Here is a 288,358-nt window from a genome sequence, read left to right as displayed (position 1 = left end):
CATGGTAATATATTGAAACTTTCAAGCATATTAAAAATACAAGAATTTATTATGTAATGTTTAAGTCCTTGTTGGTCAAAAAAAAAAAAAAAAAAAGAAAGAAAGAAAGAAAAATGCACTGGTCAGGTTTGGAGGACCCTAGGGAGCAACTCACTATTTTGAAAACTGGTAAACAAAGGAAAAGCATCAAGCACTTAGCCTCTTTGCTATACAATCTGTTATTTCAGTCAAGTAGTGGATTAGAAGAAATTTCTCTTTATAGAGTAAATTTCAGCTAAATATTTTGTAAAGGAATGACCTAGTTTGATTATTGCCAATTTACATTTCCTAATAAATCTATAAAATGATCACCAATAGTTGTTAATATCTCAAGAAAAGGAACAACAAGACTTTATGTGTCTCCTGATGGAAATATACATCATTCAGGAAGTATTCTTGCCAACAAATTCAAACTGGAATCTGATTAAGTCTCTAGCTCTAACCATGAATTTACAGGACATACAGGGGTCAGAGAAAGATAAAAATCAAGGAAATACAGACTAGATGGAAAACTCTGCAAGGCACTGACCCAGATTTCTCAATGAATACATTGCTAGGAAAAGAAGAAAAAGGAAAGAGATTGATCTTTAGGTTTAAAATAGGCTTAAATATATCAACCGTTCAATACATGGATTTCTTTTGGACCCTGATTCTAACTAAAAATAGTTAACAGTTATGAGACAATCAGGAAGTTAGACCACAGGCTGGATATATAATGATAAAAAGACATAATTTTTTAAAATGTAGAAATTCTTCCAGTGATATTTTTTAATAGTTTTTATATTTTAAATGCTCATACCTATTTACAGAAAAATGATTCTACAGCTGACATTTGCTCCAAAATACTCTAGCTTGCAGGGAGTAGAGCATATAGAGAAAACTAAATGGATTATCAATGGATAATTATTAAGCTGGATGATGGTTACATGGGGTCTCATTATGCTAGTCTCTCTACTGTTATATATAATACAATTTTTTCCAAAATTTAAAAAAAAAATGGATTGATCATTCCCTCTCTTGAAAGGATTTACCTTGTCCATTCTTGAAGGTGGCCGAGGAAGTCACCCATTGGTCTCATTCCTGTGGGAGGAGCTATGAATAGAGATGGCAGAAGTGGGATGACCCTGCTGTATTCTTTCACCAAACTGAGGTATTTTAAAATAAGTGATTTGAATAAGCATTCAAAAGCAACTTTTTCCAACATCAACTTATTGCATTTGTTTTAGGTGAGGATGGAAGGCCACAGAGGACCATGATGTCAGATTCCAGAACACAATTTTTTCCCCCTTGAACATGATTTAAAACTCAAACCATCTCCATGAGTCTTTCTGAGGCCAAAAGGAAAATCCTGGGCTCTTTGCCAGCACTCTCCTCCGCCGCTTTTCAGGACCAGCCTTTTTCCTCTCATTTCTTTAAAGAACAGAGAAAAGCAGAAAAACCTGGAAAACATTATGCTCCTTTGACAAAAATAAAATAAAAACATACTGTGTCAATTTCTCACAAACACTATAGTCAGAATCAGAATCTCATATTATTTTCAGATATGTGGGAGAGTTTTCTGTTAGATACTCTGCCCAGCACAGCAGGGAGAAAACAGGATATACTGTAACAAGGTTGTAAATAGATTTAAACCCCTTGGGTTTCCCTGCCTGTAGCTTCCTAATGCCCTGCCTCACAGTGGAATGACAGGGCCAGTATCCTACACCTCAGACATGTTCCCACATTTCCTTCTTCACACAACCCTGGAATTCCTCTTGCGCACAGACTAAATAGAAACAAAATCAAATTAATGACAAATGACTTTCCAAAAACTTGAAATACAACAAAAATTTTTCTGAACAGGACGAGTAGCAGATCCAAACAAAGCCACCCAAATTGCTTTCTTCACATGCCAAACTTCGTATCTATCTCGCACAATTATTTCTGATCTATGGTACCCTTTTCATTAATGTTTGGATTTGAACCCAATCTCATTCCCATCTTTTCCATTAAAACCTTCAGTCTCCCCTAAGAACCAAGGTCTAGGCTGAGGAAGTTGCAGTTACAAACAAAATGAGTTAATACCAGGCAAAAAGTATCAAGTAAGCCCTGCTCTACTTTCTTCACTTCTTCTTTCTTGTAATGCTTATACAACCCTCTGAGGCAGCTGCTCTTATTTCCTTCATTTCACAGTCGAAGAATCCAAAGCTTCAAGGGGCTACAACAAGTAAGATGCTCAGCTAAGACTGGAACAAATTTCTGTTTTACTCCAAAGCACAATCCTGTAATCACTGCACTAAACCTCTTACCAGCCAACTTTGGAAGGCACTTAGCTGCTTATGTTAAAGGTAGCAGAACTTTGCAAGGAAGATGCCAAGACAGCAAGACATAGTGAGAAAGGGTACTGGCTGTTGTAAATGGCTGTGCATATTGTGTACTGCACAACTCCAGGGGGCGCCACTCACCCTATAGCTTATGGAAATGGTGCTCTTGAAATTATGCTTAGCACTCCCTGCATGGCAATATGCCTTTCATGGGCCTGGTCCTTGAAATTTAAATAAGCTCCTATGATCTTTGATCTTCATTTCATTCCCTGAGCTTTAACTTCATCATATACCAACAGGGGCTGCCAATAAATGCAGAATAGGAAATACTGCTAAGATGACTGCTACCCCAAGCCTATTAAAGTCATTATGAACACACAGTTTATCAGTACTTTAACTAGAAATCAACTTCTCCCAGAGTGCTGTGCCTAAGGGTACAAAATCATTTTGAATTGGGTTTGGCCAAGTGAAAGTCGCCTTCTCCTCCTTCTGAATCTTTACATGCGGGAGTGCCAAGAGCTCAGTCCTTGGGCATCGTCTCTACCTATACTCATTTTCTTTTTTTTTCTATACTCATTTTCAAGGTGATCTCATGTAGGCCCATAGCTCCAATACCATCCAAAGATGATAACTCTCACATTGCTATCTCCAGCCCTACCCTCTCCTTGAGATTCAGGTCCCGTGTCCATCTCAACTTTCCCTCTTGGACATCTAATTGACCCCTGAAACTAATATAATTTGAGATAGCCACACAAGCAACAAAACCAAAAATAAATATATGGGACTATAACAAACTAAAAATCTACACAGCAAGAGAAATGATCAACAAAATAAAAAGGCAACCAATGTAATGGGAAAAAATATTTGCTAAATACATTGTATCTGATAAGGGATAAATATCCAGAATATATGAGGAACCCATATACTCAATGCTAAAATGTAATAATTCAATTAAAATGGACAAAGGATGGACCTGAATAAACATTTTTCCAAAGAAGCCATACAAATGGCCAACTGGTACAAGAAAAGGTGCCCAACAGCAATAATCATTAGGGAAATGCAGATCAAAACCACAGTGAGCTATCACCTCACACCTGTTAGAATGGCTGTTATCAAAAAGACAAGAGACTGTTGCGGTTGAGGATGTGGAAAACCAAGGGAATCCTTGTGTGGCTCAGCTGGTAAAGAATCGCCTACAATATGGAAGACCTGGGTTTACTCCCTAAGTCGGGAAGATCCCCTGGAGAAGGGAATGGCTACCTACTCCAGTATTCTGGCCTGGAGAATCCCATGGGCTATGTAGTCCATGGGGTCGCAAAGAGTTGGGCATGACTGAGTGACTTGCACTTTCACTTTATACATTGTTCGTGGGAATGTAGATTGGTACAGCCACTGTGTACCAAAATAGTACAGAGGTTCCCCAAAAAGTTAAGACAGAAGTGCCATATGATCCAGGTATCCCACTTTTGAGTATATATTCAAAGGAAATAAAAGCACCACCTTCAAAATGATATCTGCACCCCCATGTTCACCACAGCATTATTACAATGACCTGGAAACAACATAAGTGTTCATCAGTGGATGAATGGATAAAGAAAATGTCACTCACACACATGCACACACACACACATACATACTGGAATATCATTCAACTATAGAAAGAAGGAGATCCTGCCATTAACTACAACATGGATGAAACTTGAAGGCATTATGTTAAGTGAAATGTCAGACATAGAAAGAAAACTAACATATGTTCTCACTTACATGTGGAATCTTTTTAAAAAAATCTTTAAAAAATCATAGAAACAGAGAACAAATTGGTGGTTGTCAAGGTTGGCAGGGGAGGAAATGAGGGGAAAGTGGTCAGACGGACAAGTGTTCAGTAATAAGAAGAGTCACTTTGGCGATGTAATGTACAACATGGTGACCATAGTTAACAATATTTGAAAGTTGCCCTGATTCACACTGACATATGGCAGAGACCACCACAACACTGTAAAGCCATTATCCTCCAACTTAAAAAAATGAAAGTTTCTAAGAGAGCAGCTTTTAACACACACACACACACACAAAGGTAACTCTGTGTTAACTAACCTTATTGTGGTAATTTTGCAGTATATACACATCTCAAATTATCACATTGTACACTTTAATCTTACACAGTGTTATATGTCAACTATATCTCAATAAAGTAGGAAAAAAATAAACTTAGTCAAATTAAAAAAAAAGATCCAGAATGCAACTTGTGCTTTTGAACTCTGACCAACTCTACCCCGATCCTACAAAAGTCACACCATCCCCCCAGCTGCTCAAAACAAAAGCAAGTCCTCTCAACTGTGACCTTCAACATTTATCCTTACTGTGACCCTCTCTGACCACTTCCACTTGCTGCTTGTGTGTGTGTGTGTGTGTGTGTGTGTGTGTGTGTGTGTGTGCATTCCATGTGTTGTGTTTGTTATTCATAAAGAGAAATTGTTTTGTCTTTCAGTTTGTGGGTTCCAGTTTTCCTTTTAAAGCAGTGTCTTCATGGGTGGGCCCTACTTACCAAACTGATTTTATTGCTCTCACTTCCAAATCAAAGCAGACAATCTTAGTCCCGCCTTGACCAAAAGTGTCTCAAAGGAGTTTGCCTCTTTTCACAGCCTCTACTGCTGCTGCTGCTGCTGCTGCTGCTGCTAAGTCGCTTCAGTCATGTCCGACTCTTCGTGACCCCTTGGACTGCAGCCCACCAAGCTCCTCCGTCCATGGGATTTTCCAGGCAAGAGTACTGGAGTGGGGTGCCATTGCCTTCTCCATCTGGCAGCTTCTACTTCCTTCCGAGTCCCTGACTAGTCCACCCTCTATATTTCACCCGTGCAGCAACCTACTGACACTGCTCTTATGAAAACCACCAGAATGTTCCTAATTGCTAAACCCAAAGGATTATGTGTAGATAATGTATGATTATCCCAATCATATTGGACCTCTCTGCTCATCAGAAATTGCAAATATTTCCTACCGCTCTGAGTCCTGCAGCCCCCGTGGGTCCTGAGGCCCCTGCATCCTGCACTGTTCCCACCTCTCTGGCTAAAAGGGGTCAGCTTTCTCTGCTGACTCTCCTTTAGTCTCCACTCTTCATTCCCCTTTCTTCTGAAAGGTTCTTAAGCTTCTCTTTTTCAAGAAAACCTCTAAAATATGTTGAAAACTATGGGACACACTCTTCTCTTAAAAAAAAAAAAAAGGATATGTTCATGGATTCATGATATTTTAAGTAATTTAAATTACTTAATATATCAGGCTGTATCACATCCTGAAGGCAAGCTAGACAGGCCCTCTGCTCTATGTTCTCAGCCTGGGGGATGCCAACCATCCCCTGGGCTTTGAGGGTCAACTATATGTTAGTTTTCAAATGTGTACTTCGAGCAGCAACTATTCTCCAAATAGTGGGAGAATAGATTCTCCCGATCTCACATCCTCAATTTCCAACTAAAACATGTCTGTTTATCACCATGTGCTCAATGTATTTCAACCTAGCCTGAATATGTGGCAGTCCCTGGCTAATTTCTCCTCTGGGTGGATGGTATCACTATTCATCCCAATCACCAAAAACAAACAAACAAACAAAAAAACCCTACTCTTCCTCTCCTTTTTCTTGTAACTTTCGAGACTCAAGTCCTTCTCATCTCTTACTTGGATTGTTAGAGGAGTCTTCTATTTGGTCTGTTTCCCACACTGCCTTCTTCAAAGGCACCCTCCACAATGCAGCTATTGGGTTGGCCAAAAGATTCATTCAAGTTATTCTGTGAGATGTCATGAAAATACCCAAATGGACCTTTTGGCCAATTTAATATATTACTCTTTATGGACCCCCTGTACTTCTCATGACAGTATATCCCCAAATGTGTTTCCAAGAATACAGTGTGTGGGAACAAAAAAGTTATCACAGTTAGTTAAGTTGAGTAAGCATTAGATTTAATCACTTCTCAGAACCTTCAGTACATTAAACACATTTTGGAGTTCCAACTGGGGGCGTGTGGAATAAAACATTTGTCGAGCATTTTGGTGACAAAAGTCCAGTGTTCTTTGGATTAAATTTTAAGTCTATGAGTTGAAATTTAATTTCCTCATCTGTCTTTTCTTCCAGTTTCCAGCTGTTCTTCTTGATAATGTCGACAATGGGAGGATAGCAGTGTGTACTCTGGATTTAGGAAGACCAAGGTTTAAATTTCAGCACAAGACTTTGGGCCGAATTGCTTAATCTCTCAGAAAGTAGACTAGCCCCTCTGCCCCTCACTCAGCTGACTTTTACAGCCCGCATCATCTAGATGTTCCTGTCCTCATCTACATGTTTCCAGTGGAAAGCAGTGGTGGAGCCCAGCGGGTGAAAGCAGTGGGAGAAGAGAGAGCAGTATATTCAATACCCTCACCCCCAACTCCCTGCCTTGTCGTAAGACAGTGTTTTGACCGTCTGACTCTCTCCTGGCTCCAGCTGTCTCCTGTCTGGGTCAGCCTCTCCCTCCTCCTTCTCTTTAGACCGAGGGGTGCTAATGACTTCCAGCTGTCGCTAACCCCTCATGGTTTCATCGTCACTTGTGTTCCTTCAATTCTGATCGCACCTCTGTAAAGAGACCATTCCTTAAACTCCCCTAAGTATACCATCTGTTTCCTGCTGGATCCCTGACAGCATAGAACTTTAGTCTCCTTACAAAACGGGAATCATAACACCCATCTCATGGAGCTGTTGAGAGCATTTGGTGAAGGTGCATGAGTGCGTCAAGTTCCAGCACAGCACCTGGCACACAGTGGAGAGTGTGTTAGTTGCTCAGTTGTGTCTGACCCTTTGCGACCCTATGGACTGTAGGCCGCCAGGCTCCTCTGTCCATGAAAGTCTTCGGGCAAGAATACTGGAGTGGGTTGCCATTTCCTTCTCCAGGGGATCTTCCTGACCCAGGGATCAAACCCGAGTCTCCTGCACTGCGGGTAGGTTCTTCACCATCTGAGTAGTGCTCACTAAAGGAGAGATGGCTTCCCTGGTCCTGCTCCCTTCTGTCAGTCACCCAATAGTCACATACACAGAAATCTTCCTGCTCCCTTGCCGTGACCCAGGCTGATATGGGTAAAGGGAAGCAGTGCCGAGCCCCAGTCTGAAAAGCTGTCATAGGAACCCAGGCTCCACTCAGCAGTTACAGAACAGGGCTGACCTGCAGGTCCTATTACAGGGCCTGGAACAGAGGATCCTAACAAGAACTGGAACAGCGAGGGTCAGGGTATCTATGTGCTTAGCATTCCTCTTGGGAAAAAAGCTGCTTCTGTACTGGCCCCAGATGGTCTGTCCCCCTACAGTGGCCAATTGTTTCCCAAGGAAGAAATTCTTCCAGCTCCAAATCTACTCCCTGTCCCCCATTCAAGTGATCAAGTGGCCTCCAACGGAGGATGCTAGCTTCTTGGAAGGGGAGGTCATTTGAACCGGCTTGTGGCATGTAATCAGAATGCAATTTCGCTTTGCTTTCTGCCATTTTTTTAAATGTGGGAGAATTCTTCCCATACCTCTTGAAAACTCAGGGAGTTTTTCTGATCATTCTCAAAGCCCATAGAACCCATAAATAAATTCAGAAATAAAACCACCCAGTACATTATGTAACATTTAAACTTTATTCAAAGCTTATGTCTCCTCCCTACCTCAGGAGATATCAGAAAGAAATTCTCCACCAGGACTACAGTACATCCTGTGGCAGAGGTGCCAGCTGCAGCGACTTTGAGCCCTCCCCACACCCTGGGGCCTTAGTGATTTCAAATACAAAGTTTCTCCCAGCAACACGGGGCCCCGCTGTGGTCTATCCCCTCCCCAGTGAGGCGATAGGACTGGAGGAACAGCTCCAATGACAAAATGAGGACACAAAAACAAAAGCGTAGCAAGGAGAGGAGGTGGGACCCTGCATGGAAGGCGAGCAAGGAAGGTTTCATGGCCTCTTCCCCTGGGGCTTTTTAGCCTCTTCAAAGTGGGGTCAAGTGTCCCCAAGACACTGAGGCTTTCCCAGGGATGAGGAGGGTATACCCTGGATAGCACAGGGTGCCCTGACTTCAAGCAGTCCACCAGTAGGAGCATGAGAGTTTGAACTCTAAATAACGCATAGTAAATGCAAGCTTGGGGATGGGGGGTGTCACAGGGTGGCTGTCAAATTAAATGACTCTCTTCTCCAGGCCACTCTCCAGGAATCTCCATAGCATGCTGACAGCCTGAGGCACAGCTCCAGAAGTGTACTCAGAAAACTGCACATCTGCAAAGATGGTGAAACTGCAAGTCCAGGAATACCTCCCTGGGTCAGGTGAAGACATAGATCACAATGGCATCCAACTACCTGAGCCAGTTATTTGGGAAGCTGTGAGTCAAGGTTGTCCTATTTCTTCTAGATCTAGAGTTAGAGGGTTGTGGTCACAGCCCCTCCATTTGATGCCACCAATTTCAACATCCCCCCCGGCCCCCGCCATCAGACCTACTACCTAGAAACCCTAGTGTGGCAGGCAGAAAAATGATGTCCCAAAGATATCCATGTCTTAATCCACCAGACATCATAAGGCAAAAGGAACTCACAGAAGTGATTAAATTTAGGATCATAAGTTGGGGAGATTTTCTTGGAAAATCCAGGTAAATGGTTCCAGTGTTTTCACATGGGTCCTTATAGGAAGGAAGCAGGAGTGTCAGAGTCAGAGAAGATCTAACAGCAGAAGTAGTGGTCAGAGTGATGCATTTTTTGGCTTCAAAAATGAAAGGGGGCCATAAGCCAAGGAATATGGGCAGCCTCCGGAAGCTAGAAAAACCAGGATTCCCCCCTATAGCCTCCAGAAGGAGTGCAGCCCTGACAAGGCCTCGACTTTAGCTAAGGAAACTGATCTCAGGTTTTTTACCTCCAGAACTATAACATAATTTGGGTTTTTTGTTTTGTTTTGTTTTGTTTTCAAGCCACCAGGGCCTTCCCCAGTGCCACAGGGGTAAGGAATCCACCTGCCAATACAAGAGACACTGGAGATAAGGGTTTCATCCTTGGTTTAGGACGATCCCCTGGAGTAGGAAATGGCAACCCACCCCAGTATTCTTGCTAGGAAAATTCCATGGACAGAGGAGTCTGGCAGGCCCCAGTCCACAAGGGTCAGACATGGCAACTAAGTGCATGCGTGTGCACACACACACACACACACACACACACACACCCTAGGTTTTTAATAAATTGTTCCAGCAGCAACATGGGAAAATTAAAATGTGGTAAGAGAATACTGAGATGATTCTTTCAGGATCTTAAAGCCCCAGTCAAAATCATCCTGATGAGACCCAACTCTCCACCTCACCCCTGTCCAGTGATATTTTTACTGCAGTTGATCTCCCTTCCAGATCTGGAAGTCTCAGGATCATTCATATCCAAGCTTAATGTCTGTCAGGGACACCATACGTGTCTCAGCACTGGGTATAGCTCTCCTTCTTCATGGGTTGATGCCCAGTTCTGGAGTGGATATAATTTTGATATGAGGAACAGTCCCCTTTTGGAGAAAAAGCCCCTGATAGAAGATTCTCCTTCATCTATGATAGCATTCATTCAAAAATCATGGTGACTCATTGAGTGGTAGTGGGGATAAATGGTCAGTTTTCATAATATCTGTATGGGAAACATCAGAAAATGCTAAATAGTATTCAAGTATCCCTGGAGGAAGAGATTAGGAACTAGAAATACTGGAGATCAGAAGATACCCCAGCCTAACATCAATACTCAATGTTAACATTATTAGAACTATGTATTATAATTAACCTTATTATACAACATTTGGTTTTCTCTAAAGTTAATTGCCTTGGTCTTGTTTGTTTGATTTTCTAGGTAACCATCACCTTTTAATCTTCAAACTCTGGTACTGAAGTATAAATTTCCTCTCAAGAAGTTCAAACACATGAGGCAATTGACCTGCTTTATTTTGTCTTGGTTACATCTCTCCCAAGTCCCTCCAGCATCCCACTCACCTCTGGACTGGATCCTCTCTAGTCTAACCACAAGGGCTCTTCTGCTAACCACAAGGGTTAGATCCACTTTGGGGTTAGTAGTACTTGATTGACTGAAAGGTACCCTAAAGGAAACTGCCTTGGAGTATGTGCCAGTTCAGATATTTTTTTCTAAAGAGACTCTATAGCCTCAATTCATACATGGAACATTCTCGGTCATATTGAACTTAATCCCAACACCCAATTAACCCCCACATTTTAAACTGCTAGTGTGTCAACTAAGTCTGACAAACAAAGATAGCTAGCAGGATCACAAGGTGGGGATAAGTAAACACAGGCCCGAGAGAAAAGGTGTTGTTAGTGCTCTGTCAGTAGCTCTGGCCCCTACTAAACAAGGGGGCCCAAGTCCACACCAGTCCCTGGCCCATCACCTGGCGGGGCAAGCGTTATTGAGACGTTGGTTGAAGAAGGGCGCCACAGTACCAACTGCATTCCAGACGCCAGATAAAGAAATGGGAGTTACGCTTAACACGACATTGTAAAGCAATTATATTCCAACTTGAAAAAAAGAAAAAACAAATAAGCAATAAGAATATATGGACTAGGTGGATAGATGGCTCAGATAGTAAAGAATCTGCCTACAATGCAGGAGGCCTGGATTCAACCCCTGGGTCGGGAAGAACCCCTGGAGAAGGAAATGGCAACCTACTCCAGTATTCTTGCCTGGAGAATTCCATGGACAGAGCAGCCTGCAGGCTATAGACCCATGGGTCACAAAGAGTTGGCCACAACTAAGCAACTAAACACTTTCACTTGCAATAAGGATATATGAACAGCACAGGTATATGTGGCCATTTGTAATAACTTTAAATGGAGTATAATCTATAAAAATATTTAATTGTGTTTTACACCTGGAACAAATATTATAAATCAAGTATACTTTAAAGAAGAGTTTTTCTAAAAAAAATATTTTTTTTATAAAAGAAATAGGAGCTATGGATGAAAAAAAATGATGATGTTATGTTGAATAATCTTTACCCTAGTTTCCTAATTTCTTGGCCAATTGTCCTGGAGCATGTGTTCCCAAATGAAGGTGACAATTTCTTAGATGTTACAATGTTTCATGGCCCTCCAAGAGGCCACAGTAAATAAACAGATATACAGTATATCTATGATATTAAAACTTTATGGGGAGAAGAGTGATTTGGAAAATTCTCAAAAAAATTTCATTAGGAGGGAAATCACAAAAAAATTTTTTTAAAGGTTGAGAAATGCTCTTCTAGAGAAAGTTGGTTTTGATGACTGGTTTCTTCATAATAGCAACCCACTCCAGTATTCATGCCTGGAAAATCCCATGGACTGAGGAGCCTGCGGGGCTACAGTCCATGGGGTCGCAAAGAGTCGGACATGACTGAGCAACTTCACTTTCACTTTCTCTTCATAATGTATTTTTTAATATATTTTATTTGATTACTAAACTTTGAGTCAAATGGAAAGGTGGATTGTTTTCTGTTGTGTTCATAATTGCAAAAACAGTTTCTACAAAGCCTGAATCATATTAGGACCCTTTAATAGTCATGGCACAGGACGCGAAGGTAGAAACAAGGAATTCAGGGTTACCTATTAGTAATGGTCCAAGTTTATAAAAAGCAGGAGTGGGGGCAAACCTCATACATGAAATTCACCCAGGCACGAGATAGGAATGGGCTTTACCTGCTTCCAGGGCCAACTTGGTGGTGAGACCACTTCTGTTCATACAGCTGCCTGGAATAACATCTAAGGGCTAATGAATGGACCTCCATTATAAGGGGGACCCTAAGGGTCCTAGTAATCAACTATTCTGCACCTTTGAAAATACTATAGTGAAAACTGAGAATAATTCCAATAACCTCAGCTCCAATAACCTATTGGAGCCAAATTTGGGAGCCCTGGGGTAAAACATTGGGTAGTTTGAATCTATTAACTGTTCAAAGAAAGAGGTCAAACTGCTCCAAGCACAAATTGAGCTCCTGGGCTGGAAGTGACTGAGATAGAGAGTGGGACTGAAGTGGGCCCAGTTGGAGAACTACTGTTTTACTTGATAAATGCTTTTAATGGATAGAGCCAGGTCTTCACTTGCAGTCCAGTGGTTGAGACTTTGGCTACCACTGCAGAGGGCTCAGGCTCCACCCTTTGTCAGGAAACTAGGATCCCACATGCTGCATGACCAAAAAAGAAAAAAAGGATAGCTCCTGCAAAGAAAAGCTCCCAGTTTTCATTTTCAGATTATTTCAGATTCCAAATGCAGAGAATCTGAATGTGCCAAGGCCTCTTAGATTTTTGTTCTGTTTGTGAGATGGATGGATGATGATGATTCATCTTTCCTCCCATCATTCCTCTCTCCCCCTGCCCGACCCTGCAAGGTAGCTCAGCCTTGATCCTATCACCTGAGCTGGAGCGGGAGCCTCAGCTGAGCTGGGCTTCCCCTAAGTGCTTGCTGCTGAACTCACCACGTCGGTGTGCATGTCTTCCTGGAGGGAGAACGACATGTCAGTACACTAGTGACAGTCTGCATACACATAGACCTGTGGGCCATCAGAAACACAGACCCTGCTGTGTAACTTACAAAGTAATTAACTGGCAATACTTGGTGTCAATGAAACCAAACAGTCCTGGCAGGATGGACACTGATGGGTGTGTGAAAGTCAGGCAAGCCGAGTTCTCGCTGGTTCCATGGGAACAGCGGCACCTCTTCTGACTCCAAAGGAACCCGATCTCCTAAGATAGGACTGTGAATCTACTGCTGGGTTTGGCAAAGTGGAAGAGTTTTCAGTGGTGACCTGGGGCAAAGCCTGAGTGGAGTGAGTTGGAGGGAGAATGACGGGAGAGAGAATTGGAGACAGTGAAAATGGACTACTTTTTCAGGAATTTTGATGCAAAAATAAGTAAAGAAATGAGATAGTAGTTGGGGCACGGGGAGAGAGAGTTGGGATCAAGAGAAGATGAAAAATGGAAGGGATAATGGTTCAGTTGTATGCTCATGGAGAGTGGGGGCAGTGAGGTGCAGATTGACAATGTCAGCTACAATGGATGATCAATCAATGTAATGGAAGGCTTCAGTGGAGTTGAAGGGTTGTTGAGTTGGGACATTAGAGCAGAAAGTTGGAAAGTTACATTTGAGATGATGAAAAGCCCAGACACTATCTTTTTATTTTTTGGCCATGCTGCTTGGTATGTGGAATCTTATTTCCCTGACCAGGAACCGAACCCACACCCCCTGCAGTGGAAGCACGGAGTCTTATCCACTGAACCACTAGGGAAACCCCCAAACACTATCTTAAACCCGCAAAAAGGTATCCTGCAGAGGGATGATCCTACCACCAGAATGAGGGCTCCTTATCAAATTATGCTGGGAAGTCTTCTAGTTCCGTGGTCTAGGATTTTGAGGATGACAGCCATGCTATATGGATGGTTGGGTAGCAAGGATAGAAAACTTTGGCTGCTTATCTCAGGACCTCCATGTAGAAGAGAAAAAACTACTCCCTCACTTAGATTCCTGTTATTTTGGTTCTCAGTTCTTTGCAGCTGAACCTAATTCTAACTAATGCAAAGAGTAATTTTAAAAAGCCCATGCAGAAAAATTACAAAATTATTTATTGGGTAAAATAGAATTGGGGACTAAAAGTAATAAGTAGTGAGAAAGAAAGGCAATACCTATTAGTAAAAGACGGAGAAGGCAATGGCACCCCACTCTAGTACTCTTGCCTTGAAAACCCCATGGACGGAGGAGCCTCGTAGGCTGCAGTCCAAGGGGTCGCGAAGAGTCAGACACGACTGAGCGACTTCACTTTCATTTTTCACTTTCATACATTGGAGAAGAAAATGGCAACCCACTCCAGCATTCTTGCCTGGAGAATCCCAGGGACGGGGGAGCCTGGTGGGCTGCCGTCTATGGGGTCGCACAGAGTCGGACATGACTGAAGAGACTTAGCAGCAGCAGCATTAGTAAAAGAACATTCCCCCACCCCCAGTCATGAACTTAAATGCACTTATTAACATAGTATGTAATATAAATATGTATATATATTTAAACAGACTTCATTTTTTTAGAGCATTTACAGAAAACTTGAATGGAAGGTACACAGATTTTCCTTTTACCCCTCTACACTCACACATCCATACATAGCCTTGATGTCTTTTCATGACTTGATAGCTCATTTCTTTTTAAAGATGAAAAACTTTCCATTATCTGGTTATACTACAATTTATGCATTCACCTACTGAAAAAATCTTGGTTGGTCCCAGGTTTTGATAATTATGAATAAGGCTGCTATAATATCCACATGCAGGATTTTGTGTGGTCTTAAGTTTTAACTGAATTAAAGTTGCCCATTCCCATCCATTTTAGTTCACTGATTCCTAAGATGTCAGTGTTCAACCTTGCCATCTCTTGCTTGACCATGTCCGATTTACCTTGATTCATGAACCTAACAATTTCTGAAGAGATGGGAGTACAGACCACCTTACCTGCCTCCTGAGAAACTTGTATGTAGGTCAAGCAGCAACAGTTAGAACAGGACATGAACCAACAGGCTGGTTCAAAACTGGGATAGGCGTACATCAAGCCTGCATATTGTCACCCTGCTTATTTAACTTCTATGCAGAGTGCCTCATGCAAAATGCCAGGCTGGATGAATCACAATCTAGAATCAAGATTGCTGGGAGAAATATCAACAACCTCAGATATGCAGATGATACCTCTCTAATGGCAGAAAGTGAAGAGGAACTAAAGAGTCTCTTGATGAGGGTGAAAGAGGAGAGTGAAAAAGCTGCCTTGAAACTCAGCATTAAAAAAACTATGGGCACCTCATCTTTGACAAAGGAGGCAAGAACACAAAAGGGAGGATAGATAGTCTCTTCAGTAAGTGGTGCTGGGAAACTGGACAGCTTTGTATAAAAGAGTGAAATTATAACACTTCCTAACAGCATACACAAAAATAAACTCAAAATGGTCTGAAGACCTAAATATAAGACAAGAAACTATAAAACTCTGAGAGGAAAACATAGGTAGAACACTCTGACATAAATCACAGCAAGGTACTCTATGACCTACCTCCCAGACTAATAGAAATAAAAATAAACAAATGGGGCCTAATTTAACTTAAAAGATTTTTCACAGCAAAGGAAACTATGCTGCTGCTGCTGCTAAGTCACTTCAGTCGTCTCCAACTCTGTGCGACCCCACAGATGTCAGCCCACCAGGCTCCCCCGTCCCTGGGATTCTCCAGGCAAGAACACTGGAGTGGGTTGCCATTTCCTTCTCCAATGCAGGAAAGTGAAAAGTGAAAGTGAAGTCGCTCAGCCGTGTCTGACCCTTAGCGACCCCATGGACTGCAGCCTACCAGGTTCCTCTGTCCATGGGATTTTCAAGGCAAGAGTACTGGAGTGGGGTCCCATTGCCTAAAGGAAACCATAAGCAAGGTGAAAAGACAACTCTCAGAATGGGAAGAAATAATAGCAAACAAAATAACTAATAAAGGATTAATCTCCAAAATATACAAGCAGCTCATTCAGCTCAATACCAGAAAAGCAAACAACCCAATTAAAAAGTAGGCAGAAGACCTAAACAGACATTTCTCTAAAGAAGACATACAGATGGCTAATAACTACATGAAAAAATACTTAACATCACTCATTATTAGAGAAATGCAAATCAAAACTACAATAAGGGATCACCTCACACTGGTCAGAATGGCCATTATCAAAAAGGCCACAAACAATAAATTCTGAAGAGGGTGTGGAGAAAAGGGAACACTCTTGCACTGTTGATGGAAATGCAAATTGATACAGTCACTATGGAGAACAGTATTGCTTAAAAAACTTGGAATAAAGCTACCATAAGACCCAACAATCCTACTATTGGGCATATGCCCTGAGGAAACCAAAATCAAAAAAGACACATGTACCCCAGTGTTCATTGCAGCACTATTTTTTTTTTCATTTATTTTTATTAGTTGGAGGCTAATTACTTTACAATATTGTAGTGGTTTTTGTCATATATTAACATGAATCACCCATGGATTTACATGTGTTCCCCATCCCGATCCCCCCTCCCACCTCCCTCTCTACCCGGTCCCTCTGGGTCTTCCCAGTGCACCAGGTCCGAGCACTTGTCTCATGCATCCAGCCTGGGCTGGTGATCTGTTTCACTATAGATAATATACATGTTTTGATGCTGTTCTCTCAAAACATCCCACCCTCGCCTTCTCCCACAGAGTCCAAAAGTCTGTTCTGTACATCTGTGTCTCTTTTTCTGTTTTGCATATAGGGTTATCGTTGCCATCTTTCTAAATTCCATATATATGCATTAGTATACTGTATTGGTCTTTATCTTTCTGGCTTACTTCACTCTGTATAATGGGCTCCAGTTTCATCCATCTCATTAGAACTGATTCAAATGAATTCTTTTTAATGGCTGAGTAATATTCCATGGTGTATATGTACCACAGCTTCCTTATCCATTCATCTGCTGATGGGCATCTAGGTTGCTTCCATGTCCTGGCTATTATAAATAGTGCTCATTGCAATACTAGTTACAATAGCTAGGACACAGAAGGAACGTACAGGTCTATCAACAGATGAATGGATAAAGATGTTGTGGTACATATATACAATGGAATATTACTCAGCCATAAAAAGGAACACATTTGAGTCAGTCCTAATGAGATGTATGAATATAGAGTCTATTATACAGAGTGAAGTAAGTCAGTAAGAAAAAGACAAATATCATATATTAACACATACATATGGAATCTAGAAAGATCGTACTGATGAAACCATCTTCAGGGCAGCAACGGAGGCACAGATGTAGAGAACAGACTTGCAGACATCAAGGGGGGAAAACGGGAGAACAAATTGAGAGAGTTACATTAAAACATATATATTAAAATGTGTAAAATTAGATAGCCAGTGGAAATTTACTGTATGACGCAGGAAGCTTTAATCCGGTAATCTGTGATGACCTAGAGGGGTGGGATTGGGTGAGAGTCAGGAGGCAGGTTCAAGAGGAAGAGGATGTCCATGTACCTAAGGCTGATTCATGTTGGTATCTGGCAGAAACTGACAGAATATTGTAAAGCAATTATCTTTCAATTTAAAATAAATAATTAAAAAAAAAAAATAAGATCATGACATCCAGTCCCATCACCTCATGGCAAGAAGAAAGGGAAAAAGTGAAACTAGTGACAGATTTTCTCTTCTTGGGCTCCAAAATCACTGTGGACAGTGACTGCAGCCATGAAAATATTGATAAAAGACACTTTCTCCTTGGAAGGAAAGTTATGGCAAATCTAGACGACATATTAAAAAGCAGAGACATCAGTTTGTCAAGAAAGATCCGTATAGTCAAAGCTATGATTTTTCCAGTAGTCATGTACATATGTGAAAGTTGGACCATAAAGAAGGCTGAGTGCCACAGAATTGATGCTTTCTAATTGTGGTGCTGGAGAAGACTCTTGAGAGCCCTTGGACTGCAAGGAGATCAAACTAGTCAATCCTAAAGGAAATCAACCCTGAATATTCGTAGGGAAGTCTGTTGCTGAAGCTGAAATTCCAATACTTTGGCCAACTGATGCAAAGAGCCAACTCATTGAAAAAAGACCCTGATGATGGGAAAGATTGAAGGCAAAAGGAGAAGAGAAGAGCAGAGGATGAGAAGGTTAGATAGCATCACTGACTCAGTGGACATGAATTTCAACACACTTGAGATAGTAGAGGACAGAGGAGCCTGGCGTGCTGCAGTTTACAGGGTCACAAAAAGTTAGACACAACTTAGCAACTAAATAATAACACAAGGCTTTAACTCCTTTGGGTGAATGCTTTGATAAGGAATATGACTGTTTGATTTTATGGTAGGAGTGTGCTTATAAAACAACTACCAACTGCCTTCCAAATTGGCTGTACCATTTTTCACTCCTACCAGCAATGAATGAGAGTTCCTGTTACTCCACATCCTCATCAGCATTTTGGTGTGGTCAGCTTTCTGGATTTGGGCCATTGTAATAGATATGTAATGATATCCCTTTTCTGTTTTAATCTGCACTTTCCTGATGACGTATGATATGGACCATCTTTTCATATACTTACTTGCAATCCTTATATTTTCTTCAGTAAAATATAAATTTTATTTCTTTAGTAAGGTCTTTGGCCTATTTTCAAGCCAAGTTGTTTGTGCTCTTGTTGCTGAATTTTAAAAATTCCTTGTATATTTTGGTTAACAGTCCTTTATCAGAGTATATTTTACAAAGAATTTCTCCCGGCCTGTGCCTTTTCTTTTCATTCTTTTGACAGTGTCTTTCACGAAGGAGAAAATTTTAATTTTAATGAAGTCCAGCCTATCTTTCTTTCATGGATTGAACCTCTAATGTTGCATCAAAAATATCATCATCAAACCCCAGATCATCTACATTTTCTCCTACGTTATCTTTTAAGATTTTCACAGTTTTGCACTTTACATTTAGGTCTGTGATCCACCTTGAATTAATTCTTATGAAGAGAATGAGGTCTGAGTCTAGATTCTTTCATTTTATGTGGATGTTTGTTTGCTGAAAAGACTATCTTTGCTCAATTGTTTCCCCTTTAGTTCTTTGTCAAAGAGCAGTTTACATATTTATAGGGTTCTATATTTCCAGCTCTATCTGTGGGGCTTTATTCTGTTCCACTGATCTATTTGTTTGCTTTTTCTTTTACCTTTTGCCAATACCACAACTGACCTGATTATTGTAGCCTTATAGTATATCTCAAAGTCTGGTAGTGTCAATCCTCCAACTTTGATTTTCTCTTTCAGTATTTTGCATGTTATATTTTAATATACTCCTATCAGACGTGATCACTCAAGTGGACTAAAAAAAATTAGTACTAAATAAACAGAGTATGAATATACAAAAAGTGATCATGTATTAATATTATGTGTAATTATTAATATTATGTGTAAAGGTTATTCCTAGTGGCAGACAAGAGAATCTACACAAGCTAATTGAAGCAGAAAAGAGCAACTAAAACATTAGGTACCTCCTTGATTCTTCAGGAAGACCAGAGAGCCAGACTTTGCCAATTCTGAGGTGGTCTGGGTCCCATTCAGTTCAGTCGCTCAGTCGTGTCCGACTCTTTGGGACCCCATGGACTGCAGCACGCCAAGCCTCCCTGTCCATCACCAACTCCTGGAGTTTGCCCAAACTCATGTCTATTGAGTCGGTGATGCCATCCAGCCATCTCATCCTCTGTCGTCCCCTTCTCCTGCCCTCAATCTTTTGCAGCATCAGGGTCTTTTCAAATGAGTCAGCTCTTTGCATCAGGTGGCCAAAGTACTGGAGTTTCAGCTTCAGTATCAGTCCTTCCAATGAACACCCAGGACTGATCTCCTTTAGGATGGCCTGGTTGGATCTCCTTGCAGTCTAAGGGACTCTCAAGAGTCTTCTCCAACACCACAGTTCAAAAGCATCAATTCTTCCCTACTCAGCTTTCTTTACAGTCCAACTCTCACATCCATACGTGACTACTGGAAAAACCATAGCCTTGACTACATGGACCTTTGTTGGCAAAGTAATGTCTCTGCTTTTTAATATGCTGCTAGGTTTGTCAAAACTTTCCTTCCAAGGAGTAAGTGTCTTTTAATTTCATGGTTGCAGCCACCATCTACAATGATTTTAGAGTCCCCAAAAAATGAAGTCAGCCACTGTTTCCACTGTTTCCATCTATTTGCCATGAGGTGATGGGACTGGATGCCATGATCTTAGTTTTCTGAATGTTGAGCTTTAAGCCAACTTTTTCACTCTCCTCTTTCACTTTCATCAAGAGGCTCCTTAGTTCTTCTTCACTTTCTGCCATAAGGGTGGTGTCATCTGCATATCTGAGGTTATTGATATTTCTCCCGGCAATCTTGATTCCAGCTTGTGCTTCTTCCAGCCCAGCTTTTCTCATGATGTACTCTGCATATAAGTTAAATAAGCAGGGTAACAATATACAGCCTTGACGTACTCCTTTTCCCATTTGGAACCAGTCTGTTGTTCCATGTCCAGTTCTAACTGTTGCTTCCTGACCTGCATACAGGTTTCTCAACAGGCAGGTCAGGTGGTCTGGTATTCTCATCTCTTTCAGAATTTTCCAAAGTTTATTGTGATCCACACAGTCAAAGTCTTTGGCATAGTCAATAAAGCAGAAATAGATATTTTTTCTGGAATTCTCTTGCTTTTTTGATGATCCAGTGGATGTTGGCAATTTGATATCTGGTTCCTCTGCCTTTTCTTAAACCAGCTTGAACATCTGGAAGTTCATGTTTTACATATTGTTGAAGTCTGGCTTGGAGAATTTTGAGCATTACTTTGCTAGAGTGTGAGATGAGTGCAGTTGTGCCATAGTTTGAGCATTCTTTGGCATTGCCTTTCTTAGGAACTGGAATGAAAACTGAGGTTTTCCGGTCCCATGGCCACTGTTGAGTTTTCCAAATTTGCTGATATGTTGAGTGCAGCACTTTCACAGCATCATCTTTTAGGATTTGAAATAGCTCAACTGGAATTCCATCACCTCCACTAGCTTTGTGCATAGTGATTCTTCCTAAGGCCCACTTGACTTCACATTCCAGGATGTCTGGCTCTAGGTGAGTGATCACACCATCATGATTATCTGGGTCATGAAGATCTTTTTTGTACAGTTCTTCTGTGTATTCTTGCCACCTCTTCTTAATATCTTCTGCTTCTGTTAGGTGCCCATACAACCAGGAAAAATTAAGCACATTATGAACAGCCCCAGCTTAAACTTCACAGCCATTACCTCTGCCACCTCCAGTCTGCACCTTGGGCAGTCGGGGGCAGATGTCAGTCAGTGTTTCTGCATGAGGCTCACGTCTAGTTGAGAAAGTCTTCTTGAGAGAAACTAGTCAGAGAAGAGTCTGTGTGTGTGTGTGTGTGTGTGTGTGTGTGTGTGTGTGTCCTCAGTCGAGCCTGAATCTTTTCGACCCCATGAACTGTGTAGCCCACCAGGCTCCTCTGTTCATGAAGTTTTCCAGTCAAGAACACTGGAGTGGGTTGCCATTTCCTTCTCCAGGGATATTCCCGACCCAGGGATCGAACCTGCATCTCTTACATCTCCTAAATTTGCAGGTGGGTTCTTTACCACTAGTGCCATCTGGGAAGTCCTATCCCCACACAAAAAGTCACCAGCTCAGACAGTTTCATGTACAAACTCTTCCCAAACTTCACAGAACAAATAAGGTTTCACACATTTTCAGAGAATAAAAAATAGGGAAAGCCACCCAATTTATTTTATGAGACTAGTATAACTTTGATTGGGCTTCCCCGGTGATTCAGATGGTGAAAAAAAGTCTGCCTGCAATGCAAGATACCTGGGTTCCATCCCTGGGTTGGGAAGATCTCCTGGAGAAGGAAATGGCAACCCACTCCAATATTCTTGCCTGGAGAATTCCATGAAAAGAGGAACCTGGTGGGCCACAGTCCATGGGGTCACAAAGAGTCAGACATGCCTGAGTGACTAACACACACACACACATAACTTTGATATCCAAATAAGAAGGAAAATAAAATCATAAGCCAATCTCTCTTATGAATTTAAAAAAATCTAGCCAAATTTAATACTATTTTAAGAAAAAACAAATGGAAAACCAAAAGCATTTATCATGACCAAGTAGGACCTTCAGGGGAACACCGGGCTGAGAGATGTAGCCTAGTGTATCATTAAGACAGCAGGTACCAGAGCCAGTCTATCTGCAACTTCCAAGATGTGTGACCTTGGAGAGTTTGCCTAACTCCTCTGTACCTTGGTTTTCTCACCTGCAAAATGAATGTAATAATATTTCCTACCTTATAGGATTTTTATGCAGATTAAATGAATGAAACAAGTCAAGAACTTGGAAAAGAGCCTCAATTATTTGTCATTATGTCATCAAATGCAGTGCAAATATAGACACAAATAAAAAAAGATGAGACAAGACCAACATTAGCAGCAGATGCTGGCCAGGGATGACAATGAACCAGAAAGCTCTCCTCGATGCTTAGATATCAACCCAGAGCAAAAGAGGCCATTTTGGGATGAGTAGGACTCAGAATTAACCGTGATTCGAACATAACATGACAAATTACTGAACTGGACTGAATTTTCCTATATGGGAGCAATCAAGTTTTTATACTCGGCAGAATAGAGGCTGAGTCAGTGCTCAAATTGACTTATAGAAAAGTTACATTTGAGTCAAAGCTATGAACAATGCCAGCCACATAATTTGCAAGGCCCAATGCAAAATAAAAATGCAAGACCCCTTGTTCAAAAAGCAGGAATAATATGCTGTTAAAAGTCCTAAAAATGTAATGCTTTTTTCCTTTTTTCCAAGGTCGCTCTCTCTCTCAACTTGCCATAGTACTTTTAATTTGCTATTTCGTGTTGTTCAAAGTAAAGAAAAATTTAAAATTCAAATTATTAGCATGAATGCTACCATTCATCTTTATATTGCGCAATGGCAGTTTTAAATGCAAATTTAAGAGCATTTGACTCGTATCTGAAATCACTCAAATCACCCTATTCATGTTTCATAGCTCATACAGGAATGTGTATTTTGTTGTTACCAGAACAGCGGAAACACTGCAGAAAACTAACTTAACTGGCTTTAGTTCACTTCATTGTACACACGTATTCTAACAACACTCTTCGCCTTGAGTATTTATTTTATATATATATATGTATACATATATAGTAATTTGTACCTCCTAATCTCCTACCCCCATCTTGCTCCTGTCCCATTCCCTCTTTCTACTGGTAAGCACTAATATGTTCTCTGCATCTGTGAGTCCATTTCTGTTTTGTTGTATTCATTTGTTTCATTTTTTAGACTCCATACATAAGTGATCACATACAGCATTTGTTTTCTCTGTCTGACTTATTTCATTAAGCATAATACCCTTCAAGTCCATACATGTTATCACAAATGGCAAAATTTAATTCTTCTCTGTGGCTAAATAGTATTTCACTTTCTTAAAAATTGAAGTTTAGTTATAGTGTTGTCTTAGTTTCAAGCACACAGTAAAGTGATTCAGGTATATACATACATATAAAACTGAATATATATTTTTTCATATTCTTTTCCATTTAGATTATTACAAGATATAGAATATAGTTCCCTGTGCTATGCAGTAGGTCCTTGATGTTTATCTATTTTATATATAGTAGTGTGTATATGTTAATCCCAAATTCTTAATTTATCTCTTTCTGCCTTTCACCTTTCAGTTCAGTTCAGTTCAGTCGCTCAGTCGTGTCCAATTCTTTGCGACCCCACGGATTGCAGCACACCAGGCCTCCCTATCCATCGCCAGCTCCCAGAGTTTACTCAGACTTATGTCCATTGAGTCGGTGAAGCCATCCAACCATCTCATCCTCTGTTGTCCCCTTCTCCTCCTGCCTTCAATCTTTCACAGCATCAGGGTCTTTTCAAATGAGTCAGTTTTTTGCATCAGGTCCCCATAAATTTGTTTTCTATGTCTGTGAGTCTATTTCTGTTTTGTCATTAAGTTCATTTGTATCTTTTTTTAGATTTCACATATCAGTTCAGTTCAGTTCAGTGGCTCAGTCGTGTCCGACTCTGCAACCCCATGAATCGCAGCATGCCAGGCCTCCCTGTCCATCAACAACTCCCAGAGTTTACTCAAACTCATGCCCATCGAGTCGGTGATGCCATCCAGCCAACTCATCTTCTGTCGTCCCCTTCTCCGCCTGCCCACAATCCCTCCCAGCATCAGGGTCTTTTCCAATGAGTCACCTCTTCATGAGGTGGCCAAAGTATTGGAGTTTCAGCTTCAACATCAGTCCTTCCAATGAACACCCAGGACTGATCTCCTTTAGGATGGACTGGTTGTGGTTTGTGTGATCAGATTGGCTAGTTTTGTATATAACTGTAGATCTGCCTAATTCCAAACTTTCAAACACTCATTAAATAACTTCACATCATGCTCAGCTGCCACTTTTAATACCTTTGTCTCTTCTAAGCAGACTTTTTTTTTTTGTTAAACCACTCAGGCAAAGAAACTTCCTGGTGTCTAGAGGACCAACCAACAGAAGCTGGGCAAAATATTAATAATACTTATTTTTAATACAATGTTTATTTTTTATCTTTATAACAATTATATACTGGGCCCTCAGTTTACATAATGAATGCAAGGAACTACTTTTTCGTCAAGTCGGTATCTTGGGAAAGCAGCAGGTTAAAGACCACTCAACTCTGTGATGTGAGCGCCACCTACTGCTGAGAAACTTAAAGGCACTCTCAGGTAGCCTTAATGTCTCTATTCAGTTCATGACATGGCTTGTTCCTTCAGATGGATGAAACTTCAGTTAGTTAAAAAGTTCAAACTTTAAAAGTTCTTTTTAACTTTTAGTTAGTTAACTAGTTATCCAGCCAACTATTCGTGCACAGGCTCCCTTTTAACTGGAAAACTCTGTTTTTTAACTACTTAAGTTTTAAATTTTAAGTTACTTTAACTGAGTGATTTAAGTAATTATTTCTAAGACTAGCTCAACAGGCCTGTCTTTTTGATCTATAACATAAAATTTCAATTTCACTTTCATTGAACACTTTAAGGAGGGCACTAGACATGCAGGGAATGAGTTTTAAAAAAATTGTCTCAATAGAGAGTAACAATATAAAAATTTGTTGTTGTTGTTTAGTCACTATATCATGTCCAACCCTTTTGTGACCCCATGGACCTTAGCCTTCCAGTCTCCTCTGTCCATGGGATATTCCAGGCAAGAATACTGGAGTGGGTTGCCATTTCCTTCTACAGGGGAACTTCCCAACCCAGGAAACCTGTGTCTCCTGGATAGGCAGGCAGATTCTTTACTGCTGAACTACCAGGGAAACCCCGATATAAAAATATATATGGTCAAATGTTAAGTGCTAAAAGGCAAGGATGAAGGAAAATCAGAAAAAAAGATGAGAAAGCAGTTAGTTCTGAGTGAGAGTCTACAGACATAACCTTTGAACTACAGAATGTCAGAACAGGTAGGAATGTATTCATTTGTCCATTCACTTATTAAGTGCCTACTGTTTCACACAGACAAATCATATAGGATTCATTTTCTAAAAGAGTCCATAGACTAGTAGATGAGACAGATTTATAAGCATTTCTTTCCCCCCTTTTATATAAAACCAGAATAAAATTTGATAACTTGGAATGGAAATAAAAACATCAGATACCCATGTGTACAAAGAAATCCACATCTGGTATAAAGCACCATAATAGCATTAAGTACAATATGCAAGGGCATGATTAATCACATTCTTCAGTGAGTCCCTGAACTGGAATATGACTTCTTTGAGGGTGAGATGTGCTAATTTGCTTTGTAACCCCTGGGCCAGCACAAGACCTGGAACAAAGCCACCAATTGAGGCTGGATGAATTGTGCTCAGGAGAGGGAAAAGACCAAGAAGGGTTTATCAAGAAGATTGAGCTGGGTGTTAAAGTTAAGAAGGAGTTTTCAAGGTTTACAGGGGGAGAGGGGGTTGTGGGGGTGGGGGGAAGAAGCCAAAGAAGAATATCAGAACAAAGGAATTGACATGGAAAAAAGATAGATTTTAAGAGGTTTCCCTGTTGTTGTAGTTCAGTTGCCCAGTCATGTCCGACTCTTTGCAACCCCGTGGACTGCAGCATGTCAGGCCTCCCTGTCCCTCACCACCTCCCAGAGTTTGCCCAAGTTCATGTTCATTGCATCAGTGATGCCATCCAGCCATCTCATCCTCTGACACCCTCTCCTCCTTCTGCCCTCAATCTTTCCCAGCATCAGGGATTTTTCCAGTGAGTCATCTGTTCACATCAGATGACCAATTACTAGAGCTTCAGCTTCAGCATCAGTCCTACCGGTGAATATTCAAGGTTGATCTCTCTTAAGATTGACTGGTTTGATCTCCTTGCTGTCCAAGGGACTTTCAGGATCTTCTCCAGCACCACAGTTCGAAGGCATCAGTTCTTGGCGTTCTGCCTTTTTTACAGCCCAGCTCTCACAACCTTACGTGACCACTGGGAAGACCATACCCTTGACTATACGGACCTTTGTTGGCAGAGTAAGGCCTCTGCTTTTCAACCTGGTGACTCATTGGTAAAAAATCCACCTGCCAGTGCTGGAGACACAGGTTTGATCTCTGATCCTCGAAGAGCCCACATGCCTCGGAGCAACTAAGCCCGTGAGCCATAACTATTGAGCCCCTGCTCTAGAGCCTGGGAACCACGATTATTGAAGTCTGCATGCCCTAGAGCCTGAGCTCCAAAACAAGAGAAGCCACTGACATGAGAAGCCCGTGCACTGCAACTATAGAGTAGCCCATGCTCACTGCAACTACAGAAAGCCCGTTTGCAGCAACAAGGACGCAGCACAGCCAAAAATAAATAAATCAGATAGACTTGTGAAAAAGCATAGTCCATTGGGAAACTGCAAATTGCTTGCTATTTTCGGACTATAGGGTGAAAACTAGTAATCGATGGGATATTTGACTGGAGAAATAGGAAAAAACCCACATAATGGGGGACCTTGCATGCCATACACAGGAGTGATGACATTACTGTGCACAGGTATGGGTGTTTGAAAGGCAACTGAATGGCAATGAAGAAGCTGGATCAGAGTGGGAAGGAGACTGAATTAGAGAAACTTAGCACAAAGGTGGGCAGGTAGACAGCACAGACTGAACTAAGGTCATGGAGACAGAGAAAGGGACAGATTCCAGAGATATTTGTGACTGTTTGACAATATGGAAGACTAGAGATCCTGAAATTCTTCTGCTGGATATCCCCCCAAAATTCTCAACATACTAGTATACACACTCTCTCGCTCTTTTACATGGTAAGATTCAGTATAGGAAGAAAAGGGAAATCTGATGAAAGCAGGGGTGAAATGGTGGGGGGGGGGTGTTTGTTATTTTTTTTGTTTTGTTTTGGCTGTGCTGAGTCTTCCTTGCAGCATGTGGGCTCTTTGTTGCTGCATACAGGCTTTCTTTAGTTGGGGCAAGTGGGGGCTACTCCTCACTGCGGTGTGCAGGCTTTGTGGTGGCTTCCCTAATTGCTGAGCATCGGCTCTAGGCGTGTTGGCTTCAGTAGCTGCAATGTGTGGGTTTAGTAGTTGCAACTCACTAGCTCTAGAGCCCAGAGTCAGTAGTTGTGGCTCTTAGGGGCTTGGTTGCCCAGCTGCATGTGGGATCTTTGTTCTCAGACCAGGCATCAAACCCTTATTCCCTGCATTGCAAGGCAGATTCTTAACCACTGGGCCACTAGGAAAATCCCAAAATGGGAGTTTAAGTCTAGGGAGAAGAGCATGGGGTTAGGAAAGGTGATGAAATAAGTGGAGAGTGTGAATGATGATGGCTTCAGTTATCCTATAGTCATACTGCACAAGAACCAAGGACAGGAGGACCACTGTATGGAGGGAGCTGAGAATAAAGCCTTGGGCCTACCCAGGGCAGGGCTGTAGCAGAAAGACCATGCTAGGGAAAGCTAGGACACAGGAAAGTCTAGTCTGAGGAAGCGAGGGCTTCGCTGGTGGCTCAGACGATAAAGAATCTGCCTGCAATATAGGATACCCAGGTTCAATCCCTAGGTCTGCAAGATCCCCTGGAGAAGGGAATAGCTACCCACTCCAGTATTCTTGTCTGGAGAATTCCATGGACAGAGGAACCTGGCGGGCTACAGTCCAGGGGGTGGCAAAGAGTCAGATACAACTGAGTGACTAACCCTTTCACACTTTCCAGAGGAAGAAATTGTTCTCACAAAGGTAGGGAACAAAGAAAACAGGCTTTGGCCTTGGCTTGCAGAGACGTTTAAAAAAAGAAAATCTCCCCTGAGAATTTTAGTGATTGACCAGCTCTCACATCATTATGGCCAGAATCTCCATTTATTCTGTGCAAATTCCTCCTCCTCTCAAAAATCATTAGACAGAATGGACTAATTCTTGCCTGGAAAACCCCATGGACATCATAATAAGTCTAGTGAATATCATAATCTCATATAGATACAAAATTTAAAAACAGAAAAAATTTTCCTTGTGATAACTCCTTGGATTTATTCTCTTAACAACTTTCATATATAACATTATTGTTGTTGTTTAGTTGCTAAGTCATGAAGGACTCTTTCAGCCCCATGGACTGTAGCCCACCAGGTTCTTCTGTCCATAGGATTTCCCAGGCAAGAATACTGGAGTGAGTAACCATTCTTTTCTCCAGGGAATCTTCCCAATCCAGGGATCAAAGTCGGGTCACCTGCATCGCGGGCAGATTCTTTACCATCTGAGCCACGAGGGAAGTTCTTATGTAACACAGAGCAGGGTTAATTATATTTATCAATGTTGTACATTACATTCGTAGAACTTATTTATAACTGGAAGTTTGTGCCTCCTGATCACTTTTATCCAACTCCTCCTCTCCCTACCCTCTGCCTCTGGTAATCTCAAATCTGATTTTTTTTCCTATGCATTTGTTTGTTTGCTTGTTTTTGAAGTATAATTGACCTACAACACTATGTTAGTTTCTGTTACACAAATAGTGGTTTGATATTTCTATGCACTTCAAAATGTCACCATAAATCTAGTTACCGTACAAAAATATTACACAGTTATTGATGATGTTCCCCACGCTATACATTGCATATCCATGACTCATTTATTTTGCAGCTGGAGGTTTGTACCTGTTAATCCTCTTCACTTATTTCTTTCCTTCTCCCACTTACCTCCCTTCTGGCAGCCACCTATTTGTCCTCTGTACCTATAACTCTGTTTCTGTTTTGCTATGTTTGTTCATTTGTTTTGTTTCTTGAGTCCACATACAAGTGAAACCGTACAGTATTTGTCTTTGTCTGACTTAGCATGGTACCCTCTAGGTCCACCCTTAAGGACTTAGACCTGTTTTATTAAAAAAATAAAAATAAAGAGAGTGAAACGGTAAGTCTTATAGATATTTACATAATATTTACATTGTACTAGGTATATATAAGTAATCTAGAGATAAAACAGTATATAGATTTATTTATACTAGATTTAAAGTGTATGGAAGGATGTGTGTTAGATTATATGAAATACTATATGATTTTAGATAAGGGACTTAAGCATCTGAGGATTTAGATATCCACTGGGGTCCTGGAACAAACTCCCTGTAGATACCAAGGGATGATTCTATATGATTAATTGATTTTTAATCAAGATACCAAGGTAATTCAAAAGAGAAAAGTTGACCTTTTGAAAACATGGTGCTAGAATATCTATACATGCAAAATTGTATGTATAGATACATACAATTTTATCTTATACTACATACAGAAATTAACTTAAAACAGAAGAGAACTAAATATATGAGCTAAAATTATAAAAGTTCTAGAAGAAAATATAGCACAAAAATAATTTTGACCTTAGGTTAAACAAAGATGTTTCAGATACAACACTGAAAGTATAACCCATACAGGAAAAAATAAATGGTAAATTGGAATTCATCACTATTAAAAATTTTTGTTTTTCAAAAAACATCGTTAAGGAAATAAAAAAGGAAGCCACAGGATAGAGCAAATATTTGCAAAACATATCTAATGAAGAATTGTATCCAAAATATAAAAAGAAGTCAAAACACAACAGGAGGAAGAAAAACAGCCTAGTTAAAAAAAAAAAAAATAGGTACAAGGCTTTAACAGAAATGTCAGTAAAGAAAATATACAGTAGCACATGAAAAGACGCTCAGAATTATTAGTCATTTGGAAAATACAAATTAAAACCACAGCAAGTTGTTGTTTTATATCTTCTAGTTTGGGAAAAATTAAATAAAGAAATTTGACAATATCAAGTGTTGGTGAGGATGAAAAGAACCAGGAATTCTTATATATTGTGTTAGTGTAAACTGGTATAAACACTTTGGAAAAGGGAACTCCTTGGTCATCTAATGGTTAGGACTCCATGCTCTCACTGCCCAGGGCCTGGGTTCAATTCCTGATCTGGGACCTAAGATTCCAGGAGCCACACAGTACAGCCTTAAAACCAGACAAACAAAGACAAAGTACACAAAACAAAAACAATTTGCCATAACCTGGTAAAGTCTACATGCACCACAAAGAAATGCATAGGTCTATCAGAGATTGTGTATGGCTAAGTGTGATAATAAGGGAAAAAACATGGAAATAATTCAAATGTTCATTGACAGGAAAATGGATAAATAAAACACGGCATGGTCACATAATACTGCACAACAGTGAAAAACAAATCCATTACAGTTATATGCAATAGCATAGTTGACCTCCTCAAAAGTAAGTCTACAAATAGTATAAAAACCAAGTCAGAAAATGTACATAAACTTTAAAATCAAACGTAAGGAAGTAGTTTATCCCAACACACACACACACATATTTGACAGCATTATAAAGATAAGAGAAGAATGAAAAAAAAAAAAAAACAACTGCCTGAAATAGTAATTACCTAGAGGAGGGAGGCAGAAGCATGACAGACAAAAGGGGTCCAATGGGAGATCTCAGTGATGCTCACTTTTTAGGTTGGTTGGTGGTTCCACGGGCACTCGTTTTATTATTGTGCTTCACAACTTACATATATGCCTTGTATATTCTTCCAATCTCTCAAATAGTACTTAGTGAATAAAAGATATTTGGAAAGTTGGCTCAATGTGTAAGAAAGAAATCTAAGACAGTAACAGAATTTACTATAGCAGGTATAAGTCTATTATGTGGAGTTAAAAAAAAAAAAAGACTCCCCAAAACTTTTCTTGCTCTACTACATATATTTTTTATTTGTGTGGAATCTTTCTCCTTCAAACAAACTGTAGCTAAATTTGTGTAAGCTGAACTTATGCTAGGTCTACTTTAGGTCTTTTAAAGACTTGTGCAAGGAACATGAGGGATTTCTAACAGATGTAGCTGCTTAATGACAATGCTTGTGATTCTTGTAAGCTTCAGATTATTTCATGCTTACTTAAAAGATTGAAGTGGGAGAATGTCGTAACTATTCCTTTTATGTGACTTTTTCACTGTACAAATATGACTGTCTTGCCTCTAGGAGTAAGAGACAATCTTGATTACACAGATTTCTCAATTCTAATCTTTTCTATTCCCTCCCCAGCAATTGTTGAAGTGTTGGCCAAATTAAATTACTACCCAGCAACAGATCTTAACAAAGGTGGGAAGTCTGGTACAGTTCAATAATTTATGGTCCCCTGATTGGAGTTACTTTGCTTAATAGATGGATAGTTGGATGCATAACCCATGTTGACATCAAAAGCCTCTGAAATCATTCTTGGGATCCCTCCCTGGAGAGCAGCCTGAGAACTAACTCTGGTCTGGGATCATGCCTTTTTACCAACAGATCACAGACTCACTTTTAGTGTACTGCTCCTCTGTGTGAATCAAGGAAATACCCTGGGTAAACCAACGCTGAATAGTCCACGAGCATGTTTTTTTCTTGTGAGAACTGAGACGAAGGGCAGTTCCAAGGACATGCTCATTAACATATTAAATGTATATAAATGTTCTTGATTCGTGCATGTTGGAAATTCGTATACTGTAGGTAATTTGTGACAAGATGTTGCTATCTTTGGGATGTACTTGAAACTTAGGGGAGCTGGACACTCCCTTAAAGCCCATTCGGCTGGACTTTTTAATGTATGGGAAAACAGTGAAGTACTCATAGAAATCTCAGCTGGGGAGACTTCAAGACTAAAACGGCCAGGTCAAAGTTCTTCAGCAAAACTGGGTAAGTCAGCCCAACCTGCTTCTTATACCCCACTGACAAAAAGAAAAGAGAGTGAGAAAGAGATAGAAATTATTACAGATTTTATCATTCGAAATAAGGAGAGATTCTTTAAAAATTTTATTTATGGGGAACTTTTAATATAGGTTAATAAGTTATTTGCTTTTAAAGACAAGGAATTGAAAGAGCATGACCGAAAGCCATGTTATTCATGCAAATTTTCTGCAAGCTAATTAAGTATTTAAGAGGTTTTTAAGATGTTGCAAGATCTCAAAAATGATTGTTTAGAAAAGGTTTCTCACAAGCAGCCAAATAAAAACCCTTAATTGAAAACTTAAATCTTCTTTGGTTAAAAGGTGTAAAAACAAATTATTCTAAAATGTCTGTTTGCAAGAATGAATATGCAGAAGCATATTTTGTGTTTTGTGCACAAATCTAAAGATGTAACTTTTATTGGTATTGTGATTAAATTGTAAAATACCAATAATCCTAAAGTGGTATGAATTAAGTTGTTTTAACTACTAATTTTGTATTTCAGCATAACCCCACAGGAGCAAAAGAGTGAACTTTTAAGTTCCAAAACAATGGCAGCAACCAGACATAAAATTGTTGTAATGAAATAATTATAAAATGTTTGTCAGGGCAGCAAAGGAGACTCAGACGTAAAGAACAGACTTTTGGACCCAGTGGAAGAAGGCGAGGGTGGGATGATTTGAGAGAATAGCCTCGAAAAATATATGTTACCTTATGTAAAATAGATGACCAGTGGGAGTTAGATGCATGAAGCAGGGCACCCAAAGCCAAAGCTCTGGGACAACTTAAAGAGATTGGGTGGGGAGGGAGTGGGAGGTATCAGGATGGGGGTGGGGGGACACATGTATACCTAAGGCAATTCATGTTGATGTATGGCAAAAATCATCACAATGTTGTAAAGTAAATATACTCTAATTAAAATGAATAAATTAACTTTTAAAAAAATGCTTGTGTATCCACAGGTGCACACACATAGCTACACATCTGGTAACAAACACACAGTTCCTCCATACCTTACTCTTACGTGAGGAAAAAAAAGTGTCACTTTGCATCTTTATGGGCCTGGTGGCTCAGATGGTAAAGAATCTGCCCTCAATGCAGGAAAGCAGGGTTCAATCCCTGGACTGGAAAGATCCCCTGGAGAAGAAAATGGCAACCCGCTCTAGTATTCTCACCTGGGACATCCCATGGACGGAGGAGTCTGGCAGGCTAAAGTCCATGGGGTCACAAAGAGTCGGACATGATTGAGTGACTAACACTTTCACTTTTTTGTATCTTTATTCCAAAGATCTTGGTTTCTGGGCTGATAAGGAGTAAAGCTACTCTTTTATCTTTTTTGGTAGAGAGGAAAAAGAGTTTTGGGGATTTTGTTTTGATGTAAATTTTAATTTCAAGTTTTAGAACTTTCATATTAAATGTTTAAGTTCAAAAGTAATGAAATATATGACATAATGAATCTAGATGTGAACTTTATGGTTCACATCTGAAGGGAAACCATAGAACCTACAAAATAAAAATTGGGAATACCTGGATAACCATGAAGATATGGTCACTTACACAGAACCTGACATCCTGGAGTGAAAAGTCAAGTGGGCCCTAGGAAGCATTACTGTGAACAAAGCTAGTGAAGGTGATGGAATTCCTGCTGAGCTATTTAAAATCTTAAAAGATGATGCTGTTAAAGTGCTGCACTCAATATGTCACAAATTTGGAAAACTCAGCAGTGGCCACAGGACGGGAAAAGGTCAGTTTTCACTCCAATCCCAAAGAAGGGCAATGCCAAAACATGTTCAAACTACCGTACCATTGTGCTCATTTCTTATGGTAGTATGGTAATGCTCAAAATCCCCCAAGCTAGGCTTCAATAGTACGTGAACCCAGAACTTCCAGTTGTATAAGCTGGACTTAGAAAAGACAGAGAAATCAGAGATCAAATTATCAACTTTTGTTGGATCATAGGGAAAGCAAGGGAATTCCAGAAAAACATCTATTTCTGCTTCATTGACTATGCTAGACCCTTTGTGTGGATCACAACAAACGTGTGGAAAACTCTTAAAGAGATGGGAATACCAGACCACCTTACATGTCTCCTGAGAAACCTGTATGCGGGTCAAGAAGCAATAGTTAGTGCCCTACATGGAACAATAGACTGGTTCAAAATTGAGAAAGGAGTACCACACTGCTTATTTAACTTATATGCAGAGTACATCATGCGAAATGCCGGGCTGGATGAATTACAGTCTGGAATCAAGACTGCTGGGAGAAACATCAACAACCTCAGATTTTCAGATGATACCACTCTAATAGCAGGAATTGAAGAGGAACTTAAGAGTCTCTAGATGACAGTGAAAGAGGAGAGTGAAAAAGCTGGCTTAAAACTCAACATTTAAATAACAAAGATCATGGCATCTGGTCCCATCACTTAATGGAAAATAGATGGGGAAAAAGAGGATGCAGTGGCAGATTTTTTTTTCTTTGGCTCCAAATCACTGCTGACGGTGACTACAGCCATGAAATTAAAAGATGCTTGTTCCTTGGCAGAAAAGCTGTGACCAACCTAGACAGCCTATTAAAAAGCAGAGACATCACTTTGCTGACTAAGGTCTGTGTGGTCAAAGCTATAGTTTTCCCAGTAGTCATGTATGGATGAGAGAGTTGCACCTAAAAAAGTCTAAGTGCCGAAGAATTGATGATTTTTAATTGAGTGCTGGAGAAGACTCTTGAGAGTCCCTTGGACTACAAGGAGATCAAATCAGTCAATTCTAAAGGAAATCAACCCTGAATACTCATTGAAAGGACTGATGTTGAAATTGAAGCTTCAATACTTTGGCCACCTAATGCAAAGAGCCAACTCATTGGAAAAGACTCTGATGCTGCGAAACATTGAGAGCAGATGGAGAAAAGGGTGGCAGAGGATGAGATGGTCAGATATCACTGACTCTACTGACATGAATTTGAGTAAACTCTGGGAGATAGTGAAGGACAGGGAGACCTGTTGTGCTGCAATCCATGGGGTCAACTTAGCGACCAAACAATAACAAGCAACATGATATAAAATAGATATACAAGCACATAGATAGATAGACAGATGCACATCATCTGTCAATGGACATTTAAGTTGCTTTCATATCTTGGCTATTGTGAATAATGCTGCAATCAATATAGGGATGCATATATCTTTTCAAATTAGTGGGGTTTTTTTGTTTGTTTGTTTTCTTTGGAAAAATACCCAGAAGTAAAATTACTAGATTGTATGATAGTTCTATTTTTTTTATTTTTTGGGGAAAATTCCATACTGATTTCCAGAGTGGCTGCGCCAATTTACATTCCCATCAACAGTGCATGAGGGTTCTTTTTTCACATCCTCAACAATACTTGTTTGTTGTCTTTTAGATAACAGCCGTTCTGACAAGTGTGACATGACATCTCATTCTGGTTTTGACTTGCATTTCCCTGATGATTAGTGATGTTGAGCATCTTGGACCATCTGTATGTCTTCTTTGGAAAATGTTTATTCAGGGCTTCCCAGGTGGAGCTAGTGGTAAAGAATCTGCCTGCCAGTGCGGGAGACTTAAGAGACATCGGTTTGATCCCTGGGTTAGGAAGATCCCCTGGAGGGCATGGCAACCAACTCCAATATTCTTGCCTGGAGAATCCCCATGGACAGAGAAGCATGGCAGGCTACAGTCCATAGGGTCACAAAGAGTGACACAACTGAAGTGATTTAGCATGGATGCATGCCCATTCTTTAAAAAGATTCTTTGTGTTCTTGAAGTTGAGTTGTATGAGCTCTTTATATATTTTGGATATTAACCTCTTTTCAGATATATCACTTGCAAATATCTTCTCCCATTCAGTAAGCTGTCTTTTTGTTTTGTTGATAGTTTCCTTCACTGTGCAAAAGCTTTTCTAGTTTGATGTAGTCCCATTTGTTTTTCTTTTGTTTCTCCTCTCTGACAAAACATGTCAAAAAACAAAATTTCTAAGACCCATTTAAAAGATCAAACTGCCTATGTTTTCTTCTAGGAGTTTGATGGTTTCAGATCTTATATTCAGGTCTTTAATCCATTTTGAGTTTATTTTTATATATGGTGTGGTAAAGTAGTCCAGTTTGATTCTTTAGCATGTAGCTGTCCTGTTTTCCCAACACCATTTCTTGAGGAAGCTGTCTTTTTCTTTTCATATATTTTTGCCTCCTTTGTCATAGATTAGTTGACCATATAATTGTGGATTCATTTCCAGGCTCTCTATTCTGTTCCATTGATCTATGTGTCTGTTTTTGTGCTTGGACCACACTGTTTTTGATTACTGAAGCTTCGTAGTATAGTTTAAAATGAAGGTGTGTGATACCTCCAACTTTGTTCTTCTTTCTCAAGAATGTTTTGGTTATTCATGTCTTTTGTGTTTTCATACAAATTTTAGAATTATTTCATCTACTTTTGTGAAACATGCCATTGGGCGTTACCATAGGGATTGTATTGAAACTACAGATTACTGTGGGCAGCATGGTCATTTTAACAATATTAAATTATTTCTTACAAGTCCTAGAAGAAAAATATAAAATACAAATCCACAGAAAGCATTTTTTTTTAATTGTTTTAAATTGTGGTATTTGTGATAATTTTTAATTACAATATTAATTTTATTGTATTTTAATATTACATTGCTTTTAAAATTCTTAACTGGCTTTTGGGACTGTAGATGAAATATATATATATGTGTATACATATATGTATGTATACACACACACATATATATACATATTCAAAGACTGTTTAAAGGTAACATTGAACTGCCATAGATAAAAGATTTAAAATGACACTAGGAAATACATATGTGTATATAAAAAACATCTATAGTTAAGGAGTTATTTGGGGCTTCCCTGGTAGCTCAGACAGTAAAGAATCTGCCTGTAATTCAGGAGACTCGGGATCAATCGCTGGGTTGGGAAGGTTCCCTAGAGAAGGGAATGGCTACCCACTCCAGTATTCTTGCTTAGGAATTCCATGGACAGAGGAGCCTGGCAGGCTACAGTCCAGGGGGTCACAAAGAGTCAGACATGACTAAGCAACTAACACTTTGACATTTTTTTAGACCAAATCTAATAAAATTCTGTATCAACATTAGTTCATCTGTCTGATACATCCATGAATGGTAGGATTAGAATAGACTGTATCATTAATGACCCTGAAGACCAAGTTTCCCCACCCAAATCCATGCCCTTGTGAAGACCCCCTCCCATGTTGACTTTGGGCTTGGCCTTGGGATTTGGTTTGGTGACAGAAAGTATAACACAGTATAAGACTGGAAGAGGTTCCTTACACACGTGTGTACTGAGTCCTGACCTCTTGGAATGCTGCTGTAGACGCCTAACCGGGAAGCCCCATGAAGCCTCTTGGAGGAGAAGCGGCCACGAGTATTACATGGGCTCTTTTCAAAACCCAAAATGGAATGGTAAAATAATGTAAGGTGAATAGGAAATTAGGACACACTTAAATAAGACTTTTTAAAAATTAAAGCTTATAAACTTTTAATAATATTGTGGCAAAACAACATATTACATGGTATGTTCAAGTTAATTAAAAAATATTTTTAAAGATGAACCTGGAATTTTCCTGGAGGCAAGGGTGCTTTTCAAAACATTGAGGGGACATGGAAGCCAGTTTAAAGAGTCCACACAGGTTAAAAATGTAGCAGGTTTTGCTTCAAAAAGGAAATCAGGATTACACTTAATTTTAAAAAAGACTGTAAAAAGTCATGAATCCATAATGATACTCAGAAGAAAACAGAATTTATTTTCCTTTCAATTGGTACTTTATTCAAGTAAATCTTATTCAGAGAAGGAAAAATAATGTTGAAGTTTAAATGTAGGTCTCTTTTCAGGATAGGATAAACATACACAGGATAAGAGAATCTTAGTGGTATGAGAAAGACAAGACTCGCTTCCCCTGAAATATAAATAGGTTCATGAGTCTTCCTGTCACCCCCTCAGCACCCACCCACTTACCGGACATTCATCTACTTAAGTTTGGTTAGACAGTTCAGTCGCTCAGTCATGTTCTACTCTTTGTGACCCCATGGACTGCAGCACTCCAGGCTTCCCTGTCCATCACCAACTCCCAGAGCTTACTCAAACTCATGTCCTTCTAGTCGGTGATGCCATCCAACCATCTCATCTTCTGTCATCCCCTTCTACTCTTGCCTTCAATCTTTCCCAGCATCAGAGTCTTTTCCAACGAGTCAGTTCTTCGCATCAAGTGGCCAAAGTATTGGAGTTTCAGCTTCAGCATCAGCCCTTCCAATGAATATTCAGGACTGATCTCCTTTAGGATGGACTGGTTGGATCTCCTTGTAGTCCGAGGGACTCTCAAGAGTCTTCTCCAACACCACAGTTCAAAAGCATCAATTCTTCAGCACTCAGCTTTTTTTATAGTCAAACTCACATCCATATATAACATGACTACTGGAAAAAGCATAGCTTTGACTAGATGGACCTTTGTTGGTAAAGTAATGTCTCTGCTTTTTAATATGCTATCTAGGTTGGTCATAACTTTTCTTCCAAGGAGCAAGCATCTTTTAATTTCATGGCTGCAGTCACCATCTGCAGTGATTTGGGAGCCCCCAAAAGTAAAGTCTGTCACTGTTTCCATTGTTTCCCCATCTATTTCCCATGAAGTGATGGGACCAGATGCCATGGTCTTAATTTTCTGAATGTTGAACTTTAAGCCAACTTTTTCACTCTCCTCTTTCACTTTCATCAAGAGGCTCTTTAGTTCTTCACTTTCTACCGTAAGGGTGGTGTCATCTGTATATCTGAGGTTATTGATATTTCTCCCTGCAATCTTGATTCCAGCTTGTGCTTCATTTGGTCCAGCATTTCTCATGATGTACTCTACATATAAGTTAAATAAGCAGGGTGACAATATACAGCCTTGACATACTCCTTTTCCTATTTGGAACCAGTCTGTTGTTCCATGTCCAGTTCTAACTGTTGCTTCTTGACCTACATACAGATTTTTCAGGAGGCAGGTCCGGTGGTCTAGTATTCCCATCTCATTAAGAATTTTCCACAGTTTGTTGTGATCTACATAGTCAAAGGATTTGGTGTAGTCAGTAAAGTAAAAGTAGATGCTTTTCTGGAACTCTTGTTTTTTCTATGATTCAGCAGATTTTGGCAATTTGATCTCTGGTTCCTCTGCCTTTTCTAAAACCAGCTTGAACATCTGAAAGTTCACGGTCCACATACTGTTGAAACCTGGCTTGGAAAATTTTCCTGGCTTGGAAAATTACTTTGAGAAGAGTGAGAAGAGTGCAATTGTGTGGTTAGTTTGAGCATTCTTTGGCATTGCCTTTCTTTGGGATTGGAATGAAAAGTGACGTCTTCCAGTCCTGTGGCCACTGCTGAGTTTTCCAAATTTGCTGGCATACTGAGGGCAGCACTTTCACAGCATCATCTTTTATGATTTGAAGTAGCTCAGCTGGAATTCCATCACCTCCACTAGCTTTATTCCTAGTGATGCTTTCTAAGGCCCACTTGACTTCACATTCCAGGATGTCTGGCTCTAGGTGAGTGATCACACCATCGTGATTATCTGGGTCATGAAGATCTTTTTTGTATAGTTCTTCTGTATATTCTTGCCACCTCTTCTTAATATCTTCTGCTTCTGTTAGGTCCATACCATTTCTGTCCTTTATTGTGCCCACCTTTGCATGAAATGTTCCCTTGGTATCTCTCATTTTCTTGAAGAGAGCTCTAGTCTTTCCCATTGTATTGTTTTCCTCTATTTCTTTGCATTGATCACTGAGGAAAGCTTTCTTATCTCTCCTTGCTATTCTTTGGAGCTCTGCATTCAAACGCATATCCTTCCCTTTTTCCTTTGCCTTTCACCTCTCGTCTTTTCAGAGCTATTTGTAAAGCCTCCTCAGACAACCATTTTGCCTTTTTGCATTTCTTTTTCTTGGGAATGGTCTTGATTCCTGTCTCCTGCTCAATGTCACGAACTTCCATCCACAGTTCTTCAGGCACTCTGTCTATCAGATCTAATCCCTTGAATCTATTTCTCACTTCCACTGTATAATCATAAGGGATTTGATTTAGATCATACCTGAATGGTTTAGTGGTTTTCCCTACCTTTTTCAATTTAAGTCTGAATTTGGCAATAACAAGTTCATGATCTGAGCCACAGTCAGCTCCCAGTCTTGTTTTTGCTGACTGTAGAGAGCTTCTCCATTTTTGGCTGCAAAGAATATAATCAATCTGATTTCAGTATTGACCATCTGGTGATGTCCATGTGTAGAGTCTTCTCTTGTGTTATTGGAAAAGGGTGTTTGCTGTGACCAGTGCATTCTCTTGGCAAAATTCTGTTAGCCTTTGACCTGCTTCATTTTGTACTTCAAGGCCAAACTTGCCTGTTATTACAGGTATCTCTTGACTTCCTACTTTTGAATTCCTGTAATGAAAAGGACATCTTTTGGGGATGTTAATTCTAGAAGGTCTTGTATGTCTTCATAGAACCATTCAATTTCAGCTTCTTCAGCATTACTGGTCGGGGCATAGACTTGGATTACTGTGATATTGAATGGTTTGCCTTGGAAATAAACAGAGATCATTCTGTCGTTTTTGAGATTGCATCCAAGTACTGCATTTCGGACTCTTTTGTTGACTGTGATGGCTACCCCATTTTTTTTAAGGGAGTCTTGCCACAATATTAGATATAATGGTCATCTGAGTTAAATTCACCCATTCAGTCCATTTTAGTTCACTGATTCCTGAAATGTCGATGTTTAGTCTTGCTGTTTCCTGTTTGACCACTTCCAATTTGCCTTGATTCATGGACCTGACATTCCAGGTTCCTATGCAATATTATTCTTTACAGCATCGGACTCTACTTCCATCACCACTCACATTAACAACTGGGTGTTTTTGTGGGTTTTTTTTGCTTTGCCTCCATCTCTTCATTCTTTCTGGAGTTATTTCTCCATTAATCTCCAGAAGCATATTGGGCACCTACTGACCTAGGGAGTTCATCTTTCCATGTCCTATCATTTTGCCTGCTCATACTGTTCATGGGGTTCTCAAGGCAAGAATACTGAAGTGGTTTGCCATTCCCTTCTCAGTGGACCACATTTTGTCAGAACTCTCCATCACGACCCATCTAACTTGGGTGGCCCTATGTGAAATGGCTTATAGCTTCATTGAGTTAGACAAGGCTGTGGTCCATGTGATCAGTTTAATTAGTTTTCTGTGATTGTGGTTTTCACTCTGTTGGCCCTCTGGTGGATAAGGATAAGAACCTTATGGAAGCTTCCTGATGGGAGAGGCTGACTGAGGGGGAAACTGGGTCTTATTCTGATGGTGAGGCCATGCTCAGTAAATCTTTAGTCCAATTTTCTTTTGATGGGTGGAGCTGTGTTCCCTCCCTGTTGTTTGACCTGAGGCCAAACTATGGTGGAGGTAATGAAGATAATGGCAAGCTCCTTCAAAAGGTCCCATGTATGCACTGCTGCACTGAGTGCCCCCAATCCTGCAGCAGGCCACCATGGACCCACACCTCTGCCAGAGGCTCCTGGACACTCACGGGCAAGTCTCGGTCAGTCTCTTTTGGGGTCACTGCTTTTTTCCTGGGTCCTGGTGAGCACAAGGTTTTGTTTGTGCCCTCCAAGAGTTTGCTTCCCCAGTACTGTGTCAGTTCTGGTGGCACTATGGTGGGGTCAATGGCGACCTCCTCCAAGAGATCTTATGCCATACCCAGGTCTGCTGCACCCAGAGCCCCTGCCCCTGTGGCAGGCCGCTGCTGACCCGTACCTCCTCAGGAGACCCTCAGACACAGCTCTGGCTCAGTCTGTGGGGTCTCTGGGTCCTGGTGTGCACAAGGTTTCTTTGAGCCGTCTGAGTGTCTCTGGCAGGTATGGTGTTTGATTCTAAATGTGATTTCACCCCTCCTACTGTCTTGCTGGGATTTCTCCTCTGCTCTTGGATGTGGGTTATCCTTTTGTGTTGGGATCCAACATTCTCGTGTATTGTTACCAAACATTAAGGAAGTGGAGCAAGGCATTCCTTTCTTCATAGGCATGGGAGGTCCTCCCACTTGACCCTGGGTCTTTAGATTGTGACAGAGCAATTAAAATCTTGAAGCCAAGTGGATTTTACCTTTTAAATAAATTTTAATTTGTGGAAATTATTTTTTTTAATGTAATTACTGGATGGTGGTCTTAACAGCTGTGGTGAGGTTGCTTGCTATTTGCGATTACTAAAGATGCTGAATGAAGGTCAAGGGGTTCTCATACTGAGTATTTCTTTACCCTGTACCCAGGTAGGGGCAGGAAGAACTGTTGTGCTAGTGCCAAATAACACTGTTGAGCTTGTCTGCTCTGACCTTTCCCAGGGAATGAAATCAGAAGACAGTACATTTACCAGGTTTTTTTTTTTTTATTTGTTTTCAAAGTAGTACATGATTTAAAGGGTTAAATTGTTTCAACAAGACATTCCCTCAAGACAGTCACTTCCAATTTTTAGCTCACTCTTTGGTATTTACCTCCATCTGTCTAGATAACACATGTTTGTATTTCTACTTCTTAATGCCTTTTAAGGCATCATCTATTGACTTCCCAATAGGAAGGAAAGGATTTAACACACTCCTCTGCACTTCCACTGCACATATGCACTCTTAGTCCTTTTATCCTACTGATAGTTATATTTTGCTCAATCTGCCCAATTGGCAGGATATTATTGATGTAATAGATTAATGTGATGTTCTGCAGGATGTTCGGAAGGTCCAGATTGCTCCAAGGATATTTTATGATAGAGAGTAGGAATGTTAACATAGCCCTGGGCCACACTGTAAATGTGCACTTTTGTCTTTCATGGGAATGCCAGCTGTTTCTGATCTTTGCTTATGATTGGAACAGAAAAGAATGCATTCACTAAATCAATGATGTGTACCAAATACCTGAGGCTTTATTAATCTACCCTAGCAAATATGCCACATCTGAGCATAGCAGCTGCCATCAGGGCTACCAATTGGTTGAGCTTCCAGTAATCTGTTATTGTTCAGGGTCCATCTATTTTTTTCAGGGCCACATGGTAAGTTAAATAGAGATATGATGGAATCAGTACCTCTAAATTTTTTCAATTCACTAATTTCTGCCACCTCCCTCCTCAGATACAATACTGATTTCCCATACCATGTTTGGCTGGAGAGGGGAGGTGTTATCAGAAGCTTCGTTTTGAACTTCTGAACGAGGATAGCTTTTACTCCACAGGTGTTTGTACCAATTGCCAAACAGGTCAATCTCCTTACATATGTGGGGACTGGGAAAAATGACCACTGGGTGGGGCTACACATCCAATGGGCCAATTCTAAGTTGGACATTGACATGACCCTATTTATTAATTGGCCTCTCTATGTCCTCAGTCTGAGGGCCATATGATGCTTCTGGTCACTGGATATCAATGTCAGTTCAGACCCTGTGTTTAACAGTCCTTGAAATGTCTGGGTTTTCCTATTTCCTCAAGGTACAATTGTCCAAGTAAATGACCAAAGATACTTCAGGGGTGGACTGGGGAAATCATTACTGTTTATATTTGTTGAAGTGTATCAGTGTCCTTCCAGCCAAGGTCCTCTTCAGTCAGTGGGTTCTAGATCTATAAAATGGCTCAGCTGTGGAAACTGATTAAGGAATCATAACTTTACTGGGTTACAGACCTTAATCTCTTGGTCATTCTACCCTTGATTTTTCTGCTGATACAAGTTAATAGGACCTTTGTTAGCTGTCTTACTATTTTGCCTCTAAGAACACCATGTTTTATTAACTGTGTGTGTCATGTCCACATTATAATAATTGTAACCCCCCAGCTTCTGGAAGTTGAGTACTGCTTCAATTTCAGTTCAATCGCTCAGTTGTGTCTGACTCTTTGCAACCCCATGAACCACAGCACGCCAGGCCTCCCTGTCCACGACCACCTCCCGGAGTCCACCCAAATCCATGTCCATCGAGTCGATGATGCCATCCAACCATCTCATCCTCTGTCCTCCCCTTCTCCTCCTGCCCTGAATCTTTCCCAGCATCAGGGTCTTTTCCAATGAGTCAGCTCTTCACATCAGGTGGCCAAAGTATTGGATTTTCAGCTTCAACATCAGTCCTTTCAATGAACACCCAGGACTGAACTCCTTTAGGATGGACTGGTTGGATCTCCTTGCAGTCCAAGGGACTCTCAAGAGTCTTCTCCAACGCCATAGTTCAAAAGTATCAATTCTTCTGTGCTCAGCTTTCTTTATAGTACAACTCTCACATCCATACAAGACCACTGGAAAAACCACAGCCTTGACTAGACAGACTTTTGTTGGCAATCTAATGTCTCTACTTTTTAATATGCTGTCTAGGTTGGTCATAACTTTCCTTCCAAGGAGTAAGCGTCTTTTAATTTCATGGCTGCAATCACCATCTGCAGTGATTTTGGAGCCCAGAAAAATAAAGTCAACCACTGTTTCCACTGTTTCCCCATCTATCTGCCATGAAGTGATGGGACCGGATGCCATGATCTTAGTTTTCTGAATGTTGAGCTTTAAGCCAACTTTTTCACTCTCCTGTTTCACTTTCATCAAGAGGCTCTTTAGTTCTTCTTCACTTTCTGCCATAAGGGTGGTGTCATCTGCATATCTGATGTTATTGAGTACTGATGCTTAACCTCAATTTTGGGGCATCTTGTCATCCCCACTGCTATCAGTGAGCCAAGTTTTGAGAAACCTCTGCTACCTTCAACCATGACTTGCCGAGAGTCACCATTGAACTTTTTAGTGTACTTATGCCCTTTGCACTAAAACATGCATTATCGTCTTGGTAAATACTGTGTCTTTTGGGCCATTCTTCAGAACATAATTATCATAAACTTCCAGCTGTACCATAGTATAGTACATTTTAGCACACCCACTTGCCAGAGTCTTTTAATCCCTTCTTGTCCAATCTGCCTGCCTTAGCACTTCTGGCATTTCATTCAGTGAGGATTATCGTTTTTCCCATATTCCTAGGAGTCATCAGAGTAGCATATTTTGAGAGAAAGCCCATTTCTACTTTTTAGGATATAGACACTATGGCTGGAACTTAAACAGCTATACTGGACCATAGGTCGAAGTCACTCATTGAGAATGGAGGAAATTAGGTCCCCGATGGTCATGGATGGAATCACCATATGAATCTAAACTGCCTCCCCTGTATTGTTTATCACTGTTTATGTGATAAAGAGATAAATATTCATGTTGGCTAAGGACACAGAAATAATCTATTTCTGATGCAGAATTTGATCCCTATAAATTTATGTTGCATGTAACCTTAAAAGATATATAGTCTTGGCTTAGTTGACGAATTTGGGCAGTGGGTAGTAAAGACTCAGATACCACTAGATGGAAAACTGGTGATCCTTGTTGCCCAGTTGCAAGATTATTTGTGGCACGATGGAAAATTGGGAAAATTTATGAACTTGGTACTTACCGGCTCTTTCTTGCCACTTTTAGCAAAGTTCTGTGAGCAATGAACTCAGACCTGAGCTAACCAATTTTGCAAGTACAGATGGAAAGAAATGTACATTGCTTTGCTAAGAGGAAAACTCTGTCTATTACCTAAGTGGATTAAGAGTGGATTTGGAGCATTAAAGGCCTAAAAAAAAAAAAAACAAACCCGGCAACTTGTTATACACCGCCCCATCAAAGAACATAAAAACACTGCCTGTGAACAAAAGCCTTGGAATGAATTCTGCCTGCCTCAGGGTTATACAAGGTTGACAAATATTGGATTAAGAATGCTGTCAACCTGTTAAATCCCATTATTTCAGATGTATCCTAGTTAACTGTCATTGAGAGTGATATACAGCATAGCACACAGAAACAGTGAAATAAAATAATATTTGAGCTTGAAAACTATGCCTAGGGAAGAGCAGTGGCTTTAACTTCTCACACAAAGAACTGACTGAAAGCAAAAGGATCAGAAACACTTTAACTTTTGCATGAATTTTATTGCCAGAAATACTCCAAGCCTGATATGGATGTCTGTCATTGCTACTGACAAGCACAGTTGTGGAGGTGTTTGGTATTTCTGAAGTAGCATTAGCAGAAGTCTCAGTATTCAACCACTAGTTCTGTGGGCCTTAAGAGGCAAGACTTAAAATGCATTCTGTTGGTATAGATCACAGTGGGTACAGTGTGGTTCTGGAGTTGGCAACACAAGCAGCTTTCTGATGCTTGTAATTTCCCACACAATGAAGTGACAGTTCAGTTCAGTCACTCAGTTGTGTCTGACTCTTTGCGAATCCATGAACTGCAGCATGCCAGGCCTCCCTGTCCATCACTAATTCTCAGTTTACCCAAATTCATGTCTATAAGTCAGTGATACCATTTAACCATCACACCCTCTGTTGTCACCTTCTCCTCCTGCCCTCAATCTTTCCCAGCATCAGGGTCTTTTCCAATAAGTCAGTTCTTCACATCAGGTGGCCAAAGTACTGGAGTTTCAGCTTCAGCATCAGTCCTTCCAATGAATATTCAGGACTGATCTCCTTTAGGACTGACTGGTTGGATCTACTTGCAGCCCAAGGGACTCTCAAGCGTCTTCTCCAACCCTACAGTTCAAAAGGATCAATTCTTCAGCCCTCAGCTTTCTTTATAGTCCAACTCTCACATCCATACATGACTACTGCTGGTGTGGTTTAGAAAGCATCCTTTCTTGAAATCATAGAACAGTCATTACCTTTTGGCGGCCTGGTTCTGTGAAGACTTTGGGACTAGTCCTGAAAAATTATTTTAGAGTCTGTTTAATCAACACTCCCTAGTATTCAAGAGGATTCCCTGGTGGCTCAGTGGTTAAGAATCTGCCTGCAAATGCAAGAGACCCAGGAGATGTGAGTTCAATCCCTGTGTCAGGAAGATCCCTTGGAGGAGGAAATGACAACCCACTTCAGTATTCCTGCCTGGAGAATTCCAGGGACAGAGGAGTCTGGAGGGCTACAGTCTATGGGGTCACAAAGAGTCAGACATGACTGAGCACACAGAGATGACACCCAAGTATCCAATGCTCTTCATGCTTATACCTGGGGAAGGATCCTATTCTATGCAACTAAATGTTGATGACTGATACTGTAAATCGTGTAGGAAGAGTAGCGCCCATTGACAGTAGGATCTTAAATATAACCGGAAACTAGAATTAGGAAAATTAGAATAGAAAACTATAACTGGTGTTCATCCTTCTACAGTCTGAAGCAGAAGGAGAAGAGATTGAGAAGAGGTGTCAAGAATACACAGAACTATACAAAAAAGGTCTTAATGACCCATATAATCACAACAGTGTGGTCACTCACCTGGAGCCTGATATACTGGAGTCTGAAGTCAAATAGGTTTTACCAAGCGTTATTACAAACAAGGCTAGTATCACAAAGAGTGGGACACAACTTAGCAACCGAACAACAGCCACGACCATTCTAGATGATTTCTTAAAGTCTTGTGGATTTAAACACCATTTGGTGACTCTCAAATTTGTATCTCCTAATCACAATGTTCTATGGATCCCCAAACTTGAAATCTGTTGGCTCTGTATCCCTATTTGTATGTGAAACAGACATCTCAATCTTTATGCCTAAGAACAACCACCCCTCCCACCAAACCCACTATTATTACCTCAATGCTTTACATTCTAGCAAGGACAACAACTATCCTATCGCTTTGGTTTAAAAAAAACAAAACAAAACCTTTGTCTTTTTCTTACCTATCAGCAGATCCCATTGGCTTTACTTCAAAATATATTCTAAATCCTACTCATTCTCAACATTTCCACTGCTACCACCTTCTATATTAGAAGGTGCCAAGCTAATTTATTCCCTGGGTGATCTTCCAGCTTGCACTTTAGAAGGTTAACCGTCTACCACCACAAGCAGCCATTTTAGATTATCCGCGCCCTAGCTCAAGAACATCCAATGGCTCCCATCTCCTTACCCTGCTTAATAAGAGTCCCGACCATGTCACTAAATCTCATTTCCCACAGTCATTAAAACTAGGCTACCTGTGCTCTAGGCACCCTGGCCTCCTTGCTTCCTCCCAAAACATCAAGCACATGAACCCTGAAGACTTTTGGAACTTGCTCTTATCCCTACCTGGACCATTCACCCTCAGGTTCTTCCAAGGCTGGCTGCGCTTTCATTTAGCTCTTTACTCAAATATCAAGACTGCAGTATTATTACCCAAGAGAGCACACTCCTTATTTCCTTTCCTTATAACTCATGTCAACTAAAGAATGCCTGCACATACTGATCACCTAAAAACACGCTTGGTTAAATGAATTTGGATTGTACTTATTCTTCACTACACTTGCTTTGTGAGGTACCTCACCGAGGTAGGCGTACAACAGACAGAGGCAGAAACCAGGTAAGGCCTGCCTTGCCGTTTTTGAGCCCGTTAGTAAGGACTGGCACAGGATCCCCTTGCAGCTCCGTCAGCCAGAGCTGGGCCTTAAGAACGCTCTTTCATTTTCTTGTCTAGCCAGGAAGGGGAACGGGTAAGCAGGAGGAAATGAGGCACAGAGAGGCTGAAGAGGGATTCTCGACTTTGTAGCATTCAGTTGAGAGAGAATCTACTATTATTTACTGCGGCGCTTGTTTTTACTGGGTGGCCTTGGACCTGGGCCTGCGATTCGATACAGAAATACCATGCGCAACGGACTAAGCAAAGAAGTCGGCCATTTTCCGAAACTAATTTCCGGGTAACTCCGCCCAGGAGTGTACGCAGGAAACGGGGGCGGATTTTATTGTGGGCCTAGCTCCGGAAACCACACCCTCGCGGGTGTCCCACCTTCGAGGATTCACAAAACTCACAGCGAAATTTAACAGTCGGCAGCGAAAGCGCGCACTCGAGAGCCAATGAGAGCCCAAGGAAGGGAACAGCGCCTGAGGAACACTCTGTATGTCCAAAAATGATTGGCTGAAGTCCTCCTCTCTTCTTTTTGGTATTGGCTGAACTGCTTTTCCCCGCCCACCCAGTCCGCTTTTTGTCTAGGTACTTCTGATTGGCTTCTCCTGGGCGGCGGGTGGGCAGGGTTGGGGATTGTCATCACGGATTGGTGGATTTGAGTACCTGGCGGCTCCTTCCAGAGTAAGGAGCCCGTCCCAGCTCTCTGTCCCGTCTCCCGACCCGTACGCTTTTCCCCAACTCTCGCGCACGAATGGTTAAAAAAAAAGGGCGGGGCGGGGCGGGGGGAGGCGGGGTGTTTGTGCGAGGCTCGAGCCCGCCAGCCAGGCCTCTAGCTCCCAGCGCGCGCCCTCAGCGAGGACCCGCGCGAGCTGCCCGTGACGCTGCCTGCGCTGTTTGAAACCGCAGAACCCGTTACGATCTTGGGGCAACTACCGTTCCAGCTGGTTCCGGAGTCCGGGCGTGCCAGAGGGGCGAGTGGCGGTCGCGAGGCGGCTCTGGCCTTTTGCGTCTCTGCAGCGTGGAGACTAGAACCGGCACTTTCGTAGGACGCCGCCTCCAATCGCGGCGCTGGCGCGGGCGGAGGCTAAAACACGGGGGTCCTGAGACAGAGGAAAACGCGCCAAGTTCCCGTCGGTGGTGGAGTGAGGAAGACCCTAGCGGTTCGGGCGCCCGGCTAGCGGAGCCGCTTCTGGCGCTCCTTGCCGTCCCGGGGCGGGGGCGGGCGCGGGAGGGCGCCGCTCCGGGGATGTAGTTGGTGCCCGCGCCAGGCAGGACCGAGCTGCAGCCCGGGTTCCCGCTCTTAAGAGCGAATGGTCACTTCCCCGCGGGGAGGGCGATAGGGTCAGCTTTTCCGTGGGTCGGGGGCCCCCGCGGGCCCGGGGCAGGGGCTTACCTGTCGCACCCGCACTCAGCGGGGTTGGACTTGCCGGCGTCACCGCCGCGGACCTCGCTCTGGGCCATGACCAGGTAAGGAGGGCCCGTGGAGGAGGGGCCGGTTCCCGGGCGCCGCGGGAAGTTCGGCCGGCGCCCAAGGGGGCCGCGGAGAGGACCCCCGGCTCCTTGGGTTGCCGCGTCCCCGCCCAGCTGCCAGCCTAGCCCTCCAGTCAGCGGCCGTGCCCCTTCCAGCCGCCGCTGGGGACTCGGGCAGGTGCGGGCCGGGCGTAAATAGGCCAACTCCGCGGGCGAGGGGCCGGGCGCTATAGTTTCGCTCCCAGACGCCTGCCGCCCGCCGCGTCTGACGGGCACGGACGGCAACACCGTCCGTCATCTCCTCAGTTTCTTTTCGGTTCTTAGAGTGTGCAGGGTAGGGACAAGAGATGTTTGCGCTCACGTTGTTCAGTGTCGGTGATTGCTAGAATTTACCGCGCAGTTTAACTTTTAGATTTTCTACAACTTTTTAGAACGCCACGTGTCTTAAACCTTTGTCGAGGATGTTATCCTAGTTTTATATTTTTCGTGAAAAGTTAGAATTGAGATGTGCCATATTAGAGGAAAGAACCTGAAACTAATGGGACTTTGTGTTCACGTTGTCATTTGGCCAAGAATATTTAATGTTCGATATATTGTGTTTTCTGCGAAACTTGATTTAGAGAAACATTTTTGACGTAACAGCCTCCCAGTGATAAGGACGGCCAGGAGCAAGAGGTGGTGTAGCTTAAGATATGGCACCTGGTAAACAGTTACATAGTCTAGGTAGGGCTAATGTTTAATCATTGCTTTGAGGAGCCCTGAGGATTGCTTTATTGATTAGGATTGATAGTTATTTCAGCTGCTGGGTCGTTTTTGTTGTTGTTGTTGAAGTCCGATTTCTCTCAGAGAATCCAGTTTCCGTCGTTTATTAGAATTGGCTCCTAAGAACAACCTTTGACAAGAATCACAAGTTATGCTCAGGGATCCCTGACACTGTAGTGCAGGCAAGTTTATCATTAGTGATAGCATTTCATACGAATAAATTGAGTTGGAGTGTGGAAATTTGCTTTCTAGGTATTGCTGAGATGTCTCAAAAAAGGGGCATGTGAAAGCTGAGTTTAGTGTTATGAATTCCCACTTCAGAGGCAGCCCAGTGAAATGCTTAAGGGTGTGAGTTTAGTTCATCCTTTACCTATATTTGAAAGTCATTGCTGAGCTTTTGGACTCTTAACTGATTTTCTGGTAATAGATAATTATTTCTAATATCTTCCTAATGAAAAACAGGACTGAAGTGTAAATGACTACCACAAATACAGCCTTTTTAAAAAAAATCCAAGTTTTATTATAAAACAGGGATGAAAGTTTGCACAAGGGAAGCTTTTCTTTTTTCCTACTTAAACCAGTATTTTAATTCTGTAGTTAGAAAAAGTTTGGAAAATTAGTATATTTTGGATTCTAGTGCATAAGAATTTGATATACACAAAATACAGCAGTTTTTTACACCATTATCTCAACTTCGAATACAGTTTATTACACAAGTTTTTAGGTGTAAACACGAGGTATAGGCCTTTTCTTGTATGCAGATTATACTTTAAATAGCTTATTTCATATAACTAGAAGAGACTTTAGAAGAAGAACTCAAGTCACTTCTAGACCTTTCATTTCCCATTCATCCCTCTTTTCCCCACCTTGTACTGTTGCTCAGTGTTTTCTGGGTGAACTAATAGATAAAGTTTTTACCCTTTAATGATAATACTTTACCACAGATCTCTTACTAAAGTGGGGTATTTTGTGATGCTACCCTTAAATGTAATAACAGGCTAATAAAAGTTCAGTATCATGACTTTTTTGTTGTTGTTTAAGAGTTAAGGACAAATGGCAGCTTGTTCATTTAAGCAGTAAACATTGACTGGCTCTTATTAGTGGGCATTAGATTTTCCAATACAAAGTTCTAATTAGTACCATTCCTTGGTAAATTTGTTTTCAGAACTGATGATTTTATTGCCAACAGTTGATAACTGAAAACTAATAACCTTTTCTCTGATTAACAGATATGATTGGTGATTACAAGATCCCTGTATAAGTTAATTCCTGTCAACTGCTTGGGATTTGAGGAGAAAATGCCTGGTGTCATACCTAGTGAAAGTAATGGGCTTTCAAGAGGTAGTCCATCCAAAAAAAACAGACTTTCCTTGAAGTTTTTTCAGAAAAAGGAAACCAAGAGAGCCTTGGATTTCACAGATTCTCAAGAAAATGAAGAAAAGACTTCTGAATATAAAGGATCTGAAATGTATGTATGTTATTTTTAGCATATTTCTGTACTTCTAAAAATTCTATATCAATGAGAAAGCAGGGAACTTGGTTTGATTGCTACAATCATTCTGACCTGATAGTCCTCAGAGGGGTATAAAAAAACACACGTTAGTGAGACAAGTCTAGCAGTGTATAGTAGAAACCGGATAAAACTGCTGGTTCCCCACAGGGATCACGTCACAGTTAATATAACTCACTCAAATTGTGTTTGTCCAGTTAGACTAACTTAGAGAAGTATTTATTGACTGAAATTATTTTTCAGTTTTAATCTGATTGTAGTGCAACATGTTTTATGTAAGGGTAAAGAAATTTGTGGTGGTCTTTTGGTTCGGAAGACCTGACAGTTACCTGAGATGCACTTTGTAGTCATACCTAGTACGTGAATTCTCAAACCTACAAGATACACTTTTGATGCAATAAATCCTTCAGTGATTGAAAAGAAATCAGAACAGAATGATATTCTTTGTTTCACCAATAGTGTTCTAGTTGGAGTCTACACTTGCTCTAAATTCAACACACAGTCACTCTGCTATGACTAATGTATATTTGGTCCCCTGTGTAATTTCCTAGTATTGGTATTTACCAATAATCAGTTTAGGAGATTATGTGTAAACCTCTTATTTACCAGCTTCATGCCTATAAATACCTTAAGGTAATAAGAATAATAACAGTTGTAAAATAAATAAAAATGCTTTGAGGACTATTTGTTAAAATGAGGTTAAAGAATTATAAACTTGAACAATTCATTTTTAAGTGGAGGACAGCCGTATAAGCATCTTCATAGACTTGGTTTCCTCTTAGTCTTTTATTAACAGAATCTGACTTAGTGCAGCCTCTCCCAAATAGTGTCATACTCCCAGGATTCTGTTCAGAATTAAACTACTTGATAAAAACGTCATGTTGGCTAAACAAATGATAGTACCAGTTCTGCAGTTTTCTACTTTGTAAAATGGGATTAACAGTCCTTTAGTGGAATTGTTTGAAGCTTGTTGGCTCTAATAATATTATTAAAGTGCTTGTAATACTTTTATTCTGGATGTACAGCAGTTTTTACACCTGTAAAGATTAATTCTGTTAAAGTGCCATCTAAATAAAATCCATGTACTTATCTACAACTTTTGGGGAAAGACTAAGTCTAGGGAAGTAGTATTCCCACTTTAAGATTTTACTTTGTTATCTGTTTCTTTTTTCTATACTTAATAGTGATCAAGTTGTTCCTGCGGCACAGTCCTCGCCTATAAACTGTGAGAAGAGAGAAAATTTGCTACCATTTGTGGGACTGAATAATCTTGGCAATACTTGTTATCTTAATAGTATACTTCAGGTAAGTTGACAGTTGTGCTATATCATAAAATTTTAGTATGCAAAGAATAATGTAACTGTTTTCTGAGAATCTAGGTTATTGGAGGATTTCAGTTGTCCATACTGTCTTTGCCTTTGGTTGTAAATAAAACATAATGGGGTAAAATAATCATGATTCTAAATTCATGTTATAAATTTCCTTTGAGGTAAGAGAAAATGATATATTAACATTGGGATAGCAAAGTTGAGTAGATATTAGTTAAATTGAAGATACTAAACCTTTAGTTTTCTGTCCAGTTGATTCTATATGATATGAGGAGAAGGGGACAAGGGGATGACAGAGGATGAGATGTTGGATGGCATCACTGACTCAGTGAGGTAGTTTGAATAAGCTCCAGGAATTGGTGAGACAGGGAAGCCTGGGGTGCTGCAATCCATGGGGTCGCTAAGAGTCAGAAACGATTGAGCGACTGAACTGAACTGATACGTGTTTTACGCCTTGAAACTACGTATTTTCATGTTGTACACTTCAGGCTCAGTGCTTTGCTACAGAGGAAAAATAGCAGGCTACTATGATGAAAGGGAACAATTTTTGACACACATACTAATCTCAAAATTTTAAGTAATACTTATTTGAAAACATACTCTTCAAAAACCATGATAGCATTTTAATGATTTTTTAGGTATATCGTTTTTGTAAATACTCAAAACAGTCTCATTTTATAGGTTTTATATTTTTGTCCTGGTTTTAAATCTGGAGTGAAGCACTTATTTAATATCATTTCAAGGAAGAAAGAAGCCCTAAAAGATGAAGCCAATCAAAATGATAAGGTAAAAAATAAAATTAATAAAATTCACTTGCTTAGAAATGAAAAAGTAATAAATACAGAGGATTTGGGAGAATAACCAAGATAATTTCTCTTAAATTTACATGTGAAAATTAAATTTCTTATTGGCAATTATTTTTCATTCTTGTGGAGTAGGCAGTTTGCTTAATTATATCCCCTTTTATATTTTTCTCTAGTCCTCTTGATTTATTATTTATCAGTAAACACTTTTACACATACCACCATAATACATTGTGCCCTTTTTACCCTATTGTATTTTCAAATTGACTCATTTTTACTATTTATGTAAATTTGAAGAAACCTTTGACTTACATAATTAAGAAACCATTATCACCCACATAATAGAAAGTAAGCAAAAATATACTTAAATTTTTTTTGAAGTTTATTTTGTATATTTCCAAAAAATTAGCCTTATGAAATTAGAGTTAGAAAAACTAGTATTGTCTAGTGAGAAAAAGGGGTAAGTTAATTTGTTCATAAATAAAAACATTTGTGTGTTTCTTGACAGGGAAATTGCAAAGAAGATGCTTTGGCAAGTTATGAACTAATATGCAGCTTACAGTCCTTGATCATTTCAGTTGAACAGCTTCAGGCTAGTTTTCTATTAAATCCAGAGAAATACACTGATGAACTTGCTACTCAGCCAAGGCGACTACTTAACACACTCAGGTATAGCCTATTATATGATTTTAGGATTCCGATGTAGCTACTTATTACTCTCTTTGGAGGAGAGTGATATGTGAACAATGGGGGGAATAAATGGCAAGGAAAACAGAAACGACAGGTCTATAGTCCTGATATCCCAGAGGCTCAAAAGACTGGAAATTTTTCCTAAGATTGGTACTAAATTCATTAAATCTGAATTTGTATGAGTTTATATTCATATTTACCTGTAATGTGAATATTCATACATTTCTGTAGAAGTAGTAATGTGTATAATTACGGAATACTGTCCCTATTTTGTCAGTAATACGTATTTTACTTATGTGCCAGGTTTTTTTAATCTGAAAATTTCTGAATTACCAAATACACTTGGTCCCAAGGATTTCAGATAGAAATCCTTTGGTCTGTATCCAAAATATGTTATACACAAGAACAACAAATTCCAAGCCTTCTATTTTTGTTGTGTGTATTCAGAAGAAAACTATTAACTGAATTAGATTTCTTTGTAATATTGTCTTAAAAAAATGAAACTTTATCCTATATATAAAAAGGCTTTATCCAAAATATTATGGGGTTTTAAGTCTTTTAAAAATTATTTCATTGTTTAGGAATAGACCTACATGTAACTTACTGCCACACATTTGTTAAGAGGCAGTGTAGCATGGTGGCCAGGGGTAGGTTGAAGCCTGACTTTCGCATCTCTGTGACTGACCTGGACAAGTTATCTGTAAATAGTGGGGATATAATAGTTACCTCATAGGATTATTGTGAGGATTACACATATAACATAAAAAGCATTTAGAAGGAATTCCCTGGTGGTCCAGTGGTTAAGACTCCATGCTTTCATTCCCAAGGACCTGAGTTTGATCCCTGGTCAGAGAAGGAAGATCCCACAAGCAGTGCAGCTTACCCATGCACCACCTCCTCCAAAATGAAAAGTTTGAGACTTTCCCTGCAGTCCAGTGGTTAAGACTCTGCACTTCCACTGCTGGGGCACAGATTTGACCACTAGTCAGGGAATTAGATCCCACAAGCTGTGCTGCAAGGCCATAATACTTACCTATCCATATATAAAACATTTTGAATAAAATGTGCATAGTAAACATTGTGTACATATTAGCTATTATTAATAATATTTAGGAGATCAAAGTATTTGTGATGATGAAAATGAGATTAAATCTGTTTTTCAGTTAAAAGTTTACCTAAACGTTTAACCTAAAAGTTTCAGATTAGTAGCTGAATAAATATTTCTGGACTTTAATAGTTCTGTAATGGCAAGGTGGTTTTTTGTTTTGTTATTATATCTTCAAAACTAGAATAGATGAAATGAAAATTTTTGTTTATAGGGAACTCAACCCTATGTATGAAGGATATCTACAGCATGATGCACAGGAAGTATTACAGTGTATTTTGGGAAACATTCAAGAAACATGCCAACTCCTAAAAAAAGAAGAAGTAAAAAATGTGGAAGACTTATCTACTAAGGTAGAAGAAGAATATCAGAAAGAGGAAATGAGTGATAATAACAGCATGGAGATGGACAGTATGAAGCATTCTGAAGACTACAGAGAAAAACTCCCAAAAGGAAATGGGAAAAGAAAAAGTGATGCTGAATTTGGTAACATGAAAAAAAAAGTTAAAATCTCTAAGGAACACCAGTCTTTGGAAGAAAACCAGAGACAAACCAGATCAAAAAGAAAAGCTGCAGGTGATACATTAGAGATTCCTCCTAAAATAATCCCCAAGCACATTTCTGAAAACGAGAATGCAAGATCCTCCCAAAGGAAATCAAAAGTTAAAATAAATTGGTTAAAGTCTACAGCTAAGCAACCCAGCATTCTTTCCAAGTTCTGTAGTATGGGTAAAATAGCAACAAACCAAGGATCCAAAGGACAGTGTAAAGAAAATGAATATGATCTTGAAGAGGACTTGAGGAAGTATGAAAATGATAATACAACTAATGATTGTGAACTTGAGTCTCCAGGGAATAATGATATGCCCATTAATGTTAATGAAGTTAAGCCCATAAACAAAGGTCAGTATAATTTATTCTTGAACATTGATAGGAAGATTAACAGCTGCAGAATTGGCATTTTCTTAGATGCATATACATCTGGTATAAGTTTTAAGTTTAACACAGTGTGAACTAGTTTTTCAAGCACTGCACTTACATGTATTTTATGTGTGTATCTTAAGGTAATAGTAATTTATGTTTATAAATTAGGGGAGTTTAATACATCTTAATGACAAGAGAATATATGCAGTATTTGACGTAAACTCATGAAAGAAATTGCATCTACTAGGTAGTTGTATCATAATTGAACTGGATTTCTACTTAGGTTCACACAGATTTCAGGGAAAATCTGTAGAACTGACACACTTTGGGATATCTTTGGGAAGGGAGTTTTAAGACATAATTGTGTTGAAACTCTTCATTGAGGTAACAGTAATTCATATATTCAAATTTTTCTTTACAGTGAGTTTATACTACATGATTGTCACCTCTTAATGCTGATAAGCAAGTTGAAATGTGAAAATCAGCCTTTTATTCATGGTCTACTTTAAATGGAATAATGGTTATTTGGGCTGTACTGAAAAACTCATCTGTATAGATTTGTGTTTTCTTTTTTTTGTTTTAGGTGCAGAGCAAATTGGTTTTGAGCTAGTTGAAAAATTATTTCAAGGTCAGCTGGTATTACGGACTCGTTGCTTAGAATGTGAAAGTTTAACAGAGAGAAGAGAAGATTTTCAAGACATCAGTGTACCAGTGCAAGAAGATGAGCTTTCCAAAGTAGAGGAAAGTTCTGAAAGTAAGCAAAATCTTGAGTCTTGCACGGATCATGGGATAATTTCAGTTTTCCTCAAAACTGTCTAATAAGTAGCTTATATAATTATTGAGGGGAAAAAAATGTCTTTAGTGTAATAAAATCGTTCTCTTGTATAGCTTCATTTGTTAATAGTTAACTATATTTGAAAATTATGGCATCTTTATTTTGATGTATAGAGTATGTTATAATGAGAAAATGAAATGCTTTAATAAGTTGATTTTTGGCTACCTGAGTATCTGCGCTGTTGAGGATATTTTTGTTGACAACATATTTGAACCTAATGTTCTGTTGTGTAAACCACAAAAAGAAGAGTAATGTCATGGGAAATGATTGAGACTGGTTTACCTGTTTAGATATTGTAAATCGACTTAAATATAAACTAAAATCTGTGTCTCATGGAGTCAGAGTAGGCTTATTTTGATTTTGCTCTTTCCTCAATATTTTTTGACCAGATATGAAATATTTAGAGGTATGTGCTCTGTTGAAGAAAGTTACTAGTTTCTGAAACTAAAAATAAATCTCTTTAGTTATATTTTTTAGGAAGGATTGGTTGATTAAAAGTACATGCTAATTTTGAATATAAAAAGTTATAGCTTAGCTTTTGAGAGATTTTTCACTTGTGAGTGACAGGATTCTCTTGTGTAGTTTCTCCAGAGCCAAAAACAGAAATGAAGACCCTGAGATGGGCAATTTCACAATTTGCTTCAGTGGAAAGGATTGTAGGAGAAGATAAATATTTCTGTGAAAACTGCCATCATTATACTGAAGCGGAACGAAGTCTTTTGTTTGACAAAATGCCTGAAGTTATAACTATTCATTTGAAGTGCTTTGCTGCTAGTGGCTTGGAGTGAGTATTCTGAAGTTTTATTCAAAATACTATGATATTTACTATAAAGGAAAAAAAACATCATTTTAACCCTTGCTAATATTTCTTAGACTATCAAAATCATTTTATTTAATAAAGAACATAAAATATGTCTTATACACGTGTGTGTGTGTGCTAAGTTGCTTTAGTCATGTTCAACTCTTTGCAACCCCATGGACTGTAGCCTGCCAGGCTCCTCTATTCATGGGATTTTCCAGGCAAGAATACTATAGTGGGTTGCCATGCCCTCCTCCAAGGGATCTTCCCAAACCAGGGATCAAAACCACATCTCCTACATTGGCAGGCAGGTTCTTTACCAGTAGTGCCACCTTGGAAAACCTCTTACATGGATCTTATAAGTACATAGAGGTTGTATTAATAATTACTAGTAGGTAATGAGTTAACTAGGACATAACCAATCAGAGGGCTGCTGCTCAGACACAAGTCTGATGACAAAAAACGAACTACTGGAATATAGACCCCACTCAGCTTCACCACTCACGGACTGTCCTTAAGACCTCTTTCATCTCTTCCTGCTGTCAGCATCCAGCTGCATATGATTTGTTCATTTTCATTCCTTATTATTGTAATGGATTTGAAAAAGCAAGGCACAAATTTTGTTTATACATCACCATTTTTTTTGAGGGGAGAGAAACAAGCAAAATTATTTTAGTTTTAAGGTAAGTAAGACAGGAAATAAAACAAGTATGAACAATTTGAGAGATTTTTCTATAGTTGAACATTTAAGTATTTAAAAGATTTTAAAATAATATCAAAATTCTAGCTATTTTTAGATAGACTGCCTTTTCTGACATGTAGATATAATGTCATTGTAGCTTTTATTCCTTTCTATATTAATGAGTTGTTTGAAATTACCATGAGAGCTTCCCAGTAGCTCTCCACACGTTTTATTTTGCCAGAAGATGACATAGTCCTTTCTTTCAGTGGACTTTTTCTTTGCTACAGTATAGCTTTTTCTTGTCCCCAAATCTTGGTTGTAGAGACAGATTTCACACTACAGTGATTTATTAGATTTACAGGAAAAGAGATTTGAAGATCAGTCGTTTTTTAAAATGTTATTTTCTTGCTGTACAAAATTAGGAAAATAAACAAAAGGGGGAAGTGCCATATATCCTACACAGAAGCACCTATTAGTACTGTAGGTATTTCAGTATTCTTTGTGTAAATGTCATACAAAATTTGGGTGGTGGTGTTTTTATTCATATGAGCAATAAATATTAAGGTTTGTTCAGCCTTTTTACTTGGTTTCACATTGGATGTAAAGCTGAATATATAAAGTGGAACCCCAGAAAACCATTTTTTTTTTTTCCTTTCAAAGGTTTGACTGTTATGGTGGTGGACTTTCCAAGATCAACACTCCTTTACTGACACCTCTTAAATTGTCACTAGAAGAATGGAGCACAAAGCCAACCAACGACAGCTATGGACTATTTGCAGTTGTGATGCATAGTGGCATTACAATTAGTAGTGGGCACTATACTGCTTCTGTTAAAGTCACTGACCTTAACAGTTTAGAACTAGATAAGGAAAATTTTGTGATCGACCAAATGTGTGAAATAGGTAAGCCAGAACCATTGAATGAGGAGGAAGTAAGGGGTGTGGCTGAAAATTGTGACAATGAAGAAGTGTCTATTAGAGTCAGTGGAAATAACCAGCCAAGTAAAGTTTTGAACAAAAAAAATGTAGAAGCTATTGGACTTCTTGGAGGACAAAAGAGCAAGGCAGATTACGAGTTATACAACAAAGTGTCTAATCCTGATAAAGTTGCCAGTACAGCACTTCCTGAAAATAGAAATTCTGAGACTAACAATACTAATGGGACCCATGAATCTGATAGTAATAAGGAATCCAGTGACCAAACAGGCATTAACATTAGTGGTTTTGAGAACAAAATTTCATATGTAGTGCAAAGCTTAAAGGAGTATGAGGGGAAGTGGTTGCTTTTTGATGATTCTGAAGTGAAAGTTACTGAAGAGAAGGACTTTTTGAATTCTCTTTCCCCTTCTACATCTCCTACATCTACTCCTTACTTGCTATTTTATAAGAAATTATAGAGTGTATTTTCCTTGTGTATATATTAAAGAGACATGGATAAACATCGGTAAACTGATTACATCAAAGTAGCTTATCTTTTGAAGCTATTGGATATTATTGGTCTCTAGGTTTTTATATAAATAGTGAAATTTGAATTATTGAAAACCATGTTAATTTTTAGACTTCATTTTCCTTAGTAGAGACTAGTGATAACATTAGCTTCTGGGAACAAACTTGTATAGGTTCTTAACTGAATTATTCAAAATTGAAGCATTTAAACACTTTTGAATTTACATCTATCTTTTGTGTTTGCTTTTTAAAATAAAGTGCTTGTATTTGTATCTCCATGTTTTGGAGTAATTATATACACAATGTTTATAGGTCTTGTGGGTTTTCAGCTAAGAAGCAGAATCTCATTTCAGTACATATAGTTTTGTAAATCATAAACCAAACCTTAGATGGGCTATATTACAGGCACAAACCCTGGAATATGTATGTATTCACAACAGTGTACATTTTGTGCCTTGAATCACTTTGAAAAATATCTCAGAAAACTTGTAGAGTCAGTCCTCTTCTATCTTCACCAGAATTTTATGTGTATTTATGAAAAGGATTCTGTATACTAGTAAATCTTTGGGGGGCATGGGCTAATTTGTATCCCTTCATAGTCATACTCTGCACGGTCTGTATATAGTACATCAAACTTAGAGGTGTGACCTTAAATTTAACTTTTTTAAAAACCAGGAGGTCAATAAAATGTAAACTGCTTAACAACGATGTATACAAATGCTTGAATTTTTTACTTGCATATTTTTACCATATATATAGCTGGATTCTCTTTAAAAAAAGACTGTGTGTGTATAAACATACTATAAACATACATACATAGAAGAAAATAAACATGCATAATTACCTTTAATAATACTCAATACTTTCTGACAGTTGGAGGTGAAGAAATTTTCAAATAGAAACTGTGCTTATTGGTCCATCTTAACTGTCATACCTAGTTTTCCTTTAAAGTAGATGTATAACTTTAAGGAATCCAAAACTGGAGAACTTAAGGCTTTAGGCACAGAAAAACTGGGTTAAATTTTCACTTTTAACATTAAATTGGTAAATAATCAGTTATGACTTGTTAAAGGACATTCCTGATATTAAGAATATTAAAAATCCAAAGAATATATAATTCTTGGAATAACACTGCTATACCCCATTTCAACAAATAAGAGTACCAGTCAACTAATAATCTATACAGTTAATGTCTTACAAATTCTTTTACAAGATGGTGTGATATAAAAAGTCACAGTCCACACCTCTTTTTACATTCAGAATCAATGGGACCTTTTAAAAATAAGAGCTCAGAACACCACCTATAAGCAGTTGAGGGAGTAGGAGTCACTAATAGAACTCTTAAAACATCCTTAACATTACTTTATGAGTTCTGATGGAGTAGTTCTAGGACAGAACTTGGGCTTCTGTAACACTCAAGAGACAGCTATGGTTAAGAACTAGTATAGCTTGCTGACACAAAAATTTTCTCTCTTAAGAAAACTGAAGAACACAGTAGGCTAAGTTCAGAAGTGTTCAGTTATACCAGTGTTTTGAGAGGAAGCCTCTTCTGATCATTAAGTCATACAAATCTTAAAGTTCTTGATAGTCTCTGAGATGGGTGGCATCTCATATATGTGTGACTTTATGAGAAATGACCTAGGAATTCCTTAATATTCTTTCATCCACCCTTAAGAGGAGACTATGTAAATAAGTTATCGATTTTTGCTTGCTTTAAAGAGTTTCTGTCCTTGACTCTGCCTTTCCTTATTGTCCATCTGGATCCTCTGTTTTCAAATAAATATTTTTTAAATATTTATTTTTGAGGTTATGCTTTTCTGACTCCCTAGTTGACCCATTTTGGTTCACCTGTAACTCACCTGAAAAACCTTTGAGATTGTCTTTGAACTGATGTAGATAAGAGGAATTTGAGATAATGTTGCCTGTTAAAAAGAGGCTGGAGCAGGGGATATTAGCCATCAGATCTATGCTCTTAGAAGAATGAAAGTACCGTGTTTGATCAGTTCTTCAGTGATTCATGTAAGTGGTCAGTAGATCAAAGGGACAGATTACAAGTGATCCTTCCTAAAACTGCACAAAGAAAAATTGTTCAGACATTTTCAGAAATCCTTAATATACTCTTCCTTGGAAAAGCTTGCCAAATATATGTTGGAAAAAACCCGAATTAGTTTTTCATATCATAAAAGTTACAATTTTAAATTAATTAGCTCTCAACTTTGACAGGTAATTTTACCTTTTATACATGTACTTTGTAAAATCTATACAAGTATCAAAAAATATAATTTCTTATCCACCTGATAGATGAAAACCAAACACTAACTCTTATTTTTATGGTGATGTAAATAAGTTTAAAGCAGATTTCTAATTTATCAGTTTAGATCACTAAAAACCGATGAAATGACTGATGTAATTTGAAACAGGAAGCATTCATTTTAGTTGCATAAGAGTAAAAACTGATGAAATGACTGGCTTATTTAATTTGAAACAGGAGTTGTTCATTTTAGTTGCTAAGAGTCAGCTCATACTAGCATTAACTATAAGGTTGAGTCAGAGATCAAACCGGGTATTAACTATCCTAGGGTATAATCATTTATAGAGAGAAGTTATCAGGTAGTTACTTCTGCAGTTCTAAATACCATTTTGGGGTGTCTGGAAAATACCTTAGAAACCAGTCTGAAGACTTAAGCCAATTATCAACTTATTTCCATCTATTTATTTAATTTGGAGCTATTATGTGGGCCCATAAAGTGACTGTCAATTATGATTTTCATTTTGCTATTTTTGCAACTATTTCTTGAGTCAACTAACTCATTCTCTGCTTTTATCAATAAAAAAATTTTTTAAGTCTTTTAATTAGTGTAAACGTTCACATATTTAATAGTACCTTTAAAATAAGCATTACTACATTTAAAATGGTTCCAAAACAAATCTATAAATGGTAATATAAATTAAAAAATACAAACTTAAAGTAAATAAATTTAACGTTAGCTATGGTATAAATAATGGTAAATGTAAGTGTACCTTTGAGTCATTAAAATGTCTTTTTAAAAAAGGACAGCATATTATCAGAACATTAGAAACCACAGCCATGATTCTCAAACTTCACCAATTGCCATTTGGTGTTATTTTGGCCACTGCATTCTTCCATGAGTAAATTAATGCTATAATTTCCAGAATTAAGTCCCAAGTCTTTTTCAATAGCTCTTAAATTCTTTTCACACTCAGTGTTGAATACATGGCTTTTTTCAAATGAATAAGACAAGTGCATTATTAGAGATCCATTTTGCGCAGACTCATTCGACTGAAGGAATCTCTGGAGAGAAAATGAAAGAATATAACTATGAGAAAACAATTTTTATATAATCCTCTAAAATGTTTACATGCTTTCTGCCAGTTATCTCAAAGTTTTGCCACCAAAACCTTATTAACTTTTAAAACTTGTGCAAGCAAAGCTCTTTACTTTCAAGTTACATGCTCATCCTACACACTATTTGCTCTATACATTCTAATTTGTAGACTTCTCTATAGATTTGAAGTAACACTGTCCAGGTTCATTGATCATTTATTCATTTGTCCAATAAATGTATTAGATATTTGATTAAACAGGTACTAAGGGGTGTAATGGGAGAGATTTCAGGAGATTTACTTGAGGTTAAAAGGCAAAACACAGGTATTTTATTTAAAATAGTAAACTCTAAGCCTTAAATCAGTGGCTCTCAAGTTTTGGGCATTTAGGTCCTTTATACACTCTTAAAATTGAGGACCCCAAAGGAAGCTTTTGTTTATGTGGATTATATATTGATATTTACAAAAACAGAAATTAAAACTAAGACTTTTAAATCATTTCATAAAATAAACCATTATACATTAGTGTAAATAGGATTTTTTATTAAAATTTGCAATAATTTTAGAAGAGTTTAAATTCAGAAAATTATTTTTTAAATAATTTTTAAATATTTTAAAATAATTAAGTAAATTTAGAAGATAATTTTGCTTACCTTTCCTGACATAAATGTTAATGTCTTAAGATTTACAATCTCTAGGAAAGGAGAGGACAGATACAAAGAGATTGTATTCAGCTTTGAATCTCAAAACTTGGTTTTGTTTTTTTGGAAAATAGTCTTGGAAGATAGTTTGTCAAGAAAAAGTATTTTCTAAGCTCCAAAAAACTGCCTGCAAATACTAAAAACTAAAGTTTGGAGGAATAACCATCATAGTAGAAGGCACAATTCAGGATACTGGTGTAAGGGAAGCTTCCTTCAGACAGAAACAATAAGTCTTTCCACTGAAAGGAGTTGGAGAAATTTGATGGAAGTGAAACTAGCATTAGGAGACCTGACTATTTCAGGTACCCAGCACTCTATCCCAGGACCTTTGGCCAATGAATATAAGACTGGTGAAGGTAGGTAGAGGCAAGAAGTAGTCAGACATTCCGAAAAGACAAAGTGAAGCCAAAAGTGGAGGGGACTAGTGTTGCTTCCCAACAAGGGTTTCAAGAGGAAACCACCTAGGGTGTCTTGCATAGTAAAATATATTTTGCCAGAGAAGGGCTCTAAAACAGGCGTTTTGGTCTCCTGCTCCTGTACATGGTCTGTCTACATGTTCCCTGCAGGGGACATGACATACAGCGTCCACTTAGTATACATTTTCAGAGGTCTAGAAGTACACAAATATTCTGTCACTGAAGAACAGCAAATATTACCAGATAATCAAATAGCCAGCTTAATCTTCTTATGTATCAATAGCATACATGCTGTTTATATAAGCAACTTCAAATGCCTTCCAAATAATTGATCAAGTAAGTATAATTTAATAGCTTCACTATTATAATTTTTTAAAAAGGGGGTGGTAAAATATTGGTTTTACCAATTACCAATTACCACAGTAATCCAAGAGATGTATGTACATTTTGATTTAAAAATGCAAAGAATGCAGTTTACTTTTAGCAGTTATCATGCCCTGTCCAGAATTCAGGGGTTAAAAGTAAAAATGTTAAGTGCTGTCCTTGGAACTTGACATGCCATTTAATTTCCACAACCTCTTCAAGGCAAGAATTTTACAGAGGAGAAATCTAAAATTAGATTAAATTATCTACTCAAATAAAATTAGGATCAGCTGTAGAAACATTCCAAGTTATTTCCACTTCTAATTTTGTCACACTGAGAAAATAAAGGAAAATAGTGATGCTTTCTTAGATACTCAGCGCAGTTATCTGTTTTGATCCAAATCTAGAAGGACATATTATATACTATTTACTGTCAGGGATAATGGAAATGAATACCCAGTTTCAGGGTATATTTTAGCAAATTCTCAACAGCAATACCAGAAACTTTGACAGGACATTAAAAGAAACAGTTTTAGAAAATAAAACTTATGTGTGGTATCCTGGTTAGTATGAGAACTTGACTTTATTATTCTCTTTATCACAGACTTTTATCTGGTAGGCTGATTCAGGTATAGCTGACAGAAGGCTTACAAAAGTTGAACCTGTTAGGTTTCAGAAGACATAATATTTGAAGCCATTTAGTACAAGGTAAACAAATTCACTATTTAAATAATTCAAGTGGATTTCATTTTTCTGAAGATACAAAATAAAAGAAAGAAACATGCATACCTGTGGCAGGTAACAGGTAATACTGCCTTGTATAACTGAGGGATCTTTCGGTTTATCAGAGGCTGTAAGGCCTCTTTAAGGCGATGATAATTTCTCTCCAGTTCCCTTTGATACTCCTTTTGATCTGGCCCAATTAAGCTCTTATTTTTCCTTAAGGCATCTTCACACCTAGGGAAAACAGTGTGTCATCAAAAGATTTCTTTTGATATAGTTTGAAGGCTTAGTGCTACATATATATATATATATATATATATATATATATATATATATACACACCATGATGAGGGCATTCACTTTGTCTGTTGTATGTTAAACATCCTCTCCTGCAATTAGGTTTAAGGTAGGGAAGCAAGGACCAACATAGTTTCTTTAAAATCTAATTTCCACTTTTAGTTTTCACAGTTGAAAATTATGTATTTTTTAATATTAAATCTGACACCCCCTTCCCCCCACACACATACACATCACTGCTAGACTATAAGTTCTTTAGGGTATATAACCATACTCATATACTCAATGGCATCTGGCACAGTGGTTTGCCTGTATTCAAATAAAAGTTTGTTAAATTAATAGATGGACTTCCCTGGTGGCTCAGTGGTAAAGAGTCAGCCTGCCAATGCAGGAGATGTGAGTTCAACCCCTGGGTCAGGAAGATTCCCTGGAGAAGGAAATGGCAACTCACTACAATATTCTCGACTGGGAAATCCAAGGTACAGAGGAGACAGGCATGCTATATAGCCCATGGGGTCACAAAAGAGGAGGCCATGACTTATCAGTGAAAAATAAAAAATTGAATAGTTTGATATTGCTTATTCAATTCAGATTATTTAAGAAAAACTATCTGGACTCCAACAGATAAATGGAAAAAGTGTGTTTAAAAAGTATACGTATCTCTCTCGTAAAGTAATTAGCCTCCAACTAATAAGAATAAATGGAAAAAGAAAGTATACATATCAATGCTTGTAAAATGCAGCTAAAGTGATACCTAGAGGAAAATGTACAGCCTTAAATGCTTATACTAAGGAAAGAAAGCTAAAACTGAAGAGCTAATCAGCAATTTGAAAAGAATGAACTCTTAGGTGGAAGGGAGAAAATAGAATATAAAATATGATAACTCTATATTTTAAAAATTTCAGAAGTTGGTTGTTTGAAAAATCTAAAAAAATAGACTAAACTCTGGCAAGAATAAATGAGAGAAGGCCAGGTATCGTCTTCTAGAAATGAAAAATGAGATGCCAAATATAGCAGAAGTTTATAAAGGCACAGAGGATATCATGTACAATTTAATGCAAATAAATCTGAAATTCTACTTTTCTTTTTTTTTTTTTTTTAAATAACTCTTTAATCATATTCACATAAGAGGAATAAAGGGCAGCACCAGGCTGACTAGGGAAGGGATCAAGGAGTTCTCCCTCTGTCCAAATGTCAGCCTGGCACCGTTCTGAGATCACACACACAAGCGGGGCTGGGTTTGGAAGCAGAATAAAGGAGAGGACTGAAGAGACAAGGTAAGAGGGGAGAGAAAGGGCTTGCAGTAGTCTCAGTCGGTGGACTCCAACACAGATTCACTCAGCGCAAGGTCCCAGTAGTGCTCAGCCCCATGCTTTTTGAAATGCTCCCGAGCCATGTTCTCCGTAGGGCACTGTTTGAACTTCATCTCCCCAAAGCTCCGGTCTTTGGCTGTACCCTCCCAGACTAGTACACATTTGTTGGTTTTCTTCACAGCTTCCTCATCAGATTCCTCATCATCATCTCCCTTTGTGTTAGATGTCTGTTCATCCCACTTTATCCGATGCAGCATGAGACGCTTAAATTTCTTCTGGGCCTTGGGGCCCCCTTCCACTACTACCACGTTGACATCCTTGTGCAGTACCACCACCCCTGTCAGGTACAGCTGCCCAGCACTGGCCTCAATCTTGAACTTCTTGGCTGGGTTGCTCAAATTTCAAACTCTATATACAGATATGTGTACCCCCTGTGAAACGTCTTCTTTAAGCTTTTTAATTTTCTTGACCTTTCTCTGTTCTGCTGTAAGTTTTTGGGCAGCATGCGCTTTCTGTCTTTTTGCCATCTGAGCTCTGACATGGGCTTCTACCTTCGTGGGGTCTTGAACAACTTCAGTTCCTCATACTCGCATCAAATTTGAAATTCTCACTTTGGGTTCTGGAGGAGGCATCAGGCCCAGCCTGACCTTCTCTTGTAGCTCCCTCTGCGCTTCCCTCCTCGTCTGCCGTCGAAGTTTCTTCTGTTCCTTCTTGGTCAGATATACTCCCAGAGTAACTGGTGTGTCATTGTCAACTGGAGGGTTGAGCGGGGCTGGATGTTCAACAAGATTTGTGATTCCAAAATAATCTCTCTTGGGATTTTCCTCTGTAAGGTCAAAGCCATTGGGGATGATGTAAGAGTCCCACCACTCAATTTCAGGGATGTCGCCTTCCTTCAATTCCTTCTTAGGAGCAATGAGGGCCAGTCTAGTTGAAGTATGAATGCCTGTTTTTCGAGCAGCCTGTGAGATCTCTGCCTGCAGCTTCTCTAGTTGAGCCTTTGTCCGTAATCGCTGGGCAATCTTTTCAAATTTGCCCTTGTCATGGAATTTAAAAGTGCGTCTCTGGCGCTGGGAAGGGGCAATTGAGACTCGTGGATCAAAAAAGGTATTAGATTCCATGTCTTCTGATGGCTTTTCTTTTAGCTGTTGCTTGAACTGTTCTCTCTTCACAGTCCGAATATTGGCCTTCAGAGTCGGCATTCTGTGTGTCAGCTCAATCTCCTTGCCTGTTGCATCTACAGTTCGACCTTGTTCATCAAGAATTAGTGGTGTAGGTTTAGTTTGATCTTTTAACTCCACCTTCGGGGGAGCAATGCCCATAGCATGGAGATTGGCCAGGCCCACCATGTTGGCATTGCCGATGAGTCCTGGCTTCAGTGCCAGTTGGGCTTGGATGCGGGCTTGTAGTTCAGCTGCTTTCCTTGCCTTCTCTATGGCATCATTCATGAAAGTGGTCAAATATAGCAGAAGTTTATAAAGGCACAGAGGATATTATGTACAATTTAATGCAAATAAATCTGAAATTCTACTTTTCTAGATTTATCAAAACACTCAAGTACAAATATGAATAATCCAAAAACCATCAAATACATCAAATCAGTCAAATCACAAATTTACCCACAGAAAAAAACACAAACAGGCAAATTCTACGTAACAGTCAAAGGATAGATAATCCCACTGTAACACGACAATTTTGAATATATAAAAAACTATTCTAGAGTATAGGAGGAATAAACAACTATTTCTGAGAAGAATTTCAAACTCACTTTTCAAGGTTGAGATACCAAAACTTAATGGGAGCTATAAGAAACAGCTTGTAATTCAATCTCATCCACGAAAACAGGTGCAAAACTCCCAAACAGTAAGAAACTGTCCTAACACCATATTACATCCCTACTCCCTACACACAACCCACCTGATAAAATTTTAAAATACTGTCATGACAAACTTGTAGCATAACTACAAACTGGTGGGAACTTCTTTCACCTAATTAAAAATATCTACAAAATACATGAAGAAAACATTATACTCAATGATGAAAAATTTCTTTTAGATCAGAAATAAGAAAACAATGCCCTCTATCATTATTCCTATCCAGCACAGTTTATATGAGATCCTAAACAGTACAGTAAGGAAAAGGTTCTACACATAAATTATTAGAATTAACAAGTGAATTTGGCAATATTCTCATGTAAAGCATGTAAAAAATAAATTGCATTTCTGTATGACAGCAAATAGAAAATAAATTTATTTTTTAAAAAATATTTATTTGGCTGTGTTGGGTCTTAATTTTGGCACATGGGCTAGGTTGCCCGGCAGCAACTGGAATTTTCCCAGACCAGGGATCAAACCCACGGCCCTTGCTTTGCAAGGCAGATTTTTTACTACTGGGCCTCCAGGGAAGTCCCCCAAAATGTAATTTTTAAAAATACCATTAACAAAAGTATAAAAAATATCAAATACCAAAGAATAAGTGAAAAGATAAAGTCTCTACAGAAAAATTTTAGAAAAACATTTAGAGGATATAAGTAAACGGAGAAATATACCGTATTTGTAGACTGGAAGAGTCAATTCTCTTTCCTTGAACAAAATGTGACAGGAATTGCTCTATCATTTATAAAAGTTTACTATAAAGCTGCAGTAATTAAGACAGCATATTAGTCAAAGAGAGATAAATAAAACAATGGAAGAAAAAAATTCTAGAAACTGATGCACACAAAGTGAGCACTTGATGTATTAACAGTGTAAAGCAGTGGAGAAAGAGTAATCTTTGAAATAAGTGGTGCCACGTCAACTGCACAACCATATGGGAACAGAAATCTGACTGCTACCTCACATAATATTCAGTTACCAATATGGACGAAAATCAAACAGGCCCCCACCTTGAACCATATGCAAAAATCAATTGAAAGAATTGTTTTAAAGGCCTTTTTTGCCTTCTTCCCCTTTTGTTTGGGCTATAGTCAGTTTGAGAGATACTATTTTATAGATGTTTAGGAAGTCAACATACTCTGACCTTGGATAAAAAATTTCTTAAGACACAAAAACCATTAGTCATAACAAGAAAGACAATTATTTTGCAATATTAAATTTAACAACTTCTATTTATTTAAAAAAAAAGTGCCAAGACTCAAGTTCAGAAAGGATGTCTATGATACAAATGATAAAGGATTACTTTTCCAGTATATAAATACACTTAGAAATCAGTAAGGAAAAGAATTCAATAGGAAAATGGCAAACAATAAACAGAACTTTGAACCTTACAGACAGGAAAGAGAAATAGCTAACAAACACATGACAAGACATGCAACCTCGTTGGTAATCAAAGAAATGCAAATTTAAACCATAATTACATATTATTTCACACCCACTAGGTTGGTAAAAATTAGGTTGTCAGATAATATCAAATACTGGGGAGGTTACACTGCAATAGGAACTCTCCCAAACACTACTGATGAGAATTTAAATCTGGCTTACACACTTTGGAAAAAGATGTGGTATTATATGGTTGAAGTTGAACCTATGGATATACCATGATTTATTTATTCTTCTGTTGATGGATATCTTGGTTGTCTCCTGGTTTTGTGTTTTGTTGTCATTCTTTTAGTTATAAAGAATACTATTCAACTATTTCTTTAACTACTTCTGGATGTAAAAAAGATATTCTAGGGCTTATATACCTAAAAGTATGTAAAGAGTAAATACAAAAAAAAGTGTTTATTGTTTTTAGGAATAAAAGAATGCAAACTGAAGTACCAATTAAACTGATTAATAAGAGACATCATATTTAAAAGGCATTACATAAAGGTGTACTGCAACTAGTACACTTGCATTCTTGGCATTGTTACTACTTAGAACTTTTTTGGAACAGATTACATATTAGGAGTCAATAAAAATGTTCATGTACTTTGGCTCAGTAATCTTCAGCTTAATACTTTAATTTGGCAAAAGAAAAAAAATACATTTCATTACTATACCACATTTAAATTCAACTTAAATTCAGATATTTGATGAGATAATACAACTATTAGAATAATAGTTTTAAGCTTAATTGAAAAATAAGAATTTAAGAATATATATATATATAACAGTTGTGGTAGAACAAATACGCACATTAACATAAAACAAATATATACACACAAAAATCAAAGACAGTATTTGCTATGACTTGTAAGGTTTAAACCATGTAGTTTGGCTTTCTGCCTTTTTGTAATTTAAAAGAGAAAATCTTCTTTAGTTTAACCCTTAAGGAGACCTGCAAACTACAGGAATTCATTACCTTATAGTAAATAAACACAAAGAAGAGGACATCTGTTTTCGAATTGTAGTAATAGTAAAAATTCCAAAAAAATAGAAAGAAAATAAGCATTATTAATGTCTATGACCTAAAGAAGTACGTATTGTTCCAAGATCATCCAGCTCACAATCACAGCAGGGTTTTTTTGGTTCGTATTTGAAACCTCCCAAATAATAAAATCAATGTTTAAAAAAATTTTCAGAGTATACTTGATTTACATGCTGCGTTAGTTTCAGCTGTACAGCAAAGTGGATCAGTTGTCCAAATACATCTATCCACCCTTCTAGATTCTCTTCCCATACAGGTCAGTACAGAGTACTGAGCAGTGTCTGTGCTATACATTAGGTCCTTGGTGGTGCTGGTAGTTTAGTCGCTAAGTTGTGTCCGACTCTTGCGACCCCATGGACTGTAGCCTCCAGGCTCCTCTGTCCATGGAATTCTCCAGGCAAGAATACCGGAGTGGGTTGCCATTTCTTTCTCCAAGGGATCTTCCCAACCCAGGGATCGAACCAAGGTCTCCTGCACTGCAGGCAGGCTCTTTACTGACTAAGCTACAAGGGAAGATATTTTATATATAATAGTGTGTATATGTCAGTCACAACAGAAGTCAGTCAATTCTACAAAAAGTTTGCTTTCTTTATTCTGGTCGTTCATCTACAACATATATTAGGAGCCATGTTTTCTATAACCAAACCCATAAGGTGATCTAGCTCAATAATCAGATTATAAAATCCCAGACGTACAATGAAGCTACCTGAAGTTTTTAAAAAGATATTTACCATGTTCACACAGGAGAAACTGATAACAATTAATGACAGCTATTGCAGGGAGAATAAAATACTGTCTTGAGAGACTTGAACAAGTTAGCATTCCTCATATTTTCCTGATGACAAAGGTGCTGTAAAGTGAAATTATTGCTACCCAAATAAACCCTTTCAGTGAATGATTTGATAAGAGAAACCAGAATAGGAAGTCAAAGACTGGCTTCTGACTATGGTTCTGATGCTGCTTCGTTACTTAACAAGTCATCTACTTAATCGTACTTCCACAAACACTTCCACCAGTGTTTGACTACTTGTCTTCAGAGATTCTACAGTTCCAGCTTCACTATTCATCTTTCTCAGAACAGATTCTAAACTTTGCTCATGCTGGGTTTTTTGTTCTTAGTATAGCCCTCCCCTCTTTTCTGACTAAAAAACTAATATTCATCTTTCAAGGTCCATTTTTTTGTTGATCAGTTGCTTAGTCGTGTCTGATTCTTTGCGACCCCATGGACTGCAGCATGCCAGGCTAGATTCATCTTTCATATTCATCTTTCAAGGTCCATTTTTTTGTTGATCAGTTGCTCAGTCGTGTCTGATTCTTTGCGACCCCATGGACTGCAGCATGCCAGGCCAGGAGCTTCCCGCTCCTTCACCATCTCCTGGAGCTTGCTCAAACTCATGTCCATTGAGTTGGTGATGCCATCCAACCATCTGATCTTCTGCTGCCCCCTTCTCCTCCTGCCTTCTATCTTTCCCAGCATCAGGGTCTTTTCCAATGAGTTGGTTCTTTGCATCAGGTGATCAAAGTATGGAAGCTTTAGCATCAGTCCTTCCAATGAATAATCAGGGTTGATGTCCTTTAGGATGGACTGGTTTGATCTCCTTGCAGTGCAAGGGACTCTCCAGAGTCTTCCCCAATACCACCATTCAAAAGCATCAATTCTTTGGCATTCAGCCTTCTTTATGGTCCAACTCTCACATCCATACATGACTACTGGAAAAACCATAGCTTTGGCCATATGGACATTTGTTGGCAAAGTAACATCTCTGCTTTTTAATATGCTATCTAACTTTGTCATATTCTTCTAAGGAGCAAGCGTCTTCTAATTTCACGGCTGAAGTCATCATCCACAGTGATTCTGGAGCCCAAGAAATCAAGTCTGTCACTATTTTCATTGTTTCCCCACCTATTTGCCATGAAGTGATGGGACTGGATGCCATAATCTTCATATTTTGAATGTTGAGTTTTAAGCCAGCTTTTTCACTCTCCTCTTTCACTGTCATCAAGAGGCTCTTTAGTTCCTCTTCACTTCCTGCCATAAGAGTGGTGTCATCTGCATATCTGAGGTTATTTCTTCCAGCAATCTTGATTCCAGCTTGAGCTTCATTTGGTCCAGCATTTGTCATGATGTACTCTGCACATAAGTTAAATAAGAATGGTGACAATATACAGCCTTGACATACTCCTTCCCCAATTTGGAACCAGCCTGTTGTTCCATGCTCAGTTCTAACTGTTGTCTTGACCTGCATGCATACAGGTTTCTCAGGAGGCAGGTAAGGCAGTCTGGTATTCCCATCTCTTGAAGAATTTTCCACAGTTTGTGATCCTCACAGTCAAAGGCTTCAACATAGTTAATGAAGCAGAAGTAGATGTTTTTCCGGAATCTCTTGCTTTTTCTATGATCCAGTGGATGTTGACAATTTGATCTCTGGTTTCTCTGCCTTTTCTAAATCCAGCTTGAACATCTGGAAATTCTTCGTTCACGTACTGTTCTTGGTGTCTTTTGAGCATTACCTTACCACCATGTGAAAAAAGGTCAATGGTATGGTAGTTTGAACATTTTGGGCATTGCCCTTCTTTGAGATGGGAATGAAAACTGATCTTTCCCAGTCTTGTGGCCACTGCTGAATTTTCAAATTTGCTGGCATAGTGAGTGCAGCGCTCTAACGGTATTATCTTATAGGATTTGAAATAGCTCAGCTGGAATTCCATCACCTCCACTAGCTTTGTTAGCAGTGATGCTTCCTAAGACCCAGTTAACTTCACACTCCAAGATGTCTGGCTCTACGTGAGTGATCACACCACTGTGGTTATCCCAGTCATTGAAATCTTTTTTTGTATTGTTCTTCTGTGCATTCTTGCCATCTCTTCTTAATATTTCTGCTTCTGTTAGGTCCATACTGTTTCTGTCTTTTATTGTGGCCATCTTTGCATGAAATGCTTCCTTGGTATCTCTAATTTTCAAGGTCCATATATGATGTTAGGAGAAGGGGATGGCAATCCACTCCAGTATTCTTGCCTGGAGAATTGCATGGACAGAGAAGTCCAGCAGGCTGCAGTCCATGGGGTCGCGAAGAGTTAGACACAACAACGACATTTAATACTCTGTACTCTGTACTTTTGTTTATGATGTTAATTCCTGTGTGAAATACTCCCTGACAACACCATGTAAAATGATCATTCCCTCTTTTGTGCTCATAGTGTGAGTGAAGCAGGAATCAGTACCAAGTTGTTGATTCTTTTCCCCTATTGTTTCAAAATTCTGCATTTACCGAACACCTGTTTATTATGTGTCAGATGTTATTTGTGAAGAAAAGAGGTAACGGCAGGCCTGGGTTCCAGTCTGGGAATCTGGATTTGGGAAGGGTTCCTATCATATGCAGCAAGAGTGGCTCACGGTGGCTGAACATTTTATATAAACACTGTAGCTTCTGTTAAATACCTGCCTTCCTTTGGGGAGTCTGGAATTTTGGTCTGTCAGCGAGAAGGTGCCTACATGACTAGCCCTCAACAAAAAGCCTGCTGGCACTTGAGTCTCTACTGAGCTTCCCGGGTGGACATGATTTCCCACATGCTGCCACGATTCTCTGCTGACCAATCAGCACCTCTCTGTGACCGCCCTGGGAGAGGACCCATGGAAGCCAGTATCTGGCTTCCTCCAGACTTCACCCGTGCCTTTTCCCTTTGCTAATTATACTTTCTACTCTTTCGTTGTTAACAAACCACAGCCACGTATATGACTATATGCTGTCTACTGAGTCCTCCTAGCAAATCATCCAATCTGGGGGTGTTTTGGGAGGCCCCAGTTCATCCAAGTATTATTTCATCTAATTTGCACCATCTCCCTGTGTCAGGTAGATATTATATCCTTACTTCATTATTAAAAACAGAGGATCATAAAGATTAAGTGACCTGGAAAAGAGACATATAAGGATAAGGTCTGAAGATAAATTTTTTGCTTCCAAGTTTGCGGCTTATATGTTTTCTGAGGGAAGAGAAACAGAAACTCTCACACTGAATGTTCACAATAAATAACAGCTTTCAAAGTTAACTAGTTAAATGTCAAACTTAGTTTGAAGTTAAAGATTTTGTGAATCGAGGTTTCTCTCATTTTCAACATTTAAAACATGGCATTACATAGAGAATTGGGGGGCAGGGATATATACACACACACACACACATATATATATATAAAATACATATGGAGTAGTAAGTTATACACAGACTACGTCTCACTGTGAACCATTTCCCTATAGTCTCTCCTTTCAATAATCCCTGAAGACTCACATCAAACTGTGGATTAAATCCTGTCAACTGGAGTATCTTTATGTAGAAAACTTTGAATACCTTTTAGTAAAATCTTTGAAGCAAAGTCGCAGTTTATTATGATGTCTGAAGAGCTTTGGGTCACTGGGTATTTCAGATAGGAAAACCTGGGCAACTTCCAAAGGCCCCTGTAAAATTAGAAAAGAAAACAAAAAGTATGTTTTTGTTTTTTAAATATTCACAGAAATAGAATTTACCAAATCTGTTTTTCTTAGCACCAAGATGGCTGCATTTAAGCTTAATATATATATGACTATGCCTATATTAAAACTTTTCAGAGACTGATTCTGACAACATGTTTATACTTTTTCCTGATGCCAAATCTATACTTTTGCCCACAGCAATTAACTTAGTTCATATTTCAAAGAAAATCAGGAGGAGACAAAGCACTAACTATTGTATTCATTAATGCCTTTTGCCTTGTATTTTTTATATTCTTTAATTTATCTTAGACCTAACAGTTGTCAGGATACGAACAATCGGCTGTCAGTCCACTGATTGTTAGACACTTTATTTTGTGAAAACAGTTTCCCCCAAGCATTCCAAATATGTTCCTAATATTCTGAATTAAAGGTAATCTTCTGTGAGTAAGTTATATCATTTGGAAGTAAAAACTCCAAATCACATATACTTTTAGGAGGTAAAGGTCTTAAAATCTTTATTTCAGTTTAACCTCTTATATTTTCAGTATCTGTGCAACTACTTCTAACATATTTTCACTTGATGTAACACATTTGTGATCTCTGGGAAATATAGTACTGTAATCATTCCAAATTCCATTTATAACTTAAATTGCACAGTATTAGCAAGCACTCCCACCTGATTCACTGTTGTGCCCACAGACCCCTGGAGAACCATCTGAAGCATTTTTGGGTCTGCTGGATCTTGATGTGTTGCAAATGCCAACTCCTGCGTTTTTTTCTGCATGTCTTCAATAGCAACTTCAATTGGTGTTAAGATGATCTGGGTGAAATAACATCTTATGAGGCCAGTGTATTGATTGAAAAATATTTAGTGAGCTTTATACACAAACAATTAAAATAAGAAAAAAGTGGCAACTATAAAGTATTATCTAATAATATATTCTGAAACTTTGGATCATTAAATGAAAAAAAAATCAACCTTTTAAAGCATAAGCTGAGGGTGAATAAGGGACTTAGAAAAGAAGCTGAAAGTTAATGACTAAAAATGGGTCAATATATTATCTATGGTGAAACAGATCACCAGCCCAGGTTGGATGCATGAGACAAGTGCTCGGGCCTGGTGCACTGGGAAGACCCAAAGGGATCGGGTAGAGAGGGAGGTGGGAGGGGGGATCGGGATGGGGAATACATGTAAATCCATGGCTGATTCATGTCAATGTATGACAAAAACCACTACAATATTGTAAAGTAATTAGCCTCCAACTAATAAAAATAAACGAAAAAAAATACTGGACATGGAAAAAATAAAAAATAAAAATGGGTCAAGTTCTAGTATGTTACCATACACAATGCTATATCCACATGGTTCTCAATGGCTTCAATGTACTTGTTCCACTAATTCTATTTCCCAATTTGGAGTCTTACCTCCTCTTTGTGAGTAACATTGACCCTTGTCTTAATGTAAGGAAAGGCATGAGAAGTAGTCAGAATGGTCTTCCGTTTGAATTGTTCATGAAGTTCCCCATGGGCACGACCATCTAAAGTGAAGGGTGTACAGTACATGAAACGACGAAGATTATAATTTTTGTCAAAATATGTGATTCTGTCCTTCATCTCGTATGTGTCAAAGTATGGTTCCACGTAGGTAATCTGAATATAGGCCTGAGAAGTGAAAAAGTCCTTCATTTATTCACTGTTAAATTATTATTTAGTATTTAGTCTTCTTCCAACAAAATCAGTCTCAAAGATGCATCTATGGGGCATCACAGTCTATCAATCATACCTTGTTAGGATCTAATTTACACTTGTCCACAGGATTAGAATCTTTGATTACTTCAACTACATCCTCTCCAAATCTTTCTCCATAAAATCCCTAAAACAAAGAAAAAGAAATCTTTCACATGAAGTTAACAGTAGTAGAAAACAGAGAAGGCCTCTGAGGGAGACTCCTGAGCAAAATGAAGCCATTTAGTAAGTTCTTATAAAATGATGTCGATGATTACAAAATAAAAATTATTGACATTTACAGAATTTATATTTAGTCTATCAAATTAACAGGGTCTTACTCCATATTTATTTGATATTACTTCCATTTACTCACTTTAAATAATACAAAATAAAAAAAATTAATTTTCACCAATGAAAATACAGGATTCCACAAGAGATCCTCAAGAAAAACAAAAAGGGAAAAGAAAGCACAGACAAAAGAAATTCATTATATTTGATGTGTATATAGTATACATCAAACTGACCTGTAGCCTGACTTCTGACAGACACGAGTCAATGAACAAGCATTCATTTTTCTGAATGATTAATGTAATGTTCCAGAATTTCCAAATAAAAACATTAACTTGTTGAAGTTCTGTATAAGTTCAGATTTTGAAAAGGTAACCCTGGGTCAAGAATGTAGTGATTTTTCCATATGACCCTGAGTGGCAGCATGGGCAAAAGATGGAGCTATTCAAAAGGAAAAATTAAGTCTGAATCCTCAAAGAAGAACAGACACTCCTACCTCAAAGATAATTTTTATGACTCAGTAAGTTTGAAAAACACTGTCTCAAAATTTCCCAAGACTAAATGGGCTCTTAAAAAAACAAGAAGTCACAGCTAAAACCAATTTGTGGAAGTTGAGCCCTGTGAAGTCACCAATAAGAACAGAATGCTGAAGAAATTAACATCAGCTGAGATTAAAAACCGGCCTAAACTCTTCTGTCTATACAAATCACCTGGGGGGTTGTTAAAATGCAGATTTCAATTCAGAAGGTCTGAAGTGGGGTCTGAGATTCTGCATTTCAAACAATCTCCCAGGTAATGTCAATGCAGATTCTGTCCATGGACCACTCTTGGAGTAACAAGGACAGAGAAAGATTGGAAAGAACAACTACAGCAGAAAAGACAGGTTAGTGTCATAAACATTAAAGTTAATCATTTATTTTGAAAATTAAACAGCTGTATAAAGGTTAAGGGATTCTAAGAAATGTTTTTAAAGTATAATTTCAAGCTTTTAAGTTCTAAAGATTACTTCACTGGGAATCAGTTAAGCCAAAAAGATAATGCACTTGGGTCAGAAATGTCTTGGGGTTCTAGTTCTAGTTCCATGATTATTAATTCCTTATAACTTTTTCTACAAAATGTGGATAATACTATATATATTTCTCCACAAATCATGGTAATTCTGAAAGATACAGGGTTTCTAAAATATGTGTGAAAATAGACCCTCAAAACAATGAAGTTAATGATAATATTTTACTGTTGCTATCAAAGATTTTAAAAATTCAAGAGAATATTATTGTACCTATCAAAAATCCTTATACTCTAAAGGAGTAGATTATTTGGCAAGATCTGGCTTATTAAAGTATTAGATCTGAATCTGAAAAGTCTATTCATCATAGAAAATACAAATTAAGGATGACATTTTGAACCATCACAGTATTCACCTCCAATCTGTGAGATATCTCTGCAAGTTTGGTTATTGCAGGCTCCTTGTAAACAAATTCTTGTTCATCCAAATCCCCAAACTTAGTTCCATAAAAACCGACACGAAAATAGGTGCCAAACATCCGCTTACCATCCTAGGTGTAGGAAAACAGAGAAACTTTAATACAAAGGCTTTTTGTCGTACACATTCTGCTTAGATTGCTACTAGTATAAAATTCTCAAAAAATGTCAACAGTTTTATTTCAAAACTACAATATTTTATTATTTCTCAAATGAAAGTAAAAACAAAATAATCTTTTCTTCATTATTTCTAACAAATAACATTGTGCAATTAAGGCTTTTACTGAATTACATATGGCATGTGTTTTTCAGGGACTGTACCAAGTGACATCCCATATAAGTCTATGTTTTTCTAAGTCCATACAATTGAGATAAATTAACTTATTTTCTTTATTGCAAGAAAAGTTGCTTAGTACAAAATAAACTGTGTTTTAATTATCCTAAAATTAGAGCATACAATAAAGTTATATTTAAAAACAACACTAACATATTTAGTTACCATTATTAGCCTTTATATTACTATCTCTTTTCATATTTTAAATGAGATCATAAAAGCTAGAAGCCAAATGTAGCATCTGGTACAGAGTGGATGATCAGTAAATGTCAAGACCATCCTGAAGCACTGAAGCAAAACATTTACAATTAGTATCCCTCTGCTAATAAAAAATACTGTTATGTGTAAGAGTAACTAGAAATGGAATTAGGAAGGAAAAAATGCATAAATGAAAGAAGAAAAAAAAATTGAGAAGAGTTGGTTTTTCTAAAGTACCCAAACCACCCACTGCATACATTAACCACACACATTCATCCCAAGTACAAAGTATGCTAAGGTCACTTTCACTCTTACACAGGAGATTTGAAAACAAATTCTCTCGATAAAGATAAAATACTTGGAAGATTTTTGTGCAATTCTTACATTTTAGATACAAAGATGTTTCAAAGGATTTTGTGGTAGTGCCTTTATACACAGTCACACACGACTGTTTATACCTCAATTCTCTTTAAGCCTATTAAGTTTCATACTTATTTTTTCTTTATTTACTTCTTACTGCAAAGGCAAAGGGGTATGTAAAATAAGTTACAAATGAAACAGATAATAAAGCAAAATGGAAAATTCTGATCCTCAATTTATCAGCCTTCTGATAATAAAAACAAAACAAAAAAACATACAGTGGACTAAAAATATCTCCACATTTTGTCCAGAAGAAATATAGTTTTAAAGAAAAATGTCTCTAGAGTTAAAAAAAGATTTCTAAAAAAAAAAAAAATCTGTTTCAATTATTTCAAACTTTAACAGACAAAATTAACCGACTTCTATAGCAAATGAAATTTCTCTAGATAGGTTAAATATATTCAATCAAAATTCCGATTAAAACCACTAATAAGCCAATGGAACAATAATAGCAAATTTTAATATAATCAAGAAATGAAGGCCACACTGCCTGGAAAATAAAAAAGGCATTTGAGAAAATTAACAATGTGTGATTGTTTTTTCTAAACAAATGCCATACATATATATATTTATTTACTTTTTGGAAACACAAATATTAAAATATTGTTATCCTGGCTGTACTCCTCTCAGAGCTTTCCAGCTTAACATTTCTATTCCAAATCTTCAGTATTATGACCTTTTAAATATTTGAAAACTGCTATTAGAACTTGTTTCCTTTAAACTTTCCAGTCCTCCATCATCTTCATATGATGAGAAGTACTACAGTGTGTCCACTTATTAGTCTTTTGATGGCACCTTTTAAAGTGTGGTATCCCAGAAACAGACACAGCATACACTGATCTGATCAGTGTAGAGATCAGTGGGCTCACAGCCTTCCAGGATGTGGACTTAAATTTTATTAATGCAGCTTAAAACTGAACTAGTTCCTAAGCAGCCATTTTAAACTCTTTTTATTTACTTTCTCATATTGACATTCAGTTCAAGAAAAAAGAAAATATTGAGTGCTTATAATGTGTTAGCCACTGTTCATCCTCAGTACAGTTCAGTCCCTCAGTCATGTCCGACTCATTGCGACCCCGTGGACTGCGGCACGCCAGGCCTCCCTGTCCATCACCACTCCTGGAGTTTACTCAAACTCATCCTCAGGAGTAGGAAAATAAAAATAAGTAAGACTTGGCTCCTCAAGAGAGTAAAAAAATGTGCTCAAATAATTACAATACAAAAGGTTATATATAAGCTCTAATAAAAAGTGTCTTGAGAAATGAAAGATAAATCCTGTTGGAGCCAGGTCACAAAAGAGGTGACACACAGGATTCTACAGTAAGCTAGAAGAATGGCTAGGCGGATGCGGGAGGGGAGGAGGGGAGAGAGGAGGAGGGGGTGGGAGGAACAGATGAAGAATAAAAATGAAGGTAAAACTCATTAAACAATGTGTATGAGGTAACCATGCATCCATTCACATATTTACTGAAGGTTTACTATGTGTCAACAAACTGTTTATAGACGCTGGTGATAAATCTGTGAACAAAACAGAGTGGTCAGCACAGGTCTCACCAAGAGGTGACATGTGAACAGAGATGTGAAGGAGCTTTAAGAGTTATTCACGTGGCTCTCAGGAGGGAGGTGCATTCCAGGCAGAGGAAAGAGCCAAGGAGCCCTTGTGTGCAAAGGACAGGAGACCTCTCTTGTGTTTGAAGAACAAGAAAGTGGCTAGAGTGGCAAGGCAGAATATGCAGCAGGGAGAAGATCAAAGGAGATAAGATCAGAGAGGAGTTACTAGAACTGAAAATGAGTGTGTGCAATAGAGTAAGTATATTTATTTTCAACTTACAAAGAGTTCTCTAATGTAAAACCACTGACTCTATCATGTTCATGAAAGTTTAATCATATAGCTTTATCTTCAAGAAAGATATCACTTTATCTTACTTCCTCTTCAGAGGTTTGGACCACAGGATGATACCCATTTTTCCTCTGAATTAAAAACAAAAAAACATTTTCCTACAATCTAGCCTATATTTTTCTAGCAGTATCTTCTTTTAATGTCATGAATTCTTTCTGAACTTCCCACCATTCCCACACTCCAATTATTCTTCCTCAGCAGTACTCACTGATCCCACCATCCTGTGTATAATGAAACTATGTCCCAAACAAGGAAATCCATCTACTCATCTATCCATGTCTCTAGTGCTTGAAATCTCTTATGACAAATAAGTCTTTTCTAGTTTTGTTGTCTTTATTTAGCAGGAAACATTGAGTTGGACTCTTGTATATTTCCACACTGTCATTACTTCCAAAACTTCTTTCATCTTCACCCATAGTTCTCCACTACATTTCTCTCAAGTTAACTGATTTTTCACATAGGCATACCAATATTTCCCACAGGGGTAATCTCCTTGTCTTCTATTAGATCTATTCCCCTTAAAAAACATACACTTTTATCAGCTTGTTTAGTCATAAAGCCTGACCTGGGAACCTAACACCTCTTAGATTTCACAGCTAAACTGTGTTAAGATTTCAAGTAATTATAGTAATAGTAATGATGATGATAATAATAATACCAATAAAAATAATAATCTCCAACATTTTTAAAGTATTTACTATGTGTTAGGGCTTCCCTGGTCAGCTGGTAAAGAATCTACCTGCAATGCAGGAGACCTGGGTTTGATCCCTGGGTTGAGAAGATCCCCTGGAGAAGGGAACGGCTATCCACGTCAGTATTCAGGCCTGGAGAAATCCATGAACTATATAGTCCATGGGGTCGCAAAGAGTTGGACACAACTGAGTGACTTTCACTTTCACTTCACAAGTGCTGGATACTGGTTATCCACTTTACATGGGTTACGTCAATTTTTAACACAACTCTCGGATATCATTATATTCACCCTCTTTTTATAAATGAAGAAAAATAATTTGCCCAAGGTCACACTGTGACCAACAGTGGAGCTCAGAGTTAAATCCTAATATATTTGACACCTGAGTCCAAGCTCTTAATTACACTATTTAATCCATGTATTCTATATACTCATATACAAATACTAGGACATAAGTATGATCCCTGAACCATTTTTCACTTCTCTGATGTTTTTTCCTTGAGAGTTTTTGAGAATTTCCTTGAGTAACTGAGATTTACTGGATACCTTCCTCCCTGCTTTGTCTTCCTCTATATTACAACACTGTCCTCTACTGAAATTGTTATTACATGTTTGCATCTCCTTTCCACACACTCCACTATGAAAATCAGGTTGATGATTTTCATAAACCTACCAGGTATATTCTTTGAAGATATATCCTATCACATTTCTTATCAGAAGTTCAATTTTAACCTTTGTATGTTCCTGTCCAGGAAAAAAATAATCATGTCCAATATCATCTAATAAATAAATGTTTGCTGTCCATATCTTTCTCATCAGAAATAACATTAAGGGCAGAACCCAGCCAGTAGTACCACATCATCAGGCACTTAGTCATGGGTCTATACCAATTATTAGGGAGTCATCAACTATCAGAAAGTATCTCTTCATAGAGTTCTTCTCATCACATGTGCCTTACTTTCTTCATATCTGACTTCACCTCTTTGCCTCTCCTGAGATAAATACTCATGGATGTTTTACCCTACACAGGTCTAGTTTCTTCTTTAGAGTGTCACATTTTCACACTTAACTATTTGTTGTAAAAGTTTTTGCTTTTTTTTTCTTTCTTCTTCTTTCAGCTTCCTGCCCATCACCTATTAAAACTTGCTGTTTCCCATTCTGCTCTTTTACTCACTTAGATGAGTTTATTTATCTCACGCAGCCTCAGCGTGCATGGATTGTGCTTAGTCGTGTCCGACTCTCTGCAACCCCATGGACTGTAGCCCGCCAGGCTCCTCTGTCCATGGAATTCTCCAGGTAAGAATACTGGAGTGGGTCGCCATGCCCTTCTCCAGAGCATGGATTAGAGCATATAAAAATTCGACAGAAGACACTGCATCAGAACTATTGCTAGTATTTCTCAGCACATAAAAACCAAAGTATTGGCTCATCTTCATGTCCATCCAGTACAATGAAAAGAGTTAATATACAGTTATCTTGCATGCATGAATCTCAAAGGTTAGAATACCTCATTTTTCTTTAGTGACTTAGTAGAGAGACTTCAGCTTAAACAAGCTAAGTCCATCTTCTCAAGCCTTGCTGGAGACTATAATATCTACCTACTAGGGTGGTGATATTTCCCCTCGGATGGTGAAATATGTTGTAATTTTTTGAAGAAAAAAATGGAAACAGTGTTATGTGACTATGTTATCAACAGTTGGGGAATGATTATTCTGAATATTATAAGCTTGCATTAATCTACTTCTGAATACAAACTGTTCACTATTTGATGAATGGATAAATGTACCTTTTAAAATAAAATGTGTGCACACAAAATATAAAATGGCTATAATTTTCCATATAGAAAGTCAGAAATAATAAATTTAAAATGCAATTATAAGTAAGAAATTTTTAAACATACTTTATTTCCTATTATTTCAAGAAAATAAATGTACTTGGGAAAGAGAAAATAAACAGTTAACAGTCATTCAGATATTAAAATTGGCAGAGCAAGTAACAGTCACCATGATTTAAGAAAGGTTCATGACGTGTTAATTTATATGGTAAATATTTAACCAAATTTGCTATCAAGTTTTAAGAGTTATCTTTTACACACACATACACAAACTCACACACACAGCCCCCAAAAGCTCTGCCAACTCAAATGATTTGTACCAAATCAAGGAGCACAGTGAAAAATGAAATACAGTGCCAATATATAAGCCCAGATCAAGGAGGGAGCTATCAATTCAAAGACCCCTTCTATAGTATCAGATATCCTTACTGGATCTTAATCCAGTGAGAATTCCTTAAGAATACTAGGAAATTAGCTAGGAACCATAGCTTTTAGAAAAAATGAAATTACTAAAGTTTTCCCAGAGTCAAAAAGAAAAATATTCACAAGAGAGGAACTTACCACAATAGACAATAGTAAAAGTAGGGAGTAGGGTCAGCAACCAGGGGCAAGAGAGAAGAGAAAACAGAAAGCATTTTAATTAGGGAAATTTCAAAACAAATAAGCAGCAAATGGTAGCAAACATACTTATAAAATGCAAGCATCCACTTAAGTTTTACAAGGGAAAAGCAAAAACAAACGTGCAACAATTTTAGAAGCTACAAAGCTAAAGGTCCAGTGAAAGGTAGTGACAAGAATATAAACAAGAAAATAAAGTCCGTGTGACTTTTACCATGCAATAAACATGATGACAGAATATTAATGTCATAACCAGTGAAAATTATACCTTTCAGGGGTCGATTTAGCATCAAGCAGACTAGTAATAAACTGCTCAGAGGTTCAATGTCTCTTCTTTCATGCTTACTTTTCACCTAATTCCATTTTATGTTAGGAAATCTATAAGGAACTTTATGACTCAAAGATAACAAGTCTCTATATAAGTTAATTGAGACACAAAAATGAGACGTTCTATACTGGGTATAAAAAAAGTCATACACATTTAATCTGAGGAACTAAGGTAGATTAAAAGTACTGGTTTCATCTTAAGAAAAACAAAAGGTGGCAACTAATTCAGAAATGGATGAGAATGCAATAGTAACATTCATTCTGAAGGTTTTCTAGCTGGGTCTCAAAACAAGAACTGCAAAACCAAACAGAGAAAGCCTAAACTGTTTAATCAACATAAACTTGACTACAAAGTGAAAGGCAAAGCAGAAAAATTAACAAATATTAATACTCAGCTTTAAATAAACTGTCTTATTAATACCTTGCTTTACCTCATCAAAATGAATTATTTTGTAGAATTTTTTTATTTTATAGAATTGTTTCCTTTACAGAAAGATTTTTTAAAAAGGTAATCAATTTTTTCTGACATTTTTCAGGTAAGATTTGATTTATATGTAACTTCATGAGCCTAACTATTATACTTACTCCATAAAAGGAAGCACACACAGTCTTCATTGAACACAATTATCAAACATTGTCAGAAAATGAGGTCAAATTAAATTTCAAGTTCTCTCAATCTGTTTTTTCCTCCCCCCAACAAAATTCAAATGATAAAAGTGAATTTCATTCCTCAGTAGTCCTTATACTCAAGGTGAAGTGACTCAAGATCAAATTAACATACTCTTTTATCAATTCCAAGATGCACATTTTTTTTGCCCATATTTTAGTATCTCTGAGGTTGGCATTCATTTTTCAGCTGATGGGATGTTGGAGTTTAATACACAGGGATTGTTTGTTTTTCTAATCTTTCTTAAAGGAATGTAAAATAATGGGATACCTTACAATTGACAGCATCTTACATCAGATGAAATATTTCATATTTACACCTCTGAGCAATAACACATAAATCGACCTCTGTAGAATGAGGTGAAACAATATGGTTAAAAAAAAAGGAAATCTTGTGTGTAAATGCTGATGAAAGAAAATGCTTCAAAGGATAAAAACAAACTAAAGTGACGACAAAGTGGCTCATTTACCAAAGAATATCATTAGTGTAACGTATGGATTTCCATGCACTGCCTACAACCTCTTAATGATAAATGTCTTAACATAGCTTACAGGATTTTAACACAACTTCTTTGGTTAATGAATGCAGTTGACAGCAGACAGCAACAGAATGCCCACAGCTAGCACTTGTGGGCAAAGCGTGGGCACAGGAGTCTGATCAAACCGCTCTATTAGTGTCTTAGCTAGCTAAGACGTTACCTACCTCCCAGCCAGTACTCTGTATAACAAAAAAGTGAAAAAGGGCAAGTCATAAAAGAACTGTTTAAAAAGAACAAAAAAAGCCAGAGGAAGTTCAGTAGTGTGAGAAACTATGTACCATAAATTCTTCTCCATATAGAAAACACTAGGGTATTTTAAACACCATATTCCTTCACTTAAGACCTATGATAACTTTATAAATTGCTTGTTCAAAACCTAGAAGCTAAAATTTCACCATTTAAAACTTTAATAAGGAAAAAAGCACAAATTTAGGGGAAAGAAAGCTAACTGCTTGTTTTATTTGTGTCTACATTAGATCACTAACTAACAGGAGCTGCACTTCACTGAAGTACCCAGGGTGAGCTGGAATAGAAACTGAAATTTTGCTCAAATGTCTCTGATACAAATGGATGAAAGTTTCTTGGAAGCTGCTTGCTCTAGATGTTCCAGGCCTGACCTGTGTAATTTGCAATTTATGTAACCTATAGGAAGCTGCAATGAGATTTCTTTAACTGTATAACTGATTATAAAAAGACCCACCTGCTGTGATCCAGAATTCTAATGATCTTTCGCAACTCCAATATTTTATTAAATGACAATAAAATCCTGGCTTAACAGGATAGCAGCCCTCTTTAAGACTAAATTTTTCAGATTATATCAATTCATCTAGAACAGCTTAGTCCATGGCAAGAAAGAGGAAGTCAAGCTGATAAGACAATAAAGTGGGACTAACGCTGCACACGAAAGTGAAAAAACAATACTATGCTTCATTCTTAGGTGATGGCAATAGCAGACAACAGCACAGGTAGCACAGGCAAGGGAACAGAGAAGTGGAAAACAGGACCCTTAACATAGCGTTTCAGAGTGTTTCAATGGAGCCAACGATTTAGCTTCAGGGAAACCAACTGCTAGTAGTCTACTTCATTTTTAAACAAAGCTTACTTTAATTTTAAAGATAATATGTGGATCCCATGAACTAAAAATAAGTACTGAAATCATACTATTATAATTGAATAAATAAATACAACCATTTATTATTCTCACTAAATATTACTTTCACATGAGAAACATGCCAGAAGATGACTGGATAAAAATATCTGGAAAAAAGTTAAAAGTTCAGTTGAAATCATTAAAAATATTAGTTTATTAAGCTTTCATATCATTTAATAAATATAAAAACATTTTTGGAAGAAAATGAACAGAAATCAATTTAAAAAATCAAATTCATAACTACTACCCACACTGTGAAACAGAAAGTAACACAATTAAAAAAAAATTAGCAACTAGTAATAATTCAAAAAAGTGAAGAAAAAAGAGAACCTATGTGGGAAGGTTATGATGATCATAATCTACTTTAGGTTAAATTCATTTTTGTTAATGAGTCTTGCTTTGGCCATGAGTCATCATTTTGACACTGTTCATTTGTAACTTGATTAAAATGGTCATTTCATGGGATCAAGTGTGACATTAGTACAAAGCAATACTAAAGCTTGTAAGACAGTTTTCTCCACTTACACTGAAGTTAGAAAGTACAATTGTTACCTGATGAACAATTTTGCTGAAGGCTTCCTGAAGTTTACCATGAATCGTGGATAGTTTCTTTGCATCCCGATTAGCTTCGTGAATAGGAATAAGTACTTTGTAAACCTCGTTAACTGCTTCATACATGCCAGCCTATAAGAATAATAAGAGATTGCTTTCTTTTACATCAATAAGAGAGTGAATCGCAACTTATGAACTCACAGTATTTCCAAGGCAATACAACTGTTTTCCAATAGGACATAAAAACAAACGCTACTGATTTTTAATTTGATTAAGACCTGATAAAATAATTTTGCACAATATATTATCTCATCTATTGAGTGAAAACATGTGTGTGTATTTGTGTTTGTGCATTTAAAATACACACATGTACATATATGTATATTTATACTTCTATATAATTTGAACTGGACATTCTGCTTTTACTACTCAGTACTTACTTAACTAAAATAAATGTGTGTATGTGTGTGTCCTTATATATGCATATAAACTTTTGCAGAAACAAATTCAGAGCAGAGACATAGAAACCCAATTATTACAAGTCACAGATACACAAATATCACATAAACCTATTGCTTCCTAGGACACTAAAATTATTAACTTTCCCAAAATATTAAATTGGCACAGAAAATCTTAAGGGAACTCTCCTATGGAAAAAAGACTGATCTTTAACAAAACATAAGATTCTGAGCCACCAGATTTTATTCAAGTAGGGGTTTTGGTTTACTAGTGGTTGGCCAAGTGTTGCTCTGGTTATAATCAGAGTGAGGGACAAAACATGTTTATACTGCTATCCCATTTTCTTGTAATGGATTGGTGGCTGTGGTAAAGGAAAGAGATATTTTCCAAGAGTCACTGAGTTCCCACTGCTTCACAAATCGCATTTTCCCAAGAAAATAAATATGGTTCTTATATTTTCTAGTCAGCTCACAGGAGTATATTTAAGCAATCATGTAGCTGCAATAGTAAAATATACTCAGTGTAACTAAAATGTCCCAGTAATTATTTTAATTAATATTAAATAGATTAATCGAAAAAGAATGAAATTCATAATTAAATGCTATTGCAAAATAGAGGCTTCTGTAACATAAGCCACTGTAACCCAATCTAAATTCACTGCTGTGAATTATTAAAATTACACACATATACAGAGGATGTATTTTATTAAAATACTCCATTAATAGCAAAAACTTTTTCCCCTACTAGTTCAGATCCCTTAAGCTGAAGCTCAAGGAATAGAGATCTGGGATAGGAATCAGGACAAGCAAGGTCTTCAAAAACAAGAAATTTTAAAGAGGACAAACACCTAATGTTCTTTGAGTCTCAGAATCATTTTTACAAGAGTTACTTCTAAGTATCAATAATGATAAGAGGATGGTAACAGCAAACATACTAAAACTTAGCTCAGCCAGGCAATGTGATTAGCACTTTACAGAGGTTAATTCATTTAATCCTGACAACAGTCCTTGAAGTACATACTATTATTAGATGCATTTAATGGATAAGAAAAGTAAGGCACTGGTAGGTTGAGTAATTTGTGCCTGAAGTGCTTTAACTACTAAGTGCTTAACTACTAAGATGGCAGAGAAAGGGGCTGAAAGTGAAAGTGAAGTCGCTCAGTCCTGTCTGACTCTTTGCGACCCCATGGACTGAAGCCTACCAGGTTCCACTGTCCATGGGATTTTCCAGGCAAGAATCTCCTAAATCTGTACCCATAACCAACACATTGCTGGGTAGGGTTAAGGCCAGGAGAAGCAACAACTGATTCCCAATAATAGTACAATGGGGAAATAATGTACTATTACTTAACTACATTAAGTAATAGTACATTACATCAAGCTTCCCTTTTAGCCTAACATGGACCTCACTGTCTTGCAAACCTTGGTGCTGGGACACTAAACACTCAGCAGAAAACTCACAGAAAGTAGGTGATGCTATCAACATGGTTCAAGAAAGTAAGCAAGGATTCAGCTAGCTATTTTTTTCCCTTCACCAATAAGTATCACATCTCTGATCCACATGACTGCTTCAATTCTTCATATACAGATGGGGAGGGACAAGGACTGGACTTATAGTATGGTAGGGAATCAGACAAGGGATCTAGGATGTAGTTCATAAAGTTCCTGATACCACTTCAGTGTCTACCTAACGGAGCTCATTATGCCACCAATCGGGTGAGAGGCTGTAACTTTCCTGAGCACCAGAGGCTTTTTTAAGGTTTTAGAAAATGTTTGGTGGTAAAAGTTTTCTTAAAAAAAAAATCTCTTATAGACGAAGTGCTGGTTCCCAAACAAGCAGATGAAAAACACCGGAGGAAGTGACAGACTATTAAAATAAGAAGGAATAAGCAATGATGAATGTGAAAAGAAAATTCATTACTAAAGAGTTCTTAAGATATTTAGAGAAAATTATCATAAATGAAAAGCACGGTCATAAGCAGAAACCATAAATATACATGTCAGTAATAACTAAGAAGTACATAATTGTGGGAAGAAATGAACAAGAGTCATCTACCATAGAGAAAGAAGCAGCTGCTTGTTCCAGTAATCCCACAAGTCCTGACTCAGTAAAGTACTTTCCAGAGCAGATACCTTCTTCATCTGGAGATACCACGTCATCTGAGACTGCAGATTCTTCTAAAACATTAGAGGAAATATTCTAGGAGGAAAAAAATGTTTAGGTTTGTGAAATGGAATTAATTTCTTAACATGAATGATATATATGAAGTAAGCGAAGATAAAATACAGCTATCAGCTTATTAAAAAAAAAGGGGGGTAGTCAATGAAAAGCTAACAGACAAATCTCCAAAAATTTCTTGTATTGTGAAGATGACAAGAAAATGTAACAGCACTGCTACCTAACTTTTCCATTAATTAAAAGTTGTAAGAAAGAAAATTTTAAAACATCATGGGCTAAGGAAAATTGTAATATGACACACAACACCTAAGGTGACTTAAACAGTCTTTATTTTTAACTTAATTGATGTTGTTAAAACTCATCAGGGAAACTGAGATACAAAAATGGTCTCAAGGTTTGCCTAACATATATCAAATTAATGAAAAAACTCAGGTATAATAAAAAGCCCTCTTATCCAACAAGATTGGGATCCATCATTACTTCTGAAAAGGAAATGATACATACATACCTTAAATATTTTATTTGAACCTTGATAGTCACACATTTGTCAATTTCTCAAAGTAGATCTAAGGCCTTTTCTTTGTGTATGGGTCTCAAGATCAGAGTTCTATATAGTCTCTCTTGACTAAATACCCACCATGTAACCTCCATTTATGATTTTCAGTTTTGGTTTCTTTAGAGTAAAAATTTGAACTTAAAAGATTATCAAATTATCCTAGATTTCTTGGAGATTTTCCCTCAATCTTTTTCTATTTGTCTTGATCTCTTTGCAAAACATTCAGCTTATTAATAATTTTCACAGAAACAATAACTCTCTTTTTGTATTTAGATTTATCAGAGAACATAATATTTAAATAATTTTTATAACTTCCCAAACCTGGAATTAAGAGGCTTTGAAGAAAAGCAAAGCATAATTGACACTTTTTGGTAGGCAAAGAATTCAGCCAGTGGGTCAGAGGTATGTAGCCCTACTAGAGCATAAACTATCATCTCTGAGTCGTATCTTAGCATATTTTTAATAAGCAATGGAGAATGCTGGTTTACCTGGTATCTTAATAAAAAGCCAATTAAGAGTGTCCACTATCCTGATTTTCAATATTTTGAATATATTTCATAGATGCTATGAAGTTCACAGCAGTATAGGCAAAGAGAATACATATACTTTACACAGCACTGATAACGTACAGGTAAGAAAACATGGAAGAGAATTAACAAGAGATACTCTTTAAAAACATATTAATGAAAGTGATAGTGAAATGTTAATTCATCTTGTGAAGTATCACTTTCAGTCTGTGCTTTTATTACAAGCTGAATGAATATAAACAGCAGTGAGAAAAGTTAAATCCACAGAAGGACATACCTTGATTAAGGCAGATTCCTACCTGAAATGTTACACATCCCACGGGGAGATACTTCCGGTCCTCCAGCATGCTCAGATACTCAGCAACAAGTGCTGCTGAGTGAACGAGGCACTGGGCAGCTTCGGCATGATTGCTGCGCTCTGAGTGCTTGCCAGCCATGTTCTGCAACCAGGTCAGCCGCAGATCCGGAGAGGTCTGGTAGCCCTTGGCAATTCTAGTTAGAACAGAAATTCTCAATTAGCATTTGCTTCCTAACCTGGAAGGGAGTTCAAATTGTTTGTTCAGTGTGTAGGCTTCTGTTACTGAACACAACCTATTAAGACAAGCTTTTGGGTGATATGAAAATGCTTTTGAGTGTGCTTAGAGAAACAATTGTGGGCCCATGGAATGGGGAGTATCAGGGTTTTTTTTGCCCGGGGGGAGGAGGGAGCTAAAAAATAAAAAGACATTTTATATGAAAATCCGCCCTTTAAGGAAACAATCAGTAATGGAAGATCTGGGAATTTACAAGTTTATTATGGGGTTCTAAATAAGTTTTATATTCAAGGAAAAAAATTATAAAAGATTCTTTCATTGTATTACCTTAATTTTAAAGGAAATATTTTATTCTTGTCTTTAAGAAACTCGAAAACTAAAAAATGAAGATCAAATGGCAAAAAAAAGTCAAGCTTTACTTACATCTTTGAAGATACAATAGAAATTACAAAATTCTAAAAATACCCAATAAACATATCAGCCTACAGGCAAAAACCATATCTAATATTAGTAAAATTAATGCTGCAGTAAAGTATTAATACACTACGTTTTCTTCTTAAAAAACTAATCTTTACACTTAAAATGTGGGTCTTCAGCCTTCCTAGGAACTCTAGGGCCCAGGATGTTAAGGTCTTAATTATGCCATTATTTTTAAAAATCTTGTTTTTAATAATCAATAAATACACTGAACAATTATTCATAGTTCTTAAAAGAAGTGTCACAGGGGATCTGATAAAGCACATTTTGATTTTTTTAATCACCATTGCGATGCCATGCTAAGTCGCTTCAGGCATGTCTGACTCTTTCCACCCCATGGACCATAGTCTCCCAGGCTCCTCTGTCCCTGGGATTCTCCAGGCAAGAATACTGGAGTGGGTTTTAATTACCATTGGAAAATGACAAATAATTTTTGTATTCTTGTAAAACTCATGTTTTCTGTGTGTCACACTAACTTAAGTCCCATTATATAAGACACAGGGCTCCTCAGGTGGCTCAGTGGTAAAAAGTCCATCTGCTATTGCAGGAGATGTGGGTTTGATCCCTGGGTCAGGAAGTTAACTTGGAGAGGGAAATGGCAACCCACTCCAGTATTCTTGCCTGGGAAATCCCATGGACAGAGGAGCCTGGTGGGCTATAGTCCACGGGGTCAAAAGTGAGGTGGACACACCTAAGCAGCTAAACAACAACAATTACAAGGTATAAGTGAATTAAACAAATGCTACCTGTACATCAGATCAATTAACATTTCAGGATCCTCCTGGTGTTCCTTCATTTTAACAGTATCAGAAAGGATCATATGGAGATTAAAAACCAAATCTTGAACCTATAGCAGAGAATTATATGAAAAACATTCTTCAACTGTCATTTATTCACAACCATTAAATTAGTTTGGAAGATATTTCAGATTTGAAATCTAAAGCTTTCAAAACAAACAATACAATTTTGATATAGTTCTAAAGAATGTGGGTATTCTAGGGCAAGAAGGTGAAGAGTAAAATTTATACAAATTCATCAGCAGACTATTTTTTCACTTCTCTCACCCAGAAACAAGTAGAACTACCAGTAGAAATAAAAAACATATAGGGATATAAGGAATACAAAATGAAATTCTTTCTGATTTTCAGATTTTCTCAAAAGGTAGTTTGTATAAACTTAGTTTTTGAGGCAAACTATTGTTTCACAAATCAGTGGGAACACTTTCATCATAAAGTTTTTTGTTTATCCATACTGTCTAAGTCTAGTGTTCTTTTTGGCACAAATTCACAGAATTAAACACCAAAAATATTAACCATTCTGAGAAGGAAGGGTGGCTTATTAAAACAGAGATTCAGTCCTTTCTATGACACATATGGATCGAAAGAAAAATACAGGTTCTGCCAGGAAAAACTAAAGTTTGATTTAACAATTTGGGAAATACCTATTTACAATTCCTATTTCAGTTCATGCTCTAAAAAGTAGCATTTCTGACCTGATCAGGAAATGTTGTTTCCCTCAATTCCAAATCTTCTTCAGCATATGTCAGTATAGTCTTTAAAGAACGTCTTAAAAATTCTTCATTAAAATTCTGAGATGTGCCCACCAAGGAAGACAGTGACATGGTTACTTGCATTTTAACCCTGGCAAAGTTCTGTAACAGAGAAATTGCCAGGCAAATATTTAATAAAGGAAAGCTTAAAGGGGAAGTGTCTATTTTTTTTAACTTCCTATAAAGAAAAAGTTAGTATAAAACATCACTCTAGGAAAAATATTTTTGAAAAAGTAATGAAATGTGCAGTATTGAAATCCTATTTTTTAAATGGACATAAAGCTTAGAATCTTCCTGTGATAACAGCCTACAAAATAAGGTTGAAAAAAAATTGTGGGTTAGTCTTGAATTAGAAGTTGTGCCTAGACTTCACAATGACCTACTAAGAGGTATATGTTATTAACAATAACACCATTTTTACAGATGACATTAAAGAACTTGATCAACATCACAAAATTCTTAAGTGTCAGATGTGGTCACTACACTCTACCTGATTTAATTACGTCCACTGCTATGATAAAGGTATAACTTAACTCACATCCTGTACAAAGTAACTTAAAGGTATATCCTTCGGAATGAAGACTGCAAGAGTTTACATTCTTCCTTTTTTAGTGTAAATTCATTTCTGTTTCACCACTGCCCTCTATGAAACCACTTTTAAGAGGTTACCAGTGACAACCTTTATTGTTGTTCAGTTTCTAAGTGGTGTCCAAGTCTTTGCGACCCCAAGAACTGAGGCACGACAGGCTTTCCTGTCCTTCACTATCTTCTGGAACTTGCTCAAATTCATGTCAATTGAGTGAGAGAGTGATGCCATCCAACCATCTAATCCTCTGTCATCCCTTTCTCCCCCTGCCTAAAATCTTTCCCTGCATCAGGGTCTCTTTCAATGAGTTGGCTCTTTGCATCAGGTGGCCAAACTATTGGAGCTTCAGGTTCAACATCTCCAGCACCACAGCTCGAAGCCATCAGTTCTTCAGCATTCAGCCTTCTTTATTGTCCAGCCTCACATCTGTACATTACTACTGGAAACACCATAGTTTTGACTATATGGACCTTTGCAGGCAAAGTAATGGCTCTGCTTTTTAATACGCTGTCTAGGTTTGACATTACTTTTCTTCCAAGGAGCAAGTATCTTCTAATTTCAAGGCTGCACTCACCACCCACAGTGATTTTGGAGCCCAAGAAAACAGTCTGTCCTATTGATTAAACAAATGGTACTACTATTGTAGTCAGTTACACAGGCCCCAAACCAGGAGTTGTTCCATAGCCATTCTGCCCATTCATTATTCATACTATAAACTCAATCTACACCATCTTCTAATCTGTTCCAATCAGTTCTTTCTCCATTCTCAGTGCCATTGCTTTACTTTATGCCTTTATCATTTCTTATCTGGATTACTGCAATAACTTCCTAACCAATTTTTCTTTTTCCTTACCTAAGTAGCATCAGGGAAATTTTTTGTAAAATGTAAACCTGAATGTATATATCAGTCTTCTTCTTAAAACACTTCAATGGCTGCTCACAGCTTTGCAGATAAAATTCATGTATTTGACCAAATAAACATGCCAAACTATACAGTAGGAACAGAGAGTACAGTGATAAGTAAGTATCTGTCCTATGACAGCTTCATCTAAACATTTCACTTACAATTTTATCTCTTATTACTCTCTCTTTGAGCCATAATAATTAAGAAGTACTAAAAAAGTTTCCTTCTCTGTTTGCCTGTTTTCTTCTCTCATCTCAATGCCTTTCTTATGTGACATTTTTGTTACCTAAAAAGTCTACCCACTACTTCTCCATCTGCCTGGGCAATTCTTCATCCTTAGTTCAAGCATCTCCTCTTTCTGAAATTCTCCTTGAGAGTATATGGCCTTTTTCTCTGTGCTTACACAGTCCCCTGTGCTTACCTCTCAGTATATCAACAACAAACACACATTGAACATTTACTCAGAGCCAGTTACTGACATAATATGTGTGTTACTTAATTTATATAATCCTCACAAAACCACCTAAAGTAGGTACTTACTATTACTAGCTGAACATTACCTGTTCATCTCCTACCTTAGTAGATGCTAAGCTATTTTAAAATAAGTTTCCTTTTATCTATGTTTGCCCAATGCCTACCACAGTACCTAGAACACAATTCAATACTTAGGTCTAATACCTCTTGAATATACAATCTATATAAAAATCGTGCCCGGTATAAATCACCTATTCCTTTTTAGAGGTACTACATGACATTGACATGATAAATTACTCATTTTTAGTCCTCCTGTATTAATATAAAGCTTTCCTAAAATAACAGAGGAAAACTCCACGTGTAGTCAAATTTTAGGGACTCTTATTTCAAAAACTAAATAAAATATATAAAGTAACTAGATTCTTTGTTCTGAACTAGGAGAGAAGACTTGGCTTCCATTAAAAATAGGACAGTGTGAGATAGCAAGTTCCTATTCTCCTGCATTTCATATAAAAATAAAAGATGAATAGAAAAAAAAGTCCATAAACTCTATTTCAGCAAAATGAGGAGACTGATATAATCTATGTATTAGAAAAATGCATTAGGGCTGCCAAGACAAGCTAAATAGGAAGCAGCTTCAATGGAAGGCAAGGAGGGGATAGCAAATAGTGAGGAATCCCAGGGTGCAGATTTAAGAAATAATGGGAAAAACGCTTCTTTTAAATTTAAATAAGAAACCCACTTTGAAGTGATAAAACTATCTGTCTCAAGAAAAAAACAACCAAAAAAATCTCAAAGGGCTGGACAGAAATAGATTGTCCTACAAATACTTGGGTCAATATAAACTGCCTCATTCTATGTTGAGTAACAAAAAGGTAAAGAAGATCAGTGAAATACCAGATAAAGAACACTTAATAGGAAAAATGTGATCATGAAACAGATGAAAATTCTAATTAAAATATTTTACTTTGAATTGTAAAAAATCTATGAAGCCATTAACTTTAGGAAGGAAAAAAATCATAGAAATACAGGAATTCAAGGGAAGCCACTGTGATAGCTAAGAACGAATACCCACTAGGCTGGTGACAATACTGCCTTCACTGAGAATGTATGATTAAAGAAATAGAGGACTGAAGGTACTCCATAATTATAAAGGTAACCATTAAAGCAATATAAACTTTAAGGTGAACTTACTATGTACAAGATGAAAACAACCAACAAATTTTTTTAAGGAGAGGAGTGGAGAAGCAGAATAATACAACACAAATCCAGGATGTAGCTGATACAATAACAAGCATGAAAGATCGGCTTTAATTCAACCTAGGAACTGAATTACAAAGCAAAACCCAACTCTATGTTGTATATAAGACACACATTTAAAATAAAGTGATTCAAAAAAGTGAAAATGAAAGGACAGGCAAAGATAACCTAAGTCACATTCAAATTAGAAAGAAAGTAGAGGTATCAATACTACACAAGGCAGAAGTCAGGTCAAAAATATAAAAATTTTAAATTAAGCCATCTTAGAGTCGTTTTCAATTTTAAAGGGAATAATTCATAGTAAGATATAATAGTTACAAATAGTAGCTATCAATATACCAAACAGTTATGAATATCACTTTACCAAATAAGACCAAAAGGAGAAATAGACAATATGTAGGCTTTAAATCATCTCCTTTAGTCAACCAAAGAGATGAAAATAACCCCTTCTTTTTAAATGCTTGTGTAACATGTTTATAAAAACATTTTATGCTTGAATACACAAACACACACATCCATAGTACCAAAAAGGAGACATATTAGTTGTACTATGATCACTCTCCAGTAAAACTGAAAATTACTGGGAATTCCCTGGCAGTCCAATAGTTAGGACTCCATGCTTTCACTACTGAGGGCCTGGGTTCAATCTCTGGTTGGGAACTAAGATCCTGCAAGCCACAGGATAGCCAGAAAACAACAAACAAAAACCAAAACTTATCATCAAAATTTTAAAACTTTGCAAGGAGATCAAACCAGTAAATCCTAAAGGAAATCAATCCTGAATATTCACTGGAAGGACTGATGCTGAAGCTGAAGCTCCAATACACTGGCCACCTGATGCAAAGAGCTGACTCACTGGAAAAGATCCTGGTGCTGGGAAAAATTGAAGGCAGGAGGAGAACGGGATGACACAGAGGACGAGGGGGTTTGATAGTATCACCGACTCAGTGAACATGAGTTTGAGCAAGCTCCGGGAGATGGTGAAGGACAGGGAAGCCTGGGGTGCTGCAGTCCATGTGGTTGCAAAGAGCAGAACGTGACTGAGCAACTGAACAGCATCATCATCAAAACTTTAAAACTTCAGGTTAAAACGAAAATACAAACAGAAATTACAAAATATGTACTGGATAGAAATCAAAAACACCAAAAATACTAGATACTAGAACCAATGAGACATCAAAAATAGTGCACAGTGCAATATTCTAGACCTTAAATAATTACATGAGTAAGAATAAATGAACTAAACATTTGACTCAAAAAGCTAGGAAAAATACAGCACATAAATCTATAATCAAAAAAAAGACCATAAATGAAGACATGGAATTCTTCTAAGACTGGCATATAATCATGAAATATCGAGCAAAGATGTTTAAACTTTAAATTTTTCTTATTATTACTTTCACTTCACTTAATGATAATAATTACAATTTACAGTTGCTCAACATACATTCGTAGTTTAAATCTGTACTACTATATGTCATTCTTAGTATACAAAATAAAACTGGAGATTTGGATTTTTATGTTATTCACAGAAAGAGAGAAAAAGAAACAGTCTTAAGATCAGACTCAAAATACAGCCCAAAATGCCATGCTCTCCCCAAACCCATTTAACAGATATCTACAGAAGTTATATTTCATTATGAACCCACAGAGACAGTCCTGAGATAAAACACTTACATTCCCAATCTCAAAGTTCTGTCTCATGAGCAGGTAAAGGGAGGCACTAGCATGTGACCGTATGGTACCGATGCTGCTGCTGCAGTGCCGCAGGAGCCGGAGGCAGAGGTCGGCACATTGCTCCGTTTCCTCTTCAAACAAGAGCTCAGGGAACTGTAGAGAAAGACCACCACTGAATTTATGCAGGAGAAGCTTCAGACACATGTTAATACAGCCTGATGAAGGAATCTGTGAGTGCAGCCCAGGAACTGCAAGAATGTTTAAGAGACAGTATTTGCTACTGGTTAATACAATGGACCAGAGAACTAGACAGACTGGGTTTGAATATGGACTATGTTAGTACTATGACCTTGGATAGGTTTTCTCTTCCATAAAAATGGGCCTAATGATATTACTTATGTGGGACTGTATGACTACCTTAGATTAGATAATGTGAATAAAACACTATAGTAACACATAATAAGTCTATGATAAAATTTTTTATTAATTTTTATTGAAATACAGTTGCTTTACAATATTATGTTAGTTTTTTGCTGCACAGTGTGAAATGTTCTTACTATTACAAAATGGTATATGTTATCTTCACTGGCTAAGTTTAACCTTATAAGATGACTGAGATGAAATAGATACCTTCAAGATTAAGAATATAGATTTTCAGAGGAAAACAAACATAGTAAATAAATGTTTGAAGTAGTTAAACAAAACAAGTACTTTTCCGTCCATTTACCTAGGATAAGCTAATTTCAATGGACTGAACAACTGACACACTAATCCTTGATAATTCACATCAATAAGAAATAGATAAAATAAGATGAAAATACAAAAAGCCCAATATTTAAAACAGGCTATTAATTTCAGGCCCTTCTCCACATCAGAACTACTCTTTTTTTTTTTTTCAAACCAGACAACAAGTTAAAGGTAGTCTAAATAAGAAAGAAATTCCAAAGAATAAGCAGTAGAGAAAGGGAAAGAAGAATCAAGTCTTAGGTTACTACTAAAATTTTATCTATAAATATATTTAAGATATAATCAATGAATGTATCAAGTGATCTTAGACAATGTTAGTAAAGAAAACAAAGTCTGACAGTAAGACAGCAGGCACAAAAATAACCCACCTTTGAAACCAGAGCTCTCTGGGTAGCAAAACAGTGCTGCAGATAAACGGCACTTTGGTTGCAGGCCATGCTGTGTAGCAGCACTTTCAGCACACCACCCAGGATGCTCTCTTTGGATTCTGTCACAGAGACTGTCTGCAATTTTAAAATAGAGATGTTAACTGTAATCTGCTTAGAGACAGAATATGTAAGAATTAGCAAATGAAAATTTTAATAGGAAAAAGATAATGTAAGATCTAGAAGCTCCTCAAGGAGAAGAAGCTGGGAGGGATTTTGGTAAGAAAAGGGGAAAAAAGAATGGATAGAATTTAAATGAGAAAAAAAGAGGAGCAAGGACATAATTTTTAGGATCTACTGATATTCAAATATAATTATATGGTTTAATAAATACCTTTTTCCCCAACCCTAATTTACCAAATCTCTACTAGTTTAAATCCCTCTAATTAGTGTTTTCACCTGAACAACAATCTCTAATGTATCCAAAATGATTAGATTTGCTTCAGTAGCCAGATTGCCATCAATCAGTGCTTCGTGTTCAATCTCTGCTCTTGACCTAAAACAAAATATTAGAAGAAATTATATTTTATCTTTTAGAAAATCCAATAGAACTGAAATTCATGAAAGACTTAAAGATGTACAGAAATTTAAAAATCTTGGAATCATTTTTCTTTTTCAGGGGAAGAGTTTTTCCAATAGTTGCCCGATTGCAAAGTTATTAAGTGAATAAGGAAAAATATTCTGCACTTTTAAAAATGTTTTGTTTTAATCTACATTTGTCAAACATGCCAATACAGACTTTCTAACCCCATAACAGTACTACAGTGCCACTAAAGGCACGAATACTCAGCTTTCAGAGAGTTACTGCAAACATAGAAAAACACTGTTTTGTTCTAAATGGCAGACACTAGGTGGTGCTATATAGGCTTGTGTTTAGGGCTGCTTTCATGTAAAGCAGTACCCAAAATGTTTAGTATTCATGTTACCACTTCAAGGATTTTCAACATATTTATTTAGGATAAAAGAACTTTCTTAAAAATAAAGTTTTGTCTAATTTTTCCAAATTTCTGATACAAAAATTTTAATACAGAAAATGCGTAACTCTTCAGTGAGATTCTGGATGGAATTACTCATTAGAAATAAAACTTGATGTAATAAAGTGGTTTGTTTGAATACTAATATTTACAAACGTATTATTTAATTAAAATTTAATGACTATATACAATTTATGAGTAAAGTTGACATTTCAATCACAATGCATATATGGAAACTACATCCAAATAGACCAAAAAATATACATATAAATCAAAGCAAAAATACAAGGACATATTAAATGTTAACTTTTCAAAGTTAGCTATTAATTAAAGTCTGAATCTTTATTACTACCACTAAAGAGAACAGTTTATGAAATTACATTTTATAAATTAAAGGAGAAAATACAACATTAGAATTAAATTGGAAAAGAAATATAATGTTCAAACTTAAAATTCCAGCGAGAGTTTGTGAAGACACATGAAAAACAAGATGTTTAAACCAAAAGAATCAGGAAAATACCAAAAAGAAAAAGAAAATGACTTCCTTAAAACATAGTAAGATAAGCAAAGAAAACATATAATACAAGTGCAGAAGTAAAGAAATATACTAATAACATAGTATCTCAGTGCTTTGTGATTTTTAAAAAACACAATACATATGGAAAAATAATTAAAGAAATGTACTTGGACAAAATAGACAGAAAAGCAGACACTCAAACTTTAAGAATTTTTAACACAGTTATATACAGCATCTGTTCTGGTCCAAGTATGTGTCTTTCCTGCCAAATTTATACAATGAAAATCTAATGCCTAAGGTAATGGTGTTAGGAGGTGCAGCTTTTGGAAGGTGATTGAAAAATCAGGGCAGAGCCCTCATGAATGAGATTAATGCCTCTATAAAAGAAGCCCCTAGGAATTTCCTTGTCGTTAAACCGTAAGGGAACACAGCAAGAAGCCTATAAACCCAGAAAAGGGCCTTCACCAGATACTGAACTCCCCAGCCTTCAGAACTGTAATAAATACATTTCTGTTATTTATTTATTTATTTATTTATTTATTTATTTTTTTTGGTCTTGTTTGACCTCACAAGACCTCCAAAAATTTGTTGGGAAAGTAAGGGTTCTTTCTTGGTTCTACCTCACTGAGTCTACACGGCAGTACCGGAGACTAAGTGCAAGCAGAAGCAAGAAAAGCAGTGCCTGTAAATTTCTGTTATTTAAAAGTGACCCAGTGCGTGTTATTTTGTCATAGCAGCCTAAAGAGACTAAGAGAGTTTCTGACAATCCTAAACTTATCTATGTGGTATGGATCCTGCTGCTTCTCTCTCTGCTGGCTCCCACAGGGCCTTGCTTCCTGTGATTTTACTGTGAGAGAGCTGGTTTCCCTGGTAAAGAATCTGCCTGCCAAGCAGGAGATGTGAGTTCGATCCCTGGGTCAGGAAGATCCCGTGGAGAAGGAAACAGCAACTGCTCCAGTATTCTTGCCTAGGAAATCCCATCGACAAGATGAGCCTCACAGGATGCAGTCCACAGGGTTGTAAAGAGTCAGACATGACTGAGCTACTGAGCACGTAGGAGAGCTAATATTTCTGAAAGCTTCTCTGTGAGAATCTGCTCAAGTCTGGATGGAAGATGGTTCTCAGGGTAACCAAATTAGGACAGAACTGGGGGCTGGGGGGGGTCCCTGGGACATTAACTGCTAAAATTAAGACTACTAGGCAAACCCAAATGAGTTGGTCACTATATTATCAAAGTTTTAGGGGCCTATCGAGTTACCTGAGGGCTAATTTGAAATTAGAAATTATCAGGAAAAGATTGCAGCCCCTGACACAATGCCAAGCAATTTTCAAGCCAAGGAATTTTACCTGTGGTTACCTGGGCAGTGAGAAGGGTTTATTTCCAGCTCCCCTCATGAAGATGCAGTCCTTTAGGATGCTGGACTCACGAAAGTGCATTTTTAGTTGTTTTTGGCAATAGAGTTGTCAGTTAGTGTACCTAGTTTGTCTCCATACTAGAAACAGAAGACTTGTAGTATTCGTCTGTCTTTAACTACATTTTAAGCTCTAAGAAAGCAAAGATTAATTTTCTAATTTTTTATAATCCTTGAAATATTTCAGTGTGACACCCAAAATAGTGACATTTCAAAAATAGTTGCTCAGTCCATTTTGCAGGGGGGACTGTTGGGGAAAATAAGGTGACATTTAAATATGTAACCTTTTGCTTTACTATACTATATGAAAAATTCTTCCCCCAAATTGTTTTTTAATCCAAAATGGAAAAATTAAATATAACTGTTCTGACTTCTAAAATTTGAATGCCTAATTATATAAAATAACACTAAAAGTAATCATTTTCCTCTTGCACTTGAAATTCAACAAGCCCATCAATAAGATAAAATAGAAGGTTTATTACTTGTCAAGCTTCTCAGTGTTTTGACGCCAGTGAGTCATATCCTTTCTCCACCTCAGGTTTTCTTGACTTCCAAAGGCACTTCCAGATGGGCTCCTCTCTGTCAAACAAATTTCAAAACCTTCTTTAAAAATGTTATTTCAGTTAGACCACATTCATGTATATTTGCAAACATACAAGAAATACTACAGGGCTTCCCTGGTGCTTCAGTGGTAAAGAATCCACCTATTAGGGCAGGAGACATGGGTTTGGCTCCTGATCAAGGAAGATCCCACAAGCTGCAGAGCAGCTAAGCCCGCCACAACGCCTGCGCCTGCGCCCTAGAGCCCCGGAGCCGCAGCTACTGAGCCCATGGGAGTCACTACTCAGGACTCCTCGCCCCAGAGTCCGCACTCCACGACAAGAAAAGCCAGCGCAATGAGACGCTCACAAGCCGCAACTGGAGAGTATCCCTGCTCACCACCACTAGACAAAAGCCCATGCAGCATCGAAGGCCCAGAAGAGCCATACATAAACAAATAAAATTTTCAAAAAGAAATACTACATAATGTCAATAATTTTATTAACACAGCCATTTTATCCTCAGTACAAGTGGAAAAACCTGACATTGGTACTTTCTATTAAAAATTTTCACAAGAGTTACAGGATATATTTGCTAAATGTAATATAAAAAACCCAAACACTTTTTTAAATAAGCAAACTTTTAAATTCTGACTTTCTGAAAATCTTAACCATGGTTTATAAGACTATGATGATATGATTTTATTTTCTCCACTTTTGTTTATACTACCATTATCGTGTGTGTGTCTGTGTGTGTCTGTCTGTGTGTGTGTAGTTTCACTACATATGCTCTTGATTGAGAATGTACACAATAGTGGTTGTTCCTTTTACCTGATTGTTTTTCACACAAATTTTCACTGGCCAGTTATTCATCCCCACTGCTGAAAGGCCTTCCTCAACTTTCCACCACTTCCTTTCTTCTTAATTTACTTTATTTCTCTCCACAGCACTTATGACCACAAGAATAAAAGCTACAAATTAAGGAAGATTCTGAAAGTAACTATTTCTTTTGGTCCACAGAAGGCAGGAGAGAACACAGGGGCTCTGCCCCACAGAAGGCAGAGCGAATGGTATTGGCTCTTTTCAGGGGCAGCAGCAACAGAAGTGGCTCATACTAATCTAGCCCAAGTGGAGAAGTCATTGAGAACTGTGGAGAAATACAGATATTTAAACAATGGAATCAAATCATGACTTCAGGCTTTCAACTAGAAGACTACTAGTCCTCTTTGAAAAACACGAGACTTTGGCTGGGGAGAATGGAAAGTAAGATGAAAGTAAAAATTCAGAGTTCAAACAGAAATTTTAAAAATACTGAGAAGCAAATATAATTTGACACACAATAAAGGATTAGTCCAGATATTCTTTCTGCTTCCTCTCCTTTTCCTTCTCTTTCTGTCCCTCTTTACTTCTTCAATTTTGAAACCTCTGTCTTTAAGAAATTTTGTGAAAGAAAGCAAAAAGACTTGTCTATATTAAGACAGTTAACAAAATAAGTATCTGTGATCTCTCTTCATTATTATCATTAACTTTATTTTTTTTCAGGATACTTTCTCTCATCTCCTTAGTTAAGAATGTCTATCATTAGGTGACCTAGCTTATTAAGTGTCCAAATATAAATAAGAATTGCAAATGAAATTATTTTAATTTTAAGAAGATGACAACTTCAATTTTTTTAAAAGTGAGACACAACTGACATATAATATTATATTGGTTTCTTGTGTATAAAATGATGCAATACATGCATATATTACAAAATGATCATCACAACAAGTCTAGTTAACATCCATGACCATGAGTAGCTTCAAATGTTTTCCTCTTATGATAAGAACTTTTAAGATGTACTTGATTTGCAGCTTTCAAGTATACATTTGTTAACATGCTTAAGTTACATCTCCAGTACTTAAGAATTTTAAAACTGTGAGTTTGTACCTTTTGACTCCCTTCACTCATTTTGTCCATCCCTACCCTCCACCTAACTTTTCCCTGCACCTATGAGTTTGGGAGAAGGTGGGGTTTACTTGTGGTTTTTATTTTTTTTTTTAGCTTCCATGGTAGCTGTCTAAAGACTACACGCTTAAAAATGTAACATATTGTTAAAAGCACCATTCTTTTCAACAGTAAGTCTTAGAAAGAGCTATGGTATAATATAAAGAACACTAAATTAGAAGTCAAAAGATCCTGGTTCTGTCACTTAGTTTGTGACCTTAGGCAAGTTATTTACCTCTGAGAGTTTTATTTTATTTTAAAGATGAGGATAATTATTCGTTAGGTTTGATATAATTAAATGACCTAGAAAGTTAATTTTCATACTTATAGAGTTGTTGTCCATATTAAATGAGTTAAAAGAAAATCAATAGGTAAACGATATAATAGGCCAGGCATGCTGCAGTCCATGGGGTCACAGAGTCAGACACAACTGAGCAACTGAACTGAACTGAACTGAAACGCTATACAACTAAAGTGAAAATACAACACTCTATTAATTTCAAAGGCAAAGAATGTCTTATTCATTATTAAATTCCAAACACACACAGCATATAAAAGATACTTAAATTTACCTAAATAAAGGATCATTAAATTAAATGGCCAATCAAAAAACAACAAATACAAAATATTCTTGTAAACATACACTCACATTTTAAGTCAACAACATATATTGAGCTGTTGGCGTATGTCATGTACACAGATGACTAAGCCATGTCCTTGACCTTAAGGTGCTCTCAGCAATAATACTACTTTACATTTTACGAAATGTTTATACACACACACACACAAACACACACATATGGTCACCACAAAGATGATAAGATCAATTAGTTATACTACTTTTTAAAATCTCAAACAACCACAAGTGGATGAGGAAAAGGAAAGTGGGAAGATTAAGTGGTTGGTCAAGGTTATATGGCTAATGGGTAGCAGACCAGGGATGAGAAACAGGCTTCAGATGCAACTAAATTATTTTCTCTTCCTGGTACTTGAGGTAGGCAATATCTTTGCTTTATCTACAGGATATACTGATTCACTGAAAAGTAGGAAACTTTTAAGAATATAAAGTCGTGTTACAAAGAATGTACAGCCAAGAAAGGACCACAATGTCAACTATAGACTCTGTGATAATAAGCATCAGTGTAGGTTGATCGATTGTGATAAGTGATGGCAACTCCTATATGAAAAGCTGATAATGAGGGGTGTTATGCATGTGTGAAGACAGAGAATAAATAGGAAATATCTGTATTTTCAGCTCAATTTTTCTATGAACCTAAAACTGCTCTTAAAAACACCTATTTTTTAAAATAAGGGAAACTATTAATAATCACATAAAGGTTAGAAGAACAAACAGATTATCCAGAGCAAACTGGAAGTATGTTCACTCTAATTAAATAGGAATTCTAACTTGCAAAGACATGGCTATTCAAGTTAATTCACAGCTATATTAAAACACTGTTTTAAAAGTGTAGAATTGTCATTGAAGACTTGCAAAAATGATCACTGTAATAGTGTTCAGGGAAACTGAAAAAATTCTCACCAGAAGAAGACATTGTGTACGTACCAAGCTGTCCTCGGCTTCGGCGCACCATTTCTTGCCTAGCACCTATACTTCCAAGAATAGCTTCCTCAAGCTTTGCTCTCATGTCTTTTGATTTCTTAAAGGTCAAACTATTCATTCTTTCAAATACTTTCTTTCCCTAAAATTTAAACATTAGAAAAGAAGACACAGTAAGGAAATTTTCTTCTTTTCCACATTCTATTCCCTCTTGCTCTTCTTTGCAATGGCACAATGATCACTTACTTTGTACTCAAAGCAAGATACACAAAGATAAAGCAGATCTAATAGCCGGTTTAGCTGCAGGACTGAGAGATCTGTAAACCACTTCTGTAGAACTGTCTCATCTGCATTCTTGAGAACCCAAAGCAGACAGATCAAAAGACTCCGACTTGATTCTGCTGAAAAGGTAGTGTGTTGCCTGCCACTCTGAAAATAAAAGGCAATAAAATGAGACAGAATGATCAAAGACCATTTTTTTTCAGTTTTCAGTTGTTTTCTTCTAAAAGCAATGCAAAAGTAATTACTTTAAAATCAAATATTTTGAAAGAACCATTTGATTTAGGCAATATTTGTGTAACTCATACAGAACCTTAAACTTAAGGTTCTGAAACTTAATGAACCTTTCCTAGCAACAGAAAATTGTTTACAGGGCTTACATAAGACTATAAATAAAGGCTAACAGGAAACATGAAGGGAAAAACTAAAAGGTTCTATTATTAAAAACTAGGTCCTATTATTAAAAACTATGATATCTAAAGAAGACAATCAAAAGGGAGGGGTTATATGTATACCTATGGCTGATTCATGTTGAGGTTTGACAGAAAACAGCAAAATTCTATAAAGCAATTACTCTTCAATAAAAAGTAAACAAATTTTTAAAAAGACAATCAGACCTGATATAAAAGAAAAAAACCACAACTGACTGTATATGAGACTATTTTAAGAATATTATGTGATAACAAAATGTTTATCAGGTTTAGAGAGTCACTATTTTCCATCAAATGTCTTCACTGGTGTCTCAGTGGTAAAGAACCCACCTGCCAATAGAGGAACATGGATTTGATTCCTGGGTCAGGAAGCTCCCCTGGAGAAGGTATGGCAACCCACTCCAGGATCCTTGCCTGGGAACTCCCACAGACACAGGAGCCTGGAGGGCTACAGTCCCTGGGGTCAGAGAGTCAGACACCATTTAGCAACTAAACAGTAACAACATTTTCTATCAAGGGCCACTGATTAAAAAAAAGAAGTCTTAGACCATATGTAAGTAAAAAGTATTTTTTTTGCAGGAAGGGGGACCCTTACAGTGTCCAAGAGTGGGCTCTTCTCTAACACTAAGAAACGAATTGTCTGAGACACGCGAGCTGAAAAGCAAGAGGCTTTACTGGGAAGTGGCGCCAGGGTGGAGAGCAGTAGAGTAAGGGAATCCAGGAGAACTGCTCTGCCACATGGTTCACAGTCTCCGTTTTATGGTGAGGGGTTAGCTTCTGAGTTGTCTTTGGCCAATCATCCTGACTCAGAGTCCTTCCTGGTGGTGCAAGTGTTGCTCGGCCAAGATGGATGCCAGCAAGAAGGATTCTGGGAGGTGGTAGGACACACGGTGTCTCCTTTTGATCTTTCCCAAACTCTTCTGGTTGGTGCTGGCTTATTAGTTCCGTGTTCCTCACCAGGACCTGTTGTGAAGTAACTTATGCAAATGGTCACTATGGTTCCCGGCCAAGGTGGGTGGTTTCAGTGAGTATGCCTCCACTAACAACTCCCGCAAGAGACATTATACTCAGGATTTGTTGTTTGGTTGCTAATTGGGATGGAGGTCTGTTTCTTCTGTAACTTCTTTCTGTTGTGCATGGGCATAGGCCTGCCTAGCAGAGCGGAAGTCTCTCTCTACCTGATAAAAGTCGAGGTATTCTGCATCTGAAACCAGCTTCCATCCTTGTAACAACAGCTTAGCCTGAAACTTTTGGACCCTGTCAGAGGTGAAACAGACAGGGACCAAACAGGAGGCCTAACAGGATGGTCATCATTGATCCCCAGAAAAGGCAGGCAGAATTTGGGGTGAGGACTGCAGGGTGTGTGACTGTCTTCTGATTGGTTGGTGGTGAGGCAACAGGGTGATGTTCCAGGAATCTTGTGCTCAGACTGAAGTTAGCAGCCTCCACCTGGGTGGGAGCCCTAGTTCTGCAGAACTCAAAGACACTGCTTGCATATTTCTTGAGAAGGAACCAGGACCCTGCCCCAAAGCTGTATCACCACTTGACTGCTCCTCTCCTGTTTTTGTATCTCCTCCCTTCCCTGATCAGCAACTGTTTGAATCTGCCCTTTGGAACTCAGGGAAGGTCAAGGAGGCTGAAAGAAGCCTATATCCTACAAACAAGAAACAGGGAACACAGAAAGGATCGGTACTCCAGAGCTCCACAGAGTTTTAATTCAGTTTTACCTCAGGCAACTGGGCAACTATGGCTCTGGTAACTTCCTGTCAAAATGGGGCATAGTGCTACCTCAATTTGGAGAACAGACACTCAATCCAACGTATTTCTGAGTTCTAAGTCCTGTATCTGAGTCCTGTATGATCAAAATCTGAATTTCTTGGTTTGTCATTTTGGTTTTAACAGATCCAATTAAAAGTAGTTAGAGGAGTGACAACTGGAATTCTAATAGACAAAATAAATCTCATTTCTTTTCACAAGAATAAGCCTGAAACCCAGTCTGGACCTGGCACGTTGGGAAGACTTATAGCCAGGTAACCAGTTACCTAGCTTTATAAAAAAGCAAGATTGCAATTACTAGACTTCAGCAGACATTGTTTTGAAAATATCTGATGACATCCAAGTCTAACAGCTCAGAAATCTCAAGTTCTTAGCAATACAAGGACTAGTCTGAATAAAGTCATGAGTAGGAATTAAGCTAACAGCTTCCATTAGATGCAGCCCATTATATCCCAGGTCATTTGACTTAGTCTATTCTGTACCAGTCCTAATCTTCCAGGGAAATTATGTATTGGCACTGTCTATAAAGCATTATATATAATTCCAGGGAAATTATATATTGGCACTGTCTATAAGGCACAGTCTCTTGGACTGCAAGATCAAACCAGTCAATCCTAAAGGAAATCAATCCTGAATATTCTTTGGAAGGACTGATACTAAAGCTGAAATTCCAATACTTTGACCACCAGATGCGAAGAACTGACTCATTAGAAAAGACCCTGATGCTGGGAAAGATTGAAGGCAGGAGAAGGGGATGACAGAGGATGAGATGGTTGGATGGTAGCACCGATTCAATGGACATGAGTTTGAGCAAGCTCTGGAAGTTGGTGATGGACAGGGAAGGCTGGCATGCTGCAGTCCATGGGGTCACAAAGAATCAGGCACAACTGAGTGACTGGACTGAACTGATAAGGCACACAGACCAGTTTCTCAGTGTTACTAGATTGATTATCCTTAGTATGATTAAATTGTTACCAACAGAGAGGATGCTTTAAATTACCATAGCTTGGCGTTATCTATATAAAACCATTCCAAAATTGTGGGAGATTTCCTTTTAATAGACAAGAGGTTAGAGGTTTTGATTGAGACTTAGCTCAGTAGAGAGGAAAAGTGGAATGAGAAAAAATAATTCAAAAGAAGATAATAAATGAGACAAACAATACATAATGGGGTGAGAAAACATGAAGTAAAATTAAAATGTTAAGTACATTTTACATAAATGTAAATAAATTTAAAAATTCTAGTGAAAGATCTTAAAAACATAAGACAAAATACAACTACATGAATTAATGTTAGCTATAATGAAATGTTAGCTATAAATCATAGTATGTAGTTAAAAGAATAATTAATGGAAAATATTTACAATTAAAATAAGCAACAAAGAAAGAAGGGTGAAAATTAGCAAGTTAATAAGCATTTATCTAAGAGGTTAGAAAAAAGAACATCAATATAAACCAAAAGAAAGTTAAAGTAAATAATAAACATTCAAAAGTGAGGCTCAGCATTGACCCCAAATGGGTTCTTTATACAAACTAAAGGAATATACAAATTTCTATTGAGACTGACGTAAGCAAAAGATGTGAAAAGCCAGTCACAGAAATGAAAATGTTTACATCTACTATAAATGTTATAGACTTTTAAAAAATCATGGAAGATATCTGAAACAACTTTGTACGCCAAGAAACTTGAGTAAATTTCTACTAGAATAAAATTTACAAAAACCAGTGTAAAAAGAAATAGAAAACTTGAACAGTTCTACAATCATTAAATATATAGATAATTTTAACACTTTCAGAAAAGATTACTGCAGATACAGACAGCTTCACTCACAAGTTCTTCAAATATTCTAGGAAGAAATAATTTCAATTTTAAACAAGTATTTGCAGGGAACAGATTAAATGGGAAATCCCCTAGCTCATTTTAATCAGCTAAACTACCTGATTCCAAAATCTGAATAGAACATTATGATCTTACTAACACAGATACACAATCTTAAAATACAGCAAATCAAATCCATTAAAACACAATCACAAAAAAGTTAAGTCCAATTCAGGAATTCAAGGTAGGTTTAACACTAGAAAATCAATTGAAAGATTTAAAAGTAAAAGATTAAAAAGCAAAATAACATGACAGTCTCAATGGTGCAAAAATGCATGATAAAACTCAACAACTATCCATAATTATAAAAGTAAAACTCTCAGCAAACTAAGAACAAGAAGGAGATCCATAATATAGTAGAAGGTATCAAAAAAAAAACAAAAAAAACCCAAACAACAACCCCCAAAACCAAAACCTTTAGCACCTATATTTAGGGATGAAATGTTGCAAGCTCCTCCTTATATGATGCCAACTATCACTACTTCTATTTAACACTGTACTCAAGATTCTAGCTCATAAACAAGCTATGAAAAAACACTGAAGGGAAGAAATGAACGGCCATTATTCACAGGTGATATGATTGTATACATAGAAAAAAAACTATGTTATTAATTTAGCAATTCTTCTGGAAATAAACATTATTGTGCAAAATCAATTCTATGTCCACACAAAACCAATCAACAATTAGGGAGTTCTCTGATAGTTTAGTGTTTAGGATTTGGTGTTTTCACTGCCATGGCCCAGATTCAATTTCTGGTAGGGGAACTGAGATCCCCAAGGCGTGGGGCATGGCCCAAAAAAAAAAAAAAAAGTAACCAGCAATTAGAAAACAATTTATGAAAAAGATGACATTTGTGAAACTATGAGAACATGATGTTTTATATATATACTTGCACGGGTATTACATATTATCATACTGCATAACTTTATATAATATTACTAAAGTACTTTTAAAATATCAAGGACCAACAGTACACCTACAAAAGATGTTCTGGGCCCCTATGGTAAAAAGATATAAAAGTCTGTGTATATAAACACATGAAAGAAGGTCCAAATAGTGGGGAGATCTAACATATTCAAGGATTTGGGGATTTACTGGTATAAAAATATTAATTTTTCCAAAAACTGATCCATAGATTCAATACAATCTTATTTTAAAATAAGACACTCTACTCACCAAATTCACAATTAAGTGTGTGGTAAAAGCAAGTTACAAAAAGAAAGAAACCTTTGAACTACTTATAATTGGCAATGGGCTTAATCCTGACATATGAACTACCATCAATTATAAACAAAGGCAGACAATCCAATGGAAAATGAGAAGTCAGTGTTCTATATTTTGTCCTGAATGGTGGTTACAAAAGTATTACTTTAAAATCTTTTGTAAACATCTACATTTATGTTTCATGTACTTTCTCATGTATAGTATATTTCACATAAGCAAGGTTTTAAAAAACAAAAAGCAAGGCCAATAAAACTGAGAATAGTGGTCATTTTGAGGGGAGAAAGGAGTTGAATTGAGGGCAAACTGGGAACTTTTAAGGAAATTGAAAAGTTCTACTTTGGAAGCTGAGTGGCAGGTACGCTGGTGTTTTTCCTATTATATTTTAACTGTACATGCACTTTATATACGTATATACAATAGCAAATGCAAGTAAAAGAAAAAACTGATAAATCAGAATTCATCAAAATTAAAACTTTTGCCAATTCAAGTGACACTATCAAGAAAATGAAAAGATAATCCACAGAAGAAAATATCTGAAAATCACATATCTGATAAGGAATTTATGTCCAGAATATACAAAAACTCTTTCAATTCAATAATAACTCAATAACAACAAGATGACTAACACAATCTTAAAACATTAAAGGATTTGAATGGACAATTCTCTATGTAAGATATATGAAAGATGTGTATTATACACAAATGAAATGATACTCTCAGTATCAGTAGACATTAGGTAAACACACAGGAAAACCACAATGAGACACCACATCATACATACTAAGGTGTGAAGAATATATAATAAAAGAGAGATAATAAAAAGTGTCGGTGAGGATTTAGAGAAATAGGAATCTTTTATTAATTGCTGGTGAGAATTTAAAATGGAGCAGCTACTCTGAAAGAGTTTAAAAGTTTTCTCAAAATATTAAAGATATTAATACACATGATCCAGCAAATCGATTCCCAGATATCTACCTAAGAGAAATGAAAACATGTGGGGACACAAAGACACGGGCACAAGTGTACCTAGCATCATTATTCCTAACAGTCAAAAACCGGAAATTATTCAACTATTCATCAAATGATAAATGGATTAAAAAAAGCTGGTCTATCAATATAAAGGAATGTTATTTGGCAATAAAAAAAAGCACTGATATATGCCACATCATGAATGGACCTCAAAAATATTATTGCTTAGTGGAAAAAGCCAGACATAAAGATCACAGTGCATAATTCCATCTATATGAAATGTCCAGAATAGGCAAATCTATGCAGGCAGAAAGTTAGCTGCTGCCTAGGACTATGGCTGTGGGGCAACAGAGAGTGAAGGCTAATGGGCCTCAGGGTTCTTTTTGGAATGATGGAAATGTTCTAAACTCAGATTGTGGTGATTGATAGCTGCCTAACTCTGCACAGATACTAAAAACCATGAAATTATACACTTAGAATGGATGAATCTTTTGATATGTCAATTGTCTCAATAAAACCTTCTTAGAAGTTCTCAAGTAGGCCAGCTGCCATAAATATGATTGCAGCTTTTTGAAAGAGAGTCATTCAAAACATTTAGAAGCTGATCTTGCTCTACTAGCAATTTGTTATCTCCCTGCCACCATGTTCTTCCCTCTTTAAGAGGGGAAAATTATGGAGCAAAATGATCATCAATTTATTTAAATATGAAAAAGCATGAACCTTCAGAGATTAAAAGTAAATATTCTCAACGGTTAAACAACTGAGATTATATCTCTTAGGACTGATAAAGAATAAAATGGATTTTAAAATGAAGAACAGAGGCTATAAATGGAAAATAAGGCAACTTTCAAAATTCTGAAAGATAAAATAGAGTTTTTATACCAAAAGGATTGAAGTAATTAAGAGTTTTTCAAATAACTTAGTACAATATAGAAAATATTTTCAGAAAAAAAATATTTTCACAAGATAAAACTCAGAGTACTTTTGCATCAGTTAATAATATAATAATCTATCATTGAAGAGTATATCCTTGTAAATAGCTGTCTTTCCAAAAACTTCTGTAGGAGGGTTGTTCTTACCGTTGACGTGAGGAGGAAACTGCCGGGCCTTGTTAGCTGAGGAACTGATGTTCCTGCAATTGCCATGGCAACTGTCTGGCTTATCATGCTTCCACTCTCACCCTCATAATCATCAGCAGCTATACAGATTGGTCTTCCTCGTTGACTGTGAGTTTCTGGAAAAAATAACCCAGAAATAAATAAACTTCTCTTTAAATAACAGCTATTGGGCATGCAATTCCCTTTCTATTCTCCTTTACTCTTCAAAGGAAAACCTATTAACATATACTGCATATCGTTATATTTTACCTCTTTTAAATAATAGTTTAAATATTTTAAACACTAACTCATTCCCATAGTGCTATTTAGAGTTTTGTAAGGAACATTCAGTTCAGTTCAGTCGCTCAGTCCTGTCTGACTCTTTGCAACCCCATGGACTGCAGCACTTGCTAGTGAAAGAAGATATATAGTAACAAAAATATAAATTTCTGCCTTCAGAAAGGAAGCCCACTTTAATGATCAAATACTAGGAAAACTACTCAATTATATCAAAGGCAAGGAGTTGGTTATCTTTGTATCAGCAGCACCTACTGATGGTACATATTAGATACCAGTAAAAATATTTTTAATTGAACTAGAAGTACTTTATCAGGCTAATGCTAGTTCAAATGCAACCTACACCATTTTCTTTAAGAGAAATGAAGGAATTTAAATAAATTCTAAAATTGGAAAGCAAGAATAAAATTTTGTGGGTTACAGTTTTTAAAAAGCAATGTAACTTCAACTTATTAACCAGCTATTAGCGATATCATTCTTGTGTATTCAGGTGAATATTAATTTCAATTTTATGTATATGAACAAAATTGAGACTGAGAGTGGTAGATATCTGACAAGTTTTCTCATATTTTTTCCCAGATAAACAGTATATACTCACACACACACAAAATCCTCTTTCCTAATAGGCAGACATGTGCGTGCATGCTTAGTCCTGACTCTTCACAACCCCATGGACTGTCACCTGCCAGGCCCTTCTGTCCATGGGATTTTCCAGGCAAGAATATTGGAGTGGGTTGCCATTTCCTCCTCCAGGGGATCTTTCCGACCCAGGTATTGAACCCATGTCTCTTGGTCTCCTGAATTGGCAGGCAGATTCTTTACCACTGAGTCACCTGGGAAGCCCAATACGTAGGTATAGAAATGCTGTAAAACCCTTTTTTTTAACGCATCATAAGAAATACTTACAGAATCCCTGCAGTGAATTTTCTCACAAAGTCAAAAGCTTTTTTTCAAAATCTGTTAAGTATTTACAGTGTACCTACAACATTGTGAGTTTTCTTATATTTCTTTTCCTAAAGTAAGATCATTTTGTAGATTTTTCTAATACTTTTAAACATTGAGATTTGCCTTTAGAGTTTGTCTTAGTAAGTACCTGTAAAATCATATAGCTGAGGAACGGTTTCCATGATAATACCAATCAGAGGCAGATACAACATAGCCACTCGAGCCTTTATCTGGGGGTCAGAGTACCGTGGATCTGAGTCGTGACTGGAGAGTAAATTGTGTACCATATTGATGACTTTCTTATGCAATCCAAACAGTCTATTTAAAAAGAAGATGAAGAAGGAGTTGCAGTAAGGTCACAGAGATTAGTTAACATCTTTAGAGCAAATAGTTAGTCATGGTACTGAATCAATTTGTTCAACTTCTTAACTTTGCCACATATTTGCATGTATTCCTATAAAACATTTTTCATCATTTTAAAATTAATGAATGTTCAAAAAATAAATAAAACTAGTGAATGTCTCACTGTATTAAATACAAAAGGAGGGAAAAGGAAATACTATATAAATTCACTTAGAAGTAAATCTGAATATATTTTCATTAATTCCTTAGAAATTAGTGCATTTAATATTAACAACTAAGATCAGTTACAGTCATATTTTAAAGCAAAAGAGTTTTAAGTAGCTGTAAATTTTATTTCAAGTGAAATCTTTTCACATTTATCCAAAATAAACTTTTATTTCCTTTTGCAAAGAGGAAAAATCCTCTACCTATGGATTATGTCGTCCACAACAAGGGTTGTCTTTGATATCTCTGTTTAAACTGAACCTCTATGCTCATTTGGGCCCTTACTAATTTCTACACTTCTAAGCCCAAGTTTCAACTGTGCTACCACACTAGAAAGGATCACTCTCCACACTCTTTTGGCTTCTCTTCTTAGACTGAAGCTACCTGATGATGCAAACCATTTTAATGTAAAATGTCTCCAACTTCAACTGCCCTTAATGCTGTAGCTGGCAGGTGTTTCAGATCTCATTCTTTTTCCTTAAGCCTCTCACCATCAACCTCAACAGAAGACCTTACCTCTAACATTTTTCTTCAAGGAAAGAAAAGCCATTCTAAATATGCTCTGGCCAGATCTGTCAGTGCATCTCCATCTTCACACAGGTATCAAATCAACTTTCCTTTTATCTCAGAAAAAGTTGTACCTTCTTTCAGAAAGTAGTTTCCCCTTACAGTCAGTGAATCTCCCCTTTCTTCAAAAGCTTCAATGAACCCCTTCACTAAGTTCTTCCCTTGGAAATACACCTTCATTTGAAACTAGCTTACTCTGGCCTGTATATAGTATTCCTCTTATATGATTTATCTAGTAATAAATTTCCTGAATGTACAGTCTGTATCAAGCATTTTCTTCCATTTACTTCCTAATATTTACTCTCTTTCTCTGAAACTAAAAGTTTTTTTAATGCTTACAACATGGTACTGTAACAGTTTCATCATTTAATAGCTAAATTTTCAAAGACATTGAACCTGTTTCCCTATATATAAATAGCCTACCTCATAAAGTGGCTGTGAGAATTAAGTTACATCATTTATGTAACATGCTTACCACAATGCTTTGCACACTGCATTCTTCAGTAAATATTAGCTTTTCTCTTTAAAATCACATAGCAGATTTAAAAGCTATGATTTAAAACCAGGTATTCTTTTTTCTGGGGCTTTTGATCTTATCTACCATTTTACATAGCTATATATGAAATCTAGCTGGAGATTCTTCTTCCTCCCAGATTTTTATTCAGAAAAGTATATTTTTAAATACTGTTGAGAACTCCATCTAATGGACATATCTCAGATTTCATTTTCTAACTAACTTGACACTTTGTCACCTTTTATATTTTCTTCTCAGTATATTCTCTAACTAGCTCCCACCACTCTTCATACTCTCTATCATTCTTCCCAAGTTTCAGATTCTGGTCATTTGCCTTTTATGTCCTCTCTTTCAACTTGTATCACCAGTGACGATTCCCAAACCTGGGTATGTTAATATTTAGCATCTCTCAGCAGCTACAAGCCCCAGACTAGCTAAATTCTATCCACTCATCTTCATTAAGCCTTTTCACATGTCTACAATACTCATACACACTCAGCTCTTACACGCACACACAAACACATGAACACAAACACATGAATGCGCAGGACACATGCATGCACAAGACGTGTCATATCTTATGCTAGATGTTGGAGATAAGACATTGCCCCTATTCTTAAAGAGCTTGCTTTAGCAAGAAAGAAACACAGACACAAAAATAATAATTCAGTGTTACAAATGCTTATAACAAAGGTGCTAATCTTCTTCAGAATTAAGTTCTGTACTACAAAATTTGCATTTAACCACAGTATATTGTTTCAAAGTTTTAACTTTCTAACTACAATGAAAATTTCTAAACAGCAAATCTTTGGTCAATATTAGAACATACTACTGCTACTCAAGAAATTATTTATGATTACTTAGCAAGCAAAAGGAGTAAAAACATCCCTCTTAAGGGTCTATCTAAGACACTGTATGCTGTTTTTTATCTATGCAAATGTGAAAAAAAATGTAAAATATAGAGATGAGATGTGAGTCTCAAATAGTCAATCATTCATTCACTGAATTAACATATACTTACCAAGTGTCCACTCTGTACCAGACACAATTCTAAGGCAGTGGGAATACAGCAGTGAACAAGAAAGAAAAGTGCTGCTCTCATGAGCTCATATTCTAATGGGAGGAGACAGATAATGAACAAACGAGCAAATTTCAGGGAAATGCTTTGTAGAAAATAAAACAGGCTTATATGGTTAAGAATAATTGTGGCAAGGGTAACACAGCTATATTTCAGATTGGGTGGCCCAATGACATCTCATTGAGAAGATACTGTTTGACTGGAGATTTGAAGAATCACAAGGAAGAAATACCTCTGTGTGGAAATCTCAGGGTAATTTCAGCATTGCTTCAGAGAGGAAAATCTAAGTGCAAAGACCCTAAGGTGGGACTGGGTAGGCCCATAAGGGAAACAGAAACAAGTTCAGGATGGCTAGATTTTGGTATATAAGGAAGAAGAGAAGTGACAATGTAGACAAGAGTTACATATACAGAGTTTTGAGGTTCACTACTAAGTCTGGATTTTATTTTAAATGTTATTTTAAAAGCATACACTTTTAACTATCTTTAAAGTAAGAAGTGTGTGCTTTTAAACACATTGAAGAGTTTTAACCAAGGAAGCAATATAATTTAATTTTCATTTCTAAAAGACCATTTAGGTTGCTGTGTAGAAAAGGGATTTTAGGGAGGGAAGAGTGGAAGCATGATTAGGGGTAGCAGTAAAGAGGAAGGGAAGTAGCTGGACTTGGGATATATTTTAAGAGGTGGTCCTAAAGCACTTGCTAGTGGACTGGGTGTAGGAAAGAGTGAGAAGATGAGAAAACAAATAGTAGTAACAGCTTATAATCCTGTATATTACTATTTAAAGCTATTCCAGTTACATTTTTAAACTCAATAAACAAAGAAAAAGTAGTGGTGAACACAGTTATCATTGCTTTCAGACTTTACAGGGTCAGAAAGTGTCTAAAGAGCCACCTTAAAGACCAGCTTGAAGAGGCAAAAGGGCAGTACAGAGGTCAAGGGGGAGGGGACATATGTATACCTATGGTTCATTCATGTTGATGGATGGCAGAAACTAACACAATGTTTTAAAGCAATTACCCTCCAATTAAAAATGAAATTTTAAAAAAAGAACTCTGAATACAGCATACAAAATTTTTCTTTAAAAAAGAAGTCTTTCATGAGCCCTACACTGTTCCACAGAGATGTATCTATTTTAACAGAACTGAGCCTTGACTCTGAGAAGGAAACATCACAAAAATGGTTAGAATTCTCTATTCTTTATCAGACACCACTGAATACCTACACAAAATCTCACAAACAGACATAGAGAATAGATTTATGGACATGGGGAGAGGGTGAGAGGTATGGAGAGAGTAACATGGAAACTTATATTACCATATATAAGATAGATAGCCAATGGGAATTTGCTGTGTGGCTCAGGAAACTCAACCAGGGGCTCTGTATCAACCTAGAGGGGTGGGATGGGAAGGAGATGGGAGGGAGGTTCAAAAGGGAGGGGGTATATGTATACCTATGGCGGATTCATGTTGAGGTTTGACAGAAAACAACAAACTTCTGTAAAACAATTATCCTTCAATTAAAAAATAAATAATTTCTAAAAAAGGTTGACTGTTGGAATTCTCTGTTCTTTATCAGACACCACCAAACACCTACACAACTTCTCCTTCACCTGTCTTCCTCCCTAGTGGAATGCAAAAATGTTCAGGTATGCCTTCATGTCCCTGAGACTGAGAAGCTGACTCTATTCCCCTAGTACCTGCGGTCGATCCAATCAGACTAGCTCTGCCATTTACAGTAGCCAATCAACAAGCTGTTTCATTACTAAGATGAGAAAGATTAATGTTAATCAATTGTTTCCTTAAATGAAAAGGTCTACCAAAAAAAAAAAAAATCACATGAATTAAACACTTTGTAGTGACAGCTGATTACTGTTTAGGCATGAGCTCCTTATCTTCTGCCTTGAACCACCCACGAACCAACACCTGTCTATGCACCACACGTGAGTAGAAGTGATCTAACTCACCCAGGAACCTGGCATTGCTCTGGTGTCTAACAGTGCAGGACAGGCAAGTGAGCCAGACCAGGGCAAAGAAAGATGTGCACTGCATGCTTGGGAAGAGAGGTTTGTTCCCCTCTCTGCTCTGCTGGACACAGACAAGTAAGAATTTACTCTGAATTGCCAGAGCAACTCTCTTACAGTCACGGAAGGGACACTAGCCTCAGGATAAAGCTGGGGCTCCTAGTAGAAATAAGATATAAAAGAAACAGAACCCTGATGGTATCACTGAGCTGCTGGTTGTACCGTGCTAAAACCTTACCTTTCTTCCAAACATGAAGTGATAACTATCCTTCCTTTAACAAAGCAGGCAAGAAGAAAAGTTTTCTATTTCTGGTAACCAAAATTATTCTGATACATCAAGTAAAAGTACTGGAAATATAAATTGAAATGACTGAGATCTAACAGTTACTAAAGAAAGGTAGTATGTTTAGAAGTTGCTTTCAGAGTGATTTTTTTCAAATAATGGATCCTTTTTAGCCCCCCAAACGACATTATATTCCTTTATCAATGGCAAAATAAAAGAGTGGTGGCAAGCACTCTGGGTGAGACGCAGAGTCTCACCCACTAAGCCTGCCCTCTCCCTATTCCAGTGTCTGCACCACAACCCCATCCTACCTGGAAACACACTAAGAACCTTTTCAGAACCCTACAGTTCTGCAGAGCACAGTGTGAAAACCTGCTTCGTAATAATATATCCCTAACATGAGAAGCTGCTATGAAAAAACTCATGACTTTCATTTGCAGAAGATTTAGCCTTCCACAATTTATTAAGCATTAACTATGTACCTATTGCTAAGAACTTCACAGACCTCATTTCATTTGCTCAATAAATTCATCATACGATTCTTATAAAACCTGCTCAAAATATCTCCTTTTGTTTTTTGGAGCTCTTACTTCAGGTTAAACTGCATTACAAACTCCTTAATGATCCTACTAGGAGGAAAGTTGAAAAAAAGAGCAATTATTACCTAAATGAGTTATGGTCATAAAAACTTTTGAAAACAGCTATTAAGATAGAAATACCCTACAAGGATCTTCGATCACAACACATTTATAGAAAAGCTGTTTCTGCAAATTCAAATCATCAGACAATGAACTCTTCTTACTATATCAATTTCTAATAATTCTTTAAAAGAGTGGAAGTTTTTACAACAAGTTTACTTGTTTATAGGGCAAATTTTGAAGTACATGCTATATATTATTAATATGATGGCAAATAATACATTTTACTCCCAAAGAATCAAACAGATTAGTCTATTTTCATTAACTGAATTGTGCTTATTGCATATCAACAAATCTAAAAGTCCATCTATAACATGCACAAATATTTCAGGTACTACTAAGAAGGAAAAAAATACTACCAACTAAACCATGATACAACATGATACATGTTGACTTTCAAGACAAACATCAAATTCAGAGATGACAAAAAGTGTCTTTCTTAAAACTGATGAAATACAGAAAAAACATGAGTATGGAACTTAGTGAACAGAGAAGTAGAAGAAGAATGGTAAAGAATATTCTTTTGAGTCCCAGTTAAGTGGGATACTTCTGTTCCACTGACCAAAATCAAACTGATACTGTACACAGCAAAAGTGGTCTGCTCACCCTTCAGCATCAGGGTCCAAAATGACAGCCAGCTCTGTTAACACAAGTCCTGCCAAATAATGCTGCTGGCGGAAAGGCACAGACAATTCAAACATATTTGCAATCTTCTGGTCTTGGACATTGGTGGAAAATCCAGAACTCTGTTTGGAAGTGAGGTAGAACAAAACTATAATAGCTATGCAACAAAACATTCTACAGACAGAGCATTACAACAAACGAGATGTGAGAATCATCTTAAAGTGAGATAAACATTTTAAGTTTATTTTTATATTACTATTATTAACACTGGAGAAAGCACCTGCTCTTACTTTTGTTATAGGAAACTATGATGACATAGCATTTTAAATTATTTTCAATTTCCTTATTCTCATATTAAAATTTTTCATCTGATTTTTCCTTTATACTTTTAGCCACTAAATATTTCTCTATCTTATTCTGAAGGGAAAGAACTAAATCCATATGATGCATTCTGTACTCACTGTTGAGGACAAAAGAAATATTCATAGTCAAATGCTATTGGTTTCCAGAGAAATTTCAAATAATAATAAAGCTGTTTTTTTCAGGGAAAATACTATCTCTTGAAAATTACTATTACTTTTTGGTTCATTCAGAGTTTTTTCAAGTTTTCTAATACTGCAAAATAGCATCCCCCAAGATACAGTTCAAGGCAAGAATGTCCTCAACCTTATCACCCTTTAATCCACATTCAAAACCAACAATGTGAGGTTTCTTAGAAGAACAGACTTCAGATTTCTCTATGGAGAAATCGCCTTCTTAGTAAGTATATAAAACTATTCAGGTCCCTACCTCCCAAAGAGTGATGTCTCTGTCATCTACTAGAATCTGAAAATTACGCAGCTAAATGAGAAAGTAGGGGACGGGACATTGGAAGAAATGCTATTAATTTCTTGGCTGGATAAGATGTTCAGCAGGGAGTCAAGTATAAACAAATGTGTTTCGTTAAAGGTTTAGGGAACTTTACCTATGGTTAATTTGTCCTTGATTGTGTAGTCACATCTTTGACAGAAGATGGGAGAAGAGAACAAAAGACTACGTGAAATGTGTATTAGCCAGGTAAAAGTATGTGGAAATAGGCTGATCCTTAAGAATTTTTGCAAAGGTAAAAAATGAGACATTGTGGGTGATCTCTGCGTTTTTCAATCTAAGTAAAGTTTAAATTTTTCTTTATCAAACATCTGAGATTGATCTAATGTAGTATATTACTTTCAGGAATTAAAAATCTCAAAAACAAAAAGAGTTCAGATCACCTTTGACTTCAGACAGTAAGAATATAAGGAAGGGTCTTCCCTGGTGGTCCAGTGGCTAAGACTGCGTTCCCAATACAGGGGGCCTCGATTCAATCCCTGGTCAGGGAACTAGATCCCACATGTCACAAGTAAGAGTTCATATGCCTCGACTAAGACCCAGCACAGCCAAATAAACAAATTTTTTCAAAAAAAACAAGAGCTTAAGGAAGTAGCTTGTTTGTCTGAGGAATTATATAGCAAAACATTTCCCTAGACGGGAACATCTAGGCTCCTCTGGTGCTAAAACCACAAAATCCCTTCATTTCATTCTGTATGACAAGACACATAATAATTGCTATGATAATCTTTTGTCATCTTTAGTGCAATTATTAGGCACCCTGTGAAAACCCATGACCACCACCTCGTTTCCCTTGGGTTCTCTGGATACAAGAGAGGCAGGCAGGACTTTGCCAGGACTGCACTGCTGTTTTACTTGTTTCTCTGCTAATTATGCTTCATTCCCTTTCCTTCCATAGGTACTGACAGCTAATAAACATCTTGCCCCCCAAACTCAGTCTGTGCCTGCATCAAGAAAACCCAACTTGTGAAAACATCAAGTGAGTTTATTACGTAGGTGAATTCACTCCCTCGTGCGCAAATCGGTCAGAGGGGTACAACAAAGTGGTTAGAACTTAGACCTAGAATAGAGCCAACATGTGCCACGGATCAAAGCCTAGTTCTGCCAGCTTTTACTATGTGACCCTGGGTATGTTACTGACCTTTCTGTATTTCAGTTCACCTGTAAAAATAATAATAATAATAATAGAATGTACCTCTTAGGGTTGCAATGAAGAGTAGTAAATGACTAATATTTATAAAGCACTTAATCATTTACTACTTACAAAGCCCTGAGTATGGAGCCTATCACACAGCTACTATTCAGTAGTATTACTTTTCACTTTTCCCAGCATTTAAAATGCTTTTTCCACAAATGCAGGCTTAAAAAAATTTCTTTTTCATACATTTGGCATACCTGAGATGTTGCAGAAGAAACAGAAGGTGATGGTGATGCAGGTGGAGTGAGCAGGCTGCAGGGTAAGTTTAAGGTAACATAGTGCTCATGGCTGCAGATGATTCGCAAAAAATCAAGCCTCAAGGACACCAGGACACTTGGACTTGGTAATGAATAAAGCTTTGAAGACACCTTGTAAGCAGTGCAGAAATTAAAAAAAAATACCAATTGAACATATCATTTCTCTAATACCAACACCAGAATGATGAATTAAAGAATTAGAAAACCGTACTCAATGGACAGCTTTGGGTTTTATAGTTTAAGTAACAGTGTCAGCTTTTTCCAGGGTTACTGCTAAAATAAAATAAAATAAAATAAACTACAAGATTTACTGTATAAATCCACTGACGAGGTGCATTCTTAAAGGCACATATTTATATTTCCAATACAGCATTAATATTTCCACCTCAAGGATATTCTATCTGAAGAAAAATTATACTATCAAAATAACTTCATAAAATAAATTATCTATTCTTTTTTCAGCACTTTGTGCTAACCTATATTTATAACTATCTGTTTTCCCAACTACACCATTACTTACTTGAGGAGACATTTATAAACTGACTTATTTTAAGAGTTCTAGCATCCCTAGAGTCTAGCTTAAAGTGTGGCAAATGTAGGAGGTTAATGCCTGAAGAATAAAGACAGGGCAGGTTTTGAGGGCATTAATGGATGAAATTTCAGGGGAAAAGTGAGAATAATACATAGTGTGGCAAACACTTGCAGACAGACAGTGCCCATGCCATAGTCTCAACTTCTCTATTAAAAAAACAAAACGAAACAGGGATTTCCCTGGTGGTCCGGAGGTTAAGACTCCAGGCTCCCAATATAGAGGCACGGATTCAATCCCCAGTCAGGGAAGATCCCACATGATGCATGGCTCAGCCAAAAAAGAAAAAAAGATATATACAATAATGGCATCCAACTGAACAGATTTTCAAAATTCTAAGTATTAGACTGACAAATAGCATTTTAAACCAGTAGTTCCCCTAAATTAATCTGTGGACCAGCAGGGAAGTACTTTATAAGCACTGTTTCCCACACTCCCCACCCCCACCACCAGGATTCAAACTCCTCAATAACCTGTATATTTTTAAAGCTCCCTTAAAAGGCAATTCTAGGATGATTATATAACTTACTACCCAAATGGTCCATCAGGACAAAAAACTAATGTCTTCTAAAAGCCAGGTTTCATTAATCAGTTGAAAAATTTAACACAAAACCAGCTGTTTGTTGAAAAGTTCCAGGATACTTTTAGTTTAGAAAAGGCAAGATGATATATTTGAGACTTGGGTAAATATCTGCCCATGATTCTAAACTCTACAATGTCTAGGGCTTCATCATGAGGAATACACAGCAAAATGCAACCGCTTTAAAAATCACTTAAGATAGAAAAGGTTGGGTTAGCTGTAAATTCAGTAAAAATGCTACTCTGGCATGGCAACCTGAGGCTGTTTTACATTTAGACTACTGACTTGATGGTATACTTCTAAATGGGAATTAAAGAGTCATGAGTGGGCCGGGATAACTTAAGGAAAAGATGGCTTTACTGATAGCAGCTTGCCATAGTTCTATGAACTGATAAATGTAATTTATTTTTGCCTTAATAATAAATATACCATTTTTTAAAAACATCACTATATAAATGAGTTCATGAAAGTTTCTTAGCTCTAGCCCTTAAAGAGAAAACACAGAATTTAAATTATTTCATTACTAACTATTACTAATTATACATTACCTGTTTATAGCAGGTCTTTATAAGGCTAAAGACAAATCCCCTGTCCATAACAGACAACAGATCATTGAGAAAAAATGCAAGGCTTGTGTTGAGTCTCTCAACCATTTCTGTGTCCTGGGAAACAAAATTAAAAAACAGAAGTATGATAGTTTAATGCGTGCCTGAAAGATTGACTTAGTTTTTAAAAATAAGTTATCATTACCTTCTGAAATCGTGAAACTATATCACTAGCAATTGTACTGACAAGAGCAGCAATGTCATCCATGAAACGTTCTGGAAAACGAGTCTTCCTTGGTGCATCAAGTTTATCATTAAAGTATAAATGATGCACCATGCTCTTTACCTGAAAATAGAAATAAGCCATTAGTTCAATTTCCTTTTTTAAAAAATCGAAATATAATTGTTTTACAATGCCATGTTAGTTTCTGCTGTACAAGGAAGTGAATCAGCTATGTGTAGACATATATCCCCTCTGTCTTGGACCTCCTCCCACCTCACTCCATCTCACCCAGTTAGGTAATCACAGACCACCAAGCTGGGCTCCCTGTGCCATAGAGCAGTTCTTATGGGTGTAACTAGCAGTTACAGAACTCTAAACATTACGGTCATTTCTGTCAATATACCACATGATTTAATAGAAAGCTAAAATACTCGCAACTCCTCAAATATTATGAAAAAGTTCCGTAGAATATTTTGTATGCTCTAAAGAAATATCAAACAACATACAACTCAATCTCTAACACCTTCATAAAACTAGTCTATCAATGGGAAAAAAATTCTGGGCATGTCAACAGAAAAAAATTTTCATCCTTTAAAATTAATTTAAGTTAAATCTTTCTAAGACTCAGCAACTGTGCCATTCCATGTCCCCTGCAACTGGTAGCTTTGAAGGATCAGAAACCTTGACTGCCTGTAGTATCTTTAGCACTTGTATCCCATGGCATATGGTGGGTATACATTAAATATTGATGAATACATATTAAGAATGTAAGATAAAATGTTAGATAAAAATCAAAGTAATTTCAATTTACAAAATATTTTAGATATAAATTCTTATCACAGTGTGTACAATAAAGAATTTTAAATTCAGAGAAATTAATGACAAGATTTTACAGTTGGTAAATAGTAGAAACAAGTCAAACTGTACCATTTTGACTATCTTGTGTTTTAAGAAATCTGAACATATATGTAAGGCTATTAAAAAAAGGCAAATTAACTATTTTGATCTTGTATTAAAAGCACATGAATTATAATCTGATGTTTAGTCTCCGGGGTGGGGGGGGAGGGGGGGGGGAATGTGTTGCCTGTCACTTACATATGGTCCCTGACTTATTTTTTTGCTGATTAGCAAATCTCAAGAAGAAATGTCTTTTTAAGGAAAAAAAAAAAAACTTTTACTGAAGTATAGTTGATTTACAATGTTGTGTTAGTTTCTGGTTACAGCCAAAGGATTTAGTTTTGTATACATTCTTTTTCATGTCTTTTTCCATTATGGTTTACTTCAGGATACTGAATATAGTTCCCTGTGCTACACAGTGGGACTGTGTTATTCACCTACTTTATATATAGTAGTTTGCATCTGCTAATCAGAAACTCCTAGTTTATCCCTTTCCCATCCCCTTTCCTTTTTGGTAACTCTAAGTTTGTTTCATACCTCTGACTCTAAGTTTTATAAATAAGCTGATTTGTAGCATATTTTAGATTCCACAAATAAGTGATATCATATGATATCTAAGTTTCTGACTGACTTTATTTAGTATGGTAATCTCTAGGTACATCCATATTGCTGCAAATGGCATTATTTAATTCTTCTTTATTGTTGACTAGTATTCTATTGTGTATCTATATCATGTCTTTTTTCTCCATTCATCTGTGGAGGAACACTTAAGTTGCTTCCATGTCTTGGCTATTGTAAACAGTGCTGCTATGAACATTTGGGTACATGTATCTTTTCAAATAAGAGTTCTCTCCAGATAACATGTCCAGAGATGAGATTGCCAGACCACAGGGCAACTCTAGTGTTAGTTTTTTAAGGAATCTTCATACTGTTTTTCATAGTGGCCACACCAAATTACATTCCCACCAACAGTGTAGGAGGGTTTCCTTTTCTCCACACCCTCTCCAGCATTTATCACTTGTAGACTTTTTAATGACGGCCATTCTGACTGGTGTGAGATAACACCTCATGTAGTTTTAATTTGCAGAAGAAATGTCTTCTTATCCTCAATATAAGTAACACTCAATACTGAGAATGACTGTGGGTGGCATACTCTAGAACCTCCCTTGTTTCTTTTCTCTCTTTTTGCTCTCCTTTGTTTCTTATTATTTTAAATAATTTTTTGGAAGAAAAAGTTTCACTTTTTCTTTCAGCTTTCTATAGATAGAGAGGAAGGGTCCAAGTGCCAGAATATCTGAGTCTGAATCAGAGGTCTGCTGTCCACAAGCTATGTATACTTAAACAAGATCTTAATTTCTCTGTGCCTTGATAATCCCTAGTCCATAGGTCTGACCACACGGTGTGTGTATGTACATTGCTTTTATGTATATATGTGTTTATGTTGTGTGTATAAATATTTATGAAAATATTAATTTGTTTTTAATATCATTTACTGGATTAAGAAAAAATTATTGTTGTTTTCTATTGGCTGTAACCACCATTTCCCTACGAGCTTTCTAGCCATAAAAGCAGTAGGTATCTATAAAGCTCTTTTGACCTGGTATTGCCATTATATACTAGTATGTTTGGACTAAGAGAGAACATATCACAGGTTAAAAAGATAGCTAGCTTCTCCAACTATTCCTAAAAACAGACTTAACATTAGCTTTATAACTCCATCTAAATAGTGCTGATTATCCACAGTGTTATTTAGAGATATAGCAAACATAATTTTTCTTTGGAGGCATATGTAAAACCATAACATGGACAACAGAGAAAGATTTCTAGGACAGTAATGAGCCAACACAAAAGTATTCAATAAGGAAAACAGTATTACAGAATGTGTTTAGTTTGCTCACCATTAACTCAAAAAAGAACCAGGCTTGTTGCAAAGCTGACTCCCGAACGCTGCCACTGCAAACAACCCACTGCAAAGCCAGCTCCTCATGAAAAAGCTATCCAGAAGTAAACCCAAAGTTATTATCAATGCCAGATCTGCTGATAACACAAATCAAATAATAATGCAAATACAAATGAAGATATAATGAGAATAAGCAAAATAAGGCATGTGAACCATTCAACGATGCAGTGAGGACACCCATTAACGAAACGGCTATATATACATGTAAGACAGTGGCATGTTGAATAGCTGAAAAAATTACATGTTATCTTGCAGTAAAATGTAATTTTAAAAGGACAGGTAGGAAAGAGCCTCCTAAATTGTACCTGCAAACAGAAACTAGACCAAGCTCACAGCTACAATAAAATCTGGCTTTTGTCTTACATATGTATTTCAACATATGCAAATACATTCATGAACTTTGCTGGTACAATTTAGGAAATACCTTTAAAAATTTAAACTTTGATATCAGCCATCAATTTTCAAGGTCTCAGGTATTTAAAGTCATTCTATTAAAACAGCAGAAATTTCCTGCCTTGTAATGGATATGCATACAAAGCATTTGCAAAATAGTGTATATTATGAAAAAGGACTAACAAAACTGTGCATAAGGGAAGCAAATCAACATATCTTACTAAGAGTGATAATTTTTCTAACTCATCTTCCTTTCCCTGGAGATTTAAAACACAAAACAGAAGCAAGTTACAGAAACAGAATTAAGAGTTGATACAATTTTTTGGTACTAAAATTTGATGATCAAATTTAAGTCACTAAACTAAAAATATTCATCCACAAAGATATAAACATTATAGTAATGTAAAAGGTCCTGCAACGGAGAGGCATGCCCAAAAAGGCATCAGACAAGCAATGCTTGCTCAAAAACAATCCAATTATTTTAACATCTTGTCCTGGTTATGTAAAGAAACTTTACATATACTTAATTGTTGGAATTACTTTCCCCCTATATGAATTGTCTTCATATGAATCTACCTTTTTAGTTGGTAAGCGTCCCGTTAATGTTTGTAAGAAACTTGACGTCTCTGTGTGCGAAGACATACGATTACAACTTCGATCCATAGCCTATGGAATGAAGATGAATGAATGACGAGATAACATTAAAGTCTGCTGTGAATGACTTTGCACCTCAAGGATTACGTACAATTTTTTAAATAGGGCTTTACTGTGGTTTCAACAACCATCTTTTTTATTGCTCATTCCATTTTCACCATTTAAGTTGCTTTAATGACAATGTATTAGAAGTATCAAAATGGCTTCTATATATTTTACTCTTAAAAGATAAATATTTTAATGATTATATAAATTGAGAGTGCTGCAAAGAATGAAACTTTTATCTCTGTGATATACACACATGCATGCATCTAATAAGAAAATGCAAAAAGTAAAAACATACTTCTCACTGGTCTCAGACCAAAAAGAGAAATCAAGGATTTTATATTTAATTAGAAAAATTAAAAGTTTAGAATGGTTTCTTTTATGTTTCACAATCATCAAAAATTATGACTCAGATCTGCCATATACTATATTAAATATAAATCGTTTATAATAATAAGTTTGCAATTAAATTTTTCCCTCAAGAATGAGAGAGAACATCTTCCTCTAAAGCCAGCACACAGGTGAGAAGTATATTTTAAGGAAACATGCAGTATTAGCTATCAAGCTACTAGACTTAAGTAAGCAAAACCTAGTACAAAGAGGTTACAACAAATTTCATACTTTGCAACACAGTACAGATTAAAACAGATTTTTGTTTCTGGTAATTAATCTTACAGTATGGAGATCATATACTGTTCATATTTAATTTCATCTTATTAACAACATTTCTAGTCAGTGATTATGAAGAAAATGACAAGATAATAAATGCTAAAGGAGAATGATACAATAGCTACACTTTAAACTGAAAGCAAATGAAAAACTGTCAGGTTTTTTCCACACTAAATTTTTTTAAAATTCTTCCTGAAGATGTGGTACCCCGAGGGTAGAAACTGTTATCAAAGCCATCAATTACACAAGCAGCAGGCACTGAAACATCAATGGGGTGTACAAAGAGGGAAGGAGAAGGAGACAGGAAATAGGAAAGGAGAGTATTACTGGTACAATTGGTGGTACTCATGCACAGCAGTTGGAAAATGTGCTAAGTAAACAAAAAACACACTTTTTAATGATTAAAAAGCAAGCCACCAAAATCATAGTATATACTAAGAAGTAACGTTCTAAAGGGAAACATCAGCAGCCAACAAAGAAACCTCTAACATAAACACCACCTGTGTTGATTCTGCACTTGGACTGGGGTTGGATCCCCATGGGGCAGCTTTTGGACCACCAGTGTTAACCCAGGAATTGGAGCGATCTAAACCCTAAGCATATAATAGAAAGCAGTTGGAAAGGAAAGAAATATTACATGTGGCATGCTATATTCTTAAAGAAATCCAGACTTTCCAATGCAAACATGTTTTTAATTAGTACTGTTAAAGCAACCAAAATTTTTAGGCATCTATAGAATATTAGTTCATCAAAATCATCTTATTACATAGTAATTTTTTTAAAATCACGAAGAAAATTAAGCATAGTAATCATTGGTAATTTCTCTTTACATAAAGGGATCAGCTTCAACTATCAACAAAGTTCCCACAGCAACCATCCTCCCCAAACTCTCTTTAAAGATGGTACAAGCTAGCAACAAGCAATTTCCTCTAAATCTAACTGATCCAAATCTAACATTCCCTTCTTGTCTAAAAAGCTTTAAATTTTACTCCGTCTGTCATCAACTGAAAACGTCTGTGTAGCAATACTTCATAATTGTATTTGAACTTGCCTCCTCTTTTACTCTTTTAGGGACCAATAAGAAAAATTAGGCAAAAATTAAGATAGAAAAAAAGATGCCCAATATATGCTCCTTCCTAAAAATGATGGTAGATTTGGAGTTGTGTGTTCAGTCTTATTGTGCTTGTTGAAAGTAAACATAATCAGCTAGTATTTTATACAAAACTGTAAGGGCTGTCTGTAAGATATGTATCTTCATCATCACTATCATCAATTTGAAATTAATTTTAATATGTATGACCACAAGTGAATTATGTCTATCTTCTCTGAAAGAGGTTATTACGATCCTAGGTAAAGGGAACTGGATGGCATTATCGACTCCATGGACATGAGTTTGAGCAAACTCTGGGAAATGGTGAAGGACAGGGAAGCCTGGAGTGCTACAGTCCATGGGGTCGCAAAGAGTCAGACATGACTAGCGACTGAACAACAAATAGGGAACCGGAGCTTTACTTCAATTTCTTAAACCTGATCAATCAATTTGAATTATAAAATTCAGATTCTGGGCCCTCCTCCCCTCCCCCCAGAAATCCTGATTCTGTAATCTGGGCTGGGCCCTGGAAATCTGCTAATAGAACTGAACAAGTTATAGGAGATTTTTAGAGGACTGCTGGAGACAACACAAGACAAGCCAAGTAAAACTATTAGGGCTGAGCATGAGGCCAGACAGAAAGCACCAAGAAGGACACGTAAAAGAAAACAAAGAGTAAGCAAGGCAATCGAGTCCATGTAGACATTAGGATCACTTGGGAAGGTTAACGACAACCGCCACAACAAATGTGCAGGGCCCTACCTCTAAGCAGTTAAGAAAGAATCTCTGAAAGTGAGGCCGATGCATTAATATTACAGGAAGGAGGGGAATGAAGGAAGAGGAGAGGGGAGGAAGGACGGGGAGGGGGAGGAGGGAAAACAAACTACCAGCTCTCAAAGGCTTACGTTTATAGGGGGAATATTTCCCCTCCTTTTTTCTCTATTTTTTCCCAAAAATACAGAGAAGTTGACATGATGATACAGTAACTACCTATTTCCCCTCATTTTTGACACTGAATGTGTAAGATAAGAGTTAAAGTTGAAATGCAGGTTCTGCTGCTGCTAAGTCGCTTCAGTCGTGTCCGACTCTGTGCGACCCCACAGACGGCAGCCCACTATGTTCCTGGGATTCTCCAGGCAAGCTTACTAATTGCAAAATCTAAGGTAAATTACCTAATCTCTTTTTCAGTTTCTTAGCTACAAAATAGGAATAATAATGTGTCTCCTTCAGATTGTAAAGATCAAATTAAATAATGGAAGTAAATCACTGAATGTAATGCCTCAAATATAGTAAATTCTTAAAAAATAGTTTTAATAAAAACTTGCCCCAATGTTTTTAATGCTTCCTAGCGAAGTAAATTGGGCAATATTCAAACACTATAGAATTATTTAATCAGTAGTTTTGTTTAAAATAAAATGCCCCATTTATAAGGTATTAATACAGACTTCTCAGAACCTCATTATATTATTTCAAATAAAAGCAAATCAGCACACAGTATGCTTTTCAGATAAGTTAAAACAAAAACTCTCAGTCTCTCAAATTATGTCACTACCTATGCCACAAAAATAACAAAATATTATTTTAAATATTATTTAATAACAAAAACATTGTTTTTAATATTATTTTAATAACAGAAAAACAACTGTGCTCTACCACAAATTTCTACAAAAAGAAAAACAGTAACTTTGCTGTACACAAGTTTACTTTTTAAGCTCTTGCTTAACAATTTCCTTTAAGACATGTGCTAATAAGTAATGTGAGAATAAATAATAACTCTGTTTGTACCATTAATTGTATATTATATTCACAATGTTGAGACTCTGAACAGTTATAATCACATCAAGTCAAAGCTAACTATTTAAAGAAAACTGGTAGCCAATTTATTTGTAAAGCAAATTATTTCCATAATTTAAATGTCATAAAGCAAAAATTATATAGAACAGCCCTCAGTTAAGCAAATTCATCACTGGTAATTACAAATAGAGTAACTGTATTTATGGATCTTCAGCAGCAGAAGAGATTAACCAAATGTGTGTGCATGTGCATGAAAGTGTTTTTGCTCTGTTTTTGCCAAATCTCTGTAATCTTATTGTTTTGTCCCTTAGATGCAGACAGGCTCCTTCCCTGAAAAGTCAATTTCACTTGCCATCAATACTCATGTTTTAATACAAAGATTTGGTTTCATAACCACAAACCCTCAGCACAGTGGGTTTAGTAAGCTATGCACAGTGAGCTCTCAATGTTTGAAAAATAAATGAAAAAATAGGAGACAATACATTAGAAAGAAACTAATCATCAATGTAAAGTTGCTCTGGAATTTGACTGACTAAAAGCAATGAAGTTCAAACCCGGTGTAACCATGTATTAGTATTTACATAACTAACTGTGAAAAGAACACTGCCAGGATAAAAATCAGTCGTGGCAGAATAATTATGAAGTCTCACAAGTATGGTTTTATAGCTACTAGAGTAACAAAAGCCTGTTTATAGTATTTTTTAATTTTAGTAGTTTCACATTTTGTATTAGGAAATGAAGTCTAACTGAAACATTCATAAAACTAAATTTCTTAAAATCTTTAAGTATTTAATTAATCTTGCTAGCCAGGAGGCAAACAAAAGCATAATTCATTTTTTTTCAAGTTGTTTACTCTTGGTAGAGATACTCAATGCTTACTAACATTCTTTCATTGGATAAATATCTTTTGAGCACCTTCCATATGCTGGACATTATAGCTACTTTAGGTACATCAATGAAGAAGTATCTCTGCCTTCATGGAGCTTATACTCTAATCAAGGGAGACAAACACTGAAAATAAATATAATAGGTAACTAATTCATATTTGCTACATTAAAGGTAGTCAGTGTTATCAGTCAAAGAAACAGAGTAAGGGGATGAGAAATCCCTGGCACAAGGCTGAGGAGAAAGACACATTTAGACACTTAAATAAGCTGGTCAGAGAAGACCCCGTGCAGAAGGCAGTCCTTTGTGTAAAGACTTAGGGAAGTAGAAGAGTTAGTCACAGGATCTCGCTCAGAAAAATGATGTAATCCAACTTAAGTTTTGTTTGTTTGTGATTTAAGCTTTTAAAGCAGCATCCTGGCTGCTACTGTGTGAAGTGAGCATAGGGTGAAAGCACAGAAACCATCTTTAGGGCTATTACATTAATTCAGGAAGAGATGATGGTAATTCAGACCAAATGGTAGCATTAGAGATGGTAGGAAGTGGCTCTACTTTTAACATATGCAAATCTGAACAAAAGGGTTTTTAAAACGCAGCTGAGTTTAGAATTCCAGAGAGAGACTTGTACTTAAAAAGTAATTTTTGTTAACTATCACAATATAGTGATACTTAAAACAACTGGACTTCATAAGATCACCAAGTGGGGGAGTGAAGAGAGAAAAGAAAACAAGACAAGAGGACTAGAAATAAGAACAGAAACCTGGGGCACTTCCAAATTAAGAGATCAGAAAAAAAAAAAAAATCTACGAAGGAGACTAAGCAGGTCTAATAAGTAAAGAGGAAAATCAAGAGAGGGCAGTGCCCTACAAACCAATTAAATAGAATAAATCAATGAGAAGGGAGAATTACTGTGTCAAAGCTGCCGTAAGAGAGTGGCTCAGTGGCTACCCCAGTAGCTCAGCTGGTAAAGAATCTGCCTGCAATGCAGGAGACCCCAGTTTGATTCCTGGGTTGGGAAGATCCCCTGCAGAAGGGATAGACTACCACTCCAGCACTCATGGGCTTCCCTGGTGGCTCAGGCGGTAAAGAAACCACCTGCAGTGCAGAAGACCTGGGTTGCGAAGATGCCCTGGAGGAGGGCATGGCAACCCACTCCAGTATTTTTGCCTGGTGAATCCCCATGGACAGAACAGCCTGGCGGGCTGCAGTCCATGGGGTCACAAAGAGTCAGACACAACTGAGGGACTCAGCACACAGCACAGCCAATGCAGGAGAGGCGGGTTCGATCCCCTGCAGGAGAAAATGGCAATCCACTCCAGTATTCTTGCCTGGAAAATCACACGGACAGAAGAGCCTAGGAGGCTACAGCCGTGGGATCGCAGAGTCAGACACAGGTGATCAACGGAGCACACATACACACACACATACACACAGGTAAAGTAAGTCAAGTGTTGAGGCTTAGCCATCAGATTTAAGAACATGGAGTGCCTGGAGAGCCCTGAGAGCATTCAAAGGGCAGTATGCACGGAAGATCAAAGAAATATTTGAAATAGAGTAAGGGGAGTTAAGGGCTTCCCTGGAGACTCAGTGGTAAGGAACCCACCTGCCAATGCACTTGACACGGGTTCTGTCTCTGGGTGGGGAGGATCCCCTGAGGGAAGGAAATGGCAACCCACTCCAGTATTCTTGTCTGGGGAGTCTCATGGAGAGAGGAGCCTGGTGGACTGATGTACATGGGGCTGCAGAAGAGTTGGATATGACTCAACAACTTAACAACAAACAAATGGGAATTAAAGAAGAGTAAAAGAACTGGAGATAGCAAGTATAGAAAACTCTTTTAAGGAATTCTACTATAAAAGGTAGAAGAGAGATGGTGAAGAAGCTACTAGAAGAAATACTAGAGAAAATAATTTTTTAATGGGAGAAATAATAGCATGCCTGTATGTGGATGGGATGATTTAGTAGATGGGAAGAAACTGAAGATGTAGGAGAGAGATAAACACTGTTGGAATGAGGATCCTGAGTAGGTGAAGGGGGATGGAAAGTTGTATACAAACAGAGGGAATGGACTTAAAGAAATGGGCAGGTCATCTATAACAGAGATATTAGTAGTAGGTAGTAGTAGATGGCAGTGGGTAAGGAGATGTGATGGTCAAAGGTTAAAAAAGTTTTCCTCCAATGACCTCAATTTTGTTAATGAAGTAGGAGATAAAGTGAGAAGAACTGGTGGGGAGCTGTTAGAGGATCTGAGGTACAAAAGAAGGCATGTAACCTTTTTCTGGGACAATGGGAAAGTAAATGGAATAAAGAAATATACCACAATTGCTTGACAGCATTAAGGGTTCTCTTGAGGTTCATGGCCTTTAATTTCAAATGAGACCAGTCATCATGGCATTTCTCAAATCATGTTTAGCAGCATAGGCAGTCAACGAAATTCAACTGCAGTTTGAGGTTTGGATAAGCAAGTAAAATGAAATGAGAGGAAGATAAGGGAACTGAGGTCTGTTTATAAAGGTAATAATTATAATGACTGCTCATGGAATTTAAGCTGCTAAATTGGATGAAAGAACATTAACAGGGTGAGGTACAGTAAAAATATCTTACCATAAGTGACTGGAGGTTGCAGAGTAATTGTTGGAGTTGGGTTACTAGACAGAAAAATATGAGCTAATGACTAGAGAACAAGATGCATGAAATTGAGATTATGAGGATTAAAGTTATTCATCATGACAAGACCGAGGGTACGACCATGGCTAAGGCAGCACAAGAGACAAAAGTCATTAAAGAAGAGTTTCTTGAATTTCCAAGTCAACAGAATCAGAGTAAATGAAGAGTAGTATAAATAAACTTCAGATTCCTTATAATTTTCCAATGAGATAAAAGTTATACACCATTATTATTAGGAATTATGACTAAAGGGTAGGCCAAAATGACGGCAGCTATAAAAAATTTTGTAATAAAAGAACACAGAAAAAAACATTTAAATAAAATTTGATTAGGACAACACTATACTGTCATAAGACAAAGTCTCATGGCTTTCTCAGAAGTTTCCGTATATCATAATATCAGAAGCAAGTTTACATCCTTATTATGTCCCATTTTATGAACCACTTGAGAAAAGGCAAATAATCATTCTAATATATACACATCTTTGTTCTAAATCGTGATGTTATCATCTATCAAACACATCATATTAAAGGAAAACACTAGAATTATGCTAAATCTTATAGAAATTAAAAGGTGTTTCAAAAGTAGAACCTTGAGGAAAATGGCGTCTATAGCGCTTTAACAGGAAAACCTCTTATAATTCACAAACGAAATTCATTCTACTGAAGAACTGTACTTACAGTAAATTATGCTATGTGTTACTTCTATTACAGTGAGGAAAGATCAAGAATGAAGACAAGGATGAAAAACCTTTTCCTAGACATGGAAAGATATGTGGGGGGAGAAAAGCTTTCTCTTTAGCAACTAGGAATTGTTACCCTGCAGGACTGATGTAAATACATTTCTACAACACAAAAAGTAAAAGTTTGCTTAATTAGAGTAACATCTATTTGGATCTTTAAGTTACTGAAATTCACATTTATTTTTTAAATTAAAAAGCTACAAAATATTCTTTTCACGTTCTCACAGACAAGAAATTACTTTAAAAATATATTTTTGGTCTGTGAGAAAGTACTTTAAAATTACTTAACAGGCACTTTAAAATGAGCAATGATACAGTTTATTAGAAATTTCTGAATGCAAATTTCTGTAGCTATGAAGAGATTTTAGTAATTCTGATGTGTTTGGTCAATATCCAAGTATTTCACATAACAAACAAGCTCAGATCATTTTTTTTTTTAAGTCTATTATAGCTCAGACTAAGAGTTAAACACAGACCGCAGAACATTTACTAATTCTTTCTCATATCATAAACAAGAGACTAAATGCCAAAGAAAAGTTGGCTATGATTCTATTAACAATGGTGCCTTCCTCCTTTCCAACAGCAAAAAATATACTTAAGATGGTTTGGTCAAAACACAACATAATATGATTACTTAGCCTCAATCTTACTGCTCTTTTTTCCACTTTAATTTTCAAACTGAGTTGTTTTTTTACTTTAATTATAGTAAGGCAATGACTACTTGTTCCTTAAGTATATGTGAGGGGGAGGTAATAAGGATGGATGCTTAAATAAAATATGGCTGGATCTTATACTGCCCAATCTCTCCCTTGTTGTCTGGAATAATCATTAACCATGATTAATTAAATCACATTTTTCTAATCCTGGAGCATCTTACTTAGTTTTCCATGTGAAATATAGCTCTATTACCAATTAATTGTTAATCATTATTTTTGATATTTTTAGAGAAGAGAGACTCATATTTCAAGTCAATAATATGGTCCCACTGGACAGTAGTCACAGGTCTCTTAACCCTGTAGAACACCAATATAACCATTTCTCACATGATGATCAGACAGACAATGAGTTGTATGTGACTAGTCATTATGGACAAATTTTGAATTTGGCAGATTTTCTTAAGCATAGTGCACAAACTAGTTTGTAATAGCAAGCATATTAATCGAAACATCACTTATGTGTTCACTGATAGAATAGAAACATAAAGTTTATTACTAATTCAAATATATTTTAAAATTCTTATTACTGACTCAGATACATTTTAAGAATAAAGTACAACTGGATATTTCTCATTTGTTCATGAACTTAAAACCAAATTTATAGATGTATATCTTCAGGTTACCTTACTGCCGATGATTGACCGTACTTCATCATCTGGGGATGTGGGAGTTCCAGATATATCTGGATTACTATTACTAAGGCTCCGAGAACGATTTAAATTAAGGCTTGCAGGTCTCACAGCAGATCTAGCCATTGTGGCATAATGCACTGATCCTCCCAAACCCCCAGGACCTGGAGTTGTATATAAAATAGCACATAATTAAACAGTTAATCAGGAAAGGACCTGAAAAAGTCTCTTCCACTTTACAAAATTCCATAAAGATCATAAATTGCTTTTATTTCTAAATGAAAATAATAGAAACAAGAAAACCACTCCAGACCTCATGAGAGCTATACAAAGATAATTTTTTTACAGCAGCTGACAAAACCCTGTGAATTATAAATACAACCATTATCTCTTCAATGTTTCTACATTCTATATTACATATAGAATAAAAAACAACAGTAAAAAGAAACATACACAAACGTCATTTCACTTATATATGAGGGCATCTAGGACCCGAAGTCCTCCAGCTAACATCTTATCCTTTATTCCCACCCCCTCCTGCTCTGCCCCTTGACACACCATCCCTAAGAAGGAGACTCAGTTTACTGTCAGTATCTCTTAAATGAAACTATGGCTATATCTCTGTCTTTATCAGTGATAATTTTAACTACAACAAAATAGCATCTTTATAACATACATACATAAATATATATAAACATAATTCTCCGAAGAGCCCACGTTATACAAAAAAAGAAAAGAACCCCTTTTCTGTCTGAAATCAAGCCTGATACCATCATTCAACCAGTATCTATAAATATAAGTAAGTACCCAACAACTGTAACTCCATTTCTTATTCAATGAAATCTTTCTAAGTGTCATATTTGCAAATGACATATACTTGTCAACTAATTAATTTATAGTCTTCAGGTCAGCATGTAAAAAAGACATTTTGCAAAATCTGTGAAATTCTAATAGTGTACTAAATGAAACAGTAAATGGAGCAGCATTACAAAGAGTCCATAATCACTTATATACTCAGAGACAAATTTAGAAATTAAGATAGGAAACAATGAACAAAATTACGAGAGTCAATCAGTTCTCTTTTGCAATTAATTAAATGCACTATAACTTAGATTACTATTATACCTAGTTTTCCGAGTGAATGTCAGAATTTCTTGTCATCCTTATTTATGTTAACACTGACAATAGCTGAAAAAGGGCACTTACCATTTTCACTAGTGATGAATGATGACTTTTACAGACAAATATGTAAACAGGTTGAAAAGTATGCACAACATAATCATTAACCAACTAACTAAACAACTAAAGGGTGATTCAAACACTCAGATATGCCCCCTACCACCACTATCACCAATGTCATATAAAACACAAGTAAGTGACTACTTTGGGCTCTAGTATCCAGAAAGGCTATATTATTTTATTGACCATGAAGAGATCAGAACTTTTCTAGAGGATCATCCTTTATATCACTGTAGGTTTCACAAGGTTATCAGGAAACTACTGGGTCACCATATTTCTTTAATGTCCAAAAACACTCTGAATGACAAATGTAACATTCTATTTATCTTAACAGGAAATGAGAAATGCTTCCAGGGACAGAAGTTATTTTCAAGGTTCATTTCCAAAAATTAATTCAACTAAGATCTCCCCAATTCAAATTAAAGGAAGCTGTACAAATAATGATGTTTTAAAATGTAACCTATTTATCCCTTTAACTCCGGTAGCGAGCATAGTCCATGGCACTCAGCAGGCATTCAACAAATGTTTGTTGTTGAATAAACGCATCACAGTATGCACTTCAAGATGATTTCAATCCTGCTTATAAACAATAACAATAAACACATAATCTATGCAAGATAGTTTCACAGTAAAAAAGAATAAAATACCTGGTGATGGTGAATTAGGGTAAGTATTTGGCAACCGAAAAACATAATAGATATATGATGCTAGAAGGCTGTTTCTGCCATGCTGGTCATGATTTCCTTCCAAGTTTTTATGAAGCCGATTTATAATCGATGCCATAGCTTCAAATGATGCTTGACCTAGATTAACTTTTAAGAAGGAAGAAAATATTTTTTGCACTAACATTTTTAGACTGTTAAGTTATAAAAACATAAAGGTTTTACCTCCACTGTATACATTAATGACTACACACAGTAAGTGTTCAAGATTATATTTGACATTAATTTTATGGTATCTATTTATGATATTAACTGGGTCAAAAATATTTCTCACAACAAAATGAGAAAAATCTAATTTTACTAATTTTACAGGAAAATTACCTGGTTTTGCTTACTCCAAAAAAAAAAAAAAATCATCAAACAGGTAGCCATCATTTTGTAAAATAATACAAAGTATATGATAAGAAAAAAATCTATTCTGTTAGAACCTTTCAGAAGTAACTTCTCATTTTAAAGATGACACTGAGAAACTAAATATCACACATTAAGCACATTACTTTTGATTAAAAAATAAAAATTAACAATAAAAGTGGATTATGAAAATATTAACACGAATAGAACTGATAAGCTACTTAACTGAAAACAGTATCTGTAAAAGGATTAGAAGGACAAAAGGGTAGAAAACCAGGATGAGGTAAGACCACTGCACATTAAATGCCAGGCTAAGTGATACCTATTCAGCCATGCAAGTCAGTATATAACAAGAAATTTGCAAAAACTGGAAAATTCTGATAGCACAGTGAATAAATGGATAACCTAAACAGCCATTCTGAGCAGCAGAGCCTCACATTTTATGATTTATTTCATCAAGACAGGAATTTATGAATAGATAATGAGGCCAATTAAGTTTTCCTAAAAGTGGAATAATCAGATGGAGTGGTCATTTAGGAAGATTAATGTATAAATACTGTACTACAAGAGAGACTAGAGAAACAAGAGAGACAGAGAAACCTAAGCAGGCTTTAGAAATCCTACCTGTGTTCCTGGTTAACTCCTTTTCCTTATTGTAGCTATTTTGGAGGAGGGTATGGCAACCCACTCCATCCTGCCTGGAGAATCCTCATGGACAGAGGAGCCTGGCGGGCTACAGTCCATGGGGTCGCAGAGTCAGACACAACTAAGCGTCTAAGCACTGCACTTCGTAGCTGTTACAAACCATCCTTCTCAAAACTAGGTCCACTTCACTTCCTTCTCAGCAAACCTTGTTTTTATGTCATACTAGAAATTTATAAAGCATGGAAGTCCTGAAGTTTTTACTATAAATGTATTAGAATCTGAAACAATTTTTAGTTCCTTTCCAAAGGAAGCAGTCCCTGTCTCCAAAGAATGACCTAGCCACCTTCATTTTTCACTTACAAGCATGCTTGTAAGTAAAATTGAACCCTTGTGCACCTCTATACAGATTCTCAAAGCATATGAATCCTTGACCAAGATTATTCTTGCTAATTTCATCAGTGAACATTTCTTCAGAATAGTAAGAAAGAGTGGGACTTGGAGTCAGTTGCTTGGGTGTGAATTCTTGGGCAAGTTTTTAAGCATATGCTCACCATTTATGAAATCATGAAATTTACACCTATATCTAGAGTTGTAAGGATTTCATACACTAATATAAACAAAGTATGCTGTGCTTAGTCACTCAGTCATGTCTGACTCTTTGCAACCACACGGAATGTAGCCCGTCAGGCTCCTCTGTCCATGGGGATTCTCCAGGCCCGAATACTGGAGAAGGTAGCCTTTCCCTTCTCCAGGGGATTTTCCCAACCCAGGGATCAAACTCAGGTCTCCCACATTGCAGGCGGTTCTTCTACCAGCTGAGCCACAAAGAAAGCCCTTGTACACTATACACATACTGTTTCATCTCCCAGGGCTAATTATTTACCTGTCAGACTCTTACTCATCTTTAAATGCTCAACCTAAAATTACCTCTACTTACAAGTCACCATAAAAACATCTCAAGGAGTTGAATACTCCTCTCCTTTGTGACAACTTAATTCAAAATTTCTATAACAAGTTACGTGAAATTTCTTACAAGCTCAACTACTTTGTAGGATTTGGGTGGACACTGTTATCAAAAGTAAAGGAATAATCTTGGGAAAAAGGCAGGAAACAAGAGTATTTTTCCTTCCAGAACAAGTTACAAGAAAAGGAAGATAAAGATTTTGAGTTACTGAAGAAAATATCAGCTATAATATATAGAGGACTGCAAGTGGGTGAAAATATATATTATAAATCCTGTACACAAACACAAACGATCTATCAGTTGCATGTTTTTTTAACTAGTCTATGAGATCCATAAAATCAGGAACCATGCCTTGGTCAGTGCCCATCAGTGTCTAGTACCTATTAAGTGCCTAATAAGTATTTGATGAGTGAATAAATATTTGTTTTCATAATCTGAATAGAGGTCTATATGGCACACTTTAAAGAAACAAAGAAAGTTATTATTTTCCAGCATTAGAAACAAGTAAGTAACAACCCTCCCAGCCCCCACCCAAATCAAACACAGTCCTTACAGAGATAGCAAATAGGAATCATGGTTCTATTTCTGTAAAAGCTAGAAATGTCAAATGATAAATTTCATGATTCCCTAAACATAGGTAAATTACCTATTTGGCCAGCAATGACAGGAGGTCTAACAACTAAAAGTATCAGTTTATCAAGCAGGAGATGAAGAAATCGGACCACTGGTTCCAACTGAGATGAATTCAATGCTGAAATACTGCTCTTCAATTCGTTTTCTAAATTATTTTCCATGATTCGCATGTCTCCAATTCGGACTGGGAACATGTGTTCATCCAGAGCATTTACCAGAGCAAAAAACTTATCAAGATAAGGATCCTAAAACAAAGAAGGAACAGAGACACTAAAAAATCTTAGCTTTGTAAATACTCCTAACTATGGACCCCTGGTATCTCGTATTAATTGATAACACAAAAGAGTACATATTAGTATACACATTGTTTCCAATTACACAGTATTCTGTTCTCATCTGTTACTATAATGTAGCTACTTCAAATACTACTGATTACTCAAAAAAAAAAAAATCTATTGATATCAGGATTTTTTTCCAGTGTGAGTCTGCCTTATTGTTTTAAAGCTCATCATTATGGTGGGTGTGTTAGTAACCTACCTGTGCCCATTATTAATTTATTACCTCTTAGCTCCATCCAACCCCTCCGCCCATCTTTTCCACATTTTGCAATCCTGGACATAGACTCTTCAAACTACATTTGTCCTTTGTCAGCTGGCTTGTGTTAGGCTCTGACGACAGAGGGTATGGGAAACAGTCTTGCCAGGCTTGAGGAGTTGGAAGGGAATCTTCTTCTCCCTGTTTGCTTTGCTGAAGGCGGCGAGTGGATGCCCAAGCTATGGCTCAGAGGCGAGGGCCGTGGGCAGCAGGTGCCTCCATCCAGTCTCCTCCACACCACCGCCCAGTAGGCGCAGTGGACTGTGGCAGCGGCGTCCCTCTTCAGGGGTCTGACTCTCACCCTTCAATCTTCCTCTAGGTCTCCAAGTTCCCTCCTCCCTCGTCACTCTCTGTAACTGCTCTCTGTTACAGATTCTCTTTTAACCCAGTTATGGAGTGAGTCACCTCTATCCTAGTTAACAACTGTTTATTTACAGATCTTCTCCATCCCATTATTGGCAGTTTCCATCTCCTGACAAAATCCTAACTGCTATTCTCTAACCTTCCGCACTGACAGAATCACAGTCTTTACTTAAAGCAGTAATGTGCCTGCTCTTTGAGCTTTCTTCATATCTATTAGATGACCACATGCTATCATTGTGACCAATGAGATGTGAGAAAAGTCTACTAAAACTCCAGAGAGACTTTTAGTTAGTTAGCAATGAAAAGAAACTTTAAGAAAAGGCAGTAATGCTAAACAGCTTTACATTTATAATCTTAATACTGTTTTAATTTGATATGTTTTAAATGAATAAAAATAATTCTATTGAACTCTGTATATAAATTTTGGTCAATTTCAAAGAGATACAAATGAAGTTACAAAACATCATAAAACACACTTACTGTCTTCAATTGAGTCTTTTTAAAAAGATTATAATACATGATGCAATTATATTACATAGCTGTAAAATTTATAAACTTTTGAGTTTCAGAAAACTCAAAAGGGTTAGGGTTAGGGTTAGGGTTAGTTTCAGTCATATCTGAGACTGTCAGGATGCCACACATTACACCCTCTCAGGCTATTCTTCCTCTACTTCTATAGGTTCAAAATCATCTATATGAAACATTTTGCCCGAAATCCTTCTTTGTTACATTAAAGACAACACATGTATCTGCCTCCCTAAAAACAATGTCGGAAGTAAAAGATACATCACCAACACTAAAAAAAGAGTAAACTAACAATGATTATATATTTCAAAGCAAAAATGAAAAATAATGTGTTTGTACCCTTAAGAAGATATCATGTGCTACTAAAAATAATTTTATTTAATACCTGCTTTTGTTCTATGAATCTAGCATTCTGGTATGTGTTAGGCAGTGGATGTCTATGAGACAAACCTATGGTAAAAATTTTGGGAACTGAGCTTCCCTGGTAGACATTTCACATATGCTGTTTCAACCTGCCCTGTGTGACTCCACTAGGAGAAAACTCTTGAAAGCCTGTGTCCTATTTCCTCCAGACTGAACCTCTTTCCCCTTATCTGATTTTGCTTTATGTCTTTCACTAAAATAAATCATAGCTATGAATATACTCTCCACTGAGTCCTGTGAGTTCTGCTAGAAAATCACAGAAGTTGAAGGTAGCCTTGGAAACCTCCGCATACCCTTTCAAGTTGGAGAACCCACATATTCTATTTTAAACATCCACCTCTTCTCATTCTACATTTTCTCCCTGGAAAATCATATTCACTAGTACAGTTTCAGCTATCACATTTATTCTGTTACCTCCCAATCCTAAACTCATTCATCACAAGTGCCTACAGGACATCTTCATCTGAAGCGCACAGGCACTTCAAACTCAAAATTAAACTCCTATGGTCCCATAATTTCACTCCCTGGTATGCTCCTAAATTTACTTCTCTCATGTTTACTTTTAAGTTAGAAATCACCATCCACCCTAAATTCTGTGGCATTTAAGGTTGTTCATAATCTTTTATCAGCCTGGTCTTCTATGTCCGTGTATAATGATCCTCCACGCACTTTACATTGCATTCACAACAGATGACCTGCCCTTGCTTTATTTATTTATTGTTGGCTACACTGGGTCTTCACTGCTGTGTACACACTTTCTCTAGCCTGGCGAGAGGGGGCTGCTCTTTGTTCTGCTGCACGGGCTTCTCAGTGCAGAGGCTTCTCTTGCTGCTCAGCCAGGCTCTGGGTGCATGGGCTTCAGTAGCTGTGGCACACCAGCTTAGTTGGCAGGTGGAATCTTCCCCCCAGGGACTCACCTGTGTCCCCTGCACTGGCAGGAAGATTCTTATCCACTGTGCCAGCAGGGAAGTCCTCCACTTGCTTTTCACCAACTGCACTGTCACCTTCTCTTCTAGTATGATAAATATCTACTCACCAATGCAGCAACTCAGTTCCCAGCAAAACTGACAACTGTCTATACTTGAAAAAATTTAGTTCATGTATCTAACATAATACCAGCTTTACTGTGCTATAATTATTTTTGCATTTCCCTCTATTTCACTGTAAAGTCCTTGAAAGGAAGGCTCACTCTTTCACAGGTAACAATACCCCTGACCACATCTTACAATATAATGGGAGAAAGAACATAAACAAACGACATGAATGCATAGATATGCACATGGAGAGAGAGAGAGAGAGAGAAACGTGAGACAAAGCAAAAGTACAAGAGCATGCCAGTGAAAATAACAAGCAGTAATGAGTGCACTCTAAGATGATCCAGAGTGATGGAGCTGCTATGTTTAAGAGTCACATGTAAAGGCTTCTCTTTATGAAGAGAAGTCAAATGAATGTCAGAGGAAAAGCATTCCAGTTACAGAATGAGTAAATACAAAGGCTTTGAGAAGACCTTCGCACATTCCAGAGATACAGAGAAAAATATGAAGTACCTAAGTCTATGAGAAATAAAATGAGCTGGAAAATAGTTTTTCAACTCTAATTATCCTGCTATGTCCTAGAAACTTAGGGGAAAAAAAATCACTTAATTGTTCAAAATGAAGTCAGTAACATTCTGAAAAGGAAAATACTTGCTTTTGTTGACATTAAATGATATTTTGTTGATTCCTTTAAAAAGTTACTTCTAAACCTATACATTTTAAACTGATACATAGTTTCAAATGTCATAACAGAAAAAACTGATTTAAGTTCAATTCATGTAAGTGAAATGTGATCATAAAAATTATTAAAAAATCACTTACTTGTGTATGGATAGATGAAACAGCAACAACTTCAACATTAAAAACACCTTTGTGATTGTCTACCCATTTCATGCCAGGTAGGGGAACCTATAAGACATTGAATACAATGATCACAGATGCTTAAGTTGATTATGAATGCTGAAACAACTACGAATTATGAAACAAAGATTACAGTATCTCAATAAGAAAAAATACTATGGAAATATATTTTATCCACTACAAACAAACGTAAAACTTATATTTTGTTCTTATTACAAAATCAATGTTTCCTGCAAGAGAAGTAAAAGGCTCAAGGAGCAAAAAGCAGAAAATATGCCTTCAAAATTCTAGCTTCCTAGAAACATATCCCTTTATATCATTCCAAATCTTCCCTACACATATATATTTTTATATACACCCTCACATAGGTGATATCAAACATATTATTGTGAAACCTGCTTTTTGCCTATCACATTGTGAATCTCTTTTAATGCCAATAAATTCACAACTATAATATCTTATTGGTTTATAATATCCTATTTTCTTTATATTAAACACTCCTATATTTTAATTTGGCTTTAAAATATTCATAAGCAAAGGAAGTCTGTTGTTTTAAGAATTAGGAAACATTTTTTTCTGACATAAATTGCTCAGAGTGTTAATTAAAATATCACAAAAAATTATTTTTAACAGACAGTACATCAGTTCTACCTATTCTTCCTGATAAGTACAGTTAAAAACCCTGGATACTTGAAAAAAGAAACATAGAGAATGAAAGGGGAGAGAAGGAGGCAGATGTGCTAGAGACCTCAGGATCAAAGGAACTATAAGGCAGGTTTTCCTAAGTTTTATTTTTCTCTCATGTATCCTGAACTAGTAAGCTAGAGAAGCTGGTAGGTAACACAGAAATGCTAAAAGGAAAAGACAAAAAGTCTGCTCCCTCTAGCCAACCCAACAATTGCCCTAATCTGGCCAAAGCCAAGAAAACAAACCGCAGCCCGATCGCACCTCCATGTCTGACTCTTTGCAACGCTATGGACTACAGTCCAACAGTCTCCTTTGTCCATGGGATTCTCCAGGCAAGAATACTAGAATGGGTTGCCATGCCCGCTTCAAGGGGATCTTCCTGACCCAAGGATCGAACCCACATCTTTTATGTTTCCTGTATTGGCAAGTGGGTTCTTCACCATTAGCACCACCTGGGAAGCCCCATGCAGAGTGGGGAGTGTGAATCTTTACCTCCAGCTGGCAATAGGACTTCTCACTATTGCTAAAACACAGACTAACATAAGCTCTAGAGTCACAGCATAATACCCAAAAGGTTCAGGATATAACAAAAAATCACACGTCATATCAAGAACCAGAACGATTTCTACTTAAATGAGAAAAGACAATCAACAGACACCGATGGTCAGATGACACAGATACTGGACAGATCCGACAGGAGCTGAAAGCAGCCATCAGGGAAAAAATGCCTCACAGACAATTACAACATCCCTGAAGCAAATGAAAAAAACAGTGTCTCAACAACAACGAAATAGGCAGATAGGCTTTCCTTCCCATGGTTTCTTATTTTATTATATGAAGAAAATACAACCAAATAAAGTCAGTTTTCTATTACAGTTCAACACTAATTGAATTAGTGTTGGTAATTAATGTAGGTAAGAAATGTGGTATCTTTACTGAGGTAAATAATACAGGATTTGAAACTTTTTTTAAAAAAAGTTGGTGGAGTATATTGTAACTACTCAATGCAAGAAACAACACTAGCTCTTAACAATGCAAAATACTCATTTTCAGCTTTAAAAATAGGACACCCAAGTAAACTGTGTACACATACTTCTTTAAAAACAGTCTGTAGCATAAATATCATTTGGGCACTTGTAAGAAATGTAAATAATCAAAGCCCAGCCCAGACCTTACAAATCAGAAACTCTAGGGCTAAGGGTAAACAACTGGTATTACTACAAATACTCCAGGTGATTTTGATGCATGGTAAAGTAAGAACTACTCTCATAAAATATTCTAACAAGTAGTGTGGCAACAGGAATAACACAATAGTAGTAGACATTTCTTTAGTACACTTCATGTGCCCAGCATTATTCTAAGTTCTATGTACTACTAATTATTCAGTCATCAACAGAATCCTTTTGATAGGCATTACTTATTTTCCTCAATTTACAGATGAGAGAATTCAGGCAGAGAAGAGAGTGTCTTAAGTCAGGTTGCCATAACAAAACACCATATACTTAAGTAACAGATATTTATTTCCTCACAGCCCAAACACTAGACGTCCAAGACCAAGGTGCTACCATGGTCAGTTTCTGGTGAGAACCCCTTCCCAGCTTGCAGATGACCACCTCTCTCTCTCACTGTCTCCTCACACAGCTGAGACAGGGTAAGCTTTCCAGTGTCTCTTCTTACAGAGCACTAACCAGGCATGAGGCCCCACCCTCACGACCTCATCTAACCTAATTTCCTCCCAAAGGCCCCCATATCCAAAAGCTATCACACTGGGGGCCAGGACTTCAACAATTTAGCAGAGTAAGAAACTTACCTGAGGTCACACAACTGAGCAGTGAAATCTTGGAAACCATATTACACTGCCTTTCAAAGGTGTTATATGAGATTAGGAAAAAAAATCAACAACATATAAGCTTCAAAGTATTCTATAGAGTAATTTTAATTATAGGAGAAAATAATATTACTCCACTATATACATACTTAGAGATAGAAGTTTGAGAAAACTACCTTTGTAATGTAAAACTCATTTCATTGATTCTGGAGAATTTCAACATGAGAGATACTGACCTCAGGAGACAGTACAGAATAAGCCTGTGGTGGTTTTTCCAGTGAGACTGGTAGGCAAAACTGCCCAGTCTTCAATCGTCCATTCTGAAGCATTGGTATCCACTTTTAAATAAAAAAGAAATAACATTAATTTAAATGTTTGTTATTAATACTAATTACTTCGAAAATCTGTTTCAAGAACTTGGTATAAGCCAAATTCATCTCACATCACTAAATACAAAGGGATTTAATTATGTAGGTAATAATAATAATTAGGCCTTTATAATTCATCCAAAGAAGTTTCCCCACGGCTTGAGAAGGACCCCCAAGCCATTATTACTAACTATGCAATATTTAAATCTATAGCAGGTCCTTATTAGGCAAAGGAAAGTTGGCAGTAGAAAAAGGACATAAAGTGAATCAATTTTAAACTGGGGTAATGTGCCAATGTAAATAGGGAAAGAAAGATTTGATTAGACATAAATGTTGAAAATAAAACTAAAAAGTATGACAAACTTATTTTCTAACATTTAGCAAAATTCATGTCATAAACTGAAGACAAAAAATAGGAATCAAATGTTAGTTTTTCTCTTTTGGGTGAATGCATGCCTTTCTGACAAAATTGTGATTAGCACAGTATGATGTATTCACCTTAGGTTTATAATTCAAAAGCAATGATTTTCAAAAAATACTCAAAGGTTTTAATTGCTTTAACTAAGGCAATTAAAAGGGGTTTTAATTACTAGAGGTCTCTTTTAGTTATGTTACATTCAAACCATTTTCTTCTGAAGAACCCTTAAAACTGTTATATTTACATAGTAATGTTGGGTAAATATACAGTAGTCAGGACCAACACCTAAGTGTTCAAACTTGTTAGTTAATTAATGACATTAGTTAACTATATTAATGAGCATTTTCTTGTTACAATGACTCTTCCGAACCAACGTGGAGAATCAGTTAAGGAATCCTCAAATAATAATGGACACAAAGTATATCTTAAATATTGTAATTATTTTTATGATCAAAGAGCTAATATTTAACAAAAATATACTTACTGTGTATCCAACAGGAGTTTCAAGAGGAGTATTTTGTTTTTGTTGACAACTAACATGATAAAAAGTAAAAAGCAAGTGATGATGGTCAGTTAAAGTAGCAGGGAGTTTAACCTTTATTTCTTCATGAAAATCAGGAGACCTTCATACAAAAAACAAAACAAAACAGATCAATAATCAATAATGTGTTCAAAATAAATAATTACTGCATTTGTATACCTGAATAATTTTTAAATTAATTTCATGATTTGTGCTTAATTTTTCTTCTAGTCCAAAGTATTTTTATTTCCAAACTCTAAGTAACTAACTCCTACACTTCCAGATGAGGGAGCTGTCACTCTTTCTGAAATTTCTAATCCCATTTTCATTAATGGGTTGAGTAAACTTACTATTTCAAAATTCACTAATAATCACCACCTTGATGCTGAGATCTTCATTAGATTGGAAACTGTATAGGAGAGGAAACTGGGGCAAGGCTTTCTATATTCATAACCAATCTAGATATGTATTACATAGAAAAATAAGTTTTTTATAGTATATCTCATAACCATACCATAGAAAAACATTTCTCTTTTATAGCAGTACAGCTTTATATTAAGACTAATTTGCTTATCCTTCTGTTTAAAAAACAAGAAAAAAGATATGTTTAGACAATCTGGTATCGAGATGGGCTCTCTATAGAATTTCTTGTATTTATTATCCCATTGCTAAAGAAATAATGTTACCAAAAACATGGACTAGTTATTGACTGAAAGCTTAAAGGAAAAGAGAAAAAAGAACAGAAAAAAAATCAGGGAACACCCACAACTGCATCTGTCCCACTGCTTGAAAGTGTGCACAGCTACTATAGGAATACAACAAATATCATATTTGATCAAACCAATAGTACATGCATCTCAATATTTATTGAGAGTGGCCCGTATGGACATTTCTATGGTATAAGCGTATGCATTTCTATGGTATATCATAAATAGCATCATGGTATCATAAATAGCTGTCATGATGCTATTTATGATATAGAGCTAAAAGAGAGAGAACCTTAGCATCCCAACCTTCCATATTTGGTTAGCAGCTCTCAGAGTTATATACAATGAAAATACATCCAAACTGTATGGCTCCAACTATCTTTAAAGTGAAAGCCATCCCACCAACTAGGGATTTTCCTCGGATGCTAAATACGTCAAATATTCTTCCATCTCAAATAAGCTTCAAAAATGCTAACAGGTAAGGGGCATAAAGTTTTTAATATTCTTAAGAATGATAGTTGATGCTTGCCATTTGATAATTTGATGACTTCAGTGAATATAAGATGCTATAGATCTTATTACTTACTAATCACCACTGAATTATGAGAAAGTTGTATTTACTAGTAGTGTTCGACTCTATCATTTTAATTCTACTAATGCTGAGAGCAACAAAATAAAGACTTAGCCAAAAACTGAGATACTTTTAGAATTACAACCTTCTTTCTCCATATCTTTCCTGGTATTTAGTGTTTCAGTTCATTTCTTTCCTGAAATCATTATGTGAAGGTTCTTATAGAAAATTAAACATCTAAGAGTTATTCATCAATAAGTATTTTTATTTACCCACCATTAGGCTAATATGCACTGTGTGACTTTTATGGTGGTTTTAAAGATGAACATTTTTAAGAACCCTCAAAAATATATATTTAGCAGAAGTAAAACAAACATATATTAACAGCTATGCTATAAAGCAGGGGTGGCAAACTATGGTCACAGGCCAAATCCAGTTCATTACTTGGTTTTGTACAGCCTACAAACTAAAAATGATTTTTATATATATTTTTAAGTGGTTAAAAATTCAAACAAATAATATTTCACTTAAAATATTAAATGAAATTTAAATTTCAGGGTCCATTAAAAAATGTTACTGGCAGACAGCCATGCCCATTTACTCACAGCTTCCTGGGCATGGCTATTTTTACACTGCAAAACAGGGCTGAGCAGTTGCAAAAAAGTAGATGGTGCACAAGTCCTAAAATATATACTATTTGCCCCTTTTAAGAAAAGTTTGCTGACCCCTGGTATAGAGCATATAAGGTTAAGCGCGTCAAGAGAAGAGCTGAACAGATTACTTCAAGTTTTGGATCAAGGAACCGTCATTTAGGAAGAGATACATGATATGGGCCTTAAATTATGAGTAGTTCAACAAATAGAGGGAATTAGTATTATAAAAGAAAAAAAGATCCAAGAAAGGCCCAGAAATAGGACAGCACAGGATATGTTTGCAATGGAGCAGAAATATAAACATTAAGACGTAAAAGATGATTGGATTAGCGACATTAAGAAGTTAAGAATGTTTTACATTCTGAGTCAGAGCAACTGGAAAAATGTTGGTACCGTTAATAAAAACAGGGAGAGATTGGTTTAGGAAGACAGTCAAGAATAAACACATGGAAATTAAGAAGGAAGCAGGTATTCAAATGAAAGATCTGAAAATTCACATCTATACCTCAGAAAGAAGGTTAGACAGAAAATAAAGAGTGAGGACAAGCCACGTAAAGGTAAAAGTAGTAGTGGTGTCACTGAATGTAATTCTGGAACACATACAAGTTCATTTAGGGAAAGAATATTATAGAAAAAGAAGGTTAAAGGCAAAACTTCAGTGTTTTGTGTGGAAGGCATATGTTTTAAAGAAAAAGAAAAATTAGAATAATTATTATAGAAAAAAAGTAAACCGAGACAGGGCCATAAACTAAAGGTAAGAAAGAAGAAAGTTTTATGGAGGGTAAGGAAAAGCCATGCTACATAACAGCAGTGAATAAAGACTTCTGTTTTTGTAAGTATGTAAGAAACACATTTTGTGGCAATAAGAGATGAAACCAATGAAGCAGAAGACTGATGATGTTAAGAAAAGGAATAACTGACGGAGTCATACTCTGAAGAGGCTGGATAAGATTCTTTGAGAGCACAAATGAAAAGATCCACACTGAGGGAGGGTGTGGACCAGTACCAACTTCATAACAGAGGAAAGGCAGATCTACACAGACATAATCGGAGATGAAAAGCACAGAAGTTCACAGATACCAAGTTAGATGGTCTCAATCGACTTCATAAAGCAGGGACACAAAGAGTAGCAAACAGAAAAGAGGTAGGAGCTAAAGGAAGGGGAAGAAAAGTTTAAAACAGCCACTGCCAAATGGGAGAGAGGGTAAAAAAGTGATGCCAACAAAATTTACCAAAGAGTAGTAGGGCCAAAAGAAGATAAAATACTACAGCCTCACCATGTGATAAAATAACATCAATTCATGACAGCCTCAACGGGCACAATTTTGATTTTTCTCCAATAGCATCCGATAAAAAAAAAAAGAGGGGTTAGGGCACGTGAAGGAGGGGAAGAGGCAGGGATGGCAGAAGAGGAGGAGGAGGAGAAGGTAGAGGAGGAGGAACAGAAAGGAGGAGGAGAAAGAAAGCAGAAATTACGTCATCCAAAGTTAACAATCAATTTTCCAAAGAACTAAAATGGAAAGTCACTAAGGCAAAGATTTATTGGATGCTGCACCAATTTACTGGATGTTGCACTTGGGTGCAAGTATAGTAAAGAGTTAGGTAAAACTACAAAGTGTAGGTGAAAACAACAGGGAGAGACCAAAAGACCAGAGGCCACAATGGTAATCAATAATATAATAAAAATGAAAGGATCAGAGAATTTGACAGAAAAGATGTTTTGTATACAAAGTCTTAACTTTGAGATGTCTGTGGAGAGAATGTATATTCTCTCTGTGGAGAGAATGTATATCTACAGGTTGAAATTTAAAACTCTGATGTTGGCTGTCTTGAATTTGCACGCTCAGTGCAGCAAAGCATTTAGTAAACACACTAATGTGAGCGCTAACAATGCCACTGAGGAGTGAGTAACTTTGAAAGAAATATTTGAATTCAGTACCTGTTATGATATACTACGGCTGTATAGGCTTCCTTTGAAAATTCTGAACAGCTAGATTTACCAAAGATTACCTGTAACAAATAACAGCATGTTGAAACTTTGTTGTAATAAATGCTGGATGTTTCATATCTATGTAAGAATTGGTCTGATTTAAAAACTGAGAACAATGGGCAAAATCAGCCCAATGAAGAACATGTGCCTGTAAGTTCAATTGCTTAACTGTAAATTTCTTTTCAACTACACACCCATCTGACATTCAAACATTCAGAAAGTTTCTACCCATTATATCTATTGGGCAATAAGGTACATTTCTTTCCTTTTTCTTGAAGAAGGTAAAGAATTCATTCTAAAATCGAGCTGCAGTACATAATTTGGAATTTATATAAGAATATGATCCTAGAATGGTGACATATATCTACCATACAAGTTGGTGGTTTCTCTACTAAAACAACAGTCATTCTAAATGTCAAATATAAATTATTTATATTAAAATATCCTAATTTTGGTCATGCTCTATATCCTTACTGTAAGCTACTCTAAAATGAAAGAGGAGCTCCAGTCTTCTTACTTATGCTTTTTTTAATCCACCACATAAAAAAAAAAAAAATTACCCCTTTAAGAGACTGGATGTTTCTAAAAGTTTTAGCGACATTTTAGAGGTAAAATAATTCAGTCTTATATATCCGTCTTGTGAATTCTACCCAACCATGCTAAGGTTAATTAGGGCAGCTGATTAGATAAATGTCTTATTGATGTCTAGGTCACAGCTATGATTCCAACATGGCATGCTTACAATGTTATCTAGTCACAGATTAAGCCTTTAAGTCTGGCCAGTCATTCTACACCTGCATAAATAGGTATGTGGACAGGTCATCACACTTCTATCACACAAGTGGTAAACACAACTCAAAGTTTACTCCTCATGGGAAGGGGTTAACTGGCACCATCCTTAAATAAAAAGAACATAATACCAGATATCTATGTTTCTTTTTGCAGGTCCTTTTAAAAGTATGTTAAAGTACAATAATTATGACTCTCCTAGCTATGTCTAATTTCAAAAATTTTCTAAGAATATCTTACTATGTTTTAATAAAAATGTTCCAGTGCCAGAATTATGAAATATATGATTTTATCATGTCAGTGTTATATGATAAAAATTTATCTTAAGACCCATTTTAATAGTCATTTAAAAAAATAAGCAAATACAAAAATAAGTAAATGTCTGATTATAAATTCTTTCAAACCAGCCACTCACATAAACATAAAAGCATTATATATTTTCATAACATTAATAATACACAAGTGAATGGAATACAGTACATTTTTCCCCCTCTGAGAAGCAATTGTTTTTTACAAAATAACTTATTTTCATAACATGCATGGAATAAAGTGGAAAGTGTTCCTTTGACCATTTAACATGTATTTGTAATCATTCATCAACATGAACTGAGCATCAATTATGTCAAGCACTATGACAGGCATCAAGATACAGATACAAGTAAGATATGGTCCCTGCCCTCAAGGAGCTCACAGTCTAGTGGACAAGGTAAAGAAATAAACATATAATCATAAACGAAGCAGCCTGTAAAAGTGAGAAGACACTCTGGCAGCACCAAAAGAAAGAGTGGTCTAACTGCCAATATGGCTGGATGCAGCTGGGGCGCTGCAGAGGCGGCCATGTATATGCTAAGACAAGGAAGAGTTCGTTAGGCAAGAAATAAAAACAAATTATTTTACATACACTACGTCTGTCATAAGCTCAAATTCATATGACCATTCACATATAGGATAATAAAGCATCTATTTTCACAGTCCAGTATCTTTTCATCAACAATGATGGAACATTCAGTCCTTCAGCAGAAATGAAGAGCTAGTTAAAAGCATGAAATGCTCATTCCAAACCTCAAGAGTAAATTCTACATTTATTGAAATATTGCTCAGCATGCATTATATGCAAAGACCTGAAAAAGCTGCCACAGAAGAATACAAAGATGAATAATTTGTGCTTGCTGTTATCAAGATATATCAAAGCTGATGAAATTGAGGCTATAGTGGAAATTAAAATAATTTTCTTAGTAAGTAGAAAATCAAAAGAAGTTGATTCAAATGACTCACATAGAAGGCCAAAATAAAACTGTAAATAATGCACCTGTTCTTAGCTCATTCTCAATCCACAAAGGTTCTCTCAGAGGGTGAACATCTACAGGTGATAGGTATGCTCCTACTCCATAAGTTAAAAATCTACTTTCATGGAACTTGCATTTATTAGTATCCCACAACTCCTCAATGACCATGTGGGCAGTCAAGACCCTCCACAGTCTGACCTCAGTCTATGATTTCTGACTCATCTTGCATTGTTCTGGCTCACTGGCAACTCACCATTCTACCTCTGCTGAAGAACATTCTCCAATGTGAACTGCCTTCCTTTCCCCAAGGTCAGACCCACTGCTATAACATTTTAACCACTTCTGAGGCATCCTCTCCCTCTGAACATCTAGGCCTTTGGATCCCTATATACTATCAATCTTCTAATAATTAGCACATACCTTAGGTTCTCAGTATTGGCTGAAAAATTTAATCCCTTGAAAGTGTTAGTCCCTCAGTGGTCTCCGACTCTTTGCGACCCCATTGACTGCAGCCAGCCAGGCTCCTCTGTCTGCGGAATTCTCCAGGCAAGAATAGTGGAGTGGACTGCCTTTCCTTCTCCAGCAGATCTTCCCAACCAAGGGATCAAACCCAGGTATCCAGGATTGCAGGCAGATTCTTTACTGTCTGAGCCACCACAGAAGCTGTAATCCCTTGGCGGGATTTAAAAAATAATGGTATCTGCCTGGTATTCCTCCCCAGAGTTTATAATGTAACTGGAATGAGATTCAGTCTGGGCACTAGCACTTTTAAAAGCTTCCTGTGTGAGTTACAGCCAAAGTTAAGAACTATTGCCAGAAGTTCTCAACCAAGGTGAGAAGAAACATACAAATTAGAATTATCAGGAGAGCATTTTCAGCCCCCATTTACTGTCCACCACTTTCCACCTCCCTTACCTGCCCCTTTATTCTGAAGGAGGGGAATCAGAATCGCAGATGCAAGCAAAGAGAAGAGCTATCTGTCCTCTGTTAGAGCACCCTAGGTGATTCTGATCTGGCCCTCTTCTAAAGTTCACTATTTTTAAATCTTATGTGTTGTTCTTATATCTTCTTGATTATAAGTCTTATTCATCTTTGTATCTCTGGAAGTGCCGAGCATATACCAAGTCCTCAATAAATCAGACTTCAAGTAAACTCATTACTACCTGTATAGGAAGTAATGAAGTCAGGAATACGGTTCACAAGATCACATTAATTTCCAGTTCAGACCTGCCACCCAAGTGATACCATCCCCACCAAAAAAAAGTCTATGTGAGCCACATATGAAGAACAGAAACTGTAAAGAACATTTCTTACCGGCATGGCATTGCTAGGATCCTCCCCATACATAAACTGCACTTTCACTGTTATATTCCTGGCAGAACCTTGACGGTTGGCAAAATTGAGACTCTGAGGGTATATGTAGAGAAGGTTTCTGTGAAGGCAATAGTATACATGATAGTGAACACATCTGAAAACACTATGTATCACTACTGCACACTACAAAAGAAATAAATGAACAAAACTGAATTATTAGATTTGCTCTACAGACACTATGCTAGTTTTACATACAATGTTAGATTTGATCCTTAGAGTAATCATTCAAACAGACAGCAATCAAATATACCCCCACTTTACAGATGAATTGAGGTCCAGAAAAGTTAAGAGATTTTCACAGAGAACCAAGTGGCAAAGCTGAAATCAGAATACAGTTCAGTCAGACTTCAAAATGCAAGTTATTTCCTCTAAAAGAGGCTTCTGAGAAATAAACAAGTGAGGACAGAAACATTATTAAGAAATTAAAAGACAGTTCTAATATTATCTTATAGGATGACATTTATAAATAAGGCTTTTTGTATAAATGTGATCGAGGTTTTAAGAGGTATAATATTCTACATTATTGTTCAAAAAACAAATATGGCAATGTGGTAGGTATAACAGTATTAGCCAGCTACTATGAGAAAATCACGTATTACTCTACAATTAACTGACATTAAGCCCAGTCACATCTTACATAGCTGCTGGTAGCAGTACCTGCTGCCAATACAGAGATGAGAAATAATTCAAGAAAAAGCACCAAAACAGAGGGCTTCAAAAGAAGTAAGAAAAAACAGATTATGGCTGATTTGTGTTGTTACACAGCAGAAACCAACACAATATTGTAAAATGATTATCCTCCAATTAAAAATGAACTTTTGAAAAAAAGAAGAAAAGATTGAGAATTACTTTACCTGAAGACTAGTGCTTGCTGAGAGTGGATGAAGTATAATAAACCCTCCTAATCAAATACTGGGATAATGAAAATAGGTCTAAATTTTCTGGAAGGTGGTAGGGTAATACAGAAATTTTAAATGAACATACTCTTTGACCTAACAAACTCATCTCTAGTCTCAGGAAAGAACTACACATATGTACAAATGGGTGTGTTCAAAGAAATTCATAACATTGTTTGTATTAGGAAATAGTTATAAAGAATTATAAAGAAATATGTTCATCAGTACTGGGCTAATTAAGACATACTAATAAGACAAATAAATATCAGAATCCCAAAAATGAAAATGTACAGCAGTATGTATTAATGCAGAAAGAGATATCCAGCATGTTGAACGAAAAAATACCAGGTTCCAAAGCAGGATGTATAATGGCATTAACCTACTTATGGAAAATTGTGAAGAAATAATGGCAGAAAACATTTCTAATCTGAGGAAAGAAACAGACATCTAGTTCTAGGACATTCAGAGAGTTCCAAAGATGACAAACTCAAAGAGACCCACATCAAGACACACTATACTTATAATGTCAAAAGTTAAAAATGACAAGATTAAAAAGAGGTAAAAGGTGTCATCACACATTTAATGGCAGGGAGATATCTATAAACCAGAACATTTCAAAACAATGCTGCCTTGTGAGAGAAGTATGCAGTAGCTATGGGAGAAAGAAATAGGTACTTAGTTGATCGTGATGAAGTCTTTTCATCTTCTACCGCTGCTATGGCATTTGTTAAAGAAACTGAATTATTTTTGTGTAGACTTTTCCAGAGCCTAGATTTTACTGACTGCACCCTGCAGTAACATTTAACATCTTCCTCTGTGTTTTCTTATAAATTCAAAGTTGAATCTAGGCCTTTGATCAAATTTCAGGGACAAGACCACTTCATAAATGATACTGTATGCTTCTATCAGGAGGAAAATATTGCTTGTTGTTTCTCTTTCTGCACAATTAGTAGACAATGATGATCCATGCCGAAATCAATTAATTCATTAAGGGTTGCCAGAAGGTAGTATTCTTTCACTGATTTTATATTTTTAAGCTGAAGTATCTCTATGAAAAGCACTTTTCCTTATCTACTATTTGCTTTGCCCGTGAACCTTTCATTACAGGAGAGGCAAGAATAAATGCTTCATTCTTTTCCATTATCTGCCAGTTTTCAAAATAATCAGTTGGTACATTATACTCCTCTAAAAGGGATCAATTTTTTTAAAGCATCACTTATAAATTAATGGACCAAACATATTAACAGGTTTAAATAGTTTGCAGTTACTATCTTTATCAGTGTTCAAATTGTATCATCCTTGACAAGTGAAAAGGTCAGTTCAAACTGGCTCATAATCCCTTTGATTCAGTATTACTAGTCTTCCACAGCTTCTTGCTAATTCCAGACTCTTCCTGTTTCAGGTTCTTCTTGTACACTTTCTTTCCAAACCTGGAATCAGCTATTTCTCTAAGGAGCTGTGGTTTATAAAGTGGAAAATGTTTTTCTAGGCCACTAATTGTGGGTTACTCATTGTTTCTTCTTTTGAAAGAGTTAAGGGGGAGAATGCTTTTAACATGAAATATACCTAAATTCACAGTGATAATTCACATTCAAGAATACAAGGCTTTTATTTCTTCTTTTCTATCTTGCATCTATATACCATTTTTCCTATGCTGAGACCACTGCCAAGGACATTAACTATGAGAGAACTAAAATATCATTTAATTACTCACTGCGTGTTATTCAAACAAAGGAGTCTTAAGGAACTCTAAGATCTTGTGGTCATCCAGAAGAGGATGAGCTTGCAAAGAAGACTGATCAGTCACCCATAAAGAAGCAGAAGGAAAATCTTGAGAGTACAGTGACATGGAAGTAAAAGGAAGAAATCACAAGTAGAATTAAAGAGTTAAACATCAAACCCTATTCAGGGACCACATGAAGTAAGAAATGAAAAAATGTCAACTGAATTCAGCAACATCACATAAACACACCACAGCTTCTTTATCCATTCATCTGTTGATGGACACTTAGGTTGCTTCCATATCTTGGCTATTGCAAAAAAGGCTTTCATAGACCAATTCTTAACCTTTTTTCTGAAATAACTGGTAGCAGTAAAAAGCACCATAGGTATGCTCTAAAACTTCTTACCCTTTTAGCACTACAGGAAAAATTATTAATCAAGTCCAGATGGCGCAAATGGTAAAGAATTCACCTGCAATGCAGCAGACACAAGAGACATGGGTTCAATCCCTGGGTCGGGAAGATCCCCTTGGAGGAGGAAATGGCAACCCACCCCAATATTCTTGCCTGGAAAATTCTGTGGACAGAGGAGCCTGGAGGGCTACAGTCCCTGAGGTCACAAAGAATTGGACACAACTGAGCAACTGAACACAAGTCACTGATAATCTCAGGCTGAAAACAGAAAAAAGTAAGATTCAAGAGTAGTAGGCATTAAAAAACTGAAGCAAGTAAAATTCTGAAGAGTAGAATTGAGAAGGGGAGAAAGATAATGCAATATTTGGAGACAAAATATGGGGATTTGGGACGCTTTTTAAGACTGGAAAGGTTGAAGTTTGATTAAATCCTAATGGAAAGAATGTAGTTGATGAGAGAGTTTGCACACACTAAACAAGAAGGTAAGACTCCTGAAGCGGTAGGTGAAAACAGGATCCATAGCACTTGATAACAGACTGGCCTTTATTATGCTTACAATTCCTCACTGTGACATTTACTGAGCATACAGTATACTAGATACTGAAAATAAGGGAGATAAAAGGCAAAGTTCTTGACTTCATAGAACTCATATCTGGAGGGAGAATCGAACAGGCAAATAATTATACTGCAGAACGATAAATGTTATGAACACTGATTGTCACTAGGGGCCCACAAGGGGACTTAAAAACTAAAGAATCTGCCCACAAATTTCAATGAGAAATTTGCAAGTAAGACAGACAGGCAAAATGCACAGAACAGCAAACCACATCATGCTTTTTCCTCCCACCCCTCAATTTCTGCATTAGAATTATTACCATTTTAGCTTTGTGGATGTGGACATAACCAGTCCCTTTCCATCTTTCAAGTTTTAGAAAGACTCACTTTCCCTCTCAAACATCATATCACTTTGTTATTCCATTCACAACTCAAATAATCTGCTTAAAATAACCCTAACTTATCTTGTTTATGTATTATTTCTTGTTTACATATCTCCTTTATTTAAGGCCAAACTCCATGAGTGCAAGGACCTTATCTGCTCTATTTCCAATGCCTAGGATAGTTTCTCCTATGAATAAATCATTGACTGAATGAATGAATAGTACAGAACTCACATAAATATTTAGCTACTTAACTCTTCTGGAGTTTGGATTTTCAAGTGAAATGGAAATTAACTAAACACTAAGCTATGCTTAATTTCTAATATAAGCAATACAATTTTAAATTCAATTTGTCTCTGAAGGTGAAATGCACGCATTTAGACCAGATTCTTTGTCATTCTTTTGACTACTAACTCCGCTAATAAAGTTTCACATAAACCTAGTAAGTCTTTACCCTGCATTTTTAATACTCCTTCAGAGGAATTTTAAGTTAGCAGAGAGAAGGTAGATCAATAAAAAGTGCTGAGTTGTTGAGATACCTGACTAGCCTTTTTTAAGGCTGATTTCATATTTCACCACTTTCTCAAAATAAATTCTAGATTAAATCCAAATTTTAAATAACAAAAATAAAACTAACAGAAAAGCATTAAAAAGACCGTATTTTATAGGTAAGGAAGACATTTCTGAGCATGAACCACAAAAAATCACACAAGACAAATTTTAAAGCCTCTACAGAGCAGGGGATACCAAAAACACAAGCGGAAGACAAAGCACAAACTGGAAGAACACTGGTGCTACATAGATGACAAAGAGCTAGTGTCCATCATGTGTAAGTAATTCCTAAAGCCAGTCAGGAAGAGACAAACAAACACGGGAGAGGGAGACTTAGACAATACTCAGATAATTCACAAGAAGAGCAAGGCAGAGAGACAGCAAAATCAACTGGATATATTTGCCTACCAGGTTTATCAATATTTTTTGTCTTGCTCATTCAAAATATTGGTAAAAATTAATGAGAAAAAATAAACTCATATATTTTCAGTAGGGATATAAACTGGCAAATCCTTTTAGGATAATCTGCAAAGAGAAATCTACTTTGAAAGTTAACATCTATGAACTTATCATATGAAAATATTTATATACAAATATAAATATATTTTCTATGCATATTGTTTATAATCAGAAAATTACAAGCAACTTAAAGTATCATTAATAGGGAGATGATTAAATTAAGGCACATCTATATAATAAAAGGCTGTGCAGCCATTTTAAAAGGATATGGTAAATACACAGACACTCATATGAAAATAAATTTTAAAATGTTAAAAGTCTTAAATCAATGTACATATATAAAAAACATGAGCTATATATAACATACTCTCATTTGTATTAAACAAAAATTACATTTAGCTAGTTATCCAAGGGAACTGGTATGATAGACCCCAAAATCTTAATAGTGAAGAGTGAGGATTTTTATTTTTTAAAGATTTTCAAATATCTGGGTTTCTACATTAAGTACTTTCAGTATAAAAATTAAACATTTATTAATGCCAAGTTAATGGACATGGGAAAAAAAAGCTAAGATAAATAAAATGATTCCTTCAAAGGTCACTCACCTTCTGGACCTGTGTTGTCCAATAATACAGTCTAGTGAGAATACAGGGCTTCCCTGGTGACGCAGACAGTAAAGAATTCTGCCTGTGTTGCAGGAGACCGGGTTTGATTCTGGAATCAGGAAGATCCCCCAGAGAAAGGAATGGCTACCCACTCCAGTATTCTTGCCTGGAGACTACAGAGTACTTTATGTGTACCTGTTCTAACTGACATGTCCTGAAAGTATAAAATACATACTAGATTTGGAAGATAGTATGAAAAAAGAATATAAAATATCTAATTAATATTTTCATACTGGTATGTTAAAATGGTAATTTTTGATTAGATAAATAAAACATACATTAAAATTAATTTCACTCATCTCTTTTCAGTTTTTTACATATATAACTCACATTGTATTTCCATTGGCCAGTACTGTTCTAGACAAACAGAGGAAAAGGAAGCTAATGTATTACTTTTTCATTAGTTCATATAAATATTTCTATTTATAAATATTTTTCTCAGTTACTTTTAGTCTTTCTACCAAATAAATTAATTCAAAAACAAATGACCACAGTTAAAAAGGAAAAAATTAGTAGGGACATACTATATTCAAATTAATAGGGATACAAGATCCAAAATGCCTTGTGTTTTATTTGGAAGTCAAATCTCCATAAGATTGCACAACCTGGGAGAAGATAAAGGACTTTGCTTCACTTTTTAAACAAAGGTCCTAAATGTCCTAAAATTCCATGCAGCTAAGAAGTTTTGAGTATTAGTTCATAGAAACTGGGAATCCTTAAATTAGGTCTTAATTTTGCTTAGTTTCTTATTTTCTTTGGCATAAAAGTTTTAAGTTTTTATAATGTTACTGGTTATATCTGGTCAGAGTTCTGTTTAAACACATTACATTTCTCATGTTGCTACTCTTCCACAGCTTGTAATTAGACTATTTAAATTATATTCCATAACATGTCAAACTATTATCAGAAAAAAATCACCCAGATATTTCTACCCAAAGACAATATTATAAACCAAGAATATGCAACCAGTGCCTCTAATCTCTCTTAGCATTACATGTGAGGCATTACAGCATGTAACTTCAACAGAAAGTGTTAATATTCCAGCACATTAACTAAAATAAAAAGAAATTCCTACACACAGATTTTCTTTGGTATTATTATCCAGTTACTTTCATGCACTGGAAGGGACTACTTTTCAAATTCTTTTCATTATAAAGAACTTCCAATACTAAAAAGGAGTATCTATTACATGCAAATTTTTGTTTGAAAAACTCCCATGTTAAGACTTATCATTATCTTAGTCATTCAATAAAAATGTATTGCTTCTCCAACAGGTAAGGAATTTACTGAAGTAGTCTATGGAATATCAATTAAAAACAGATACCGATCTTACAGCTTTATAAATAAACAGCTTATAGTACAATAGAGACAAGAAGTTGGCCCATCTCAATTGTCCCTCAACTAGAAGGTGGATGAAATATCAGGGTCAATAGTTTCAAGCAAGAAAAGGAGACAGTTCAATTAAGAGAAGTTTCAAAACACGCCCTTCATGACCAATGATCACAACACTAACATATCCCTTTTAAAAGGGGGAGAAAACTCAAATTTTTTCACTAGTTCAACATACACTTCTATAATTTCATAACATGTACCTGGTGGTAAAGGTAAAATGAAAATGAAGAAGAAGGGAAAATGTTTTGCTTTTCTTTTTCACTACTGGAAGTATTTGTATACTTTTATTTACTTGCATTCTTTATTTCTCTTACAAACAGAAATACTTATATTGTTCTATATTGGACACTTAGAAAAAGTATACACAAGCTAAACAAAAGAAATAACTCCTTGTACTTACCAAGGTTCAAGAGACCAAAGTAAGAAAACCTAGATTCTAGAAAAACTTCCCAACTTATGTCATCTTAACATAAGATTAGATAATATTTATCAATAAAATATTACTGTACTACTACATAAATGCACTGACTTACTAATTACAAAAGAATAACTAGTACATAATACCACGTTGTATTTACTAAACACTAGGTATTGCTCTAAATGCTTTAAAATATTAATTTTTAAACTCAATAAAGTAGATATCATCTTCAATTGATAGACAAGAAAAAAGAGGTACAGAAAAGCAAATTTCACAGAACTAAAGAACAGCAGAGTCAGGATTCCAATTCAGCTAGTCTTTCTCCAGAACCAAACTCTTAACCACTATAGATTACTACATCTACTGTAACCATTGTATCCAAAAGTCCTTAATGCGAAATGATCAAAAGAAAGGTTTTGTTAAATTTAGATTATGAATATTGTTTCCAAATTCACAAACTACAGAAAAATTTATAATGGGCAAATAGTTCTTAACACTGGAACCACATAATCTATTGGTCTTCTAGTGGGTACAGGGGAAAGAGGCTAGAACACAGAGATATAGAATATAACAGAGAAAAAGGATGAAATACCTTTTAAGATATGGGATTTTGTGATTATATACAAACACGGTTTAGACAGATCATCTGAAGTGACAAAAATATACAAACAAATAATTATAGTGACAAATAATAAGGAATAAATAATCATACGTTAGTTCATAGAGTAGCATAGGAATACAGCATTAACATCACCTGCAGATGTGGAGGAAGGCTTCACAGAGAACACATTTTTGGGGATCATCACTGTTTCAAAAAAAACTAAACTACAATTTGGGAAATGCAATACTTGATTCATTAATTTTTCCTCAGCTTTAATGATGAATGTATCTGTCAAAAGAGTTTGATATTTACTTGTAAATCTCTTTAAAAATCATGACAAATTAAAATGAGCTTTTAAAAATAGGTAGATCTCCTAACACTAAAAATGCAGTTTACAATACAGCAAAATTAAATACAACAACCATTTTAAATAATCAATTAAGGTTGTTGTTCATTTCTTTGATTTCATTTAGCATTGATCTAACTCAGTCTGGAAGGTTACATTCATACAAGTTTACACAGCTTAACGATTAACTACATTGACCTGCCAACCTTACTGTGTCTGTGGCAAATAGTGTTGTATAGAGTTCAGAAGTCTTGGTATGCTCCCAGGAAAAAAACAAATTCCAAATCGCTTGGAAGTGAATAATTAGGATAAAAATGTACACTATCAAGCTCTTTCTTTTTATTGCTCCTCTAGTTATTTCTTCCAGAACTGACCAAGATGATACATCACTTGATGCTATATCTCCAGAGCCAAAATCAAGATTTGCTATGTTAGATGATGTAAAAATTTTAGCCAATGGCCTACTTCAGTTAGGACATGGTCTTAAAGACTTTGTTCATAAGACTAAGGGCCAAATTAATGACATATTTCAAAAACTCAACATATTTGATCAGTCCTTTTATGACTTATCACTGCAAACCAATGAAATCAAAGAAGAAGAAAAGGAACTTAGAAGAGCAACATCCAAACTGCAAGTCAAAAATGAAGAAGTAAAGAACATGTCACTTGAACTCGACTCAAAACTTGAAAGTCTTCTTGAAGAGAAAATTCTACTGCAACAGAAAGTGAGATACCTGGAGGACCAATTAACCAATTTAATTAAAAATCAACCTCAAATTCAGGAACACCTGGAAGTAACTTCACTTAAAGTAAGTAGAAACTAAAGAGCATGATTATTCTTTCAATATGGATCTTTTCAAAAAAATATTTTAAGACATGCTACTTGAAATACTTAGTTGAACTGCTGAAACACTATATTGTTCTCATTAAAAAAGAAAGCCTCCAGGAAATAAATTTTCTCACTATAATTTCAAGCTGGTTTTTGTTTCCATAACATTATTTATGAAAAATAACTGAACTTTGCATTTCAGATGAAAATTACAAGTCAGTTAAGCAATGAAATTTAGAACACTAAACTATTACAATATTGCAAATTACTGGAGGCAAGTAAAAAGCTAAAGGAATATAACTTGTGTTACTATTTTATCTTTAAAATGTATAAAAGTAATACAGTAAATGGAAAACACTAAAATGCTGGGGGGGGTTTCCCATGTAATTGAAGTAATTTAAAGTTCAGGAAATCAGATTTTAGAGATGGTACAGTTTAAATAAAAAACAGAAACAGAAGTATGTACTATGTGAAAGAAGCATGCAAGGGGAAAAGGTTTGCCAGTATTCATTTTTCTAATACACTATTACTTTAAAAAATTAGACAGTGTTATAGGAAATTAAAAAGTCTAGTTTAACAGGAAAGTAAGAAATCTCTAACTAACCTACAATATATATCCAGACTTTGGTAGAACAGCAAGATAACAGCATTAAAGACCTTCTTCAGATTGTGGAAGAACAATACAGACAATTAAACCAACAGCAAAGTCAAATAAAAGAAATAGAAAATCAGGTAAGTCAATATCTTAATAATATGTCCAATCTTTTACATGAAAATAAGGTTTATGAAAATATGGACCCTAAAATTATTTACAATAATTATAGCTGGATAATGAATAAAAGAATCACATCAGCATGACTGTTAAGTTTGCAGCCTGGGAAGCTAGTCAACTACCTGGGTTTGAATCCTGGTTCTAACACTTTTGTGTGACCTTGAGTAAATTATTTAACCCCTCTCTCAGTTTCTTCACGTACTCTAGGTAGACAATAAGAGAACCTCTCTTATAGGATGGTTGTGAGAAAAAAGAAAGAACTCACGCAAAGTATATCCTCAATATAGCAGCCAAAGAGATTCATTTAAAATTTAAATTACACTATGTCTCTCTGTTTGAAACCCCACGACGGCTTCACATCTCACTCACAGTGGCCCAAGAAGACTCGGACGATTCTTCACCATCTCACCGACTTCATCTCCTCTACTATGGTCATACCAGCCTTTTTACTGCTACTCAAACACATCGAACAAGTCGCTATCTCTGGGCTCCTGCCCATGCTGCTCTCTGTCTGGAATGCTCTTCATCTTGGTATTGGCTCCTATTCCCTTTAGGTCTTTCTCAAATACAAAATTTCTCAAGGAATCCTTCCCAGATAATTTAATCAGAAATTACAAGCCCCTACACCCATGCTTGAAACATGCTACCTCTTTCATTACTCTCTATTTTCTCTTAACACTTATCTTTATTTAATATAATGTATATATTTAGTTATTTATTCCGTCTGTCCCTGAACTAGAATGTAAGATCCGTATGTACAGAAGTTTCTGTCCATTTTTTTTAAATTGCTATAGACCCCAAAATATAGAACACTGTCTGATACATAGTAAACACTTAATAAATACATGCTGAGTTGATAAAGGTAATATCACATTTAGTACAAACAAGTCAATAAAAACTTGCTGTGATTAATATTATTATAATTATTAGAAGCTACATGCCTAATAATTAAAGTTTAATACCCAACAGTATAATTTAATCTACAATATAAATAACTGGCTAGGTGAGGAAGGGAGATACCTGTTTGGAATAAAGCCATGCCAAAATCTAAGCATTCCAAATATAGTACCATAGTTCAAAAATATTAATTAGTAATAATACTATTAAACAGCCATTCAGGAATTTAAAAAATAATACAGACTTGAAGGAATTGGTTAAAAAAAATAGATGCCAAGGACTATAAAACAAATATTATAATTTCCACTAAACACGCACATAATGTTTTAGTAATTTTATGACTCATAATTTTACTAAGTTACTTTTGCTATTTTATCAATCATTATTTAGTAGGATATTTTTGCTAATTGTCCAAAAAGGGGTTTTTCCCAACAAGTTTTAATTTCCATAATTTCCTTCTTACTGTATGTTATTTTTCTCTTTTTTCCTACATATTTTACTATGAGTAAATGAACTTACTTACAAAAGCAAAATATCACTATTATAAAATGGTATACATCTTGCCTAGTAATAAAATGTATGAAGACTTTAAAACAATAAATTTCTATGTTGAAAGAAGCCTTAGATCATCTGACACAACTTACTCAAATTTAAATTTACAAACCAAATTCTTAAAGTTAAGTTACTCTAAGATCACAGTCACTTAGTAGGATCTGTGATGAAACAGACCACCAGCCCAGGTGGGAGGCATGAGTCAAGTGCTTGGGCCTGATGGGCTGGGAAGACCCAGAGGAATCGGGTGGAGAGGGAGGTGGGATGGGGGACCGGGATGGGGAATACGTGTAACTCTATGGCTGATTCATATCAATGTATGACAAAACCCACTGAAAAATAAAAAAAAAAAGGAAAAGACTCATATACAATAAGTGAACTTTACAAGACAGCCTAATGAATTATATCCTAAGAAATGCCATTTATGCTGACATCAAAAAACTAACACTATTAACACAAGATATTATATATTCTGCTTTTCTCAAGTCATCAATAACACAAACTATCAGTCAATAGATTGCAAATCCAGCACAACAGACAATGAAATAATGAAGATATGAAAAGCAAACAAATAAACCAGTCAACTTGCTACCTCTACAAATACATTTACATGTCAAAAACTATCAAGAAGGCAACCTTGTTCAAATTATTATTATTATGTCTTAAGACCTACAACTGAGAATTATGAAATTTGAAATCTGCCTCTGTCACTGAATAGAATATGTATTACATTCATATAAATAAATAGAACATATTAAAACACTTTAAGCAAAGTCTCTGCCTTTGATCTGGCTGTTTTGCCTTGGTATCTTTCTCTATTTTTTGAACTCATTAAATAATGTGCCAATTAAATACTTTGAGAACAGAAGTCTGTATAATATGTATAGCATTATTGATCCCTCTTACCATTGAAAACAATAACATATTATGACCTCAGATTTTCCCTAATTAAATATTCAAATTTTTAAAAGTAGATTTGTATTCTTTTATCAGTTAAGAAGAACTGGTATTAAAGAATCCACAGAAAATTCTCTTTCTTCTAAACCAAGAGCACCAAGAACTACTCCCTCTTTTCATTTGAATGAAACAAAAATTGTAGAACATGACGGTAAGATAATTTGCTGGATTTCTGTCTTGAAGCTATTATCATCAAATTTTTCTTCTATCTTTGACATTTCCATCAAAAATCCCTATTCTCAGGGACTGTTCTAGACTAAAAGAGAGTAAAGAAATAAATTCAACAAATATGTGTTAACCTAAATCGGATCTTAAGTGATTTTTTTAAACCCACTAAAACATTCTTAATTAAGACAATCAGAGAAATATGAATATAGACTTGCTATTAGGTAATAATCATTAATTTTCTTAGATGGAATAATGGTATTACAGTTATGTAAGAGAATAATCTCATGTTTAAGAGAGTTTAAGAGATGCATGCCAAAGTATCTAAGGGATTAAGGGTCATGATGTTTGCAAATGATGTTCAAATAGCACAGTAAAATTCATATTTGTACATATTTGTTTATAAAGCAATAAGGTAAAATGTTAACAGTTATTGAATATGCATGGAAAGATTATGGCATTCTCTTCAAGGTTTCTACTTTCCATACAAAAAGCAAAAAGATGGGGAGACAAAGTCTCCATTCTCAACCAATCTTCAACAAAATGATATATTTTCAAAACGCATTTATTTTTAATGTAATTCATAGAGGAAAAAAAGATCTTTGTTAGTTTCTTCTATATATGTTCACTCTTTCCACATTAATCTGTTGACAACCTAGTACACATGAAGCACTATACTAACATCTCAAATGTGGAATTTTATTTATGTTTTTCCTAGGTCTAGGGGAAATGGCACTTAAAATTCTCCTTTTGTCACTTTCTCAAAAAGAAATCAGTTTGGTAATAACTATTTGATATTCTTCGTATAACATGCCATCTAATAAAAATGTTTTAGCATAAAATAGCTTTTCAATAACACATTACTAAAAAAGACTAAAGACAGTCACAATTTCATAGAATTTCAACTAAAATCTCAAGCTCTAAAGATATCATTCTTTATTAATGCATCTTATGTAATAACATTTTGTTGATTCTAGACATTCCTGCTGATTGTACCATCATTTATAACCAAGGCAAACATACAAGTGGCATCTATTCCATTAGACCCAGCAACTCTCAAGTTTTTAATGTCTACTGTGATGTTAAATCAGGTAAAACCAGTCTAAGAGAAATAGACAATAGTAAGCAAGCTAAGGTCACACACTACCTATTTGTAAGACTAATTCTTTTATTTTTGTCCTGAATACACATAAAATAAAATATATATAACACAGGTAGTTATATATATCTAGATCTAGATATATATCTGTATCTAGTACAGATATATATCTGAATATCTGTATCTAGTACATATATTGGTACTAGATCTAGAACATATATTTGTCTTATTCATAGATTTACTTACGCATTCATTCAATGTTCTCCATCTTTTTTTCTAAAAAATAATCTAAAATGACTGCTGTCAATAAGTTTATTAAGACAAATTAATTGGTTGCCCTTCATTTAACTTCTTGGGCCCACAATAAACAATAAAATATTACCATTACAATGTTAATAACTACCTTATACAGTCACCAATTAAAACCAAACAAAAAAAACAGTATTTTGTTACAACTATCAGCATCAGTCTACTGAAAATACAATTTGTTCATTATATTCAGGTAGTTCATGGACATTAATTCAACATCGAAGAGATGGATCACAAAACTTCAATGAAACCTGGGAAAACTACAAGTATGGTTTTGGGAGGCTTGATGGTAAGATGACTTCATACATTCTTTCACTTGTTAACTAAAACATATTTATTAAAAATCTATTAATAAAGCCCATTGTGGATTTGGCATTAGAAATACAATGAATGAGGAACAGTCCCAGCCTTCTTAGAAATTATTAGCTAATAGTTACACATTTGTAAGTATTGAACTTATTACAATTGTCTTTTTTGAATTATACTTTCCATAATTACATGTCTGTTCTATGTATATACTTATCACAATTTAATTGGATGGCTTCTGATTATCATAATTATGATTTTAAAACATAATTCTGATTTCAAAGTACTATATGTTTCAAATAAGTATTAAATGCTATGAATAAGCTACAAAGAAAACCATTCTTATCAGTGGTCACTCTGCTTTCTTATTAACGTTTTAGATATCAACTATGTGGCAGTTGGAAGGTACAAAGAAGCTGTCAACTGTCAGATCTAAACAAAATGTTTAGATTTCAATTATTTAAATATTATAAATGTATATTATACAATGTGTGGTTTAAAATAAATTTAGGTAATTCAATGCAAATTATTATATTTTGATCACAAAATAAAAAAGGTAAAAAATAAAACAAGCTAAATAAAAATAAGATAGAGGTTTAAAATCCAAAAAGCACTTATAAAAATCCATGAGTTATGCCATGCCCTCATTCATAAAATAGGTAACATCCATTATTATAGCAAGTTTTTAAATATTCAGGAGTATTTCACTACTTAAACAGTTTTAAATTCAAACTAACAATTAAATCCCAAACTAAAAGGTATAATCAGTGACATGCTGTGTAGGCTCAAGTCTTCTCCTAAGAGTGACAGTCCAGAAACTCATTTATTTCTTCAAGGAAGTAAGTCACTTGTAGTCTACAATTCTTAAAATTAAATACACTGATTCAACAGCAGGAAAGAAATTCTGACTTTTTTCCCTTAAATGCTTTAATAAAAGGGATAATTAAAGAGACTAATTATGATAATTAAAGAGAACTGTTTGTATTTATGTTTTTCATTCCAAATAAAAATTTTTAAACTACAGCAAAAAGTTATTAAGAATAATGCTTTTTATTTAAAATTCTTTTTATTTCCTTCTTTTTCTACAAAGAAAACATATATACCAAGAAAATATCAAAGGCCAAGACTATATGATAGGAAAATAACATTATTATCCAAGTCTCTAGAAATAGTTAACAAATCTCTTCATAGTATATGGGTATTTAAAAAAAAAAAAAAACAGTTGATTATAAAGCCAGTATACCTAAGGACCCAGAAGTTAGATAACATTTTACCAATGACCAGTCCTATAAATACTTATAATAGTTTAATAGGTTTCACCTGTGAAATAAGCCTGATAATATCCAGTTTAGAAAGGATAATCAGACTCTAGTTAGGCCCATTAATATTTTCACAGTTGTAAATATAACGATCTCCAATAAAACTGTTTTTAAAACAAATATTTTAAGAAACTCTAAAATAATCAAAGGATTCAAGATGAAAACAGTTAAGCTACTTACAGCAAAAAAAAAAAAAAAACAACTCTCAAAATAAACGGTCACTGCCTCATCTACAATTAACAATCCACAGATTTCTACAACTTCTTTTTTCAGGAGAATTTTGGCTGGGTTTAGAAAAGATATACTCCATAGTAAAGCAATCTAACTACATCCTACGAATCGAGCTAGAAGACTGGAAAGACAAGTATTATACTGAATATTCTTTTCACTTGGGAGATCATGAAACCAACTATACACTACATCTAGCTGAGATTTCTGGCAATGGCCCCAAGGCATTTCCGGAACACAAAGACTTGATGTTTTCCACTTGGGATCACAAAGCAAAAGGACATTTCAACTGTCCAGAAAGTAATTCAGGTATCCTCTTCCTAATATCAAAACTTTATTTTCACATCTTCAAAATATCTTTCCAGAGTAATAGCTGGTATCTTCAATGTCAACTCTTTAAAATATGACTCCAAAATAAACATTTTCTCTATACGTAAATGTCTCGTAACAAACGTAATTTGATTCTAGTTCAATTATGTATTTTACCTCTAACCTTTCTCAGATATTTTATTTTTGATCAGATGTATGAGACATATAAATCATTTAAAAGTGGAAAATATGCATATAACTGAAGATGTACTCACCAGGTAAATATAATAACAGGAACTGTATATGAGTCTATATCTATTAAACTGTGTATCTATCCTTTTTAGGAGGCTGGTGGTGCCATGATGTATGTGGGGAAAACAACCTAAATGGTAAATACAACAAGCCAAAAGCAAAAGCTACGCCAGAGAGGAAAGGAGGAATATGCTGGAAGTCTCAAGATGGAAGGCTGTACTCCATCAAAGCAACCAAAATGCTGATACATCCATCAGATTCAGAAAACTCTGAATGAACTGAGGCAAATTTAAAAGCCAATAAATTAAACATTAAACTCATCCCATATTACAATGGTTTAGAAATCCAGTATTAAACCCCTAATGGAAGGCTTAGAAATAAATTCTTTATATTAAAGCCACTACCAACTTAATATTAAACATATCATCACATCACTTCGAAGAACACCATTTACCTTTCTCAATCAAAATTTTATGACAATCATTTATTCATGTATTTTGTAATGTGTGAATCAAATATTAGAAGGTCACAATCTAAATTTTAACCAATGGATGAAATTTCAAATAACCGTCCTAAATAAACAACATAAAAAAAATTTTTAAGTTTAAAGTCATCATGTTAGCTAACTGCACAACGTCCTCAGTTAAAAAAAGACTATTCTTGCTGAATTCTAAACTTGAATAAATATAAACAATTAATAACTGCACAATTATTAAATGATGTAATATTAATTTCAAAACTAAAATAAGTTGAGAGTACATGTAAAAATCGGTAACACGAATTTTAAAATTGATACTAATTTTGCAACAAAATAATTTGGAGTAAATGTTTGGTATGCTTTATTTATGAGGCCAAATGAAGCAGGATGAAATACTGTATTGAAATAGGCTCATACTGTTAAATATAGCAGATCATAACTGCTAAGTCATACTGACTTTAAATATCAAGTATTATTGTACCTTATCTGTTAACTTGTCTGGACTCTATACATATTTTAACTCCTGAAAGTGAAAGTCGCTCAGTCATGTCCCACTCTTTGCCACCCCAGGGACTACACAGTCCATGCAATTCTCCAGGCCAGAATTCTACAGAGGGTAGCCATTCCCTTCTCCAGGGGATCTTCCCAACCCAGGGATGGAACCCAGGCCTCCCTCACTGCAGGTGGGTTCTTTACCAGCTGAGCCACCAGGAAAGCCCAAGGATGCTGGAGTGGGTAGCCTATCCCTTCTCCAGCAGATCTTCCTGACTCAGAAATCAAACCAGGGTCGCCCGCATGGCATTTTATCTGGACTCTATACATATTTTAACTCCTAATGTTGTGAAAAACAAATAATTTTAAGGTGATCTTGTCAAAATATAGTAAGAAAGAATGTGTTTGTGGCATCAAATTAAAGTTTAATAATTTATTTCTCTTGGACACAGTGTGAGTCTAATACTAATTTGGAGGTTTTCAAAGAGAAGAATCATAAAAAGTTACTGAAAGATTAAATAAACATTCTGAGGAATGTTAACATTTCCAAATTTATTAAAGACTCAGTCCTCTAGATTACAGACATTTACATTTACATTCTTGTAGTTTCTTATTGACATCTAATAGGAGTATGATTATGCTATCTATAATTTAAATAATTTAAATTCTAAATACTCAAGGATTATTAGAGGATATTCTGACCATAATATCATTTGTCAGTATTTATTTTTTTAAGTTTCTAAAGAAACCATCAAAAAGAAATAAAATCTTGAATTAAACTCAATTTTTAAAGACTAATTTTTAAAAAAAAAAGAAAGGATAGTCCCGAAGTTATGTCATCATTGTCACTCAGTCACCCAGTCATGTCCAACTCTTTGCAACCCCATGGACTGCAGCATGCCAGTGCTTCCTGTCCTTCACCATCTCCCGGAGCTTGCTCAATGTCATGTCCACTAAGTCAGCAATGCCATCCAACCATCTCACCCTCTGTCGTCCCCTTTTTCTCCTGCCTTCAATCTTTCCCATCATCAGGGTCTTTTCTAATGAATGGGCTCTTCCCATTAGGTGGCAAAAGGACTGAAGCGTCAGCATCAGTATTAGTCCTTCCAATGAATATTCAGGACTGATTTCCTTTAGGATGGACTGGTTTAATTTTCTTGCTGTCCAAGGGACTCTCAAGAGTCTTCTCCAAAACTGTGGTGGTTCAAAAGCATCAATTCTTTGGCATTCAGTCTTCTTTATGGTCCAACTCTCACATGCATACATGACTACTGGGAAAACCATAACTTTGACAGGACAGACCTTTGTTGACCAAGTAATATCCCTGCTTTTTAATATGATGTCTAGGTCGGTTATAGCTTTTCTTCCAAGGAGCAAGGGTCTTTCAATTTCACGGCTGTAGTCACCATCTGCAGTGAATTTGGAGCCCAAGAAAATAGTCTTTCACAATTTCCATTGTTTCCCCATCTATTTGCCATAAAGTGATGAGACTGGCTGCCATGATCTGCATTTTTTGAATGCTGAGTTTTAATCCAGCCTTTTCACTCTCCTCTTTCACGTTCATCAAGAGGCTCTTCAATTCCTCTTCACTTTCTGCCATAAGGATGGTATCATCTGCATATCTGAGGTTATTGATATTTTCTCCCAGCAATCTTGAGTCCAGTTTGTGCTTCATCCAGGCCGGCATTTTGCATGATGTACTCTCCATATAAGTTAAATAAGCAAGTTGACAATATACAGCCTTAACGTACTCCTTTCCCCATTCTGAACCAGTCTATATTGTTCCATGTCTGACTAACTGTTGCTTCTTGACTTACATAAGGTTTCTCAGAAGGCAGGTAAGATGATCTGATATTCCCATCTCTTTAAAAATTTTCCACAGTTGTTGTGCTCAAGTTATGTAGTGACTCACACTGATCAATAAATATTCACCATTATGTATTTTAAATTGTTCAATATATATTTTTAGTATATGACACATTCCAATATTTATGATCTATGTGGATCCTACACAAATATTTTGTTCCAAAAAATACAAAAAGACAGGAATTAGTTTTCATTTTCAGAACCACATTCAAGCTGTCAAAATTGACCTTTGAAAGCAAGAGTGCCAAAATGGTCTTTTTCCCCAAAAACTAGGAAGCTTTCAAATGCAAAATAGTGTTATTTAATATAACATTTTTTTCTCTGCTTTCCAGTTTTTAAAAATTCTCACACAATGTGCTTTGTTTCTTTCAGGAATACTGAGTTTTTTCCTGCATATAAAGCTCAGATTGAGAGAGAATTCTGTTAGAGAAAGGATTTTTTTCTTTATGCTTCACAAAATTATGTCCTCGGGCCTCACTAAGTTGCCAAAAGGGTTCTATCGAATCCAGTGACCTCTCAGTCCACATTCCCTTTGATTTCTTTACTATTTACTAATAACAATATTCTCCTCCCAAACCTGACCTTCAGTTAGTTTACTTCCACAGTACTACTCCTCTCCATGTTTGCTTTTGTTTCTGGCTGAGCCAGCGCAGCATGCAGATTCCGCACTTCCTCTGCAGTGGAAATGAGGAGCCTTAACCACGGGACTGCCAGGGAAGTCCATGTCCATCTTTAATGCCCGACTTCTTCCTAGTATTTAGCACTGTGGACCCATGTACAATATTCAAACACCTCTTCTATTCGGACCTCAGAAATTCTATCTTCTCTCATGGATTCATTTATTTTCCAAGAATAAATTTCCCAAATCTACGTCTCTCTCTCTCTCCAGTTCCCCTTCTTCCCCTGCCACCTGCCATTTCTCCTTTTGATATCCTATAGCCTCTTCAAACTCAACTTATTAAATAACAAGTCCATCAAAACCTTACTGCCTCTGCTGCTCCTCCCTTTTACTTCTTCACATTCTCCTCATTTCTTTATATATCTTAAGGGAACTACCATACTTCCAGAGGAGTCACAGGACTGCCAAAGAGTACTAAGAACCCCAATTCTAAAGGGAGATCTATCATCATATGATAACCTAGTTTAAGAAAAATTAATTACATGACTCTCATGTCATAGTATAAGTGGTACAGTCTTCCTGTGCTACCCTGAAGTATATATAGGACTTGCCAAGCAGAAAGGTTTAGGGAGGCATTCTAGATAAATGAAATGGCATTAGGAAAGTATACAGCGGGGTTTTGAAATAAATAATTTTGATTAGAGCCAAGGGTTTGTGTTGGGCAGGAAATGGTTAAACAAGTATTTTGGGGTCAGGTTTTGGAAACCCTGAATACCTGGAAGAGATCTGGATCTTGCTTTGTAGGCTTATGCACCTATAATTGGGGTACACATTCTTATGGAGGCACAGCTAAATGACAAATGCAAGTCCACAGGATTAACATGACACCTCTCCCAGGAATATCACTTTTTTGTTTTAGGGAGGAAATAACTGTTTTTATATGAAGTAGATTTATGAAGTAGAAAACAGAATTCATGTGCAATTTTAAGGTAAGATTCTTAGATTTAAGATACAATCCTAATAAGATTCTAATATTTTTCTCTCTCTCCCTTTTTCTCTTGCCTTTCGCTTCTCTACATTCCTCAGCTATTTGTAAAGCCTCCTCAGACAACCTTTTCTTGTTGTCTTTGCATTCTTGCATTTCTTTGTCTTTGGGATGGTTTTGGTCACTGCCTCCTGTGACGCTTCTGAATTCAGTGCTGGAGAAGACTCTTGAAGATTTCCTTGGACTGCAAGATCAAACCAGTCCATCCTAAAGGAAATCAACCCTGAATATTCATTGGAAGGACTGACGCTGAAGATGAAGCTCCAATACTTTGGCCACCTAATGCAAGGAGACCCCTCATATGGAAAAGACCCTGATGCTGGGAAAGACTGAAGGCAAAAGGAGAAGGGGACAGCAGAGAATGAGGTGGTTAGACAGTATCACCAACTCAGTAGACATGAGTTTGAGCAAACTCTAGGAGATACTGAAGGACAGGGAAGCTTGGGTGCTGCAGTCCATGGAGTCACATAGAATCAGACATGACTAAGCAACTGAACCACAACAAAGCAGATAATCTCACTTCTTCCACAAATATCCTAGTAAATGGAGGCTTTTTCTCTGAAATCTTGCAGCATCACTGTCTGGACCCCTTCAACTGGCACTTAGCAATTAAAGACAGAAAAATAAATCCAGCAAATTATAAAACTAAAATAGTGAAAAACAGCAGCAAAAATCCCAAGAGCACCAAAGATAGCTTATTGCTTTTAGTGAATTACTACAAAATCTCTATACCAAGCGGTTACACTGAACTAGTATAAATTTTACTGAGAGCATATACATTTCTTGTGTCAGAGTTATTTACTGTAGTATAATCTATTTACACACTGTCAATCTAGTATCAGCATGTTTTCATGCTTGTATTTTTTCTTCCTAATAGCATAACTCATGGTAATCGATTAACTTATTCATTAATCAAAAATGCATTCATGAATCAGTATTTATTGTGTATCTAATTACTTCCTTATAAAGTCTGTTCCAAATATATTGTTACATATTCCACATTTTGTTATAGAATAATCAGATGTCTTTTCTCCCCCACAAGAACTACAAGCATTGTACTTATGCATTTACTAAGTGATCATCCAACGAAGTTCTGAAAATGGAAAAGTAACCAAATTTTGGTCCTTTTATCAAAGTCCAAAGTGTTTTCATGGCAAATCAAACAGGGCAAAATTACTCAACTAGTGTGAAATGTGCAGTTCAAGGTCATGAAAATAAGATTAACAATCTCCCTAGTAAGCCTTTATAAAATGAGGTTTCAATGACATTTTAGAAAATATAAAATCAAGGATTCCATCTCAAACATAAAACTATTTTTCTAAATTCATATGTGTAATCCCAAGGACAATCATATGTCTAACAACATAATTACATTTATTTGACAAAGCAGTAACCTACAACCTTAAAGATTTAAGGCTCTGTTTACCTTTAAATAAGCAACTAAGTCTAACACTAATGACTAACTTTTATCGAGCATTTAATATGTGCCAGGTACTTTCCAACACCTTAATCCAGGGAGATACTGAAGGCTCTCAGTATAATAAGTAAACCAAGAACAAAAAATACATCGGAAATAAGAACTCCATTGCAAAATAAATGCAAACAGAATTTCTAGGAAAATGGTGAAAAGGCTCCAAGACAACAACTGTACAGTAAGCCAAGTGAGCCTTGAAAACTTCCCCTGTTATACTAACTTATAATTTAGTTGCAAAGGGACTAAGGAAGGTACAAGAGAGGAAATAATCTGATGGATTTTACTGTATTGCAAGAAGCTTTACAGAGATGACAAGTATTTTTTTCAAGGTTTATGCAAGTATATGTATTTTTTTAAGGAAGAGGATATCAGAGTTAAATCTTCACCATTTATGACAATCAGTAGATATTTTAAATTGAAAAAGAATCAAGAAACAGCAGCATGGACAGGTTATTTAAAAACAAGGAGTAAAACAACAAAAGAAGGAGCAAAAACTGACAAGGTAGGGAAAGGATGGTTGGAACAAGATGAAGGATCTCTGCTTTTAACTTTAAGCCGTAAAGCACAAAGTGAACTCTAAGTACACTCATATAATTTGTTTAAAATCTATATATGTAAATAAATTTTAAAAGATAAACAGAAAAATGAAAGAAAAGACCCTTCAAAGTCCCCAATTTTCATCTTATCTGTCTCTGAAACAATCCAAGTAGAAGAAAGATAGATACATACAAGTTAGGAATGTTCTGCATGAGTCATATACTAGATAAGAGACAGGGTTGATAACATCTAAGTTGTTCAATACCAACCATGGCTCACTTTTTTATTCCCTGTTCTTTTAAGTTGCCATATGTATATATACACATATATCTATATAGATAAAATAAAATATATATAAAGTTTATAGGCTGGATGAAGCACAAGCTGGAATCACAACTGCCAAGAGAAATATCAATAACCTCAGATATGCAGATGACACCACCCTTACGGCAGAAACTGAAGAAGAACTAAAGAGCCTCTTGATGAAAGTAAAAGAGGAGAGTGAAAAATTTGACTTAAAACTCAACATTGAGAAATCTAAGATCATGGCAACTGGTCCCATCACTTCAGGGCAAATAGATGGGGAAACAGTGGAAACAGTGACAGACTTTATTTTGGGGGGCTCCAAAATCACTGCAGATGGTGACTGCAGCCATGAAACTAAAAGACGTTTGCTCCTTGGAAGAAAAGTTATGACCAATCTAGGCAGCATATTAAAAAGCAGAGACATTGCTTTGCCAACAAAGGTCCATCCAGTCAAAGCTATGGTTTTTACAGTAGTCATGTATGGATATAAGAGTTGGACTATAAAGAAGGCTAAGCGCTGAAGAATTGATGCTTTTGAACTGTGGTGCTGGAGAAGAATCTTGAGAGTCCCTTGGACTGCGAGGAGATACAACCAGTCCATCCTAAAGGAAATCAGTCCTGAATATTCACTGGAAGGACTGATGCTGAAGCTGAAACTTTAATACTTTGGCCACCTGATGCAAAGAAGTGACTCATTTGAAAAGACCCTGATGCTGAGAAAGACTGAAGGCAGGAGGAGAAGAGGATGACAGAGGATGAGATGGCTGGATGGCATCACCAACTCAATGGACGTGAGTTTGAGTAAACTCCGGGAGTTGGTAATGGACAGGGAGGCCTGGTGTGCTGCAGTCCATGGGGTCGCAAAGAGTCAGACACGACTGAGCAACTGAACTGAACTGAACTGAAAACTTATAGGAGAATATTTGTATCACCTGTTTCTATTTTTTTTTAAACCTTTTTTTTTTTTATTTTATTTTACACATGTTTCTTTTAAAAGCAGTATATATTTCATTTACACTATATTCCAGGAGTTTTACTCACATTAAGTGCCAATCACATGCAATGGTTTGTGCTCTATACACTCACAAAAGAAGACAGGTATCATCCCATATTTGATTAATAAAACTGAGTGCCAATAAACTAAGTCATTTGTTCTAAGCAACTAAACAGTAAACAGTGGAGTCAGATACTGTACCCATACCAGTGCGACTCCAAATCCCATTCATACCACTATGCAGTGTCTTATTTCTTTACACAATGAGTAAGTATTACTGTGTACTCTCCACATGCTAGCACACTATTCTATATGCTGGAGATAAAGTGGTAAACAAAATAGACAAGCCCTTGCCCTTTACAGTAATTACATTCATATAACAATTCAATACATATTGTAATGCCAGATAATGATAAATATAAGGAAGGGTAAAAGCTGGAGGAGAGAAGCAATGGATCTTTTAGGTAGGGTGATGAGAATGACCTTTAAGTAGATATATGACTGAGTAAGGAATCAAGTCATGTGACGATCTGGCAAAAGATAGGCAAAGAGAAGAAAACAATAAAAAAATCTTTGGCAGAATTTTGTTTATTTAAGGATGAATAAAAAGGCCATTGAGGCTAAAATGAGCAAGGTAGAGATTAGTAGGATACGAAGTTAGAGAAAGGCAGGAGCTAGATCACATAGTCTTATAGCCTTCATTATTTTTCTGCTTAGAATAGAAGACATTGGAGGACTTTAAAGCATGGGACCAAATGATCTGATTTATATCTTTTAAAAATCTCTCTGACTACAACGTTGAGAACTGACTGAGGCATGGGTAGAAGTAAGAAGATCAAATTTTAAAATGTACACAAAATTCTAGATCAGCAGCCAACTAGGATTCTAGTATCCAGTTCTATTGATTATCAACCATTTGAAACGCAGCGCATCTGAATTGAAATGTACTTTAAGTATAAAATACATACCAGATTTTGAAGATAAAGGAGTAGAAAAAGGCAAAAGAATTTTTGACATTTACTATGTGGTATAATGACACTATCTTAGATATACTGTACTAAACAACCTATGATTATAATTAATTTCATGTTCATTGTTTTAATATAGAAACTATAAAACTGAAAATTACAAACACGGCTCCCATTATATTTCTGTTTGACAGTGCTGATCTGGATGGTGACAAGTAGAATTTCAAAGGTGGAGAAGGTAAGGAGTATTGGATTTGGGATTCATTTTGAAGCAGAGCCTACAAAACTTCTTGGAGGAGTAAATGTGAGGAATACAAAAGAAGAGAAATCATTTTGATCCCAAAAATTTTGCCTCAGGAATTGGGTAAATGGTGGTGAAATATACTAAAGTGAGGAAGTTGAGGCAGAAACTTGTGTCTGAGGTGCCCTGCTGGATATCCCAACAGACATGTCAAGTCCTGATCTCAGCAATCACAAACAAAGGGGACCTCATTCATAGAGAACATGTAAATGGTACCCCTGGAGTTATGCAGCGTTTAGTCTAAAATCCTAGCCAAAAACCTCATGTTGAGTATTCTGAGTAATACATAAAGTGAAAGTGAAAGTGAAGTCACTCAGTCATGTCTGACTCTGCGACCCCATGGACTAAAGCCTACCAGGCTTCTCAGTCCATGGAATTTTCCAGGCAAGGGTACTGGAGTGGGTTGCCATTTCCTTCTCCAGGGGATCTTATAATATAGAACTACACCAAATACTGTTGATTAATTATTAGAACATAGTACAGGTACATACATTTAATTCATGTGTAATGTTAGATTCTGCCAATAAGAACATCTGAGGAAATACAGTAACTAGAAGTTCAAATGTTTTAACCTAGCAACCCACAATTCAAATGCTAGCTCCAACAGAGTTAGGTATGAACTCTCTATCCCTCAGTTTACTCACTTCTAAAATGAAGGTAATACCTACCTCAAGTTATGAGGATTAAAAAGATAAAGTACGTAAGGTAATTAACATACCTGTTACACAAGCAAGAGCTAAATGCATTACAGCTATTAGTAAAATCATGAAGTAAGAAATGAAATAAGTAGTAAAGCTATAAAGGATTTTGCAAGACTTTCATTCTATATTAATATTAGAATATACTGTACCTTACTTTAGAATTCTCCAAAACTAAAATGCGTTACCTGTAAGTAGTGTTTGGAACATAGACATCCCTTGCAGGAAACTCCAAAATTTCTCTAGTAGGTCTAACCCTACTGTCAGGGTAAAGCTTCACTTGAAGCAGCTCTGGGGTCAGGCAGTAATGGGGATTTTCAGGTGCAGGAGAAATGTCTATCTTCAGCTGAGCTGCATACAAAAATACAGTATAAAAAAAATACATTATAAAAACAATGTAAACATGTCATACAGAGTGAAGTAACCCAGAAAAAGAAAAACAAGTATCATGTATTAATGCATGTGTATGGAATCTAGAAAGATGGTAACAGATGAGCCTGTTTGCAGAGCAGGAACAGACATGCAGTCATAGAGAACAGACATGAGGACGTGGAAGAGGGAGTGAGGAAGGAGAGGGTGAAACGAATTGAAGAACAGAACTGATATATACTACCATGTGTAAAACACATAGTTGGTGGGGACCTGCTACATAACACAGAGAACTCAGCTCGGTGCTCTGTGATAGTGGGGGTCAGGGGAAGGGAGGCTCAAAAGGGAGGGGATATATGTATACACATAGCTGATTCACACTGTTGTAGAGGAGAAGCTAACACAACACTGTAAAGCAATTATACGCCAACAAAAAAGTTTAAATAAAATAAAAAATAATAATAAATAACAACCTCACACTGAAGTATTTTTGGAAGGATTTAAATCCTACTTCTTCAAGAAGCCTGGAAAGAAACCAAAACTGCTATCGCCTCAGACCGCTAAACTATTTCATCATATCAAATCTCAAACTACTAATACAGATATAAAAAGATAAAATACTAAATGCCTATTGAATGAATCAATGGAAAGGAAGGAAGAGGCAAAGAAGAAGGAAAAAAACACAGGAATCTTATAGGGAAACAAGCCAACATTTCAAAGATGAAATGATTTAGCTCAAACTTTTGTGCTCATGCTCAGTCATGTCCAACTCTTAAAAGACCCTAGGGACTGTAGCCTTCCAGCTCTGTCCATGGGATTCTCCAAGCAAGAATACTGGAGTGGGTTGCCATGCCCGCCACCAGGGGGTCTTCCCGACCCAGGGATCAAACCCGCATCTCCTGTGTCTCCTGCATTACCACTGGGCCACAGGAAAAGTGCCAGTTTAAACTAAACTTGGTTGTTGTTCACTCGCTCAGTCAAGTCTGACTCTGCGACCCCATGGACCGCAAAACGCCAGGCTTCCCTGTCCTTCACCATCTCCAGGAGTTTGCTCAAACTTGGTAGACTTCAAAATAATTTTACTCTGGAATAGTCTGCTCTGATCACAATATAAACCTATTTCTGAATATCTATCATTACATGTATTTTTCTTCCCTCTAGAAAATAATTTTAAGCTGCAATATTATTCATCATTCTCATTTCAGTACTCAAATTATCAAAGGTACTGAATCCGGCATCCAAACTGTTAGACTACATGAGAGCAGAACAGTAAAATGAAGAAGACTGACAGGTATTGAGCACAGAAAGACATACAGGTCAGATATGAGAAAAAAGAACACATCATTACAAAAACTACAACTTTTAATGATGATAATAGCTGTCATCATGTCTACACAAAAATGTTTAAATACCTGTAATAGGTCTTAGTCGCCGTAAAACAGAAGATGGCCTTCTCATATCAGCAAGGAACTTATATAGATCTTCATCACTTAAGCGATCGCCCTCCTAATATTAAAAATAGAGGAAAAAGTATTTGATTAAAAAAATGTAGTACACCGAAAATAAATTTATATTGCCTATTAATTAATCCTGCCCTTCTTCTTTCAATTTAGTCTGGATGAAAAGTTAAATTAACACAGTTATGATTAAAAATAAATACGCTAAATTATTTTCTTCTTTCTATGCTTTTACATTGTATTAAGCTATAATATTGCTATCTATGTTTTAACTTTATAGATTTATTTACAGCTCATTATCTATGTTTATAAGGTACTACAGGGCATTCTAAAATATAGAAAAATCAATGCAAGTTAGAAGCGGATGAAGAAAAATATGAACATAGACATAAAAGACATATATGTGTATATATATACACATATATATCTAAATGACATTCTTTAAATTTGTTACACTTGTGTTTTCATTTGTCTTTGCAACTTTATATTGCCAAATTTCTTAAAAGCAAAATACAGAGCACTGGCTAAATTTGAAAATGAAAGAAATAACAACAAAAAACTACACTTAAAGAAAACCACAACTATCCTGATAATATGACTAAAAAGAAAACTCTAAAAGGACCTCAATCAATGGGAAGACACACACAAAAAACAAGACCAGGTCTAATTAACAAGGAATTTCCAATTTACTGTAATTTTTTTTTCTTATAGTTAAAATAGGCAGTGATTGACTTTTTTCTTTTATTTAAGAGTCAGTCTTTAGATTTTATTAATCAAAATCTCCTGCATTTGACATCTTATTTTTTTAATGCATAGTTCATACAGTATCTTTTTATCTTATTTGGTAATAAATATATTTAAGCCTCCTTTATTACAGGTCAGTTCGCCTTGAGCTAGATCCCAGTAGTTCACTATCGTATTCTAAGCAGGATACAGAACTGATCTTCTTTTATCCCATTATTTTAAATAGTGATTTTTACTTTCTAAGTGGTTAGAGATTTTTGTTAATATTTGTATAAATGGTTTTTAGTTCTACTGAGTTATAGTTAGAGAATTTGACTTCATGAAGATTTTTTCAGTGACCTAATGTATGACCAAACTATTGTAAATGTTCTATTAGTCACTGAAACAGTATATTCTCTCCTTTTGAGTATAGAAGTTAATACAGAGATTTAAATTTAAATGGCCCTTATTTAGAATACATTCAGATTATCTCAAGACTCAGTTATTTCTGTCTACTTAACTTGTTAAACCAATTATATTAATGGCCTCCATTCTTTTTATTCCCTGTTTCCATGCCTTTTGCTGCATGGGACATAATTCCCTTCCCGAGGGTTGGCCATGTGACTTGTTCTAACCAATAAACAAACATTTTATAGAGACTTGAAAAATGCTTGCAAAAGTAAGCTTGCTCCCTCTCTGGAACTTCTGTCACTGCCATAAGAACATGACCAAGCTGGCCTGCTAGATGTTAAAAGTGAGCAACATGTAAAAAGTCTGAATCATTTCAGTTTTCCCAGGAGAAGTCAGTCTAGATCAACTCTTATCAATCTCCAAACCCATGAATAAGCCTGGCTGACACTCATTCCTCCACACTGCATGCTCACTGCTGTGTGCTCCTGAAGCAACATATAACTTCTATACCTGTCAACAATAGAACAAATATCCTTGTAATGCATGGATTTAATTTTTGTTTTTAAATCTTTATGCATTTCTAGTCATTTTGGCCTGACACATTTCAAATCTGTACATAAACACTCCTGATTACTATATCAAATCACGGACAGTAATCACTCATCAATTTAAAAAACAAAATGAGAAAATAACTTGCCTTCTGTATCTTATTTATGAGAAACTTGTACCTTGAATTCTACTTTATTAAACTTGTAATGTCTGTTTTTTTGGTTAATTTGCACTTGCCTGATACATAATATTCAAGCTATTTATAAAAATACTTATAAAAGTCATACATGTTAAGTTAAAAATTACAGAACTGCACAAAAGTTAGGTGTAAGTGCTTTCCATTTCTCCATATATCCAGAAACCAACATTTTTTAAGTTTTTATAATTACTTTGTTCCAGTTTCCAGTTACTAGTCTTCAATAGGGTTCTGTAGATGATGAATGCTCAAAAAATATTTATTGGATAAGTAGGTAGGTGGGTGGATTGACGCTCAGTACGAGATGAATGCTCAAAAAGCATCTGTTGAATCAACAGGTGGGTGTGGGTGGTTGGATGACTTGTTGATTTAAGATTACAATAGTAGTTCAATAATAAAGTAGGCTGAATTAAACCCAAAAGGAATTGAGGAAATAGTGGCAGAAGTGGTATACCAGTTGAAGAAGGAAAAAGAGAAATAGCTACAAGTAAACAAATAGCAAGTAAATCTACTGACCTCTTTGCACAGCTAAGTTTGGCCTATCACCTCATCCAAATAACACTATGGCGTTTTCTAGACTCTTTCTTGCACTATTACCATAATAAGAAGACCCTCACCACTTCAGACACTTCTTACCTGCTTTGTTTTCCATTTGAGCCTCTCGGAGCAGCTGCCTGTGAATGCTACTGACACATAACTATGAAAAGGGCTTCAACTAGGTGACTACCTGCCAAATCACAACACAACCTGCCCTAAACACCTTGCCCTCTCAAGTTACAAAGTGTCACAAGGCCAGGATTTTCTCTTCCTATTTACAGTAACACCTCAGGAGGAGAAATGTTGAGATAATATTTAGCCTTTTCCTTTAATCTGCTCCAAAATATATGCATGGTACCCTTCAACAGTTTGTCACACAAATACAAATTTTCTCCCATTCTTATTACAGTTCTGGCTGTCTGGTGACTTTAGACAGACTTCCAAAAATTTCTGATATTGATTCAGAGTATAAAATTCATTTTACATTAAAATCCAGTAGCACATACATCATGTAAGGACATGCAGACAAGTATGCACATACACAAAACTTAGAGTGAAACACGCCTACTGAAGCAATAATTAACTACACGAAGTGCAAGGCACTATTAATTTTTTATTCAACTTGTTTCTTGTTTTTTTTTTTTTAAGCTGAGTGTTATTTACTAAATTTATATTACCATTAATGGATCATAACCAGCATTTGAAAACTACTGATCTGACTCACAAGTTTCAACAGAAAATATACCTGCAAAGAACAAAATATCTTTGATCAAGAACTATTTAGCTTATAAACTCACCTATAAAAATAATTTTAGCACAAAAATGAACTACTAGAGCCTGAAACTTCTATTCCTATACCATGGACGTGGTATTTCAGGTCAAAAACAAACTTGGGTGGTGAAGACAGACATAATCCCACTAAGTTTAATTGACTAAGAAAATTCATAAACCATCAATGCTTAAGAAAAGTTAAAATATTAAAATTAAGAAATAGGATACAGATGCAGATAATTGATTTTGAAGCAATACTAGTCAACATCAACATTTAAATAAATATGATAAAACAACAGGTATAATATTATTTTTTCTTATACTTTTCATTTTTACTCTTAATGCTTTTTTAACTTCTTGAAAGCACAATCAATTATTACATGTACATGCACTACATGGACAATTATGATTTTTCTGGAGTCAAGAAAAATTTATGTATAAGTAGCCCACTAGAATTCCTCCATGACAGAACAATACCTGCTTAAAAAAATTTGTTACTGTGAGAGTAGCAGGTCGAAAGCTGGTCAAGTTACAAGCATCATCTCCACTTGTTGTCCTTTCAAGTGATCTTCTTCCAACAATACTAGAATTCCTCCTCTCGGACCAAGACCCCTTTCGTTCTACCAAGGAAAAAAGTAAGATATTCATTTCCATGTTATTTAAAATGTATCAGATTTACAAACACAAGAAAATATCCACTAAAGTTGAAAATTGTCCCTTCAGCATACTGATTAGTAGAACAATTTAACTTCTGGAGATATCTGTAAGGAAGCATTTTACCTAAATCTTTGGGTTCTCTCTCTTTTGGGGGGGGGGAGGGTCTCTCTTAAAACTTCTCCAGTGTAAAATAAATTGCTACCACATAAAGATTATGCAAATAAACAAAGATGAGCTATGAAAAGCACAAAGAGAGGCACTATGTATTTACTAGAAAATATTCACATAATGTAAATTTTAGTCACCTTAAAATGGTCCCGCAGTCTTAGCAACTGAGTTTGAAACAGAATTTAAGATAATTTGCATTCAAAGTCTTTGCAAGATAAACTTATTATTCAAAACCAATAGAGCAACTATGTTGAAGATCAACAAGGAAATAGAAAACAAAGCTATACACAAACTAGATCTAAAAGTCATCTACAGTTTATACTACACTAAGCAAAAGCATAATATAGATTCTTCTCAAGCACACACAGGAAATTCTCCAAGACAAGACTATACACTAAGCTATAGAACAAAACACAATAAATTCCAAGTGACTGAAATCATCTAAGATATGTTTTCCAAGAATAACAGAAATTAACCTATAAATCAATCACAAAAGAAAATTTGGGAAATTCATAAGCATGTGGAAATTAAATAGCACACTTCTGAATAACTGACTAATCAAAGACAAAATAAGAAGGGAAATTAAAAAACACTTAAGATATAGGAAAATGAAAATATAAAATCCCCAAACATTTAATATATCACTAAGGAAGCTCTCATATGGAAATTTACAGTTGTAAATGTTTATATTAAAAAAGAAAGGTCTCTAATCAGTAACTTAAATTTACATCTTAGGAAACCAGAAAGAGAAGAGAAAGCTAAATCCAAAGCAAACATTAGAAAGGGTATCAAAAAAGACAACAGTTGAGTGGAAACAAATGAAATATAAACTAGGAAAACAACAGGTAAAACAAAAATCACTGAAACCAAACATGGACTCTTCAAAAAGACAACATTTTTAAAACTTTAAAGTGATGAAGAAAAAAATACATTAAAAGGACTCAAATTACTTAAATCAGGAATGAAAGAGGGGACAGCACTACAGATCTTAGAGAGAAAAAGGATATATCTTAGAGAGAAAAAGTATTTGAAATACTACAAATATCTGTAGGTCAACAGTTAGATTAGACAATAAGGTAATTGGAATGAAATGAGTATTTTTCTAGAAAGATATACATTACTGAAACTGACTCAAGAAGGGAGAGAAGATATGAATAGATCTAAAATAAGACATCTAGTTAGTAAAGAAAATACTTACCACAAAGAAAAAAACCAAGCCCAAATGGCTTCACTACTGAAAACTTTCAAACTTTCAATGAAAAATTAATACCAGCTGGTTTACAAACTCTTCCAAAAGCAGAAATAAGAATCCACAATTCATTTCTATGACACCAGTATTTTCCTGATACCAAAATCAGAGATTACAAGGAAGAAAAACTATACAGCAATATCTCTCAGGAACATATTAATAGAAGCAAAATCACTATACAAAATACTAGGAAACAGGTTCTAAATAAACACCTATAAAAATTATTAACATATATCATGAGCAAGTGGGACTTCTCCCAGAAATTTAAGATTAGTTTAACATCCAAAACCAATCAATTGATGCAATACACCATATAAAAAGACTACAGGACAAAAACCAGACAAGTCATCTCAACAAATGCAGAGAATGCATTTTATTAATATAAAATCCAATATTCTTCCCTGATAAAAAACACTCAAAAAGTTAGAACTAGAAAGGAACTTCCTCAAAATACTGTATTACATCTATGGAAAATCTACAGCAAACATCATACTTGATAGTGAAAAGACTGAATGCATTCCCTCTAAGTCAGGAATAACGTGAGAACTTATACACTAGGTTCTTGTGAAGATAATTAGAAAAGAAAAATAAAGACATTGAAATGGAAAAGGAAAAAGTAAACCAATTTTTATCTGCAGATGACATGATCTTGTATATGGAATCCAGAGAGAAAAAAAAAATAGAATTAAAAGGTTCAAAAAGGTTTCAAAGTTCAAGATCATTATTAAAAAGCCACTTGTATTTCAACCTCTAGAAATGATTATAAAAACAAAATAAAGAAAACAATTCCATTTAAAATAGCATCAAAAAACACCTGAACATACATTTAACAACAGGAAGGCAAGACCTGTACACTGAAAACTACAAAACACCATTTAAAAAAACTTAATAAGATCTAAATAAATGGAAAAACATTTCATGGATTGGAAGACTTAATATTGCTAGGAGTGAAACTCTCCCAAAATTGATCTACCAAATCAATGTAATTTCTATCAAAATTCCAGCTGCCTTTGTGCAGAAATTAATAGCAGATTCTAAATTTCTTATGAAAATACAAGAGCTCAAAATAGTGAAAAGAATCTTGAAAAAGAACTGGAGGACCCACATTCCCCACTTCAAAACTTACTGCAAAGCTAAAATTATAAAGACAGTATAAAAATAGCATAAGCTTAGACATATCCATCAGGCTCTCTGTCTATCAGATCTAGTCCCTTAAATCTATTTCTCACTTCCACTGCATAGTCATAAGGGATTTGATTTAGGTCATACCTGAATGGTCTAGTGGTTATCCCTACTTTCTTCAGTTTAAGTCTGAATTTGGCAATAAGGATTTCATGATCTGAGCCACAGTCAGCTCCCGGTCTTGTTTTTGCTGACTGTATAGAGCTTCTCCATCTTAGGCTGCAAAGAATATAATCAATCTGACTTCAGTGTTGACCATCTGGTGATGTCCATGTGTAGAGTCTTCTCTTGTGTTGTTGGAAAAGGGTGTTTGCTATGACCAGTGCGTTCTCTTGGCAAAACTCTATTACCCTTTGCCCTGCTTCATTCTGTACTTCAAGGCCAAATTTGCTGTTACTCAAGGTGTTTCTTGACTTCCTACTTTTGCATTCCAGTCCCCTATAATGAAAAGGATATCTTTTTGGGGTGTTAGTTCTAAAACGTCCTGTAGGTCTTCACAGAACCATTCAACTTCAGCTTCTTCAGCGTTAGTGGCTGGGGCATAAGCTTGAATTACCGTGATATTGAATGGTTTGTCTTGGAAACGAACAGAGATCATTCTGTCGTTTTTGAGACTGCATCCAAGTACTGCATTTTAGACTCTTCTGTTGACTATGATGGCTACTCCATTTCTTCTAAGGGATTCTTGCCCACAGTAGTAGATATAATGGTCATCTGAGTTAAATTCACCCATTCCAGTCCATTTTAGTTCGCTGATTCCTAGAATGTCGACATTCACTCTTGCCATCTCCTGTTTGACCACTTCCAATTTGCCTTGATTCATGGACCTAACATTCCAGATTCCTATGCAATATTGCTCCTCACAGCATCGGACCTTGCTTCTATCACCAGTCCCATCCACAACTGGGTATTGTTTTTGCTTTGGCTCCATCCCTTCATTCTTTCTGGAGTTATTTCTGCACTGATCTCCGGTAGCATATTGGGCACCTACTGACCTGGGGAATTCCTTTTTCAGTATCCTATCATTTTGTCTTTTCATACTGTTCATGGCGTTCTCAAGGCAAGAATACTGAAGTGGTTTGCCATTCCCTTCTCCAGCGGACCACATACTGTCAGACCTCTCCACCATGACCCGACCGTCTTGGGTGGCCCCACACAGCATGGCTCAGTTTCATTGAGTTAGACAAGACTGTGGTCCTGTGATCAGATTGGCTAGTTTTCCGTGATTATGGTCCAAGCCAGGATTCAGCAATACGTGAACCGTGAACGTCCAGATGTTCAAGCTGCTTTTAGAAAAGGCAGAGGAACCAGAGATCAAATTGCCAATATCTGCTGGATCATCGAAAAAGCAAGAGAGTTCCAGAAAAACATCTATTTCTGCTTTACTGACTAGGCCAGAGCCTTCGACTGTGTGTATCACAATAAACTGTGGAAAATTCTGAAAGAGATGGGAATACCAGACCACCTGACCTGTCTCTTGAGAAACCTGTATGCAGGTTAGGAAGCAACAGTTAGAACTGGACATGGAACAACAGACTGGTTCCAAATAGGAAAAGGAGTACGTCAAGGCTGTATATTGTCACCCAGCTTATTTAACTTGTATGCAGAGTACATCATAAGAAACACTGGGCTGGAAGAAGAACAAGCTGGAGTTAAGATTGCCGGGAGAAATATCAATAACCTCAGATATGCAGATGACACCACCCTTATGGCAGAGAGTGAAGAGGAACTAAAAAGCCTCTTGATGAAAGTGAAAGAGGAGACAGAAAAAGTTGGCTTAAAGCTTAACATTCAGAAAACTAAGATCATGGCATCTGGTCCCATCACCTCATGGGAAATAGATGGGGAAACAGTGGAAACAGTGTCAGACTATTTCTTTGGGCTCCAAAATCACTGCAGATGATGACTGCAGCCATGAAATTAAAAGACGTTTACTCCTTGGAAGGAAAGTTATGACCAACCTAGACAGCATATTAAAAAGCAGAGACATTACTTTGCCAACAAAGGTCTGTCTGGTCAAGGCTATGGTTTTTCCAGTGGTCATGTACGGATGTAAGAGTTGGACTGTGAAGAAAGCTGAGCGCCGAAAAATTGATGCTTTTGAACTGTGGTGTTGGAGAAGACTCTTGAGAGTCCCTTGGACTGCAAGGAGATCCAACCAGTCCATCCTAAAGGAGATCAGTCCTGGGTGTTCATTGGAAGGACTGATGCTGAAGCTCCAATACTTTGGCCACCTCACGCGAAGAGTTGACTCACTGGAAAAGACCGTGATGCTGCAAGGGATTGGGGGCAGGAGAAGGGGATGACAGAGGATGAGATGCCTGGATGGCATCATCGACTCAATGGGCATGAGTTTGAATAAACTCCACAGTTTGTGATGGACAGGGAGGCCTGGCATGCTGCAATTCATGAGGTTGCAAAGAGTCGGACACGACTGAGCGAATGAACTGAACTGAACTGAACTGAGACATATCCATCAACGAAACAGAAATGAGAGTCCAGAAATAAACCCACATATGTACAGTCAATTAATTTTCAACAATTATGCCAAGACCATTTAATAGTGCAAGAACGATCTTTTCAACAAATCGTGTACGAACAACTAGATATCTACTTAGAAAAGATGCAGCTAAAAAAAAAAAAAAAAAAAAAAAGATGCAGCTAATCCTTACTTCTTATCACGTACAAAAAATTAACTCAAAATGAACTATACCCAAATGTAAGAGTTATATTATGAAACAGTTAGACAAAAACATACAAGTAGCTCCTTTTCAGTCTTGAATTAGGTAATGCTATCTTGGGTACAATAGCAAAAATACAAGCAACGAAAGAAAAAAAAAAGTCATAGAAACTGAACATCAAAATTTAAAACTTCAGTGCTTCAAGCAATACCATCAAGAGAGTAAGAGGACAATCCATAGGATGGGAGAAAATATCTTCAAATCCTTTATTAGATAAGGGACTTGTATCCAGAATATGCAGGACAAGAAGTAACAGTTAGAGCTGGACATGGAACAACACACTAGTTCAAAACTGGGAAAGAAGTACGTCAAAGCTGTATATGGTCACCTGCTTATTTAAATTATATGCAGAGCACATCATGCAAAATGCTGGGCTGGATGAATCACAAGTTGGAATCAAGATTTCTGGGAGAAGTATCAACAGTCTCTGATATGCAGATGATACCACTCTAATGGCAGAAACTGAAGAGGAACTAAAGAGCCTCTTGATGAGGGTCAAAGAGGAGAATGAAAAAGCTGGCTTAAAACTCAACGTTCAAAAAATGAAGATCATGGCATCCAGTCCCATCACTTTCTGGCAAAATAGATGAGGGAAAAGTAGAAACAGTGACAGATTTTATTTTCTTGGGCTCTAAAATCACTGCAGATGATGACTACAGCCATGAAATTAAAATACATTTATCTCTTGGAAGAAAAGCTATGACAAACCTAGACAGTATATTAAAAAGCAGAGACATCAATTTGCTGACAGAGGTCTGTATAGTCAAAGCTTTGGTTTTCCAGTTGTCATGTATGGATGTGAGAGTAAGACCACAAAGAAGGCTGCTGCTGCTATTGCTAAGTCACTTCAGTCGTGTCAGACTCTGTGCAACCCCATAGACAGCAGGCCACCAGGCTCCCCCGTCCCTGGGATTCTCAAGGCAAGAACACTGGAGTGGGTTGCCATTTCCTTCTCCAATGCATGAAAGTGAAAAGTGAAAGCGAAGCCACTTAGTCGTGTCTCACCCTTCTCAACCCCATGGACTGCAGGCTACCAGGCTCCTCCGTCCATGGGATTTTCCAGGCACAAGTACTGGAGTAGGTTGCCATTGCCTTCTCCATAAAGAAGGCTGAGCACTAAAGAATTGATAATTTTTAACTGTGGCACTGGAGAAGACTCTTGAAAGTCTCTTAAACTACAAGACCAAACCATCAATCCTAAAGGAAATAAACCCTGAATATTCACTGGGAGGACTGATGCTGAAGCTGAAGCTCCAATACTTTGGCTACCTGATGGGTAGACATAAACTCATTGGAAAAGACTGATGCTGGGAAAGACTGAGGGCAGGAGGAGAAGGGGCGACAGAGGATGAGATGGTTGGATGGCATCACTGACTCAATGGACGTGAGTTTGGGCAATCTCACAGGAGATGGTGAAGGACAGGGAAGCCTGGCGTGCTGCAGTCCACAGGGTCACAGAGAGTTGTACATGACTTACCAACTGAACAACAACAAATCTAGAATATATAAATGACTATTTATATAGTCATTTATAAATTATAACTATTATAACTTATGACAAGAATACAAAAAAAGCTAGTTAAAAAATGAGCATCAAGTAAATAATAAGAAAAAAGTAATTAAAAAATGGGAAAATGATATAATTATATATTTCTCCACAGAAGATGTACGAACAATAAATGCATACAAAATGAAACTCAACATCATTAGCTATCAGGAAAAAGCAATTCCAAACCACAATGAGATACCACTTCATCTGCACTAGGATGGCTATATTCAAAGGACAGATAATAAAAGTCCTGGCAAAGATGTGGAGAAATTGGAACCTTCATACACTGCTAGTGTAAGTTTTAAATGGTGTGGCCACACTGGAAAATAGTCTGGCAGTACTTCAAAGGTTAAACAAAGAATTATATTACCAGAAATTTCATTTCTAGCTATATGTCCAAGAGAAATGAAAGCATATGTCCACACACAAGTGTATACATGAATTTTCCTTGCAGCATTATTTATAATAAACAAAAAGTTGAAACAATCCAAATGTCCATCAACTGATGAATGGATAATAAAATGTACTATATCCATACAAGGGACTATTATTCGGCAATTAAAAAGTAATAAAATATTGATACCTTTACAACATGGATGAACCTTTCAAACATTATGCTAAGTGAAAGAAGGCAGTCAAAAGATTACATATTATATAAGTCTATCAATATGAAATGTCTGCCACAGGCAAATACATCCAGACTAAACAGATTACAGGTTGGTTAGCACTGAGTGTGGGGACTTGAGGAGGATAAACAGTGACCACCAGTGAGTCAGAAAGTGTTTCAAAATTAGATTGTGGTGACAGTTGCAGAACCTTATGAATATAACAAAAAAACACTGAATTAGAAACCTTAAATGGGTAAATTATATGTGAATTACATCTCAATAAACCTGTTAAGGAGAAAAAGAATACCCTTTCAATGCCTCATTACATTGCAAAGTTGACAAAGCAAGCCTATGTAAGCAAAAACTATATAACTATTTTATATAAAACACTCTTACCTCCGGTGCTTATTTCTACCTCTGTAGAATCTCTTTCCAAACTCCCAGCGCTGCTAACAATATTCATTAAGTGGATTGCAGTCCAAGCAAAAGGCATGCGATACTTTCCAAGTCTTTGACAAAACTGATCAGCTTGACTTTTCAGCTTCTCCAATTTTTCCTTATTCTGTAAAACAAAACTTTATACATTATATGATTATGCTCAAAATAAATGAATTAAAGGCTATATCATAATATATAAAGGAAAATATAAATGTTAACAATTTTCAATTCTCAGCAATATGGAAAAACAATCCATACCTTTCAGCAATCAATTAAGTGTGTGCATACATGCTAGTTTGCTTCAGTCACATCTGACTCTTAGTGACCCTATGGACTGTAGCCTGCCAGTCTCCTCTGTCTATGGGATTCTCCAGGCAAGAAAACTGGATTTGGTTGCCATGCCCTCCTCCAGGGGATCTTTCCCACCCAGGGACTGAACTTGCATTTCCTGCCAGTTCCTACATTGCAGACCTATTCTTTACTGCTGAGCCACTGGGGAAGCCCCAATTAACAGTATATTAACTACTAAAGAACCTTAACCAGTTCTACAAATGCATCTAAAAGTTTTTAAAATTTGTTTGTGATGATTTTATTTTGGGATAAAAGAAAGGAGAGTAAGTGTCAAGCATGTTTATGTACTGCATATACTATTTTATGAACAAAATATAGCCATGTTACAGTCATCAACTGTCAATCACAAAATATTCTAGGTTATGACTTATTAAATTTTTTTATTCTATAAAAAAAAAAAAATGGAAGCATTTGGGCCACTTTGAAATAATCACTAACTTATGACAACTATGATGTAGAAGTAGGTAGGGCAGAAACAGACCAACAATATGTCCAGAATTTCGATAAAAGCAGCAAACAAAAAAAGTACCAGAGGACTAAACCCTTGAAAAAGACTAATAATCCAAACAGTACATGCTTATCTGGAAGACAACGTGAAGCTGGCTCAACTTTTAGGCTATCCCTAAAACAAACACTAATATGGCCTGCAATAGTCAATCCATAGTCCAAGGGTGAAAATCTATAACAAAATCTCTCACATGCTCTTTCCACATAGGATGTCAGTGAGGTCATACTCTAATGGCACTGTCCTACCATGCGACTCAGGACTGAGAAAAGATGAAGGGATACCGAAATGATAAGAATGTTTTTTGCTATATCTATTATACCTCCAAAATAGGTCCTTGCTTTAGGAGTACTTACAGAGAATTAAGGACCCATATCGAAATTATGTAAATACGTAAGGGAAGAGTGAAATAAGCCACAATGACACACCTATGAGTTTCATTTAACAGAGAAAATTTAATTTGTAAAATGATGACCTGGGGTAAGCCAGAATACTTTAAACCGACTTTCAACCAGATATCTAGGATCTAGGAATCAGAGAACATCATGTGCTCAGATGTACCCATATTAGCAAAAAAGGCTAAATTCTTGTTACAAATCTCAGAAAAACAGAAAGCAACAATTTTCTAAATTTTGATGATCTGTCCAATACTCCTCAAGCACACTTCTCCTGCCTGTTTGACATTAAATCATGTGTTCAAACATCCAAAACTCACCTTTTATTCTTAGAGCTAACTCAGAGTATCTAGAATTTGGTACCAATTATTCACCAACTATTTTTGCTTTATAAGTTTTTCCAAGTTCTATAAATTTGTTATCTGATGGCAAAGGGGAGAGTATATTTTCTATTTTTACAATATTCCTTATTTATCTGCCACTAGACTGATACCCAAAATATGTCTGCTTTGCTAGAGTAAGTTTCATCAAAATCACTGTTTGGTAAAAAAAAGAAAGAAAAAAAGAAAATCACGGTCCAGTGGTTTGAATTCCACAAATCCACTGCACGGGGCATGGATCCCATTCTTGGCTGGGAATCCCAAAAGCTGCAAAACGTAGCCAAAAAAAAAAAAAAAAAAAATCACTATTTTGTAAATACAGAAAATTTTTCATTATTCAGGAATTAAACTGAATTACTTTCTCTCCAAGGAAAAAAAAAATTTAAGAGTCAAGTAGTTTGGGGGTTGGGGAGATGTCAAAGAATAGCATAGTACATGACTCAAACTAGATGATGAAGGAAATAAAGAAGAAAGCAAGCAAGTAGGCCATCAGAAAAAGAAAAGAAAATTTTAGTAGTAAAATCAGTAGTAAAATTATTTAATATGCTCAGGATAGCATCCTCTTAGATTATAATTTTGGAGATTAGAGATTATTTAGGGTTGGATTTGGTGATCTGAGGGGAATGGACAGTAACTGCTAATGACTATGAAAGTGGGGAAAACAAGAGGCATGAAATTCTACCTTGGTGGCATCTGCTTCTTTGAAAATCATATACGGTTCTGCACACTCTCCAATGTCTCCTTGCTGCAGCACTTTTTCTAGCTGTCAAAGGTGAAAAAAGGAAAGATTAATTAAGCTTAAAAATAAAAGCAATCAGCCTGGAACGCAAGGATGGTTCAACATACAAAAATCAATCAACTTAATATATCACATTAACAGAATAACAGAACAAAACCACATGATCATGCTAATTATTGCAGAAAAAAGAACTGGACAATTCAACACCCTTTCATGATAAAAAAAAAAAATTCAACAAACTTGGAAAAGAAGAAAACTACTCCAATATGAGCCCATCTATGAAAAGACCACATCTAACATCTTATTCAATGTTGAAAAACTGAAAGCTTTTCCTTTAGAATCAGGAACAGGATAAGAATGCTAACTTTTGCCAATTCTATTTAACAAAGTACTGGAAGTCTAAGCCAGAGCAATGTGACAAGAAAAAGCCCAAAAAAGAAACAAAAAGTTTCAAATTAAAAAAGGAAGAATTTAAATTATCTCTATTTACAGACAACATGATCTTTTACAGAGAAAATCCTAATATTTCACAAAAAAACAATTTAGTTCAGTTCAGTTCAGTCGCTCAGTCATGTCCGACTCTTTGCGACCCCATGAACCACAGCACGCCAGGCCTCCCTGTCCATCACCAATTTTCGGAGTCCAACCAAACCCATGTCCATTGAGTCAGTGATGACATCCAACCATCTCATCCTCTGTCGTCCCCTTCTCCTCCTGCCCCCAATCTCTCCCAGCATTAGGGTCTTTTCCAATGAGTCAGCTCTTCACATCAGGTGGCCAAAGTATTGGAGTTTCAGCTTCAACATCAGTCCTTCCAATGAACACCTAGGACTGATCTCCTTTAGAATGGACTGGTTGGATCTCCTTGCAATCCAAGGGACTCTCAAGAGTCTTCTCCAACACTACAGCTCAAAAGCATCAATTCTTCGGCGCTCAGCTTTCTTTATAGTCCAACCTTCACATCCATACATGACCACTGGGAAAACCATAGCCTTGACTAGACAGACCTTTGTTGACCAAATAATGTCTCTGCTTTTTAATATGCTGTCTAGGTTTGTCATAACTTTCCTTCCAAGGAGTAAGTGTCTTTTAACTTCATGGCTGCAATCACCATGGGCAGTGATTTTGGAGCCCAGAAAAATAAAGTCAACCACTGTTTCCCCATCTATTTGCCACGAAGTGATGGGACTGGGTGCCATGATCTTAGTTTTCACAACTAATAAATAAATAAATTCAGCAAAGTTGCAGGATACAAAATGAACAAAAATCAGTTGTATTTCTATACCCTAATAAGCAATTCAAAAAAGAAATTAAGAAAATAATTCCATTTATAATATCAAAAAGAATAAAGTACTGAGGTTAAAAAGCTGAAAGATTTGTAATCTGAAAACTATAAAGAGTTAAATAATTTTCTACAAGAATGCCAAGACTATTCATTGGGAAAGAACAGTTTTTCCAACAAATGGTGTTTTAAAAAACCCTGAATTTCTAAATACAAAAGAATAAAGTTGAACCCTTACATTATATACAAAAATTAACTCAAAACAGATCAAAGACTACCCCCCCAAAAAACCCCCTAACACTATAAAACTCCTAAAAGAAAAATAAAGGAAAAGCTTCATGTGAATAGATTTAGTAATATATCCTTGGATTTTACACAATAAAAGCAAAGGCAACAGAAGTAAAACTCATTAACCTAGATTACATCAAAATTTAAAACTTTTGTATATGATAGGACACCATCAACAAGGTGAAAAGGCAACTCACAGAATGAGAGAGAAAATATTTGTAAATCACATAACTGGTAAAGAATTAATATCCCAAACAGATAAAGAAATCCTACAACTCAACAAGAGAATAGCAAATAACCTGATTTTTAAATGAGCAAAGGATTTGAACAGACATTTCTCCAAAGAAGACAAACAAATGTCTAAGAAACATAACGAACACTCTCAACATCACTCATCAGTTTGCTGTTGTTATTTAGTGGTTAAGTCGTGCCTGACTCTTTTGTGACTTCATGAACTGTAGCCTGCCAGGCTCCTCTGTCCATGGGATTTCCCAGGCAAGAATACTAGAGTGGGTTACCAATTCCTTCTCCAGGGGAATCTGCCCGACCCAAGGACCAAACTGACATCGCCTGCATTAGTGGATGGATTCTTTATCACTGAGCCACCTGAGAAGCCCTTCACTTATCACTGGGCTTCCCTGGTGGCTCAGCGGTGTCCCTGGGCTTCCCTGTGATGCTGGTGATTTAACTGAATGAAGTATATAAAGCAACTGACCGACCTGCAGACCCCTGGACGGAGCACAAGCACCTACCAGAGTACAACCTAGGTCAGCTGACCACCAGACAACTCAGATGCATGAACTAAAACAATGCTCACTGCTGGATGCCACTGAGATTTTCGTCTTTTTGTTCTTGTAGAGGAATAACTAACTAATATATAGACCAAGGGAATTTTTCAAAAGACAAAATTACATTGCTGGACTATGATATAAGAAAAGTTTTAAATATAATTTCTTTAAAATTTGTATACATCTTAGCTTGTTCATATTTTTTAAATTACACAAAAGTCTATTTCTGTTTATATACAAACATTTGTGTGTGTTTAGGTATATGTGTATGTATCTTACACAATTGGGACCGTATGGTATGAATCATCTCACTTTCAAGCAGACAGTATTCCAATCATCATCACTATCTTTCTAGTTCATTCCCTCAAATATGTTCTATTTTATGAAAACTTACTATTTTCCCATGTAAAATAATGGTGTATACACATTTGTCGATTATTTTAATATCTAGAACTTTACTTATAAGTGAGTTTCTGAAGACCACTGCTGCTAAATCTTTGCTTGGAGAATTGTTCATTGTAATTAAGATTTATTTTAACCTGAATTCATAGGAATCTATCCACAAATTAGGACATTATTCCTGTGGGTAAATAAAATTCATTTCATGACAATCTACTTTATAACCTTATTAAAAAATTCATTACCTTTTTATGATAATTTTATATAAATAAAGGTAAAATGATTAAAGACTATATTTTAGGCAACTCTCAAGTCAAGGTCAAGTTAAGGTAAATTATTATTAAGTTATCCTAAGCTAGGTAGCTTAGTAATATTCAAATTTTAGTATCTGTAATCCTTATTCTTAATTGATTGATAGTTAAATCATAATGCTCCATTTCAATGATTTAGATTTTAATATTTATATAATTTAGGAACTGCATGATAAAACCACAGTATAGCTCCATATCCAAATAACCATAGATGGTTAATTTAATATGCCAACACAGCTAAGTTATCAAACACCAGTCAAGATGTTGCTGTGAAGGTATTTTTTTAGAGGTGATTAACTTTTAAATCAGTAGACTGAGTAAAGCAGATTACCCTTCATAATAGGGGTGGGCCTTATCCAGTTAGTTGAAGACCTCAAGAACAAAGACTAAGGTTTCTCAAAGATGGATTCTCAAGACAACATAGCAATCCTCTATGTGTATATGTATCTTCTTCCTACTGATCTGTTTCTCTAGAGAAAATTCTAATAAAGCTGCCCACTCAAGAACAATTTAGGTAGCACCTATTGTATACATCCAATATTATGTTAAAAAATATTAACATGAAAAAATAGGCAAAGATAAAATCTTTGACCTTTAAAAGCTTGTAATATTGACAGGAAGACAGGTACACAGACATAACACAAATAAATATATTTAACATTATTCTCACCTTTATTACAAGAAAAACATCTTGGGAAGGATAAGTGATAGAAAAAATAGCTGATCTTGCCAGCGTGGTAATGGCAGTAGGTGGTACATGTGGACGTAATAATCCTTTCATCTGCTCAGAATTAAGGTCAAAATAAAAGTTTTCTGAAATCTAAAAAACATATTCACATGTTAAATTTAAAACCTGTGCATTTTATAAACACTCACAAAAATCATAAATATTAAGTCTTAAAATAGTACAGATATTAAACAATTATACTAACATACAGTGTACCATACATTTCACTGACTATCAGTGAAGATATATAAAGATCTTTACATAACTAAATCAAAGCAAAAAAAATTGATGCAAAAACATATTCTAAAGAACCATATCCCATACTCTTTTAGTAAGAAATTTAACTTCTGATAAAGTATATAAAGAAACTATTATTAAGATGAGTTACCCAAAGTTGAGTCTTTGAAAACTTAAATAAGATTTCAGAAGATGTGATCAAGTAAATACAAGATGCTGGAGTAGAGTTCCACTACAGAAATCCACACTATACACTGACAGCAGAAGTCATTAAAGGCATTTCAACTTTCTACTACAAGGTAGGCTTAGAATACTAAAAATGCTGCATGAGAAGTCCTCTGAAAAGCTCCTAAGTGTAACAAAGATATAACGGCAAAACCAAGAGTAATATTTTAGACAAGAATATTTAAAATATAAGTGATCTTTTAATAATAGCTAGTGAGAATTTTAAAATTATGTCAACAAAACTTCACTGTCACCATCAATCTAACTCTTTATACATCATTTGCCTAAGATGCTTTTCTTGTATTTTTTTCTATTTCTTACACTAAAAGAAAGTTACTCCTGCTACTCCTTTTCAGAACTCTTTCAATGAAACAAAAAATAAGTCAACTAAACTATTTTACAGTAGGAAAATAATGTCTCACAGTTCTATTTTCTTTTTTTAAAAATTCATGTTTAGTAAGTCTCAAAAAATTATCTAATTTGTTTTATAAACAAATTAAAAACAGGTTTCTGAACCTCTGATTGGGACAAAAGACTACGTTCAAATTATATAACCTTACCTTTTTCTTTTCTTTCACATCATATAAAGCCAAACTTGCAAAAATGGGTTCAATTTCAATCTCAAACCTTTAGGAAGGAGAAGGATGAGTTTTAAATATATACATAAAATACACAGTTTGAGAGAAATTCTCATTCCATAAATTCTCTCTATACCCTGTACTTTTCTCTACCTGTGCTATTCCATCTCTACTACCCATCTTCCTTGAACACACTTTCCCATGTATATCTTCCACAATCTAAATCAACTATTAGCACATACTTCAAAAGCTTAAAAAAAAAGTCCACCCCCTGGTGGCGCTAGTGGTAAAGAACCAGCCTGCCAACGCAGGAGACATAAGAGACGTGGATTTGATCCCTGAGTGGGGAAGATCCCTTGGAGAAAAGCATGGCAACCTGCTCCAGTATTCCTGCGTGGAGGATCCCATGGACAGAGGAGCCCACGGGATACCATCCACAGCATCACAAAGAATCGGACACGACTGAAGCGACTTAATACACACCATGAAACAAATATAAAATCAACTCTAAGGAAAAAGATACTACTGATATTCCTCAAGTCAAGAACAGTGTCTGATAAATACTACAGATTTCAGTGGATGTGTTTTCAAGTTTTAAGGCAATTATATAGCTGAGGCAAAGAGTCATCTTCACCTGTGAGCCAAAAGTGCTCTTAAGTTCCGCTTCACAGGTAAGATTAAATGCTTGGGAGCATTTAAAATTATGTATAGAACAATACTTTTCGAAAGGACAGAAATACAAGTATAAAATTCACTAGGATTTTTTTATACTGGTACTCAAAACATTATTCCAGAAAAGAAAAGTTATATAGTAAACAAAATAAATACTCACTTGAGTGATAAACATTTTACAAGAAGTCTTTGACCAAAATGTTCTTTGGGCACATCAGGAACACTAAGTCGTTCTATTGGCTCTTCCTGCAAATTGACAAGCAACACCCAAATGAAGATGCCTACCATGTTTCAACCCTTTACAGTTTATTTCTTAAGAACTTATTTTATTAACCTACTACTTTTAGTCTTCACAAGTAAGCAAAGAAAAGAATGGCCTATTTATCCTCAAACAAAAGTCATTAGATTGTAAGTGTGCTCAATTATATTTCATTTACAAAAAGCAGAGCTGTATTTCCATTAAGTTTTATTCCCTACGTTTATCATAAAACTATTAATATATACAGTTCATACTCCCAAAACATCTATCTCTATAATCTTTTGCTTCTTTATATCCAAATATCTATACCTCATCTGGTGATGGATGCAAGGCAAAGAGTTCCTTGTGACGATTTGATTTCCTTTGGTCATCATTCTGACGGTCTATTTCTTCATTTGGAGTTCGATCAAGTAAATTGGGAAGCAAAGCATCAGGAAGTGAATTTTTCAAGTCAAAAATACTGCAGGCCCAGCTACCCCTTGGAGTATCGTCTATTGACATTGAACGTCTTTTAAGATCATCCTGCCATGCAAAACATTAAATATATTAATCAATGAATAAAAAACTATTTTTAAAAGAATGCCTTATAGTCATTTAAAAATAAAAGTATTACTTGTTCATCCTGGTAGTTGTTGCCATCTGGAGCTTCATCTGATTCAAACACCTGCTTCGGCAAACCTTTTTGCCTTTCTTTCTGTTTATCTAATGTATTAGGATTAAATCCTGTTCCCAATTTATGATATCTATTCAAAATAAAATAGTTAAGTAAATATCAATTTTCTGAAAATTTTTCATTTTCATCATCATTATATAATAAGCCAATTCTTCTTCATACCATTTCTCTACATAGTAAGAATATATATTTTGAGTATATTAAACATTTAAGAAGAAGAAGTGAAGTCACCCAGTCGTGTCCAACTCTTTGCAACCCCATGAACTGTAGCCTGCCAGGCTCCTCCATCCATTGGATTTTCCAGGCAAGAATACTGGAGTGGGTTGCCATTTCCTTCTCCAGGGGATCTTCCTGACCCAAGGACTGAACTGGGGCCTCCCACATTACACTCAGACTCCTTAACATCTGAGCCACCAGGGAAGTCCCATTACACATATAACCTAAGGTTTAAGAAAACGTCCACTCAAAGTTCCTTTAATCCAACTAGACAGCAGATTCTGAGTTTACAGAGGTAAATCATAATGTCCTTCTTTTCATGACAATCCTGTAGATGTACTGTAATTTAAGTTGTACTTTCAATTAAGAAAACTGTTCAGTAAAAGGAAATGATGGGAATCCAGGTTAAAAATAAAATGAAAGAGTAGAAAATATAAACTACATTCATAACAGGCAAAATATAGAGACAGCATTGAACCGTAAAGTTCCAAACATCCAAAAAAAATTTTTGCTATATCTCATTATGTATAAAAGATCTCAAGCAACCTAAAGCTTCAGACTTCTAAAATGAAAAACATCAAGATCTACACCATTGTGTGTGTGTGTGTGTGTGTGTGTACGTAACATATATTGTTATATAATATATATGTATTAGGCTAAGAACTCTTAAATTAATACAAGCTTTTTTCCAAACAACCCAGTATCCAAGATTATCAGAGACACTACAATCAAGAGCATTTACTGTGCCATACCTCATATAGTCACACTAGGGGAAATTTCAATTGAAGTATAAACAATTATAATTACGAGAGGATATTACGGTTTATCAGTCAATTGATGACACAGTAAACAAACATACTCGACACGAATTATTCACATTGTGTCTTATTGCTAAAGGTACTGAAATAGCAACTACATGATGTTCACATCATAGCATAATCATAGAATAAAAGACAGCAGCTTTCTCTGGAAGAACCAAAATAAAGATATGCAATATAGAAACATAAAAGGTATTTATCAAAAGCAGATGTTCTAATATTTCATGAGAGTTTAAACTACCTTAATTTGTATAAAAGTGTTTGTAAAGTGTCAAAGTTTGAATTCAAACACAAGCTTGATTAACTAAAAACCATGTTAACTAAGGACAAATAGATAAAACTTTATAGCCAAAACCATCACTAGGTAATTTTTGAAAGATACTGAACTGTTTGCTAGTTTTTGTATCTTTTGTTCTCAATGGAAATATTTGTATTTACCTTAAAGGACAGAATACACTGTTGCTTTTCTATATGAAAAAGTTTTCTTTAAAAATATTTTATTATTACAGAACCAATCCATGTTCATTGCTGAAAATTTAAAAATACAGACTTGTAAAAGTAAAATCATTATATTTCTACTACTCAGAGATTATCAGTGTTGAACACTCCTATTATTTAACTAACTGAACCTTTTCCTAGGTGTATGTACAATCATAAAATATATATATATTATGTACACACATACATACTTATAGTATTTGTATTTTTTAATAAAAATGAGATACAGTGGAAAAAAGTACCTTCATTTGTGAAGTCTTGTATCTAAGCTACTCTAATAAGCCAGAACACTGCTGAATTTTATGTTCTAAAAAATCAATAGTATGCAATTCAAGAGTACTGAGACAAAAGACATGATTTAAGATTAACACTCTTCTGTATGATCATTCTGTTCTAGTTAGTTGCTGTAAGGCTCTACATGATCATCCATCCACCACCACCATTTCTTTGACTTTGTATCTTAGCATTCTCTCCTTCAAATTATTCTGCTCCAGCCACATCGACCATTTGGTACTTCTTAAACATTCCTAGCATGCTTCCAATATGGAACCATTGCATGTACTGCTCTTTCTCTGTTGAATACACTCTTTCCCATGATATACAGATGGCTTACTGCTTAACTTCCTTTAGGTCTTTGCTCAAATTCATCTTATTAGAAAGGCCTCTTCTGATTAGTTTATATAAAGTAGAAACACCTCTGCTTGGCTTGCCCTACCCCCACATATTACTTTCTTTCTCTACAAGACTTCCCTCCACCACAACTATTAAATATTTATCTGTGTTTGTTTATTGTCTATTGCCCTCAACCCCAAGTAGAATGCAGGCTCCATGAAGGGATGGAGTTTGTTCTGTTGACTCACGTATCATCACTGCTTAGTATAGTGCCTGGCACACACTAGCCTCACAGTAAGTATGTTTTGAATAAATGAATATTAAGTACTTTCTCTTCTTTACGCTTCTGTGCTGAATTATGGAAGGATTTTTTGGTTTCATCTCACAACTTACTATTCCACTTTTCAGTCACATCTACTCCACCATTAAACCCATCCACTGAGTTTTAAATCTTTTTTCACTGAACAAATTTTTCACTTCCATAGATAACTAGTTGATTTTTTATATGGTTACAGTATCTTTTCATATCTCTTTGAGGATATTAAATATACATATGGTTCTTGATCTGTGGCCTATTAACTATTTCCTAAATCATTAGTTTTTTTATTTGTGATAATTTGATAATGTGATAATTTGAAATTTGATAATTTGTGATAATTCTTTCAAGTGCACTTTGGTTTAGATTGGTTGTATGTGCTCAATCATGTCCGACTCTTTGAGACCCCATAGACTGCAGCTCACCAGACTCCTATGTCCATGGAGTTTCCTAGGCAAGAATACTGCAGCGGATTGCCATTCCCTACTCCAGGGGATCCGCCCAACCCAGGTATTTATCCCACATTCCTTGCCTCTCCTGCATTGGCAGGCAGTTTCTTTACCAACTGCACCACCTTGGGAGCCCAAGAGCACTGGTTCCCATCAACTAGCTGGCCATTCTAGGTTCTAACGCTCATTCTTTAATTTGCAAGTGCGTATCTGTCTGGGAAATACTGTATCTCCTTAGCCAAACACATACCCAGTGACTACGGAGAAAAGACACCTCGTGCTTTCAAGGCAGAGTCTGATGGTCTTCTGGGTATGGAGGCTCCTTCTTCTTATTCCAAGGTATGCCCACCCTGGGCACTACACTATGATCTCTGTGGTGTGCTTAGGCAGTCATGTTAACCCTCTGCAACCCCACGGACTGTAGCCTGCCGGGCTCCTCAGTTCATGGGGATTCTCCAGGCAAGAATACTAGAGTGGGTTTCATGCCCTCCTCCAGGGGATCTTCCCAACCCAGGTCTCCCACATTGCAGGCAGATTGTTTACCATTTGAGCCACCAGGGAAGCCCTAGGTTCTCAAGCCCCCACTATTCGTGCTCTTAAAATAGGGATACTTCTACTCCCATGTCTACGCATAAAGGCACAGGAGGTTTTAAAATAACCAAATGTCCAACATTTACCCCAGGTCCCCCTTCTACTGCCTGTATTCACTGAGCCTAACATTCTATTGACCCTTGGGCATGTATTTTCTCCTTGGATTATTTTGTACTGTGGTCTTCTACTATTTCCAATCACACCTATCTTTTATATTTCAGGGATACTTTAAAACCTCTAGACTACCAAAAGTACCCCTTTCATCTTCCATTTACCACTAAAAATAATATCTAGTATAACAGAAAAAATATAAGCATTAGAATCTGATGCCCTTAGGTTCTAAACCTAGCGATCCCACTTTTCGGCTATGTGACCTCAAAGAAATTACTTAACTACTCTAAGCCTAAGTTACCTTATCTGTTGGAATCTTAAATGAGCATAAAGTACCCAATAAAATGCCCAGCATATAGCAAAAAAAACCCATAAATGTTAATAACCATACTCTCGTGGCTTATATCAAGGTGAGCAACCCCATGATTATAGTTAAGTAGCAGATTCCAGATTCCATGAAGTTAATATATTTTGCAACTAATCTCTTTTTGTTAACATTTCTGATTATAAGCTTCCAACATACAAGCAGAAGTAGAGACGTTTGAGTTATCTGACAGAGGAACAGTCTTCTTCAGTAATCTGTAAAATCTGGCTATTGAAATACTTATCAAAACTGTAAGTTCATAAAAAAAGCTCTTCTTTATAAAGGGTAGCAGACTGTGCTTTTATTAGGTCACACTAAAACTCAAAAGCATGTCAGCGGTATCCCCAAGAGTGATGCTTAGCACAATATTAAACGCAGTGAAATAAGACAGAAGGGCAACACAATAAGCAATGAACACATCACTGTTGCTAGTACAATTTAGCACAGAAAACTTCATTTCTCAAAACTATAATGTCTTAACAGAATTTTCCACTACTTCAGTAATTACTCTTCCTTTAGAAAAATAGAATGAGGCCAAGAACATTCAGCACAAAGACCCTTTTCACTATGCAAGAGAGCAAAGGAGAAGTAATTTTATTTCTTAATCTGACTTGATATTTCAAAAACCATCCACTAGGAACAAATTTTGTGGTAAATCATTATTTTTACAAATACTTACTTGACTGGATATACAGGTCAAGGACCTATAAATATTCAGCTGGTTAATAAACGGCCGAGACCTTTCAAACAGCCTGATCTAGAAAACTAGCTGTTAAATTTAACTTAATCAATTCAATAAATTGGATCCATTTGACAAATACAAATTATTCATCAATATTTACCCATGATTTCCCAAAAGAATACTACTACTAGTCATTATTATTACATATTACTAGTAATTATTAATGATCTGTGATAATATAGGAATACTATCCCCAGTTCAGTTCAGTTCAGTCGCTCAGTCATGTCCAACTCTTTGTAACCCCATGGACCATGGAATGCTAGGCTTCCCTGTCCATCACCGACTCCCGGAGATTACTCAAACTCATGTCCATCGAGTATTATTTTATAAGGAAAATAAGAGAAAGTTAAGTGTGGAACTTCTAAGGAGAAAATATGTATATGCAAAGGTTCTTCTATTACTTTTTCAGCTATTTTTCAAATAAATTTTCAGTTCTCATAATTAGTAGTAACCTACCTTAGTCAATTTATAGATCCTGCTCAGTATTTTTAAATATCACAATGAATATACAACTTACTTTCTGATCACAATTGCCCAGTCTTCTGTATAACTTCTAATACAATCTCTAACATGTGGATCCATTTCACTGTTTTAAAAAAGAAAATATATTTATAATTTAGACAGGAAAGCACTGATGTTTATGAATTTTGCTGCTGCATTCTTGTTGAAAACCACCACAAGAAGCAGAATCTGAATAAAACAATGGAAGGTAGTTGTTTTATAGTTACACTAAAACCAGAAATAGGTAGATGTCTCCTTACCTTTCTTCAGGTACAGCTGAAACAAGAGTTCTACAGTCCCTAGGACTATAAACCACTTCAATATCATCTGGAGGGAATTCAACCAAATCCCGTAAAGGTCCAGAATCCACAGCTAAAGGATGAGTAAGGAGGTAATCTTCCAAATCCACTGGGTCCACTGCTTCAGTAAGCGGCACCTTTATAAAGAGGGGTGGGTGAGAGAGGTGGGTAGAAAGGAACAGATGGATACAAGAATTTTAAAACTTTAAATAAAGGATATTTATTATTTTAAAAAATATATTTTTCTCCAGTTTTCTCTAAAATGTCAACAGATATTCAGCCAGATGCGCTAAAAGAAATCACAGGTGTTGGCCTTCCTATAGTTCTTTGTGCTTGAGTCAAACTCTCTTTTGATCTTCTTGCTTCAATTTTGCCCTTAACTCCCACATAAAAACAGTAAGATAATTAAGAGGTTTATAATATTTAACAATGACAAAGTGCTCATTGAAGGAATTCTTTTTCATAATTTGGAATTTTCATTTCTAAGTTTCCTAATGGTGTCTTTATTGTTACTGCTGATTACCCTAGTAAAAACATATTAACATACTGTGGTAGGCTGAAAAATGGCCCTCCAAGAGATCGCCACATCCCAATCCATGAACCTTAAATGTCAAAATAAATAGATAAATAAAATACAAAATAAAACACTGTTTGAAGATACCATTAAGGATCTTAAAATAGGGACATTATCCTGGATTATCTGAGTGGGTCCAAAATGCAATCATATATATCCTTATACAAAGACAGAGGGAGATATGGGCCACAACAAGGGGAAAACCATATGAAGAAACAGAAAAGAGAGATTTGAAGATTCTCGCCTTAATGATGGAAGTGATATAGCCACAAGCAGCCATCAGAATCTGGAAGAAGCAATAAAGTGATACTAAAAGGAGCCTCTGAAGAACATGTGCCAACACTCTGATTTCTACCCATTGATACTGATTCGAAACTTCTGGACTCCAGCATTGTGAGAGAGTACATTTCTGTTGTTTTAAGCCACCTAGCTTGCTGTAATTTGTTTCAGCACCCAAAGAAACTAACACAGACCATATTAAAAGTATTATTAGCAATAACAGTATTTGCGGCATTCCTTGGCCAAGCTGAAACAATAGTTTTCCCTAAGGTGTTCTACTTCTTGTCTAATTCAAGAAAGAAAACTTATTCAGGCAAAACTACAAAGGATCTTATCTTTTCATATAGTAACATAAAAAATGTGCAGCTGTAGATCAATGAAAATAAGACTATGTTATTTTTCAAGATATTCAACTGGGTAAAAAATATTGCAACTTGCTACCATGCAAGTTCACATTACTACAAAGAAGGTGCTTTAATCTAAACTTCTCTGGACTGAACAACTAAACAGAGTTGTTAAAACAACATTTTAAAGATATTAAATAAAATACTGAATAACTATAATATCATAAACACTCAAAAGATAGTAACAATTACTGTCATTATCCTTATGTGTTTTCTCATTTAAACCTCCCCCAAATCCTGTAAGTTAGAGATAATTACTATTTCAGTTCTACAAATAAAAGGCAATTGTGGTCAAAGAAGTTAACTTCTGGAAATAACAGCCACAAAATGATGGAGGAAAATTTCAAATTTAGTCTTCAAAGTGTAAAATTCATGGTTTTCTCTCATAAGCATTCTATCTCACTATTTCATCAAGTACATAAATACACTATCATGACATTCTTTGTAGACGCAAAGAAGCAATTCATCAAGGAAAGGGAAATCTTCTTCAATTACTGCTGCTGGAAAAGATGGATAACTATATGGGGGGAGGGGGAAATGACTCTCAATCCTTACATCACGACATGTACAAAAACTAAACTGAGATGGATCATAGAAACAAACATAAACGCTAAAACTACAAAGTTGCTAGAAGAAAATAGAATATCTTCAGAATATAGAAGTAGGCAGAGGTTTATATTTAGGTCTTTGATCCATTCTGAGTTTATCTTTGTGTGTGTTAGAAAGTATTCTGATTTCATTCTTTTGCATGCAGCTGTCCAATTTTCCTAGCACTACTTATTGAAGAGACTCTCAACACTAAATGACAGAGAAGATAAATGATCTTGTTTACCAAAGTCACAATGAAAGTCACTGGTTTTCTAGGTGTACTGTTAGCTAGACTTGGAACAAGGAAATAAGTATATGTTTGCTACAACTGTCTCCACTCTCCCTGCCTCCCATCAGAAACAACTGCCTGGACTAGTTTTTGGATATAGTGGTAAGATGCTTACAACTATATATTATTTTGCAAGACTCCAAAGAAAGATCCTATATTTACAGACCCAAGGGAGGAGACTGAAAAATGATTTTATAATAGAAAGTGACTAGACAGTAAGCAGGGTTAAAGGATGACAAGAAGCAGCAACAGTGAAGCACTAGAGTCTCTACAGGCAATGTGAGACACTGTCTTACTTCAGCAATCACTGTATTGAAATTGTGACTGATGTGTTTAGTGTTAAGATCTCTTTCAAACTCTTCAGGTATACCATCAAAATGCTTGTATTTGATTAGTAGTTGTTTCGGGCTACAGGGAAGGGGGATTAAAGGGTGATAGCCAAAGATTTTTTTTTGAAACAATGAAAATGTTTTAAATTGACCATTATGATGGTTGCATATATCTGTGAATATATTAAATCCACTGAATCATAAATTAAATTGGTGAACTGTATGGTTATGTGAAATAAATCTCAATTTAAAGCCATTAAAAAAATTGAAACAGAATCTAATCATACACAGAAAATATAGAAGATAGGAAAACAAGTATACAAGGAAGAAATTTCAAAAAAGTTGAACTAGAATCTAATCAGTTACAGGAAATACAGGAAATAGAAAAACAAGTCTACAAGGAAGTATACATAAAATCCAAAAGGCAGGAAACTGTAAGACAACTAATCTAATTTCCTCAACAAGTCAATGGCACAAAAACAGACTTAATAGTTGGGGGAGGGAATAGTATTCTACTGTATAGATACACTACTACATCTTCTTTATCCATTCATCTGTTAATGGACATTCAGGTTGCTTCTATACATTGGGTATTGTTAGTAATGTTGCTAGGAACACTGGGGTGTACCTTCTTGAATTAGTGTTTTCATTTCTTCAGATAAATACCCAAAAGTGGAACTGCTGGATCATATGGCTTTTGGAGGAACCTCCATACTGTTTTCCCCACTGGCTATGCCACTTTACATTCCCACCAACAGTGCTCAAAGGTTCCCTTTTCTCCATATCCTTGCCAGCATTTACTATCACTTGTTGATGATAAACAACATCAAGGTTGGTTATTATCAACCTTATCACTTCTTGATGCTGCTGCTAAGTTGCTTCAGTCATGTGCACTTCTTGATGATAACCATTCTAACAGGTATAAGGGAATATTCTCATCATGGTTTTAATTTTCATTTCCTTGATGATTAGTGATGCTGAGCACCTTTTCATGTATCTGTTAGTCATCTGGATGAATTCTTTGGAAAAAATGTCCATTTAGTTCTTCTGCCCATTTTTAATTGGATTGCCTTTTTGCTATTAAGTTGCATGAGCTCTTTATATATTTTGGATATTACCCCCCCTTATCTGAAAGATATTTTGCAAAATTTTGTTCCCACTGTTGTTGTTATTCAGTCACTCAGTTATGCCCGACTCCTTGAGACCTCATGGACTGCAGCACGCCAGGCTTCCCTGTCCTTCACTATTTCCCAGATCCTGCTCAAACTCATGTCAACTGAGTCAGTGATGTCATCCGATCATCTTGTCCAATGTCATCCCCTTCTCCTCAATCTCTCCCAGCATCAGGGTCTTTTCTAATGAGTCAGCTCTTCACATCACGCAGTCAAAGTACTAGAGCTTCAGCTTCAGCATCAGTCCTTCCAATGAATAGTCAGTGTTGATTTCCTTTAGGATTGACTGGTTTGATCTCCTTGCTGTGCAAGGGACTCTCAATAGTCTTCTCCAACACCACAGTTCAAAAGCATCAGTTCTTCGGTGCTCAGCTTTCTTTATGGTCCAACTCTCACATGCATATATGACTACTGGAAAAACCATGACTTTGACTAGACAGACCTTTGTTAGCAAAGTAATGTCTCTGCTTTTTAATATGCTGTCTAGGTTGGTCATAGCCTTTCTTCCAAGGAGCAAGCATCTTTCAATTTCATGACTGCAATCACCATCTACTGTGATTTTTGAGCCCAAGAAAATAAAGTCTTTCACTGTTTCCATTGTTTCCCCATCTATTTGCCATGCAGTGATGGGACTGGATGCCATGATCTTTGTTTTCTGAATGTTGAGTTTTTTTTGTTGGGGGGGGGGTTTGTCATACATTGACATGAATCAGCCATGGAGTTACATGTATTCCGCATCCTGATCCCCCTCCCACCTCCCTCTCCACCCGATTCCTCTGGGTCTTCCCAGTGCACCAGGCCCGAGCACTTGTCTCATGCATCCAACCTGAGCTGGTGATCTGTTTCACTATAGATAATATACATGCTGTTCTCTCGAAACATCCCACCCTCACCTTCTCCCACAGAGTCCAAAAGTCTGTTCTGTACTTCTGTGTCTCTTTTTCTGTTTTGCATATAGGGTTATCATTACCATCTTTCGAAATTCCATATATATGTGTTAGAATGCTGTAATGTTCTTTATCTTTCTGGCTTACTTCACTCTGTATAATGGGTTCAGTTTCATCCATCTCATTAGAACTGATTCAAATGAATTCTTTTTAACGGCTGAGTAATATTCCATGGTGTATATGTACCACAGCTTCCTTATCCATTCATCTGCTGATGGGCATCTAGGTTGCTTCCATGTCCTGGCTATTATAAACAGTGCTGCGATGAACATTGGGGTACACGTGTCTCTTTCAGATCTGGTTTCCTCACTGTGTATGCTCAGAAGTGGTATTGCTGCGTCATATGGCAGTTCTATTTCCAGTTTTTTAAGGAATCTCCACACTGTTTTCCATAGTGGCTGTACTAGTTTGCATTCCCACCAACAGTGTAAGAGGGTTCCCTTTTCTCCACACCCTCTCCAGTATTTATTGCTTGTAGACTTTCGGATAGCAGCCATCCTGACTGGCGTGTAATGGTACCTCATTGTGGTTTTGATTTGCATTTCTCTGATAATGAGTGATGTTGAGCATCTTTTCATGTGTTTGTTAGCCATCTGTATGTCTTCTTTGGAGAAATGTCTGTTTAGTTCTTTGGCCCATTTTTTGATTGGGTCATTTATTTTTCTGGAATTGAGCTGCAGGAGTTGCTTGTATATTTTGAGTTTTAAGCCAGCTTTCTCACTCTCCTCTTTCACCTTCATCAACAAGCTCTTTAGTTCCTCTTCACTAAGGTGGTGTCATCAGCATATCTGAGGTTATTGATATTTTTCCTGGCAATCTTGATTCCAGCTTGTGCTTCATCCAGCTTGGCATTTCATACAATGTACTCTGCAAATATGTTCAATAAGCAGGGTGACAATACAGAGACTTGACGCATTCCTTTCCCAATGTGGAACCAGTCCGTTTTTCCATGTCCAATACTAACTATTGCTTCTTGACCTGCACACAGATTTCACAGAAGGCAGGTAAGGTGGTCTGGTACTCCCATCTCTTGAAGAATTTTCCACAGTTTGTTGTGATCCACACAGTCAAAGGCTTAAGCATAGTCAATGAAGCAGAAGTAGATATTTTTCAGGAATTCTCATAGGACGCCTTTTGTTAATTGTTTCTCTAGCTGTGCAAAAGTGTTTAAGTTTGACATAGCCCCAGTTTGTTGACTTTTGCTCTTGGTATTTGTGCTTTTGGTATTATATAAAAAAAAAATCATTTCCAAGACCAAAATCAAGGAGCTTTTTCTCTACATTTTCTTCTAGGAGTTTTATACTATTACCTCTTCTGTTTAAGACTTTGATCCATTTCAAGTTAATTTTTGTGAGTGGTGTGAGATAGGGGATCAATTTCATTGCTCTGCATGTGTCTATGTAGCTTTCTCAGCACCATTTATTAAACAGACTATCATTTTCCCAGTTGGACGCTCTTGGCACCCTTGCAGAATATTAGACCGCCATATGAGCAACATATGGCGGTCTAATATTTGGAGGATATTATGTTTAGTGAAATACATCAGACAGAAAAAGACAAATATTTTACAATATCACTTACATGTAGAATCTATAAAACAAACTAAAAATATAACAACAATAGCAAAAAAAAAAAACCAGACTCACAGATATATAGAGGATAAACCAGCTATTATCAGTGGGGAAACAGAACCAAGAAAGGGGTAAGAGACTAAGAAGTAAAATTACTATTATAAGGCTTTCCTGGTGGCCCAGGGGTAAAGAATCTGCCTACCAATGCAGAAGACATGCGTTCAATCCCTGATCTGGAAGACCCCATATGCTGCAAAGCAACCAAGCCTGAGCACCACAACTACGGAGCCAGTGCTCTAGAGCAGAGGAGGTACAACCACTGAACCCACAGGCCACAACCGCTGAAGCCCACCCAGCTGAGAGCCCACGTTCTGCAGCAAAAAGCCACTGCAACGAGAAGCCCGTGCAAGGTAACTAGAGAGCAGCCCCGGCCCAAGAAACCAGAGAAATACCCACACAGCAACAAAGACCCAGCACAGCCAAAAATAAATAACTATGATAAAACAAATAAGCTGCAAGAATATACTACACAGCAAAGGGAATAGAGCCAATTTCTATAACAGTTATAAATAGTACAACCATTAAAGATAGTGAAACACTGTGTTGTACACATGAAACTTATTTAGTATTATAAATCAGCCCTATCTCAATTTAAAAAAAAAAAAAAAAGAGGAAGGAGAGACTACCCTCTTTTTTTAAATGCAAGTGATCTAAGACCAAATTCCATCTGTGGATTTTGTCTGATCCTGATTTGAATAAATCAGCTACAAAAAGACAAGTGAAATAATTGAGAAAATTTAACATGCACTGGATAGTAGATGACACCAAAGAATTAGACTATTTTGTTAAGTGTGATAACAGCATTGTGGCTAAATTAAAAAATGTCAATGTTCTTACTTGTCTTCTACTGCTGTGTATGTTTGAAGACTCCCATAACTTGAAACGAACTTTCTCAGAAAGAATATAAGAAGAGTTATTGAAGTCAGCAAGCTCTGACAAACCTTTGAAGGAATTCTGTTGCAAAGAAGAGCAAAGAAATACTGAAAGCAGGAGACTGATGGAAAAGTGGGGCAAAAAAAGAATTCTTTTAAATGGGAGAAATAACAGCGCATCTGCATGTTTGTAGACTGATGGGAATGCAATGATCCAGTAAACAGAAAAAGTAACGTCATAAAAGAGCAGGGAGAATTACTAAAGTACTGTATTTTAGTAACAGAGAAGTTGGGATCTAGTTCATTACTGGTTTATCTAAAGTAACTGGTGGACAGACAATATGGATACAGATGATAAAAGGTGAATACACATGGTGGTAGGAGTATGTGGATGCCCCTGACTGCTTCAATTTTCTCAGTGAAACAGGAAGCCAAGTCATCCTAAGACTGCAAATAGAGAACAGCAATGAGGATTTTAAGGGAAGAGTAGGAGGCATGAAATGAGTCGACTAAAACAGCAGGACAATGAGCAGACTGGGAAAATAAAATATTTTTTGTTTAAGCAATGGAGAAGTTTTCATGCATTAGTGGTCATATACGTAAAGTGAGACCAGTCAGTGAGAACTGTGTATTTTTCTCCAGCCATACCCAGCTGCATCAGTGCTGACATGAAGTAAGCAGAAGGCTGGGTTTAAACAGCACTGAGGTAGTGCCAATGACATGAGAAGTTAAAGAAATCAATGGTATATGCAAGAGAGTAATTATAAATTTCAACAAATAATTTAAGTTTGATAAGGAGAGAAAGAAAAGAACATCAAGGAGTGAGAGACCCAAAAATGTTAGCAGGATCATGGATTCTAATCCCAGGGGAGCTGAAGTACAGTTGAAGTCAAAGCACCAGAATAGAGAGCAAGAGACAGAAGAAGGGGCGGCCCGAGAATAAGAACTGTGGAACTGAGATTACATGAGGCTTACAGTCATTCATAATGACCAAATCCAGGGGTGACTATGGAAATGAACAGTGAAGGGGTAACACACAACACGGGAAATCAGCTGAAAAGAGGAGTTCAAGACACTCAAGAGGGTATTAGAAGGACCATCTCCGTGCACTCCGTTCACTCCGTGAAATCATCCAGAAATCTATATATCATAAACTTTCTCCAACCAGTATGTTGCTGTTGTTAAAAGTAAACTTCATATCTTAAAAGTGAATAACAAACACTATAAACATGTCAGTACAAGTCATTCAAACTACTATGCTCTGGCACACCATGTTTGTTCAATAATTGGTACTATTTCACAGATAAAAAGAAAGTGTTAATATAACTTTACCCAATTCACTCTTAACAACTTTTTCAGTTTTTGACAAATGGAGCATGTTTTTAATTCATATTCTTACTACAACTAAGTATCAGATTTTTTTTTAATTAAAATTGATTATCCTCATGCCAGCCTCTTGAATTAAAAAAACATATATTTATATCTCTGACACAGCTCCTGGCTTAAAGCAATAATTCAAAACTATATATTCCTTTCTATTGAAGGAGATAGATAACACCATGAATCTACACAATTACGTAACATTTACATATCTATTGGGTGGCTCAGATAGTAAAGAATCTGCCCGCAATGTGGGAGACACAGGTTTGATCTCTGGGTTGAGAAGATTCCCCTGGAGAAGAGAACGGCTACCCACTCCAGCATTCTTGAGAAGAACTCTATGGACAGAGAAGCCTGCCAGGCTACAGTCCATGGGGTCACAAAGAATCAGACACAACCAAATGACTTACTTTCACTACTTTCAGTACCCATTATTTCTAGAAAAGATTCCTGAATTTTCATGTATGAATCCACCTTGGGTCTGAGAAGTTCCATTTATAAAATTCCAGAGTTGATTAAATCCTGAATATAAAGTTTTGGAGTTGATTAGGAAATCAACACTTCTGTAACACCTCCCAACACTCCCCTGACTCAAATTTGAGAAAAAAGTGACGTAGCAACTAATAAGGTGGTTAAGTGATACTAGTGATGGACCCCAATCCCCTGGCTCTTCAGTTCAGTTCAGTCACTCAGTTGTGTCCAACTCTTTGCAACCCCATGGACTGCAGCACGCCAGGCTTCCCTGTCCATCACCAACTCCTGGAGCTTGCTCAAACTCATGTCCATCGAGTCGGTGATGCCATCCAACCATCTCATCCTCTGTTTTCCCCTTCTCCTCCTGCCTTCAATCTTTCCGAGCATCAAGGTCTTTTCAAATGAGTCAGTTCTTTGCATCAGGTGGCCAAAGGATTGGAGCTTCAGCTTCAGCATCAGTCCTTCCAATGAATATTCAAAACTGATTTCCTTTAGGATTGACTGGTTTGATCTTGCAATCCAAGGGACTCTCAAGAGTCTTCTCCAACACCACAATTCTAAAGCATCAATTCTTCAGTGCTCAGCTTTCTTTATAGTCCAACTCTCATATCCATACATGAATACTGGAAACACCATAGCTTTCGACTAGATGGACCTTTGTTGGCAAAGTAATGTCTCTGCTTTTTAATACGCCGTCTAGGTTTGTCATAGCTTTTCTTCCAAGGAGCAAACGTCTTTTAATTTCATGCTGCAGTCACCACCTGCAGTGACTTTGGAGCCCAAGAAAATAAAGTCTGCCACTGTTTCCATTGTTTCTCCATCTATTTGCCATGCAGTGATGGGACTAGATGTCATGATCTTAAGTTTTTTGAATGCTGAGTTTTAAGCCAGCTTTTCACTCTACTCTTTCACTTTCATCAAGAGGCTCTTCAGTTCCTCTTCACTTTCTGCCATAAAGTTGGTGTCATCTGCGTATCTAAGGTTATTGATATTTCTCCCAGGAATCTTGATTCCAGCTTGTGCTTCATCCAGCGTGGCATTTCTCATTATGTACTCTGAATATAAGTAAAATAAGCAGGGTGACAATATACAGCCTTGACGTACTCCTTTCCCTATTTGGAGACAGCCTGTTGTTCCATGTCCAGTTCTAACTGTTGTTTCTTGACCTGCATACAGATTTCTCAGGAGGCAGGTCAGGTGGTCTGGTATTTCTATCTCTTGAAGAATTTTCCACAGTTTGCTGTGATCCACACAGTCAAAGGCCTGGCTCTTATCTTTCCACTATTTTTCATGGCCTAGTCAGAATGTAACTGTAACATACCATATCTTAAACACATTACTTACTGTGGTATGATGGGATATATTGCCAACAATGTTGAGGTTTTTGAGCAGCTGGGGAGAGCCACTATACTGTCCGGAGATCTGCTTCCTAACTTCAGCAGCCACAGTTCTGCAACAAAAAAAGCAAATACACTGTTTGCAAAAAGAAATCAGCTTAATTTAAAATGGGAGAAAGCAAAGTATATTAAAAGTTCATTTAAAGAACAACAAAATCTCAGCATGTCAGTAAGATTATAAATTCATAAGCTATTTTGGTAAATACTGCTTATAATTACCGGAGAAAGCAATGGCACCCCACTCCAGTCCTCTTGCCTGGAAAACCCCATGGACGGAGGAGCCTGGTAGGCTGCAGTTCATGGGGTTGCTACGAGTCGGACATGACTGAGCAACTTCACTTTCACTTTTCACTTTCATGCATTGGAGGAGGAAATGGCGACCCACTCCAGTGTTCTTGCCTGGAGAATCCCAGGGATGGGGGAGCCTGGTGGGCTGCCGTCTATGGGGTCGCACAGAGTCGGACACGACTAGAGCGATTTAGCAGCAGCAGCAGCAGCAGCTTGTAATTACCTAGAACACCTTTATAATGCTGATGCAGGGTACAAAACTGACAGTCAACTTACATAAGGCCTCTTTTTGTATATGACATTTCAGTGAAATATTCTGGCTTATGATAGAGCTGAAAGCTATAATAAGTATATATCATGAAGTATATAAATTTTAAGGATATAAAATTAATTCTAAAATACTTTATAAACAATATTCATGCCCCAATATTCGTGCCCCATAAAATTATTCCCTATTTTTACTTAACTAATAAAAATTGTCTGCATACTCTGGTATTAATGGCTTTCTATACTTTGAGCCTAATCACCTCTTCAGCTTTATATTCTACCTCAAATCCTTCTCAACAAACATAAATTGTTTCCTAGAATGCTGTTTCTCTCCTGTACCCAAAATTCAACTCAACTATTTTAAAGGTAAAACTCAAATGGCAAGACTTTCATAAAAGCTTCTTGACTCACCACAGTTAAAATAATATCCTTCTTTAAAACTCTTAGAGCATTCATCATAACCTAAACTCGCATTTTTCTCCTTCCTAGTTATTTTTTCCACATTCATGTATGCCCTATATAAACAGAGGCAATGGTTTCATTCACTGCTGTTTTCCTTAAAATATTTAGCATGTGGCATTTAAAACAGAGAAATGTTTATTCACCTCTGGGCCAGCTTGATGATACTTTTGTTATGGAGGATTCTCAAATTAATAGCTGAATTCAGAGCCCTGGACATCTTAGTGCCCATTCAAATGTTCAGCTAAATTTCTAGACAATCTCATTTTCCAAGAATTATCTGAATATTATATGATATTGTCTTTAGCCTCTTTCTTCTCTTCCATACTTCCTTACCTTTTTCATATTCAATCACTCCACACATACCTCTTGAGTGCTGTTAGGAGCTGACTAGTCAATTAGAAATCTTTGATACAAAGGTAAAAGAGTTTTTTCTAAGACTCAAGATACTGAATTAGCTAAACTTTTTCTTTACTTGAAGTACTTTAGATCATATTTGTGCTTCATAAAAAGTGAATTTGTTATTTATAATTGCCAAAAGTTGGAAGCTTATTCTTTAACAGGTAAAAGGATAAACAAACTATGTAGTACATTCACACAGTGGAATACTATTCAGCAACAACAACAACAAAAAAAAGTGATAGCAAGCCAAAGAAAAGAGACATGGAAGAACCTTAAGAGAATACTGCTAAGCGAAAGAGAGAAGGTACTGTGTGATTCCACCTACATGACATCCTGGAGAAGGCAAAAGTATGTATGGCAAGGAGGAAAAAAAACAACAGCGGTTGCCAGGGGCTGCAGGAGGAAGAAGGAAGAGATGAATAAGCAGTGCACAGGCGATTCTTAGGGCAGTGAAACTGTTCTCTATGACACTATTGTAATAGACACGTATACTGCACATTTGTCAAAACCTAAAGAATGCACAACACAAAGAGTAAACTTAATGTAATTTCTGGACTTTAACTAATAATAATGTATTAATATTGGCTTATCTAGTATAACAGAGGTTTCACATTAACCAAGATGTTAATAATAGGGGAAACTTGGTTGGAGTATAAACATGGGTGATCTCTTGAGTTTCCACTCTTCTTTAAATCTAAAACTTCTCCCCCAAAAGTCTTAGTTTTTAAAAAAAATAAGCAAATGAATAAAAAAGACTAACTGACAACAGACAAGGGAGAGAAGAGCATGAAGAAACCATCAGAGGTTAGAGATGAAAGAGAAAGAGAAAAGGTAACCTTGGAAGGAGAATACGGATTGAGGAGAGGGCAAAGGGCAAGACCTGTAAAGCGCCGGGATGCGAGAGGATAGGAACATTCACTTCAGTTTATGGCTCCCCTTAGGTCTTTTAATGACACCTATACACTGTGTATGTTCATTAGGTTTGTTTTAAAGGTCTTACAATCTCCTGATGGGTTGTCAAGACTGAGAAGAAAATATGAAAACACCTTTAAAGAGACAGAGAGAGGCAGAGAACAAATATTATATCTCTACCTTCCTCAGTGCTACTTAACTCAGCCTACCAACCTCAACACTACCTCAGTGTTCCTGTTTTTCAGTGCAAACCATGAGTAATTTGAATTGTAAACTGCTATACTTCATCAAGGTCAAGATCTCACTAATTGTTAAGGCTTGCTGTTACTTCAGGTACAGCTAAGAAAGAAAAGCCTCGCTAATTAACCATTACACCATCAATTAATTGAAAGACATACTCTGATTTCACAAAATGGGAAAAATGAAACAAAATTTAAAATATTACTTCCAAAAGAGACAATCTCTCGCTTAATAACAGAGACATGCAAAGGATTAATCTCCACATTACAAATATTTGTCTTATTTGTACAAGACATGATTTCCCCCAGAGAGGAAATCAGCAAAAATGTGTAAAATAAGAACCATTTCCAAACTGAGCTATAATGGTAATAAAAATCCAGCAAATGATGTATTTATATTTAGACTCTCTACATGAAAAGACTTCCTCAATGGTAATTGAGGAAATTTTCCCAAATAGTAAAGTCTCTCTTAACTATACCATGGTCCAAAGTATGCATGACAAGAAATGTAATAAATATAGTTCCTGATATCAGTTAAAAGCCTTTATCATAGATTATGTTTTTGATAATTTTTCCTATTCCTAATGTAGCTCATATAGTAAAGCAATACAAGGAAGTCTTTTTACTTCTAATAAGCTATTAACATCAACAGCAAAGTGGAAAGAGGTCAAAACTCCCACAGTTACTTATGCTCTTAAATTATAACAGCAGAATATCTTCTTCCTCTCCCTGAAGAACATGATCCAATATTTGACCTATTTATCTCCTTACCAACTCTCACCAGTTCCACAAACTCCCTCACTATGTCAACACGCATTACAGTTTTTACCCCCCCCCCCAAAAAAAATGCATTCACTAAGACCATTCATCATGGGACATTAGAAATAAATAACAAAGGGTTCACACTCTGAGGGAAAATTATGTTGCATGTAACCTTTCATCTAACCTCATCCCACTTTCAGATGCCCATCAACCATGATTTCCAGATGTCCCAAGACTAATCTGGGCCTCTCTGATCGGTACTCATTCTTCATGGGACCAGAGGAAACACCCAAGTGACGATGGCAGGCGGATTCTTTACCAATGAGCCACCTGGGAAACCAAAGGAGAGTTCAGACTAACATAAAAGAAGTTGGTTGAGCTACTCATATAAAGTTTACAAAAAAAAAAAAAGTCCGCAATGTAATATGCCAAATAAGAATAATACCTCTTGGAACTGGTACTGTTTATACTGAAGACAGAACGCAGGGAAAAAGTGTAAGGGAATATACCATGGAATATACCAGGTAAGGGAACATATCAAAGACAAGGCAAAAAGGGCTAGCTAAAAAGCCCCAAAAGAAAAAAGGTAAGAACAGATGATACTCCAATGCTGTGACTATACAAGTCCAAGACTGATGACCAACAGGCTGAATCACAGTTGGACCATTGTGTATAGTTGGTATTAAAGACAAAAAGAGGTAAAAATAAATAAACAAATGCAACACTGTATCACCTTCCAAGTATTTGGACCAAAAACGTCTAACCTGAACTGATTGGACCTATATAACCATAAGTTTGCTTTCCAAGTCTGTGAGTCTATTCCTCTTTTATAATAAGTTCATTTGTGTGTGTGTGTATGGTTATCAGGGGAGGGTGGGGTGGGGAGGGACAGCTAGGGAGTTTGGAATTGACTTATACACTGCTATATTTAAAATGGATAATGAAAGGGACTTCCATGGTGGTCCAGTGGCTCCAGTTCCCGAGGCAGGGAACCACGTTTGATCCCTGGTCAGGATATTAGATCCCATGTACCACAACTGAAAGATACTGCATGCCACAACTAAGATTTGGTGCAGCCAAAAAAATTTTTTTTTAATTTTTAAAAATAAAATGGGTAACTGAGAAGGAACCACTGTATAGCACAGGAAAACTGCTCAATACTCTCTAACAACTAAATTGGAAAAGAATTTGAAAAAGAGTAGATACATGTATATGTTTAACTGAATTACTTTTCTATATACTGGAAACTAACGTTAACACTTAAGTCAACTATACACCAATATAAAATAAAAAGTTTAAAAACAAGCAAAAAAAAATCTGTATATCTAATATCTAGATCACAAAAAATACAGAGAACAGTATTAACAATACTAAAAAAGGCAATCAGACAAAATCCAAAAGAAAAGTCATGTCTCTTTAACAAGTCAATGTGATGAATAAATAAATGCAGTGGGCTAAGCTTTAGTACATAAAAGAAATAAGGCTAAAAATTAAAGTCTATTCAAAAAGAGAAAAAAAGACTTAAATATAACCAAATACAATGAATAGTTCTTTACTGGATCCTGGTTTGAACAAGATATTTCTAAGGATAATGAGAAATCTGAACATGGACAAGGTATTACATAATTAAGAATTGGTGTTTTTTAATGTGGGAAACAGTATTATAATAATGGAGGAAAATGTCCTTATATTTTAGAAAGGCAAATGAGGTCTATAATTTAGCTTAAGGGCTTAAAACTCTTCAGTTATTACTACTCTGCCTTAACAGAGAAAGCTAGAAAACTAAATATGGAATACAGGTACGGCAAATAGTCTTCAAGAAGTGCATCATATCCTCCGTACATTCCTGAGTGATTAATTCTGCCTCTTTTACTCAGGTTAGACACTCATCCTCTTTGCTTTCAAAGCACTGTGTTTATCCTCATTCATTCAAAGCAATGGAATTTCCAGGAGGCTCGTTCAGATAGGCGGCGGACTAGTCAGACTATTTTCTATGGTGGAATGAAAACCTGGCCTTGCAGACAGAGTTTGATTTCAGCAATGGGAAAACCCAATGTTTGTAAACATTCTCTTTGAAAGAAGCACATAAACTGCAATGTAGGTTTTCTAGAATGGTAGTAATGCAACTCACAAACGTAAAAGTATGGTGGGGGAAAAAAGAGTCTGGTGAAATATCAAAGATTTGGCTTCTCAGACTGGGCACACTCACTTTTCAGAGGTACCTTTGCAACCTCCTTGAGGAATGACTTCTGAAGTCAAGGAAACTTTAATTCTGACAGGAGGATGTCTCTCTTTTTGTACAAATGTCTCAAAAGAGGTTAATTTCTGCCATTAAAGAAAATGTGTATTTTTTTAACTGTCTGGTGGCACTTTCCTATCAAAAACTACCTTATTGTGATAACTGAGCAGATACATAGCATGTATCTAACTGTTCTGAAATCTATTTACCTGTCTCCTTATAAGGAACTAAACAATTAGTTTTACCTAGCTTAGCACCCTCTAAAAGAGTGCCTAGAACACTCTGGGTGCTTAATAAAGTTTAAAAAGCTGAAGTGAAAAATATGAGACTATAGAGAAATTCGGAAAACTCAACAGTGGCCATAGGACTGGAAAACTTCACTTTTCATTCCAATCCCAAAGAAAGGCAATGCCAAAGAATGTTCAAACTACTGCACAAATGCACTCATCTCACATGCAAGCAAAGTGATGCTCAAAATTCTCCAAGCCAGGCTTCAGCAACACGTGAACTGTGAACTTCCAGATGTTCAAGCTGGATTTAGAAAAGCAGAGGAACCAGAGATCAAATTGCCAACATCCATTAGATCATCAAAAGAGCAAGAGAGTTCCAAAAAAAACCTACTTGTAGATGCTTTATTGACTACACCAAAGCCTTCGACTGTGTAGATCACAACAAATTGCAAAAAATTCTTCAAGCGATGGGAATACCAGACCACCTTACCTGCCTCCTGAGAAGTCTATACGCAGGTCAAGAAACAACAGTTAGTGCTCGCTTCTGCAGCACATATACTAAAACTGGAACGATACAGAGAAGGACATGGAAGCAACCTAGATGCCCATCAGCAGACAAATCGATAAGAAAGCTGTGGTACATATACACAATGGAATATTACTCAGTCATTAAAAAGAATACATTTGAATCAGTTCTAATGAGATGGATGAAACTGGAGCCCATTATAAAGAGTGAAGTAAGCCAGAAAGATAAACACCAATACAGTATACTAATGCATATATATGGAATTTATAAAGATGGTAATGATAACTCTATATGCAAGACAGAAAAAGAGACACAGATGTATAAAACAGACTTTTGGACTCTATGGGAGAAGGCGAGGGTGGGATGATCTGAGAGAGCAGCATAGAAACATGTATATTATCAAGTGTGAAACAGATCACCAGCCCAGGTTGGATGCATGAGACAAGTGTTTGGGGCTGGTGCAAACACTTGTTTGCACCAGTGGGATGACCCAGAGGGATGGGATGGGGAGGGGGGTGGGAGGGGGGTTCAGAATGGAGAACACATGTAAATCCATGGCTAATTCATGTCAATGTATGGCAAAAACCACTACAATATTGTAAAGTAATTAGCCTCCAACTAATAAAAATAAATGAAAAATTTTAAAAAACAACAACAGTTAGAACTGGACATGGAAAAATGCACTGGTTCCAAATTGGGAAAGGATTATGTCAAGGCTGTATTTTGTCATCCTACTTATTTAACTTATATGCAGAATACATCATGCAAAATGCTGGGCTGGATGAAGCACAAGAAGGAATCAAGGTTGCCAAGAGAAATATCAATAACCTCAGATATGCAGATGAACACCCACCCTTATGGCAGAAAGTAAAGAGGAACTAAAGAGCCTCTTGATGAAAGTGAAAGATAGAGTGAAAAGGCTGGCTTAAAACTCAACATTCAAAAAACTAAGATCATGGCATCCAGTTCCATCACTTCATGGCAAACAGATGGGGAAACAATGGAGAAATAGTGGCAGACTTAATTTTCTTGGGCTCCAAAATCACTGTAGATGGTGACTGCAGCCATGAAATTAAAAGACACTTGCCCCTTGGAAGAATAGCTATGACCAACCTAGACAGCATGTTAAAAAGCAGAGACATCACTTTGCCAATAAAGGTCCATCTAGTCAAGGCTATGGTTTATCCAGTAGTCATGTATGTATGTTACAGTTGAACCATAAAAAAAGCTAAGTACCAAAGCTTTTGAACTGTGCTATCTATCGGAGAAGACTTCTGAGAGTCCATTGGACAGCAAGAAAATCAAACCAGTCAATCCTAAAGGAAATCAGTCCTGAATATTCATTGGAAGGACTGATGCTGAAGCTGAAACTCCAATACTTTGACCACCTCATGCGAAGGGTTGACTCATTGGAAAAGACCCTGATGCTGGGAGGGATTGTGGGCAGGAGGAGAAGGGGATGACAGAGGATGAGATGGCTGGATGGCATCACCGACTCGATGGGCATGAGTTTGAGTAAACTATGGGAGTTGGTGATGGACAGGCAGGCCTGGTGTGCTGCGATTCATGGGGTCGCAAAGAGTCGGACACGACTGAGCGACTGAACTGAACTGAACTGAACTGAAATCTTCACATCTTCAGTGTTTAAGATAACTGAGATAATGGCAGGGGGATAAAGTAGAATGGAGAGACAAGTATAAGAGTGGAGAGAAAAAAAAGGAGGTAAGAAACAAGGAAGAACTTAGAGACTACCCAGTATATGAACTTTCCAAATCAGAGTAAACTAACCTATAAGTATTGTTGGTTTCTAATTGACTGAAAGAAGACAAGAAGTATACCTTTTTATCTATTACTGTCAAATAATCAGGTAAATGCTTGCTGGGGAGGAACAAAGTCTGAATCAACAGAAGAGTTCTAAATGTATTTAACTTTTAAGAGCCTAGTAACATCATTACTATCCCATTTGTTAAGTGGTAAGTTTAAAAACTACTATTGAATCATAATGCTCTACTATTCTATGTGAAACTCTTCTTTTTAACAATGTTTTAATAAGACAACATGTTTACTTAACTCAAAGTAGTCTCTAATATGTCTTTAGCAAATCTGCAAAGGGCTGGTTCCAGAACCACACTTAAAACTCTTTACCATTACATAAATACAGTTACTATGAGAAGTAAATAACCTTTCCCACTATGGAGAAAAGACAAAACAACTTGATAAAAGAAGACATCTTAAAAAAAAAAGGAAAATATACATGGTACTGGGGCACCCCAGGAGGCACTAGTGATAAAGAACCCACCTGCCACTGCAGGAGACTTAAGAGATGAGATGTAAGAGATGCAGGCTGGATCCCGGGCTGGGGAAGATCCCCTGGAGGAGAAGCCTGGCAGTGCATGGGGTCGGAGAGTCTGGACACAACTGGAGTGACTTAGCATGCACACACACACAGATGGTATTGAAACTCAAACTTGAACTTCCCCTGGTGGTCTAGTGGCTAAGACTTCGTGCTCCCAATGCAAGGAGCATGGGTTTGATTCCTGGTCAGGGAAGATCACGCATGCCATGTGGTGCAGCCAAAAATAAATCAATTAAATAAAACTCAAACTTCACAAAGTAAAAACAAAAGGTCTATTTCTCTACCGTTTCCAATCCCCAATCCCATTCCCCACGTGACCACTTAATGTTTTCTTAGGGATCCTTCAAGAAAAAGATATGTGTATATCACTGTGTATATAAGAAATTCTTAATTTTTAATACTCACATATAACATCATACATAACTTTTTCTTGGTATCTTACATTATACACTTAATATATCTTGAGAATCTTTCCATATTAGCACATAAAATTAATAATAATATTCTATCAATGTTTACCAAGCACTTACAATGTGCCAGATATTGCTTAAAGTGTTAAATTTCTTATACCCCATTTAATCTTCAGAAAAACTATATGAAGTGGGCCCTATAAGAGGATACTGAAATTTCAAGAAGTTCAGGTCATATTAACCAATAAGGAATAGCGCTAAGATCTAAACTTAGAGCACTTACTCTTAACCACTGTTCTCCTCTTATCTAACATTGAGTCCATGAAATGGATGAACTGCAACATATTTAACTACTCCCTCAGTTCAGTTCAGTTCAGTCACTCAGTCGTGTCCGATTCTTTGTGCCCCCATGAATTGCAGCATGCCAGGCCTCCTTGTCCATCACCAACTCCCGTAGTTTACTCAAACTCATGCCCATCAAGTCGGTGATGCCATCCAGCCATCTCATCCTCTGTCATCCCCTTCTCCTCCTGCCCCCAATCCCTCCCAGCATCAGGGTCTTTTCCAATGAGTCAACCCTCCGCATGAGGTGGTGAAAGTATTGGAGTTTCAGCTTCAGCATCAGTCCTTCCAATGAACACCCAGGACTGATCTCCTTTAGGACAGACTGGTTGGATCTCCTTGCAGTCCAAGGGACTCTCAAAAGTCTTCTCCAACACCACAGTTCAAAAGCATCAATTCTCTGGTGCTCAGCTTTCTTCACAGTCCAACTCTCACATCCATACATGACCACTGCAAAAATCATAGCCTTGACTAGATGAACCTTTGTTGGCAAAGTAATTAAAAAGCTTTTTAATATGCTATATAGGTTGGTCATAACTTTCCTTCCAAGGAGTAAATGTCTTTTAACTTCATGGCTGCAATCACCATCTGCAGTGATTTTGGAACCCAAAAAATAAAGTCTAACAGTGGTTTCATTGCTTCCCCATCTATTTCCCATGAAGTGATGGGACCAGATGCCATGATCTTAGTTTTCTGAATGTTGAGCTTTAAGTCAACTTTTTCACTCTCCTCTTTCACTTTCATCAAGAGGCTCTTTAGTTCTTCTTTGATTTCTGCCATAAGGGTGGTGTTCATCTGCATATCTGAAGCTATTGATATTTCTCCCGGGAATCTTGATTCCAGCTTGTGCTTCATCCAGCCCAGCATTTCTGCATGCATGTTAAATAAGCAGGATGACAATATACAGCCTTGACCTACTTTTCCCTACTTGGAACCAGTCTGTTGTTCCATGTCCAGTTCTAACTGTTGCTTCTTGACCTGCATACAGATTTCTCAGGATGCAGATTAGGTGGTCTGGTATTCCCATCTCTTGAAGAATTTTCCACAGTTTGTTGTGATCCACACACTCAAAGGCTTTGCCGGAGTCAATAAAGCAAAAGTAGATGTTTTTCTAGAACTCTACTGCTTTTTCAATGATCCAGCATATGTTGGCACTTTGATCTCTGGTTCCTCTGCTTTTCTAAATCCAGCCTGAACATCTGGAAGTTCACAGTTCACATACTGTTGAAGCCTGGCTTGGAAAATTTTGAGCATTACTTTGCTAGCATGTGGGATGAGTACAATTGTGCAGTAGTTTGAACACTTTTTGGCGGTGCCTTTCTTTGGGATTGAAATGAAAACTGACCTTTTCCAGTCCTGTGGCCACTGCTGAGTTTTCCAAATTTGCTGGCATATTGAGTGCAGCACTTTCACAGCATCATCTTTCAGGATTTGAAATAATTCAACTGGAAATCCATCACCTCCACTAGCTTTGTTTGTAGTGATGCTTCCTAAGGCCCACTTGACTTCACACTCCAGGATGTCTGGCTCTAGGTGAGTGATCACACCATCATGGTTATCTGGGTCATGAACATTATCTGTAACATTATCTGTTACATTACATCATCTGTAGGCAGGTAATAGTTAAATGTTTACCTTAAACTTTGATAGTTAGCTTAAATAGTTAAACTTAACAGTGATATGCTTTCCTCCTTAGACTGGAATGAAAGCAAGGATGTGCATTGTCACCATTCCTATTCAACACTATACTGAAGGATCCAGGCAGTGGAATTCGGGAAGGGAGAAGAGGAGGAAGGACGGAAAGAAGGAAGAAAGGGAGAAGGAAAGGGAAAGAGGGAGAGAAAGGAGGGGAGGAAAGGGAAGAAATTAGAGGCAATAAGATTGGAAAGGAAGAAGTAAACTCTTTAGTCACAGACAATACATCCTATAAGCAGAAGAGTTTAAGGAATCCACCAAACATTTCTAGAATTAATAAATGAGTTCAGCAAGGTCAGAAGATACAAATTTAACATTCAAAATTCAATTGCATTTCTATATACCAGCAATAAACTCACCAAAAATAATTCTTTAATTCCATTCATGATGACATCAAAAACAATAAAATACTTAAAATTAAATTTAACAAAATTGTAAGACTTTCACACTGAAAACCTCAAAATTTTACTAAGAGAAATCAATAAAGCTCTAAATAAATTAAAACACAGCTTGTTTTCATGGATATGAAGACTTAATATTGCTGATGGCAACTCCCTCCAAGCTAATCTACAGATTCAGTGTAATCCCTATCAAAACCCTAAAAGAATAGTTGCAGAATTGGCAAAATTCATGTTGATACTGATCCTAAAATGCTTACAGAAATGTAAAAGACAATTTTAAAAAAGAAAAAAGTTGAAAGATTTATACTTCCAGCTATCAAATTTTACTGTAAAGTAACAATGATCAGATGATACTGCAAGGACAGATATACAGATACATGATTTTTGACAAGGTATGAAGGCAATTCAATAAGATGGTCGTTCCCACAAAGACTACTGCAACAACTGAACATTCACATGCAAAAGATGAATTTAGACCCTCATCTCACACTATGCACAAAAATTAATGCAAAATGGATCATAAACCAAAAGTAAAAGCTAAAACTTCTAGAAGAAAACAGAGAAGGAAACCCTAAGCATGAATTATGCAGTCTTAGATAACAACACCAAAATCATAATCCACAAAAAGAGAATTACTGAATTAGACTTCATCAAAACTTAAAGTTTCTGTGCTTCAAAATTCACCATTAAGAAAATGAAAAGACAAACCAGACAGGAGAAAATATTTGCAAATCATTTATCTGCAAATCATTTATCTAATAAAGGACCTGTATCTAAAATGTATAAAGAATTCTTGCAACTCAAAAACAATATAAATAATCCAATTCAAAAATGAGCAAAATATTTTAATAGATATTTCACCAATAAGATATGTAAATGGTTAATAAGCAAAGGAAAAATATCACTAATCATTAAGGAAATGCAAATCAAAACCACAATGAAATGCCACTTCACTAGTACCAATACATGACAAGCTTTGAAAAGTTATGGTAACTGGAAGCCAGACACAAAAGGCCATGTATTATATGATTCCACTTATATGATACTTTCAGAAAAGGCAAATTTAGAAAGAAAGTGACAGACTGTAAAGTATATTAGGGGTTGCCGCAGCTTGGGGTGGGACTAGGGAGTGACTATAAACTGGCACAAGTGATCCTAGGTGGGAATGAAAAAGGTCTAAAACAGGATTCTGAGGGATGGTTTCACAACTTTGTAAATTTACTAAAGATCACTGAATGATACACTTAAAATGAATTAAGTATATGGTATGTAAAGCATAGCTCAATAAAGTTGTCCTATTTTGTTTAAAGAAAAAAAAAAGAGAGAGGACTTCCCGGGTGGTTCACGGTTAAGAATCTGCTTGCCAATGCAGGGGACACAGATCTGACCCAGGAGGGTTCCGCAGGCCATGGAGCAGCCAAGCCTGTGCGCCACAGTACTGTGCCTGCGCTCTAGATTCTGTGTTCCACCACAAGAGAAGCCCCAGCAATGAGAAGCCCGTGAACCACATCTACAGAGTGGACCCCACTCACTGCAACTAGAGAGAGCCCATGTGCAGCAACGAAGACCCAGGGCAGCCAAAAATAAATAAATAAAATAGAAAAATAGCAACTATAAAAATTAACATAAATGTAAAAAAAATTTTTTTAAGAGTTTGGATATGATTGGAACTACTCTGTGTAGATAAGAGGAAGAAACTGCTTACGGTCAGTAAAAGAATGCTGATGATGGCAAAAAGAGAAGAGTTGGGGTGAAGTCACTAAGAAAGCTTTGGACCCTGAGACCCCTTACCACCATCCCTGTATCTTTAGCAAAGTTTATGAAAATCAATAATAGGCTGATACGCGCAGAGGAGCTCAGCTTCCTGGTGTCACAGGACAAATACGGAACACCTAAGGGTGAGGCAGGAGTGCAGGTGCAGAAAGAAGCAGGGGAAAGCCAGAAAACAAGATCCAAGCAGACCTGCTTGGGAGTTGCTGAGTTGGCATCAAGTGAAAGCCACTCAGTCGTGTCTGACTCTTTGCGACCCCATGGCCTTAATCCATGGAATTCTCCAGGCCAGAATACTGGAGTGGGTAGCTGTTCCCTTCTCCAGAGGATCTTCCCAACCCAGGGATCAAACCGAGGTCTTCAGCATTGCAGGCAGACTCTCTACCAGCTAAGTCACCAGGAAAGCCCAGAGTTGGCATTAAGGTGAGAGCTAAACTTAACAAAGTTAAGAGATGGGATCCACAGCTGGCATCAGGTTAACCTGGTTTTCTTTTTGTACTTCACCAGTTACATTTAAATTTTAGCAGGCAGTAGAGCGGACTATACAGCTATATATTTAAATGATTATAGTGAGGCTACACAACTTCAAACAACTAATTTCAAAGAATATCAGTTGTGTTGGGGACCAGCTCTCTGATCCTCCTTCTTTTGGTTATAAACTCTTTTTTGATAAGGAACTCATTCTTTGAAGTTGAGTGTTGCTGACACCATAGTATCTCTCCCCCAAGCCAAGGAGGACATACTACCCAGGACTGGTCAGAGTCCCCTGCATCCCTAAATATAATAATTGGTTCAAGGAAGGATCATAGTAATGTGATCCAAGCCAGACCAATAACTGAGTTCCTAAACCTTTTCTGCCACAACCAAACTTGCAGGATGGGAGCCTGGGACTGCCAGTTCCCACTGTAACCCTTGTGTTACACTCTGTGGAAAATATAGCCAAGACAAGAAGATAAGAAGCCTATATTAATATCACTGGACTGAATTAACCACTGGACCGAATGTACTCAGTTACATTAGTCAGCACGTTTTTATATGTGCAAATTAATCTGATTTGAGGTTCTGTCACTTGAAACCAAGAAATCTCTTCTATAAAAAGGCCACTGAAAAAGTAGTGGGACATCTCGAGTGGTCAACAAAGGGGTCCAAAAGATGCAACCCAGAAAGGAAAGGGAACTAACTCTGAGTTAGGAAAATTCAGGAGAAAAGCAAGTAGATAAACTTCCTCTTCTTTCAGAGTCCCATCTACAGATCTGAGGAAATGTCTGCTGTCCAATGATATCCTGTATGGCCTAGCAAGCACACAAGCCAAACAATCTCTTCCTAGCTCTTTGTGAAGCAGAGGCCAACGAGATAACATATTACCTTACATTGTTTCCCATCTTTCTCTGCTTCACTTCCCTTTTCTCTTCTAATGCTCTAGGATTATGCCTCCCAGAAAAAGTCTCAACTCTTTATCTTTGTCTCAGTATCTGTTTTCTAAGGGACCCAAACCGAAAGAGATCTACAAAAACCTGCAGTAACCGTAAGGCTTAATACTAAGTGAAAACACTTTGAGATTATAAACAAACTGAGGATGTTGTTGTTCAGTTGCTAAGTTGTGTCCAACTCTTTGTAACCCCATGGACTGCAGCGTACCAGGCTCCCCTGTTCTTCACCATCTCCCAAAGTTTGTTGAGATTCATTTCACTGAGTTGGTGATGCTATCTAACCATCTTATCTTCTGCTGCCCCCTTTTCCTTTTGCATTCAGCATCGGGGTCTTTTCCAATGAGTCAGCTCTTCACATCAGGTGGCCAAAGTATTGGAGCTTCAGCTTCAGCATCAGTCCTTCCAATGAATAATCAGGACTGATTTCCTTTACAACTGATTAGTTTGATCTGCTTGCAGTACAGGGGACTCTCAAGAGTCTTCTCTAGCACCACAATTCAAAAGCATCAGTTCTTCAATGCTCAGTTTTCTTTATGGTCCAACTCTCACATCTGTATATGACAAGTGGAAAAACCAGAGCTTTGACTATATGGACCTTTGTCAGCAAAGTGATGACACTCAATATTAATACAATGTTGAATAGAAATGATATTAAAAATCTATATAGGTAATACAAGGTAATAATCTGCAGATCAACACAAAAAAATAAACCAGCTACAAGTTTTGAAAAGATACAACAAAAGTCCTTGATTTTCATATGATACAGCTATGTACATAGAATAAACAAGGCCACAGGGCAGTAAGTAGGTTGACTGCAGCCTAATCTTCCACTTCAGCTTAGTCTGTCCTGTAACAGAGGTTTATCAAGTACAAAGTTAGAATATTAAGCCTTCTGAAAAAGACTGACCCTGTGTTTTCCTGAGAAAGTATAACAGTTCTGGTTGAATCAGTCCCACAATGCTGTTAAATAACAGTCTGAGGACCATCCAGAGTTGAAAAGCCTGTGCCCATTTTAAAGAATCAAGGATTATTATTAAATTTCGATTAAAAAAAATTTTTCCTGGGTAAAGAGTATAATTACTTTTATTAATTATTTTATTATTATTTTATTAATTATTTTCTTCAAGGTATGTTTTTATTTTTTAACTGTAAAGAAAAAGTATAAATAAGAAGCAAAACAAAACATAGAGACTAAAAGTAAAAACCTGGAGCAGACATTATCAGTGTAAAATAGCAACCAATGTCTATAACTAAGTAAAATTATAAACTGTCAGTACATTCTGCCCCTTAAAACCAATTCCTTTGTGCAAAATTAATTTGATATAACAAATCTGGAGGGCAATGCTACCCATCGCTGTACCTAGGTCTATATTTTTTCTTTTTTTTAACTTATTTTAATTGGAGGCTAATTACTTTACAATGTTGTGGTAGTTTTTGCCATACATTCACGTGAATCAGCCATGAGTGTACATGTGCTCCCCATCCCTCCCTCCTACCTCGCGCCCCATCCCATCCCTCAGGGTCATCCCAGTGCACCAGCCCTGAGCATCCTGTCTCATAAAAGAAAAAGAAAATACAAAGGAATACACATTTTTAGATTTAACAAGAGTTTAGCAAGATATATTATTATTTATTAGTCACTAAGTCATGTCTGACTCTTTTGTGACCCCATGGACTATAGACCCCAGGCTTCTCTGTCCATGGGATTTTCCAGGCAAGAATACTGGAGTGGGTTGCCAATTCTTTCTCCAGAGTATCCTCTCAACCCAGGGATTGAACCCATGTCTCCTGCACTGGCAGGCGGATTCTCTACCACTGAGTCACCTGGGAAGCCCAGCAAGGTGTATCACTGATGTATACCTAAAAATAAATCTAACAAAAGATATTCAAAACCTTGCAGAGAAAACCATAAAATTTCATTGTGTGATATAAAGACCTAAATAAATGGAGACATACATCACAATCATGAATTAGAAAGTCAATAATATATCATTTCTCCCCCAAATTGATGCATAGATTCAAAGCAATCCCAATTAAATTCTAAAAGGATTTGGCAGTTTTACATTTTGGGGGTTTTTGTTTTGTTTTGTTTTTTGGAGGACCTGAGGGTCATCCAGAATTGAAAAGCCTGTGCCCATTTCAAAGAATCAAGGATTATTATTAAATTTTGGTTAAAAAAAAATTTTTTTTTAAGAAAATGCAAAGTGGGTTGCCATTTTGTAGACGGTAAAAAGTATAGTTGCTTTACAATTTATCTGAGTTTCTGTTGTATAGCAAAGTGAATCAGCCACACATACACATATACTTACACATACATACACATATACATACACTTCTTTCCTGGATTTCCTTCCCATTTAGGTCACCAAAATTTGGGAGCTTTTGTTTGTTTTTGGTAGATTCTAAAATATACACAGAAATTCAAAATGCCAAGAGCAGCTAAGACAGTTTTTTTTAAGGTAGAAAGAATTATCCTACCAAATTCCAAAGCTTAGTATAATGAAAACTGTTTATAATTAATGAAAAGATGTATAACCAGATCAATGGAACAAAATAGAGCCCATAAAAAAGACCCACAAATAAGGACACAAACATATATTACAGAGATGGCAGGACAGATCAATAGCGAAAGGAGAATCCATTCTGAAAAAAATAAAATTTCACTCCATACACATACAAGTTCAGGTGGAATATAAACCTAAATACAAAGGAGGTAATTACAAAGTTTATGATAAATATATGATATATTAATGACCTCAGGGTAATAAAATATTTCTTAAATAAGACCCCAAAAGTACTATACATTTAAGAAAAAAAAACTGTTATACTGCATTAAAGCTTAGCTTTCGAAAGATTCCAGAAAAAAGATTAAAAACAAACCATAGTGTATGAAGATATCTGAAAAATATAAAATCAATAAATAACTAATCTACTAAGTATATGTAAGGTACTCACAAAAATCAATAAGAAAAAGAACCCAAAGGGAAGGAACAAAGAAAGAAAATGCAAACTATTTAATTAGGTAATTTACAAAAGAGTAAATTCAAATGATCAATAAACATACAAAAACAGGGCTCAATCTCATTGGAAATCAAATAAATATGTGTTAAAACTTTTATAGTAAGATAGCACCATGCATCCATCAGACCGGCAAAAATGAGAAAGTTGGCAAAACCAAGTGATGGTAACTATGTAAAGCAACGCTGTGGAAGTGTAAATTTGTACATCTATCTTAGAAAAGTTTGGCATTGCCTAACAAATTTGACAATAAATAAAATTGCTGCTGCTGCTAAGTTGCTTCAGTCGTATCCGACTCTGCGTGACCCCAAAGACTGCAGCCCACCAGGCTCCCCCGTCCCTGGGATTCTCCAGGCAAGAATACTGGAGTGGGTTGCCATTTCCTTCTCCAATGCATGAAAGTGAAAAGTGAAAGTGAAGTCGCTCATTGTGTCCTACTCTTAGTGACCCCAAACTGCTACAACAAGCAATAAAGACCCAGCAACTCCACACCTGAGTATACCCTAGAAAAACTCATGAACATATGTACCAGAATATATGTGTAGGAATGCTCATAGCAGCATTGTTTCTAATAGTCAAAAAACTGGAAACAACCCAAATGCCCATCTACTGTAGAATGGAAAATTGTGGTTATGTTTCTACAATGAAAAATATTAAGCAATGAAAATGAATGAACTTCAACTGCTTGTAACATCATGGCTGAATCTCACATATACAATTTTGAGCAAAAGAAGATAGAACAGCATACAAACATACAGTATGATTTGATTTAAATGAATTCAAAAATTTTCTAAATTAAATTACTTATGGATGCATTCATAAGTAGTAAAAATAAAGAAAAGCAAGGAAATGGTTATCCCAAATGTCAGGACAGCAGCTTGGAGTACTTCGAACCAAAGGGTAAGATTTAAAAGAGAAAAGGCAGCATATATCGAAAACAACGGAACTGTTACAGAGATGGAAATGAGCAGAGCATTGTGGGGGTAAAATGAAAACACCAGATTGACTAGTCCAAAACGTAAACTCAAGAATAAGCAACAAGAGAAAGACCAGATTATCGATGACTTTTAAAATGCAAGCAGGAGTTTGGATTTAACCCCATAAGAAATCACTATGTACACATTTTTTAACATAAGTATGCCATGATAAAAGCTGTGTTTTAGGGAGACTTCATTTGAAACACATTTGAATTAGAGGAGGAGGGACTAGATAAGCTACAAATGTATTGTGGTTATCTGTAAGTGAAGTTATGAAAGGTGATTCAGGTGGCAGGAGGGTATTCATTCATATACTTTTTAGATGTCCTGTTTACACAAGACCATGTGCTAAGCAGTGGAGACTAAAAGACCTAGTGGCGTGTGTGCTCAGTTGTGTCCGACTCTGCAACCCCCTGGACTGTAGCTTACCAGGTTCCTCTGCCCTCGGAATTATAAAGATTAGATGGTGAAGTAAGAAAGGAGTTCCTCACTTATACTTTTGAAGACCCATCAATGTGGGTGAGTTGAGGATAAAGAGGGATTACTGACATGTAGTTGCTAAGTTGTATCCAACTCTTTTGCAACCCCGTGGACTGTACAAGAGTACAGACATGGGATCTTCCAGGCAAAAATACTGGAATAGGTTGCCAATTCCTACTCCAGGGTATTTTCCCAACCCTGGGATCAAACTGGCGTCTCCTGCACTGCCAGGCAGATTCTTTAGCACTGTGGCATCTAAAAGCCCAAAAAGACCTAGACCAGTCTTCAAAGAGCTCTGAAAGCAGTATAAAAGAGGGGGAAACAGAGAAAGGAGAGCAAGCATGAGAAATTAAAAAAAAATTAAAAAAAAAACTGTAGTGCATGAAATCAGTGACGAACAAAAGAAAAGAGTCAACCATTCCTAATTCTCAAGAGGTCTACAATTCAAGTACACGTAAGGAGCATGGTATAAGCACTGGCATATGGCTCCAAGATTGATGAGAAGGAGAACAAGCAGGAAGTAGTCGTGACTATACCACATACATGTGAGAAAGGTGACTATAAAAGAAAAAGGAATGACTGGTTGGCAGCTAGAAATGCCAGAAGACTCGACAGTTCTTTGTTTTATGATGAGAAAGGCATAAGTCTATGGCTTAAGGGAAACATCCATGAAAAAGAACAGACTAAAGATGCTATAAACGAAAGGGAAAATTGTGAGATCAAGGTTGGGAGTAGGTGGCAAGATACAGGGTTCAAAACTCAATAAAATTGGTAAGTTTTAGGGACAAGACACCTTTCGGGTTCAAAAGAAGGACGGTTGAATGACATATGACTGGGACAGTCATATGTCAAGGTTAAAATGAAGGACTCATGTGGTATGGAGGCTTCCCATATGCTAACAGTAAATAAACTGCCTGCCAGTGTAGGAGATATAAAAGATGCAGGTTCAATTCCTAGGTCAGGAAGATCCCCTGAAGGAGGGCATGGCAACCCACTCCAGTATTCTTGCCTGGAGAATTCCATGGACAGAGGAGCCTAACGGGCTACATTCCATGGGTCCCGAAGAGCCATACACAACTGCAGTGACTCAGCACAGCACAGAACCATGTGATATGGCCCCCAAATTTTCAGTAAAAGATGGAGTAGGTAAACAAAGATGGTAAATAAGAGAGATTATTTGGAATAAACCTCATTTCAAATGAGAAGACATTAATTAATAAAGGATCAAGTCTGGACTACTCTAGTCTCCTTCTAACACTACTCTGCAGCTCAGGAGCAAGAAATAGGTTAGATATTCAGCATTAACAGTTAGGGAGGTGAGTACACAGAAGGCCAGGGAGGTGGTATATGTGTCTAAAGTAATGAAACAGGCAGCACTGAGATAGTTGATACTATGTGGAAATGATTTACTTTGATCAGGAGTGAGAAAATAAACTGAACAAAGTAGATGAAAAGATCGGGCCTATCCAGCCAGGGTTATGAACAGATTCAAGACTAAAAACAACTGAGGTTATAAATAAGCCTATATCCAGAAAATCCTACTCATGTAAGATTTTCCTCAGAAATAAAGATCTGATGAAGTCTTTCATTAAATTCTGCTTCTTGGGCAGCAAAATGATACCAAATTAACAAAGATTAGGAAAGCAAGGGTAACTCTGGGGATACTACTAGCAGCACTGTTAGAAAATCTAGAGCTACCACAGAAAATATCTTGCAGAAAGAAAATACAAATAGTAAGGGTTTAATATCTGAAATCAGAGGACTAGGATTTGAGCCTCAAATAAGACAAATAATCTCATTCTCTTAGTAGGCCTCAGTTCTGCATCTAGATTATAAGAATGGTAAATAATATAGGAATAATAGCAGCAGCTAACATTTTTTGAATGCTTATGTTTCAGGCACAGGTTTGTGTTTTACATATATTATCTCATTTAATCCTCAAAGTAAATCTATAGAAGTTTCCAGCTCCACTTTACTGATAAGCAAACCAAGACAAAGAGGTTAGATCAACTTCCCAGAATTACACAGCTATTATTCGCATAAGCAGAATTTCAACCTGAGTGATGTGACCTAGAGCCTACATTCTGTTCTATGTTCTTCTGCCTTCTGGGTTATGAAGATGAGAATGTGGCAAAAAGTGTTTTAAGTATACACAAATGTTCATCATTACAGCTGAATATCAAGTGACAAGACAAAGTAATCCAAACAAAATCCTAGATCATTTATCTACAAACAACATTCCATAAACTGCACCTATTATACGTTGCTGTTGTTCAGTCACTAAGTCGTGTCCAACTCTTTGCGACCCTATAAACTGCAGCCCGCCGGGCTCCTCTGTCCAAGGGGTTCTCCAGGTAAGAATACTGGAGTCAGCTGCCATTTCTTTCTCCATGAAATCTTCCCGGACCAGGGATTGAATTCACATCTCCTGCACTGGCAGGTGGATTTTTTTTACCACTGAGCCACCTGGGAAGCTCATTATACACAAGGGAGTGATTACAAATGTTAACAAAGCATATGTCTTGTTCTCCAAAAGCAGGGAGAACAGACAAGAGGCAATACTTGACATGAAGTCTGCTTTTCTATGATGAGCTGAGGTTAGTAGTGCAATCAGTGATACAGAATAAAGAGCTTCAAGTAATCACCAAATCACAGCCTCAAAAAACAACAACACTAAAAGCAAAGGGCTAGGAAATAACTGAGCCAGAAAAGGGACCAGTATAATTCTTTTTAAAGTAAAGGTTTTTAAAAAACCATAAACCTTTGAAAACGAAAAATAAGTTTTCAGATAGCAACAGGCTTTTCACAGAGCAACAAAGCTCATATAGGTACATCATAAAAAGGATTATTACTTCCAAGAAATGGTCCTAAGCCATTTTATAAATCCCACAATAATTTTTAAAAAGTGATACTTACTGGGCACTCATTATCAAAAAAGCACTTATAAGCACTTCACAGGTACGAATTTATTTAACTCTTACAACCATCCTATAAGGTGAGTCCATATACCATTAACTCCATTTTATAGATAGGGAAAATGAGGTAAAACTGTGGGGAAATAACTTGCCCAAGTTTACTCTATGGGGGGCAGTGCTAGGATGTCAAACCAGGCAGTTTGTTTCCAAACTGTACTATACTTCCCCTGGTAGGAAATTAAGAAGCGGAACAGGAATTTATTCAGCCGTATTTGATAAGCAGGAGGAAAGTACCTTTCATTTACTATGACCAGATAAGCTGTTCTTTCCTTGGTCTTCCCTCCAAATTAAGTCCGAGCATTCCTCCTGAACTCTCTCACCTACTCCTCTCTTTAACTACAGTCTACTTGCTGATTACTCCCAAATCTAGACCTCCAACTCAATCTCTCTTCTGCACCTTAAACCTGTACCAACAGCCTCATAGACATTTCTTTTCGAGTGCTCCACAGCACTTCAAAACTAACAAGTCCAAAACTGAATTAACATCTCCATTACACCTCACTTCCCACCCTCAGGCCCTTTCCTCATGCATGCCCTTACCTCAACAATTGCCTCTAACCCAGTTGCCCAAATCAGAAACTTGGATGTCCTCCCAGACTCTTCAGTCTTCCTCATCTTCCACATCCAAACAATCATCAATCACTGCACGCCTACGTCTAAATATCTCCCCAATCAATTCCTGTATCTTCATTTCTATTGCCTCATGTACTTTTATAACTTTACAAGGCAATGTTAATTTGGATTTTTTGTTTTGCAAAACTGGTTATCTTTTTTTCTTGTGTTTTGTCATGTCTATCTTAGGACAAATTCCATGACTGGAGAAGAGACATTGTATATATTTCATACCTAACTCCCTAATGTGCACTTTCTAGATCAGCACAGTGTTCTCAGAGATAAGCTTTTGGCTCTATTTAACAGAAATTAATACTTAGCATGCATGTCAAGTAATATCTATTTTTAAATGGCGCTACCTTCAGAAACAAGATCAAATTATTTTACAAAAAAAGAACAAAAGTAATAATTTCCTATTAAGTAATAAATTCCTATTAAGTCTATCACAGCTCCCTAGATTATACTAATTATTCTAAGAGTTCAGTGATAGCCAGCAGGAGCCAGACACCATACTAAAACTTTTACACAAATTATGCCACAATGTTTACAACTCTGTGAGCTGGGTACCCTTTTTTGGTTTGTTTTTACCCATTATCCAGATCAGCTTAAAACTAAAGCTTAAGAGAACTTTATCAATTTGGCCAAGGTGTCAACTAAGAAAGTAACAATCAGGATTTCAGCCCATGTCATAGACTGAGCCTCTATGCTCTTTAGTATTTGCTATTTTGCCTCCTAAGGAGGCAATGAAATATGTTTTAAAGTTCGAAAGAAAAAAAAAATAAGCACAAAGCTTAAAGAGATGTTAGTTTTAAATGAAAAACATAATCAAAATAGAGTAACATTATGGAAGTTCAGATAGTTAAGAAAGGACCTGTTTGGCAGGTAAAAAAATCTTTAAGAAATAACAGTAAACTAAAAAGATCCACAATCAAGGAAATATAATTATCGAAAAAGCAATATATTCGAATGCTTCTTTCTTTTCTTGCGACTTCATAATTAACAGAATGTCTAGTGTCATATACATTTGTGTATTTCACAATCAAGGTCTACAAATATTAGAATCCTCCCCCGTAACTCAATTTTTGGTTTTAGAGGGGAGAAAGGCGGCAACGTTCTCACCACAAGTAGGTAAAAGAAAACTCAGCTTTGATCGCTTACTTTTTACGTCTAGACTCCTAAAACACGAGTCAAAGGGCCGGCGTATAAAGCACACTGCCTATCATCCATCTTTCTCCGGAGCTACAGGAAACACAGGGTAATTCGCATTCACGCGCTACTAAGATCAAGCTCCAGCGTACAATTTGGCAGATCCTGCAGCTGCCCACCGAGGTGCAAAGCACAGGTTCTCAACTTTTGGTTCTGACCGTCTGTTTTCCATTCTGGGTGCACGCGCCCACTCTGAACAAGACCCCTGGGTGCAAAGAGGATTCGTGTCAGATTCCTGGGAAGCGTGAAGGGGCGTGAAGGAGGGGCGGCCTCCCTCCTCCGCCGGGAGTCCGCCGCACACAGAACCTTTTGTTGGGGTGGAGACGAGGGCGGACCCCCCGCACCCTCCTGGTGAGAACCGAGGGTGGGCGGACTGAAGGAAAGGGCCCCGGCCAGCCCGGGGGTGGGAACACAAAGAATTCGGGAAGCGTCGAGCGGCCGGCCGCCGAGCTTACCCCGCCTGCCTTTCAATAAGCCGCCGCCAAACTCCAGGCCCCGGCGGAGCTGGGCGCGCGGGGCTCTCTGCGCCCTCGGGGTAGGCGAGGGCTGAGGGCCGAGGCAGAAGCGCCGCGCGAGGCCTCGGCAGCCCCAGCGAGTCCCCTCGGCCGCCCCAGCGAGTCCCCTCGGCCGCCCCGGCGAGTCCCCTCGGCCCCTCCGCCCAGCAGCCGACCAGGCCGCGGGATCCCGGCGCCCCCGTCGCCACACCCACCCGCCTCCTAGGCCGGACCCGGGAGGACTCTCCGGCTCTTCCTCTGGCTGCGGCGGCGCGCCACACGCCCCAGATTTACCTGCTGATCTTCTGGGCGAAGGCGCGGCGCTCGGCCATGGCTGCTAAGGCGGCGGCGGCGGTCTGGGCGCGGACGGGCGGGCGGGCGCGTGCCTCCTCGCTCACGATCCCTCCCTCGCCGCCTCCTCCAGTCCCCGCTCCGGACCCGGGAGGCTGGGGCTGGCGGCCGGAGCCGGGAACGAGCCCAGCCGTAATGCTCCTTAGAGGCGCGCAGCAAGAAACCGCACCTCCCCCAGCGCGTCGATCCCCTCGGGAACCCGGGCTTCAGAACGCAGCTCCGGCCCGCGGGAGCCAAGAGGAAGAATGGGGCGTGGAGGGACGCAGCCGCCGGCCGTGACCGCATGGCTGCCGCGGGGCCCACATGATCAGAAGGACGCAGAGAGGGGCTGGCGAGGCTCAGGAAAATAAGATAACCGAGCGCGTGGGGGGGGGGAGCCTGGCTCTCCCAAAAAGGAAGGGAAGGAAATGGAAGTTAGGCTTGGCCGAGGGGGCTGTGCTCTGCCCCCGGGATGACTGGGTCCGTGTTCTTGTAGCGCCCATCTCCCAGCAGTTGAAAGCATTTTCTGTTCTGCTGCGACCTTGTGAATGGGGTCTCCGCGCTTCCCGAATTCTTTGTGTTAAGTAAAATCTTACTTAATCTTCACAACAGCTCTTGAAAATAAATTGTTATTATCCCTATTTTAGACAAAAGGAATTTGGTTCAGAGAGACTAAGCGAGTGGCCCTAGGTCACACAGATGGTAACCTCCTAAACCCAAACTCAAACTCAGAGCCCAAGCCTTTTCTTTGAGGACAAGTGTTTCTGCGGTAATAAGACTCTTCCTGAATCTATTTCTTTCCCCTTTTGAATCTCATTTTCCATTTGTATGTGTTGAACCAGATGAGTTCTAATGTATTTTGCCATTTTGACATTCTGCTAAGTAATCTGAATGTTTACCTGTCAAACTGATCTTGCCCATCAAGTCTGTAAAATAGGGACTGGTGGAAATCCTGTTTCGTTATTCTGTTGTAATCCCATAGTGTCTAGTGTATTTGGCTCCTAATGCATATTTGCTGCTTACTAATGTTACGGTGAAACTAAGAAAAAATACCTTAATTTTAGTAGCTTTCCCTTAACTGTTGCAAGACTTTAATATGTATATTTGTGTGCTCAATTGTGTCTGACTCTGCAACCCCATGGACTGTAGCCCGACAGATTCCTCAATCCATGGTATTTTCCAGGCAAGAATATCGGAGTGGGATGCCAGTTCCTACTCCAGGGGATCTTCCTGACCCCGGGATCATCCCCATGTCTCTTGCGCCTCTTGCATTGGCAGACGGATTGTCACCATTGTGCAACCTGGGAAGCCCTCCCTCTCTTTTACAACTGGCAAATTATCAACATGGAGCTAGGTCACCTGTAGAGTCACACACTGAGTCAGAGATAAAAGCCTCAGTTAGTCAGATCCATAACTTCCTGTTTTATCTTCTTGTTCTAACTGCTGTGGAAGACTTCATTCATTTGTATAACAATGCTCATTCCTATAAAGAGAGTCTATTCCAAAATGTACATATGTAGCCTCTCCCCAAGTGTAGTCCAAAGTGTAGTCCAAACTGCTGCTCTCAGGAAGTTTGAGTTTGTTGGCAAACATGAAACAGCCTCTCAAAGAACCATTAGTCAAGACTAACACTGTATCTTAGCCTTTAAGACCCTCCACCCATGATAGGAGCCTAATCATATGCTGCCACCTCCTTACTTTGTGACATTGGGCAAGTTACTTGATCTCAACTCTAAAATAGGGTAATAACTGTACCTACTTGAAAGAGTATCATGAGGATTTGTTAATTCACATACAATTCTTAGAACAAGGCCTGGCATGTGGTTAAGTACTATATGTATTAGCTGCTGTTAATATTATTACTCTTATTATCATTATTCATCCTACGCTTAAGCTTGTCCTGGGTGCTTGATAGTCACTGAATCATTTGTCTGCTCTCATGCTGCCAGCCAGATGTTATATGCCTTTATCTCTGCTCTCCAAACATCTTTTCACTACTCTCTCAGAGAACTAACCACATTCTGCTTTGAATGGTTCTTTGTGTACATGACTCACTAGTTGCCAAAGTGTCTGAAAGGACATTACATGCACTGTGCAGCTTGCTGGGAACATTTAGAGCCGGAAGAGGACAAGCTGTAAGCAGGCTAGACAGTGTCTGGGGGATACTTCAAGTGAGAGTGGTGGTCCCCACCTCTGAAGAAGAGCTAGTATCACAGACAAGCCCAGTGTGGGCAGAGTGGGCAAATAATCATGTCCGACAGGGGTCCAATCTCAGGGAAATGTATGGAGCTCAACAGAGGAACTGAGAGGGTAATATTTTTGGTTGACCAGCGTCCAAGCTCCCCACACTACCCCCCCCCCCCCACACACACACACACTGGTATCAAACACCATATACTTCTATACAGCTGATTCCCCACCCCAGCTTCAAGGATAAGCCTTGGTCTAGGCCTGGCCAAGCCAACCAGCCCATTCCTCTGGCTTCTGTGTCTGGTTTTGGGATAACCAAATGAGTCAAGCCAAAATGGTTGGGCCCAATCAGAACTAAAAATTGCATGTGTTATACCAGTGGCCTCCACTCAAAGAAGGCCTTCCTAAGAGTGAAGTCAGTCACAGCCGAGAAGAGATGGAAGAGATGGAAGGAGAATCCTTGTGCATTACTTGAGCCTTGGACTTTGCAGTTACATGAACTAATAATGTGCTGGGGCGAGAAGTGTTGCTTTTGTTTTTTTTAGTTTTTGCTTAAGCTAATTTGAGTTGTGTTTTCTGTCATTAGCAAATGGGAAAAATTAGTACTACAACAGGAAAAATTCAGGACAGTACATTTAAGTTCTAGACAGTATCAGTTCTCAGCATCAGGTGAAGACAAGATATTCATTTCTTTTTTTTTTAATAGTTATTTATTTGGCTGTACCATGTCTTTAGTTGTAGCATGCAAACTCTTAGTTGCGTCTTGTCGGATCTAGTTCCCTGACCAGGGATGGCACCTGGGCCTCTGCATTGGGAGCACAGAGTCTTAACCACAGGACCATCAGGGAGGTCCCAAGATGTTCATTTCATATGAGGTAGTGAAACTTCATATGGTGGAGTTTACTTTGTGTTTAACCCAGTTAAAATTTTGTGGAAAGGCTTATTGGAACTCTGGGAGCACCAATCATTGGCTGGGGTTCAAAACCCAAGTGCCCCCCTGGTAGAAAGATCCTGGCGAAGGAAGTACTTATCAGGGACCAGGACCAATTTGGCAGCATAGCCCCCAAGTCATGAATTTTAGGTAAGAAAGCCTCGGTACAGTTTTCTCACTAGATAAATGGCTTTCTAAGTCTTTCAAGCAGAAGATTTAGGGATAGAAAAGGAAAAAAAGAGAAAAAAGAAAGGAAGGTCATATTAATTTCACAATCTAACTTTTATCAAGCTCAAGTTTCCCTTATTAAAAAGTACTAAGGAGGACAGCAGTTGTGTCAAGGTCAAGGTTCTAAGGCCACAGTACAAACAGGCAGTTTTTGTGTCATAAGGAAGAAAGGGGGCTTCCCAGGTGGCACAGTGGTAAAGAATCCACTTGCCAATGCCAGGGACGAAGGAGACGCAGGTTTGATCCCTAGTTTGGGAAGATCCCCTGGAGGAGGAAATGGGAACCCACTCCAGTATTCTTGCCTGGAAAATCCTATGGATAGAGCAGCCTGGCAGACTACAGTCCATGGGGTCGCAAAGAGTCAGACATGACTGAGCGATTGAGTACACACAGGAAATGAAGTTTTAGTTTTGCAGGTAGAATGTGTTCTCTTTGGGGATTTGGGGGAGGGTGGGGACTGGTTCCTCTTTTTCAGGCTTGTGCTTTAATTAAGCACCACTGGATCCATGCAATAAGAGTGACATGGGGTTCCCTCTACTGAAGGCTCTAGGAAGGCTAAAGGGGTGTGGCCTGGGGGGAAGGAAGGACTGTGCCTTGCCACTTGGGCTTGCCTCAGCCCCAAACTGAAGCCTGGGAGTTGGACGCAAGTCCAAGGTGGAGATGCTTTGGCTTGTCCTCAGTCATTTGTGCATGTGTGCTCAGTTGCTAAGTCGTGTCCAACTCTGTGCGACCCCATGGACTGTATCCCCTCAGTCCAGTGGATTTCCCAGGTAAGAATACTGGAGTGGGTTACCATTTCCTCCTCCAGGGTATTTTCCCGACCCTGGGGTCGAAACTGCACCTCCTGAGACTCCTTCATTGACAGGCGAATTCTTTTTTTTTTTCCCCCCATTTATTTTTATTAGTTGGAGGCTACTTACTTTACAATTCTTTACCTCTGAGCCACCTGGGAAGGCCCTCTGTCGTTCACTCTCTTAATACCTGGCAAATGTGATTCAGGGATCCTAACCTGACCACACTTCACAGCTAGTAGCACTCATGTCTACCCTGTTATAATGCTTGATACATTACTCAATTGTTGCCTATTTATCCATGTACTCCATCAGACTTAATCTCCTTTCACTGTCATATTTTCAGTATCTAAAACACTACCTGATCCATTACAATCACTCAGTAAATATTTCTGAGTGAATGGATGCCATGGACTAAAGTATTTTCAGATCATAATTATGAGATCCCTAATATACATTTTCCTAAAGCAGAGCTTGAGACACAACTTGGAAGCAGGCAGTTTACTAGAGAAGAGATCCTAAGAAGCTGGAAAGGAGTAGAGAGAGTGGACCAGAGGAGAGCAAGTCAGTAGAGGGCATTATTAGCTCTGTGAGCATCAAAACTCTGTTCTGCCTACCATTGTCAGGATAACTGTTTAGTATGCACTTGAGAACTGGCCCTCTGAGGTTGAGTATTTAGCTACCCTTGGTTGAAGGCTGACCCTAGGGACATTAACACTCCCACAGTCTGTGCTGCAAAAAGTTGAGAGATACGGTAGGTGCTTCCGATGGGAAGCCATCCATGAACATAACTGTCCACCAGGGCTGCCACTAAAATCAGAGATGAGCTGTGGGGAAGAAGTATGAAGCACCAGTAGTTTATATTACAGAACCCTGAAAGTGACACAGATATTACAGTAACAACCCTCCTAGAATAGAATATATTTGCTCTTCATGGTTCTTTAGCTAGAAATGGTCAAAAGGCTAGACTATCCCAATCAACATGGCCTGAAATGTAGGCTCAGTGCCCCCTTTAAAAACAACGCCATGTTATGTCTTTTCTGAATGAGCTGTATTTAAAGGTAGTCATACTTGATGAGGGAAAGTTCTTCTTTTAGAAGAATTCAAGCAAACAGCTGCAGAGGTAGTATAGACTCTGGTGAAGTAGTGAATCTAGACCTGCACTATCCATTAACCACTTGCCATATGTGACCATTTACATTTTAATGAATTAAAGTTTACAAATCATTTTTCAGTAGTATTAGGCATTTTTCAAGTATTCAATAACCACATATGATTAGAGGCATAGGACAGTTTATAGATAGAACATTTCCATCATCATAGAAATTTCTATTGGACAATATTGACCCAAACATTATAACTGATAAAACATTAAATAGAGACTGTTGGGGAATTTTAAATGTTTGGGTCAGGCCAATAAGAACAGAACCCGATGATTAATCTTAATATCAAAAAAAGTCAGTCACTATATTCCTCCTCATATGATATAAAGATGAGATGTTTACGATGTATGCAGTACCACCTATGAAATATTTCTATCAGAACTTTAAACCCAAATCTGATCAAGCCTCTGGATCTAATTATGAGCCTATAAAAATATAGGGGCTTGAGGAACATGTTAAGTAATATCCTAGGGTTGCAATTTGCTTCCCAGGTGGCTCAATGGTAAAGAATACACCTGCCAATGAAGGACCTGCAGGAGACCTGGGTTCGATCCCTGGGTGGGGAAGATCCCCTGGAGAAGGAGAAGGCAACCCATTCCAGTGTTCTTGCCGGGATAAACCCATGGACAGAGGAGCCTGGCAGACTACAGCCCATGGGGTCGCAAAGAGTTGGACCTGACTGAAGCGACACCACACATGCATGCAGAGTTGCAATTAGCAAAACTGAGGATATGACAAATACTACAGGACATAATGACCTGGTTCCTTCAAGAAATAAATAGCAAGGAATTTTTTAAAGATTGAAAATAGAATAAAAGCACAAGCAACAAAAGGTGAATTAGACATCATCAAAATTAACAATGTTTGTATTTCAAAAGACATCACCATCAAGAAAGTGAAAAAACAAACCAAAGAATGGGAGAAAATTTTTGCAAAGCTTTTATTTCATAAGAGGCTTTTGTCTCAAATATATGTAAACAACTCTTATATGTCAATAGTAAAAAGAGAAATAACCTAATTTTAAAATGGGCAAACAATTTGAATAGATGTTTCTCCAAAGAAGATATGCAAATGGCCAATACACATATGAATAATGTGTTCAACATCATTAGCCTTGAGAGAAATGCAAATCGAAACCACTGAGAAATATCACTTCACACCCATTAGGATGACTAGAAGCTAAAGGATAGATATTAATAAGTGTTGATGAGGATGTGAAGAAATTGGAATCCTCTTATATTGCTAATATGAATGTAAAATGGTCCTGCCATTTTTTGGAAAACAGTCTGGCAGGTCCACAGCATATTTATATATAGCCTCACCATGTGACCCAGAAATTCCATTCTTCAGTATATACCCAGAAGATATGAAGACATATGTCCACACAAAAATTTGCCCATGAAATGTTTATAGCAGCATTCTTCATAGTAGCCAAAAAGTGGAGACAGCTCAAATGCCAATCAACTAATGGATGGATAAAATGTTGTATATCCATACAATATAATATTACTTGACAATAAAAATAAAGTACTGATACATACTACAATGGATCTTGAAACATGTTAAGTGAGAGAAACCAGACACAATGGGTCACAATTTATATGACGTGTGAAATAGACAAAGCCACAGAGACAGAAAGTAGATTAGTGCTCCCCAGGGTCTGAGACAAAGGGAGAATGGAGAATGATTCCTTATAGGTATAATATTTCTTTAGGAGGCAGTTAAAATGTTCTATAATTAATTGTGATAGCTGTACAACTCTATGAATGTAGTAAAATCTGTATAAATTTGTGTGTTTATTTTCTAATTAATTTTTATTGGAGCATAGATGCTTTACAATGTTATGTTAATTTCTACTGTACAAAAGTGAATCAGCTGCATGTATACATATATCCTCTCTTTTTTTGAATTTCCTTGCCATTGGCATAATTGTCTGTTTTATACATAGCATCAATGGTGTACATATGTCAATCCCAACCTTCCATGTCCTCCCACTACCCTCCTAAAATCTACTTAAATTTTATGCTTTAAATGGATGGATGGTATGAAATGTGAATTATATCTTGAACTGACTTTATTCACAACACTCTGACACCAAATATGAGGAGTTGTTTCTCCCCCCACAAACCAATTCTCCAACTCTCTGAACATCAGTTGGGTGTCTGTAGTTCATTTCAGTTCTGACACTACCTACCTGGGGTTTGATTGACCCCACAAGTTAATCCTGCTCAATCCTGTAAGATTACCCCCAACTCAGATGACAGTTTCAAGTCAGAGGTCACTACTTGACTTCAGACCTACTGGCTGTAAGTTCAGTAGATTACCACAGTTCCCTTTCCAGTTTCACTAATTTGCTAGAATGGCTCACAGAACTCAAGTAGATTCTTTACTTACTATGACCAGCTTACATAAACACTACAATATGAACAGCCAGATAGAGGTACTTAGGGCAAGATCCAGAAGAGGCCCAGCACAGGCCCTTCTGTCCTGTGAAGTTGGGGTGCACTTGGCAGGAAAAGTGTCTCTCAACTCAGAAACTCTCCAAACAATGTCATCTAGGGTTTTCATGGAGGTTTTATTATGTAGATACAATCGATTAAATCATCCGCTACTGGTGACTGACCTCAATCTCCAGCTCCTCCTCTCCACAGAAGTCTATGGATAGGGCTGAAAGTTCCAAACCTGTAATCTCCTAGTTGGTTCTTCTGGCAGCCAGCTCCCATCCTAATGTAATCTAGAGACCCACCAGGAGTCACCTCATTAGCATAAACTCATACAATTGAATTTTCCAGTCCCAAAAAAGGTCAATGCCAAGGAATGCTCAAACTACCACACAATTACACTCATCTCACACACTAGTAAATGCACAGTTGCACTCATCTCACACGCTAGTAAAGTAATGCTCAAAATTCTCCAAGTCAGACTTCAACAGTACGTGAACCAAGAACTTTCAGATGTTCAAACTGGATTTACGAAAGGCGGAGGAATCAGAGATCAAATTGCCAACATCCGCTGGATCATCGAAAAAGCAAGAGAGTTCCAGAAAAACATCTACTTCTGCTTTATTAACTATGCCAAAGTCTTTGACTGTGTTGATCACAAACAAACTGTGGAAAATTCTTAAAGAGATGGGAATAGCAGACCACCTGACCTGCCTCTTGAGAAATCTGTATGCAAGTCAGGAAGCAACAGTTAGAACTGGACATGGAACAACAGACTGGTTACAAATGGGGAAAGGAGTACGTCAAGGCTGTATATTGTCACCCTGTTTATTTAACTTATATGCAGAGCACATTAAGAGAAATGCTGGGTTGAAGCACAAGCTGGAATCAAGATTGCTGGGAGAAATATCAATAACCTCAGATATGCAGATGACACCACCCTTATGGCAGAAAGCGAAGAAGAACTAAAGAGCCTCTTGATGACAGAGAATGAAGAGAGTGAAAATGTTGGCTTAAAACTCAACCTTCAGAAAACTAAGATCATGGCATCTGGTCCCATCACTTCATGGCAAGTAGATGGAGAAACAGTGGAAACAGTGGCAGACTTTATTATTTTGGGCTCCAAAATCACTGCAGATGATGGCTGCAGCCATGAAATTAAAAGACATTTGTTCCTTGGAAGAGAAGTTATGACCAACATAGACAGCATATTAAAAAGCAGAGACATTACTTTGCCAACAAAGATCTGTCTGGTCAAGGCTATGGTTTTTCCAGTGGTCATGTATGGATGTGAGAGTTGGACTATAAAGAAAGCTAAGTGCTGAAGAATTGATGCTTTTGAGCTATGGTGTTGGAGAAGACTCTTGAGAGTCCCTTGAACTGCAGGGAGATGCAACCAGTCCATCCTAAAGGAAATCAGTCCTGAATATTCATTGGAAGGGCTGATGCTGAAGCTGAAACTCCAATACTTTGGCCACCTGATGCAAAGAACTGACTCATTTGAAAAGACCCTGATGCTGGGAAAGATTGAAGGTGAGAGGAGAAGGGGATGACAGAGGATGAGATGGTTGGATGGCATCACTGACTCAATGGACATAAATATGAGTAAACTCCAGGAGCTGGTGATGGACAGGGAGGCCTGGTGTGCTGCAGTCCATGGGATCGCAGAGTCGGACTCGACTGAGCAACAGAACTGAACTGAACTGATACAGTTGAAAGACGATTGTTACCAATAACAAAAGATGCTCCTAACACTTCTATAACCCAGGAAATTTCAAGGATTTTAGAAGTTCTTTGTCAGATACCAAGGACAAAGACCAGATATATATATATCTTATTGTATCAAATATCAGTAAATCTATCATTAAAACACAGAATAAAATAGATGTACATAGAATACTGTATTAGGGTTCTCCAGACAAATAGAATAAATTGGAGAAAGAGTGAGAGAGAAAAAGAGAAGAGAAGGGAAAGAGAGTTGCTATAAAAAATTGGCTGGTGCCATTCCAATTAAAAAACTAGGAGCCTCAAGATTCAGGAAGAAAAAATGTTTCATTTTAAGGTAGAAAAACACAGAAGTTCTAGTTGGAAAGCCATTATCCCTCCTATTCTGCAGAAGTTCAGTGTTTTTGTTCTATTCAGGCCTTCAACAGTTTGGAAGAGGCCTACGGATATTAAGGAGAACAGTGTGCTCTATTTATTTTTTAAATGATTTTATTTTTGGCTGCGCTCAGTCTGCATTGCAGCCCCTAGTTGTGGCAGGCAGAAGCTACTTTTCAGTCATGCTGCACAGGCTTCTCGTTGCGGTGGCTTCCCTTGTTGTGGAGCATGGGCACTGGGGCGTGCAGGCTTCAGTAGTTTTGGCTGAGGCGCGCAGGCTCAACAGTTGTGGTACATGGTCCAAGTTGTTCCACAGCCTGTGGCATCTTCCCAGACCAGAGATCAAACCCGGGTCTCCTGCATTGGCAGGCAGATTCTTAACCAATGGGTCACCAGGGAAACTCTCAGTCTATTTAAATATTAAACTAGCCAAAAACACTGCCACAGGAATATGCAGATTAGTGTTTGGTCAAATATCTGGGCACCTGAGGACCTTAGTCAAACTGGCACATAACATTATCCACACATTCTAACCCAAGTACAATATGTGTAGTTTTGGGGTCCAAAGAAAAAGACTGTAAAATAATACACTTTTGTGAAACACTCAGCAGTTTTTGATCCCTGACTGGGTATTACGTGATATTAAGAGTTATTATTTTCTGGATATCTTCCATTTGTTTCTTCAGAGTCACTCTCTACCTTCCTCTCTTCTCCAGAGGGCTGGCCCCTGAAACACACACACACACACACACACACACACACACACACACACACACGTAACATATCAGTAGGCTCCCATGCTGTTTCTCTATTAGATGGACTTGGCCAGTGAGAAATACTGCAAGAGAATACAGGGAGGGAGGAGAGAAATGTCCAGGTATCACTTCCTTGTCTTTCTCCCTGAAGGGAGGATTACTGTTGTGTCTCCTCACCAAAGGTCATTGCTTTCTTCAGAGTACTCCACACTATAGATTCTTTCTCCTGCTGGGTTCTGATAATCATTCCCTCCCCATATTCTTATGGGTCTGGATGTGGTGCCAATATGGTCACTTACCCTAGGTTAGCAGGTTCTTGTAGTTTCTTGTAGGTTAGTAGTATCTTGTCGTTTCTCTGTGCCCACAACCTTTCAATAAACATTCCTAAAGTTATCTTACTTGAGTGTGTCATCGGTGTCCTGTGGAAACCTTGATTTAAGTGTGATAAGAATTTTGTGGTTGTATAAAAAAAGTGTGTGTGGCAGGGGAATCTTGTATTCTTTTAAGATACCATCTGAAATGTTAATTGATGAACTGATATAAAGTCTGGAATTTGCCTTAAACATAATCCAACATGATTAGTGTTTCAGAATTAACAGGACAAGAGTTTCAGAATTAATACGTGGAAAAGTTGCAGAGACTTGTTGTACAACAATATAAATACTACTAAGCTTTACACTTAAAAATGACTAAGAAAATAAATGTAATGTTATATAGTTTTTACCACACACATACAAAAAGGAAAATCCAACATGGGCTTGTGTTGATAATTGTTGAATCTGAGTGATGGAAGCATGGGGACTCATTACCTTGTTCTTTCTAAGCTGAAAAAAAGAAAAAAAAGCCTCCAAGAGTATGATATCAGAAAGAAGAAGATGACCTGCTGATCAGAGAAGACAGAAAGAGACTTGAAAGCTCAGAGAATGATTCATCATGTTCAGTTCAGTTCAGTCGTTCAGTCGTGTCTGACTCTTTGCGACCCCGTGGACTGCAGCACACCAGGCTTCCCAGTCCATCACCAACTCCCAGAGCTTGCTCAAACTCATGTCCATCAAGTCAGTGATGCCCTCCAACCATCTCATCCTCTGTCATCCACTTCTCCTCCTGCCTTCAACCTTTCCCAGCATCAGGGTCTTTTCTAAGGAGTCAGTTCTTTGCATCAGGTGGCCAAAGTATTGGAGTTTCCGATTGAGCATCAGTCCTTCCAATGAATATTCAGGACTGATTTCCTTTAGGATGGATTGGTTGGATCTCCTTGCAGTCCAAGGGACTCTAAAGAGTTTTCTCCAACACCACAGTTCAAAAACATCCATTCTTCAGTGCTCACCTTTATTTGTGGTCCAACTCTCACATCCATACATAACTACTGGAAAAGCGATACATTTCATTAGACTGACCTTTGTTGGCAAAGTAAGGGCTCTGCTTTTTAATATGCTATCTAGGTTTGTCATAGCTGTTCTTCCAAGGAGCAAGAGTCTTTTAATTTCATGGCTGCAGTCACCATCTGCAGTGATATTGGAGCCCAGGAAAATAAAGTCTCACTGTTTCCATTGTTTCCCCATCTGTTTGCAATGATGGGACTGGATGCCCTGACTTTAGTTTTTGGAATATAGAGTTTTAAGCCAGCTCTTTCACTTTCATCAAGAGGCTCTTTAGTTCCTCTTTGCTTTCTGCCATAACGATGTTATTCATCTGCCTATCTAAGATTATTGATATTTCTCCCAGCAATCTTGGTTCTGGCTTGTGCTTCTTCCAGCCCGGCATTTCACATGCTGTACTCTGCACATAAATTAAATAAACAGGGTGACAATATATGCCTTGACATACTCCTTCCCCAATTTGGAACGAGTTTGTTGTTCCATGTATGGTTCTAACTGTTGCTTCTTGACCTGCATACAGATTTCTTAGGAGGTAGGTCAGGTGGTCTGGTATTTCCATCTCTTGAAGAATTTTCCACTGTTTGATCCACATAGCCAAAGGCTTTGGCATAATCAGTAAAGCAGAAATAGATGTTTTTCTGGAACTCTCTTGCTTTTTCAATGATCCAACAGATGTTGGCAACTTGATCTCTGCCTTTCCTAAAACCAATTTGAACATCTGGAAGTTCACAGTTCACGTACTGTTGAAGCCTGGCTTGGAAAATTTTGAACATTACTTTGCTCGCATGTGAGAGAAGTGCAATTGTGCAGTAGTTTGAACATTCTTTGGCATTGCCTTTCTTTGGGATTGGAATGAAAAGTGGCATTTTCCAGTCCTATGGCCACTGCTGAGTTTTCCAAGTTAACTGGCATATTGAATGCAGTACTTTCACAGCATCATCTTTTAGGATTTGAAAAAGCTCAGCTGGAATTCCATCACCTCCACTACCTTTGCTCATAGTGATGCTTCCTAAGGCCCACTTGACTTCACACTCCAGGGTGCCTGGCTCTAAGTGAGTGATCACACCATCATGGTTATCTGGGTCATGAAGATCTTTTTTGTATAGTTCTTCTGTGTATTCTTGCCACCTCTTCTTAATATCTTCTGCTTCTGTTAGGTCCATATGGTTTCTCTCCTTTATTGTTCCCATCTTTACATGAAATGTTCCCTTGGTATCTCTAATTTTCTTGAAGAGAGCTCTACTTTTTCCCATTCTATTGTTTTCCTCTGTTTCTTTGCATTGATCACTGAAGAAGGCTTTCTTATCTCTCCTCGATTCTTTGGAACTCTGCATTCAGGGTATATCTTTCCTTGTCTCCTTTGCCTTTAGCTTCTCCTCTTTTCTCAGCTATTTGTAAGGCCTCCTCAGACAACCATTTTGCCTTTTTGCATTTGTTTTTCTTGGGGATGGTCTTGATCACTGCCACCTGTACAATGTCACGAACCTCTGTCCATATTTCTTCAGGCACACTGTCTATCAGATCTAACTCCTTGAATCTATTTGTCATGTAGCCATGAGATGAAATTCATGAGAGTGAATTTATCGTGTGGCCAGACTAAAAGGCCTAAGTAGCTAGGGGTTAAGGAAATAAAGCAATCAGAGGAAACACTGGGTCGCAGGGTCGACTTGAAGCCATTGTCAGTGGTACCCTATGTGCCCTTCATTTTTCATATCACTGGGCGAGAATGGGAAACCTGCTTGGGATCCCCACTCTGGATCTGGGTCCAGCTGAGGCCAATGTCCTTAGGAACAGTAGGGCAGATCTGGATCAAGCAGGTCTGACACAGAAAGGAAGCAGAAGCTCCACAGTTCAAAAGAGTTAGAGTCTTGCAAAGGTTCTGTCGGGTACCAGGCCCTGCACGTTGGATGCTGTGGGGAATGACTAAGAGTAGAATCAACAACTGAACATCTGAAAGAGACACTTGATACCCTGGAGATAAAGAAGTATCTTTCCTCTGGTACCTGGGGAGGGAAGAAAAGGATGGAAAAATCACACAGCATTTTAGAGGTAGAGATAAGGAAAGTGAGGCTGCTGCCTTCAGATAGCATTTCATTTTCTCACAAAATATCACCATGTAATCCTGGTAAGTTTGTTTTCAATCTCTATATAACCAAAGGTGACCACCAGCATACAGTCATCACAAAATAAAACCTATCAAGTGAGTGCCTAGCTCATATCCACAGGTCCCACCCACGAGCTTGGGAAAGGCTTATAACAGAACATGTACACCAGGGGCAGGAATTTGGGCAGGTGTCTTGGAAATCTGCCTACCACAATTAGGAAAGAAAGGGAAATTTGGATGTGTGGGGTCTTTGCTAAAACTGGTATGGTTCTGGATAATTGTTAAGGTAGTAAATTTTCTGTTATCAGTGTCATATGGCACTAGAACCAGAACGAAAAAGAGCTGTAGAAGATTCTTTTTCTAACTATTTTAAAAAATTGTATAACTTCTGTTTAGAGTTTACTGGTTGTGGCCTTGCTTAAAGGTAGATGATTACCTCTTAAGAATGCTGCCTAACCCCATAATTATGTGATTCTGAAATAGAATGTCATCTAGCACCTTAATTTTGGTTTTTGCTATTTTAATCTATGTATAATTTGCTTTAAAGTTCATTGCTTTCTTTCCTAGTTTAGCTCTATAATATTACACAATTGTTTCACAATAGGTGGAATATTATATCAAGATATTTCTGAATCAGATTCTGACTGCTCCTGTCTCTGCTGATGGCTCAAATACATTACCTAATATAACTGAATCTCACATTCTCTGCTTCTCAAACAGAAATTATAACAGATATTTCTGAAAGACTGTCTGAAAATAACTGATGCTAAAAAAAATAGCTTAAAAGTTGTAAGTAGAAAGAGCTTAAATATTACTGTAACAGCTCACTTTTATTTGGCATGCTTTTTCAAAGTACAGCTTTAAAAACAAGAATTACCTTTGTTGTTGCTCTTCAGTCACTAAGTTATGTCCAACTCTTTGTGACCACATGGACTGCAGCACACCAGGTTCCTCTGTCCTCCACTATCTCCCAGAGTTTGCTCAAATTCATGTCTGTTAAGTCGGTAATGCTACTAACCATTTCATTCTCTGCCACCCCCTTCTCCTTTTTACCTTCAATCTTTCCCAGCATCAGGGTCTTTTCCAATAAGTTGGCTCTTCACATCAGGTGGCCAAAGTATTGGAACTTCAGCTTCAGCATCAGTCCTTCCAGTGAATATTCAGGGTTGATTTCTTTTAGGATTGACTAGTTTATTCTCCTTGCTGTCCAAGAGACTCTCAGGAAAAACCATGTTGTTGTTCAGTCACTCAGTCGAGTCCGACTCCTTGTGACCCCATGAACTGCAGCACCCTAGCCTTCCCTATCCATCACCAACTCCCAGAGCTTGCTCAAACTCATGTCCATCCAGTCGGTGATGCCATCCAACCATCTCATCCTCTGTCATTCCCTTCTCCTCCTGCCTTCAATCTTTCCAGCATGAGGGTCTTTTCCAACAAGTCAGTTCTTTGCATCAGGTGTTTAAGCTACTGGAGCTTCAGCTTCAGCACCAGTCCTTCCAATGAATATTCAGGACTGATTTCCCCTATGATTGACTGCTTTGATCTCCCCACAGTCCAAGGCTCTCTCTAGAGTCTTCTCCATCACCACAATTTGAAAGAATCAGTTCTTTGGCACTTAGCCTTTGTTATGATCCAACTCTCACATTCATACATGACTACTAGAAAAACCAGACCTTTGTAGGCAATGTCTCTGCTTTTTAATACACTGTCTAGGTTTGTCATAGATTTCTTTCCAGGGAGCAAGCATCATTTAATTTCAGGATCACCTTGCCAGCCCCTTAAGTTTGTCAGCTCTAAACATTTGTGTACTTTTGCATTTTTCTATAAGATATATTTGTAAATCATAAGCCTGGAAGAAACCTGAGACCTTATCTAGCTTAAGTGAAGAGGAGTGAAACGATTTCCAACTAAAACCTTTGAGGAAGTGACAGAACCAGGCATAAAACTCAGGTCTCTATATTCCACTCAAATACTATTTTCTTGACTCCATGGTATTCATTCATTCACTGACTTGTTCACTAACTGAATAAATATCTTCTGAGTGCTGCTGTGTGACAGGGTTTGTCCTGGGCCATGATGATACACAATTAATGAGAAAATAATCCTTGCTTTCCAGGAAATCGATAGAGGAGGGAGGTACAGGGGAAATAAATAAACAGGCAATTCTTTGATAAAAAATATGCACAGAATACTTTGGGAAAATATAAGAGGGGACCAGTTCTTGAGTGGGCAAGAAAAGACTTCCAAGACAAAGAAACCCAAACTCTAAAGGACAAATAGAAACTAGTCAGGCAGAGAAACTAGTGTGTGTGGCAGAGCAAACAGCATGTACAGGTGCACTGAGCTATGTGAGCTTAGCTATTCTGTGAAGCTGCAAATGGTTCTATGTGATTTGAGCTCAGCATATAAAGTAGGGAATGGTAAGAGGTAAGACTGGAGAGATAAATCGGAGGCTGGATTATGTAGGCCTTGGTGTGCCAGGCTAAGGAATGTAAAGTACACACTAAAAGAAATGGCAGTTCAGTTCAGCCGCTCAGTCATGTGCGACTCTTTGCAACCCCATGGACTGCAGCACGCCAGGCCTCCCCGTCCATCACCAACTCCCGAAGCTTGCTCAAACTCATGTTCATTGAGTTGGTTATGCCATCCAACCATCTCATCCTCTGTTGTCCCCTTCTCCTCCTGCCTTCAATCTTTCCCAGCATCAGGGTCTTTTCCAAAGAGTCAGTTCAACCTGATCACATGGACCCCAGCCTTGTCTAACTCAATGAAACTATGAGCCACGCCATGTAGGGCCACCCAAGATGGACAGGTCATGGTGGAGAGTTCTGACAAAATGTGGTCCACTGGAGAAGGCAATGGCAAATCACTTCAGTATTATTGCCTTGAGAACCCCATGAAGAGTATGAAAAGAAATGGCATGGGGAGTTAAAAATGACAGGGAACAAGCTGGTCAAATTTGCATTCTACAATGAATACTCCAACTTTGGTGAAGAAAACAGATTAAAGAGAAGTTAAAAGTGGGGACAGGAAGACCAATCAAAGCACTGTTGCTTTAATCCAAGGGTTTCACTCTATAGATATGGTTACTGTAACAGAAACCCCAATAATACAGGTTTGTACAAGATAAAAGTTTTTTCTGCTCTTAGGGCATAAGCAATTCAGGACTGGTAGAACAGTTCCAGGACATGGACTGTCAGATGTTGTCCTTATTTGCACACTCTAAGATTATTCACAAATCCCACATATGCCTTATAGTCTAAGACATAGTAAAATGGAGGAAAGGTTATGTTTCCCTTTAAGTTTATGGCCTGGAACTTTCACGTCACCTCAGTGTATATCCCATTAGCCAGAATTTAGACACATAACCCCTGCCTATCTGCAAGGATAGCTAGTAAATGGAATTTATATTCTGTGAGGCCATGTGTCCAGTTAAAAAACAAAAGTTTACTATCATAAACAAAGGGAAGAAGAAATTTCCTGGGGGACAACTAGAAGCTTTCTATCATACTATGTAAGGAAAAAAGGACCTGATCCCTAAATCCTTCTGCAGATTCAATGCAATCCCAGCCAAAATACCAGTGGTATTCTTCACAGAAATAGAAAAAACAATCCTAAATTTGTATGAAACCACAAAAGACCCCAAATAACCAAAGCAATCATAAGAAAAAAAAAAATAGAAATATCACAGTTCTTGACTTTAAACTGTACTATAAATCTACAGTAATAAAAACAGTATGGCACTGGCACAAAATAGACATATAGGCCAATGGAAAAGAATTAAGAGACCAGGATTAAACCCTTGCTTAATGGTCAACTAATACCCAGTGAGGAAAGAATAGTCTCTTTAATAAATGGTTTTGGGAAAATTGGATATTAGATAAACACATGTAGAACAAGAAATTGGACCCCTATCTTGCACCACCACAAAAATTAACTTCAAATGGATCAAAGTCTTAAACTTAAGGCCTGATGCTATAAAACTCCTAGAATAAAACCTAGAGAAGTTCCTTGTCTTGGAAATAATTCTTTTTGTTATTATACCAAAAGTACAAACGACAAAAACAAAAGTCAACGAGTTGGGACTACATCAAACTTAAAAGCTTTTGCACAGCAAAAAAAAGAAAAGAAACAGTTAACAACATTAAAAGGCAATCTATAGAATGGGAGAAAAATTTTACAAACTATCAGATAGGAAGTTAATATACAAAATATATAAAGAACTCATACAACTCAATAACAAAAGATAAATAGTCAAATTAAGAAATGGGCAGAAGAACTAATTAGACATTTTCCTCAAGTCATCCAAATAACCAACAGCTAAATGAAAAGTTGCTCAAGATCGCTAATCATCAGGCAAGTGCAGATTAAAACCACAATTAGTTATTGCCTCACACTCATTTGAATAGTTATCAAGAAGACAAGAGGTAACAAGTTCTGACAAGATTGTGGAAAAAAGGGAATTTTATGCAGTTAGTCGGAGAAGGCAATGGCAACCCACTCCAGTACTCTTACCTGGAAAATCCCATGGACGGAGGAGCCTGATAGGCTGCAGTCCATGGGGTCGCTAAGAGTTGGACACGACTGAGTGACTTCACTTTCACTTTTCACTTTCATGATTGGAGAAGGAAATGGCAACCCACTCCAGTGTTCTTGCCTGGAGAATCCCAGGGACGGGGGAGCCTGGTGACCTGCAGTCTATGGGGTCGCACAGAGTTGGACACGACTGAAGCGACTTAGCAGCCGCAGCGGCAGCATGCAGTTAGTGGAAATGTAATATGGTGCAGCCACTGTGGGAAAACTGTGGAGGTTCCTCAAAAAAATTAAAAAAAAGAACTTCCATATAACTTAGCAATTCTACTTCTGGGTATTCATCTGAAGGAAACCAAAACACAGATTCTAAAAGCTGTACATACTCTCATGTTCATTACAGCACCGTTTACTGCAGTCAAGATATGGAAGCAATCTAAATGGCCATTGGTAAGTGAATGGATAAATAAAATGCCCTACATAAATATAACGGAATATTATTCAACCATAATAAAGAAGAACATCCTGCCATTTGCAACAACATGAATGAAACTTAAGCATATTATGGTAAGTGAAATAACTCAGAGAGAGAAAGACAAGTACTCTGTGGTACTTGTATATATGGAATTTTAACAAGCTAAACTTGTAAAAACAGAGAATAAAAAGGTAGCCACCATAGGTTGGGCGTAGGAAGACAGGATAGATGCTGTTTAAAGGGTGCTAACTTACTATGAGTAGTTCATAAGCCCTAGAGTTATAACTCCAGTACAGTGAATATAGATAGCAATTTTATCATCATCAAACTTGCTAAGATACTAGAACTTAAGTATTCCAGCTACTAAAAAGAAAAGATAACTACATAATGGGATAAAGGTTCTAAGTGTCACTACAATAGCAATCATTTTACAATGCAGAAATGTATCAAATTAGCTTGCTTTACCCTTGGACAGAAGAGCCTGATGGGCTACAGTCCATAGGCTCGCAAAGAGTCGGACACAAGTGAAGCAACTAAGCAAGCACGTACACACACCTTAAATTCACATGATGTAATAGGTCAAATATATTTCAGTTAGAAAAAGAAAAAAATTGGAAAAGAACCTGAAGTAAGGCAGTAGCAGTGACAGTGAAGGGAAGTGGACAAATTTGAGAGTTAATTAGTGGGCACAGTTGACTCAGCTGTAGATTGGCTATAGAAGGAAAGGGACAGGATGGTGCCAGAAATGATACTCAGGTTTCTGACTTGGGAACCTGGGTGAATGATGGTTACTATAAAAAATTAGGGAAGAAGTAAAGAATTCAGTTTTGCACAAAGGGAGTTTGAAGTGTATACAGGACATTTAGGCAAAAATATTCAATGGTCAATTTTGGAATACAAAGTATTTACGTGGAAATTTGGTATAGGGAAAAAGATGTTATTTGTGATATGAGAGCAGGAAAAATAAATCAACAAATGGAAAGAAGAAAAGGTTGAGAGCAGTAACCAAATTTTTAAAGAGAAAAGTGGTAAAGGGATCCTAAAGAAGTGAATAGAAAGAAAGGACAAAGGAAATAAGAGGAAAATGAGATGTGGCATCTTAAAAGCCAAATATGGAGAGCTTTTCAAAAGGCACAGTAAAAATTATTCATACTCAGCCACAAAAAAGAATGAAAATTTGCTATTTACAACAACATGGATGGACCAATCTAGAGGGCATTGTGCTTAGTAAAATAAGTTAGAGAAATGCTGTATTTTTTCACTTATGAAAAGTAAAAGTGTTCCGGAAGTTGCTTTCTGAGAGTGTGGAGTAGTGTGGTGCTTGTGAGTGTCCAGCATGGCGTACCGGGGCCAAGGCCAGAAGGTGCAGAAGGTGATGGTGCAGCCCATCAATCTCATCTTCAGATACTTGCAAAATAGATCGCTGATTCAGGTGTGGCTTTATGAGCAAGTGAATATGCGGATAGAAGGCTGTATCATTGGTTTTGATGAGTATATGAACCTCGTATTAGATGATGCAGAAGAGAGTCATTCTAAAACAAAGTCAAGAAAACAACTGGGTCGGATCATGCTAAAAGGAGATAACATTACTCTCCTCCAAAGTGTCTCCAACTAGAAGTGATAGATGAAGTGAGAAATTGTTTGGCAATACCGTTGCGTTTTTTAGGTGTCTTTTGTTAGAGATGTAGTTCTAAAACTTGTATTCATATTGTTCTGCTCACCCTTATGTTATTACCAGATGACAATAAATGCTGTGGGACTGTTTTTATCAAAATTAAAAAAAAAAAAAGTAAAGTAAAAGTGAAAGTCACTCAGTCATGTCCGACCCTTTGCAACCCCATGGACTAAATATAGTCCATGGAATTCTCCAGGCCAAAATACCAGAGTGGGTAGTCATTCCCTTCTCCAGGGGATCTTCCCAATCCAGGGATCGAACCCAGGTCTCCCACGTTGCAGGCGGATTCTTTAACAGCTGAGCCACAAGGGAAGCCCATGTGGGATCCAAAAATAAAATAAATGGTTAAGTTTAACAAAAGAGAAAAAGACTCACAGATACAGAGACCAAACTAGTGGGTACCAGTGGGGAGAGGGAAGCAGGGAGGGACAAGATAGGGGTAGGAGATTAAAAGGTACAAACTACTATGTATAAAATAAATAAGCTACATTGTTGCAATATTTCAATAAAAAATAATAAAATTTAAAAATATAAGTTATTCAGGAGCATTATTGGAAGAGTTCCCAAAGAAAATAATGAACAAGCTGGAGATTTCCAAGAATATGGTTGAGCCATTACTTATTTGAGGCAGGGAATCTAAGTAAAAGCAATAATGGTGCCACTTTTATAGATTTTGGGGAGGATAAAATTAAATAATTCAGGAACTTGGCACATAGTAAGTACTCAATAAGTATTAGCTATCCTTGCTATTTTTATAATTATTAGAAGCACTATTTTGAAATCCACTTAATAACTTTGGGTTTTCTACCTCCTGTTTCATGTCCTTTCATCCTCCTCCCCCTCTCCATTTCTCACCCTATCCTTACCACAATGAATAATGCCTAGCATGATAAGAGCACTGTGAAAAACTTGAACTCTATTAGCAATCCTTTTGGTATGGTCAAGTCAGTGGATCAAAAAAATTCACATATAATGAAAGCAACTAGTACCTATAAAGACTGACCAAGCAGAGTCCACCCTTTTTTTTTCCCCACCCATTTTTAGAGCTTTTCTTTGCTGTATTTTTGTTCTTTCTGCAGCTAGACCTAGCCTTATTGTGTGCCTCTTTACATGTTTTAAAAGACATCACCTTTACCGGAGGACTTCATAGAACAGTAAAGGACATGGGTAATGACTGAGACGTTCTTATTACCATGTTACCACGTTCTTGCTACCGTGTTAGAATTTTTTTTAAATTTCATTAAAGTTCAGTTTCCTTATTTGAAAAATTGGAATTATAATAACACAAGAGTAGTAATATCAAAGCATTTTATGAATGCTTTTGCCTTTTGGAATTTACTGTTCCATTTGAGATGTTTCAAACTTCTAAAGAAACAAAATCCCAAATTCTCTTGAGGTAGAACAAATATAAAGAATAACAATTCTCTTTTCCCAAATGTAGACATAACTCTTAACATTCCATAAGTAATGTTATATTTCATTGTGCAAATGAGGAAACTGATCTTCTAGGTTCTTTCTATATCTGGAAGAGGATGGATAGGAGTCAGGGTGGACAGGCTTGTGAAATCTTAGCTTCCGAATGACTCAGTACTTAAGTTTTTTCTTCATTTAAAAAAAAAATCTGTACTCATGCAGTTTCTCCCTTAGAACTTTTGTGATAAAGAACAGAACGTCTCTAGTAAATAGGATGAGTAAGAAAGATGATCACTGTAGGCGGGGATGGGTAAAACTGAAAACTGAGAATAAATAGGAGTTAGCCAGAAGAGATGGGCTTCCCTGATAGCTCAGTCGCTAAAGAATCTGCCTGCAATGCAGGAGACCCTGGTTCGATTCTTGGGTTGGGAAGATCCACTGGAGAAGGGATAGTCTACCCACTCCAGTATTCTTGGACTTCCCTTGTGGCTTAGCTGGTAAGAATCCACGGGCAACGTAGGAGACCTGGGTTTGATCCCTGAGTTGGGAAGATCCCCTGGAGATGGAAAAGGCTACCCACTCCAGTATTCTGCTTGGAGAATTCCATGGACTGTACAGCCCATGGGGTTGCAAAGAGTCAGACAAGATTGAGCGACTTTCATTAATTCAGCCTGAAGAGATTAGATGGTGAGGCTGATAGAAAAGAAAGCTGAGTGGAGCAATAGCTAGAGATATCTCCCTAATACACTGTTTTAACCTGCATTGTCCAGTATAGTAGCCGCCAGTCCTAAATGACATTAGGCGTGTGAAATGTGACTAGTCTAAATTGACACGTAAAATACATGTAAAATTCCACTGGATTTCAAAGGTTTAGTATGAATAAAAGATTTTAAACTTTGTCATTAGTAATTTTTATATAGATTACATGTTGAAATGATATGTTCAATATATGGGACTAAATAATATATATTCAGTTCAGTTCAGTTGCTCAGTAGTGACCCCATGGACTGCAGCAGGCCAGGCCTCCCTGTCCATCACTAACTCCTGGAGTTTACTCACACTCATGTCCATTCAGTCAGTGATGCTATCCAATCATCTCATCCTCTGTTGTCCCCTTCTCCTCTAACCTTAAATCTTTCCCAGCATCAGGGTCTTTTCGAATGAGTCAGCTCTTCACATCAGGTGGAGTATTGGAGATTCAGCTTCAATATCAGTCCTTCCAATGAATATTCACGACTGATTTCCTTTAGGATGAACTGGTTGGATCTCCTTGCAGTCTAAGGGACTCTCGAGAGTCTTCTCCAACACCTCAATTCAAAAGCATCAATGCTACAGTGCTCAGGTTTCCTTATAGTCCAACTCTCATATCCAAACATGACTACCAGAAAAACCATACCTTGACTAGGTGGAACTTTGTTGGCAAAATAATGTCTCTGTTTTCAATATGCTGTCTAGGTTGGTCATAACTTTTCTTCCAAGGAGTAACCGTCTTTTTATTTCATGGCTGCAGTCATCATCTGCAGTGATTTTGGAGCCCCAAAAAATAAAGTCTGACACTGTTTCCACTGTTTCTCCATCTACTTGCCATGAAGTAAAGGGACCGGATGCCATGATCTTTGTTTTCTGAATGGTGAGCTTTAAGCCAACTTTTTCACTCTCCTCTTTCACTCTCCTCTTTCACTCTCATCAAGAGGCTCTTTAGTTCCTCTTCACTTTCTGCCATAAGGGTGGTGTCATCTGCATATGTGAGGTTATTGATATTTCTCCCAGCAATCTTGATTCCAGCTTGTGCTTCACCCAGCCTGGCATTTCGCATGATGTACTCTGCATATAAGTTAAATAAGCAGGGTGAAAATATACAGGCTTGACATACTCCTTTCCCTATTTGGAACCAGTCTATTGTTCCATGTCCAGTTCTAACTGTTGCTTTCTGACCTGCATACAGATTTCTCAAGAGGCAGGTCAGGTGGTCTGGTATTCCCATCTCTTTCAGAATTTTCCACAGTTTATTGTGATCCACACAGTCAAAGGCTTTGGCATAGTCAATAAAGCAGGAATAGATGTTTTTCTGGAACTCTCTTGCTTTTTTGATGATACAGTGGATGTTGGCAATTTGATCTCTGGTTCCTCTGCTTTTTCTAAATCCAACTTGAACATCTGGAAGTTCACAATTCACGTACTGTTAAAAGCCTGACTTGGAAAATTTTGAGCATTACTTTGCTTGCATGTGAGATGAGTGCAATTATGCGGTAGTTTGAGCATTCTTTGGCATTTCCTTTCTTAGGGATTGGAATGAAAACTGACCTTTTCCAGTCCTGTGGCCACTGCTGAGTTTTCCACATTTGCTGGCATATTCAGTGCAGCACTTTCACAGCATCATCTTTTAGGATTTGAAATGGCTCAACTGGAATTCCATCAATCCACTAGCTTTGTTCGTGGTGATACTTCCTAAGGCCCACTTGACTTCACATTCCAGGATGTCTGGCTCTAGGTGACTGATCATGACATCATGATTATCTGAGTTATGAAGATCTTTTATGTATAGTTCTTCTGTGTATTCTTGCCACCTCTTCTTAATATCGTCTGCTTCTGTTAGGTCCATACCATTTCTGTTGTTTATTGAGCCCATCTTTACAGGAAATGTTCCCTTGGTATCTCTAATTTCCTTGAAGAAATCTCTAGTCTCTCCCATTCTATTGTTTTCCTCCATTTCTTTGCGTTGATCACTGAGGAAGGCTTTCTTGTCTCTCCTTGCTATTCTTTGGAACTCTGCATTCAAATGGGTATATCTTTCCTTTCTCCTTTGTTTTTGGCTTCTCTTCTTTTCATAGCTATTTCTAAGGCCTCCTCAGACAGCCATTTTGCTGTTTTGCACTTCTTTTTCTTGGGGATGGTCTTGCTCCCGGTCTCCTGTACAATGTCATGAGCCTCTGTCCATAGTTCATCAGGCACTCTGTCTATCAGATCTAATCCCTTAAATCTATTTCTCACTTCCACTGTATAATTGTTCGGGATTTGAATTAGGTCATACCTGAATGGTCTAGTTGGTTTTCCCTACTTTCTTCAATTTAAGTCTGAGTTTGGCAATAAGGAGTTCATGATCTGAGCCACAGTCAGCTCCCAGTCTTGTTTTTGCTGACTGTATAGAGCTTCTCCATCTTTGACTACAAAGAATATAATCAATCTGATTTCGGTGTTGACCATCTGGTGATGTCCATGTGTAGAGTCTTCTCTTGTGTTGTTGGAAGAGGGTGTTTGCTATGACCAGTGTGTTCTCTTGGCAAAACTCTATTAGCCTTTGCCCTGCTTCATTCTGTAATCCAAGGCCAAATTTGCCTGTTACTCCAGGCGTTTCTGGACTTTCTATTTTTGCATTCCAGTCTCCTATAATGAAAAGGACATCTTTTTGGGGGTGTTAATTCTAGAAGGTCTTACAGGTCTTCATAGACCCGTTCAACTTCAGCTTCTTCAGCATTACTGGTCAGGGCACAGACTTGGATTACCATGATATTGAATGGTTTGCCTTGGAAATGAACAGAGATCATTCTGCTGTTTTTGAGACACATCCAAATACTGCATTTCAGACTCTTTTGTTGACCATGATGGCTACTCCATTTCTTCTAAGGGATTCTTGCCCACAATAGTAGATATAATGGTCATCTGTATTAAATTCACCCATTCCAATCCATTTTAGTTCACTGATTCCTAAAATGTCGACATTCACTCTTGCCATTTCCTGTTTGATCACTTCCAATTTGCCTTGATTCATGGACCTAACATTCCAGGTTCCTATGCAATATTGCTCTTTACAGCATTGGACCTTGTTTCTATCACCAGTTACATCCACAACTGGGTGTTATTTTTGCTTTGGCTCCTTCTCTTCATTCTTCCTGGAGTTGTTTCTCCACTGATCTCCAGTAGCATATTGGGCACCTACCGACCTGGGGGAGTTCATCTTTCAGTGTCCTATCTTTTTGCCTTTTCATACTGTTCATGGGGTTCTCACGGCAAGAATACTGAAGTGGTTTGCCATTCCCTTTTCCAGTGGACCACATTTTGTCAGAACTCTCCACCATAACCCGTCTGTCTTGTGTGGCCATACATAGTATGGCTCATAGTTTCACTGAGTTAGAGAAGGCTGTGGTTCATGTAGATTGGTTAGTTTTCTGTGATGGTAGTTTTCAGTCTGTCTGTCCTCTGATGGAGAAGATAAGAGGCTTATGAAAGCTTCCTGATGGGATAGAAGGACTGAGGGGGACACTGGGTCTGTTCTGATGGGCGGGTCCATGCTCAGTAAATCTTTAATACAATTTTCTGTTGATGGGTGGAGCTGTGTTCCCTCCCTGTTATTTGAAAGCGAAAGTGAAAGTGAAGTCGCTCAGTCGTGTTTGACTCTTTGCGATCCCATGGACTGTAACCTACCAGGCCCCTCCATCTATGGGGTTCTCCAGGCAAGAATACTGGAGTGGGTTGCCATTTCCTTCTCCAGGGGATCTTCCCAGGGATCAAACCCAGGTCTCCCACATTGCAGGCAGACACTTTACCCTCTGAGCCACCAGGGAAGCCCTGCTATTTACCCGGGGCCAAACTATGCTGAAATCAAGATTGCTGGGAGAAGTATCAATAACCTCAGATATGCAGATGACACCACCCTAATGGCAGAAAGTAAAGAGGAAATAAAAAGTCTCTTGATGAAAGTGAAAGAGGAGAGTGAAAAATTTGGCTTAAAGCTCAACTTTCAGAAAACTACGATCATGGCATCCAGTCCCATCACTTCATGGGAAATAGATGGGGAAACAGTGGAAGCAGTGTCAGACTTTATCTTTGGGGGCTCCAAAATCACTGCAGATGGTGATTGCAGCCATGAAATTAAAAGATGCTTGCTCCTTGGAAGGAAAGTTATGACCAACCTAGATAGCATATTTAAAAGCAGAGACATTACTTTGTCAACAAAGGTCCGTCTAGTCAAGGCTATGGTTTTTCCAGTGGTCATGTATGGATGTGAGAGTTGGACTGTGAAGAAAGCTGAGCACCAAAAAATGGATGCTTTTGAACTGTGGTGTTGGAGAAGACTCTTGAGAGTCCCTTGGACTGCAAGGAGATCCAACCAGTCCATCCTGAAGGAGATAAATCCTGGGTGTACATTGGAAGGACTGATGCTGAAGCTGAAACTCCAATACTTTGGCCACCTCATGCGAAGAGTTGACTCATTGGAAAAGACCATGATGCTGGGAGGGATTGCAGGCAGGAGGAGAAGGGGACGACAGAGGATGAGATGGCTGGATGGCATCGCCGACTCGATGGACATGAGTTTGAGTAAACTCTGGGAGTTGGTGATGGACAGGGAGGCCTGGCATGCTGCGATTCATGAGGTCGCAAAGAGTCGGACACGACTGAGGGACTGAACTGAACTGAACTGAACTGAAACTATGGTGGGAAATTCCCTGGTGGCTCAGATGGTAAAGCATCTGCCTGCAAAGCAGGAAATCCAGGTTTAAACCCCAGGTCGGGAAGATCCCCTGGAGAAGGAAATGGCAACCCACTCTAGTACTCTTGTCTAGAAAATTCGATGGATGGAGGAACCTGGTCAGCTACAGTCCGTGGGGTCTCAAAGAGTCGGACACGACTGAGCGACTTCACTTCACTTTGAAACTATGGTGGAGGTAACGAAAATAATGGTTCAGTCCAGTTCAGCTGCTCAGTCCTGTCTGCAGCTGAACTGCAGCATGCCAGGCCTCCCTGTCCATCACCAACTCCCAGAGTTTACTCAAACTCAAACCCATTGAGTCAGTGATGCCATCCAACCATCTCATCCTCTGTTGTCCCCTTCTCCTCTTGCCTTCAATCTTTCCCAGCATCAGGGTCTTTTCAAATGAGTCAGCTCTTCACATCAGGTGACCAAGGTATTGGAGTTTCAGCTTCAGCATCAGTCCTTCCAATGAATATTCAAGACTGATTTCCTTCAGGATGAACTGGTTGGATCCCCTTGCAGTCCAAGGGATTCTCAAGAGTCTTCTCCAACACCACTGATGTTCAAAAGAATCAATTCTTCAGCACTCAGCTTTCTTTATAGTCCAACTCTCACATCCATACATGACTCTAGAAAAACCATAGCTTTGACAAATGAACCTTTGGTGGCAAAGTAACATCTCTACTTTTTAATATGCTGTCTAGGTTGATCATAACTTTTCTTCCAAGGAGCGAATGTATTTTTATTTCATGGCTGCAGTCATCATCTGCAGTGATTTTGGAATCCCAATAAATAAAGTCTGCCACCGTTTCCACTGTTTCTCCATCTACTTACCATGAAGTGATGGGACCAGATGCCGTGATCTTTGTTTTCAGAATGTTGAGCTTTAAGTCAACTTTTTTCACTCTCCTCTTTCACTTTCATCAAGAGGCTCTTTAGTTCTTCTTCACTTTCTGCCATAAGGGTGGTGTCATCTGCATATCTGAAGTTATTGACATTTCTCCCAGCAATCTTGATTCCAGCTTGTGCTTCATCCAGTCGAGCGTTTCTCATGATGTACTCTGGACATAAGTTAAACAAGCAGGATGACAATATACAGGCTTGACCTACTCCTTTTCCTATTTGGAACCAATCTGTTGAAAAAGATCCCATGCATGTGCTGCAACAGTCCGTGCCCCAACCCTGCAGAAGTCCACTACTGACCCACCCCTTCGCAGGAGACTCCCGGAGGCAAGTCCGGGACAGTCTCCTGTGATGTCACTGTAACTTTCTCCTGGGTCCTGGTGCACAAAGTTCTGCTGTGCCCTCCAAGAGTCTATTTCCCAGTCCTGTGTAAGTTCCGGAAGCGCTATGGTGGGGTTAATGGCGACCTTCTCCAAGAGGACTTATGCCATACTCACACCCAGAGCCCCTTCCCTGCAGCAGACCACTGCCGACCCATACCTCCACAGGAGATGCTCAAACACAGTTCTCTCTCATCTCTGTCGGGTCCCCGGGTCATGGTGGGCACAAGGTTTCTTAGCCCTCTTAGAGCCTCTGGCGGAATGGAGTTTGATTCTGAAGGCAAATTCGCCCCTCCTACCATCTTACTGGGGCTTCTCCTTTGCCCTTGGGCGTGGGGTATCTCCTCATAGGTGCTACAGTGCCTACCGTCTTATTGGGGTTTCTCTGACCTTGGACGTGGGATATCTCCTCAGGGCCGCTGAACTTATAATATAATCTTATAATACTCACGCTGCCTGAACCTCTGCCTCCACCACAACCTAAGGCGCTGCAGCCGCAATAATCCGAGCAGTTTTCCACTCAGTCTCCTCAGCCGCTGGCGAGAACTTCGGTGGACTCTGTGACCAGCCGAGCATAGCCGTCAAATAATATATATTAGGAAAATTAATTTCAGGTGTTTCTTTTTTCTTATTTATATAGCTAATAGAATATTTTATTTTAAATTACATATGTGGTTCACATTTGTGGCTTTTGCTGTGTTTATACTGAACAGCATTGGTTTGAGCAGTAGGATCCAGCCATGCATGAATTACATTAACTCTGGACTAACACATCAGTGAGACTTCCCTGGTGGCTCAGACGGTAAAGCCTACAATGCAGGAGACCCGGGTTCAATCCCTGGGTTGGGAAGATCTCCGAGGAAATGGCAACCCACTCCAGTATTCTTGCCTGGAAAATCCCATGGAGGAAGAGGCTGGTAGGCTACAGTCCATGGGGTCACAAAGAGTCAGACACAACTGAGCGACTTTTCACCACAACACATCAGTAAATTCTTATTTTTGCTTAAGCCATTTTGAGTTGAGTTTCTGGCCCTTGCCACTAAATGATTCTGATTAGTATATTTGCTAAAAAAAAAAAAAAAAAAAAAAAAGGTTGGTTCATCAAATAAGTTGTTTACCATACAGGGAAACTGGAGAAGATGCCAGAGACGTAGCAGTCTAAAAACCTGATTTCCTGGGAATTCAATAATAGAGCATTTTGTTCAGGCAGTATTGCTTAAGAGTAGGGGGGGAAATCTCCTAATTTCATTATGCCAAGAATCAATCTAGTTATTAAAATATCCCTGGTTGTTTAGGTTGACCAGATACAAATTTTTAGTCATTTACATTTGATGTGTTTTTAGATTTTCATAGTGGGTGAGCATTCCATTCCCAAAGAACTCTATCTCTGCTTAGATTGGTTCTTCATATGAACCCTCTATAGACAAAGGCTGATGCATGGAGCTCTTACAATCTACGAAAATGTCATTCGCAAAAAAGAATTATTTTAGTTTTCATTCTTTATTTCTAGTTTTATTTGTGTTGTTGTGGATGGATAGGTTTTTGTTTTAGAATGATATAAAGTACAAAAGCACTAACAGACACAATGAAGAGTTTTACCTGCTTTACACATTAAAAAAATCTGTTTGCAGAGAAAAATATTCTAGATATAAACTTCTAGATAGCAAAGAAAGTACAAAGACAGTATCCTCGTAACAAATAGCATAATCTAAATTAAATCAATTTACATTATTTTCCAGTAGAGTTATAGGTCACAAATTCATGTAGAAGTTTTTAATTTATTTGAGCTAAACAAGAAAATCTCTAAATCCAGTGAACCTTGGAAAACATGCATCAGAACTATGATAGAAACATAGCTGGGTTCTTTTCATAAATCTGTTATCCAGCCACAGAACATTCCACACCTTTGCCAGTGATGAATTGAAATCAGCAGAGATGGGCTAAGATGATAAAATTGTGTTCAGGAAGATGCCTATGAGGGGGAAAAAAACAGATATCTTATGTTGACTCACAGACAATCCCACACATGGAACATTAACTTTAAGAATGAGGGGACACAAAATGTCTACAAAAGTAGGATTTTTGATTTGTTTTTGCCGGCATATCTTCTCATCATGCCTGACTTCAAAGAAGACCTTAGGGCTAAGTCAAATTTTCCTCTATGATAACCAAAAGAGATTAATAAACTGAAAGTAATCACTTTCACACCAATTGTCCTCATTATTATATCCCTGAATTTCAAGGAATTTATTGAGTAAACAAATTATTTTAAAATATGCAGTGTTTAAAAAAAAATGCAGTGTTTCATATGAGAAGTGTATTTTTAATCTAAATGATAAAGATGTTTTAAATTAAAAGTTTAAAATGTTTAAAAATTAAGTTTAATGTTATCTCTTTACAGAGTCATTTTCATGAAAGCAGAAATACTTTTTTAACTCTCCCAATGCTGGATGCCCCAAATCACTAGCTACTGCTGCTGCTGTTACCAGTTACTTTTATTAAATCCCAGGGATTGTGCTTGGCATTTTATATAAGGTTTGTTTGTTTGTTTGTTTTGCTTGTTTTTTATTTTTGCTGCACCATAAGGCTTGCAGGATCTCAGTTCCCTGACCAGAGTCTGAATCTGGGCCAAGGCACTGAAAACGGAGTCCTAACCAACAGGCTACCAGGGAACTCCCTCCAAAAGTTATCTTTCATCTTTGCAACATTACAGGCCATATTATCACCATAGTATCATTTTTAGCACTGAAAAAGAAATGTGATTCTCTGAGGCTAGGTGGCATAACCAAGACCCCATAGCCAGGACTCAAAACCCAGATCTAATGTCAGACTTTGGGCTCTTTCTACTGTTTTAAGTTTTTCTTTACTTAGTTGTTGGGACAAACTTTACTGAATTGAGGGGCTAATAACTGGCTCTTTTTCCTCACTTAATTTCTTAATCAATGGGAAAATAAGTCATGAGTAATTCATGTGGGAGCCAAAAGAAATCACCTTTGTTACAAATAAAGGTTACATTGGAGGGTTGATGTCTGAGCAAGTGGGCTTCTTAATACTGTTGCTGTCCAATTGCTAAGTCATGTCTGATCTTTGTGACCCCATGGACTGCAGCATGCTAGGCTCCTCTGTCCTTCACCATCTCTGAGAGTTTGCTCAAATGCATGTCCCTTGAGTCGGTAATAATATCTAACCAAATCATCCTCCTAATACTGAGTCTAGCATTATTCAGACATATGTCCCCAGTTGCAGGCAGTGCTGAAACTGGACAGATTCCTCCATTAGCCCCAGCATGGACGGTGCCTGTTCCCAGAGGAGCAGAGAGAGAAACAGGTACTCTCTCTCTATCTAACTGTATCCCAAGAAGAAGCTGAGCTGTTCATGCTCCACTTCTCTTTTCAAATATCACCCCCAAGATGGAGTGAGTGCAGGGTTGGCAGAAGATCACAAGCTCTACTCATATACATGCTAATGGGCTCCTGTCAAATGGAAAAAAACATCAGAATCAGGGAAATGTATCTTCAATAATACTAATAGCATACTCACAAGTTAAATACATCTATTTGTCTATCTAGAAGGTCCCAATTGATTGATTTATAGCTCTTTCTAATAATCTTGATAAAAATTTATTTTTACCATTGCCTTATAAAGTACAAGAAATTACCTTGCCTATACTCAGAGTTTTAATAGTATCATCACTTTATCATTACGAAGCAATTATTCTAAGCACCTACCTGTATGTAACCTTGGGATAGACACTTTAATCTGCCATTTTACCACTGCTATGATTTCAACAGAGGACATTTATTTTAATAGATTATGAAATATGAGAGTATAGATGAGCTCAACGCTAATGAAAGCTCCCAAAGGCCTTTATCTATCTTATTCAGCACTGCTCCCAAGCTTAGTGCATGGCGCATAAAGGGTCTCAATAAATATTTATTGGATATATGAACATACTTTCTAAAAAATCCCACATTTATTTAGACGGTCCATATCGAACTTCGTACTTATTGTTGTTGTTTAGTTGCTGGAAGTCATGTCTGACTCTTTGCCACTTCATAAACTGTAGCCCGCCAGGCTCCTCTGTCCTTGGAATTTCCCAGGCAAAAATACTTGAATGAGTTGCATTTTCAGCTCCAAAGAATCTTTCCGACCCAGGGATCGAGCCCACTTCTCCTGCTTTGGCAAGTGGGCTCTACCACTGAGCTACCAGGAAAGCCCAATGCATTTACAGCAGAGCTTTAATATTTGCAAAGAAATATGTTCTGGGAGACTTTTCAAACGGGAAAATTCTCAGTACTGTATGAACGTCTAAGCGAGAGAGGAAAGGCAAAAATAGAAGAGACAGTTAAAACAAAAAAGTTCAATTCTCCTTTTCCGAATGGATATTCTCACATATTTTTCTCTCCCCAGCATTTTTTCCTCTCCTCATTCTGACTTTTCCCTGCTCTTTCTTTTGTTTCTTTATACTTTTCTCCTTCCTGTCATTCTCTTCCTCTTCTTCACAAAAAGAGGGGCAGGTTTTATGCAGGAAAGAGGTATATCAATGAGAGCCCTATCTGCATAAGAGGAATCAAGGATTTCTCTGGAAAGGGGAACTTGAGCAAACTGGAGAAGACTAAAGTCTGCAGCTTTCTAAATAAATCATGATACCAGTATTTCTCAGCACACGTCTTGCTCAGTATAGATAAGGAATTTTTAGGTCCATAATGGCTCTGATCAAGACTATAGGCAAAACTCTAAGTATAGTTTGCTGATTCTCATTTACTTTCATATCTGCTTCTTCAACTCTGCTCCTCCAAGGATCTATGCTATTCCCTTGACCAAAGCCCCCCATCCTTCTTCTGGTTTGTCTTCCCCATAGCACCATGTTAAGTATACATCTGTCTTCCTTCCAACTTCTATTACTCCATGGCATTAGATAGAATTGTAGGAGTGTATTCTAGCTAGTTTCAACAGAAAAGAAACTTATTAAAGGACATTATGTAACTCACAGAATCTCATGAAAGATAGGAGAACCAGGCCCAGAAGAACAGTGTCCAACTCACAAGGCAGAACACTACCAGGGAAACCTCACAGCCGCTACTACTGACTCTAATGTGGGACAAGGACCTTTCCAGTAGAATCTCTGCTACCGCTCCTTGGGAATCTTAACACCCCTGCCTCACTCTTGCTAGGCTGGATACTACCTACTTCCTTACCTCTCTAGCTTCCCTTTCAAGTGTGTTAGTTGCTCAGCGAGTCTCCTCTCTCTATGGAATTCTCCAGGCAAGAATACTGGAGTCGGCAGCCATTACCTTCTCTAGGGGATCTTCCTGACTCAGGGATTGAACCTGGGTCTCTAGCATTGCAGGAGGATTCTTTACCATTTGAGTCACCAGGGAAACCCAGAGAAGTCTGGCACAAATGTATCTGATTGGAGGAGCCTAACTTCAAGGAAGGCTGAGGAAGTGAGGTTTGGCTTCCATTTAATTGGGTAGAGAAATTGCCAAATAGAAGAGTATTCAGAGGTTCTGGGCAGCCAATAAGAGTAATAAAGGTGCAGTACTCTGCTCCAGTTAACTTCTCAACCCTTACCAATCTGAGCCAGGTACAATATTCAGCAGCTTGAAGTAATTCACACATATGTATGGATGACTGTTGGTTTCCAACTTTGAGAGCTGGCAATTTAAAACTTACCTTACTAACTCATATAAACCCTCAGTTGTTAAACTACCTGTATGAAAAAATACTTAAAAAAGAAAAAACTTCCAGAGTTTCTTTTATTTCTTCATTCAATTCACATTTTACTGAGCTTACAATGTGCCATATAGTAGGCTAAGTTGAGGAGACCTGGTCCATGCCTGTAGAATTTGATAATCTCATTGGGGATAGAGAAAACTTAATACATAGAAAACAATGAAGTAAATGAAGAATTATGATTTAATAACTATTTTATTACATATATATGCATATATAGAGCATGCCTAAAATGTATATTCCCTATATGTGTGTATATGTAGAAGTGTGTATGTGTTGTTCAGTCACTAAGTCGTGTCCGACTTTTTGCAACCCCATGGACTGCAGCATGCCAGGCCTCCCTGTCCCTCACTGTTTCCTGGAGTTTGCCCAAGTTCATGTCCATTGAATCAGTGATGCCATCCAATCATCTCATCCTCTGTCACTCTCTTCTCCTTCATACACATATTAATATTCACATATGTATATATACACATATAGGCTTTCTGGGTGACTCAGCAGTAAAGAATCCACTGGTGCTGCCGAACATGCAGAAAACACTGTGGGTCCGATCCCTGGGTCAGGAAGATCCCCTGGAGGAGGGAATGGCAACCCAATCCAGTATTCTTGCCTTGAAAAATCCCATGGACAGAGGAGTCTGGCAGGCTACAGCCCATAGAGTCACACAGAGTTGGACACAACTAAAGGGACTGAGCACGCATATACACATACATAATATTTCTATATTGTATATATGTATGTGTGTGTGCATGTGTAGTGCACATACTATATAATATTCCCATATATTTTAAGGCAGTCTGGGAAAGTTCCTTGGAGGGAAACTTAATCAGACAGAAAAATGAAATAATTTCATAGTAAAGATGGGCAGGGTATATGTATTTGAGGAAGACTTTTGCAATTTGATTTTACTAGAGGAAAAGCTAGCAGGAAAAAAGAGGTGAAAGAGGAATTGGCAGAGACATAGGCAGGAGAAAGATGAAGATACACCTTCCTATTCTATGTTAATAAGCTTAACCTCTTCCCTGAAATTGATGGGAAAATTCAAGAGGGGGAGTGCAAATTGGGTAAAGGTCAAAAGTACAAATATTTAGTTATTAAATAGTAAGTACGGGGGATATATGACATGATGACTATAGTTAACAAAACTATACTGTATATTTGAAAGTTGCTAAGAGAGTAGATCTTAAAAGTTTTCATCACAAGAAAAGAAAAATTTTAACTATGTGTGGTGATGTATGTTAACTAAACTTATTGCAGAAATTATTTTGCAATATCAAATCATTATGTTGAATACCCTAAACTAATACAATGTTGTATATTAACTATATCTCAATAAAAGTTTTAATTAAATAAACAATTCAAATAAGGGATAAGATGATCAAATTTGTGTTTTAAATAAATTTCTCTGGCTGGTTGATGAGAGATGGATTTGAAAGGGTTCAACACTGGAAACCTGGAGAATGTAGATTGTTGACAGCCATCTAGTCAAGAAGTTTCAAGGGCCTGAGCTAGTGATTTTAAAAATAGAAAGAAGGGGACTTGGCTAAAAAATGATGTAAGCTTGGTCTTGAAGAATGACTAGGCATGAACCCAGGTAGAGAAGTGAAAGAACTTTCCTAGGGAGGTGTAGAGGCAGGGAGGTATGGAAAAGCAAGAACTGTTCTGAGAAATGGAAAATAATTCAATGTGACCGGAGCACAGGACCACTACAGGGAATTGTCAAAGTAAAAACAGTGCTGGATGGTAGTTAAAGTAGTAAAATTGTTGTCTAATCCAAGTTCATGTGCCTGAGGAACACATGGTGAGGCCAAACAAACAGTATCTGGAGCAGAGAAAGGCTTACTACAGACTGCCAAGCAAGGAGAAGGGGTAGCTCATGCTCAAAAACCCCAAATTTCCCAATAACTTGGGGGGAAGTTTTCAAAGGTAAGATTTGAGGTGAGGGCTGCAAGGTATGTGACTTTCTTCTGCTTGGTTGGTGGTGAAGTAACAGGTTGGCATTTCAGGAATGTCAATCTTCTGGTTCCAACCAGTCTGGGGTCTATGTGCTTATGGTCAGCATGCAGTCACCATCCTCCACCTGGGGGGCCCTTAGTTTCATCAGAACAGCTCAAAGATATGTATGAGATTGTTATCTGTTTCCTATCAGGGAAATAGGATCCTGTGACTCTATTGTCCTGTGAACTGCTTGAACTTGCTCTTTGAAACTTGGGAAAGGCCTAGGAGCATGAAGTCTTCTTTTTCTGTAAAAATAAGAAACAGAGGACACAGAAGGACTTTTGTAAACTGTGAGGGCCTTGCCGGATCCTGCTCTGTTTCAAAAGTAGATTTTATTCAGGAACTACTAGGGGGAAGGGGATCTCAGGATAGAACTGGGCTTCATTTGGAATATGAGGGAAAGTGGGGATTTACAGCCAAGGAATGGGGTGAGGATATGAGGGGGAGGGTGTCAGTCTGTGGATAGAAAATTATTGAGGAGGTAGGATAATTCTTGCTGAACTGACGTAATAGTATTCTTGCTGAAAGTAGGACAGAATGATTAGATATCACCTGGTAGATGGTGGAAGATGACAATTTTGACCAGATTTTAAGGGTGATCAGCTATCAAGGGTGGGGAATTCTCTCTAAATTGATGTAGCAGATTCCTTTTCTCTTTTTTTGGCTGTGCCACATGGCTTGTGGGATCTTAGTTCCCTGACCAGGCATCAAACTCAGGCCCCAAACCCGGGCCTTAGCAGTGAAAGCACAAAGTTCTTACCATTGGACTGCCAGGGAATTCTCAGAGGTACCAATACTCTTGGTAAAAATAGGTGGTGTGAATCCAACAAAATTGAACCCCAAAGCCCAAGGTTGAGAAGCCTAGTTGAGGCTTAGAGGAACCTAACTGAAGTTAGGTCAAGGAGAGAGTCTTTGTCAGGCTGAGGCTGACCAAGCTGTTTGACAAAGCATAGACTCAAAACCCAATTCTCTGTCATGCTGAGGAGTTGGGTCTCCTTGGCAGCCTATGCTTGTATATTATCCACACCTACCTTTTCCTTCTTTGTAAGAAAGAGGCTCTGAACTTCATAAGGTGCAATAAAATCAGGGAGTCATTAACAGGAGGCCCACAACCCCTCCAGAAATGCTCAGAACCCTAATCAAGAGCCCTCACACTGGGAGCCCCTATAGCTTTCTTGTGAGCTGCCTTTCAGTCCTGCAAACCTCACAGCCTAAATTACCTCTGAGTGTTATGTGAACACAGACTGTCCCTGAAGTCCCTCGTTTCTTCACACTGACCATGGCGTTAGTGAGTCTATTGTTGGAAAAGGAAGCATTT

The 288,358-nt window shown here is 37.2% G+C and overlaps 4 protein-coding genes and 1 pseudogene across 9 annotated transcripts; 3 read left to right on the top strand and 2 right to left on the bottom strand.

The window, feature by feature from the left end:
* The first annotated feature begins 49,626 nt into the window (after positions 1-49,626).
* Positions 49,627-61,158, top strand: USP1 (ubiquitin specific peptidase 1). Its single transcript, XM_065911799.1, has 9 exons — positions 49,627-50,000; positions 51,995-52,233; positions 53,460-53,580; positions 54,285-54,389; positions 54,915-55,075; positions 56,416-57,104; positions 57,709-57,879; positions 58,543-58,744; positions 60,102-61,158. Exons 2-9 carry the CDS (start codon positions 52,064-52,066, stop codon positions 60,835-60,837), a joined length of 2,355 nt encoding a protein of 784 aa, XP_065767871.1. The 5' UTR covers positions 49,627-50,000; positions 51,995-52,063; the 3' UTR covers positions 60,838-61,158.
* Positions 61,159-63,733: 2,575 nt separating this feature from the next.
* DOCK7 (dedicator of cytokinesis 7) lies at positions 63,734-250,568 on the bottom strand. 6 transcript variants are annotated; one of them, XM_065911740.1, is made up of 50 exons: positions 250,343-250,563; positions 225,506-225,611; positions 215,184-215,359; positions 214,940-215,008; positions 209,646-209,775; positions 209,342-209,554; positions 208,934-209,019; positions 208,084-208,150; positions 207,005-207,154; positions 203,210-203,290; positions 200,855-201,020; positions 192,782-192,924; positions 189,073-189,166; positions 187,480-187,642; positions 161,058-161,175; positions 157,618-157,688; positions 153,712-153,850; positions 152,678-152,779; positions 149,888-149,974; positions 146,140-146,371; positions 143,459-143,623; positions 141,567-141,736; positions 133,550-133,642; positions 132,258-132,347; positions 131,227-131,322; positions 128,414-128,554; positions 128,212-128,325; positions 126,435-126,605; positions 124,155-124,294; positions 117,968-118,137; positions 116,560-116,714; positions 109,169-109,351; positions 108,929-109,064; positions 105,322-105,418; positions 102,336-102,432; positions 101,880-102,014; positions 100,765-100,917; positions 95,807-95,965; positions 95,061-95,161; positions 93,604-93,796; positions 92,099-92,242; positions 89,585-89,716; positions 88,047-88,061; positions 80,295-80,420; positions 78,641-78,730; positions 78,283-78,519; positions 77,534-77,677; positions 76,736-76,842; positions 66,501-66,668; positions 63,734-64,199 (listed from the first exon to the last, which is right to left on the bottom strand). In XM_065911740.1, the coding sequence occupies exons 1-50, from the start codon at positions 250,378-250,380 to the stop codon at positions 64,157-64,159; spliced, it is 6,396 nt and encodes a 2,131-aa protein (XP_065767812.1). In that variant the 5' UTR covers positions 250,381-250,563; the 3' UTR covers positions 63,734-64,156. The 6 variants fall into 6 exon arrangements, 5 of the variants coding, with proteins under 5 accessions (XP_065767812.1, XP_065767833.1, XP_065767844.1 ...); XM_065911761.1 differs by lacking the exon at positions 88,047-88,061; XM_065911772.1 differs by lacking the exon at positions 133,550-133,642 and having other exon boundaries at positions 250,343-250,562.
* Positions 67,813-69,495, bottom strand: LOC136151722 (U4/U6 small nuclear ribonucleoprotein Prp3 pseudogene; annotated as a pseudogene).
* Positions 169,834-177,790, top strand: ANGPTL3 (angiopoietin like 3). The gene is made up of 7 exons (XM_065928770.1): positions 169,834-170,328; positions 170,970-171,080; positions 173,563-173,677; positions 174,669-174,782; positions 175,293-175,388; positions 176,998-177,261; positions 177,606-177,790. The coding sequence occupies exons 1-7, from the start codon at positions 169,834-169,836 to the stop codon at positions 177,788-177,790; spliced, it is 1,380 nt and encodes a 459-aa protein (XP_065784842.1).
* Positions 250,569-270,749: 20,181 nt separating the features above from the next.
* LOC136163934 (small nuclear ribonucleoprotein E-like) lies at positions 270,750-271,245 on the top strand. The gene has a single exon (XM_065928759.1). It carries the CDS (start codon positions 270,802-270,804, stop codon positions 271,078-271,080), a length of 279 nt encoding a protein of 92 aa, XP_065784831.1. The 5' UTR covers positions 270,750-270,801; the 3' UTR covers positions 271,081-271,245.
* Positions 271,246-288,358: the final 17,113 nt, after the last annotated feature.

This window comes from Muntiacus reevesi, chromosome 1, assembly GCF_963930625.1.
Source record: "Muntiacus reevesi chromosome 1, mMunRee1.1, whole genome shotgun sequence".
Classification (NCBI taxonomy): Eukaryota; Metazoa; Chordata; class Mammalia; order Artiodactyla; family Cervidae; genus Muntiacus; species Muntiacus reevesi.
The sequence above is the reverse complement of the archived record's forward strand: the minus strand, read 5'-3'. Positions and strand labels throughout refer to the sequence as shown.

Coding starts and splice junctions, on each gene's coding strand:
- USP1 (XM_065911799.1), top strand. CDS start 52,064: ATGCCTGGTGTCATACCTAGTGAAAGTAATGGGCTTTCAAGAGGTAGT. Junction 54,390..54,914: donor AAGCCAATCAAAATGATAAG/GTAAAAAATAAA, acceptor GTTTCTTGACAG/GGAAATTGCAAAGAAGATGC. Junction 58,745..60,101: donor TTTGCTGCTAGTGGCTTGGA/GTGAGTATTCTG, acceptor TTCCTTTCAAAG/GTTTGACTGTTATGGTGGTG.
- ANGPTL3 (XM_065928770.1), top strand. CDS start 169,834: ATGTACACTATCAAGCTCTTTCTTTTTATTGCTCCTCTAGTTATTTCT. Junction 170,329..170,969: donor TGGAAGTAACTTCACTTAAA/GTAAGTAGAAAC, acceptor ATATATATCCAG/ACTTTGGTAGAACAGCAAGA. Junction 177,262..177,605: donor CTGTCCAGAAAGTAATTCAG/GTATCCTCTTCC, acceptor TATCCTTTTTAG/GAGGCTGGTGGTGCCATGAT.
- DOCK7 (XM_065911740.1), bottom strand. CDS start 250,380: ATGGCCGAGCGCCGCGCCTTCGCCCAGAAGATCAGCAG. Junction 102,015..102,335: donor CATTAGAGATTGTTGTTCAG/GTGAAAACACTA, acceptor TTAAAATTGCAG/ACAGTCTCTGTGACAGAATC. Junction 95,966..100,764: donor AGAACTTTGAGATTGGGAAT/GTAAGTGTTTTA, acceptor TCTCTGTTACAG/AACTTTGCCAGGGTTAAAAT.
- LOC136163934 (XM_065928759.1), top strand. CDS start 270,802: ATGGCGTACCGGGGCCAAGGCCAGAAGGTGCAGAAGGTGATGGTGCAG.